Source organism: Rhipicephalus microplus, chromosome 3 (genome assembly GCF_043290135.1).
Source record: "Rhipicephalus microplus isolate Deutch F79 chromosome 3, USDA_Rmic, whole genome shotgun sequence".
NCBI classification, from domain to species: Eukaryota; Metazoa; Arthropoda; class Arachnida; order Ixodida; family Ixodidae; genus Rhipicephalus; species Rhipicephalus microplus.
Window position 1 is genome coordinate 121,392,594 of NC_134702.1, and position 270,876 is coordinate 121,663,469.

At 45.7% G+C, this 270,876-nt stretch overlaps 3 protein-coding genes and 3 long non-coding RNA genes across 8 annotated transcripts; 2 read left to right on the plus strand and 4 right to left on the minus strand.

The window, feature by feature from the left end:
- Positions 1-68,000: 68,000 nt before the first annotated feature.
- Positions 68,001-80,644, minus strand: LOC142803323 (uncharacterized). The gene is made up of 3 exons (XR_012894056.1): positions 80,476-80,644; positions 74,651-74,794; positions 68,001-68,128 (listed from the first exon to the last, which is right to left on the minus strand). It is a non-coding gene; the product is annotated as an uncharacterized LOC142803323 (long non-coding RNA).
- A 23,217-nt stretch (positions 80,645-103,861) lies between these two features.
- On the minus strand, positions 103,862-175,785 carry LOC142802934 (neprilysin-1-like). Its single transcript, XM_075888017.1, has 7 exons — positions 175,675-175,785; positions 131,956-132,187; positions 120,392-120,589; positions 118,210-118,439; positions 114,457-114,585; positions 114,135-114,220; positions 103,862-104,268 (listed from the first exon to the last, which is right to left on the minus strand). Exons 1-6 carry the CDS (start codon positions 175,783-175,785, stop codon positions 114,167-114,169), a joined length of 954 nt encoding a protein of 317 aa, XP_075744132.1. The 3' UTR covers positions 103,862-104,268; positions 114,135-114,166.
- Positions 175,786-184,607: 8,822 nt separating this feature from the next.
- LOC142803903 (uncharacterized) lies at positions 184,608-188,665 on the plus strand. The gene is made up of 2 exons (XR_012894358.1): positions 184,608-184,969; positions 188,524-188,665. It is a non-coding gene; the product is annotated as an uncharacterized LOC142803903 (long non-coding RNA).
- A 3,928-nt stretch (positions 188,666-192,593) lies between these two features.
- Positions 192,594-195,845, minus strand: LOC142803904 (uncharacterized). The gene is made up of 3 exons (XR_012894359.1): positions 195,594-195,845; positions 194,206-194,291; positions 192,594-193,837 (listed from the first exon to the last, which is right to left on the minus strand). It is a non-coding gene; the product is annotated as an uncharacterized LOC142803904 (long non-coding RNA).
- Positions 195,846-196,444: 599 nt separating this feature from the next.
- Positions 196,445-207,903, minus strand: LOC142802935 (uncharacterized). The gene is made up of 5 exons (XM_075888019.1): positions 207,798-207,903; positions 205,033-205,212; positions 201,772-201,931; positions 198,917-199,083; positions 196,445-196,456 (listed from the first exon to the last, which is right to left on the minus strand). The coding sequence occupies exons 1-5, from the start codon at positions 207,840-207,842 to the stop codon at positions 196,445-196,447; spliced, it is 564 nt and encodes a 187-aa protein (XP_075744134.1). The 5' UTR covers positions 207,843-207,903.
- A 23,403-nt stretch (positions 207,904-231,306) lies between these two features.
- On the plus strand, positions 231,307-237,841 carry LOC142803905 (uncharacterized). 3 transcript variants are annotated; one of them, XM_075890193.1, is made up of 8 exons: positions 231,307-231,663; positions 232,575-232,704; positions 232,834-233,009; positions 233,467-233,526; positions 233,598-233,657; positions 233,725-233,829; positions 233,885-233,998; positions 234,295-237,841. In XM_075890193.1, exons 2-8 carry the CDS (start codon positions 232,589-232,591, stop codon positions 236,454-236,456), a joined length of 2,793 nt encoding a protein of 930 aa, XP_075746308.1. In that variant the 5' UTR covers positions 231,307-231,663; positions 232,575-232,588; the 3' UTR covers positions 236,457-237,841. The 3 variants fall into 3 exon arrangements, with proteins under 3 accessions (XP_075746308.1, XP_075746307.1, XP_075746309.1); XM_075890192.1 differs by lacking the exon at positions 231,307-231,663 and having other exon boundaries at positions 231,886-232,704; XM_075890194.1 differs by lacking the exon at positions 231,307-231,663 and having other exon boundaries at positions 231,886-232,704; positions 233,725-233,998; positions 234,295-234,329.
- Positions 237,842-270,876: the final 33,035 nt, after the last annotated feature.

A 270,876-nucleotide genomic window follows, 5' to 3' on the forward strand; every position in this document is an offset into this window, starting at 1 on the left:
GATTGATTTGTGGGGTTTAACGTCCCAAAACCACCATATGATTATGAGAGACGCCGTTGTGGAGAGCTCCGGAAATTTTGACCACCTGGGGTTCTTTTACGTGCACCCAAATCTGAGTACATGGGCCTACAACATTTCCGCCTCCATCGGAAATGCAGACGCCACAGCTGGGATTAACTGTGCGAGATAATATTATATATTATTAGAATGGCGGGTTTTACATCACATGAATTTTTACTGGGTTATTGAGAAGCGCTGCGGCAGAACTTCCCTTTGATTTCCACGAGGATATGTTAACTGCAGCGTAACCCATTGCAAGAAGTGTATTTTTTTCATTCATCTCTGATGAGACCTTTGGGCAATGACTGAGAGTCTTATACGTAACATCGTGCACATCAGCTCAAATCCATGCTGCCGCCAATGTTGTACCTCGTTGAGAACTGCATTGCACATGCCACGATGTAAATTGAGTAAGTTTACATCCATGCCATGCAAATATTTCTCAAAGTGCAAGTAATCGTGTACATTCAAAGCGTTCGCTTTCAAAAAAAGATCAGATCTTTTTTTATGGCTGCCATCTACGTGGGTGAAGCCCACTGCGGGCTAGTCGCATCTCTCAGTACTCTAAACAAAGTTTCTCTATCCATCCAACTACGATGAGCTAATTCCCACACTATGAGCAGTGACCCTTCCGCGACCCCCTTCTTTCAAAAGCTGAGATTTTAGAACATAGCAATGTAGAAATTGCTGTCGAAAAAATGCAGACATGCAGCTCTGCTATGCATAAGGGTGCCGCCGGAGGAACTTTCTTGCCAACCAGCACCTGCACCGAGAGAGGGTGTAGGGGGCGGGGTGCCCGCAGTGACGTCACACCGTTTACAAACAGGGAGAGGTCTATTGCTCAGCATTTTTGAACAAGCCAACACCTGGCTACAAAGATTAGATATGTGGCTTAATGCAAATAAACTACAATTAAACGTAAGTAAAACAAAATACTTGCTCTTCAATTCAAAAAGAATGATTACGGCTTGTCAGCCTCAGCTAAAGTTTCAAAAAGTAAATATTAAGCAGTCAAGTACGGCGAAATTCCTGGGAGTTAAATTCCACGAGAATATGTTGTGGTCACCATATATAGATTTTCTCAAAAGTAGCGTTGCCCGCGCCGTAGGTGCATTAAACAGGCTGCGATTTTTACTACCAACAAGCGTGAAGCACCACATCTACAACGCACTTATACATTCCCGTTTAACGCGCTGTCTTCTAGTTCGGTCGAATACAAAACAGTATAATTTAGGATCACTTCTAATGCTTGAAAACCGTGCACTATGAGCAATAGAAAATTATGGCGTATGATAAGCACCCAATTATATTATTCCAAAAATAAAATAATAAATGTGGCCAAACTCTACACATACAAACTATTTCTTTAAATTATGCGGCAATTGAAATCTGACAAACATTCCTTCTAGAGTAAGTACATTGTGAAACTGACATGCTATAAATTCAGAATTAGTTCTGTATGTATACCACATAGCAGAACAAATTACGGAGAACAAAAACTTGCTGTTGGAATTCCTAACCTCCTCAATGACTATACACTTACCATAGATCTCCTCCAATCCGCAATTAGGAAGCAAGCGTATCAAAAAACAATTAAAAAATATTTTCACATGACTAATGGAAATGAAAGAATCCTATGGTTCTGTATGAAGGGTATGTATTTTGTTGATTTTTCGTTTTCTCTCCCAACATGCGGGTGGCGAGCCCTGAGAGTTGTCCCTAGACTTTGTGTGTGTGTGCGTGCGTGCGCGTGTGCGTGCGTGCGTGCGCGCGTGTGTGTGTGTGTGTGTGTGTGTGTGTGTGTGTGTGTGTGCAGTGCCTCGCAACCGACGAGACGCTATGTGGGTGTCTACTGTGTCTCGCGCCTGCTTACGCATCTTGGGCAGAGCAGCTCATGCTTCGGATGGACAAGCACGAGCTGGGAAGACTGACGGAGTAGTTCAGAAAGGGACACAAAGACGGAACGCTTTTAGCAGACTCTTCTTTGCGACTCTTGTTTGTGACATAGCTACTTTTCTGGGCACAAGTTCGCCCTCAATAAATCATTGTGTGTGTTCCCCCTCTTGTATTAGGTGACAATATCCCAGTTACTCTTTTACGTGACCTTGTAGTGCGACGGTGGTCGCATTTTTAAGGGTGCAAAATAGTAGAGTCACTGTATAGTGTGATATCGGATCAGAGTAAAGAACACCGAATGGTCAAAAATCCCGGAACCCTCTACAACAGTGTTTTTCATGCTGATATCTTGGTTTAGGTACTTAAAACCTCAGATATTATTATTATAGGTGTTGGATCGGACTCGAAAGGTTAAGGCTGTCATTCGACGTTCCCGCATGCACAATATCTTCACCATCGCAAGCGATCGCCACAGGAGATACGTTCATATCAATCACTATGACAAGAAAGGCAGGATTGTGTGAGCTCCCATAGTTGCGTTACATCGTGTGTTTCCTCAGGCACCAATTAGCATAAAATATAGTGACTGCCGATATGAAAGGCGTTCTGACTCCAATTATAAATATTTTAGAGATGTGTCTTTAAAAAAAAACACGGTAGCCAAGAACCCTGAAGGGAGTGCTGTGCTGCTTGGGAATGCATTGAATAGATTTTTAATTCGGCTGCCATAAAACAAGAATATCGATTTTGGTAGACAGTGGGTGACTTCGCAGTGACCTGCAAACTGAGGTCTGCCTTGCGTCCCAAGTAGACTGCCTCTCACTACATACTAGCAACCACTGCCAGTGAGCTGCCAGTCAGGCATCGTTCACGTAAACACCGATGAAATGAACTGTAATCCAGACACTGACAGCGATTTCTACCATTTAGGTAGCATGCAGGACGCAAGTTTTGCAAGCCCACAGAACTGTGTGGATTTATTAAAGTGCTAATCACGTTGGTACTGGCTTGAAGATGCTAGGCGACGAACTATAAAATCAAAATAAATTATGTTGTAAGTTTTGTCTACCTCTTGTGTATGCATATATGTGGAGAGTGTCCAACGTGCACATCGTGGAATATATTCACATTTTGTGTTACCTCAAATTTGTTTCAGCTCTCCCTTGATGCAACGTGTTTGGCGATGGCTTAAACTTCTACCCTGCTGCTACCGTGCTATCAACTAACTAACGCCAAAGAGCGCTCATGTGCGTGCCTCTGTTGGAGGCACGGAGGTACACATGAACGCACCCTAGTTACCGCTCTTCTATACTCGGCGACAACTTTCTCTGGCAGCACAGCCACAGCTACATGGGCAGAGCTTCTGCACATGGGTTACTACGCCAATAGTTCGCTTTCGTGCGATTATTGTTTCGGCTTCGCAAGCGCATCTAACATGTACTTTTCCCCGCCACCATGCAATATATCTTGCATTTTTTTGGAAAAGACCATGCAATATATCTTGCATTTTTTTGAAAGGAAATAAATCAAATGTTCATTTTTTAGGATAAAAAGACAAAGCGTTTTTTAAGCGTTCAGACTTACTTCAAAAAAAAAAAAACGTACGAACGAGCAGGTACTGGGCGATTGAAACAACGCAACGCCAAAAAACCACCTCCTAAATTTCAGTGCATACTTGGTCGGCATCATTGTTTTACTTCTTTTAGAGACGTGAGAACCTTCTAGAGACGCTCACAATAATTTTAGGGGACGTTAGAGCAACGATGGGAACTATAAATATAGGCACGATTTTGTCATGACCGGGCGCCTGACCTTCGTAAACGCAATTGAGTGAAACGCAATCTTTACTCGGACAAGAACGCTGCTTTTGCCCGGCAGCATGGTAATGCACATGAGCGAGTCTGTTACTAAGACAAAACGTGAGGAATCACTCCGTTCGCGGACGCCGAAGCGGTGTTATGGTGCGCGATCTTCAGCATTATCGTATTAACAATATTCGGCGGCCGAAACACCGATCAGGTATGCAACGTAATTTAGGAAAAGGGTCATTTGTTTTATGTACAGTTTCTATATGCAATTTTAGGGGCGAAGCTCCTTATGGCATGGCTTGTGCGTCTCTCGTAGTACGTAACCACCAGTGGCACATACCCGAAATAGGTATAACATTTGATCTCCAAGGTGGTGCCGGTGAAAGATTTCTTCTGTGCGTTCTTTAACAATAAAAAATAGTGCTCAATGTACATGCCAATGGCTGCTAATGGGGAATGAGAGACAGGAGCATACGGCTTTTAGTCAACGCGCACGCTGCGATCCCCATTAGCAGCCATTGGCATGTACAATAAGCACTATCTGACAGGAAAAGGTTGCTACGTTATACTCGCTGGGCGTAACCTCCTTGGTTTTAGAAAGGTTTAGCGAGCATCGGGCCGCAGTGCCATGAATACAGTGAACTAGTATATACCATGAACTCAAGGTGGTTGAAGGTGGGAAGTAGACCCGAAGCGCAAGCCGTAAGAAAGTGTGCGTGCGCCACCTCTCGTTTAATCCTTGGAATGTCCACTGAATGGCGGTGCTTCTATATGGGGAATATATGATAAAAAGATGCGAAATGATGGGACTTGGAGTGTTGAATAGATGGACGAACGGACACACAAACAGATGCATGGATGGACGCATGAACGGACGCAGGGGCGGATGCATGAACGAACGCAGGGACGGGCGCACGAACAGACGCATGGACGGTCACACAGACGGACGCATGGACGGACGAATGCTTCGCCCCACTCTTCATCATTCACTCCGTGGATATGCTGCCATTTTTTCCTTTCAATCAGCAGATGGTGCTGAAGACTGGCAGGTCGCCGGTGCCACGCATCGATGTGAACTTGCTGCAACCGAGCGACGCCATAGTTGTTTACCGGGGCAGGGAAAATGTGAGATAGCACAAGAAAACCAGAAACAGCAAGGTACGAGAAACCTACATGGGTGATGCCTTAGACTTTCCTAAAATTAACTAGAGGCGACTCTGTCGCTGCTATCGTTCAGCGAACATGGAAAGGATGGGTACTACACACATTTGCCTAGTCGTCGTGCTTGCGGGTGGCGGGTCGTACTTGCGGCTTCGTTTATTGCTTTGTTTCGGTTATTCATTGAAAAAAAAGATTCAACCATTTCGAACTTCGTGACACAATCCGTAAAGGTAACTCTAAAAGAATAATGTGGTGAAGCAACCGCTGGATACTTGCTGATTTTCGTTTTGTGAGAAATTAGCTCCAAGCCACACAAACATACACGGAGCCAAACGCAGACCATACGTACGTAGATTAGACAAACGTGTGTACTACCCATGATTCCCATGCTCGCTGAAGCGCCATGCGTTGTAACTCCCATAGACACTAGCGCCAGAGTTCCGTCTAGTGTATATTAGAAAACTATATGAGTTATGCTTCATAATAAAAATGCAAGCAATCTTGACCATAATATTTGCATACTTTTTATATTTCCCATTACGCTACGCGGCGTACAAAAGTTAGCGTTCGTGGACCACATGCAAAAGCTCAGTAAGAAAGGGCGTGCGTGGGCTTCGTAGCTTTGGATGTACTGCCCCAGAAAGTTGTCACCGAGTATATTTCGCGGTAGACGTGAAAAGAGTGTCAATGAGCGCACTCCTCTTCACTAACAGTGACCGTTGGCCTCAGTCATCAGTAAGGGTGCGAGACGCGCATCACACGGTGAGAAATACGTGATGGAATTCGAAAGCCGGCCTCCACTTGAAGCCGAACTCGCTGTTACGTAACACCAGCTGCCCGTGGCGAATATCTGTCACTCTCGGCCAGCCTTACAAGCGCTGCTCCAACCAGATCAAGCAGACATCACCGTAACGGTACCGCATGCCAAACTGCATGCGGTACCATCGGAAATACCGGAGTGCAGCTGGCAACGAGGTGGTCGACGCCGCCGCTGAAGCAGCACACGACTGGCACACCTCCGTCCCCAAGGCGGTGACTTGATAGGATTGCTCCCGGCCAATGGACGTCCATACCACTCTTGAAAACGGATGCGGCAAGGCGACTACAATCACTTGCTCGTCGTATAACTCTCCTACAATGGAATACACCGGGTTTCTCCAACGTTCACCTGTATTCGATCGACCAAAACTTGCAACTTCGTTTGCCATCCGGGCTCCCACCAAGCGCTGATGTTTTGCTGTGCCACGTGAGGTTGACCGTAGCATTTATGAACGCATATTCTTGTCTCCTTGAAATGGCGAGCAGTTCGGCATGCAACATTTGTGCTTGCGGAGACGCTCGAGCACATTCTGTGCCACTGCCTAGCATACCAGTCTGAACAACGTGTTAAGAAGCCAAGCTCCATCAGCTGGATTCACGACCGCTTACAGAAAAGAAGACCTTGTCCAACGGTTTAACATACGCTCGAAGCCGCCAGAGCCCTCTTGTACTCTTAAGGTCCACCGGACTTCACGAGCACTCGTGAAGGAACAGCTTTGACAGCTTGAGACCGAGCTGTATAATCTCTACTTTACTATTTATCAATGTCTTTCTTACTCCTTTTCACTCTCTTTCCTTCCAATTATTCCCTTTTTTCCCACCCCAAGTGTAAGGTAGCCGGCCGAGCTAAGCTTGATTAACCTCCTAGCTTTTGCTCTATATTTCTCTCTCTCTCCCGAGAACGTACCAGTTTGTCGAAATTTCCTTGACCCTCCACAACTGTGCTTCTTATAATCATATGATGGTTTTGGGAAACAGCAATAGTTATTATTATTCCCTTCAAGCACTGCGGCTGCTCATACGAACGTCCCACCCTTAGACGCGGGTGGCAAGCGGCAAGCAGGAAGGCTCTGCCTCCCTTCCCAACGGAGACCAGCCCGCACAGATGCGAGTGGCAGTCGCTGGTTCGCCTGCGTACAGCAGCGCTTGGCCTGTGGCATGCATGTATTCCATTGGTCGCTGTTCATTGCCTGTGTGCCGAAAATGTGGTAGTGCCAGAACGCTGGGGCGTATTATCTGCTTTTCCCTGTCCAGCCCGCAGAACGTTTCGTGTTAGTAAGCCGTTATCACCTGCTTGCTATGGTTGCGGTATGGGCAGAAAACATCTTTTTTTTCCTGCGCGCTCAAAGATAGAAGGCTTGCTAGTCTTCCTCAAGTGCTGTCTTCTGCGAACCATGCCACCTTTTACGCTTCGTGAATCTGACTCCACTCACAAGGCTCTCTGGTTGATTGATGAATGATTGATATGTAGGGTTTACCGTTCCAAAACCAACATATTATTATGAGAGATGCCGTAGTGGAGAGCTTCGGAAATTTCAAACACCTGGGGTTCTTTACCCTGCACCCAAATCTGAGGACACGGACCTACAGCATGTCGGCCACCATCGGAAATGCAGTCACCGCAGCCGGGATCGGATTTCGCGACCTACGGGTCAGCAGCCGAGTACCTTGGCCACTAGACCACCATGGCGGAGCTCACAAGACTCTCTCTTGCCATGAGTGTCACTATTGGTGACATCAGCGGGGGGTTGGTCTAGAGAATGGCACTTCTTAGTTCACGTAGTGGATGTCGATCCAGGGAAGAACGTGCTAAGGCTCCTGTGGCTCACGCAGCATCGCTAGAGTGGTTCCTTGAGTGCGTGAAATACTGCGCTACTGATGGTCAAATGAAATTGTCCCGTGGAACAATGCACAGAAGCCTTGTCCTGGTTAGGGCCAGGATATCATTTGGAAGCAGCTGCAGAAGGTTATGGTACACAGCAGCAAAGCTTTTGTGGCGGATGCAACTGCGACAGCAATGAGGGCAGCTGATGTGGTAGGACCTTCAAGGAGCGGCAGTAATCTTCGACGTATAAGGCATACTATTCAGAGAGCCGACCACGGAGACAAGAATAATTGGAATGGGCTGTCGTCAGGTTTGCGAGTTCAATTTTTCTCATTGTGGACGTGACGATGACGTCAATATGGCAAGTTGCCACGCAAGATGCCCACTTCAAGTAATAAATTTTATATGTAATCGATAAAGTTTTACTAAAAAAAGAAGCATTCCTAGCAGATTGTTTTTATTGGCGCGCGTTTGGTTTGTGTGCTTTGCATTTTATGTTTGTTTAGGTCAATAAAGCGGTTTTGTTTCGACGGAGCTGTTACACCTCTACTTCTAGCTAAACGGAGATAGCGTCGACACTCGCGACAGCTTAAGGAGACGAGGTGCGCCCTATAGCCACCATGAATTTTAGGCTAAATTTATGTACACTTCGCTCTATAGGAATAAAAGCTACAGCAAATATTTTATTGTCATTGTGATCATAAGTCATTCTTCCTCTTTGTGATAGAGGTTTAGAGCTCAAATTATAATGCTCATTTTCGTTTTTTTTTACTTTAGCTACCTATATATCACTTGGTTATCGCTATTAAATATGTTGAGGAAGAGTTTTTTGTTACACAACAATACTTATGCTTGAGTAAGTTCTTTAGTATGTTCTGTGAATAATGGCCGAAGTGTACGTTTTGACGTAATAGCACTTTATATATGGAAATGTGGAGTATTTCAAAAGCACAACGAGATAACAACAGATTGACAGACCCATTCAGCAGGAAGCAACAAAATACTCATCCATCAACAATACTTTTATCTTCTTTTTGAGTTAAAGTCTTTTCTGTCCTTGGTCGCCTGTTGTGCGGCATTGTGAGCAAGGTACTTTCAATGCCGGTCTCGAGTGGGTAGGCCCTGGGCGTGCAGTGCACGGCGAATAATTAAGGAAGTTCAACACATTCACATGGACTATACTGCCATCAATAAAAATGAGCACAGTGTCAAGCTTGCACATTTTTTCTTCAGTGTTCGACGAAAAACTTCTCCTGTGTGTGCTCCCACGCGTCAGTAGAACGTCTCGTTAGAGAATCGGGTTTCCCATGGAGGCATTTAGCAAGTAATTCTGGATGAGCTAATTGCTGGAAATTTGACTCTACAGCCTCAATGGCAGATTCTGCATGGGGTTTTTTATGATTGTGTTGTTTACTATTAAACTAGGCTTTGTTGAAATTTCACCAAGTACCGGTGTCTCTCGGGGAAATATGGTGCGTAGGATTGGCCTCCTTGCTCTATTGCTTTAATGGTCAAACAATAACAGCTTCCATGCTTGCCAGCAAAACGCCACTAATACGCTTGCGCTCAGATACTAAACTTCCTGTCACAACATTTCTTGTCCCGACTGTTTGTCTGGCCCGTTTTTTAACACAAATGCGTTTTATGCTCGTCTCCACCAAGGATTTAGTGACGTACTTTAGTCACGGTAATTACGGAGGAACAACACGCACAACGCGAAGAAAAAAGTTCCATCCCCGGGCGTCCGACTTCTGGTCTCTGGGTCTGCGACAACACATGCCGGGTACGCTATCTACTGCGCCATCGTCACATATTTCTGAGGCTTTAAGAATAAGTCCTTCACGTTTACCGCTGTGATCTTGCAGGGTTCTTGATAAAGTGCAGTAATTCATGACTTGACATTTGCTATTAGATCGTTCAACGCGTTGTTTGTAAGGTTACGTCGCATTTGGCGCATTTTCAATCAATAACGCCCCATCTTCTCAATGCCTTAAAGCACCACTCACCAGGTTTGGTAATCTTGAGCTGAGAACGCAATGCGCAGATGAGGCGCTCAGGATCATGTCTGCTACAATTCGTAAAGATGAATGCTGCTCCCCCTTCCTTTGGTGGGCGCGCGCCCAGAGAATGAGGGCGTTACGTGGGCGTACGAATGGCCCTACGTACACGGCAATGCAGTGACGTAGGTCCTCTACGAAGACGATTATGCTCTGACGTTTCCAACAGTGACACGTGACATGGCGAAAATTTTTTAACGTGACCTGTGTAGTTTATGTAGTGGTTGCTTGAAGAGAATAATAAATCTCTAGATAAATGACGAGACGCAATAAGTGATTGTGATCAGCTTTTTTTTTCATTTTCTCACCGTGCATTGCAACGAGATTCGGGGCTAATGTGACAGCATTTCGCATTCGTTCGTGTCTCCGCGGTTCCGCGGTCTGCGCATCAAGCAGCCAACAGCCGTAGAATGCTACTATGCGTTCGCGCACCCAGTGTGTTCATGTATTTTACTACGTTTAAGCTATCGTTACCAAACCACTCCTACGTAACGGGCAGTATACCTCAAAACAACGCGGTCAACATCAACAACAACAACAACAAAACGCTGCTCGTGTGCACGGGGGTTGGGCTTGTTCGGGCACGTTATGCGCACGTGACCACTTGGTCGAATGCCGGAGAGGGTAGAAAAGAAATATGGCTTGAGAGGCTACGCGGAGGAGCGGCAAAGGTTCCGAGCTCACCTTCTTTCATTCTCGTTTGACACTGCTTCAAGAAAGCAGTTTTCTCAGCTCGTAATGAGCCTATTCAAAACATTTTTGTGGCAAAATGTTCCTCATCGGACATCTAACAACTTTCATGGTTTAACTAAAATTTTGTATGGGGCCTGGTGATTGGCCCTTCAGGAGACCCACACAAGCCGAAATTACCCCAACCATCGGCACCGCGCGTAGCATCCCTCTTTACAAACAATAGCACTACTACGCTCACCGTATTCGCCTGGCTTTAAATATGCGCACCCAACTCACGATGCTCACCCAGCGAATAAACGTGGTCGGTAAAAGCCACGACATGACGCGGGTTGCTTGTCTCTCAATTGAGTCAGTGGAGTTTATTAATTCCACCAAACCGCAAGTAGGCAACCTTAGCCCAAGTTGCGTGCCACATCCTCTGGTTCCACGCTAACCGTCAACTACCTACCATATATGCATTTGTGACCATAATAGTTTGCTTAATCATTGAATATGAACGTTGGTCATTGGTATGAAGCTGTATGACAAAGCGCCAACTCTGATGCGTGCACGTTAAGTGCTGCTATAGCTGTTAAACCCTAATAGATATTGCGCAAGCTCTCTTATATCGATGCAAGTAAACATAAAGCTACTTTTGTAAGAGCACGTTTTACTTTCGTGTTTCTATCACTTAGAGATGAACTATGTATTATTTTCTGGATATGCCAAAGGCACTTCACCTTGCCAACTGTAGCCTCCCCATATCCCTTTAGGGCTTTAACTGCAATAAATTTTTTGCTACCCAAGAATAGTGCCATGACAGGCCATCACACAACTTTTTTGAAATAGTTCATTTTTAGAGAAAATAAATTGAACTGTGCAGACAAACCACCTATTGTGGTTGAGAAAAGGCCGTAAATTTCAATTCACACAAAAGAAAAAGCTTTTTTTCACTTCGTTTCCTTACTATGTCGCCCTAAGCCACCAGTTCTTCCGCTGGGTGGGAATAGTACAATGAACAAGTATAGGTTAGTGAGCGTTCTATGCACGACGCAAACGATGTCTTCTTTGGCTCTAAGGGATACAACACGAATTTTACTAGAGGGTACCGCTGCAAGTCCCCTAAATCAAACGTTAGAGACGCTTTGAGACATTTTCATTGCCATGTTTGAACAATGGCTTTAATGATTTCACCGTAAAGCTTGGAAGGTTCCTTGAGCATACACCAAAGCAACTAGAAAGTGAAGATCATCCTGACTGGCTATTTTATAGGACCCTATACATTACGTGGCCACTTCTCTGATTTCATGATGTCGAATGGGCAGGTCGATCAGTGCCTGATGCAGTGACATCATATTTTCTGTACTTCACGAACTAAGTCCTAAAGTAGAGGTCAAAACATTTTGCCTCAACTATGTTGCATGCATATTGGCTGAAGTCTATGTAGCACTGGAGGATGTCGAAAAATAGAATGATTAAGCTTGATCGATCTCAACAATTCTCTAATACGCATACTTCTTTTGATTTTTTTTTCAATTTTCCCGACAGGATAGTACTTAAGCACAGAAATGACACCTGACATAGAGTTTAACATCTTATTCTGATGGATGTCCTGTCGATGAATCTCATGTCTCCTAAATATGCCTGTGATACACAACATATGATTTTGGTCTACGTTGAAATGAAAAGACGAGCGTGGTAATTATTCCGCGCTTGCTCTCGAAACGGTTTTCTGAAAAGAAAAATGTATTCTGTAACAAGAGCGATATAACTGCAATGTTTGCACCTACTTCCAATGACGTATGGAGACGTGTGTTGGCCCAGATCTTCAATGCGAATCAACTGCTTCTGGGTAACATTGACGGTGGCTTCCTGTATCTCCCCCACTACAGAAAAAAGAAAAGGAGGATTAGTGATGTCATTGAGAGCATAAGCAAATTTTGCGTGCCAAAACCAAGAGATGATTTTGAGGCACGCCTTATTGAATAGCTCAGCATAGTTAAGACACCTGGAGTAGTTTATTGTGCATATTGGTGGAATGACAAGAGCTTTAAGAATATCACCATCTTCCAAATGCCACTGCCTGGCTGAAAAGCATGGCTTTCCCGTTATGAGCTGCGTATTGTAAGCAATGCAAAACAGAAGTGGAGCAAACAAAAAATTGACTTCAGTGCTACCAGTTTTCACATCGCATTTCGCTCTTTTTTGTGGAATGAAGAGGAATTTACATCTACGCGTGTAACATCTATACACCTTCTGCATTACTTAAATCACAGTATCCGCCGCCTATGCTTGCCTAGAAGCATAATTTTCTGACAGAATTTTCGAGTTAGGGAATGGCAAAATATCTATAATTCAATGGTGTATGCCACCAGTAGTGGAGCTCAGCTATTCGAAGTACTATCGAAACTACCAACAACTAAGTGACTATCCAGCTATTGCAGGCAAGTATGAACAATAGATAGTGATATTGAGAGCAAACTCGATAGCACTACGGATGGCAAAAAAGAACCCCGTGAATTCGTGATGATGAAATAACTTCATTGAACATCCGGCGCTTTGAAAAGCCGGGCCTGGAACAGCCTAGATGGTCGCTTGAAGCTGTTTCTCCCGCGCTGCCTGCAGTGTCCGCTGGACGGCCAAAAGTTGGTTCATTTAAGCATAATGTTTGTTCCTGGAGTTCATGAAATATGGTGGAGAAGAAAGGCAAGAATATAGAGCGAGATTGTTGATATTCTGGTGTTTCTGCGCCTTACTACTGGATTGAGAGATAATTAGCAGAACGTGTTCTATTGCAGTGGAAGGCTTTTATATGCTGTGAAAGTGCATGGCTTCATATCGATGTTCAATATTGTGGTTTTGGAAGGAAAAGTTGAATAATTATGGTTTGGTTGTTATTTGTTCAGATTCACTGAACACGGTTGAATATAATTTTTTTAGTATATGCTTTCGTTTTCACTGACGAAACATTTTATGTAGCGCGATATTGGTCATTAATCAAGCGTATCAGGTATTGCTTAAAGTAGGCTAATGCAGTTGTTCTCACTTTATTGACCACCAACAACTGCATTATAATGGATATATGATCGTAGAAGTAACGATAGTGTTTTACTGACAATTCTTCTTATTTACCTATGAATTGTTTACCTATATTAGTACAATTGATGCTATTTCACTAGATCGATTGATCCGAAGAAACAATTGATGTGATCAATAATCAATTTACCAATAATTTTGTCACAAGTATCACGCGTCATTTGATGATCGCGCAATCTCACATAACTAACATCAGATGCCATATATAGAAAGGCGAGGATCAATTACAGAAGTGAAAATATTTCGTTGCACTCGCTATTTAGCTGCGATGTCTCGATGCACATGACAGACCATACGATGTGTATTTAATGCATGTGCAGCGTGTGCTTGCATACCATCAACAACCATTGCCTTAATTGATACCCGTGTGCATAAATTTCGGTGTAGGTTAAATAAGTCTATGTGGTCTAATTTTCGTAGCCTCCCACTATTGCGCGTCTGCGATACCGTGGAACACCATCATTCATTATTACAACTGGTGGCCTAACCACCAGCTAGGAATGGGTAAAGATGTCGTGTGTCGGCAAAGCGTTTTTAGCAGAGGCTGTAGCTGGCTAAATACTGCTTAATAATGACTAGTGGGCGCTAATTCAAGATAGGCACTTGAAAAGAGCTACTAATGCTACCTCACAGCTAGGTGTAATGGGCCAGCACCTGGCATGCTATGCGCTAGGTCACTTCACCCAATAGTGACGTAGTTCCTTCGAACGCTTACGTATGCTGGTTGTTCTCGCTTATCAGCTGATGTCGGCTGCCGAATTCCCGATATCTAAATAAAATGCTTGGACGTGTTGGTCCGACATGGCGCGCAAAAAAATGGTACATGAAGTACACAGCAAAAAATGGTACATGAAGTGTTGTATCTGCTATGTCATACCAACACGCTAAGTCATCGACTTTACCTGCGAATATTTCTAGCGCAATCAGCCCTTTCATTGTTTCTCAGTTCAACCATGCGTCATTATCACCTTGTACGTCAATAATGTTTGCAATGTACGCAAATTCTTCTCTCACATCGTGCACAAATAAATGCCTACACAACTGTGTTTTTTTTTATTTGCCCTCTTTTTTATGTCGCAGCTTCTGCGCAACATAAAAGTGAGTAGGGTAGCCATTAGTGAGTAGGGTAGCCTGTTGTCACACCTGTCCCGTTATTAGGGAGGCGATCGCCGGGCTAGTTCCAAGAGCCGAAGTATCGGCCCCCCGAACCGCACCACGAAAGCGTGGACAATTTAGAAGTGGTCCTTATTGGTGCGCCAGCGGACGCCGGCTGTGGCCCAAAGAACAAGTCAGAGTCGAGAGTTGATAAACAAAACAAATATTATATTCTCAAAAATGGCAGATCGAAAACAATACACAAGAATGCACGCTCCACAATAGTTACATACAATACGTCACCAATCAGACAACGTACTACACAGTACAATCAGCCACACTCAAAACAACGGAGACAGACAACAATACGCACTACAATGCAGTCGCATGCATTGAACAACCAAGACACTTAAGGACTAAAGAGATAGAAAACCTATTCAGTCCAAAGTCCTTGGAACAAAAGTCTGAATGATACTCTTCCGAGAATCACTCACTCAAAGTCCAGCGTTGTTGTCGTTCCGTAGTTCTCGAAGTTTCTCTTCCAGGAAACCTCGCGTCCTCAAATGGCCACTCTCCAAGCTTCAAACTTCTTCGCCGGAAATCCGTCGGCTTCACACACGCAGCTGTTGCCCGCGTCTTCGCTCGATAGCGGTAAACACACGCTCTTGCCTGTAGCTCGAGCCTTCACCCACAGGTGGAATTCCTCTCTATCTCCTGCTTGGTCACTACGAACGAAACCTTCGCCGACTACACGGCGGAATCCCTACGCGCTCTGGCGTTAACTTCCGTCACCTCCTGTTCTGTCACTACGGGCAGAACTTTCGCCGACTACACGGCGGAATCCCTACGCGCTCTGGCGTTAACTTCCGTCTCCTCCCGATTTCTCGTCTCGGCCGCTCGATTAAATACCTTGCGCGCGACATTCCAGACGCTTCTCGTCATTTCGTCGGCGCGATACGCAGCGAAAGCTGGGGAGAGGTGCGAGACGGTTCGACTGCCCTCTCCGGAGGATGATTCACTCGGTCTGACCCCGCCTCCTTCGTTCTAGAAATATCGCGGTCTTGCTGGGCCGCCGATGTGGGGTGAGGAGGATCGTCTGCGAAGCCGTGCTTCTGCGGGGAGAGCGCGCGCCCGGGAGCCCTGGATGTTTGCTTTCTTTTTTTTTCTTTTTACCTCGCGGCGTTTCTGCCGCCCGTTGTCGCAAGGATTTGGCGGCGCGCTCTTTTTTTAGCGCTCGTTCTGTGACACCTGTAGTAGTCGGATATTGTGTGTCATGACTTTGTCATTGTTCAGCACGTCGTTCGCTGTTCAGCAGTTGTTACATTGATCAACACTGTTGCGTTATTCAGCACATGTTAACGTTCATTGTCATATTAGGATTGGCCAGAGCTTGTACATAGCCAGACCTGGTTGATGTTCGCTATAATGGCGTCATTATTGACTGTAATATCAGTGAAATGGTGAATCCACTTGCAGTGACAATGTTCTACTCTTTATAACTATTGTAGCTCTTCCACACATGTATGCGCAAGCGAACGCTAATTATTGCGCTTGAATGTTTGTGATGGCACTACGTGTGGCTTTAACTTACACCGCACGCTTCAGAGTTTTGGTGATTATCCGGAAAGCTGATGTAAGGTTCGTAGCTACGTCATATGCATAAAGGCATGTGCTTGCGTCGTAGCAGTTGGCTGCAAAACAAACAGCAAATCACAACCTCGTCTTCGCTGCTTTATTTGCCTAATACTTTCTGCCATAGCGCATGGAAGCTGCGAAAATATTTTTCTCGAGATATTCTCCGTCCTCGTAGGATTATCTTACATTGCAATATTGAAGCAAACGTCAGGAACTGCACAAAAAAGGAAACCACTAAAATAATTCAACTAAAAACATTGAAGAATCAACCCGTTTGAAATGTGAAGTCTTCTTCGCAGTCGCAAGCTTGCTTGTTTCAAACCTGTGCTCTGCCAAAAATAAACAACGAAATCAGCCCACTTACGTTGTACCTCGTAGTCGTAAATTTGCTGAGCGTATTGATGGGATTCTTGAACCTGTAATCCATACATTTGGAGAAGAATGGCGTAGTCTTCTAGTTTCGTCTGTTTACCTACAGAGTGGCTGTGGAGCACCCAGTATTCTTGTTCGCTGCTGTATTTCATCTATGATTAAACAGAAGAAGAAGAATATTTGTCATGCATACATCATTCCCTGTGACGATGAAGAAGGGCACACCACTGTTAAATTTCGCGGTAACATCTAACAAGAAGTGGCCTTGATGATAAAACAAATTTTTAGGTGCGAGGAAAACAAGAACTATCTTTTTCACAAGTTTGTGGTCAAATAACCAACTCAGGCTCAAAACTTACACGCAGTTTTCAACAGCGTCTATATTTGGGTCTAGACAACCATGCCACAGGCGTGGCATTGAAAAAATCTTACACTGCACCCGACGCATTGTAGAAATATAAAACGGAATGAATAGTGCGAACCTGCTGGTAGGAGCAGATATAGTGTGAGCTCTGTATTTCTACTTCATATGCTTCTTAAAGGCCTTCTTGTTGTTGTCGACTTGTTGTGGTGGTGCGCAGTCCTCGGAGGTGCCATGCTCTTCACTTTGTGTCTCATTCTCCATCACGTCGAGGTTGGTGCAATAGCTGCTCCAGCATTGAAGACCAGTATGCACGCCCGGCAATTTAGGTTGGACCTGCTTTGGTTTTTGTGTTTTACATTAACCAAGCAGCCAAAGCTATTTCTTGTCAGAGTTTAAAAATATGCCGACACTTTATGTGACACCATGACCAAAGGCACGGTTCAAAGATTGCAGGAAGTGCCAGTATTATTGCTTTTATGCTTTATTCGGTAATTACCTAATATCAACAACCAGACTTTGAAGAGGGAAAGCGGGACAAAAGTTAGCACTTATACGCTGTGTATCTGTGAGAGAAACACAGTGTTGGCAGCTTCGGCTATCATATTCTATAAAATCGTCTCACTTAAAATCACCAGGAGGTTATTTCACGCAGCATTTGCTGTGGATTGATCATGCCCGCAGTAAATAATTAAACCATAAAGAGCGGTTCGTATTCTTTGGAGATATAAATTTATTTTACCTCTAAAGGGAAAGCTTTCTATAAACCACGCTTTATTCCCTCACATTTTAACTAGTGGACTTTATTGATGGTGACAACTAAACTTGATTTACGAAATATTTCATCTCTTCACACAAAAATCCTCCATCTAATATGAAACTATTCTAGAAGACATACAACAGGTCACTTCTTTGGCGAGCATGAAATCATCAATATTTACTACCTATACAATTACAGTCTTGGACACCACTAATACATAAAAAAACATTTATCTACTATCACAGTTATCACCTCCATGAAACTTTATCAATCAAAATACCCACACTCCGGTGCGTAGCCAGAAACTTATTTTAAGGGGGGGGTGGCACCACCTTGATTTTAGGAGGGGCGCCCCATCAAAAAGTCAATTTCTTTACTCTTTGTTTCAAGACGAAAAAAAATTCAGAGAATTGGGAAGGGGGGCGTGCCCTGGCTACGCCCCTGCCCACACGGTCATCCGCCACCTTGGATGCTTCCTATTACAAAAACTATGGATACAAATTTTACTTATCTGCTACCGTTACAAAAAAATAAACAGGTTATATTTATCACGTGTTAACAAAGTAGGTATCACCCTATCTCAACTTTGCCAATACCTTATTAACTCTATTGACAATTAAGGCCATATTCTTAATGTTCGTAGCTAACAATTAGGAAAAACATAAGAGATGAAAATGCAATCACCGCTGTATGTAAATAACATGTTTAGTATATCTGTGGTACTTATTGCGACTTTTGGTTTACATTTCTATAGTTGTTTATTACAGTGTGAGGGGGGGGGGGTCGTTGTTTTTGTTTTTCTCAGCACTACCCAGTGAAACTGAATGCTCTAGAATTTCTAATTTTGTTAGTGTTATGTACTTTTGTCAGCTGTCGTGTTCTGTTCTGCCTTATTCCACCCCTACCTTTTTGTCATCCCTGCGTTATGTGTATGGGGGGTGTAGGACCGTGGTTAGAATTGGCTGCACGGCAGTCAGTTTACTTTTAATTACTTTGAATTGTAAGCTTGGAGAGGCATGTCAGCCGTTGGCAGGCTGCATTCTTTTAATAGCACTCGGTCAAAGCGTGTCCGACCAGATTTGCCGTGAATGCACAGACAGCCCGGCGCCAGCATGGTACCCTGTGTAGTATGGTACCCTGTGTAGCACGGCGCCAGCATGGTACCCTGTGCAGCATGGTACCCGTCGCAGCGCGGTGACTCCTTATATCGGTGGAGCTGCGGCTCCACCGCATGCTGTGGTCACGCGCGTCGTTTTGAGGCAGCGCCTGTCGCAGAAACAAGGAGGTAGGCGACAACCTTTCGTTCCGGTCCGGCTTAGCTCTGCTAGATCTCGGAAGCGGGTCGGATGGCGACACGTGAAAGCATGCTGTGTAGCAGCAGTCGGGTGCCCAGTCGACGAATTGGTGCGTACTGTGACTATGGCATGTCTGCGACTGCTCCCGCGTTGTTTCTTGCAAATGAGCTCGTTAATGGAACCACGGGTGGTCAGTGAGTGGTTCCTCTTACAGCGCACAGGAAACAGGTGAATTATTGCCCCGTCGTCAAGAAGTTGACGGGTTACAGGGAAGCTGTTTCATGGCTGCCAAAGTGTAGTATACGTGTAGCTCTAACTCTAGATAATTGTGAACCGCGCAGCTTTCCCATGCCTCTATGACTTTTTCTGGCTTTGTGGCATTTCCATTTTGGTTGTGTTGTGTGGAGAGAGGGCATGAGCGCCCACGTGCAAAAATGTGGCGTCCTTGTGACGCGGTTTCTGATCGACGAAGTGTACTGTCCCATCAGTGGACAAGCAGGCGGCGATTCGCCGAGAGTTGTGTAAGGGCGCAGCAACGACGGAATAAGAAGTGGCCACGGAGCTCTGCCAAGCGTTCTGAACCGGCCTTCAGGTGTTAGGCACCAACAATCGGCTCTACTGAGTCATGTGGAGTCACCCTACAGAACCCGGTTCATTTCCAAAGTGTTTTCCTCTTTTTTTTGTAATGTTGATAATCATATTTGTGTAACTTTTGTACAGTCTATAAATGCAAAGTTTTCTCATGCTAAAACTTCTCCAGCGTTACTGCTTCATATTCAGGCGACCAGCAAGTCAATCGCCGCTATTCGCATAGCAGCGGTATACGTTTCTTCCCCCACTTTGCTATACCACTTTGAGTGGTGCTTCTTGGGTGCCAATTGGTGAGAGTTAGTTTCTGCAACATCGAAAAGAACCTAAATTTTCCGAGAGCTGAGTACTTAGTCAAGCGGATAGTTGCTTTTATTCTCACCTTTTTCATGAAGTGTGTACTGGTGGAAATAAAAACCATCATTATTATTACAATGTTATATATTTGTCTTTGTTTTATTATAGTTGTCTACGTCCTATAAATATTGTTATTAACGTCATTGAGTATGAGCGTTTTCTCGCGCACTAAGATACCCGAAAAAATGTAATTAAAACATATCAGTAACACACTCGAATGATTGCCCTGATGGCAACGTTCCAACACGCTTAGGTACAAGAAATATGCTCCCCTAATCACGCTTCATGACAGCGATAACTAGATGCAGTGGTATAAAATGTTAGATGAATGGTCACAAAGACGACGTTACGTCCTCCCACAGCTACCAAGATCTGTGGAGCCCTTCCGGAGGTACGCGGCCACACAATCGACCAAATGCCACCGAAGACGGTAGGTAGGGGTGCACTGCAATGACCCCGCGCATAGCCAGACATAGCATTCTTTTTTTTGTGATAGCTACTATATGGACACTCTCGGCAGGATTGTGCTCTCGGTATCCACCGCATCACCTTCATTCACCGTATATATATATAGTTATATATATATATATATATATATATATATAGTTATATATATATATATATATATATATATATATATATATATATATATATATATATTTATTTATTTATTTATTTATTTATTTTGTTACCCTCAATCGCCGAAGCTTTACAGAGGGGAGTGGGTTACAACATGAAAAATATACGTGCTATTTTATACATGAACAAAACTAAAAAAAACCTCTACTCAATGAGGCGCAAAAAAAGTGAAACGTAAAATAAGGAAATCACAATGAGCAAATAGTGAATGTAGTAAAATTATACAGTACTAGCAAAAAAGTGTAAAAGTAAGGGAAATGACACCACACACAAAAAATCAAGAATCCACTGGAAAACGCTGGCATCTTGACACGTGGAGACAGAACTTCGTAAGGAGGGGAATAGATCGGATGACTAAGGAGAGCTATCGCGAAATAGGTGAGCTGATAAAGAATGACGAAAGAGGGAGTGATCAGCGATGGAAACGATGTCACCTGGTAGCCGATTCCAATCGTTTGATGTGACCGGTATGAAGGAGCAAGAAAATGTGTTTGTGTAGCAGAAAGTACCTTTAACCTTGTGTTCATGGTCGATCCGAGAGGAGTGATATGTGGGAGGCGTAATGAGCTCATTACGCAGTGATGGATGATGGTAGGTCTTATGGAAAAGGCAAAGGCGGAAGTACTTGCGACGCAGTGATAGAGGTGGCAGTGACAAGTGGTGCTTCATTGCTGTTACGCTTGATGTACGGTGATAATCCGATAGAATAAAACGTGCAGCGTTATTTTGAATTAGCTCAAGGTGCCTAATCAAGTTTTCGTGGTGAGGGTTCCAGATTGCAGCAGCGTACTCCAATTTCGAGCGCACGAGGGTTTTATAAAGAAGCATCTTCAAGGAAAGTGGGGCGTTGCTGAAATTTCGACGTATGTATCCCAATGTACGGTTAGCATTGTTCGTGATGACGTTAATATGGGCATTCCATGTTAGATTGAAAGAAATGGTGACGCCTAAGTACCGGTATGACGACACTTGGTCAAGATAAACATCACCCAGTTTGTATGTTGAGGAGTTATTAGGCTGGCGGGAGACTGTCATTAGCTTGCATTTTTTGGGATTTAATTTCATAAGCCATTTATCGCACCAATTCCTAATGTTATTTAAGTCTGTCTGCAAGATGTTCCTATCATCATCGGTACGTATTTCCCTGTAAAGCACACAGTCATCGGCATATAAATGAACGGATGAAGAAACGCAGTCAGGGAGATCATTAATATATATTAAAAACAGCAGAGGTCCCAGAACTGAGCCTTGCGGGACACCCGATGTTACACTTATTTCCGGCGAGTCATGACCGTTAACAGTGACGTACTGAAGACGGTTTGTTAGAAAGTAGTTGAGCCATGCCAGTACATTCGAGTCAAGGTTGAGAGAGGAGAGCTTATGCATTAGTAAAGCGTGATTGACTTAAGCGTATATTAAGGGCTTGTTTTTCCGTGCTTTGACTTAACGATATGAGATCTAACACACTATTATGACAAGAAAAGTATATTGGAAAGTGATAGACTCGCGTTCGATGCTCTCGAACGCGTTATTGGATGGTCACAAGTTCAGTTTCTGCCCACGGCAAGTTATCGTTTCACCCACTTTTCTTTCTTCACATATAAATTACTGTTCAGTCTCATACCCTTCCTTATACTTTGCCTGGCATTATTGTCTATATATATTGTCCTTATATATATATTTGCAAGAAAGAAAAATTCAGAAAAAAACTCTGGCGTGCGGGAACGAACGTTCACCATCTTGCTTGTGAGTGGGAGGCATTAGCCACTGAGGCTCAAAGGACCACCTCCTTCAACGTAGTAACGGCAAGCTATTTATATCTACCACTTACCGCTGGTGAAGACCATCGTGGGGGAAATATCGTGTTTTCAACATCACCAGCAAGGTGGCTCTATGTGCGCGTGCCGCCAGACCATCACGACAGGGTCGAGCGCGCTCTCATGTCCCACGCGTACTTTGCCCCGTGGAGAAGGGGGAGGGCGCGTGTTCACACGCCTATGTCGCGGTGGGGAAAATATCGGAACCCTTGGTCTTTCACCAGTACGATTCTGCTGTAGTACCAGGCACACAAAGGCCACTACACTCGCTAAGCAGTCAGCGAAATTACAACTGAAACGCTTATTCCCGTTCATCAGTACCTGTGAGTACGTTTTGTGTGTCATTTGTGTATGAGAATTGCAGGGCACGTTCTGATATGCTCGGCATTCTTCACGTGATCTTCCAGTTTGTTGCTATCGCGTCTCTTGCTTCGTCTTCGCGGCAAAACTGTGACTTTTTTGTGTCTTTCCAGGCATTTGCAATACGGCGAAAACACTGTTACTTAACAGATAACGTCTGCATCATTCCCATTGCATTTTATAGAATATCCCTACTAAAAAGTTCTCTGCAATCATACCGAAATGAAATGAGTTCCATACGTTTGAGGTGAGCAGTATACGGATTTATAGATGTGTATGGTTGCATATAGCAATCAAAAAGGGTATGGTCAGAGACTAATGGCACATATAAAATTCTGAATGAATGTATTTATGAAGTTTTAAGGCACATAGGAAGTGCGTATCAATTATATTATCATACTTTTATAGCAGTACAGTATAAACGAAGAGTGTGATAAAGATCATCAAAACCACGTAGCATACGAACATACCGAGTGCAATTCAGATCTGCTATACTCAACAGCCAATCTGGCATTAAAAAGTACTTGAAATCACGATGCAAGAAGGGCTCTGAAAGCTAGACGGAAGGACTACGCCCGGGAGTAAGGGTTACACCAGCAGCGCCCCGACGTGTGAAGTGAATGTGTGGTGAAGCATTCTTAAGAGAGCAGTTTAATTCTGAATACTGCTATACTTAAACCTTGTGAGAAACTTTTTCCAGATGAAAATGTTTCTTAGAGTGCAAGAAAACGTTACTGAATGAGTAATAAAATATTTATCACCAATTTGAGAAAGTCGCAGAAAATATTTATAAAAATTGTGGTATATATAGGAAAACCTGCATTTCTAACGAGGAAAAAAAACAATACCTAAGTGTAGCGCTGCCCTCCAGTGGTAACAAAAAAGAACACATTTCAGACAATTATGTTATTTTGAAAGCTAATGAACTCTTTACTACTCGAATATTTTAAAGTATGCAGTGCCTTTACAAACTTCACAATTTTCTACCAAGAAAGCTACCATTCAGCAGGGCGACTTGTCCGGCAAGTTGATTTATTACTAACGAGCTTATGGTGCGAAAAAAATACACGAGAGAAGGCATTAACTAAGTTTAGTCGTAAAAGTGCACATATATATATATATATATATATATATATATATATATATATATATATATATATATATACAGATTACCAAAGTCACAAGTCATATTAGCAAAAAAAATGTATATGTGTGTGTGTGTGCGTGTGAGCGCGTGTGTGTGTGTGCGTGTGCGCGCGCGCGCGTGTGTGTGTGTTTGTGTGTGTGTGCGCGCTTTTACGAACGAATAAACTTAGTTGATAGTTTGCGTTTGCCTTTCCCTCGTGTTTTTTTTCCACGCCATAGCTCGTTAAGCTACCATTTTCAGCCCATGCGAAGGCGACTTGCGAGATGTATACATAAGCCTGTACAATAAAGCTACTGCAGTAATCATCTGCTTCCAAGTTCAACTGCGACAGACGTCACTTGTGCAGATAAGCCATCTGTTACATTAAAAAGTGTTACATTGTTCATGGCTAACTGTATCAAAGCGATAGCTGCCCAGTTAAGGCTAATCTCATGAGCCAAAATCAAGGCCAAAATAGAAAAAGTGAAGAGTCATCGCAACGAAAAGCTTTGTCTGCATTGCAAGTAAATCGCTGGGTTGTGTTTAGTAAACGGGTAAAATGCCACACTTTGCAGACACATTCAAGTGATGTTTGCCAGCTTCTCATTCAACCACTGCGGGATATGGTGGGTAGTAATGAAGGCGCACAGTGAAACTTTCTTTGCAGTCCGCGCCACGTCTCCTAACGATGTAAAAACCTAAAATCTACCTTTTCCATGTCTTGGTAGATCTCGTAATAACATCTTGCACTACGAAACGCCAAACAGGAAAGAAGACTGTTCCACACTCGCCGTCATGGCAACAGGGTGCGCTGACTATAGCTGCCTCGTTTAAATGCACATATAAACCCAGTAAAGTAGACGGGGGCGTAACGGCCACAGTAGTTTAGTGGTAGTGCATCGAACGCATTATTTAAAGGCCGCAGGCGCGAATCCTGCGTGTGCCAAGTCATCTTTGCGCCAACTTCTCTTTCCTCACACTTACATTGACTTCTCACAACGTCGTCAATATTTTCCCTATCATAATGTCTGCTAGTCCTTATTGATATTGTACATAACAAATAAAAGATACACAACACAGAAAATGAGTGTTGGCAGGTAAAAAGCTTCAACACAAAAAGAAAAAAAAATGAAATCAGTGATCAGAATCCGGCTGGTGTCTATTGAAATTGTCCGTCACTTTGCTGTTATAAATTATTCGAAATAATGCAGACTTCCCACTTTCAATGAAATTATCTCGAGACATGCATTTCTAGAACTTATGCACCTTTTCTCAGCAACACTATCTGGAATCATAGACTTCGGCCAGTATTTCAATAACGTAGTAGGAAATATTCTGGAACAGAATTATTGTCGTGTGAGGAAGTGCTCATCTGACACGTGACCGCTAATTGCTATTATCGAAAGTAGATTACGTACCTAAAGCAAAATATTTTCACATAGTGAACATTTAACTTTTCGGGGATGAATCGGCTTCAGTAAGAAGAAAAATTGTTCCCGATCACACTGATAGTAAAATATTTACGATAGCTTTTATGGTTACTGAGAAATAGGTACGAAAAGGTCGCCAAAAATGCACTGTGGGTATTTACCCATTCTACTATGACTACCCCTATTTACGGCTGTGATAAGAAATCTTTTACCGGGGCTGATGTTTTTCAACGCGCAGACTTCATGTTTTCTGCTGATTATTCACAGGACCACATATGACTGACAGAGTTGCTAAAGCGGGAAGGAGGTTTACTTTCAATAAAATTTAGATAGTCAAAAGAATTGAAACTAAGTGTGTTTACTACATGTGTAGGACCGATATTAGAGCATGCCTGCTCATTGTGGTATGTTTCTAAAGATAATCTGAAGACTTTGACGAAAGCCATTCAAATGAGTGTGGCCAAGTAAATCTTGGGCAGGTGCCGTGGAACGGACAGTATCAGAGTGATAAAACTATAGAATTGAATTGGGAGAGATTGTCTCAGCTTGAAGGAAAGTTATAGGTGAAATGGTGTTGTTAAGTATACCAACAAGGTTGGCATGAAAATGAAACTTACATGAATGCACCTCTTTAGGTTTCCAAATGAAGCGACCATAAACACTAAATTACGAATACCAGTATATGATGTCGAAACTCAGATGTTCACTTTTTTTTTAATTGTACTTGATTGAAAGAGACCCTTCGACAAAAAATAATGTTTCTAAAATAAAAAAATGAATATTTACGCTAAAGCCCTCTCTGCTGTAACTTCCGAGGCCAATGTAGGTTTATTGGGGACGCTTTTTTTTGCCCGGACACGTCGAGATTGATATTGGCGAAAAGATGTTGGAAATCATGTCTGCTCATAACTTAACCCAAATAGTGCATAAATATACATAAAAGACATCTCCGTCTTGGTCAGTGTTGGACCTAATGTCCCTTTCAAACAAATTGTGCAATTATATTATCTGTGTTGATGAGAAAATTTCTGATCATAGATTGGTCTCTGTTACTACTATACTGAGTGTTTCACGAGCTAGAACCTATAAAACCGTGCAAGTAAAAGATTATACGAACGCGGATGACACTTCAATTCTTGACATGCTGTGGTATTCATTTGGTCATTTTGAGCACGCATCCGGGCGCCACACAGTTGAAGAATCGTGGCAACTTTTTAAAGATATTATTAAATATTGCATCGAAAAATTCGTTCCTAGTAGAGTGAAACAGACCAAAAAGCGCAATCCGTGGATAACACGAGATATTATTCACAAAAAGCAAAAGTTAAAAAGGCTGCGGAGGAAAAGAAACCATGGCTCCGAGGATATAGAACGTGTACGAAAAGAATTGAAGAAATACTTGTTGGAATCTAAGCGCGCTTTTTTTGATCAAAAGTTGAGTACTTTTATTAAACATTCACCTCGCAAGTTCAGGCTTTAAATGTCCGATCGGCGCGCTAAAATTGACCAGCTGAAACGGGGAAATGAAATCGTGACGATGAATGTCGATATTGCAGATCGTCTTAACATATTTTTTCAGTCAGTTTTTACAAGGCGCAAATGTGACACTGAAACAGAGGATGTAATATGACACTTATCTGAGCCGATGGGTGAGATTACTATCCGTCGAGAAGGACTATTGAACAGTCTATTGTCACTTGATTCCAAATAAGCTAGCGGGCCTGATGAAATACCTACCCCTTTTTTTTGTAGCGTTATGCGGAGCGGATATCTTACTACTTATAAGTTATTTTTCAAAAGTCTATTTGTACGAGGTCATCGGACTGGCGCACAGCTGAAGTTGTCCCTTTGTTTAAGAGTGGTGATCGGTTGTCCGCCAATGATTACCGTCCCGTATCGCTCACATCTATCTGCTGCAAAATATTTGCACACGGAATTGTCAAGCATATCATCACAAGCCTAGAAAATAAAAATTACTTTTATCCTTATCAACATGGCTTTAGGAGTAATGTCTCGACTACAACACAGCTTATCGAAACTACTCATGACTTTGCGACAGCTTTAGATATGAATGAACTAATTGATGTCATCTGCATAGATTTCGCTAAGGCCTTCGATAAGATACCTCACGACAGATTACAGTATAAGCTTCACTGCGCTGGACTAAGTCAACTTTTACTTAATTGGATTAAAGCCTATCTAAATGACAGGAAGCAATTCGTGAAAATGGATAACTCTATGTCTAGCCCACTAGAAGTGTTTTCTGGAGTTCCACAAGGCTCGGTTCTTGAACCCTCATTGTTTCTGATATATGTCAATGATATCGTAGATATAGCAAAACCCTATGTTAAGCTCACACTGTCTGCTGATGATTGTTTTATTTACGCGCGAGTGACTGGTAGGAAGGACCAATTGAACATTGCCGAATGTCTAAAGGAATTACACTTATGGTGTGAAGCTTCGGGAATAGAAATCAAGTATTCGAAATCTACCGTCACCCACATTTCTAGAAAAAAAAACAATAATTTCATTCGAATACTGTGTCGGGATTCACACCTTGCTGACAGTTAATGCGTTTAAGTACCTATGTCTCACAATAACATTTAACCTAAAGTGGCACACACATATTGATATTGTTTGCTCTAGGACCTCACAAAAGCTGTACATATTAAGAAAAAAACTGCAGGGTGCCAGTATGGACGTAAAAGTTCTTGCTTTTCAAACTTTCATACGGTCGATACTGGAATATGCCAGTATTGTCTGGAGCCCCCCCAAAAAGTGCTTGTAAATAAACTTGAACGCATACAACGGCTTGCAGCTCGCTTTATATGCTCGAGATATAAGCACTACAATTCAGTCGCAGAAATGCTACAACTATGTGGTCTGGAGACGCTCCATAAGCGCGGACGCAAAAATAGAATAAAGTTTCTTTGTCAATTATTAGAAGGTGAGTTTAAAATGAACAGAAATTACTACATAGAACAACTTGGGAAACAAAGCGAGAGGGCTAACGACACACGAGTACTGCAACCTTATTTTGCACGAACGAAGACGTACCATCGTACTTTCTTCCCTGATGTCATTGAAAATTGGAATGGGTTACCGAGTAACATAGTCAATGCGGGTGATGTTAATGAATTTGTGCATTTACTTGATTTACATTTATGTGATTTATTGTAAATATTGCTACAACTGTTATTCGTTGCATTGCGAATCAGGGTGTGTGTTTTTGGTTTTTCGTTTGGAATGCAGAGCTTTCACGGATTTGTATATATGTATACCTGGTTTATCATTAGGAGATGTATAGTTATATCCCCAATTTGTTTGTACAGGGTGTCGTAGCTTTCCTGTAATGACCCTCAATAGAGGGTTGAAAGCATTTCTAAATAATAAAATAAATAATAAAAAATATTGTGAAGTCAAATTGATTCTTCTATAGAGTTCAGATTAATATTGTTCACTTTGCATAGGCTCATTTATTTCGACTGCACCATTTACATGTTTAAAAAGAAGTTATTTGAAAATATCACCACTTGAAATGCATAACACTTCTACCTCTGCACAACTATTCCATCGGCTATACCATTCTGGCCTCTTTTCGCTGCTCTCAAATTTCCCTTAGAGCTAAATAGGAGTGTGGACAGTGGCGTGAGCTACTAACCATCGTGCAGATATACCTGGTCATATAAAAATACCTGTGTGGCTGACAAGTAGAATTTGCAAGGGGTGGCACAAGGGGAACATGACAAGACGCTGTTGGAGTGGTCGGGACTAGAACGGCTTTGACACGTATTCTACACGCATAAAGTGCATATTGTTTGCTGTATTTGAGATAAGAACCATTGTGCAAATAACTTTTCATCTTGCAGAAGTTGGGATCGGGTATCATTATTCGAAGGTACAAAATCCGCATTGCATTGAACCTGTATGTCTGAAACTTGGGCTTATACAGAAACCATATATATGTAAACCATGTCATGCCGTCTCGACATGAGCAGCAATAGCATAAGAAACCTTAGCTCTATGAACTATAGAGAAAGAAGTGCGCAATAAGCCCATTGACTGGAATCCTGATGAGTATCCTGTGTAGCAGTTTCACGCCATTGATCAGCTAAACGTTAGCTTATTTCGACACGTTTGTAAACAGTACGAAATGTACCTAAATTCAAAACATTTGGATTTTGAAAGAGTTTATCAGATTTCCCCGAAAAGTCCAGATTAGCAATTTTGTATTCACAGGAACCGTGCGCTGAACGCCGCATGTGTTTTATCTTCATTAAGTGCTTGATAGCATGCATTGCCTTTCATCATCATCATCATCATGATCATCATCAGCCTGACTATGCCTATTACAGGGCAAAGGCCTCTCCCAGGATCCGTCAATCAACCCGGTAATGTGCTTTCTGCCGCCATGTTATAGGTGAAAACGCTTTAATCTGATCGGCCAACCTAACTTCTTGTTTTAGCTTAGTGCATTTGCCTTCTCAGAAATAGAGTCAGTAACCCTGAATTTCCAGTGATTATCCTGCATACGTGCTACGTGCACGGCCTATGCCCACTTTTTCTTCTTCAATTACACTGTGTTATGCTTAACCGCGGCTTGTTTTCTGGCCACTCTGCTCTCTTCTTGTCTCTTTAGGTTACACCTATCAATTTACTTTGCAACGCTAGCTGGGTCGTCTTCAATTCAAGCTGATTTTCTTTTTTTTAAGAATCCGCGTTTCTGATCCGTAGGAAAGTACTGGCAAGATGCAGCTGTTATATACGTTCCTCTTGAAGGTGAGTAGCAAATTACCATTCATGATTTCAGGATGCTTGCCTGATGTGATACACCCCATCCTTAATCTTCTAGCTATTTCTCTCTCATAGGTTCCACGGTTGCTTCCTCGCCCAAGTAAACATATTCCTTTACAACTGAGTGTCTCCACCTATCGCAAAATGCTGCTTTCTGCCGAGGCTGTTGAACATTACTTTCGTTTTGTACATAATGATATTTAGACCTACTCTTATGCTTTCCGTGTCCAGTTCAATAATCGTAAACTGTAATTCAAATCACTAGTTTCTCATCAAAGCAATGTAATCAGCAAATCGCAGGTTACTAAATTACTCTCCATTAGCTCTCATTCCCGACTCTTTCAATTTTCGGACCCTGAAAACTTCCTGTAAACACTCTGTGAGTAGCATTGTGGAGATTGTTTCTCCTTGCATCACACCCTTTTTATTTATTTTTTTTATTTATCATATACTGCGAACCATTTAAGGTCCAAGCAGGAAAGGTACAGCAAGTTCGAAGGTAAAATAAAGGTACAACAAAGTTACAACAAAATTGATACTGGTATACACGAAATGTAAGAAAAACATAGAAATCACCATCAAATTATACTCGTTTCCAGAGGGCTGAGTACACCCACTGCAACACAATCCATAAGCAAAGCACCACACTCTTAGGCACACAACAAGTTGTTAAATCAAACAAGTATTGTGAAAGCCAGGAAACACAAGGCGCATTTTATGGTGAGAAGGAAAGAAGAGTAGAGTTTCGGGGCAACAAGTTTCACTCAGAGATTGATTTCGGGAAAAAAGAGTGTTTGTATAAATTAGTTCTTGCGAAAATTGGCTTGATGCTACAGCTGTGTTTGTGACGGGAAGGCCTGGAAGAATCCCTTACCATGTAGTTGTCTGGCTTTATTTCGAGTTTAGAAAAATATATTAGACGGAGTAAGTTAAGTCGAGCAGCTCGTCGTCTGTCCTCAAGAGGTTCAAGATTTGCCAACTGCAACATCGCAGAGGGGCAATCGCGGCGTCTATACCTACTGTAAATAAAACGGGCTGCTAGGCGCTGAATTTTTTCTATCTTTTGTATATTGCTTTTTGTGTGAGGGTCCCATACTACGGAGGCGTACTCCAAGGTAGGCCTTACCATTGTTTTGTAAGCTTTAAGCTTTAAGGAACTGGGGGCATTAGCTAATCGATGCTTTAGAAACCCTAGTTTTTTACGTGCGGAAGAGCATGTATTTACTATATGGGTTGTCCAGTTGAGGCTTGAGGTTATTGTAACACCCAAATATTTATATTCTTCGACTTGTGTAATCTGCGACTCTTTTATAACATATTTAAAGTGAAACTTGTTGATTTTGTTGGTGATACACAAGTGAGCAGTTTTTTCTAGATTAATTACCATGTTCCACTCGGAACACCAAGTTTCCAAGTTACCGATGTTTCTGTTTAAAACTTGTTGATCTGCCATTGAGTTTATGACTTTGAAAAGAATGCAGTCGTCTGCGAACAGTTTAACTGATACGCTGGTATCTATTGCTTAACCCAAACCATTAATATAAATGGTAAATAAAACAGAACCGAGTACGGACCCCTGCGGTACTCCGGAAAAAAACGTCTAAAAAACGCGAGCGCGAACCCTCAATCTCTACGTATTGTTTACGGTTTAGTAGGTAAGATGTTACCCAATTTGTTATATCTGAAGGAACGCCAATTGACTTCAGTTTATTTATTAATTTTTTATGGGGAACTTTGTCGAACGCCTTCGAGAGGTCAAAAAAGATCACGTCAACCTGGCTACCAGCATCTAGGGCCTTCGCAAATTCATTAATTGTAGTTAATAACTGCGTAGTAGTAGAAAGACCTCGTCGGAAACCGTGTTGGTGCTCAGTGAGAATATTTTGAGATTGAAGAAAGTTATTGAGGTATTTTGCGATAGTATGTTCCAGCAGTTTATAACAATGACAGGTGAGAGAGATGGGCCGATAGTTACAAAAATTGAGACGGTTACCCTTCTTATACACAGGAGTCACACGTGCAATACGCCAATCATCAGGTATCGCACCAGACGAAACGGATTTCTGCAAAATGACTACAAGGATCCTGGCTAACAGTGTAGCATAGCGTCTGAGAAATTCGGAAGGGATATCGTCAGGGCCTGTCGATTTTTTCGGATCCAATCGCAAAAGCAATTCTGTGACACCTTCCAAAGAAATCTGAATGACACCACAATCACCATTTTCACAAACAGCCCCGTTTAAAGGATCTGACGTTGAAAACACACTTTGGAAATACTCGTTAAACACCTCCGCCACTTCTCTTGGATCAGTAAGTACCCGATCACCCTTGGCGATTTGATCAAGCCTCGTGCCACCCTTATTTGATAAAAAGTGCCAAAATTTAGAGGGACTTTCGGATACAAAACGATTGAGTGTCACATTAAAGTAGTGATCCCTAGAAGCAGCTAATTTGGACTTTAATGTAGCCTGTAAATCAAAAATGTCTGCTTGAGCAGCATTTGAACATTTCCGCAAGCGTTTTAATTTGCGTTTCATATGAATTATTTCTCTATTTATCCACGGATTCGTCCTGCCAACTTTTTTCACTTTATCTGGAATAAAATGCTGGATACAGAAATGACAGTGCGCTTTAAACTTTGTCCATAATGTATTGATGTCATCACTATCATCAAACAAAACAATGGCTTCCTCCAGATAATTAGTTATATTTACATCATCTGCAGATGTGTACTGCTTTATAGTAATAGGTTTGTATTGGGGTGGGTTGGATTGACGTGGGAGCAATGACGTAAAGTATACCAATTTATGATCTGAAATTCCCTCACAAATATCGGTGGTAATGTCAGTTATAGTTGAGGAGCACAAGACGAGATCTAGAATCGAAGACGTACAGCTTGTCACCCGAGTGGGAAATAAAACGGTTTGGGTCAGATTAAACGCCAAGAGCATGTCCAGAAAAATTTCGGAATTCGGTATGTCTGTTGGGCCGCACTTTAGCGTTTCCCAATCAATACAAGGCAGATTGAAATCCCCAACAACTAAAAGAATTTGGTTGCGATACTGATTTAGCTTGTCGTAAAGTTTCAACAAGAAATCTGGCTCAGCATTGGGTGGTCTGTACAGACCTACGACGATGATTTGGTTTCCTAAAAATTCACATCTGCAAAGCACACTTTCGTGGTCGACATCAATCTCGGGCAATTGATATGACGGTACACCACTTTTGACAAGAACTGCAGTGCCACCGCCCCTTGTTTTGCGATCCTTACGATAGCACGTATATGAAGGCAGAAACACGCAACTATCTCGATCGTCAGGGTGCAACCAGGTTTCTGAAATTACGGCTATGTGAGGGTCATAGGATAGCAGAACATGTTCAAACTGTTCTTGTTTGTTCCACAGGCTCTGTGCATTGAGGTTTATCAAACGAAGCCGTTTGTGCGCTAAGGTTTGCTCGTCACCGTGATGTCAATCTTCTGAGCGCGCAGCGCTGCGCAACAGTTTCCTACGGTTTTGATGCTCGTCCCATACGTAGACGTCACCATTGATGTAAAGCTTATCATAAACTAAGTACGCCTTGTCAACCTGACTTCTGTTATCCTTTACTGTTTTCCAGAGCTTTTTTCGTAGCTGAAGTGTTGCTTGCGAGTAGTCGTGAGATATTGATACACCCGAATCTTTTAGTATGCTACACTTCTTGAAAAGCAAAAGTTTTTCGTTGTAATTGTACAACCGCACAATGACCGGCCTTGGGCGTTGTTCATTCACCCGTCCAATTCTATGAACGCGCTCCACGGAAGTAACTGTGACCTTTAAAGTGTCTTGGAAAACTTTAGAAACAAATTTGTCTTCCAAAATTTCTCTGTTTTCGTCTGGTCCTTCCGGTATGCCGAATACGACCAAATTATTCCTTCTTGAACGATCTTCGTAATCGACAAGCTTTTTGTCTTGTCCTGTCAGGGCTTTTTCTACGTGCTCTACATTTACATTTTGTCGCTTTCTTTATGAATAACAATGGTAGGCGTGAATCCACAGTACATTTCTTCCAATATGTTTAAGTAGGGTTTTTCGATGCCCTGATTTCGAAGTGCCTGCGATACTGTTGATTCGAATGAGTCAAACGCCTTCTCATATTTTGTGAATGTTAAGCGTAGAGCTCGGTAGCAATCCCCACATTTCTCTACTACGTGAGTGATAATACAAATGCGGTTTATTGTGGAGTAGCCCAAACGAAATTCTTCTTGGTCTTTTCGTTGATTGAACTCTATTGTCAACGTAATCCTATTCGCCACTAATTTCCGTAATGGTTTTTAAGAAGAAGGAAAGTAAGCTGATCGGCCTGTAATATTTCAAGTTCTTGAAATTGTGATGACGTTTATTCGAGCCGAGAAGTCGCAGCGAGGTCGCAACGGAAAGTGGGCGTACGGCAAGTCTGGCAGAGGCGGCACAAACTCTCGCGCAAGCAGAGCACGGGCTTTTTGTTGTCTTCCGAAGGCGCATACGCGTTGGTGCGTATGCTCCACTACAATACCCCCGGGATGAAGGGTAGCCATCCTGGCGACTCAGGGAGTAGGCACAATGATGGGGTCGTAGTAGGGCTTGAGACGGTCGACGTGTACGGTCTCGCGTCCTCGACGGCGCAAATCTGGTGATTGTGTTAACGGCTCGATGATGTAATTCACCGGGGAGGTCGCATCAATGATACGGTTCGGACCATGGTACCGGGCCAGAAGTTTGGAAGATAGGCCAGGAACGTGCGGGGGCACCCAAAGCCACACAAGGAAGCCAGCACGAAATGTAGGAGCTATGCGGTGAGCGTTGTCGTGTCGAGTCTTTTGTAGACCTTGAGCCTCACTTGTCAGAGACCGAGCCAACTGACGGCAGTCTTCAGCGTATCTGGCGACTTCCGAAAGCGGGGAGCACTCAGATGCATCAGGGCGGTACGGTAGTATAGTGTCGAGGGGGTGGGAAGGTTCGCGGCCGTACAATAGAAAGAACGGAGAAAAACCGGTAGTCGCTAGCGTCGCGGTGTTATAAGCGAAGGTAACAAAGGGCAATACAGCGTCCCAGTTAGTGTGGTCGGAGGAGGTGTACATCCTCAGCATGTCGCCAAGTGTGCGGTTGAACCGCTCAGTAAGACCATTTGTCTGTGGATGGTATGCGGTAGATTTCCGGTGGATAATGTTGCATTCAGCGAGGATAGCTTGGATGACCTCCGACAGGAACACTCGACCCCTATCACTGAGTAATTCCCGCGGAGCACCATGGCGTAGAATGAAGCTGCGGAGAATGAAGAGTGCAACTTCGTGGGCGGTCGCTGCCGGTAGAGCTGCAGTCTCAGCGTAGCGTGTCAGATGATCGACTCCGACAATAATCCACCGGTTTCCAGAGCTACTATATGGGAGTGGGCCATAGAGGTCTATACCCACGCGGTCGAATGGGCGAGCCGGGCACGGCAGCGGCTGTAACATGCCGGTAAGGTGCCGCGGAGGTGTTTTGTTCTGTTGGCAAGTGGTGCAAGACTGAATGTATTTCTGCACAAAACGATACATTCCTCGCCAGTAATAGCGTTGGCGCAGCCGTTCGTAGGTTTTCAGGACACCTGCGTGAGCACTTTGGGGATCTGCATGGAAATTCATGCAGATGTCAGAGCGCATATGAGTTGGGACAGCAAGGAGCCACTTCCGACCACCAGGCGTGTAGTTGCGGCGGTACAGAATGTTGTCACGTAAGGAAAAGTGGGCTGCTTGCCGGCGTACCGCTCTCGTGGAAGGGACAGAAGATGGATCGGTAAGGTAGTCGACTAACAAGGCAAGGTATGGGTCTTTACGCTGCTCCGAAAGCATGTCAGTGCTGTCGAGTGGTGACAAGGTGGTAAAAGGGGGTGACAGAGAAGCCACATCTGGTGTTAATGGCGATCGGGAAAGTGCATCGGCGTCCGCATGCTTGCGACCGGAACGATATACGACACGGATGTCGTATTCCTGCAATCGAAGTGCCCAACGGCCCAGACGTCCGGACGGGTCTTTCAAGGTGGACAGCTAACATAGAGCGTGGTGGTCTGTGACCACATCGAAAGGACGGCCGTAAAGGTACGGGCGAAACTTCGTAAGCGCCCAGATTATGGCCAAACACTCCTTCTCTGTCACGGAGTAATTCAATTCAGCCTTCTTAAGAGCGCGACTTGCATAAGCGACTACGTATTCGGTTTGGGTACCTTTCCGTTGTGCCAAAACTGCGCCAAGACCAACGCCGCTTGCATCAGTGTGAACTTCTGTGGCAGCAGTGGGGTCGTAGTGGCGAAGAATAGGTGGCGAGGTCAGCAGGCGGCGCAGCTGGTGAAATGCGTCGTCACATGCAGGTGACAATGCAGATATACCTTTGCTGTTGGAAAGCAGACTAGTCAGAGGTGCAATGATGGACGCGAAGTTGCGCACGAAGCGACGAAAGTAAAAGCAAAGACCAACGAAACTTCTTAGGGCTTTCAGTGATGTGGGCATGGGGAAGTCAGCGACAGCTCGAAGCTTATCGGGGTCCGGAAGAACACCGTCTTTTGTGATGACATGTCCCAAGATGGTTAGTTTGCGGGCTGCGAAGTGGCACTTCTTGGTGTTAAGTAGTAGGCCTGCAGAAGCTAGACACGCCAGAACCTCGTGGAGACGACGAAGATGTGTCGGGAAATCAGCTGAAAAGACTACGATGTCATCTAGGTAACACAAGCAAGTTTTCCACTTGTGGGCCCGCAATATGGTATCTATCATGCGTTCAAACGTCGCAGGCGCGTTGCAGAGCCCAAATGGCATGACTTTGAACTCATACAGGCCATCTGGCGTTACAAAGGCTGTTTTAGGGCGATCACATTCAGCCATTGGCACCTGCCAATACCCAGAACGCAGATCCAAGGATGTGAAGTACTCGGCGCCTTGTAAACAGTCAAGAGCATCGTCTATTCGTGGTAGCGGGTAGACGTCTTTCTTTGTAATCTTGTTTAAGCGGCGATAGTCCACGCAAAATCGAACGGTGCCATCTTTTTTCTTTACCAGAACCACGGGTGACGACCAAGCGCTTTGAGAAGGCTGTATGACTCCACGTTTAAGCATGTCATCTACTTGCTCCGTAATGACGCGGCGCTCTTCGGCAGAAACGCGGTAAGGACGCTGTCGCAGAGGCGAATGTGAGCCGGTGTCAATAGTATGAGTGACAGTCGTGGTGCGGCCCAAAGCAGGTTTCTGAAAGTCGAAAGAAGAGCGAAACTTGTTAAGGAGAGCAACAAGTTGGCTGCGATGCGAGGGGGGAAGGTCTGCGTCAATAGCATCGTCGAAGGCTGGTGAGCTTGATGGCTCAGACGCCTGAGTGATTGCGGCAATCTGACATGGCGTTTCGTCGGGAAGAATAATATCATTGATATGGTCGACAGGTTGCACATATCCTAACGTTTCACCACGAAGCAAGCCAATGGGGTAGTTGCAGTGGTTGGTAACCAGCATTACGGTTAAACCAGATGCAATCGTAAGAACGGCAAATGGGAGCACGATGCCCTTGCGTTCAGTAAAAACAGGGGATGGCGAAAATACCACCGTGGCGTCAGGTTGCGCCACACATGAAAGGCTAATAGGGACTGAAGCTTCCGGAGGCAAGGTGATGTCGTCGTCAGCGATGAGTTTGCAGAGCAGTGGTGAATGGTCGGGCGATGGAAACTCACAATTTGGCACTAGGGACACTTCCGCACGGCAACAATCGATGATAGCTTCATGACCTGATAAGAAATCCCAACCCAGGATGAGGTCATGAGAGCAAGATGGTAGTACGAAAAATTGGACGATGTACAAAACGTCTTGGATGACGACGCGCGCCGTACACACAGACGAGGGCTGAATGCGTTGCGCGCTAGCCGTGGACAGCACGATGCCACAGAGAGATGTGGTCACTTTCTTCAGTTTGCGACAAAATTTTGCGTTCATCACAGAAACGGCGGCCCCAGTATCAATTAACGCTTGTGTGGCGACTCCCTCAACATTGACATCAACAACATTTCGCGGCGAAAATGGAGGCCTTGATAATTGCGCAGAAGTTGCAGTTCTTGCCTCTGGAACTGCACTGATTAGTTTCCCTCCTCAGGAGGTGGTCTACGACGCATAGGAGATGGTGATCGGCGACGAGGAGATGGGAAACGAGAAGTTGATGGGCGACGATCCGAGTCAGAGTGCCTCTGTTCGTATGCAGACGAGGTGGCCTGCTGCGACGCATAGGTAGGAGTTCCAAAGGAGGCGTACGCAGGTGTGGGACGGCGGCGGCAGTAGCGTGCAATGTGGCCAGCGATGCCACACGCGAAGCAGATAGGACGGTTGTCATGGGTGCGCCACTCATTAGATTGACGGAAAAAGCGAGGTGAGGGCCTGTAAACCAGTGGCGCTGCCGGAGGAGTTGGAGCCGATAAAGCGACTGGATGCGGTGGGGGCCGCGCGACCACAGCTGCGTAGCTGAGAGGTGAAGGCGGCGCAGTTGGTGCGTAGCCAGCAGTTGAGAGATCAGATGGCACCGAAGTGCACGGGTAAGAGGCCGGAACTGTAGGGAGTGCATTGCAAATTTCAGTGCGTATGGCCTGCTGCATATTCGAAGGGAGGCTTGTCGTGGGCGCGTCACTATGCGGCAGCAGGGAAAGCTGTCGGGCGACTTCCTCCCTGATGAAGTCTTTAATCTGGTTCGACAGAGTTCCTTGGTGAACGTTGCCATTGGCGAGTGCGACGGCCGAGATGGAATCTGGTGATGGAACACTCTGTCGGGCGATGGAACGCTGACGACGCAATTCATCGAAGCTCTGGCACAGGCTTACGAGGACCGCCACCGTGGTCGGGCTCTTCGCCAGCAACATCTGGAATGCGCCATCCTCGATGCCTTTGAGAATATGTCGAATTTTCTCTTCTTCAGGCATGGATGAGTTAACACGCCTGCAGAGGTCGAGCACATCCTCAATATAGCTAGTAAAGGTCTCACCAGGTTGCTGGGCTCGGTGGCGCAGACGCTGGTCAGCGCGGAGCTTGCGGACCTCTGGTCGGCCGAACGCTTCGGTCACGAGGGTCTTGAAGGTGGACCAGCTGGCGATGGCGGTTTCGCGGTTGGTGAACCATAGCTTGGCGACGTCAGCCAAGTAAAAGATGACATAGGCAAGCTTGGAGTCGTTGTCCCATTTGTTGCTGGCACTCACGCGTTCGTACAAGGAGAGCCAGTCTTCGACGTCTTGCTCACCACTGCCGCTGAAGATTGGTGGGTCCCGCTGACGGGTAGCACCGGGGCAGGTCGACGGGGCAGCCGATGGTGCTGGCTGGGCTGGGACGGGCTGGTTGGCGACTGCGTCAGTCATGTTTCGCGGTAGTCTTTCAGGCAACTTGCGAGAGCGGAGCTCCAGGTCTTCTTGGGGATCTCAGCACCCTCCACCAAATGTGATGACGTTTATTCGAGCCGAGAAGTCGCAGCGAGGTCGCAACGGAAAGTGGGCGTACGGCAAGTCTGGCAGAGGCGGCACAAACTCTCGCGCAAGCAGAGCACGGGCTTTTTGTTGTCTTCCGAAGGCGCATACGCGTTGGTGCGTATGCTCCACTACAAAATCTCCTTTCTTATGGATTAAGAAAATATTGGCATTCTTTCAAGATTCTCGTACCCTTCTCGTGTAGAGACCCTCCGTATTTAAGATGGCTAGTTTTTTAACACAATTTATCCACTGTCTTTCAGCAAGTTCGTTCCTACCTTACCCTCAACAAGATGAGAGGCAACACTGGTGGTCTCGCCTGGAGTGTTATGCACTTATCTATAACCGTTCATATAATAATAATAATAATAATAATAATAATAATAATAATAATAATAATAATAATAATAATAATAATAATAATAATAATAATAATAATAATAATAATAATAATAATAATAATAATAATTTTATTAATATAAAGTTATATTATTATTATTATTATTATTATTATTATTATTATTATTATTTGATAAAATAATATTAGTATGCGGGGTTTTAAGCATCATTACGAGAATGAGACACGCCGTAGTCGAGTTCTCCGGAAAGGTTGACCATCTGGTGCTCTTCAACGTCAAGTGACATTGCAGATTATATGAGCCTCTGCCATTTTGCCCCCGTCGGAATGCGACCGCCTTGGCCGGGATCAAATCCATGACATTTGGTCGAGCATCCACGTACCGAAGCTTCTGCTCTAACAAAATCGATAATATTTATTATTAAAAGACACATTTATGGGCCACTATGCGCCAAGACCATACAATATCCAAATTCTATTTTTTTACGTGTTTCTCCCTGAAAGGTGCACACAGCACTAGAAATGCTGAGTGCTTCCTACATCACTGTTAAGTTGTGCAATCAGCGACGGAGTCCTTTTTTTACTTAATATCTGGAAGATGGAAAAGTGTACGTAAACCATTATTATTACTGCAACATTATTGAAAGCACTCCACATAAAATAATCCAGAACAAAATGTAAGCATTGGTAAGCACGTGCCGCGCTCTTTACCACTTGTACGGCAGCCCCAATGAAGCCCACATAAACTACTTTTTGACCCACTTTTACCCACCGCAATCAAGCACTCATACTAAACCGTTATCACTACTGTTGCGAGGTGAAGAAAATAAACACACTCTGTGAACACGAGATTGTTGATAATAGAACTTAAGACCGTCATGAACCTTCATCACTCTACTACACTCTGACACGTTTTGGAGAAACTCTTATGTGACACCTTTCTCTAAACTCACAGACATCAAGAATTCATTGCCGCACCTCAATCACTCTCCTCCCGTGGTCAAATTGTGCATCGGCGAAACTAATTGAAACAATGACATCCATTCCAAACTCAAGAGAGCCGCGCACCATCATCTCAACCGGATCGACACTTCGAAATCTTGTCTTGTTCTTAAAGTCCAGGTTTATCGCATTCATCCATTTCACCAGCTCCTAGGTCTGCAATAGATATGCGTAAATACAGTGTAAAATATAGGATGTTATGGCAATTACCAGTATAAAACTATATGACAATGTATTAGAGGGTTTAATACAAATGAATGAGTACTAGAAAAAAGTTAACGCAGCAGCGCACTTGTGGTACCAAGCCTGAAGTTAGGTAGCCTTCCTGCGTAGTCTTCATGTTTTCTTTTCTACTTTATTTTTCTTTTGTAGAGTCTTTTTTAGCTTCTCCAGTATCTCTGTCTCTTTGCGCACTCTCTGGATCCTTCTTGGCAATAAAATTTCAGTTGAAGTCAATTCTTGCCCAGTGTTTTTACTGTCTATAGAGGGTTTTTTTTTTCACGTGGTAAACATCACGGAGCGTTCGCCCAATGAAGGTACAGTATAATACTCGGGGTTCAATCAGGAATCGATACCATAAATTACGCACGACTAACAAGTACTCTACAAACGTACCACGCCTGGTTTCGGAATTGCTTTCGTAAAAGACCAACTGCAGCAATAGTGTTGGTTAAACTTGTATTGTAGTTACAGTGTTTTTAGAAACATTACGTCTGTACCCTAATAACACTGTCATCACATGATATCGATAATGTAGTCAAGCGCTGTCCACAGAAGTTAGCGTGCGCTGTTCAGGAATACCATACTCGGAATCACAAGCACTACCTATCATAGCCTAAAGGAATGCGTTGCTGGACTAGGCGGCTTATAATCTTGAAGCTTGGTACCAAACTTGACGAGAACAGGAAAGCACACAGAAACACAAGACGGGGCGCTAAAAATCTTCATGAGGAAAAAAAGCACCTGCGACGCTACGTCACATGCACTGTGGGCGTTTTGTACCAAATCCCGCTCACTTGCTGAAAAGTTTGTTTTGGACAGACCAGTCGTTGTGTCAAGAATCGAGTACTAGAACACGAGCAATCTGTTGAAAATAAATGGACGTTTCATGCGACTTTAAATTGAAAGAACTCTGCATGTGAGCCAGTGCTGTCTAGCATTTGAATTCTAGGCAGAAGTGGGAATGCACTGGCGAGAAAACTAATGGACGCTCATGACATCAAAGAGAAAGAAGGCAATTGTTTTGTTGACACTTCAATTAGTTTGCGCACTAAGAAAAAACTGTTCTTGGAAACTTTGTTATGATAACGAGTATATGTTGCTCTGCCGATTCTGATTGGCGTTATAGATTGTGATACGTATTGCTCCCCTCTGCGCAACTTGGCTGCGTATATATTTAGGGAAACTTCTGAATAAAGCTTGGTTGCGAGTAACGCTCTGCCCTTTATTGTTACTTCTTTTTCCTCCTCGTCGAATTTGCGCTGCCAAGCGGTAAACTACCTATCAGCTTACCGGTTCTGATGTTGGTAAAACCCATGTTGGCTTTTGGCACCATTATGCAACTGCAACGAATTGGGTTTATAAAACGCGCAAGACAGTTCAAACGATGTCAGTGCGTACAGCTTTTGTACAGTCGAGGACAAAAGCTTGCGGACCATGCAAGCGCGCGACAAACCGCTTGCCCGTGCCGTTTAGCGGTGCACCATCTACTGTCAAGTTCAAGGCCACGCTGGTAACAGGAAGTTTTGTTTGTTATTCATTGAAATCTGATTTTTTTACGGCCACACAAAACATCTTAAGTTCATTGGTTTTGCGCAAAGCGCTTATCTGCAGCATCAGCCTAACACTTTTACATTTATAGCAGAGTAAAGGCTATGAAGGCGTGCTCCTAATACAGCGGCGTTTGCTGTACATCACTTTTTGAGGATGGTTGGCGAGCCTCTGCCAAGTATTTCCCCTTGTGTGGTCCAGTAAAGTTATCGTTGGGGATTATAAAGATGGATTATGAGAAGTTGACGGCCATGGCCAAAGGCTAAAAGCTTGGGCATGAAAAAGAAGGAGATGATAGAGTGTTTTAGGAACACTCAGCAACAACAGCAAAGAGAGCGTGAGCGAGGGCGCGAAAGGCATGAACAAACACTCGCAAAGTAGAAAATAAAAAAACTTATTTCTAGAGTTAAGCTGGGTTGACACAAGTGATTGAGGAATCGCGAAATGATGCAAGTGTGGTTAGTGCATCCTCTTCGGCGTCGGCGAGCTCGCATACTCCCAGGCAAAAACAGATTTCACTTCGCAAGTTCATGGCACCTTTTGATGAGCGAAGGGACGACCTCGATTCTTACCTGCATCGCTTTGAGTGGGTCGGGATAGGACCAGGCTGCGAGGAGAATGAGTGGACCTTCAGTCTTTGTCTCGTACGTGAGGCATTGAGCTTGTTCGGACGCATGCCAGCAGAAGAATCATTGAACTATGAACTGGTAAATAAAACTTTATTACAAAGATTGCGGCTAACAGTCGAAGCTTTTCGTGAGAAATTCTGAACTTGCAAGCCCGAGAATTCTGAGACAGAAAAACAGTTTGTTAGCCGATTATCCGACTACTTTGACAGATAAATGAAGCTATCGGACTCGGAAAATCCTAGGAAGGCAGCCGCGACAAGGTAGTGCGAGAGCAATTCCTCAACTGTTGCAGTAGAAAGTTGGTAATACCATTGAAGGACAGAAAAGTGGGCACGGTAGAGGAAATGGCAAGGCAGGCCGACAAATTCATGGAGGCTCAAGGGTTAAGGAATCTTGAGAAAGGGACGAGCGACAACACTGAGGATAGAAAGCAAATAAATGTGGCGCCAAGGAATAAGTCAAGCGCACCGCAGTGATGTTGCTTGTCTAATAGATTGCTGAAGAATCGGCAGTAGACGAAAACAGCTATGGTTTGCGAATTACGCAAAAAAAGAAGGACAAGACTTGTGAATGTAGGTAGCGATCAGACGAAGAGAGCACATATGCAATAAGGACAGAAGGAAAGCCAGAGATGGTTAGCATAGTGTCGAGTCCAGAAACAGGCATACGTTGTGAAATGCCAGTAGTGGAAGGATAAGTGAATGGCAAACGAGTGTCGGTGTTGAGAGATTTCGGAGCCGATACTGCAATAGTCAATAAAAGCCTAGTTAACTACAGATACTTTGTAGGAAAACATGAAACTGTGGTGTTCTTACATGGATCTAATAGGAGGCTGCCAGAGGCTAAGATAATGTTAGTAAATAGGGGCAGGAGTAAGAAGGGTTGATGACCCAGTGCGAAAAGATTCTAGTGCCACGAAAGTACACAAGGATACAAAAGAAAAAAAAAGCAAAGGCAAAGAAGAGCCCAGGTAACTTGGAGGATAAGGAGATAATAAGGGAAGTGAAAGGCAGACAAAAGAAAATATGCCAATATTTGACCGTTGAGGTGTATTCACAGAGGAGCTTGCAAAAGAACATAGAAGGAATACAACCCGAAAATACGCAATAAACAGGATTGCAGGCAAGCCGAGGAGACAAGGATTCAGATATGAAGTATACTATGAATCAATTAGTGTGTTTGTATTCAGGAAGTTTTGGAAAAATAAGTATCTGATTACACAAGTGAAGGTGTCAACACGTTATAGCCAGAATATTTAGAACACTGCTATGGCAAAGGGTTTAGAGATTCAAAGAGCCTAAGCAGAGATCAGACTAAAGAGGCAATCTGACCTGGAGTGCACAAAGACGTAAATCCCTTGGTAAAAGGATATTGTGGAAAACTTTGCCTGTGATGATTGATATGTGGGGTTTAACGTCCCAAAGCCATCATACGATTATCGAAGACGCTGTAGTGGAGGGCTCCGGAAATTTAGACCATCTGGAGTCCTTTAACGTGCACCCAATTCTGAGCACATGGGCCTACAACATTTCCGTCTCTATCGTAAACGCAGCCGCTGCAGCCGGGATTCGATCCCGCGACCTGCCGGTCAGCAGCCAAGTACCTTAACCACTAGACCACCACGGCGGCGCACCTTGTCAGTGAAGTGTGCGCATAACGTTGCGAAACAGTGTATAAAATTATGAACTAACGTTTGTTAGACATTGCAGCACGGGAACAGCTAGCGTGTATCTGTATAGTGTTGATGCAAAGTATTGGTTAATTGTATGATGTTGTGGTTGTGCGACAAGCGTGCAACAATGAAAAGTGACATACCAGCCTGTGCACGAGTTTGAGCAAGTGAGGTCCACAGCAAGAGAATAGAACAATATATCCCGGAGGAGGAAAAGAGCAGTTTTTTGATACAGAAAAAATACCCTTTAAAAGGGAGCCCAATGTGAGGAGTAAAACAGGGGCGCGACATTCGTGCTGAACGTGGAGGCGCTGCGACGGTGCACGAGAAGAAGAGAGTCACCCTAGTGCAAGCACACCAGCCACGAAGACAAAAAAGATTGATTGGAGAAAGGCTCGTGGCACGCGACCCGAATCTAGAAGGAAATTTTCAGAGAATGCGTTGGGACTGTGTAGTGGCCAAGCAGCAAGGTCGTGCGAAGTGAGCATCACTACCGCAACGGGAACAGCATGACCACCCGGCACTGAGGACGCGGTGTGAAATGCCCGAAAGTGGGAGTTGACCTCGGAGGTTCCGAGTGGGGCTGCCCGGACTCTCCGCACCCTTGCCCCAGCAGATCCTGGTCGACTTGCAGCTCACCCACTTCACGGCAGGACAGCCACTGTCCACACCTGTCAGCAGACGGGATTTGCCATCAGGAGAGTACATGACGAGACTAAGTGTAGCCTAGCAAGGGCGAGGAAGACAACAGAGTCCGGGACGCCGGTGAAGACGACAAGTGGCTCGTGCGGTGGGACTGACCGACGGCTGCAACGAAATGTGGCAACTTGGGCTAGTTGATATGGCATGACGATAGGTATAGCGCGAGAACAAAACGACGACACTGAGACAAGAAGGAAACGAAGGACACGGGCGCTTTTTTTTTACTTCCAACTGAGTTTATTGCGTAGAGCACGAAAATATATAGAGGAGACAGTAACTGAGTGACAAGAACCATATGGCCCAAAAAGCAAAACATGAGTAAGACAAAGACAAACACAAAAACAAAAGCACAGAAAAGGCAAAGAAAAGTCTATAAGGAAACAAAACACAAAGGTAAAGATAATATAGTTGCGCTTACCAAAACCTTCGAGGAACCTTAGTTCCTTTTCACGAAGGGCTTGCTAATGCAAGACACCTGTTCGGGTGCAATCTGCGCGGCCTCGAGAATGACTCGGGTGCGCTCATCTTTGTGCTTGTACAGCATCGCTGTGTCCTTGAAAAGGGGCACACAGTTGCACTCAGTGCAGTGCTGAGCAAGAACACCTTCTTTCCCGTTTCTAGCATTGTTGGCGGATTCTCTCAGTCGATCGTTCAGACACCTTCCGGTCGTTCCGACCTAGCAAACACCGCATCGAAAGGGGGTCCTATAGACAACTTCCTAGGAGCATGCCTTATACCTGTTTCTATGTTGAACTGTGCATTACATTGATGACTGCGTTTTCAGGGGGTTTGTAGATTTGGTGAGGCTGAGTAATTTGAACGGTACCGAGAACAGGACATGAACTCCAACTCGTTTTCCGATTTTCTTGAGCATTTGTGATATCTGGTGTTTGTATGAAATCACGGCTATCCTTTCACGCTCTGTATCCGTGTTGCTCGGATTCTGTCGCTGCCTCTGCTCTGCCTTATTAGTCCGCAGGATAGTCTCAGCAACGGAAGCGATAAACTCCTCGGCGAAACCCGCAGCCTTAAGCCGGGAAACTTGAGCTTTGAAGCTCGCAGAGATATTGTGGGCGCACGACCTATTTAAGGCATTCTCCAGACAGGTTCGTGCTATGCCTCGCTTAACTAACTTGCTGTGAGCCAAAGAAAAAGAAAGTAAAGGTTTCTACGCACGTGGTTCATAACACCGACAGATGGGCTGTGAGCTAAAAACAGTCTCAAATCCAAAAAGCGTAACTTGTCATTCTCAGGTATTTCATGTGTCAACACAAGAGGCTTTAAACAATCTTCAAACACACTTATTGATTGAGTTTGAAGATTGTGACTCAACCTATCGGTTGAGTCGCAACCGAGTGGAACATAGAAGGGTTACAATTTAGAGGAACTAAGAAATCGTCCACGAATCTGAATACTTTGACGACATGCGAGCCTTCTAACTTTTTCTGTAGTTTTTGCCCATTTTTTCCAATAGAAGATCACTGAATAGAGGTGCTATGCATAAGCCGATTGAAACACCCTTTTTCTGCAGATAAATGCAATCATTCTATTGAACGAAAGTAGAGGTAAGGTACAGCAAAACTAGGTCAAGAAAATCTCGCGCACTGATGCCAGTTTTTATTTGGCAGTTCAATTCTCCGAAAATATCTACATTTTCTCTTATACATTCTAATACGTCATTGTGAGGCATGGGGTAGTGTAGGTCCTTTATGCCAATTGAAACACCGAAAAGATTAGATTAATTTGACTGATTGAAAAATCCTGTCAGGGCCTGCGAGTTTTTGATAAAAAATGGGTCAACAATTTTTAGACACTTTAGATGGGTCTGAATAAACAAGCCGAGTTGCTTTTTTCACGTACCACGTTTTGTCACAATGACACGAAAGGCCAGGTCAACCTTATGTGTTTCGGCAGAAAAAAAAACATCATGAGCACATTTTTGTCACTTTTGCTAATATGCTGTGCTAACTGTTTCAACTCTAGTTTACGACACATTTCCTTGGATTGCGTTTTCACTCTATCTAGACGAAGGTCGGTACAACATTTGAAAACAGAGCCGATAGCTGTGACCGCTTTTTCTAGGTACAAGCAATTAGGAAGAACGGCGAAACCACCCTCCTTATCTGACGGCACGAAACAAAGTTCATTGTCTCTCAGAAACTTGGTCGTCTTCCGCACCGGAAGGCTGTTGCTAGTAGGCTTACCCCGTAGGGGCACTTCGACGCCTTCTGAAATTCATCTGTCCGAATCCTCTGGTGAAGCGCGGCCAGCAACAGAGCGCACCATCTAAAGAAGTTTGGGTGCGGACCTCTCTCGGTCGACGGCGCTCGTGTCTTTCGTGTGCTTCTTGTCTCTGTGTCATCGTTTTGTTCTCGCGCTATAACTATCGTCATGCAGCGAAAAGCTTGAGGAGACAGTCAACAACGTAGGTGACTAACCTCGACACGGCATTGGAGAGAAGCCGACGTGAGCCGTAAGGTCGTTCGAATGTGGTGACGCCATGTTGAGTTAGAAGCAGTGGCAAGGACTAAGAATGGATTTAGACTGGTTTGCAGACTTGTTCTGTTTAGGGGTTTTTTTGGTGTCTGTGAGTGGTGGTTTCGTTTTCGCATTTGATTTTCAGCCTTTTATCTTTTGGGTTATCAATTGATTGTTGTGTGAGGCCACGCCCATCTCCCGACTCTCGCAATTCCATTCGATGCAAGCACTCCCGTGATAAGTTCGTGACAAATTCTGCTGATGTAACGAGTTCGAGACAGGAGTTTGTAGTGGTGACTTCCGAAAAGGTCCCCACATTAGGAAGAAAAAAAGTGGATGATATTCGTCCACGTTCGGAAAATTTCCCCGCCTCTGATTAAGGGATGGATGCACCTTGGGTGCAGCAGGGCCCTCCATCGCGGCTTTGAAAAGGGAACTGTCGAGAATAGGCTTCTAGACACTCTCTGACATGGTCTGCGAACTTTTCGGTTCACTCTACATATATTTCTTGTTGTCATTTTGTAACATTTCGCTCAATTATATTAAACCACAGACACCTTTCATCGGAATGCTTCGCATTGACAATCATTTTCGTGAAACGTGGGATTGGCGTTACTTGTGTGCTCTTTGTGCATATGCAAACTTGTTCTAAGAGTTTAGCTCCTAGTCGTTCTTAAAGTGACACTTCATGATCTTGCTATCACATCATTTACTTCGTCCTTGCGTTTAGATTGCTTTTGTTTTTTCATATTTAGAAAAAGTCTCTCAGATGCAACCACACAAGTTTTGACCCGTACGCCTAACTGACGGCGTGTCACTACGTGTGCACCTTGCATGGCTTACTTTCGTTTAAAAATCGGAAACATGGGCTGCTTCGTATGAGCAATGCCAAGCGCTAGTAAAAGTTGGCGCATCAGTTACATTACATAACCAATTTTGCCGAAAGGTATTGACTGAAGCGCGCAATACCTTTCGAAATCGGTAGTATCTTTGACATGCTTAAATGCGGACTTCTATAATAAAGCTGTTCCAAAACAAATCAGCTGAGATTTCCTATTACCTCTAATTCGTATGACGAGGCGAAAGACACACAGGCTTTGTACATCGCAGCAGCTTTCTGAAACGCAGTTTGTTTATGCAGTGGTGGTTCTGTAAACTTCAGCTTTAGATATGATTCCATTTTTGTAGTTTCTTCAATCTGTAAAGTAAACAAAACGTGACTTGACATGTGCAAAACACTCACGGATTGAAACGCGACATGATTCATTTATATTAACATGTACGTACAATTGCTCAAAATAAACACACCATATCGCCACGACTATGGATCTTTGGGATAATGTTTGCTGGTCTCTACGTGTTTAAGTTGATATTACGCCGAGGCACCCGAAGAGTAAATGAGCGAAATAAAATTGCGTTTGTTACCTGGCCCAGATTTTACCTATTTCAAACTGCGTGTACTGTACACACGTTACTTCTCTTTGCTTATAAGCCACACACACAGTGCATCGCGAGTGAGCTTCGGTTATACACCCTGCACTAATTCACAACAATTTATCTGAACGAGAGCACATGGTTCTTGCCTTGGTGATAATGGCACGGGTAATGTATAAACAAATTGTGATCAGGAATTTTTTCTATAAATTGACTTAGTTTTGACAAATTCCTAAGAAAATGTGCCTAACGAGCCATGGTTCACAAAAGCAAAAATGACATACTCTCATAGAAAAGGCACCGATATAACAGCCCATGTCACCGGTAGAGTGAAATCACAGGGTTCTTGAGAGCGTGGATGTACTTGTATACTTTGACCCAAGTACAACATTTGCACTCCTATATCTGTAGAGCTCGTACTCAGATGCCTGTGTTAACACCCGTCATCCTTAGTAAAAAGGCTCATACAATAGAAAGCTACGACTTTTCTTAAGAGCTCAGCTAACCTTGAACTTATCTTGTGTTAGCGTGGCACATGTTGAAATAAAAAATGAAAGGGGAAAGGCGACAGAGACGTCTAGAAAGGCAGGCGCTACCTTTCTAGACGTCTCTGTCGTTTTTCCCTTTTCATTCTTCATTTCCATATGTGCCGCGCTAACAAAAACTAAGTTTATGGATAACTTACTCACCCGAGAAACAACACTTTTCAGTCAACCTATTCATTCCTGCGTGACAGCGACAGTACTCAAGCGGAAAGCGAAGTTGCCACTTCCACAAGCGCGTACTTTCTGTACAGATGACCGTAGTCTCTCTTCAAATGGCTGTATTACTTGAAATTGCATCAGTTGAAATGCAGCCGATCTAGACCAGTAGTGTCGTTTGGTTCATTTGGGGCATATATCAGCAAAGTCATTTGGATGTCGTTGATAACACTCACATTGTGGTGAGCGTTATCAACATACCGGGTGTCGTACTCGAAAGTGTGCCAGCGTTACTCACAAGTAATGCCAGCTCACACCGAAACAAGAGAGGGTTAGCGGGGTCACGTTTTATTATGTATGTCTGACGTACACTTCTTCCCTTGTGCCGACTCTGCTTGTGTGCCTTTCAGCTTGCTCTTCGAGACAGAAAAAAAGATTTCTTCTACTCCAAGGATGATTCGCCTGATGGCGCATGCACACGACAGACGGTATACTGGCCTACGATAGCATACATCACTGTAGGATTAGACCAAAGCTGTAGTAATCTGACAGTGCACTCACGGAATACTCGACCACAGTTTTTTATACCTTCTAACAGGTATGTCTCACAACATATAATAAAAATAAAGCCAGCTAAAGACCACGCTCAGTTGTCTTAATATTGATGCGGCCCGTAATCTATTTTCGTGAAATAATGCTGTGTGTGGAAGGGTTGGATGAGCGTCAACCTACTGTACATTGAGCTGATTAAAGCCGGAATTTTTGCTTTTGCTAGTGGGGCTCCGTATACAAAAAAGGGTCTAGTAAGGCGCTGATCTATATCGGCATTTTGTTTTCCTCTGCAGAACTACTACAGTCGATGTTTGCCCTGTGTTTCATATATATTCATTATCATCCGGCAGTAGCCCAAGGTATCTCTATGATCCGAAAGCAAATATTGTGACCACTCGGCTCTCAAACACGCTAGCACAACACAGTATAGCCTTGTTTGGGTTAGTAAGTGTAGATTTAGAGTGGCCCTTTGCCATTGCATGGTTAGTATCCTAGCTCTGCCGCGCACATGCCTACTCATTATTCTGTATTATATACTAGTCCACGGTGCGCAGAAAGGAGAGGCACGTTAGCCTTCTACATCCGGACCGTATTCCGACGCTGGGGTCACACAGATACTCGCGTTATGTTCCGTGCATGAACGGAAAAGACTCTCTGTACAGAGCGTCAAGTAAACACGTGTTTTTTGTTCCCGAACACTGGCTCAATCATTTCACGTTCTCTCACCTTGTGCCAGAAGCAAGAACTCACATTACGATGAAGCTACCAAGCGCTTGGCCCAAGAGTGGTGCAGTATATTCGCGCGTAGTCGTGCTACGCTATGGCCGTCGCGAAAGGAACGCGCCCTCTCTTGAGCGGCAAAGAACAGTGGTCGCTGAGTATGAGTGTACAGTGAATTGTCGCAAAGGAACATCAAAGACGACATTCTTTTATGCAGGCGTCTACCACAGATACGCTTACTCATTCTGTCGTGTATACGACGTTGTGAAATTCAAAATAAAAGACGGCAAAGAAAAGCAAAAGGAGATGAAAATGTCCCATCATCAGGAGTTCTACTTGCGGTGCCTTGATTCGCAGTGCCAAACGACTGAGACGAAAATGGCACGTTCTTCAAAATACTAGCGGTGAGCTGTTTATATACAACATTCTAGTCGACGGTACACGAAATTCGGGGGTTACAGCGTGTTCTCATCACTAGCTAAATGACTCGACGCGCTATATGAGCTGGCTTATAGATGGTCGCCCCACGCATTGCGATGTACTCGTGCTCAAACTCTGATGGGGGCGGTTTGTACGCCTGTTGCTCTCGCTGCGATTTCGCGTTGGAGACACACAGAGCTCGAAGGTCATCATTGTTATGGCTGCTTTTGCGAAAGGAGCCACAGAAGATACAAGTTTGTAGTGAAAACTGTAACTCTCGCAAATGAAAAAGTTGCCAGCTTTCGCTCGTTTTGTGTTCACTTGTGCGTTAGTTTCATGCGTCTTCCTTTGTACTTGAGCAGTGGCAGATCTAACTGTAGAGCGGTTGCAGTTATTAGCACTTATCTTGGGCTCACTTTTATCATGCATCCCTCCTGCTTGAACCGCGCTTGTTTCTTTGAGTAACATTACAATTTATTGCTGTAGCGTTCATTCTTTTTCCCTTGATTCAGAACAGAGACCAATATGCACTTACTAATTCCTGTGAAGGCACATTGCAATTTAGAGAGATACCGACCGCTATGACGGAGGGATCATCAAAGTTTTTAGGGGGATGAAGCTACTTAAGGATGATGTTTGTCCAGTTTCCGCTATGACGGCTACAATATGAGGGGGCTCGGGTAAAGTATGGTATAGTCGAAAGATAAGTCAGATCTAAAAGAAATGCTTAACAATCGTTCTACCTCAATGAATTTTGGCAGATTTATACAAAAAGCTTTCAAACACAAACAATTTATAAACCTAGCTGTCTTCGACACAGACATGGACATTGGGATCTTGCTTTGACATCGACTCTTTATGTAGTTGCATTTGATTATTTGGCACTCAGTTTACAATGTATGGGGTCAAGCTAGGGTAACATAAGGAAGACACAAACAGGCTCAACTATATTTTGTTATCTGTCGTAGTCATGACAGAATATAAAACAACCCCAAGCGTGAACCGTTTATACTAGTCGGCGACTCACCTTAGGGGTAAAGTGTGGGATAGGCCTAATTGGTAATTCAATATTAAACTTCTGAGCACGAAAATTTCAGACAACGAACACAAGAGACGAGGACGAGCGCAGACTTTCAACTGATTTCTCACTTCTAAGGCACACATATATATGTTACAAAAAGAACACAAAATCACTTGCTTAAGCAAAAAAAAACAAAAAAACACCACACAAAACGAAACGGCCAAAAGAAACTGCAAAAAACTGCGGGTGTGACGTGACGTATTTAAATGTGCCAATTATTTTTCAGATAAACCTATAGATGGTTTGCCAATGCGGCTGCCTCGAGGGAATGGTGCAGCTTCGATTATAAGCCTTGTGCATTTGTTAAGGTGGAACGCTAGAACCCTTGCCTTTCAGAACAATCTTAGGGGAGCTTGCATCGTTCACTCGTAATTATTTACCTCCTGGAGATGCGTGGATTTTTTGGGAGGTGAAGCTCCCTATGCCGTGGGTTGTGCGTCCACGATGTATGTAGACGTCATAGCGGTAGTAGATAGCAATCTCCACCGGCGCACTAGAAGAGCGGCACGCGCGCACGTTAATCATAAATAAAACGACAATTGTTCCTGATTAAACGACTTATAGAGACGAGTATTGGTCACTTAATCTTTAATATTGTTACGGAAAAGAAGAGACGACGTATCGAAGATGCTGTGCAGTATATGTATTTTGAACCAGCGGTACTGGCGTGACCAGTTCAAAAGCGAGCGAGCGGAGACCACCCCTCGTCTTCGTCGTCAGGCACACATGCGCGTCGCCCCCTGGAATCTCAGTATGCATGCATGTAGCATAATCCCCGGTGACATAGGTGCCGTCTCGGCGCATATAAATGTCAACGTCACTAGGAGAGTGGTAGGGCTTCAAGCACGCAAATTCTACAATATTGGGAGCCTGTTGGGCACATGAAGGCGACGGGGCGAAGGACCCATTTCATATGTCACAGGAGTAACGATACGAAGGACTCGGTATGGGCCTGTGTAGGGAGTAAGCAGTTTTTCTGACAAGCCCACTCGACGGGTCGGAGACCAGAGCAGGACCAAAGAACCGGGCGGAAAGTGTACGTCGTGCTGTCGTTGGTCATACAAACGCCGTTGCTTCTCTTTGGAGATCAGAAAGCGATTACGAGCGATAGCGTCCATGGCATATCCACTGGTCGGTACTGCAGTGGACGATATGACGGTGTCTTGAGGCAATGTTTGTTCTTGGCCAAACAGCAGAAAAAATGGAGAGTAACCGGCAGCGTTACGGCGCGAAGAATTATAGGCAAATGTCACGTACAGCAACACAAGATCCCAGTCGGTGTGGTCGGTAGAAACACATTTAGCGAGCATGTCTGTAACAGTTCAATTTAGACGCTCCGTGAGTCCGTTGGTTTGCGGATGGTATGACATGGTCAGCTTGTGTCTCATTTGACAAGACTGCAAGATGTCGGCTATGACCTTCGACAAAAAGTTGTGGCCTTGGTCTGTAAGCAGCTGCCGTGGGGCTCCGTGTTGCAAAATCACGTCCTTGAGGACGAAGTCGGCGACGTCTGTTGCGCAGCTTGTTGGAAGAGCTCGTGTGATGGCATAACGCGTGGCGTAGTCGGTGGCCACAGCTATGCACTTGTTACTCGAAGAAGACAAGGGGAAAGGGCCAAGTAGGTCCAAGCCAACGCGGAAGAACGGTTCTGACACAATGTCAAGTGGTTGAAGGCGTTCGGCGGGAAGTGTCGATGGCGTTTTGCGGTGCTGACATTTTTCACAAGCTGCAACGTAACTTCTGACTGAGCGTGCAAGCCCTGGCCAGAAGAAGCGTCGGCGTATTCGGCCGTAAGTGCGTGACACACCAAGGTGACCGGCAGTCGGAAGGTCATGAAGTTCATTTAGAACGTCCGGGCGAAGGTGTTTCGGAATGACAAGCAGCAGGGCCAGTCCATCCGGCTTAAAACTTTGGCGGTATAATACACCATCGTGTATCACGAATGAGCGACGTGACTGATTGGAAGACGGGGATTCGAGGCGCTGAATGATAGCACGCAAGGACACATCATGGCGCTGCTCGTCATTGATGAATGTCATTTGCGAAAGTGAAAAGACGCTAGGTTCGGTGTCGGTGTCAGGCATAGTGCTTGACTCAGCAACCGGGTAGCGGGACAAGCACTCTGCGTCTTGATGTAGGCGTCCGGACTTGTACGTCACCGTGTAGGTATACTCTTGCAGTCGCAGAGCCCAGCGTCCGATCAGGTCAGTAGGATCCTTCAGTGACGTAAGCGAACATAACGCATGATGGTCAGTTATTACAGAGAAAATTGTGCCATATAAATATGGGCGGAACTTTGAGACTGCCCAAACAAGAGCAAGACACTCACGCTCTGTAATGAAATAGTTGCGCTCAAAAGCTGTGAGGAGGTGGCTAGCGTAGGCGACAACTCGGTCGTGTCCCCGTTGGCGTTGGGCTAGGACGGCTCCAGTCCCGTGACCACTAGCATGGGTTCGCACTTCTGTCAGAGCGGATGGGTCAAAGTGAGCCATTATAGGTGTAGTCGTCAAAGCGTGATTAAATGAGAAAAACAGCAGCTTGGTTGAAACCCCACGTAAACATGACGTCTTTTTTCAGAAGTTCAGTGACGGGTCGAGCGATGGTTGCGAACCCTTTCACAAACCTTCTAAAGTAGGAACACAGTCCTACAAAACTCCGGACGTCTTTGACTGACTAGGGTACAGGAAAACTGGTGACTGCACGAATTTTCTCCGGGTCCGGCTGTACACCAGATGCGTCGACAAGGTGGCCCAACACCGTAATTAGCCGGCGTCCGAAGTGGCACTTCGACGAAATTAATTGAAAGCCTGCAGTGCAGAATATGTCGAGAATAGCTGACAAACACTGAAGGTGAGTCTCTAATGTTTGGGAATATACAACGGCATTGTCAGGATAACATAGACATGTTGACCATTTGAACCCTTGTAGCAGAGAGTCCATTATGCGCTCGAACGTGGCTGCGGCGTTGCATAGCCCAAACGGCATAACCTTGAACTGATATAGGCCGTCTGTAGTTACAAACACAGTCTTCTTTTGGTCTTTTTCGTCGACAGCAATCTGCCAGTAGTCGGAACGTAGGTCTATTGAAGAAAATTATCGGGCGCCGTGGAGACAATCGAGAGCGACATCGATGCGGGGTAAAAGGTAAAAGTCCTTTTTCGTGATTCTATTCAGATGGCGGTGATCCACGCAGAAGTGCCACGTGCTATCTTTCTTTTTAACGAGCACAACGGGGGACGGCCAAGGGCTCGAAGAGGCTTCAATGTTTCCTTTGTCTAGCATCTTGGCGACCTTTTGTTGAATTACTTTACGCTCGGTCGCACACACCCGGTATGGTCGCCGATGAATGGGATGAGCATCACCTGTGTTAATGCGGTGCTTGACTAGTGAAGTCTGGCCGAGTGGACGGCTGTCTATGTCGAATATGTCGCGGTATGAAGCCAGAAGGCGGCAGAGTGCGGCTGACGTCTCAGGTTCGAGGTCCGGGGTGATAATGGAGCGTGAGGTTGCATCGAGGCACGTGGTATCCTGTGAGTGACGTGGGTGATCGGGACATACGTCTGCCGCAAAACAGGTGACGTGGTCTTCAAATAAGAGTCTTAGCGGGGCGACCAATATTCCTTGAGGCAGCACTTGTCTCATGAAACCAAAATTGATTACAGGTAAATATGTTCGGTTAGAGGCCATGGTTACCATAGAGTGTGGGACAGTAATGTCGCGTGCCAGGAGAACTTCAGGATTCGGCGTCACGATATAATCACCGTCAAGCGCGGGAGAGGGTGTTGCCAATTCAACGAATGTGAGAGCTTTAGGTGGTATCCGGAATAAGGTAGTGGTGCACAAGCTGTTCGGGAGTTCAGGGTGAGAATCCAGGAGAAGAGGAAGTTCTAGGCAGAGAGTACCGGCGGCACAATTGATGGCGGCAGAATGCGTAGATAGGAAGTCGATGTCGAAGATTAGATCATGAGGGCAATTTTCAAGCACCGTAAATGAAACGGGGACATGGCGGCCGGCAATACTAACACGAGCGGTACACATTCCAGTGATGGCCTCAGTTCCACCATCAGCGACATGGACGGCTTTAGTTGCTGCAGGCGTGAGGACTTTTTTGAGCAGGCGACACAGATGAGCACTCATTATAGACACTTGAGCTCCGGTATCGACTAACGCCGTCAAAGAAATACCGTCCACATACACCTCAATCAAGTCCGTATCAGTGGGGAGCGTCAACGGAGGATTTGGATTACTCGCAATTGATGCAGCACTACTTCCCGGAGCTGCATGATCTTGTTTTCCGTCCGAGAGGATCCATAGTTGACCGACGACGGATAGCGGCTTGGTTGGGGCGATGGAGAACGGTGGCGTTGAGGTGACGGTGAACGAGCGGTAGAGCAGCCTTAGGAAGAAGGGCACACATCACCGGGTGAATACCGACGGGAGTACTCGTATGGTCAAGTAGAGGAAAATGGGCTCCAGTTTTAGGGCGTCCATGTGCTGCGGCAGTAGTGGGAGATATGGCCAATTCGGTGGCAGCGGAAGCAGATCGGTCTGTTGCCTGCAGTTCTACATTCCGTTGGATTGCGGGATCGTGGAGTAAAGTGTAAGTCATAGCGTGGTGCATCTCATGTCATTGGTCTGGAGGTGGGTCGTGAGGCAGAGCAGGCCACAGGAATACCGAGCTTTGCAATTTCCTGCCTCACGACGCCTTGGATAACGGAGATCACCGGAGGTGTTTGTGTGGCGCCGTGGTCGAGCGGATGTGGAGGAAATCGTGCCGGAGTTTGCGCCTCAAGCTCCCGTCGATCTATACGTGTCACACTGTCCTGCATGGGTGTTGCGGAACCGACATTGGCGCAGGTTGACGTAAGAGCCGTGCTTGGTAGCCACGTAAACTAAGGCAGAACACGGCGGCTTTTGGCCATTTCGAAGCGGTGACATTCCTTAGTAATCATATCTACTGTCGTGATGTTGGTATGCACGAGCAAGTTGAAGGCGTCGTCTGCGATGCCCTTGAGAATGTGGCCTACCTTGTCACTGCGTGTCCTTTGCTCGTCCACTTTCCGGCACAACGCGAGCACGTCCTGTAAGTACGAAACATACGACTCAGTTGACGACTGTGCACGAGTGGCAAGTTCTTTTCGCGCTTCCATTTGGCGACCGGACGGGTCCCCAAATAGGTCGCGTAGTCACTCCTTGAAGATATCCCAGCTGGTGAGCTCGGTCTCATGGGCGTCGAACCAAACACGTTGGGTGCCGTTCAAGTAAAATATTATGTTGGCGATCATCATTGTAGGGTCCTATCGGTGTGTCTGACTAACACGCTCGTACATACGGAGCCAGTAGTCAACGTCAAGCCCAGGTTGTGCAGAGAATGTACCGGGATCCCGGGGGTGGGGCATCGTCGTGTATGTGGTGGCTGGAGCTACAGATGGAGACGCTGATGTGTTGTTGTTGTTAATAATCATGGCCGGAGAGAGAATGGTGCGGCTACTGCGAAGCTTCGTGGTGGAGACGGTTAACGTTCCACCTCCACCAAATATGTTACAGAAAAGAAGAGACGCCGTATCTACGAGGCTGTGGAATAGATGTATTTTAAACCAGCGGTAATGGCGTGACCACTTCACCAGCGAGCGAGCGGAGACCACCCTTCGTCTTCATTGTCAGGCACACGCGTGCGTCGCCCCCTTGAATATCAGTATGCATGCATGTAGCAATATTATTTGGCCGAAATTTAATGCTTACTGGAAAAAAAAAACTAGTATCAGAGGGACACACTTTAAGCACGAACTGGCCAGAGAAGGTTGCCACGTGAAACTTGCTGGGCATAACCTCCCTGGTCAATGACATTCATCTTCCTGATAACTGAACCTAGTTCAGGAGGCACCACAAGATGCCCACGGGACGTCTTTATGCTCTCCTATAGTAGAGTACCTAATACTCTGAATCGATAACCACTTTTTTCTAAACACATGTAAATAAGCAAAATTTACATATTCTTGTTTTATTTGTATCTTTTGTTCACCTTGAAATATTTTTTGTGGCTGTGTTTGTGTGAACCAGTGAATGTACATGTTCTTTGAACGTCATCGCATATTCATGTTCATGCAAATGACGTCTCTTTTGTTATCATCGTTATTCTATATCTGAAAGAAAATGTTCTATTAAATGTTGGTGACGTTTGTGACAATAATTTTTTCTAAACACGTTTAGTGAGGGCTGGGCCACCGTACCATGAATATTGTGAACTAGTACATATTGATAAACTAGAGGTGGTAAAAGGTGGGAAGTAGACACGAAACGCAAGCCGTGAGGAAGCGCTCGAGTGCCACCTCTCATTTAGTCTTTAGAATATGCGCGTCCGCTGGATGGCGGTATACTCCTATATGCTGAATATATGGTAAAAAGATGCAAGATGGCGGGACTTGGAGTGTTCACTAGATGAACAAACGGAAAGATGCATGGACAGATCCACGGATAGATAAATGGACGGACGCACGGAGGCACACACGAACGGATGCATGAAGTAACGCACGGACGACGGTCGCACAGGCAGACGCATTGACGGATAGAAGCGCCAACGAACAGACGGACAAGCGCTTCGCCCTGCTCATCATCATGCACTCCGTGGATATCATGTGGTTTTTTTTTTCTTTTAGGAGTGTCATCTAGAACAGCCCATGTAGACGTGCTAGCAGCAGCCCATGTATTGCCACCTGTAGCAGTATATGTAGCGTGATTGCTTCTCCCACCGCCTTCAGAAGTGGGAATGGTACTCTTTCCGTCGTGTTGCCGAAAGCAATAAAGGCTTGTGGATTTTCGATTGCAGTACTGTGTGCCTGCCGTGCTCCACTTGTAATTCACTGCCCGAACGCACGTGTGCAGCAGCGCTGTAGCCCATGCGTACGGGTGACAAGTGCGGCCTTCTGGGTCAATGAATCTGAAACCATGCTAGTGGTCATATTCTGGAGAGGGACGGGCACAGTTACATCACAAAAAAAGGCAGAAAGTTTAGGCGAAGAGAACTGATATAAAGGCGAGGAAGGTGAGGAAAGGGAATACAGCAGGAGAAGAGGCAAAAGGGACAGAAGTACATTTTAAGCAAAGGCTAACAGACAAAAAAGGGTGAGAGAACAACCACTTAAACAGAGAGATCCAGAAAGGTAGAGACAGAAAGAGAGAAAGAAATACACAGTCGTATAGAATATAGCGTAGCCATGTCCAATATACTATAAGAAAACAAAAGGCAAGAAGTTAGGGGGTAAAAAGCCAGCCAAGCCTGTGCCAGCTAGGTGCTTACCAGCTCTGTTGCTACGCAGCCCTCCACGAATTATTGTAAGCTGCGGTAATTTTTGTTTTGCTTCAATAAATACCGAACATTCACGTTGAATTGCTGCAGATTGTGCGTTCCTTTCTTGCTTCATTTCTTTAGCCGTTTCAGTTCTGTATTTTTTTATTTTGTCATAGTTCTTGTTTTCTTCTTCTGTATTTCTGATACTTTGCATCCCAGAAGTTCATAAATGTAAATTGAGCCAGTGGTGCAAGTGTATATTTAGGGCGCAAAGTTAGGACATCCGTGTCGCAATTATAGAAAAATGGCTTCTGTATGCCCTCTACTTTTAACAGTACACAAAAACTGAACGAACGTCTAGTTTTGCAGTGTGGAGGTTCTGGAAGCAGCTCCAAGACTCGTGCTAAACTTCAGGAATTAAGGGGTCCTTCTTCGAACAGCAGTACGTCGCCTCACCGGCAAGCACTGACGACGTCTCTTATCTCTTTAAAAAAACCGTTGCGTTGCCCTTGTCTGCCAGAAGGATGACAAGGTTTTCATTTGAGTGAATGTCATTGATAGCTTGCTTTCCCTTTCTTCATATTAGGGAAACATTTTGGTGTGAGCGACACCGTGAAAGAGCGCTATAGGACTGGGTCGTGCCTCAACTCAGATGATAGCATTTACTACAGCGAAAACCCATCTTTTTGCATAATTTTGTGGCCCAAACTTGAAACTTAAGTCTGAATTAGGAACCCTGAGCTCGGGTGAGTTTGGCTGGTACGACGATAGGTTATGCACAGCGGTTATGAAAACACTGTGAAGGGGCCTAAATGCTTGCGACAGTTTTCGCGCGTCTCTTTCACGCGATGGGATTGAAGTACGGTCTTGAAGTCAATAAGGAATTCAATGCTGGATAAGTGCTCCGGAACCTGGTCCTCTAAGTGACTGAGCGGGAAGAAAGCCTCTTTCGCCAAGTTCATTGCGGTCTGCCTGGATTCAAAGACCCAGGCTTGCAGTACTTTTTCGCCCTAAAGAATATTTTCGGCAGCTGGTTTACTGGTTTTCATGGCCGGTGTCTTTTTTGTTATATCATATGAGACCCCGAGCAGAGGTGCTTTCATCAAAGCGTCGACTTCCTCTATCCAGTCGTTTACAGTTGTGGAACGATAGCCAAATCAACATAGGTATTAGAAACATTAGAGGCGGTAACCTTACATCTATAGCGCTTGGGCTTGAGACAATTGTCTGCGATACGTGTAGACCAGACCACCTACGCAGCCACCTATGCAGACTTCCACCGTGGTTGGCAAGGTAGCACAAGGCGCTGGATTCATGATCCTTTGCCTCAACGCTCCTCGCCTTTATTTGAGTAACGGGGCTCTTTTTTCTTAGTCAATTTATTAGATAAGTTAAACTGGCACCCATAAATATTATGCCATCTCCTTTTAATGGGAACTGTGTGTAGATGTGAAGCAGCGGGCGCTAAAGCTTACACTGACGGCCACGTTTACGCTGCCACTCATCGTGGCATTTCGCATGACAGAAACCTGGGGATGCGCAAAGTACGCAGTGATTGGCCATTTTTTGTGCTGCAACATGTCAATAGCTTAGAGACAGAAGATTTTGATTGGACACCAAAATCAGCAGTTTACCTTTAGTTTACGGACGCTGCGAGTGTTTGTTGTTCAATAACTCACAAGACAAATCTCCCACCACTACTAACTTGGAATTGAGCACCCAGTGGCTATATATCTGGCACTGTAAGTGAATGGCTGTGCAGCGCGAGCAGTCGGTTTTCGCAAACAAGAAACTCAGTCAGCGTTACGAAGCGAGAAAAGGGGGGGGGGGTGTAGGAGAAGAGTGATAGGAGGAGGGGACATGCATGCGCAATGGCATATAGTGTAAACGACGCAAAGAGGAATACCTAGATGAGAGAGGGAATCGAGCGTAGGTCAGCAGACGCTCCTTGCGTCGTCGTTGCAGCAAGCATGTCGTTACTGCTTCTAAAAACACTTCAAAAGATCGTGGTTTAGTGTACAATTGACGTTAACGCAACGTTACACCTGAATCATATAAGTTTATGAAATCTACTAGCACTCCACCTAGCGTTGACGTTTCACCGACAGCAGGTCGGAGTAGTCTTTTCGAAAACTTTTAGACACGTTACAAGGCTCTATTTTAGGATACGTTACTGATGTTATACCTTTCATTCTTCGGGTAACTGCTGCTGGTGTTAGTTTTTCTTGACGCTTTCGCATTTCAACCAGAAATGTCAGGTTTCGCTGTATGCGCCACACGTCTCTGCAGTAATTGGTTTGACAATGTACGTGGCATGACCTTGACGTTATTCATGTCGGGTCTTGCCAGACAATTTGATCAAATCATCTTACCCTCCCATACAAATTTCAATAAGTTATAACAAAGAAAGGAATACAACGAAAACAACAACAATCATCATCATGAAAAGAGGTACCACGAAATCGGCGTAGAACACCACCAGCTCGTTCTCACTTTGTCACTTCCGTTCTATCGCCCGTTTGTTAAGCTCTATCAATAAAACTCGCTATACTTGGAGGAGGTGCGGATACACCCGTCGTCTGAGACCTAGAACTCCGATATCGCATATTGACTTCGGAAACGCAAGTTCACGCTGCCCAACAGACGCCACCTCTCGCGTCCACTGCTTGCCCCGGCCCGGTTCGCCAGCGAGACCCCCCGATATTTGCCGGCACGGAAGACCAGAACAACGAGGACTGGCTGTCGTCACACAAAAAAGTCAGTAAACTGAATAGATGCGATGACGCTGCTAAGTTGGGCACTGTGAAGATTTACCTCGTCAACGTAATGAAGCTGTACTATAGGAACCAAGAATCTGAGTTCGAAGACCGGTCTGCCTTCTAGCAGGCAATAACAGTTGTCTTCGGACGCTCTGCTGCACGGAAATTAACCACTGTACACCGCGTGGATAATTTGGCACAGGAGCATCGTGAAAATTCTACAACCGTTATGAAGGAAATTTTCGACTTCTGCAGGAGAATCGATGCCTCAATGAGTGGAAGCGCAAAGATACAACATATTATAAAGGGCACCGGCGAGGATGTTTTCCGAATGGTCTTCAGGAAGTCTTCTACCACTGTGTCTGACATCAAAGCCCAATGCCAGAGTTGTCAAGAGCAGCCGAGGCAACGAGCTCTCACGCGGTGTTCATCTCTGACAAAATCCACTAGTCACTTCACTTCACGTTCTGCCTGACCAGTCGTACTTTCTCGCGCTAATAAAAGACTTTGTGCGGAAAAACGCTGTTCGTCCACTTTATCTGCTCCCGTTTGCTCAACGCCAGGAGCTCCCACAGCAGCAGACACTGCGGTAACCAAGCCCGTTTGCTTCGGTGCTCCGAAAAATTATTCAATAGCAGATATTCCAGGCCTCATAATCATATGGTGGTTTTGGGACGTTAAACCCCACAAATCAATCAAATATTCGAGGCCAAGCTCGTGCTCTTTAAGCAGTGCCCTGATGCCGCGCGTCTAACGCTGAGGCAGTGAAGCGGCAGCACGTACACAAGCCCTTGCCGTGTCACGAAGTGCCAGATCTCCGCCTATTGAGCCCTTTGCCACATCGACTGTGCTGACTGCCCTATGGGCTGCTCCCACCAGTGCGAATTCCTAGCGAACGGTTGATGACCGGCTGCAGTTTCTTTTTGTGTGTGGCAGCTCTGGACATACCGTCCCATACGGCGGTTGTCGTGTGACAGGATATACAGACGCCAGTTTAAAGAAGAGCTACGTGGACCGTCCCCTATCTCGTAATCAAAGCTCTGATTGTTAATAAATGACGTCTTCAAGTGATTGATTTAGCCTTCAAGTGCAGTAGACTGTGAATGATTCATTATGCTTTCTTTGTGAACGAGTGGCCTTAAAGACAGACGATTGCGTCGTATTGTTGTTATTTTACTTTTTCTCTTTCGCTAAATTTGGTCTCTTCTCTCTCTGTTTGTAACGTCTTTTTCTATCATATTTTATTCCGCTCGTCACCTTACCCAACACAGGATTGCCAGCCGGTCTGAGAACTGGCCTACGTTCCTGTCCTTCCGCTTATTTCTTTCCCCCTCCTCTTCACGTGACTATCCACAACCTACGCCTGAGCGCTCACTTCCACCCCGTCGTAGCACCGTTTTACCAATTCGTCGTCGGCCAGCTCCTGAAAACGAGAAAAACTAGCCACCGCAGTTTCTGAGGCAAGAACTGCTGTGTCGAAATGCTCAAGCCCTCGAACATTGCCGTCGAATACTGTAGAGGTTTTTGTTAAAGGCATTCCAGTGTACGTTCTTGTAGATACTGCTGCTACAGTTTCTGGTATGAACGCCAAACTTTGCCGCAAGCTCTGATAAGTGACCACGCATCCTCTTATATTGTCCTTATGTACAGAAAGTTGAAAATTTCTTGATCAGCCTATAGCCGCCTGTAGTGCTACTCGACTGTTCATCACAACGAACCACTACAATGCTGCGTTTGTCCTCCATTCATCCTCCTCACACGATACCATACTTTACTGGGATTTCTTGTAGCTTAATCCCGTCATTATCGATTGTGCCAGATCTGAACTTCAAAACTTGCCATTTAACGACCAGGCCTCCAACCACGCCCAGCAGCCGCGCACAAACCAGCAGTCAAGGAAGATACTGAAATCCCACCGGCAGAAGCTTTGTTTGTTCCCGTGTTCTGCTATGACATTTATGATGAAGCTTCATTTTTTTAACCATAAGCCTCATCCTTGGTCAGAAACGATTTCTGTTTTCTTCAACCCTCTCCATTTCTCATAGAAACAGCTCTCTCTGCCACACCAATCTAACTGTTGAAAGAAGAATCTAGTCAGGTGCGTTCACTCCATTGACGGAGGACAGATTTTTCCCATGGAACAAGTTATCCCGAAGAGACCGCGGCGTCTTGAGTGCCCTTGACCCATCTGATGCACCACCCTCTGAGCTATTCAATTCGGTGATTGCAGAGGGACCATAACACTCTGGGCTCTCTGATCTTCAGCTGCTGTACCGATTCCGCATATTGTGGGTAAACCCCAACCCTAGTATTTGTTGGGGTGTACGGTACCCAAGTTCCAATGTGATTATGACAGTCGCCGCAGTGGAGCATTCCGGAAACTTCGACCATCTGGTGTTTTTTCAACGTGCAGGTAAACCTACGCACATGTGCCTGAAGCATTTTCGCCTTCATCGAAAACGCTGCCTCTGGTCTTCGACGATGCCACCAGCGGTTGAGCAGCAGAGTGCCTTAGCCTATAAACGAGCATGGAGGGTGTTACAATTTTTCGTATACGCCAAGATAAGGAGGAAATTTAGAGGGTACCCGGATATCGGTAGCTAGTTAGATAGATACACAGATAGATAGATACAGATAGATAGATAGATAGAAGAAAATAAACAAACAGGAAAAAAGAAAGAAAGGAACATTTGAAGTGCCCCGGATCGCTTAGATGTATTGTCACAAAGAAGCGCTCAAGCAAGCTAGCGCCTTGGAATTTTAGCTACGGCGACAATACCAGGCGCCCTTCGAACGCGCCAGGAGGCAGCCTAAAATAAGAAAACAAGCATTAAAAACCCTTCGGGTGCACCGTGTTTACCCTTCGAAAAGCGTCATGGCTACGCTGACCAACTTTCTCGCACATATCGCCGAGCGAACACCAGAAGCTTCGAGAAGGGAAGCGTGAGTCACTCCCTGGTTGCATCACTGGTCGAGGAGAGTTTTCAAAAAAGTCTCGCCTCTTCCCCAGCTTTGACTTTGCAGTGCACTGACAAAGTTTAGAGAGCCCAGGGCGAAAGTATAAAAGCGAGTAGCGAGTGGTGATTATCAGGAGATGAAGAGAATTTTTCCGCCATCGGGCGAAGGCTTGCGTCGTCAGCGACGAAGGAGACGAATACAGTTTTGCATCAGCGTGTGTAGAGCAGGAGATGTAGCATTTGCCACCGTCTGGCGAAGTGCTGGTTCTACAGTCACCAAGCATAAACAAGAGGCTTTCTACCTGCGGGTGAGGCTTGTAGTACAAGCAGGTGAAGAGTGGGTGTTTACCGCCAGTGGGCGAAGACGCGTCTTGCAGTTGCAGCACGCCAGTAGCTGACGTAATATCGGCGAAGAAGTTTCCTTATTGGAGTACGGACCCGAAATAGAAACATCGGGAGCAACAGAACGACAATCAGCACCGGAGTTTGAGTGAGCAATTCCTTGAAGGGGATCCTTCAAACTTTGGTCCAAGAACATTAACTGAATAAGTTTTAGGAAATTCTTTATTCTTTAGGTGTCTTGGCTTGTGCACGAGATTTTATTGGAACACGTGTTGTTGTTTGTGCTCGTTGATTGGAGGTTATCTTGTTGTGTTGTGTACCCGTCGTATAGACTACCTTGTGAATGGAGACACGTTGTATTGAATTCTAGCCGAGTATGCATAATTGTGTGTCGTTTGCCCCTGCCGTATTTGAGAATATACTCTAATTTTTTATCAACTCTCGTGTCTGAGTCGTTCTTTGGACCACAGACGGCGTTCGCCGGCGCTCCCAATAGGCACCGTGCAGTCGAGTTTTTCAGTGTGACTGCAGTGCCAGAACGCAATGCCTAGCGGAGAAGAAACGCAACAGTAGGTTGGGGTCAGTCAAAATGGGACGCGATGCCCTCGTGTCACTGCCCGCGTGAGCGGGAGAATTGCAGCAGGTATACACGGGTACGCGGCGCGCGTCTGTTTTCGGCGTGCCCTTAACGCCCAACATAAGCGAACCTAGGTTTGGGCTACTGCTAGCTGTGCAGTTCCCTCTGGTCAGTGAATGATACCTACAGGACCAAATATAAATTGTCCGTGCTTTCGTAGGACAGTTTGAGGAGCTGATAGGTCGGCCCTTGAATTTAGACCGGCGATTGCCTCTCTAATTAACAGAACCCGTGACATTCTGCTTTATTGAAAAAAGAGCTTCAAATTATCTCGCTGCTTTGTTTTCTTTTTGTCTTGATTAGCGAAGATTTTTTCTGCGTATTCCGCTCGTGTGCCTTCGCCTCTCCGCATTAGGTGGAAAAGTCTTCAGGGAACTGAACTAGTCAACAGGGCAGCCAATGTGACCCGTAGTTTGTTGCAGATGACGTCTGCTATAACACATTGTTTTACGTCCTAAATAAGTGAACATTGGCATGGTACACAAAGGCATCGCAAAGCCAGATTAAGAGTCTCGCATTGAAGTGAAATAAATGACGGTATTTGACCGACGTGCTGCACTCATTTTACATACTGCAGTAAATACACTTGATAATTTTACTGATAACAGTACATGAGGCGTATTTATTATTCTGTCAGGTTCACTACTTGCCACGATGAAAGGATTCTGATAACAAACTTTGGTAAACAAGCCATTGCAAAAGATGTGGTTAGGTCCACATCTCCGGCGAATTATCTTCTGTCCGGCTTCCTTCATTTCAACTTTTCTCGAACGTTTAGTGTGCCAACCAATAATGTGAGCTATGCATGCAGTGTTAGTCCAGAATGGGCTAAACGGCTATTTTTACTCACCTGTTGCACAATGCTCGTTGCTCTGTATTTCCTGCAGACATACTTGTAGAAGTCATTGCACGGGTCAACACCGAAGTCAAGTTGTGAGCGAAGTGTAATGGCCACATAACGGCAAAGAACGCCGACACATTCATCTTGCACAATGTGAGACGACGGAACAAGATGCCTCGGTTCAAGCGTCGTTGTCATTGAGGTATTTATAGGTAGCGTTGAAGACTTTTTCGTTGTCCGTGTTGCCCTTGGCACTTGAGCTTTCGGTACATGTAGGGGAGATAGTGTGTCCACCTGGTTGTAGGGAGTAAAAAGTAGTTCATAGAGGAGCAGTCACTATATTTAGCTATTATGCAGTACACTCCCAACACACAAAGTTCGTCAGCACGAGAGCTTCCGCATGAGAACATGTACACCTGTCTTTCTATCATCCCCAAGAAAGCCAAACGATATAAAACGAACTTTATGTTGTTGAAGGCGCATGTGAGAATGTGGTGCAGTGACATTTGCAGTTACCATTATAGACAATTTAAGCTGGCCATGTATTCGTTTCTCATATTTTGGAAAAGCTTATGCCCTTATTTCAATATACCGTTGGTTTCGGCACATATTGGCTTACATGAACATACTTACATTAAGATCATTGTCAATATATGCAAATTTGTATCAAGTCATTACGCTCTGACCTGGTAGTCTAGTGGCTAAGGCGCTCGGCTGCAGACTCGCAGGTCGCGGGAATGATTCCCGGCTGCAACAGCTGCATTTCCGATTGAGGCGGTAGTGCTGTAGACCCGTGTGTTCAGATTTCGGTGCATGTTATAGAAACCCAGGTGGTCGAAATTTCCGGAGCCTTCCACTACGGCGTCTCTCATAATCATATGGTGGTTTTGGGGATTTAAACTTCACATATCTATCAGTCGTATCAAGGCATTACAAAACTCTTTAGAGAAGACACGAAGAAAAATATATTTTTGCCCCATAACAAGCATTTTTGGATGGTTGGTGGAGGGTGCAGTATGATTTGTAACAAGTTGAGATTATGATTATCTTATATATATATAAATATATATATATATATATATATATATATATATATATATATATATATATATATATATATATATATATATATATATATATATATATATATATGTCTATAATATTGTGTTCAAACACGGAAAAACGAGCCCGTAGGTATACACTTCTTTTACTTATATATATATATATATATATATATATATATATATATATATATTTATATGTATATATATATATATATATATATATATATATATATATATATATATATATATATATATATATAGTAAATGAATGGCTGAATTGTGAGGATATGCCTAGAGAGGAAATTAATATAAAGAAATCGTCTGTCTCCGTTCCATGAAACCTAATAGGCTGATATGTAGGACAGAAATTGGCGCAGTTTTCGAGGAGTTTGTGAAGTTCCTCACAGTTATTCTTATTACGTCAGTTTTCACAATCATGAGTACCTTTCAGGATCTTAACGGTCTGACAACGGGCCCAAAGGCACGATTAGATCGTAGTAGACATGAAAAAAGATTGAAATATAGTGACATATTTAGGCATTATTTTCTCGCTGTAACTTGTATTTATATTTTTATATGCTTAACATTATCAAAGACTATTCTGTTACGTAGGGATACGTATCTTTAAAGCTGCACACAGGAATATTGAGTTTCTCGCTTTAGTATTGAACGTGGTCGTGTAGTCTGTCATGCGTGCTAGTCACGAAAATTAGAGTATGCATATTATTATGGAACCCCGCCCAATTCTCCGCTGCTTACGGCGTAACATTAGTAGCATAGTGAAAAACGGCACTGCCGTGAGGCCACCGATGAACTAAATCCAGCCGTGGGGCAGGCACGTGGAGAGTAGGCATGCACAGTAAACCAATGCGGTCTAACACAAACCACTCATGCGCTCACAATTTACAGCATGTGAGCATACAACTTTATAATCACTGTAGATGAAAAAAAAATCAGATCAGAAACGTTTGCCGGTGTTTTACACTTTACTATTCCGCAACCAGACTGAGTGATAGGTAAGATATACTTTGGGCAAAAAAATATGCACCAAAAAATGGTTGTGGGTCCCTTTAGAAGCCCCTGATTTTGATTAATTGGAAATAGAGTGGACGTCGAAGAGCTTACGTTACATTTTGCTAATATATCTGAGTGTGAATAAGAATACTCGAAAAGTGATATGATCAATAAAAACAGTTTATTTACAAAAAGATGCAACTAGGTGAACAGACACCACTGAAACATATATCTATGTTGCCAGTACATTGCGCAGAATTTATTCTGAGCACTACAAAACGGGGTAGGCGAGAAATGGTTTACATTTATATTTCACTAAAATCACTGAGTATGAATAGAAAGAACACCTGGAATATGATTCGATCAATGAACACAGCTAAATAAACAGGAGGATACCCCTGTTGGTGGAGCAAAACGTTTTTCTATAAATCTTGCCAACGAGAAGTGAAGCTACCATGGCAATGGAAATTTGAGTGGTAAATAACGGAAAAGTAGGTAAGCCTAACAAGTAATAAATAAAGATGCTTGGTGTAGTTATCTTCAAGGACGACGAGTTTTTGTGAATTATCCACATCTGCTGTAGCGAAGGGTGAAGTGTTACAATTTATCCAAAAACGCTAACAAATGAATGCGATATCAACAAAACCTAACAGTATACGAGCTCAGAATAGGAGCTAACTCTCTTATTATGTACCTGATCTGGCGTGAATGTACATGACCCGAGAATAAACGAAGCAAGCGTTGCGAGCGAACAAGGCAGAAAGGGACGAGCCACGTTTTTTTTTTTTTTTTTTTTTGCAGGAGAGCTGTCATAGCCGCTGTTTCTATCGTTCAGGATGTAGACAAAAAAAATAACATCATCGTGGTGGTGCGTTAAAGTTCATGTTGCCCTTCGCTCACCACTCTTGTGTACCACGCATATGCTGTCCCGTGGCGCGTGGTGTGGCACATGGCAAGTGAGAGAACAAGTAGAAAGGAAAGCATAAAAAATAATTGAGGGAAAAAAGAAACATATACAGACAGAATCGGAAGACATAAGAAATAAAACGTTAAAAAAACTCACTATGAAATAGCCAAAAAAGATATAGAAAGACAGAAAAAGAAAAAAGACAGAGCAATGGACTGGCTCAACCCTAACGAGTTCAATCAAGAGATCTGCGAATGTCACCTTTCCCATTTCTCTAATCCACCTGGCGAAGTACTGTCCACTTCATTCTTCCCGGCACGAGAGACAAAGTGGGTGGAGAACAGCTGTTGCTCGAGGAAAGTAATAAAATGAACGCATCATATCGGCACCCAACTGCCATTGTTGTAATTGCATTGCTTTCATTTAGAGCACGCGCAAACTAATTACAGTGTCGAAAACGGATGTCATTGGTCCTTATTTGCAACACCTCGAAACCTTTTTACAGCATTGGGATGCTTGACCTACACCCTCGTTGTTCAATTTCTCTGTCCAATAGTTCGGCTTTCTTTTTCTTTTGTGCAGTGGCACAAACACGTCGCGTATTGTTTTCAAACATACACTCGCTGTGCTGTAGTTACCGACATCTCATTTCTGGGGCCCAATAATTCCAAAAGCCCAGAAAATGTGTAATACGAGTATGAGATGCGTGCTTGAAAAAAAAAGAACTGTTCATGAAGGCGTGCAATACAATCCTCTGTTACAACACATGAACTTCTCTTGCTCAAAGCGCTTGTCGAAACTTTGGCTCAAGACACATCCTACAAAGACTACGTTTCTTGACTTTTACCACACAAACGTCACTAGTCTTTCAGGCCTTCTCGAACTGAACTATGATCAATTGTTTGCAAACGATTCATACAGCAAGCGCAGATAACTAATGGTTGCATTTCAGGAACACGATACATAGGTTCGTAAAAAATATGTCCTTTGATAAACTAGAAGAGTGAGCGGCCCTACTCTCTGGATGACCCGTGAGATTACTTCACTAAAACGTCGTGTTTTAGGGCAACCTACAGGATCTTTGTGGTAAATTACATGAAAAGATTAGAACATCAAACTATCGATTTTTAATGTAAGGATGTATAATTTTCTTATTAGCGATCCAGAAATTGTTTGGAAGCACCTTTAGATAGAAAAGAACCTGTTAGTAAACTTACTGAATGAATCTGAAGTTGCGAATTTATGCATATTAGCACAGGCCTTTAATGACCAAATTTCCAGTATTTTTCTACGCAGAAGCGACACAATTGCAAAACTTATTCGCAGAGGTCTAGGTATACTTCACCTCTTTTTATGTGAACTGAGCATTTTTTCACGACTTCTTAAACCTGACACAACACATCTGGGCCGGATGGTATTTCAAAGAGCTTCTTTTCACAGATACTCTGAAGGGTGCGCCAAATATCTTCATACTTTGGTGCAAGTCTTGATAAATTTAACACAGAAATTGACACAGAGAATGCCAGTTTACAAATCTGATGACAAGCATACCGTGACAAGATGCACGCTGATTTTTCCGTTATGCACTGCCAGCAAGCTACAGAATACCTCAATTTTGGGCCTGTGAGGTTGTTTTTAGAAAAATAAAACTTTGTCACGAACAGAAAACATGGTTTTAGATGAGGCCTGTCCACGGGGACGCAACTGATTCATATTACCGACTAATTCATCGCAGCGCATGACAAACATGGCCAAAAAGATGTTTTTTCTCGCTTTCCAAAAAGCTTTTGATCGTTTGCCTCATTTTAATACCACAATAAAGTGGAGCGTACTTTCAAATGACAACCAACTTATAAAATGGTTCGACTTCTTTTTGTCGAACCACCATCCATACGTCCTAATTGCGCAATGGAAGTCTGAAACAGCGTCAGTGCTTTCCGGTGTCCCTCAAGGCTCAGTCCTTTGGCCCCTTTCTTTTCTTAATTATCTGAATGACTTGGCTTCTGACTCTTACATACTCACCCATTGCCTTGCAGAGGACTGCATCGACTATACAATACTGAGGAAATTCAGAATTAAGCCACATTAAGCAACCATTTTATGGCTATAACTAATTGGTGCCATATGTGGGAGATGTCTCTAAGCTCCGAGAAATGTGCTCAGATATCAATAACAAGTAATAATCCCAACTTGCCTATGCGTGAAATGCGAACAGTAATCCAGTGAACCTTGTTGATTAGTTCAAATGCTTGAGTTTAACTATTAATTCTACGTCAAAATGGAAAACACACATCAAAATTATTCTCAGCGCAGCTTGAAAACGCCTCTGGATGCTCAGGTATTAAACACTGTAACAGTAAAAATTAGTTGCCCACGCGCCCCTAATACGTTCGTTATTCAAGTATGCAGATGTGGTCGGAGATTCATACACTGAAACAGAGATTAGTCCCATATATCTTGTACTGAGTAAAGTGGAACGTTTTATTTCCAATTATTAAGGCAGAAAAGGGTTCGTATCAGCAATTCACAATTTACGTGGGATCGGGTGCGTCCCCTCTCGAGTAATGGCGGAAGTTGCATTGTGTTAGTATGAGGTTCAACATTGCTAAAAACCACAAGAAACTAGCCTTCCACACATAGACTTTAACAGGTCACGTCAAATCTAGAAAAAGCAAAGTCTATTGTGGAACCTCAATGAAAAACGAATTGCTACAGAGGTTCCTAGTTTCCTAAGACAACTGTTGAGATGCACGGGCTAAAGAATTAGGTGACAAGCATGTAAACGTCTGAATATTTTTGTTTGCTATTTTCCCTACCTGTGGCCGCTGGGTATACCTAATTTCTAGAAAGTGCTTTAGCTGTTCTCCATTCTTCATCGTATTGTTTTCAACGAATGTGTGGTATGTTATTTGCAGTCAGTTAGCGTAATGCTCATAAATTTTCCTTGTTGATGTTCATATAATTTTTTGTGTTGTACTTGTAACATGACATTACCTTGTCAAAAAGGTGATGTTCCCTTCATCGTAACCACCTGTGCTTTGGCGATCGAAGAGTTAAGACTGTACTGATAAACAAATAAATAAAGTAATAATGTTATTTCATAAATTTTACTTATGAAACAATGAATGATGTTCAAAACATATCTGTGTTGCCGTTCTCATGAGAACGTCGTTCCATTAGGCACGTGATACAGCTGTAACGACCAAGGACGTGTAGCTTTGCCAACAACCGTATCGTGACAGAGGGCATGTGTCTCCACGTTTCCACGCCACAATTGCGATGACTACGTCGATGCAGTTGCTCTCGCACAGAGCACGATACCGAATAAAGACACCAGTGAGGTGCTATTTCAGTTGCTCTACGGACGGATGCCAGCTTTACCGCAGGCACACACTCTTGGTCAGGCACACCTCTGGAAAAGCGCCCTTTATACTTTATTCTACGGAAGACCTCACCGTTGACTTGGCTTGGTTGGTACTCAGGCCTACTGAGCGGAAAACAGTGTGCTGAAATAGAACATTTTGCCGGTCCAGAGGTATTGGCTTTACGGTGGTAATGAATTCAGTTGTTTGTTCAGTGGTGTGTAGGTGTACTTATTTTTGTTTTCTGTCCCGTCTCAGTGCGTCTTTAGAGCTTCTACGTTCCTTTTATGCGAACTGTAGATACAGGAGAACGAGTTGAATAGTTGCAAAAAACGACGCAGTATAAAAAAGAAGACATGGACTTGAAAGGTGTAATGATGGCTGCCGATCCTAGTTTCCTAAGTGAATGTCTTAGGGAACACACTCTCCGTCAGAGTATAACGTGCAACTTAAGTTCTAGGGTACTCACCGTGATGTCACCTTTAACTGGTGGTTGCTCAGTGATAAGGTATGCTAGTAGAAATGTGCAGCTCAGTAGTCCGACCAGCAGAACAATCAGCGTGATTAGGAATATGGTGGCCTGGCGGCGCATGTTGGCCTCCACAGTGTCAACCTACGAAAGTCGGTAATGGTTGAGTACACAATCCTGTGACTTCAGGGAAACGCATTAGCATGAGAAGCTGCGGAATTCAAAGCTTCAAGAAGTGTTTTAGTGACATTTATACGTTCTAAGCATCATCGACAAAAAACTGTTACACCATAGAACCATAGAAAAATTCAGTGAAGCTTGTCTGTGTGAAACACAACGCTCTATCTTTAGATGCTTTTTAGCTGCTGAATCTAAGCACACTTTACATGCGACTAATCAGCCGTAACAGATCCGCACCGGGTTCCTATGGACTACCAAAAATTCACAAGCCTGACGCCCCCTTTCTATCAATTGTGGACCTCACTTCCTCTGCATGCCGAGCCATTTCGAATTTTCTACGCCGAATATTCGCCCCCCTAATCGGAAGACACAAACTCATGTCCATGCCTCCAAGCCACTTCGTGCAGCTGGCGTCATAGGTTAGCATCGATGATAAAGAGAGCCTGGTCTCGTTCGACGTCGTTTAATGGCTCAAAGTTGTGCCAGTGTCCTTAGCTGTTTCCTCTACCTGTGATGGCTTGAGTGTTACGAAAGCCTGAGTGAAAGGACTCCATTGACTGTTGACGAGCTGTACTGTCTACTGGAATTATGCCTGTCAAGTACGTACTTCTCCTTAAAAGAAGCAATTTAAAGTCAGAACAAGAGAACCTCGATAGGAGCTTCTGTCTTCGTCACGATGGCAAATTTGACCATAAGCACATAGAAAATAAAGCACTCTGCTGCTTCTTGCAGTAACCGCAATCTCTTTCTTCGTTATATGGACAATCGCTTTTCCATCATGATAACGTCTTAACTTGAAAACTTCAGGCAGCATATCAATTCCGCACACCCAGTCATACAATTCACGGCCGAATGTGAAAGCGACCACAGCCTGTCTTTCTCGACGGGGTGGAGGAAGTGGTTCTTAGACTTGGGAAAAAAACAAAAGTAAGCCCCGCAAGTGTCTGCAGATAAGTGCGACATTTCAGCAGTGGTCACAGGGGAAGCGAAATGGGAGAGGGGGCTATAAGACTTGAGCGAAGAGAGGAAAGAGGAACGAGAGAGCGAGCGAACAGAACAAAAAGGAAGGGGGGGACGCACAGATTGCCCACCAAAATAACGGGGCGCGAATTGTCCGAATTCGCTCACGCAGTCCACTTCCATGAACAAAGTCACTGTTCGGAAAGAAGAGGTGCTCAGTTGTTGTCCGAGGCTGGCTGAGAGCTCCATACGTTGCGAGCATCACCTGTCTGCTCGCGTCACCAGCCGGGCAATGAAGCAAAAGGTAGCCCAGAGTCTCCAGGTCGCTGCAGTTCATGCAGTATGGACTGCCACGCTCAGAGTGCCGATGTTTTCGCTCGGTGGTGTAGAAGTCTCTGCTGCAAATACGGAGAAGAAAACCACAGTCTCGTTTTGGTAATCTCTTGAGGGGGAGCCACTGCGGCGGCTTTTCAGCTGCTACGCGAGCGTCGGAATTATGCTCGCGCACGTAGCGGGCGATGAGGAAATGGTCGGCATCCGCGGACCACACGAAGTTGGTAACGCCGGTGTCGGGGTCGTGCACATCCCTCACGGCACAGTCGACCGCCTCGTTGCAGGGTATTCCGATATGTGAAGGCACCCAGTGCAGCGAAAGGTCGCAGCTCGTTTGCTTCATGGCGTGTAGCTTCTAGGAAACTCTCTGCGCAAGGAGCTCGCGCGAGATCGCAGCCAAGGCCGCCCGGGAGTCGCTGATGATGGCTGCAGCGCTCATGAGTGCCTGATAACTCAGTTAATTGGCTGCCAAATTTATAGCGGCGAGTTCCGCCACATGGGAGAAGGTGGGGAGGGGAGACGGCACTTGAGAACCATGCTGACTGATGGCACAACGCAGGTGGCGGCCACGGAGTCGTCGCGAAGCACTGACCGTCGACGTAAACAAGCAGCCAGCTGTTCAGCTGTTCGTGAAGGAGGGCGGAGAATTCCTGCTGCATCGCTGCCAATGGGGTGCTCGCCTTCGCTTTGATGCCGCCAATGGCCTTGGTGATCACTGGAGGGATGTCGCGGTAGGGGAGGATAGCCGGCCAGCTGGGGTACTGCATGTCTGACACAACCGTTAAGAGCTCACTCGCCCACTTCCCCCTGCATAAGTGAGGTAAAGCTATGTTAACTGCCCCTGCCTTGTTGTTTTCAGCTGCAGTAAATGATTTAGTGTCCGGTGGGTGACCCGCTGGGAGATGGGAGTTTTCCCCGCTTCGGCGAGCGTGGGGCCCACCGGGGAGGTGTGTGGAAGTCCGTAGTACTCTCGCATGGCGTCCTGATGGTCTGCGTCTAAGGCAACTAGCTGCAAGCACTTAACGAAGCCACTGCTGCCGTGTACATCACGCTTGCCGATGTGACTTCGTTGTAGACTCACAGGGCAAGGGCATGGGTGCAGCCGTGACATCGCGCGAGGAGACTGCGTGCGCGAGTACCTTGCGGTTGGCCCTGCGCAGATCGTTGACGGCGGTCGACAGCTGAGCCGATGGTCGATGTTGATCCCCAAGTAGCGCACCTTCGTGATCCACTCGATGAAAGGCCCCGGAGTGAGAGCCGAGGCATAGAGCAGCGTGTCGACGCTCGCGGATGGGCGAGCAGTGCCTCCGTTTTGAAGACGGTGAGCGCCAGTCCAATCCCGTTCAGGAATGCGTCAACTACGTCGATGGCCACCTCGAGGGAATCGAAAAGGGCTGCCCAATGGTAACCGGGGCCGCAGCCAAACATTGCAAAATCATTGGTTAAATCACCACATGCAATTCACACGACGTGTTGCGCGGGATGTAATCTGGCAGCTTGGCAAGAGCCTCATTGAACAGAAAATCACTCAATATGCTGCCATGGGGTACACCTGTTGTGTCGGAGTGGGAACCGCTTATTGTGGAGTCAACACGAACGCGAAGAGTGCGGTCGCCCAAGAAGCTCTCTAGGTAGTCAAACATCCGTCCACACACACCGAGGTCATGAAGTGCGTCCAAAATCGATACGCGGAGCAAACAGTCAAACGCACTTCTCACGTCGAGCAGCACGAGGATGCCGCAATCGCCGCGGTACTTCGCCTGATCGAGGGTGGCGATCACGTCAGCCAGTGAGTCAGACGTGCAGCGCCTTGGGCGAAATCTACTCTGTTGGGGGGGGGGATGTGTTGGTTGCGGTGGCAATTCAGTGATGGCGTCCCCATGCCATGGCTTCAATGACTTTTCCTGCGGCCGAGGTAAGTGATACTAGCCGTTCGGATGAAAGCTCCGTGGCCGGTGTCCATGGTTACAAGATGGGCACCAAGAGCGCCTCTTTTTAGCTGGGAGGCACCTGACTTGTGTGCCACACTTCGTTGTAGATCTCCAGCAACTGGGCCTGCATGGAGGGGTCAATATTGCGCAGCACCTGGTAGGTGAGGCCATCCACTCCCGGAGCAGGCCGCTTCATGTGGTTGTTGAGTACTGCGGTCAGTTCACTGAGAGTAAATTCCTTCGTGCACAATAAGCGTATTTACAGCAGAATACCCTCGGTGGGGAAGTACCGCTCGGGAGCGAATAGCTCAGGCCTCTTGAGTGCCGGCAAAAGTAGTAGTCTCTGTGGTGGCTGTGGGCAAGCAGGAAGGGCACACTTGTCTGCCAGCAACTCAACCAACTTCTCCGTGGCGATCTTCATTGCAACACCAACAAAGAAAACCGGGTAGCGAGGCTCTCTGGTGCGATGAATGGCAGCAAAGATGCGCCAGGCTTGGACGGGGTTCTGAGGGTCATCTTGTGTTAGGCAGAGGTCCGGATGGCAAAAAAGCGCAACAGCTTCGAGTTCCACGCTCAAAGGAAGCCAACGTAAACCAGCCGCTACCTTCAAGATGATTCATCTCATCCTGCCTGCAAGAAAGCCTCGGTTCAATCAGCATCAATTGGCAGCCCTCCGAAATGCGTACCGGTCTCATACGTCCAACAAACCAGCAAGATGTTGGCGAAGGTCTTCTAAAAAAAGAAATTGGCATCGCGCACCTGCCTTCATGTAGGCTAGGCCGTCTCCTCCCCCGCTCGAAAGACCAGCCATGGGTGGACAGGGCCCCTGTTGTCGTTTATAAAATCCCGTGTGCCGAGTGCCCGTCATCGTATATTGGCGAGACAAAAAAATTGGGTGACACTTAAGCTTCGCCTTTAGAAGTTAAACGCGATACCAAAATCCGGCCCTTAGTGCACCCTTCAACCACTCAGTGCATACTTATTCATAGGTTTTGTTACGTACACACGCACGCACACATACACGCACACAGTAGATTGGCCCAGCGTGCGCTATTATTGCCAAGTAAACTCGTTTTCGTCGTGACACCTGACGAACAAAATGCTTTTGTGGTGCTCCAAAACACTTTTTCAAGTAACCATAGAATGAATTTACTAGAAGAGCTTATTGCTTCACCAATTCAATGCCGCAAAAGTTTTAAGAATCCGTCCAGTGCGAGTGGAGTTACAAAGGTTTGTCGCATGCTGCTATTGCATCATCTCCTCTCTCGTCCCGACAAAAGCGTCGGAATCTAAGCAAAGAAACTACCCCGCTTCGTGACCTCGTGCACTTTTTTCTTCAAATGCGCGGCTTTCTCAGTTTGATCGTGCGTGCACGCGTCGACAAGTAGTGGCCTCCCGCAGCTATCTCGCTAACTTGATTTTTCGGTCACAGATGCGCAGACGATTTTCCGCTCACAATGAACTGGGCCTACGCCGGCGGCGGGTTTTCTGCGACACGAGCTCCTTAACGCTATCGCATCAAAAACCTTCCGGAACGACTCAAACTACACGCCAACGACGCCCAGAAGCTCTACAAAGAGCGCAGCGCCGTCGCCGAGCATTCTGAGGCGTTTGATGACCTGATGAATTTCGACGTAACGGCCATCCTTGAAAGCCAAACTAGCTGGAGGAGAAGGTTACTACTGGAGTCATGGACAGCTGGAGGCATAAACAGCGAACGGCCCGACGAAACATCACTTGTTCTCTCGGAACCCTTCCCCCGGTGAATGCACACAGACTATGCTCAACGCCGACAAAATTTCAAGGCCGAAAGGCTGCCGCAGTGACGTCAGAGGTTGGGGGCCCAGTTGCCCAACTGAGCATGCTCAGTAAGACTTTTTTTCCACATCTCTTATTCGGCCCAATCAAGCCGCAGCAGCTGCGAGAGCGGGAGCGTTGGTTCTCCTAAAACGTGAAAGAAACACAGGCTTTCCGCCGCGTTCGCGGCGTAACTGGGCCCCCACCTTCTGACGTCACTGCGGCAGCCTTTCGGCCTTGAAATTTAGTCGGCGTTGCTATGCTACGGGGCAAAACTAGAGGGGGTTGGGGGTCGTTCACCACCAAGCGAGTGCCTCGAAGAAGCCGCTGCAACGTAGCTCAAGTCTCCCGTAAGTAAAGAACCAAGTCAGTTCCGAAACGTCGGGTGCACGCATTTTCGCGCACAGTTTGGTTAGAGATAAAATCGTTTCCCATAATGACGTTCTGTTTTCCTGTCACTAGATATTTAGTCGTACAATTGCTCCTCCAGGCACTCTACCTACAATAACCAAATGACGAAATTACCAAATCATACTGACACTCTTCGATCATCCTTCGCTTGCTGCGAATGCCTTTTAGACAACATAGCCACTGCAATAATAAAAAAAAGGCAATGCACATCACCATGTTTGAACGGAGCGTGTCTGGACGTTCCAGGAACAGAGGTGGTGATCACTTGCGCTGAAAAGCTAGGTGGTACTCGATTCGTAGATGAAGCAGCGTGTCCAGCTTCCGACACAGGACTGTCAGTGAAGCGTGCGCACGATGGCACGTGCACCATACGTTGACGATAGTGATTCTTTCTGTGCTACTAGTGCTTACCCTCTACAGAAGGTAGATCATGAGTTTGGTGGTAAAGTGCCACACCAGTCACCATAAAGGAAAGTAATTATTTATTATCATCATTAACATTGAATAAACCTTAAAGGGCCACTCACAAAGTTTGACAATTTTCAGCTGACAAGCGCAATGCGTAGACGAGGCGTTCATGATCACGTCTGCCAAATTTCGCAACGCTATGCGCTGCGGAAATGGGTCATATTTCAAGATGAAAGCTACTCCCCCTTTCCTCTGCCGGTGCACGCGTAGAGAATGAGGGCATGACGTAGGCGTAGGAATGGCCCTACGTACACGGCAATGCAATGACGTCGGTCCTCTACATAGACAAGTTTGCTCTGACGTTGTCGACAGTACACCACGTGACATGGCAAAAATTATTTACTACAACATGCGTAGTTTATGTTTTTGTTGCTTTAAAAGAATAATAAAACATGAAATAAATAATAAGATGCAATAAAAAATGTGCGCGCTTTTCTTTTATTTTTTTCCAGTGAAATGCTACGAGATGCGGGGCTAATGTGCCAGCGTTTCGCATGCGTTCGTGTCCCCGTGGTCAGCGCATTGAGCAGACGACCGCTGTGGAACGCTTCTACGCATTCGCGCACTCATTGTGCTCATCTACTCTACCGTGTTTAAGCTTGCGTTTCCACAGCACCGCGAAAAAAGAGGCAGAAGATCAAAAAAAAAAACGCTGGTCAACTAAGCAACGCTTTTTCTTATCACATGTCGCCGATTCAAAAATCAAAGAAAAACCTGCTTCGAAATTTTATTCACAAAATTAGGAATATCACTTAATACTCCCAATATTTTGTCTTTTGGGGCCACTTCATTGGAACACAGCGACAGGAACATCTGCGGGGCTCTCTGCGAATTCATATATAACACAAGAAGATTACCTTGCTGAGTCAGCGATCAGCTCTCGAATTTTACTAGCCACACTACCACTTATTATTTAGCTGATACACTGCAAGGATTCAACTTTCAGGAGAATTTCATATAACAATTCCACCTCAGATATTCAACAAATTCTATCATTTCTCCTCCCCCCCTTTTTTTTCTTTTTTTTCTGACATTGCGCCAAATTAATTTCACAGTCAAAACACAGTAATCATTTTCAACTAATCTAGAAATTCTATAGGTATTGACTTGCATTAACCACCGGCTTCTTGGCCAATCCCCCTTAGTGGGTGAGAGCCACGAAAGAAAGGAACAAGCAAGCAAGCAAACGCTGCCCACGTTCTCGGGGGTTGGACTTGTTTGGGCACGTCAAGTGCACGTCACCTCATGGTCGGATGCTGGAGAGGGTAGGGAAGAGATTTATTTTGCGAAGGCTTTGCGGAGGAGCGGCAAGGGATTCGAGTTCACCTCCTCTCATCCTTGTTTCGCACCGCTTCAAAAAACATGTTTTCTCCGCTCGTAATGAACCGATTAGAAAAATCTCTTTATTTTTTCTTTTATTGTTTCAGCTTGATCTTTGGGTTGACCTGCGTTGCTTCCTTTTCCACAAGGCATCAGGCAGAACTGCAGGGCATGGAAACGACAACCAATTTATTACCTTGCCCAATTTGATAAATGAAGGTAGAAAGGTTGTTGCTGTTTGGTGCTCTAACTTTTACAAAAAAATTAACAGTGTGCAAATATTTATTTTCAAATATTTTTTGAATAGTATTTGTTATTTGATTATTTTTACTGTAAGTTTTACTATTATAACTTGCCGCGGTGGTCTAGTGGCTAAGGTACTCGGCTGCTGACCCGCAGGTCGCGGGTTCAAATCCCGGCTGCGGCGGCTGCATTTCCGATGGAGGCGGAAATGTCGAGGCCCGTGTGCTCAGATTTGGGTGCACGTTAAAGAACCCCAGGTGGTCAAAATTTCCGGAGCCCTCCACTACGGCGTCTCTCATAATCATATGGTGGTTTTGGGACGTTAAACCCCACATATCAATATCAATTACTATTATAACTTCCCGAAGACCATAGTGAATGCCCAATTGACTGCGCACCTTCCGACTTTTGAATGCTCTGTCTCAATACATTTGTATTTTGCGGCAAAGCTGCAATTCAAGCTATAGTAGCAATTGCATTGACTCGAGAAAATGCTGGTTCCAACAAGGAGATGCAGAGTGCTGTTATCAGTAACCCCTTCATTTTCTTTATTATGCTTCACCACTTCATGGGATACGCAACGGGCAAAATCATATTGGCTCACGAAAGCCCTGGTTCAAGCCTGCATTGCAGGGGTGAAGCTTTATTAATCCTGACCAAAAGGTAAAAAAATTACAAACATTTTCACTTTCGAAAATTTCAGGTGTTTTTATACACAGACATATGCAGGGCAGATCTGCGACTCCAACTTCGAAAGTAGCACACTCTTGTCCACCAAATCAGAAGGGCCTCCACAGCATTTGATGGGGGGGGGGGGGGAGGGTGGAGAGGAACCTTTCACGTGTAAACTGTTGTCGACACCACATTGGTTGCACCGATTATGATAAATAAATACAATTTGGTCTGATCCGGTCTGCAATGACTCTTCTTTTATAAAACAAGGGAGCACCTCCCTCTTGATCTCCACCAACCTAGCCAAAAACCAATGCCCTATTCCCATCCCATAAAAATGTGCTTAGGAATGCTTTGCAACATTTCTTCTCTAGCTTCACTTCGAAGTATTCAAAAAATATTCAAAAAATGCTCCAAAATATTTCATTCACAGTCATACTTCAAGATTTAAATTTGTTTTGCACACAAAATATTGCTATTCACAGAGCTCTAAAAAACAGAGAACACAGATTTACTTCTGCTTATTAAGAAATGACTATCGCTGAGCTATGGCAGTTGATTATAAGCTCACTAAGGAAGCACTGGCAGTAAATATGCATTTGCAAAGAATCGTGTGCTGCTCGTACAACCTAACCAACTGAGGAAGTGTTTCTTGAAGGCAGGACAGTCACAAGCCGTGACTAAGAGAAGGCTCAAACATCATGAAACAGCAACGGCTGGAATGTCAGTACAATCGTGAATCAAAGTTGAGGTTTTCCTTCCGCAGACCACTACAGAAAACGGAGAACATTAAACGGGTAAATTTCACATAAGCTTCCACAATACTCTTTATTGTGTCTCTTTATTTTGTCTTTTTTTCTTGTGTGTTATATATGTTGTACCCACCCCCTCTGTAATGCCCTACGGGCCCTGAGGGTATTCTAATAAATAAATAAATAAATAAATAAATAAATAAATAAATAAATAAATAAATAAATAAATAAATAACAAATTATTTCTGTATGCAATAATGACAAAAGTAAAATAGCAATGCCTTTCGGCATTTCCCCCATCAGGCGTGTACCGCATCAGCTTTACTCCGCCGCAAGGGACCTGCTTCGACTGATGCTAACGCTGCCAAGCGTTGGACACAGTTTATTTATACAACAAGTAATAGATGAAGCGCGGGTCGACTCCTCCGGTAAATTTTCAGTTCACTTCTGCCTAACTGGCAGGTCGAAAACACACTTGACAGGTCCATTTTAGCCAAAATTTGCTCATGGATATTTTTACGCTAGCCCATAAAATTTGTTGCCAACGCTTATCTCAGCAATGAACCACTGTGTGTGACAACTCACGCACCTTTCTAGTTTGAAATCACAGCTGCTGCTAAAAATGAAGTATTAGAAAAACTGAGAAAACGCACAATCATAGCACTTGTAAATATTCTACAATAAATAAATTTGAAATGTGGTCAGGAAGCACTTGATTTTCTATACGAATATATCACTTCGTTCAAGCAGCAACTGCGATTTTGAAAACGATTGGTGTTTTAGCTGTGACAAAATGGTTAATTGAAAAGAGAAGCATATGGCAATGAATGTTATGAGACTATGTGGAACATAGCTATGAGCGAAACATGGCAAAAATAGACTTGCCAAGTGAGTGAATTGAAACCACCGGTCAGGCAGATATGAAAGAAAAATTCACTATTCAAAACAACCCCCGCTTCATCTATACTATAAGGTGCAGCAAAAATGCAGAGTCCAACACTTCACACCATTGGTATCAGTCAAAGCAAGTTAAGAAGCTGTGTCAAAGCATTCAAGTTAAGTGTGCTGATGACTGGAAATTCTGTGGCTGGAAATATATCTTGCAGATGTGCTCAAAAACAGGGCACCATAGTCGCCAAACTGGAAACAGGCTATAAAACGCATGTATGAAAAAACATACACACCACTGAAATTAGCAAGCTTCTTCGCATCCCTCTCTATGCTTCATCTTCTTGTGGAGACAATTGCTGCTGTGCAGGATTCTGGCCACCCTCTGCCGTAAACAAATTCCAACGGTTTCCGTGAAGCTCCTCTGCGTGCCGTACCAGCCTCTGTATACTTCAATGTGATGGTAGACCACTTGACCAAATGGAAGTCTATGGAACGCCCATTAGCCATTTTAAGGCGTCCCTTGAGGGCATCACACCAATATGTTGGTGAACCAGTGCACACACAAACTAAAAACAATTTCATAATGAAACAGCGAACCAGAACTCGTTACTTCATCCCGTTGACTGAAACGATGTGCTGAGTTTCATAAGCTCTAAACTACACTTTGAACTAAAACATGTGCAGCAGAACCGCACTGATTTATCCTTGAGAGGACAGTAAGCAACGAACCTAAGAGCTATGAAACAGGCCAAACAAAAAAAAATGGCCCCGTACCTGCATGGTAATCTGCAATGTCGTCGAAAGACGATAGTCTTGCGTGTGGAGACAGTCAACAAAGCATTTATTTGATGTTCTGCGCAAGAAAATCGGTGAATGGTATTCTGGAGGTACTGCGTTAGAGTGCCTCGAGCATGCAGCGGAGGGGAACGAACACAAGTCCCGTCACACGTGAGACATGAGCACCATCTGGAAGTTCTCTTCGAAAACAAAGTGCAGGGCTCTGAGATAGGTGTGCGCGCCCGTCTAAGAGGTGATAACGTGTAGAACGCAAGGCGTCGTGTAGGTGCCCTCACCATCTCCTTTTAGCAATGCGTTGGAAGCAATGTCCTGTTTGTGCAAGCCTCGCAGGGTCAGCGCAGCCAGATAAGCGCCACAGTCCTTGAAATTATCTATGTCTGCCTTATCTCGTAAACGACGCACATGCAGAATATATACGTGTTGTTATGGTGCCCCAGACATGCGCAATAATTGCTTTTAAGTACGAATACACTTTATAAGCGACCCAAAACCATCCACCGCCGTCGGCGGCGTCCGCAGTCTTCTCTCTATCTCTAAAAGAAAGAGGACTTGGCGGGCCGCAGCGTGACGTTCTACCGAATAAGCCACGAACGCGACGCTGATATCGGTGTCAGTAACGCGCCTTATACCCCCTCCCCCTTCGCTCGCTCCTCCGCTCTCCTCGCTCGCTGCAGCTGCGCGCGCACCCCTCTCTCTCGCGCGCCCGCCTTCTCTCTCAGTCTCCCGTCGAGAGCGGGTCGTGAGGGGGAGTAAAGTTAAAATCCGTTGGCATTCGCCAGTGAGTTAACGTAAACTCCCTCGTGTGATCAAATTGCGATTCCCAGGAACCATTACACCATAAAGGCACCATAGTGTGATTAATAAATATAATAGTGCGAATTAGTAAATACCCCTTATAGCATCACCCCGTGTATTCGCACTTAACTATGTTCACCCTCGGGGAAATGCTCGGGAGTTTTTTTTTTAATCGACCATTGCACAATTATGAACGCTGAATCTTGTGCAACATTGATGGGCGCTGTGGATGGGGTTGGCCGTTTCAAGTACCGGATGATATAAAGAGTGGAGAAACAGGCCAATGTACAGACAGAGAGAAAGACCAAAATGTTTGCGTCGAAGGTCTCCAAGAAAGACTATCATCTTGAAATATACACTGCTGAACCTTACAAAATTTAGTTTCAATATATACACTCAAAAACAAAATGTGGAACATTTCCTGGACAATTCGATTACTTGAGGTAAGCAGCAAGAACCTCTTGAGCACCTGTGGTGTTGCATTGTCACAGGTCCCGTTAATTAGGGAGGCGATCACCGGGGTTATTCCAAGGGCCGAAGTATCGGCCCCCTGAACTGCACCATGAAAGTGTGGACATTTTAGAAGTGGTCCTATTTGGCACGCCAGCGGACGCTGGCTGTGGTCCAAAGAACGAGTAGGAGCCGAGAGTGTATAAACATAACAAAATTATATTCTAAAATATGGCAGTTCAAACGATACACAAATTTGCACGCTCAACAGTAGTCGAATACGATATGTCACCACTCAAACAACGTACTACACAGTACAACCAGCTACACTCGAAACAGCGGACACATACAACCATATGAGCTACATTGCAATCACATGCAGCGAACAACCAAGACACTTAAAGATGAAAGAGTTCGAAAATATGTTCAGTGCAAAGTCCCTGGAACATAGTCTGATTGATACTCTTCCAAGAATAACTCACTCAAAGTCCAGCACTGTTGTCAATCTGCTGCCCCCGAAGTTTCTCCTCCAGAAAACCTCGCGTCTTCAATCGGCCGTTCTCCAAGCACCAAACTTCTTCGCCGATAACACGTAGGCTCGATCCGCTGCCACTGAAGTTTCTCTTCCAGGAAACCTTGCGTCTTCAATTGGCCGCTCTCCAAGCACCAAACTTCTTCGCCGGTAACACGTCGGCTTCCCACGCATTGCGATTGCAGGGCGCATCGTCGCTCTCAGGAGGTAGGCTCACACTATTATTCTGCTGGCAGCACCAGCCTTCATCCTTCAGGTGGAAGTCCTCTTCATTACCTGCTTTGTCACTGAGGACAGAAGCCTTCGCCTACACGACGGAAGGACCCTACGCACACTTGCGTAAAACTTTCATCCCCTGCCTACGCACACGGGCGCAAGCTTTCCTCTTCTCCTGATCTCCCTTATCCTCTGCTCGCTTGAATACCTTTCGCGCTAGATTCCAGAAAATTCCAATCGTTTCGTCGGCGCGATGCACAGCCAAGGTTGGGGAAAGCGCGAGACGTTTCGAGGACCATCTGTGGCACGTGACGCGACTCTACATCACCACGCCTCTTTCCTTCCATATCTTTCCAGGGCTTGCTCGGCGGCCGATGCGAGGAGGTTGGTCGGCAAAACTACGCTTCTGAGGGAGAGAGACGGTGCGGCCGGGGAGTCTTTGTATGGTTGTTTTCTTCTTTAGCGTTGACCTTGAGCCGTCTCTCTGGCGCTTGGTTGCGAGAATTCGACGGCGCGCTATTTTTCGAGCGCTCGTTTGTGACACACATTACCTAATGGGTACAGTGCTTCAATGGCCAAGACTTGGCAAAAAAGGCCCCACTTATTGCACTAACTGGCCACAGGTGAACAAGCGTCAATGAGTGATAACACAGCCCTGTAAGCAAGCAGGACGAGTTTCGAACTTTATGGATATTTTCAGCCATATTCGTGATGCTAGAAAACACGCTGGTTGATTTGGCCTGGAATTCTGCTTTTAAAAATAGCTTTGACCTAATTCAAATATTGCTGGGTGTGTGTAGCGAGAGGTCCAGGTATTCTTATTGGATAAATTTAGCTAGCATCCGCAGCTGCTTTGCGAACACAGCCTGCCTTAGGAAATGACTGGCAGGCTGCATCCACAGATATGTTGCGTATGCCCACTAAACCTGTCTTGTTTTCAGATTGTCTCTCTGCATGGCAGCGCTTTTCGAGGCATGTGGCTCATTCTTCCTCGGTGTCCTTAGCTCGCTGCCCCTTTTTGGTTTTGTTGTGATCTCGATGGCTCCTTTAAGCCCATGGCTCCGACTAACATTTTGTATCTGCCAATGATTCGGACCGAGCCGCTTCTTCTATACTTACGATGCAATGCCAGCCTTTCTTATGTTAAGTTTGAACAACACAATTGAGTTAAACACGCACATACATTGTTGACTTTTAATTGTAAATCCAGTTGCAATGTGGTTTGCTCCTCATCTGTAGCACGCCAGATGACGCGGTGAGTGGTGCAGCCATCAAATGCAGCAAACCGGCGATAATGTAGCCAATGTAGCTCCCGCTGCAAAACTCTGAAATTATTGTGCACAGTCAAATGGGAGTACTTTACGGTCTCACTAAGCAAGGCATTAAATATAGCCTCAAAGTGGCATGGTAGTGACGGAGAGAGTCATGTTATCTTTTTTTTTCTTGACTGGCCTGCGCTGACCATATTGTTTGGGAAGATTAGGCAATGGTGCTAGCATCAAAAGATGAGGCGTGCATGATCAGTGACACATAAAGCACATAAACAGGGGTGATGTCAACACACAGGGGAGCTTCCACATTTTAGCTGGAAACATTTGACTAGCAGACATTAACTGCTAACGAACAAACCCTCGAAGAAATATTTATATTCACATGGAGCAAATTAATGTATGAATGGTACTAAAAGGACCTAAGAGCTGGTAAGCTTCGGGATTCACAGGTTGCATGCTTGTTTCGAGCTTTTCCTGAAGCATGAGCACTGTGGTGCAGCGCATTGAAGAACATATGTTGGATATTTAGCGATAATTTAATCGCGTACACTAATGCTCTTCCAACTAGACGTAAGAACTATATTAAGGCCATTTTATTATGTACTAATATGTTCAAATTCAGTTTTCTGGAGCAATATTGTTTATTAGAATGATGTAAATGGTTTATTTCTTTCCTTTGGTACCCAGTTATGCTCAAAGTGTAACAATATTTGTTCTGTTGAAGAACTTGTGACGTTATCGTTATTCTTTTCTATTTTATTTATGAACCCAACTTCTATAATAGCTCTGCACTGGGTTGCAGTACTTGAAAATTGTTCAATGATAATAATCAGTCACTCACACCTGTCGCGTTCACTCCATTTGGGAAAAATTCGTCACCATTAACTGCGGTATTCGACAAGTCACCTGAATACTATTTTATGTTCACTTCGATCAAAACAATCAGCGCAAACCATTATTCCATGAATTTTCACACTGCGCAACGCATACCGTTCACTGACATGTCTCTCTCGTGTCGACGGCTGCTCAGCGTGAGCACATGCTGTTGCATACGCAGTCTTAGAACAGCGCACGCAAAGCTTTGCGTTAGTGCTGGGCGTGCGTTTTGAGCCAACCTCTCGCGGTCTCCCTTTACATGACGCTCGCAAAGCTACACCTGCAAGCTTTGCGCGCAGTATTCTATACGCAGGTTACATGTACCTAGCGGTCAACAAGCCCTCTGGGACATGACCTGATTGGTTAAACACGGCATGGTTGAGCACATCGCAACTAGGAGGGGGAGTCCATTTCGGACAAGGCTAGCGAGAAAAGGCATTAAACATGCGCACACAATACGCAGACCATGTAATGAGGAATTATGAATTTTACTTCTCCTGTCGTATGCAGAAGTATAGTGTCGTAGCGGCAGCCTTTGGTCTTCGGGGCTCCCTTTAAGAACTGTTGGCTTCCGGAATGGTGAAGTCGTCAACGTCCTTGCGGTTAAATCATCGCCGCACTAAGGTGGCCACTACAACCAAACGGTCTTCGATTGCCTTACTAAAGTTTTGTTTCTCTTTTTCTATGCAGGCAAGTTTAAATGAGCTACCTGAGGACATTGTTGGGCTCAAAGATGAACCAAGTTTATGGGATGATTTTTTTCTAGCATTCATTGAAGTTCACTGTGATTCGGAAAGTAGTCAAAAAGCTCCTGAAGATGAGCAAGTCATCATTGGTGATGCTGATCTTGGATCCTATAATATGAAATTCAGCAGTAATGTCTTCTGACGTTTGTGTAAGCAGATTGGAAGCTTTGTGCTTGTTGTTGATTGTCATTTAACTACTATACTGCAACGCACACATGTGCCTTGCTGAAGCTTCATATCGCAATATCTTGAAAAAAAAAGTTTTCGTCTATTGAAAGGGGTACAAACACCAAATTTAAAAGCTCATTCAACTCTGCCATACATTTATTCTTTATACGGAGATGACTATGAGCTAGTGTGAAACATGAGAAAGGCAGATAATGTTAACTTAGCTTGGTGAAACTTGTGATGCTGTCCTGACAGTGTGGTTCTGGTGGCCCCGTGCACCAGTATGGGAAGTGTTGATGATGTCTGGGACAAAACAAACAAAATGGCTGCTTGTACGTCAACAACAAAGCCACCATGAAAATGTGTCAATATTTTCAGCTTGGGCAAGGATGTGATAAAAAGCTTGTATCATGTGGTGGTGTGAAGGTACAGTAGGAATTAATGCTAATGTGTACTTAATTTTTCAAGGTGCACTGCGACTTTCTAGTACACTGTCTAGGGTTCTTGAAGGATTGGCCTTGCATTTCATGCTGAAAAAACTGATATTTTATGCATCCTCACCTTTGAATGCAGATTTCACAAACTTTAAGGCATCTCATTTGTGCTACTTTTATATTTTCTCAAGCATTTGAAGCCTCGTGTAAGTGGATGAAATTTATAAATATATTCTATTTCTATTATGCAACACCTGTCAACATTACATTCAGTAGGACCTTGTGTCATAGAAGGCGAACCTTTACGTACAGAAAGAATCTAATACATTTTTACAATAATTTTGTCGTTCTTCACATTGAATATGCTGCACTCATGAACACCATATAAAATGCTGTTATTGGACCTAGGATGCTAAGTCATATTGTCCCTCACGCATATATACAGATATGTGTTTGCCATGCACGAGGCATACGCACGAACTTGGTACTACTGACTGCTTTAAATCTAGTTTTGTATATAATGTTGTCAAAAGACTACGAAACAATACAATGCAGAATTTAGGTTCTTCCATATTCAATTACATAATTTGTACAGTGTTCTGTTGATTTTTTGAAATATTTTATTTTTATTAGTTTCCGGTGGCAAGTACGATACGACAGATTATATAGTATCTGGTACATATCAAGTGCCGTAAAAAGTTTTGTGTTAGTAAAACTAACTTTGTATTTTGAAATAAAGTATACACACTACTGCATGGCTTCGGTTTCTGTGCCTTTTTCTGGTCATCAGTTCCACAATGTGTACAGATTTCGTGTTCACAGTAAATTGTAGGACTGCCTTGTGTTCTTTTATGATCAGGAAATCACCTGGCTAGGCTAGCTGTGTTGTGCCATATCAAGATGTGGTTTGTGCAAACGAATATTACATACAGAGAGGTATATACATAAGTCAGCAAGCTTACTCATGAGCCAACTAACTATTATTCAGATCAAGCAGAAAGCCTGAGTCGGAGTAAGTTTGGGGGAATAACATTTTGGGAAACTTCAATCCAAGAGTCCTGTTCAGAAAAATTTGGAAGGTGAGTTCGAGTCAGCCATAAGCACAAAATTTAATTCTAAGTGAGCATGCATGAGCTTCACTTTTCTGTCGACTTATGGTCCTGCCTACAGAACTTCATTACTATTAGTCCTATGTCGGCTTATGTTCATGCTTGTGCCTATCCACATGCTTCAGTGCATGACAGTTTATAATCCATTTAATTACTTGTTGATGAGAGGCATAAGCTACTGTAGTGGGTCTATGGCCTTAGCCCACAATCTCTTTCACAGGACGCTATTTTGATAAAAATACGTCATGTGAGTTGCCTTTCAACAAATTCGTGCTTACTGAATTGCCACTGGTGACTCATATTGGAAGATACGAGGTCAGAATGAACTAACAAAGAAAGGAGAAATAAGCTCGAAGAAAACGGACTAAAGTTATGGTAATTATTAACGCTGAAGGATTACTACGAACTTCAACAGTTTTTGTATTGTTGCTTCTAAAAAAACTGAGGTGCCAGAAATATATAGTTGTTTGGAGTGCACTTAATATTTTGGGATGCATTTTTAGCCTTCATGGCTTTCGCCTATAATACGGCTGCTCAACGCACTACCGGCTTTTCTCCAATTTTTCTCGCCCTTGGTCACTCGCGGAGTTTCGCTCTGGACGTCTCTGTCCTTTCGGCCCCTGCACCCTCGACGGCTCCTTTCTCTGGAGATTTTTTATCTCGTCTCGCGCACAGCCGTCACCTGGCCCGCGTTAACACCAGCCTCTCTCAAGTCACTCAAACCTCTTGCTACGACTCGTCTCGCCATGTTGTGACTTTTTCTCCTGGTGACGAAGTTCTTCTATGGATTCCACTGCGCGTCCCCGGCTTGTGCGACAAATTCATCAGTCGCTTTAATGGGCCGTTCACGGCGGTCGAACAGACATCTCCTGTCAATTACTGCGTTTCTTCTCTTAGCACTGATCCTGATCATCTTTGGGAAGGAACAGAGTCTCTCAATTTAAAGCCTTATATGCGACGCATTTCATGTTACTCTCATGTGACCAGGTGGCCGCTTTCACCGCATGGCGGAGTTAGTGTGAGCGCAACAAGTGAATGACTCTTCATTGTATTTAGATATCATCATCACCTGTACATCTTCATCATCTGTAAGTATCACCATTATTCTGATTTAGCTCAATCCTGGCTGAATAAACCGGTTCCTCAGAGTATTTTCTGTTACCACTTCCTAAAAAATGTTGGGTTTGATATCGAGTTGGTGTTATTATAGTGATACATGGACAGTGTGGCTTATGTCTAAGTGACAAGAGGATAGTAACAAGCACTGCGTAGATCGCTGTATATTGTACGTGTTTAATGTAAACAGTGAAGGGTGAATGAACATGCAGGTGCTCCAAGGGCAATTTTGATTGCACACAGACACAGAGTTTGCAAATAAAGTGAGCTGTTCTATCTCGATGTGACAAGCTCTATTACGGTGGTAGTCTTACGGATGTGGGCAATTTGATAAACCTTGGGAAACAATGAAGGTATGCAACAGTCCTTGATATTGCAGTGCAAGAAGCATGGCATTATGCTTTCCATAATACGGCGGTGCTTAATTAAGCTGCATGGGCCAAGATGACTTTGGTATTTGTTTGTCAAGGGCCTAGCGTATTCTCCAGGGCAACAAAAAGTTCGAAATGAAACCAAGTTTTGCTGTACGTGTTTCCTGGTTTCATCGGTATTTGTGAGAATCAATAGTAAATGCCAAGGAAACTACAGAATTCACACCGTGCATAAATTAGGAAAGCTAACTAAAAGGTAACGTACTCGTGAGCCAACTCACTGAAAATTATTGAGCCACGAGTCTGAGAGCGACTTGCTGATTAATATTTTGGTGATTTTTAGAGTAAATGAGTCTGGCTGAGGAAAAAATTAAGAAGTGTGAGTTCAAGTGCACTCGGTTTAAGAGAATTCTCAGTCCAGTCCCCAAGCACAAAGTATATTTCTTCAGTTCACAGAACACATCCGACCAGAACACACCACACTGGTGTGGTCTTTTCACCAGAACACACTCCATCAGAACATGTCCCAACAGAACACACCAGGTTGTGTCGGCATTCCCACAAAGACACACCACACTGTGTCAACTTCCTCGCCAGAACACATGCCACTGGTACACACCACAGTCAGTCAGTGTTCTCACAAGAGCACAGCACACCAGGCTGGTGTATACACGACAACAAACCAGTGTTTTCGGGTGTATCCGCCAGATCACACTGGAACACACCAGGCACATTCTGGTGAGACTTTCAACTGGAAAAGCTATTACAACATAGGGCCTCCACATAAAGCAATCACAAATACTTCAAACAAGGCAATAAAAACAATTTTATCAGTTATAAAAGTGCATGATACTGCAAGCAATTATAAAAATGCACGGCTAATGTTACTAAGAAAAAAGCGTGCCTATATATTGCCTCACTTCTTTAGTTCGTCTCGAAGGCAATGACTTCAGGAAGGCAATTATAGGCTTTGTTGGCGACTGACAGAAAAACTTTGTTGAATGAAAGGGTCGAATAATGAAGGCGTTGAACGCTGTTAGAGTTGAACCATCGGCGAGAAGTTTGAGAGGGTGGAAGTAACTGTGTTCCATGCAAGTGGGAGAAGTTTTGGTACAATTTGTGGAATAGGATAAGTCGGGAGATTGTAGGTCTTGCTACAAAAGGGGGATGTTTTAAGATGATTTGTTGAGCGTTACGCAGCGTGTGAATTCGCAGCGTATGAATTCGAGGAATTAAATCGGGCAGCACTACATGGGGAATATTCATTTGTACGACGTTTTTATTCTCCCGCTGAAATGTCATGACCCTACTGCTAACACAATTCAGTGTGCTTATCTTGGTGGGCCACGTGATGTACCAAGCTGAAAAGCTCTTCTCACCATTGCGTTAATGCTGGCAAGCACTAAGCAGATGATTGGTGGTGCTTATTATGGTGAGCCACGTGGTGTACCAAGCTGGAAAGCTATGCCCATCATTGTGATAATGATGAAAAGCAGTGAGCTTATAATGGGTGGGCTTATAATGACGCGCAATGTATATATAGTGCACTGAGCTGCGATCTTTACACCACGTGTTCTCCCGCCATGATTACCAGCAAAGGTTAGGCCTGCTGACCGTGGCCGCACAATTGTGTTATCCACGCTTCTGGGCTTCAAAATACACAATTTCGACAAGTAAGAATGACAATACAACACACCCATGGCATAAGTTAACCTAAATGAAGTATTTTTTGGTTACGGTGTCCGCGAAAGAAGCAACAAACATCAATGTGTCGTGATTTCAGCACTTCCAGAGAACGTAGGTCCCCCCTCACCGACAGCCGCCAGACGCACTCACTGGCACGTCTCTGGCTCTTATGCGAGAAGACAGATTTGGGAATTCGTATGATTTCTGAACAAATATCATAGCATAATGCTTCCGGCGCACTGCACTCGCTTTGGCCAAGCCGTTATGAAGTTGTTCCAAAGTAACAAAACGCCCACCAAGGTGAAATACACAAAAGTTAAAAAGACGTTTCGGCTCCCCCACGGGAGCATTGTTCACAGTGCGGGAGCCTTGTTAACACTGTGAACAAAATTCCCGTGTGGGGAGCCGAAACGTCTTTTTAACTTTTGTGTTTTTCACCTTGGTCGGCGTTTTTGTTACTTTGCACTATGTTTGTCACCGACCAGATGGGATTCCGTCGAACTCTTGACTATACGTAGTTGTTGCTAACGATAGAGCTACAGCGGTGCGCTGGTACGACTGCACTGTACGTTGCGCGAAAAGCATCCCAATGCTCAATCAACTAGGTGGGTGTATCTATGGAATGAGCCTAGCGGCGCCATAACAGCTGAGCAGATGTGGCCCTCTTTAGAACTAGCGAGAAGCGGAAGCGGATTTTAAACTTGGCAGATCCCGCCAGTAAGCTGTACCTGCTTCCTAGTCCACTTCCTCTTTTTTTTCTTGTGGTTGTGAACAGTAAAAAAAAACATAGCGCTGGTGCCATTACCGCAGTGGCAATCGTTACAGACGGCAGTTACTTGTCTTTAATAAATGTGCAAATTTTAGTAGCAGGTGCTGACCTCTTCTACGTCAAGTATGCGACAAACAAAACTAATGTTGAACCGCCAGTAAGTATGCGAACAAGCCATTTACCACGCTTGCTTAGTTATGTTGGTGTGGCGCAATGGTTAGTGCCTTCGAATCAGAATCCGCAAGTTGCTTGTGCAAATCTCCGTGGTAGCCTGCATTTTTACGGGTGCATTTTACATCGTTTTTTGTAGAATTATGTTTTTATTTTTTGTGGCAGCTCTTCACGGTGATTCTGATGCTATTTCATGCTCAGATGTCGCTGGTACTGCAGCGTCTACCATATCCCACTATACACCATGGCGGACGTTTTCCAGCATTCACCCACTACATTATTCCACTATAATGGTGGGTGGTGCTGGAAAACGTCCGCCTGGAAACTATGCGCACCTATCGTTTTTTTCCCAATACGGTCATGACTTCTCACATGGCTAAACGTTTTTGAATGCGAAGCATTCCTTAGCGAACTTCGGCGACTTTGAGCGTATCTATCTATCTATGTAGCCGCCTACGACTTTTAGATCTCCTGTCCATTTTCATAATGGTATCAATACCAAACTTGCCAATGCATAACATAATTGTATTAAGAACATATTTGACTAGTCATAACATAAAAATCATGATATGTATCTCAAGATTGTCATGATTTACATTTGATGGTCCTGCAACTCTTGCGGTGGTTTCGTTCACATGACATGCTGCAAAACTGGTATGGTATCACATGATTGCTTGGCGAACACAAGCGACAGACCCTAACATGAAAATCATTACATGCCTGTCATGTAACACCATAACAATATGCAATGCTCATGAGGCGCTCGTGGCCATTTCACTAGCTTCACATATACCTAATTTGGTATTACGGTACGTGAATGGATGATGAAGGTATGTGACCGGTGCAAACATGATAATCATGAGATGCGTGTCATGTAATAACATGACTACATGCAATGCTCACGATGCACTCGCTACCGTTTCGCTAGCTTCGCATGTACCAAACTCGCTATTAAGTGACGCCAATGGATGACGAAGGTTGGTGCAAACATGAAAATCATAAGATATGTGTCATGTGAGACATGGTTACGTGCCACAGTCAGGACGCCAATACATTTCGACGTGACGCGATGCACGTGCTCGCCGGCGTTCATTTCATCGCGTCACGCCGGCGTTGCCACGCCAAGTACCGGTCCTGCAATATACTCGCACGTGCGTGCAGCTCCACGTTGCTTTGATGCATGTACGTTTGAGTGCGTCCGGCGTCCCTCCGTCCCGAAAAGAGGGAGATGCACTGTTGTCAGAGTAACGCATCGGCGCGAAATGCAGCATGTCGCATTTCGCGCCGGTGGCCGTCAGGCCGCACCGACGGACGCTGGTCGCACCTGGCATCAGACTATAGGAGCTCGCGTTTTGCTAACGTAGCGTCGCTGTGCCCAGCGTGCGCGCGTCAGCGCTACATTGGAGTATATTGAACCCTTCAAGATGCGCTTGCGGCGGTTTTGCTTGCTCCACGTCACGTAACACCAAATTTGGTGTTACATGACGTCAATACGTGACAAAGCATATGATTGGTTCAAACATGATAATCATGACACTGAAGTCATGTATGGCATAATTTACCTCCACCTCGTAACGTTCGGCTGATTTTAAAGTGACGTAACATTTCTCATCTCTGCTTCCATATCATCAATTCCCACTGTATGTGGGTTTTGGCAATTTTTTTCATAGGATGTGACTTCAACCACCTGGCTAGTTTTTACTTCTTGTTACGTGATTCAAGGCACATGGAAATATGTTACATAATTTTTTTTTCGGGACTGACTATCGCGTTGTTGTAAGCTAGAAGATATCTCGTCACTTGCTATACTAATTTCGCACGGAAATTTGTCACGGTAATTGTTCTTATCTGGTTTATGGTGGTGACATGCCACGTGAATAGCTGTTAGGTGATTTTGCGCAAATTTGTACACGTGGTTTGTTGTTGATTGATTGATATGTGGGGTATAACGTCCCAAAACCACTATATGATTATGAGAGACGCCGTAGCGGAGGGCTCCGGAAATTTAGACCACCTGGGGTTCTTTAACGTGCACCCAAATCTGAGCACACGGGCCTACAACATTTCCGCCTCCATCGTATATGCAGCCGCCGCAGCCGGGATTCGAACCCGCGCATGCGGGTCAGCAGCCGAGTACCTTAGCCACTAGACCACCGCGGCGGGGCGTGGTTCGTTGTTACGGTATTTTACATAATTTCGGCGAGAAGATAATTATTTACGCAATATTATACTGATATTACATCAGTGTAACACTGATATACATGCATAATTCTTAGTCAGTGTTATTTAAGTTTTGTCATGTGAAAAGGTACGTAATCTATGGCTTTTAGCTGAGTAAGTAATCAAATAATGCTACGCGATTTTAGTCATGTGAATAGTTGTTACGCTATATTGCGCGAGTTTATTCACGTACAAGTTGCTTCGTGATGTGACATAAAACAATTTAGTTCTGAAATTTATGCAATTTTATATTGCTTTCCGTCGGATGACTCGGTTACGTGGTTTCAGATACGGCTTGCTGCCTAGGTAGATTGTTCATTGCTTCAGAAAAAAACAGGTATTGACTAAAGAGCACAAGGAGAATGCAAAAAGAAGTACTTTGGTTAGAGCTGGCTCGTTGCTTGTACTCTTTTTTAAGGGCAGCCCAATGGCACGAAGAAAAAAAGACAGAGAGACAAGGACTGGTGACTAACAAGTTATCTTTCATGTCCGTCACGTGTGCACATATATACACCACAAAATAAAACGAGAGAAAGACACGAGAATCTGACGAGCATCGTATGCAGGACATATTGGCCCACGTGGTGCGGAAAGGAAGCACAAGGTAAAAAGGTGCCACTATCGCTTACCTGAGTGTGAGTAAGATAATTTATGTTGTCCATACCCGGCGCTATGATACAATGACGGAGACCGCTCTTGACATTTAAGCTAAGATTTTAGTTACAAGCAATGCTGTCCTTGGATATAAAGGGTCGACGTTCTTGCCGTTCAACAGAAAACAGTGGTGGTTATTTTCACGAGACCTTAGACAGACCAGTTGAGTCTGCTCGAGAGGACTGCAGCACTTAGAGCAGAAGGGCAGGCAAACATAGCTGCAATTTTCTGAGCGTGCCTAATAAGCACAATTCAGCGTTCTAATAAACAGCTCGACAAACAAATGAGTATCCAGGGTGCCGGCTTTCGAGAAAAATTATTTTTGTTGCTGTGACCAGCTACCTGAGCTCAGTTCGAGACCTCCACTATACACTGTTTTGCTTGCCTGCCGCCGAATAGAGGACTATGATTTTCATCCCTCTCCATTGCTTCTTCTCGTATTTCTCACTTTCCTTTCGTGCCTTCTTGCTTTTCATGGCTATGCTCTACATGTTTTTGTCTGCCTAATACTAGGACGTTATCGGAGCTTTCGACTACGGCGTCTCTGATAATCATATCGTGGTTTTGGGACGTTAAACCTCAACTACAGATCATTCAATCAATGCCCAAGCCTATAAAATCTACCGTGCTCTGTCATTCTTTTTTCTTCCTTTTTATGGCTATGTTATACAGCTTTTTTGCATGTGAGTCGCTAGGGGGGGACACACAAAAAAAAACTCCAAGCCCTCACAGAACATGCAGCAAAGTCACAGCGCAAGCAAGAAGAGCGTTCTTTCAGAATATTTTCTGAGCACTCTTTGGTTAACTGCTACAAGCACACTTGCCCGGTACTCACTACGCCATAAAAAATCATAACATTTGTGTAGTAGGCTGACATTCATTATCATATCGTTCTTTTAACTGAGTAAGGGCACGCACACAGACACAGACACTAGAACAGGAAATTCCGCAGATCAAGAGCACCTACTCGCAACTAAAGTTTATTTGAAAGGAAGCTTGGTAAACATATATTCTTTCTGTCACAAGACCCGGCAGGTGAAACAGCAAAAAACAAAAACGAGGGTATAAAACACATGCCTCAGATCACATTCTCAGAGCTCAGAGGTATGAGAGAGAGAGAGAGGAAACTTTATTAGAACTTGGCCGGCAGCTTGGTCTTGGTGGCCTCAGATGGCGGCGCTGAGTCCCTGAACTCGGGCGGCATCTTCGGCCTGCCGGACAGCCCAGCTCAGAGGTATGAAAATTTGTTTTCTGTTAACGTAGATGAGGTTGCACTCGTAACACCAGTCGTCACAACAGCACCAGTCGCATACCTTCGTCATTCATTCACGTCCCTTAATACCAAATTCGGTATAGCTGAAGTTAGCGAAACGGCCCCAAGCGCAGAATGAACGTAGCATGTTGTCATGTTCCTACATGACACGAATATTATGATAATCATGTTTGAAGCAGTCTTATATCTTCGTAATCCGTTGACGTCACGTAATATAAAATTTGGTACATGTGAAGCTCGCGAAACGGCCGCGAGCGCGTCGTGAGCGTAGCGTGTAGTCCCGTTGTTACATGACACGTATCTCATGAATATCATGTTCACAAAAGTCACATACCTTCGTCATTCATTGGCGTCCTGTGATACCAAACTTGATATATGTGAAGGTAGCCAACCGACGCCGAGCGTATCATGAGCGTAGCTTGTAGTCATGTGTTTGCATGACACGCATCTCATGATTATCAGGTTTGCACCAGTCGTATACCTTCGTCATCCATAGACGTCCTGTTATACCACGTTTGGTATATGCAAAGCTAGCGAAATGGCCGCGAGCGCATCATGAGTGCGGCATCTAGTCATGTTGTTACATGACGAATGTTACGATTTTCATGTTAAGGTCTGTCGCTCCTCTTCCCCATGCAATCATATCATACCATACAAGTTTTGCAACGTGTCATGTGAGCGAAACCAGCGCAAAAACAGCAAGACCATGAAATGTAAACATGACATTCATAACATACATAATGATTTCTATGTTATGACTATGTTATGACTAGTCACTTATGCTCTCATTTCAGTCATGTTAAGCCATACCAATTATGGTGTCGATACCATCATCGAAACGGTCAGGAGAGCTTAAAGTCGTAGACAGCTGAATAGATAGATAGATAGATAGATAGATAGATAGATAGATAGATAGATAGATAGATAGATAGATAGATAGATAGATAGATAGATAGATAGATAGATAGATAGATAGATAGATAGATACGCGCATGTCGCCGAAGATTGCTAAGAAATGTTTCACATTTGAAAAATCTAGATCGCGACACTGGTTTTGCGAGTGTCACACAAAGCTATAGCAGACGACGATGACATTAGACGAGCATACGACAGCCCGGGCCATTAAAGTGTTCCTCACTTCAAAAAAATGGAGATTAGGTTGCCCTAAAAATTGGGGACTCTTTGCGCTGGTGTTGACAAGCTTGATCAAGCCCCGGTCCTGGAAGGCCATTCTAAGACTATCAGCCAAGTCTAGCCTAGAGATGGTTGCATAAACATAGATATGACAACGTTAGCGCAGAAAGGTGCAGTTGAGCTCTGCAATTACAAGTTCAACCTCCCTCCCTAGTTCATTGTCTCTTCCCTTCTCTTCATTCCCATCTCTTTTTCCGAAAATTTATTTTACATGTTCTATTATGTTTACGATATTTGAATCTCTTGAAAGGAATTTTTCCCTTCAAGAAGTATATCCTCCTTTCTGCGGCATTTTATACCGTTCTATCTATTGTTTGAACACTCGCCCATAACATCGCCATAGTATGGCTACCATGGGTGTTTGTTTTCTTAACGTGCCTCGAAAGCGAGGTAGTTACGACACTCGCCTTCCGACTGCGATACCATGATGCCAACGTTGATTCGAGATGCAATTTTATCTCGTTTAGCTTACCACTTCTCTTTTTATTCACCTCTTCCCCCTCTCGTATTCATCAAATACGATTCTCTAGCGACACTCACCTGTCTCTTCCTTTTTGGCTTCCAGCCTCCTCCATCACTATTTTACAAATATTCGCATTTACAACCAAGGCTATATTATGAACTTCCTCACAGCTTTCTATCACTCTCCTTCTCTTTGCCTTTCAGTTCTTACGGTCCTCGCCTTCCCTCACATATGCTGGACAAAGTAGTGGGTATTCCCGTGGATCATACGCGTCCCAATTATCGTCGTGCATACCCGTCTAAGTTTGTGGGAACTAGCCTAAAAAGCGTAAGCTAGCTTGTATTGCAATTTTACTTGCTGTGTATATGCGCGATTTCGCTCACCTTTCGAATGACGGGCGCGAACACAGATTGGCTGATACTCATTGACTTGGTAGGTGGTGTGTGGAAGGAAGGAATAATAGCCACAGCTGGTGGTATCTAACAGTCAGGGTCTCGTCATTGCTCCATTTTGAAAAACGAGACCAAAGCCACGGAACCTTGCCCTTGTTTAAGGGACTGGTACTTTTAAAGACGATAGTCTTTCTTGAGGACCTTCGACGCAAAAATTTTGATCTGTCTGTCTGTCTATGTATGTATATTTGTCTGTTTGTCCACGCTTAGAGGTACCAGGTTCTCTGAACGGCACCAGCCGATACACCATCCGCAGCGCCCACCAATGTGGCTCAAGATTCAGCGTTCATACTTGTGCGATTGTCAATTCGAAAGCAACTATTGCGCATATCTGGGGCACCATAACAACACGTATATTTTCTGTATGTGCGTCATTTACTAGAAAAGGCATACGTAAGTAAATCGAAGGAATGTAGCGTTTATCACGCTGCGCTGACAGTGTAACGCTTGCGCGAAAAGGCGAGTGTTTCCAACGCTTTGTTAAGACGACATTGTGGTGGCACCTACCCGTCACATTGTGTCCTTTACCTTATCACCTATGAGACGGGCGCACAAGCCCGTCTCAGAGCTCAGCGCTTCGTTTTCCAGGAAAGCTGCCAGATGGCGCTCATGTCTCACGTGTGACGTGACTTGATGCGCTCGTTCGCCTCCGCTGTACGCTCGATGCACTCTAACGCAGCGCCTCCAGACGATCATTCGCCAATTTTCTCGCACAGAACACCAATTAAATGTTTTGTTCATTCACTCCACATGCTAGACTATCGTCTTTCGACGACATTTGCAGATTAACATGAAGATACGGGGCCACTTTTTTTACAAGATCTTCGTCAGTGATGAAGACAGGCATTGCAAATTTTTTTATTCTTGTTTCATATCCTAATAGTTTTCGCGATAGCGTTACCGACGCCAGCGGCAGCACAATACTATGTACCCAACTCTCGTTATCAGATAACAGTTTTCGATGCGAAACTTGAATAAACCTGCTTAGATTGAGTTATAAACAATGCTATCAAAGCACTTTATTGACTGTAATAAATGTCTCGATGGAGCAATAATCAATCGAAAAGAAGGCAAAATTTTTTTGTAAACAAAAAGCTCTCAGTGTAGAGTCGATTGCAATAAAACAACGAAACTGTGCACGCAGAAACTAAGGTTGTTTTCATCAAAGTTGTTCGTTATTTTGGTCTCAGAAATACAAGTCTGTGCAAACTCAAGGCAACCCGCATGGAATCTATGGTTTCGGCCAAGGTTTATTTTAATCTGAAAAGTTGCTTCCTTTATGGTATATATCTCCCTAACAGTTGGCAGGGCAGAATTTCTTACCGGAGTACAGCAGGAAGCTGTTCCCTGCCTTTGTTACGTCTGATGAAAAATTAAATAGAAAGGTATGGTTTTTTACAACCCAATAAAAAACGTTCACTCCGCCCACAGCCATGCCGCCGGTCTACCCAAGATTTTGACGAATCCTCCAGCCATTATGACTTCCTCATTTTCATGAGATCATTGAATATTCCACTTTATTTTACCACACAGAGCCACGTCTTCGACACTCGTGCACTACCAAAAAATACACTTTTCGTCCGGATTCATCGGCGTCCCTGCATCACAACCGAATGCCCGGGAAAATTCAGCCATGTTCTTTAGTGGTACTATACACCGTGAGCGGTATGGCGCTTGGTTTTTTCCTGAACTGGCGTACTTGGCGCACCATCCTGCGCATAAGTTAATAAAGAACAGTTGGTCTGATGACGCGATAAAGCCAGCAAGTTTAACACTCTTATCTTCTTCCGGCAAAGCGTCGTAGGCCGCATAAGCAAACTTGGTTCCTTCGAAGTCAGCAAGGGTCTCAGAGCCCAGCACATCGTTCAAAACTTCATGTTGGCCACCTAAAGACAGCTGCGAAAACAGTGGTTTTGTGGGTTAGGTCATTTAGTGAAGCACCACTCCGAATACAATCAAGACATTACACTTGGCGTGATCAACGTTATTTCTAGAAATAACTGCTCCGTAATATTGTTTTCTTGCTTAAAGCGAAGTTGACAAATCTGTCAGGTATCTGAATGCTTTGCCACAGCCGTATTTTCAAGTTTTTGCTGTGACACGGATGTTGAAGTATCATTTTCTATGCCTTTTTTTGATGCTTCTCTTAACAAAATTTATCGCAGATTAGCGGGCATGAGGTGTGTCTAGGTTCAAGATTACGGTGACCTTTATGTATCATCATGTAGAATAAAATAGGGCACGTAAGAGAAGTGAGAAGGATATCCTCCGCTGAACGCAAACACTCATTGTTAGCCGGCTAACCTTTCGCTTTTTTATCATAATTTCACACTTCCACCAACCATAAAGTCTAACATCCATCTACGGATAGAGTTTAAAGTGGTTTGCGCTTTCCTTACGGCATCCATAACGCCGTAAGGAAACTGGTGCAGGCGCACCTCAATTAGGCAGACACTTAAAGTCTGTGGCATCTTTTCTGCTCTTGAATAGACCATCCATCAAAAGCCTAATCAGGGACCACGACATAAACTTGTTCCTTCTTTTCGTACTCTAAGTCAAGTGACTCTGATTCCACGCAACATGAAAACCCAATGGCTTGCCGGTCGTCGACATGCCCGAGTTCCGGCCACGACAAGCGGCTTCTTGATGACACCGGAAGCGTGCAAGTTATCAACGAGGAAGTGACGTGCTAACCAGAGAAGTACAGCATAGGTTTACACATCTGTCATGAACATGTCACCTGGTGGTAGAGTTGAGAGAAGAGAAAGAAGAAACGAGCGAAAAGAACACTATAAATTAAAGAATAAAGGAAGAGGAAGACCATACATTGAAGAAGCGTAGAACAAAGAAGACGAAGAAGACGCTAAGAAAAATGTACGAGAGGCGACCTGGCCGGGAAGAAAAGAGGAGGAGAGAGGGGGCTGGGAACGGCAAAAGGCAGACGTGTGGTGACAGCGGCATAGCGTTCGACGAAAGTCAGGCAGCAGAGCTCATAGCCAGGTGCCCATGCCTTCTCAGCAAGGCCCTGTGAGCTGTGGGGTGAGACCAGGAAAGGAGCTCGGCTGAGTGCCGGCATCTTTATGAGGACGCGAAAGATGTCCTGTGACTTGGCTTCGTGGAGTGTACATCACAAGGAGGAGCTGTGCAGCCGCTGCGGAGACCCGACGCTGCAGTTGTGTCATAGCGCAGGGACCCGACGGTGTAGCCAGAGGCACTGCACCTGTGGTACAACGGACTTTTTAGACGTTATGTGCCTTGACAAATCATCTTCGGAGCCACCCCCACATCAGGCCTCGAACCTGTACTGAAAATATCTTTTTAGGTTGTGTATGTATTGGGCGAAAAAGCTTATTTTATCAGATATTTTTGCTACTTGGGGTTTTCTCATAATTGTTTGTTTTGTAATGAAGATTTTTCATAGTCTTCTCATTCTATTGGCATCCTTGGCATCTAGATAACATGACAACGTCACAGATGACACAAAGGCCCTTTTGGGCGTCTGACACACTTGGCACTTCGCAGGACGGACAGTGATTTGGCAGACGAGGTGGCTCACGCTCTGGCTATTGCCAAGTTTAGCACATTGTCACATGACGCTCCTGTAACAATACTAAATGGCTCAAAGTTGCTGTGCCGTCACTCAAACGTGCGGCTACACAAATACAAGATATCCTTTTTTTCTGTTACGCCTTCAACATTAGGTAGAGTGCCTATCATCTCCACACCTATATTTGCCTCTCTCTGTGGGTAAGGTCACGTTATTTTGGTTGCTCAATGTCAGACTCAAGGGCACTATGGGAATAAATATCCTGCTCACATGGCGTACTGAGAAAAAGAAAATACCTATCTATGGGGGGCCTAATAACTATCTGCGTTGAGCAGAGCCCTCAAAGTAGGAACCATTTGGCTCGTGCCAAATCACATGCCCGCTTGGCAAGCGGACGCTGCTCCTTTGGTTCTGAGAGGTCAGATCACTATCCCAGGAGCAATGAGAGGTTGAAGAAATTGAACGGTAGCGTGGCTGTGTAAATTCCCAGGAGCAGCGATATACCGTGATCTTCGCTTCATGATAAGGAAGTGTCAGGAATATTGCGTAGGGTGAAAAAGATGAAGCACATAAAGGCAGATGAACGAATCAGTCTGAATCAGCCGTCAGGAATCATGATCTAGGTTGAGAGCGTAGTTGTCAAAGGGATTCTGACGACCACGACAAGTGATTTCATAATTTGAGTGATCGATATGCGGGACTTAATGTCCCTAGACCTCCATTTGATCATGAGAGACGTCATAGTGGAGTGCTACGGAAACTTCGATCAACTGGGGTTCTTTATCGTGCACCCAAATCTGAGCACGCAGGCCTATAGTATTTTCAGCTCCATCGAAAATGCAGCCGCTGCAGCCGGTTTTCATTCCTGCGACTTGAAGGGCAGCAGCCGACTTCTTTAGCCACTTGACTACTGCGGTGGGGCAACACATAATGTAATGTTGGTAATGTTGAAGCGTGTCGGTGTATTTTAGTCGTTCTGCTGATGGATCGTCTGAATTGGGCAGCTGTTTTGATGGCGCCCGGTTTTTAAGCTCTCGAGCTGCTGCATTATAACTAAGCTGCTACGCTACGCTACTGAGTTGCTACGCATCACGCAGTTATACTTATTGTTCTTATCCTTCACTATACAGTGGAGATGGTGCCATTTGGTGGAAACTGCAAACTATCCAATCCCTTTGCCTCGACATGCTAAATCTTTTTTCATCTAACACTTAACCCCTCCTCCTCAATCTTTTTTTGGCCTGTACCTTTAGTGCACCACTCCATGAATGGATGCCGTGACCAACAGATCAGCGCACGATCAGCGCACGAAAAAGCACGAAAACACGAGAAAGCGCACGACAACAGCGCTTCACTAACCGGTTGGTGTTGTCATCACTTGTGGCGGTGTGCGAATGCTAGGTGAGTGTTGCTTCCTGACACGCAAAGCGTTCGCTGTGTTACCGAGAACTACAAGCTATCTGTGGATGGCTTCAGCCATCGCCCAGCCATGCAAGGAGGATGTGCCGTTTGCTGCGGTCCAAGTGGCGGCAAAGCCGTCACTTTTGTGAGCGCCTTCGTGTTTGTTCGATGTGGTGTTATCGGTGACTTACGGGGACAATGGCATTTATTTTTAGAGCGAACTAGGACAACAAACAGCGCGTTTGTCGTGCACTTGTGTTTGTGTGCGCTGTTCGTAGAAAATATGTCCCAAACAGCTTAATCGGATGCTTCACCACAGTAAGTTGACCTTATTCGCAACCTCAAGCTTTCTCTTAGAAGTTCACACTGCTCAGATTACACCGGAGGCGACAGCAGCAACAGATCCAGTGGACTCGCAGTGTCGCACGAGTCATTAAAGCCCTGTACGGAATATTTCACCAAAGGGAGTTTTTCCGTACGTTGACATGTATAAATTCATTATCTCTTTATTGGTAATAGATAACAATGTTTCATTTCATAGACTGGTAAAAACCTTCCCCTTTTGCAGCTCTCACACCAGAACGTCTCTAAGAGTCACGCGACAATGTTCCGGTCCGCACCATGGCCAATCACCCGAGCTTACGAGCATTGATTGTTCAGCCAATTTTAGAGTTTCCTCGCAAGTGTCGTTGGAGTTACATGTGTGACCATCCAAATAAAGGGGTAAATAGGGAAAGAAAGCTCCGGTGCTGCCAAGCGCAATGAAATTTCAACGCACTGGTAAGGTACCATGCGCATTTATAACCATGGTTTGTGATGCTAGTGGGGCCTTGTCCTTGGTGAGCTGTTTTCTATACAGCAACATCATGTTTCGACAAGGTGCCTTCATTTGATGCCGGTCCATTATTTTAGACCGTTTTTGTGACTTGTTACCTGGCAGTGAGACTGTTTAAGGCTGCTGCTTCACAAGGCGTAGTGCTTCCCGAGTGCTTGTGGCTGTGGGCACGGATTGGTTTTCAGATATCGCGCGTTTTCTTAATAAAAAAAATCAGCACGCAACTAGTACGCTGCCTAAATTGGCGCACTTAGACATGATGTGAGTTTGCTCATATATACTTCGTAAGCGCTGTCAGTTAGCAATAAATGTATCATTACATTATTAAAACTCATGATTGAATATATTAGCAGCGGATATTCCAGTGTACTGGAAGACGCTGCCATATCCTCGACAAACTTTTTGCTATGAAAGTTTATAGCTTCAGTACTTATTATACAAGTATCGAGTCACCAACTGCGCTATTTCAGCAGTTTACCAAGTGGATGCCTATTATTGGTAGCTTTGATGCAATCAAAGCCAAATACACGTGACTTCACTCGAGCGCGCATGCCAATTGCATCATGTGCACCGTGTCATTACTGGGCTTACTTATTTTTCTTCGTCCCTCGCTGCAGAAGACCAACGATCAAAGCAGCGCCCCTTCTTCTTCCTTTTTTTCTGAGTTCCATTGTAGATTTTATCTTGCAATACGTGTTCTTTACTGCATGTGAACCACGCCACCTTTGGAAGGCTCAGCTGTCCAAGAGATGATGCTGGAAAGCGAGGATCTTTGAGGACGCCAACACCATCGACGTTAAAAGCCAAGCGATCCCAGACGACTTCGGGTGTTATCTTGGCGAGATGACACCCGCAGTCATCTTGTGGTCCCAACTAGATGACGCCACAATATGTGGTCCCAACTAGATGTTTTTGTTATTGAGGCGGACGACCATTTAGAATAAAGCAAGACATCACGCCAGCTCCGGTAAGTTTGCTTTTTGATCAAATAGGTTCAATTTATAGTCAAATAGAGCAAGTGGATGAGGCGAATTGAGAAGAGACGTCAAACCACCCGTTGGACAGTGAGATGCTAGACGCTGGAAGTTAACGTTACAAGGTCGTTATACTGACAGCGAAGTTACGTGCCAAGCTAAATGAATCCTTGGCACCTCCAGCGCCACGCCCTATGAACGTCCATCCTTTGCCATCGGGCAAAAAGAAGCTTCCTCAACAACAGCTCCTCACAATTGACGGCAACCGGGGAATACGACTGCCACTTTGGACGCAGTGTACATCAGCACTCCCCAACAACAACAGGTTAAGCACAGATGCCAAGTTGAAATGCTTGAGCTGTTTGGTTACCAGATCGGCCACGTTAGTAATACTGATATTACAAGCATTCAAAGAATCCTATAAAGATAGGTACAAAATTTTTTAAAAATGCTAAATTGATGGACAGATAACTGTGTAGAACAATTTGCAAGGTTTTGTTGGGTATAAAGCTGGTGTCGTAGTCAGGAGACGTTTGTCAGCAGGGGCAACTTTACAAGGAAGAGAATCATAATCCAAGCCTGAAGGCGCTTGGCACGAACTAGACAACTTATTGCTCCATTCTTCGGGAAGTCTTCCTAAGGATTCTACCGAGGGACATGGTACTGGGATTTCACGAGATGCGCAATGCATCATCATCTGCTGTAGCTTCTTTTTATTCATAAGGCAAATAAACCCGTGACACTATTCCACAAGATGACGTTCTCTCAATTATTCTGAACAAAGGTGCGGAGAGCTTTTGCTGAAAAAAAAAACGTACACAAATCTCGTCGCACTTCAGCGAAAGAAGGACCACAATTCAGTCATCCACGTGACCTTTTCACGACAGCTGTTCTACAAAAATCCCAACAGTGCCTGTTCTGCTGGTCTGAAAAGCATTCTGCGAAACTCTGATGAAAACGATATCAACCTGTCGATCAACATGGAGGCGTTCATCAAAAAAACATAATGCCAGAAGCTGGGCCACATGTCGAAGGATTGCAGAAGCTGATTAAAATAGGGCGAGTGCACTGGGAGGCAAGCAAGATTAGTTTGCGCGTACGACGACATCGAAAACAAAAAGAAGGTGATATTTTCATAGGTCACTGTAGTCTCCAAGCAAGCAAGGCTGGTCCAATTGCTGCAGGCACTGACGACTAGCTTATCGGGCGCGAAATTATTCAGTCGCTACCAAGCCATTTTCGATGGCGAAAGTTAGCGGAACTTCAGTACAGCCAAAGCTCATGAAGGACATGGCTGTGAACTATATAAGAAAAAATGTTGATGGCCAATCTGTTTGTGAGAAGAAAACACAAAATTATGAAGAAGGTATGCTTATCTATTTCCCCAGTGGACCGGAAATTTGCGATATCAATAAAGGTGGTGATGGTGTCGTCATCTGCACGATATGCACTGAATGAATTCCAGCACCAAAGAAAATGTTTTAGGAGCAATGAACAACATGCACTTGGATATGTAAGCTCTATGTCTACAAAAATTAAAAGACAATCAGATCGCGATCTTTATATGATCAAGCTATTATTAGGACCTAGTAACCCGTACCTGGAAGCCTAAGTACGAAAAGCTGAAAGCTATCGAGACGACACTGGGATGGACTGTACAAGGCCTCTTGTCTGTTGCAGCTTATGTTATGCAATGGGCAGGTACTGCAGTCCTACGAGTGCCCGAGCAAGATACCTCACAGCTTTAGACTCCTTTCTGGGGTCTCAAAAGTATAGGTATCAAAGCCAAATATAAAGGAAGGAGCGATGGTCATCGACTCGGTGCGAGCACAATTTTCAGAACATAATCAAGAAAGACGATCGATATGTCTTGGTGCTACCCTGGAAGGAAAAGGTTGGTCCTGGTGAAAGCTACGTTGTTGCACCAAAACTTCTACACAGTTTGAAAAAGCTTTACAAAGCCAGTGAGCTCTTAAAATGGTACGCTGCAATCATTCGAATGTACCTCGAGAAAGGATGTGCTGGAATATTACCTACAAAACAACAGCAACCACTTGGCCCATGGTAATACAAGTACACCGAGCTGCGATACGTTAGGACCAATGTACAGCCGTCAGACCTTTAACTCGAGCGCTCCGACGCGTGGCCTCAGCTCGCTTGGACAGAGGTCAGCGCCGTCAACCGCTGAATATTATATGCTTGCTGTAAATAGGCATAGATGAAGGGCGTGTCGGCTTCACTTGTCAATTTCTGCTTCTAGTCTGCCTGAAAGGTGGGTCAAATGCACTCACTGGGTTTTCACCACGTTTTGCTCGTGGCTACGCTAACTCACTCACTCATGGAAGTTTTTATCGTATGCTTATCTCGACAATTATTCATTGCGTGTGACAGCTTGCGCACCTCAGGTGGAATACAGTTTTAATGTGTGGCAGTTTGGGCAAGTTGGTGTGAAATTACGATAGTTATAGCGCGAGAACAAAACGACGACAAAGAGACAAGCGCTCGCGTCCTTCTCGTCTCTTTGTCGTCGTTTTGTTCTCGCGCTATAAGTACAAGTTTACAGATTTAAAGAGCTGCCTGCTGAAGAAGTTCGGCACGTGGAGTGCTACTTGCTTCTCGTGGAACAGGGAGCTCACTTTGGCAAGGAAGGTTAATGCATCCCAAACGAGAATCTAATTCTATGCCAAAGTCTAGTTATAAAATTAAGATTGCTTCTCTACAACAACGGGCTGCTTCGGGTAAAAGAAAAACCTCAGATAACAGAGAAATGAGAAAAAAGTCAGAACCATGATATTCGTAGTAAATCCTAGCTTTTTGGTCATGGATTCTATAGTCTTACATCTAGTGTTGTTACTTTTCATGTTGCTGCAATGATTGCCGGTTGTTTTACAGCATACAAATGATTGGTTGGCACTTTTTTTTCCTGTTTCATATGTATATCCTCTGTGTAATGGTTTCCTTGTGCGTTCAACATTATTGCTAAATAAAAAAAGCAGTGCCCTCAAAAGAGTTCTGCAAAACTATTCAGGCAAGCTCAGAAAGCCCTGCCGATAGGTAGTAGAAGCTCCCAAGAACACGCGGGCCAAATATTATATTGTAGCAATCAGCCTGTAATTCACAATAAATTCTCGAAGCCAACTAAGAATTACTTTCTTTTTTGTCTGCGACTTGCGGAATACGCTCAAAAATCAATCGTACAAGGCCATCTATCATCCAGTAGCTAATTTGAGCATAGCATGCTTGGTTGTTGCGGAGATCGCTGCTTGAGGCCATGACTTCTCTAAGCGTGCTAGCGCGTTCACTCTGAAAAATCCGCGCATTAATAAAGTGCTTAAGGGGACCAGGCGCACCTGGCGTATTTTTTTTACTTTTTTTTCCTACTTTATTTTCCTACTGAGCTTCCAGCGCTTTCGTTGGGAAGAGAAGAGAGAGTAAAACTTTATTCAGGGGAACAAGCGCAAGGGAATTTTAGAGCTTCTATGGTTGGGGCCCTATGTCCAGGGCTCCACTGGCCTTAGCCGCCTGCCGGACTGACGTTGTGATAGCAGCCTGCGACAACTTTTTGTTACTGCGCTCGTGCTAAACGGATTCTTAAGATTTCGCGGTATTGATTTCGTGAGGCAATAGGCTATTTCTGTGAATTCATTCTATGGTTACTTCAAAGAGCATTTCAGGCCACCATAACTGGGCTCATTGTAAATATGATTCACCTAACCGGGCCCTCTGCAAACGAATAACCACGCAAGTTAGGTCCTACAAACTCGGCCGCAATAAGAACAGTGGTTCGGTTGCATTATCCATTGCGAGAGTCAACTGTCATGCACGGATAATAATAGTGGTGTAGGATTGAGCACGAGCATTGCATAAGAAATGGTGACGCATATTGTTGGCGTTCTTTTTTTGCGTCACCAAATCACCTACAAACATCCGTCATCCCAAGAAAGAAACACTTTTTTCATTCTTGGATAGTATATTTTGTTCAATTTGTTTGTTTTCTCTTCTCAATGTATTATTTTTCTTTTCTCCCAATTTTCAGTTTAACCTATTTTTCCGCCTCTATTCAATCATTTGCTTTTTTATAGGTTTAAGCCCTCGATACTTGTTCTACGCACCATGGTACTTTAATTCGCTTTTATTGTTCTTTGCCTCATAATAAATGCAAGTATGTGCTGTTTCCAAAGTGCGCGACACTGTTTATGGCAACGGACCGCAATCAAAGCAGCTCTTGCTTGCTTCTTTGACGGCTTTGATGGCACTGCTTTCGTTTGCAGGTCGGATCATAGTTACATGTATAATAATTCAGAACTGTCAAGCCATGCTTATCATTTGGAAAAAAATTGGCGTGACTCGCAATCTTGAACTAAAAGGCTCATTCTTCTCGTCACCTTTTAATGTTTCATCTCTCGTCGACCATAACTTCGAAGTCCTAGCATCTTTCTGCTAGACGAGCTTCTGTGTACCTACGGCAATACCTGGAGGAAACCACTTCCCTTTATACGTCACCAGTAACCCTAATCATGCATCGCAACAAAGTTCCGTTTTTATTTTTATTTACCACTTTTCTTTGTAACGCTTACAGAATTAGGTATTTAAAGAAGGAATGACGAACATATACTATGTGTTTCCGAAAAGAGCGAACTTAATTGATTGATATGTGGGGTTTAACGTCCCAAAACCACTATATGATTATGAGAGACGCCGTAGTGGAGGGCTCCGGAAATTTAGACCACCTGGGGTTCTTTAACGTGCACCCAAATCTGAGCACACGGGCCTACAACATTTCCGCCTCCATCGGAAATGCAGCCGCCGCAGCCGGGATTCGAACCCGCGCCCTGCGGGTCAGCAGCCGAGTACCTTAGCCACTAGACCACCGCGGCGGGGTAAAAAAAAGAGCGAACTTAGACGCCAATCCAATGTGCATACATATGCCTCCTCAAACTATTATCGTTATAAAAGAACTATTCCTTCAGTTACATTCATTATGATGAATAATTATTTAAAATACTCAGTGAAAACGTTGTGATGTGGTATTTCAGCTTAGTGGGAGAAGTATTGCCATCTGGTGTCCTGAGATTTCAAGCCGTGGCCAGCCTAAAAGGGCGAAGAAGACAAAGACAAGCAGTGGTAGTTCTCCGATCACGATGCACATTCACGTTTTACTGTCTCACTGTTATTGTCTCTCTGGCTCCTAGTGTGTGACAATATGTGTTCATTTTCTTCACCTATCTAAGTTTCTCTGCTTTAAGGTTGTTCTGCGCCATAGTGGGGACACCATACGTGCGCGCTTGTATGTGCAGAAAACAACAAAAAAATGTACCAATACTTACAAGCGATCTATGCGATCTTCGCAAGCAGAGCGTCCTCTTAGCGTATTCCTTTTTTACGTCTTTCGCGCTCCAGAACTGGCCTCCCAAGTGTGCGTCGTCGAATCCGCGCATGAGTATGTGGCCTATTGTCTGCAAAGAAAACGTGCCAGAGGTAATTAAATACCACAGTTTAGCGCGATCTCCAGGTGATTTATAGCTACAGACATTCATAAACCACGAATTGAAATGTCCGTGTAGTTATAGACCCTCTGAACTACAGTAGTATTCAGATATTTGCTAGATTTTAAAGCGAGACCTTTGCGCAAAGAGCAAAAATTGACAATTTGAAATTCATGACTACAGAGACTGGTTTCGAGAACGTTAACACGTATTTCTGAGCGTCTAGAATCAAAACAAGTTGACTTGTCACCTAGCGATTCCTAGCTACTACAGAAGCTGCAGCATTGCACGGAAGAGAAAAAAAAACTGGTATGACAGCTGAGATCCCCACTTTCATGTAAACACTCGGCTGCTGAATTGCCTAAACCCTGTTATCGCCTCGTATGACTCAGCTGATAGTACGTGCGCTGAGGTTTCCGTCGTGTTTGCTACATTGGGGGCCCCTTCTATGAGAAGGCTCACCTGTGCTGACGTGGTAACAATAGGACAAATGCACGTTCGTAGACAAACGAACGCTCTTATACCATACTGCTCTCCCCTAACCCCCCTGGTTTTTCTGGTTGATCAGGTCCACTCTCACAGTGCTTCCTCTTCTCGTGTTGATAACGTGCTCTCATTCGGGCCCCCACTGGATTCTTTAGCTAGACAAATGCAGAATGTGTTAGGACATTCTTGTTTACAAGAATAATGTATAAACTAGTGCCGTGATGCTGTCAGTAAAGTTCAACGTGACATTATTACGCTATGGCTAGAAAATATTTTTCAGCTATAACAGAGAAAGGGGAGTAGTATTTCAAGGTACTTGAAATGAGATTCTTGCGGATCTTTGCTTGCGATAGACATTTCAGTTGATTTAATTATAAAAAATGGTTGTCGTCGGTAGCTGATTATAATCAACGTAGTCAACGGTGTTTGCCTTCCCCCAACCATTCCTCCAAACACAATATATATGCGTTTTTATGGGAATGAGAACATAACAGGGCTAATATTAAACACTTTATGACAAGTACTATGATCTCACGTAAATTAAAACGATAATGAAATTGCTTTCTATAGTTCAAGGCATCAATCAGCGACAAGAAAGTGAAATTCCACCCTCGATAACTCATGGCGCGGCTTCATGTTTTTTTCATATTTATCGTGCACAAAGACGTTCAAGCTGCTACCTTTCTTCGCTTAAGTTCATTGTTAAATTATTAGCTTTATTCGCCCAAGAACACGTTCCGTTAACTTGAATAGATGCACCACGAGTTTCTCAGGTGAAGGAGCGAAGGTGGTCGTGGGCATGCCGCGAACGTTTATTTTGAGTGTTTGCGTGCAGTGTGCATACCTATGGCCACCAGTGATTCATATGTGGGGTTTAACGTCCCAAAATCACAATATGATTAAGAGAGATGCTGAAGTGAAGGGCTCCTGAAATATCGACCACCTAAATTTCGTTAACGTGCACCTAAATTTGAGCACACGGCCCTACAGCATTTTTGTCTGCATCGAAAATGCAGCCGCCGCACCTGAGATTCGATCCCGCATCTCGCGGGTCAGAAGTCAAGTACCTTCGCTACTAGAACAACGCAACGGGGAACTACTGTCACCAGTAAAAGGCACGTTTGCATGCGGTCGCGTTGGATTGCGCGTGGCGGCTCGTGCTCCAAAAAGTGATTCCCCCGTTAGACATGGCGGGCCTTTACTTGAAGCGGCATAGAAGGGGCAACGTATGCCTTTTAACGGCGAGTATACTACGGCCTTGGCAGGCACAAAATGTACTACTCTAGCTGATTGTCTGCTGAAGCTCTGCGGAGGTTGTCTTCAAGCCATTTTCATTGCTAGCCTGCGTCCACAAAGCTGTTGGGGATGCCCAACCTAGACTGCGTATCATCTGGTTGAAAACAACATGTGCCTTGCTGTACGATCTCCCATATTATGAGTGATGCAGAGACTTATAAAGGCTTCTCATTTGCTGATCCAAGATTGTGCAGGCACTGCTGAAGATACACGTTGCACATTTGAGATGCGCTTTCGATTTCGATTAAGAATATATGTTCAATTAGCATTGAACGTCTGCCTGTGAAAACATCAAAAACTCCTTGTGCAGAACAATTAGACGTAGTAAACAATGTTCTTTTGATGATTTTTGGTCGGTAGCTTCAGGTTCGTGTATATTATGAAGATTGAAGCACGTCCGCGGCATTTGTTAAATTGGAGTAATATGACCGAAAGGGGGAGCAGCTCATTGCATGGACGTTGCGCCTTATTGAGGCCAGCGCCGTGCTTTTTTCTTGTTTCTTTTTGCTGTTTTCCGGCTTCTGTCTTCACCTGAGATAACTTTCAGCGTATGACAGAGTTGGGTGTGTACGTGCACTGCCGCAAGTGTGAGAGAGAAAAATATGGAGAACCGAGCATTTTCATTATACAGAGTAGTGCAGTGCCGCTAGTGGTCTGCACTCATATCAGGGCATGCTCTGGAGAGGAGCGAGCGCCATACCACAGAGCCATACACTGGGTGCACCAAGTAGTATCGGGGCTGCGACTTCTAAAAAGGAACAAGCGCCGCGCATAACGCACTTCGCATGCTAAAATTTGAGGGGAGAAGGAAGGCGTGGTGGACCACTGGCCTCGCCTAAATTCTGGCATATGACCATGTCCGACCTCTCCTGAGAGGGCATTCGCGCATCCACGGTAATATACGGTCACTCGCACTCACACTCGTTTAGCTGAATTCTAAAGTGGCCCAACAGTGCTTTCAGAGCATGGTCACAAAATGATGTCTATCAATATTACAGGCTTCCGAGATTACACGAACCAGGTATAGCTCAGCATGTAGGCTGTACAGCACAATAAATTATCATTATGAGTTAAAAATGTTTTCTCCTCTCTCGACAAAAGATGAAAGAAGTTCAAAAATCACCCGTAAAAACCCATCTATCAGCCATTGGCTAATTTGAACATGACGCGTTCAGTAGTTTGAGTATTCGCCAAGGGAAGCCGCGACTTGTACACGCTTGTGCCAGCGATCACACTGAAAAAAGCGCATAGTTGAAGAAAAAAGTAATCAGTGCTGAAGGTCACGAAGCGCACGGGATCTATTTTCTTTACCCATGCGCTTCTTCCCTGGTTAGCTTCCAGTGTTCTCCTCGGGACGAGAGAAGAGGTGATTTGATCGCAGTGTGCGACAAATCTTTATGTATCTCAGCTCGTACTGGACGGATTCTTAAAATTTTTGTGACGGTGGATTCGTAAGGCAATAATCACCTTTAGTGATTTCATTTCTTGGTCTCCTAAAAATGGCTGCTGGGACCCTCTAAAAATTTTAGCGTTTCAAATAGACGTGGTCAATAACCGCTGATATCACGTCCCTGACTGCTAGAAGACGCGCTTGTGTGTCGAAATGTAACGGTACATAGCGGGGTTTATTCTGAGAGCTACGTTTGAAAAGATCTTTAAAAAAAGAGCGTTTCGTTCTTGCCAGGCTGTTTTTTGTGAATACAAACACCAGCACTGAATTTGTCCCAGGAATGTAATATTCCTGGTGAGTGGGATATGGTGCCAACACTTCAGCATGATTGATGCTCAGTAGAAAAACAAACGAGTGCTTACCATTCCCATGCCCGCATAGTTGAGTGCGGGTGGTCCATATTCGTAAATAAATGGACGATGCACTTGACCAGATGTTATTACTGCGGTATTCGACCCCATTAGAAAGGTACGAACCCTCTCTTCATCGTAAAACATTGTTTTCTGGTCTTTCCAACGATAGTGAGTGTTAAGCCGACGACCTTCTATCCATGAAGAGAAGAGCCGGTTGACAGGTACGTCATGAAGAGGTTCTGCGCATGCAAGTCACAATACATCATTATGTGAAACTCTTTTAGTGCATGGAAGACTCACGCGAAAACACTTATCCGACGTTTGTTATAAAAAGAACACGTTAGCGAAAAAACTCGTTTAACGAAGTTCTGAAGGGTATGGAGAACTTGGTTACCTCGTATTGACTAATGTATTGGTGTCTGAGAAAGAGATGCATGATGAATGAAGAAATCACTGAGGGAACATATATAGAGGGCAAATTGAAGTAGTTTTGTTTTACTTATTTAAAGTAACACTATTTTCAAACTTTATCAGCTTGGATCATGTCCCGGAACATAACAAACGACCATTCAACGCAGTATACAAGAAATAAAACACATCAGCTTGCTACTAGAAGTGATGACACCAAAATGACAATCGAAGAAATAAGGCTAAGGCATTGAGTGCCTGGTGGAGGGCGTCATGCTGTCTTTATGGAATTGTGGGCTTTTGTTTCTTATTCATAGTGCAAAACTATACTTGAGCTAAATTTGTTGGTTCATATTTTCATTGGTTTGTATTGGTGTAATTGGTTTATATTTTCGGAACGTACTGTTTGCACAGGTGCACTCGCTCCGTGCGACGTTTAGCCCCATGATTGCTCAATGTTTTCGAAAGTGTCCCGACTAAAGTGCGTATTTTTTTATGCTGATTTAGATTGCGATTCTGGAAAAAAACAAGTAGTGGACGTGAAGAAATATTTGTACCACACACTCATAAAAATCAACAATAAAAAGTTTGCTTCTGGACGACACAACGCAAGTCAGCTGTCTGCTGCTAATCAAAATATAGACCTAACAGTTTCAAATGCACTATGTTGATTAGTGCAGGCTAAGCGTCTTTGGGCTAATCCAACTCGGGAGGATTCGGGACTGCGTGACAGACTTCAAAACATGGATTAACACAAAGTGCAGCTTCACTTGTAATCACTCGCGGTGCTCACTTCCGATCTGTAATATCATCCCCGGAGGAGCTACTCAGTTCACCGTCATCGGTGTATTCATTTCCGCACACAATATAAACATCTGTATCCGAATCATGTTCACTGGAAGAAGATGATGAAAGTGAAAGGCTTTCTTTTTTGAGGTGGCGCCAAGAAATGTCATTTTTACATACACTAACCGGACTCCTGCTGCAGCAAAGAACCCGATCGTCAAGTAAATGCTGTCTCGTAGTGAACGAAATGAAATGAAACCCTAGATGAGTGCTCCTATAAAGCAGTTTGTGACAGCTTAGAGTGATTGCTAATCAAATTCAGCTCGACTGAAAAGCCTAGTTGAATAGCAACTACACTCCTGTATTACCATTTCAATAGCATAAAATATTTGTTGAGCATACTTTTCGTTCACAGTATTTCGCTAGCTTAGCATTTGGTAATGATTCTTCTTCAAGCTGTTATGAAGAAAAACATGCGTAGACATTGCAATGAAACTGTAGAGCCAAAATTACCCCGCCACTGAAGACGCTAAACCTTCGGAAAATAAGAGCTTATTTTTTCCTGTGTATAGAAATTTGAAATACGTTTTACGCCCATAAGGTAGCCGACAAAAGTGAGGCATTTCAATGAAACAGCAGGTTTTCAATCATCGACCCATAAGTTTTAAGGAAGTGTGTGGTACTGGCCCATTCTACTACATGAGAGAACATCATACGTTTGCTACGGTGATTTGTATGAAGAGAAATACCTCATTCACATTTACTTGATTCCGCAACTGCATTCAATGTCATGGAATATAAAGGGCAGAATTACGCTGAACAGCTTGCCTCCTAAGTATCTAATGCCACGTACATTTCACCTTTCTGAACTGCGTTTAAGTGTTCATCCTTCAATTTGCAGCTTCTGTGTTTTATGACATATCTCAGACGAGTATTAATTTTTATTCTTGAAGTTTTACGTCTCGGGTGTTGGTTACTAAACATATAGAATACTGACTGTAAAATCTCTCGACGAACTCAGGTTCTAGTCGATCTCCTGGGCTTCCTACAAGGACCTCCATTTCCTCTAGCTTCTCCAATAAACGTGTGCGAGCACTCGAAGTGAGCCAGCTTGAAGAGTGCACCGCCTCGAAGAAGGCATCCTTGATTCGGAACACCAATTGCCTCACCTCGTTTAGCCTCTCAGTTGGAGCAGCTGTTTTCAGGGAAAATATGTAAAACACATGTTACCAAGACATGCAGGTATATTCGCCGTACAAATTTCTCTTACATGCAGCTTAATAAAAATAAGACAAATAATTATCAAGAAAACGTTGAAAATGTACAGAGAGAATATTCACTTTATAGCAAATACAAGGTGATTTCTGTAGAACTGGCCTGGTATAATGGGCTATATTAAGATTACAATATTTCTAGTTTTATTTTTGAGTGAGTGAAGTGACAAGAAAGCAGGAGGACTTACTGACCCGTTCAGTACTTTTATGTGGAATGCAAACAAAAATAATAATTATATCAAGAAAAGAGCATTTATTGTTATACAATGAGAGGTGGCTTGCGCCAATCAAACGTTCTAATAGCTCTTATGCGAAACATCAAGCATCGAAGCAAAACTCGACACCTCATGCTCTAATTGTGCTTAACATTTGTGGTTTTCTTACGCATACCGTTTTGTACTTCGTACGAGGCCTATGGTCCAACGCGGTAGACTGAATTTTTCAGAAAATACCGTAAGAAGTAAAATGAGAACGATATATTGGGTGATGTTGGAGGCCTCTCGTACGCATTTTCGCTACACGGCTCGGTTTGCATTACTTCTTTAAAATTGTTTTCTCAGTAACATTCAAAAATTAGTTACGGCAATAAATTTTCGTGTTTTCCTGGTTTTCTTGTCGCAAACTTGTCAATGATGGGATAAGGAAGAACAAAAAAGCACCATAATAAATGAGCTCAGATCTTAAAGATTCACACCTTTTATCGCAGCAGTGGCTATATGGTTGAGTGTTCGCCTCGAATGCGACAGTAACAATCTTTAATTTCTAATGGCCACTGCTTTTGGCTAACGGGTAGAGGTGTGCTTCATTTTGAAACTCGTTTGTTTCTTGGAAACTATCTCGGAAGTGGCCCTGTAATTTTCTGTAAAAGACACTTGCACACATTAAGCCCCCGATAGCTCCGAGGAAATAGTCGAGGTACTGGTGCCGCTGTGAAAGGCACCAAATTGCTGTCACCGCGTACCTACCAGCGAAATAGGTAGAGGCGCACGTCTAGCCGAGTGCTAAAGTAGTATATAGTCGCTCAGAATGGCATCTTCTTTGTGGGCAATTTGCGGATGGAACCACTAAAGAAAAGAATGAGGGTGATCATTTTTTTCTTGATATTTCATTTCATTTCATTTTATTACCTTAAAGACCCCACTAGGGGGTGTTACATAAGAGGTGGATGTAGAGAAAGTATAAAAAAAGTGCTAACCATGTATGTTAATTGCGAGACAGTCAAAGTGTTACATTTTGTAAAAATAAACTTGGGCAAGTCATGGCGGCAGTGCTGTGGGAAAGGTCGTTCCATTCAGATGATGCCCGTGGAAAGAAGGAGGAAGAAAATGTCTTGGTGTGGCTGCGTGGACGGGTGACTTGTAGGGCATGACCGGTGCGATGAGATATGCGGTCTGGAGTGGTGATAAAGTCTGGTCGGTCACGTGAGCTGTAATAGAACTTATGGAACAGAGCTAGGGTGGCGAAGCGACGACGAAGTGCAAAAGTTAATAGAGATGATTCTTCTTTCAATGATGACACACTGGCATGATATGAATATTGTCAAGGGGCCGTGACGTGGCCGAAAACAGGAGACTTCGTGTTGGGATTTAACTGTTTATTTGGGCGAACCTGTGCCCGGTAAACGGAAAGTCCAATTACAGCAGCAGTCTCGCACAGATAGCAGTCTTGGACTGATAGCGGCGAACGGAGAACGGTATCTATACACAAGAACAGCGTCGGCCTTCGATCAACAACTGACAAGCGGCGAAGCCCGTCGGCATTTATACTCTTGCCGTCGAATGTTCTAGCGTTATTGCTGGCGGTGGCGTAGGTTCCAGAACAATCTGTACCGTTCGCACAGTGGGCGTGATCTTATCGAAATGATCTACTACAGTCCGGAACCTTCTCGGAAACTGCAGGCGCGGTTTGCGCTAAGAATCGTGTGGGGTTTGGGACGATAACAAAAACGTGGGAAATGAAACGTGGCATTGCCCCCCTCTGAAAGAAGGCATCGTCCCGATGCTTTAACTAAAGATGAAGGTACAATAATGATGCAAGAAAGTACACTGAATAAATTACGATACAGCAATACTACAAAAAAAAACTGGTTCAGTTTGTTAACGCGCATGAAACAGCTTGAGGCGCGCGACATGGACGACTTCAGGTCGCGATCGGTGTCATTGAGAGTTCGTGATGCCGTCGGAGACAACCTCGTAATCAAGTGGGCCGAGACGTCGAACCACCCTGTACGGTCCGAAGTACCGTCGCAGAAGCTTTTCGCTTAGTCCACGTCGGCGTATCGGCGTCCACACCCAAACCCGTTCACCGGGCTGGTAATCCACGAAGCGTCGTCGAAGGTTGTAACGGTGGCTGTCGATCGTCTGTTGATTCTTGATACAGAGACGCGCAAGTTGTTGGGCTTCTTCGGCGCGTTGAAGGTACTCGCTCACATCGAGGTTTTGTTCGTCGGTGACGTTGGGTAACATGGCATCGAGCGTCGTTGCCGGGCTCCTTCCGTAGACTAATTTGTATGAAGACATTTGCGTCGTCTCCTGCACCGCCGTGTTGTATGCGAAGGTCACATACGGAAGAATGGCGTCCCACGTCTTGTGTTCGACATCGACGTACATTGGCAGCATGTCGGCGGTCGTCTTGTTAAGCCGCTCGGTGAGGCCGTTGGTCTGTGGGTGGTACGCTGTCGTCCGGCGGTGGTTTGTTTGGCTGTGTGCCAAGATCGCTTGAGTTAAGTCGGCAGTGATTGCCGTTCCTGTGTCGGTGATGAGGCCCTCCGGGGCGCCGTGACGTAGGACGATATTTTCGACGAAGAACTTAGCTACCTCGGATGCACTGCCTTTTGGCAGGGCTTTTGTCTCGGCGTAGCGGGTGAGGTAGTCGGTAGCTACCACGATCCACTTGTTTCTGAAAGCCGACGTCGGGAACGGCCCCAGTAGGTCCATACCAATCTGCTTGAAAGGTCGGCAAGGTGGATCAATTGGCTGCAGAAGTCCCGCTGGCCTTGTCGGCGGTGTCTTGCGTCGCTGACAGTCCCGGCATGTCCTCACATAACGAGTGACCTCGGTGGTAAGACGTGGCCAGTAGTACCATTCTTGTAACCTCGCGAGCGTGCGAGAAACACCGAGGTGCCCTGCCATCGGATCGTCGTGCAGGGCCTGCAGGAGTTCTGGTCGCAGAGCTGAAGGCACCACAAGGAGGTACTTAGCTCGAAGCGGTGAAAAGTTTTTCTTTTGTAGAAGACCGTTTCGTACAAAGAACGACGCAAGTGCGCGCTTGAATACCTTCGGGACTTCGGTGGTCCTGCCTTCGAGGTATTCTACTAGGGCCTTAAGTTCCGGGTCGGCCCGCTGTCGTTCAGCGAAGTCGTGGGTAGTTATCGTTGCCAAGAAGTAGTCGTCATCCGGGTCGTCGGGTAGCGGTTGGTCGACAGGCGCACGAGAGAGACAGTCGGCGTCGGAGTGTTTTTGCCGGACTTGTAAATGACAGTAATGTCATATTCTTGAAGTCTCAGACTCCATCGTGCGAGGCGACCTGAAGGGTCCTTCAAGGTGGCTAGCCAACACAAGGCGTGGTGGTCGCTCACAACTTTGAAGGGTCTGCCGTAGAGGTAGGGGCAAAATTTCGACGTAGCCCAGATGACGGCGAGGCACTCGTTTTCTGTTGTGGAATAATTTGCTTCTGCTTTGGATAGCGATCGGCTGGCGTAACTAATAACCCTTTCAAGTCCGTCAGCCGTCTGCACAAGAACAGCGCCAAGACCTACGCTGCTTGCGCCAGTATGTATTTCTGTCTCGGCGAATTCGCCGAAATGGGCAAGTAACGGAGGCGTCTGGAGGCGATGTTTAGGCTCCTGGAAAGCGTGTTCCTGTGGTGTTTCCCACTTGAACTCCACGTCGGCCTTGGTAAGGTTAGTGAGAGGATCGGCTATTCGGGTGAAGTTTTTCACGAACCGCCTATAATAGCCGCACCGGCCCAGAAATCGGCGCACGGCTTTCTTGTCAGTGGGCGGCGGGAAGTCGGCGATGGCGGCTGTTTTCCGGGAATCGGGACGAACTCCAGACTTGCTGATAACGTGCCCCAGAAACAAGAGCTCCTCATACGCAAATCTGCACTTTTCTGGCTTCAGTGTGAGTCCGGAAGTCTTGATGGATTGAAGTACAGCTTTAAGGCGCCGAAGATGCTCGTCGAAACTCGAGGAAAACACGACGACGTCGTTCAAGTACACAAGGCAAGTCTGCCACTTCAATCCTGCCAGTGCTGTATTCATAACGCGTTGAAAAGTCGCAGGCGCTGAGCAAAGGCCGAAGGGCATCACGTTAAACTCGAAGAGGCCGTCCGGTGTTATAAACGCCGTCTTCTCTCGGTCTCTTTCGTCTACTTCGATTTGCCAATAGCCAGTCTTGAGGTCCATTGACGAAAAGTACTTGGCGTTATGGAGCCGATCAAGTGCGTCGTCTATTCGTGGGAGAGGATACACGTCCTTTCTTGTGATTTTGTTCAGGCGGCGATAATCGACGCAGAAACGTAGGGTCCCATCCTTTTTCTTCACTAACACCACGGCGGATGCCCATGGACTCTTGGACGGCTGGATAATATCATCCCACAGCATTTCGTCAACTTGTCTCTTCATGGCCTCACGTTCTCGCGTCCAAACCCTGTACGGACTCTGACGGAGTGGTCTGGCATTTTCTTCGGTTATGATGCGATTGTTCCTGATTGGGGTCTGCCGAATTTTTGATGACGACGAAAAGCATTCTTTGTATTGCAGGAGCAGGGCCTTGAACTGTTCTTGCTTATCGTTCGGAAGTCTGGGATTGACATCGAAAGCTATGGGAGGGGCTTGGTTCCTCTGAGCACGTTCCGCAGAATCGGCGAGGGCGAAAGCACTGGTGGCTTGGACAATTTCTTCGATGTATGCGACTGTTGTTCGTTTGTTCACATGTTTGTACTCATTGCTGAAATTCGTGAGCATAACCGTTGCTTTACCCCCCGCAGCTCTGCAATTCCTCTTGCGACGCAAATAATTCGGGTGACCAACAGATGCTGACTGCCTTCAACGACGCCTTTCAAGTCAAGTGATTTAAGAGCGCCGACTGAAATAATGACACTTGAGCGAGGTGGAATGGTGACTTGTTCTTCCAGCACATTCAAGGCATGGTGTCCTGACGGCGTGCGCGGTGGTAGTGCTTCTTCTGTGGATAACGTTATCGACTTTGTTTTTAGGTTGATGACAGCACCATGGAGGCATAAGAAGTCCATGCCAAGGATGACATCTCTCGAGCTACGCTGTAGGACTAAGAAGTCTGTAGGATAAATACGGCCGTTAATGGTGACTCTCGCTGTGCAGATTCTTGCAGGCGTTACGAGATGACCTCCGACTGTGCAGATTTCAGGGCCTTTCCAAGCTGTCCTAACTTTCTTTAACTTCGCGGTGAACGACCCACTGATGACAGAATAGTCGGCTCCAGTATCGACGAGAGCAGTCACACTGTGGCCGTCGATAAGAACGTCGAGGTCGCTAGTTCGCCGTCTTGCATTACAGTTAGGGCGTGGCGTTGGGCCACGGCTGTGTCGGCTTGTTCCGCTGCTTCCATGTTGGGTCGTGAGGCCACCTTCGGTAAGTGAGCTTTCGTCATCAGGGCTTTGCCTGGTTGGCATTGTGTTCGGAAAGCTCCGTCGCGGCGTCGTCGTCGGAGGAGGATCTTCGGTAGTTCATCGCACAGCAACCGCACCTCCACCGGTTGCTGCCCTTAGTTTCCCGGATACGGGCTAGAAGACCGGCCCCGTGTTGGGCCAGAGTACTGCCGGTGGTGCGGTGACGTGCGGCGGCTGGGCGACGGCAAACGCGAAGGGCTTCGTGGTGTCCACCGAGTGCCTGTCAGGTAGTCGGCGATGTCACGTGGTCGTTCTCCTGGCTGTGGACACGGTGCATTGACGGCGAAGCCACGCAGTCTTATCTGTCGGTACTGGCAACGGCGGTATGTGTGTCCGGCCTCGCCGCAGTGGTAGCAGAGCGGGCGATGGTCAGGGGTACGCCAGACGTCAGTCTTCCTCGGTTCACTGTGCTGGGTCGCTGGAGAACGGTATGACGTCGGTGGGGGTGGTGGCGGTGGTGGCGTCTGTCGACGGAAGTGCGATGGGGCGGCGTTTTGGCGTGGACAGGGAGGAGCGTTGTGGCGCAGTGCAGCGGCGTAGCTCATAGCTTCCGGCTCGGGCAGCAGTGCGTGGGGAGTTTGAAGCGACTGCCGAACTTCTTCTCGCACAATGTCGGTGATTGAATCCACTTGAGGCTGCGCCGAAGGCAACAGCTTGCGCAGCTCTTCCCACACGATCGCTCGGATCGTTTCACGCAGGTCTCCGCAGCTACTTTCTTGAGCAGCAGCGCACTCTGCGGTCAGGCGACGATTATACTGTCTGGTGCGCATGTCCATGGTCTTTTCGATAGTGGTTGCTTCGGCTACAAATTCTTGGACGGTTTACGGTGGGTTTCTCATCAGTCCCGCGAAGAGCTCCTGTTTGCCCCCTTGCTTGAGGAAACGAACTTTTTTCTCCTCAGGCATGTCTGGGTCAGCGTGACGGAATAGTCGGGTCATTTCTTCTGTGAAAATGGCGACATTTTCATTTGGTAGCTGAACCCGGGTCTCTATTAAAGCAGCGGCCCTCTCTTTGCGAGCGACGCTCGCGAACGTTTGCAGGAATGCGCCGCAGAAAACATCCCACGTTCGGAGCGTGGACTCCCGATTTTCGAGCCAGGTCCTTGCGGTGTCTTCCAAATAGAAGAACACACGACGCAGCTTTTCGTCATGGTCCCAGTGGTTGAGGGCGGCCACACGGTCATATGTTTCTAGCCAGGACTCCGGGTCTTCGAACGATGACCCATGGAAAATTGGTGGTTCCCTGGGTTGATGCATGACCATCGTGGGCTGGGACGCTGCGGTTGTCATTGTCGCTGCAGTCGCGGTCATGGCCTTGGTCTTCCGCGCCTTGTCTTGTAGAAGCCCGTACTCCGGTGGTAGCCCTTGCTGTCGGCGGCTCTTTCGCTGCTCCTGGTTGGCGTCGGTGTCTTCTCCGCGACGTGGGCTGGGTTCACGGCTTGACGGGGGCGTTCGGTACATGAACGAAGCAGCACCTCCACCAGATGTCACGGGGTCGTGACGTGGCCGAAGACAGGAGACTTCGTGTTGGGATTTAACTGTTTATTTGTGCGAACCTGTGCCCGGTAAACGGAAAGTCCAATTACAGCAGCAGTCTCGCACAGATAGCAGTCTTGGACTGATAGCGGCGAACCGAGCGTCGGCCTTCGATCAACAACTGACAAGCGGCGAAGCGCGTCGGCATTTATACCCTTGCCGTCGAATGTTCTAGCGTTATAGCTGGCGGTGGCGTAGGTTCCAGAACAATCTGTACCGTTCGCACAGTGGGCGTGATCTTATCGAAATGATCTACTACAGTCCGGAACCTTCTCGAAAACTGCAGGCGCGGTTTGCGCTGAGAATCGTGTGGTGTTTTGGAACGATAACAAAAACGTGGGAAACGAAACGTGGCAATATGGTGATTGAATAAATCGTACCGCGCGGTTCTGCAGTGGCTCAAAAAAATTTGTTAAGTAAGCTTGAGGCGGGCTCCGAATGGCAGCCGCATACTCAAGCTTTGGCCTGATAATAGGTTTGTAGGCTAGAAGTTTCAGGTGTTTGGGAGCGTAACGTAAATGGCGTTTCAGAAATCCAAGTGTGTTGTTAGCACCTGCTATTATGTTAGCGACATGCGCACTCCACGTTAGATCATATGACAATGTTACAGCTGGATACTTATAAGATTCGACTCTGTCCAAGTCAACATTACCGAGTGTGTAAGGAAAAGTTAAAGGGTTTTGACGACGTGAGAAAGATAATGATTTGCATTTAGTTGGGTTAAGTGTCATGAGCCAATGGTCACACCATGCTTGAATAGAGTTAAGATCATGTTGAAGTGTTTGCTGCTCACATGGATTAGTATTAGTACGATAAATGACGCAATCATCGGCGAACATGCGAATGTGACATGAAACGTGCAAAGGTAAGTCGTTAATGTATATTAGGAACAGTAGAGGACCTAACACCGAACCTTGGGGAACTCCGGACGTAACTGGAAGAGGGTTAGAAACACACTCATTAACAAAAACTGATTGGGAGCGATTCCTCAGAAACGCTGCAATCCAATTAAGAACGTTAGGGTTAATGTTTAAGCTAGAAAGTTTAAAAAGAAGGAGCTCATGAGACACTTTATCGAACGCTTTAGCGAAATCTCAAAGGATGGAATCAGTTTGCTGGTTACAGTCTAAGTTTAAGTGTAAATCATGAAGGAAGTTAGCTGGCTGAGTTTCACAGGATAGACCTTTGCGAAAACCGTGCTGTGAAGGATTAAAAAAATCATTTAGGTCTAGAAAGGTCATGATTTGTGAATAAATGACATGTTCGATGATTTTGCATGGTATACTTGTTAACGAGATTGGACGATAATTTAATGGTGACTGCTTACTGCCAGATGTATGGATGGGAACGACCTTTCCCACTTTCCAGTCATCGGGCAAGTGACCTGTTGAAAGAGATTGAGATAACAAAAGACAAGAAGCAGCCGAAATGTTCTTAGTATTAAGTAAAAACTTCGAATTAATTTCGTCAAAACCAGCTGATGATGTTAACTTGAGACATTCTATGCAAGATATTATGCCATCAATGGAAAATACAATGTCAGGCATTGGTAGTTCACTGGTGATACACCGATATCTTAGTACGATCGGAGGCATGGCATGGTCATTAGTAAATACACTTGCGAAGGCGGTGTTAAATACGTCCGCACATTCTGCGTTACTTATAACATCATTGTTTTCATTAGCTAGTGTTATCGTGTGTTTTTCTTCTGGGTTAATTACCCGCCAAAATTGCTTAGGATTTTGTGTTAGCATACAAGAAAGGTCATTGTGAAAAAACTTGTACTTTGCGTTTTGTATTGCCGTGAGGTATTCGGTTTCTGCTGAGTAGTACTTATCCCACAGAAGTGGGTTGTTGCTCTGTTTAGCAGCTCGGAAATATCTTTTTTTCTATTTTCTAGTCGCTTCAGTGATTTTTCGAACCATGGTTTGTTTTTCTTAGCACGGAAACTACATACCGGAATATACTTCTCAATTAGCTCTAGCACTTTGCTCTTGGAAAGCAACCAGTTTTCTTGCACTGGATGATTACTAAATTGCGTCTCAAATACCGGAAGAAAGCTGGTTAGCTCGCTGTTGATAGCTTCATAATTGGCCTTATCATAAAGTCGAATTGTTTTTTTGTAAGTTTCACATACTAGCGGGGCAAAGTTAAAGGTTGCATGAACAACCTTGTGGTCGCTTATTTCCCTTAAGTGTGTTATGGATGTCATAGTGTCGGGGTTGTTTGTTAGTATCAAATCTAGGGTGTTTGACGAGCTCTGTTCAACACGCGTTGGTTCAGTTATCAACTGCAAGAGGTTGAAGTTCAGACACACATCAACAAAGTTAGTTGCTTCTGGGCTAAAAGTTGTGTAGTTATGCCAGTCAATGCGAAGATAATTGAAATCTTCGAAGAGAACGATGTCGGCGTTTGGATGCACTAAAACGCCGATGTCGGCGTTTGGAACGCCTAAAAGTATGGTTCGCGGTACTGCGTGGCAGATGATCCATAATATTTCAATGTCCGAATCGATGTGTAATACTGAAGATGATAGCTGCTGATTCACTGCCACAAGGACCCCACCCCCATGTCCATCTGTGCGATTTTTGCGATAAATCATGAAGTTAGGCAGGTCGGCTAGAACTTCATCGTCACTGATGTTGCTATGTGGCCACGTTTCAGTTAATATGAGCACATTGCTGGTAGATGATAAGACAACATTTGATACAAGCTGACGTTTCGGCAAGAAGCTGCGAATATTAGCAAATATTACAGACAATGTAAGGTTAGCCCGAGGAACTTTGCTATTATGTTTTTTTTCTTTTACAACCCGTTGATTGCTATTTGAATTCTCTGACAGGTTGCGAGACTTCGCCATAAATATATTTCTTTGAGCCAATATAAAGTGTTTTGTAAGACAGTTGAAAGCGATCAGATTTAGTTTTGGCAAAAGCAACCAAAGGCTTACGAGCGTTTCTGACCGAGCGGGAGAAGTCCTGTGCGATACTGTAATTAGTCCCTTTTAATTTTCGAGCATTAGAAAGAACAGCTTCTTTCATTTTGGAGAAGCTAAACTTAACGATGATGGGGCGACCGCGCTCGATAGGGTTACGTCCTAGGCGATGAACTCTTTCTATTTCTTTTGGATTTATTGTAAGGCCAAGGTGGTCACGACAGTGCTGTATGACCAATTCTTCGGTTTGGGTGTAACTTTCTGAATTACTATGCTCGGGCAGGCAATAAAATACCAAGTTGTTTCCCCGGGATCGATTTTCGGCATCGTCAAGACGTGTCTCGAGTTCGAATACTTGGCGAGCTGCCTGGGCAGTGTTGGACTTTATGTTGTCTATTTCTGTGCGAAGCAAAATAAGGTTCTGCAATGTTTTTCAACATCATTTATCCGATGACTCAACTGGGCGATAGTTTGATTCGTGGTTAGAATTTGGTCTTTCAGGTCACTTACTTCTGAAATTAGTTTGGACTGACCAGCTGATATTTTATGCAATTCGTCGAGTATAGCGGTTGTGTTAGGACCCGGATTTGCCTCGACGTCGCCCGATAACATGAGCAAGGAACGAATAACGTCAGCACACTCAACAACAATTAAAAAGCAGCACCGTAGGCTCGGCAGCTGTAACAAAAAACAGTTGCTTGATTTCTTTGAGAACAGAGCGTAGGTTTACAAAACTGCATGGCAAAGGTAAGCGGGTTACTGCTCTGTGCTGTAGCACAGCTGTCGAGCCCACGAAGCACCGCGGTAGATCGCAGCTCTTTTGTAGGTGACAAACAGGTTAATGTTCCAGGCGATGCGGTCTCCCACGGTGAAGTGAGGACCGAGTGTTCCAGGGTTAGCGCCATCTGGTCGGTTGAGGTGCTGGCTTCCGGTTGGGTAAGGGGCGTTGTTCGGTAGAAGGCTTGAGTTTCTCAGCCATTTCCTTGGAACCGGCATGTCGACGCTGTCTCGGTGGTGGCGAACGATAAGGCAGGCAACAGCACGCGCGAGATAGCAAGCGTGAATACCTGCATGGCAAAGGTAAGCGGGTTACTGCTCTGTGCTGTAGCACAGCTGTCGAGCCCACGAAGCGCCGCGGTAGATCGCAGCTCATTTTTAGGTGACAAACAGGTTGATGTTCCAGGCGATGCGGTCTCCCACGGTGTAGTGAGGACCAAGTGTTCCAGGGTTAGCGCCATCTGGTAGGTTGAGGTGCTGGCTTCCGGTTGGGTAAGGGGCACTGTTCGGTAGAAGGCTTGAGTGTCCCAGCCATTTCCTTGGAACGGGCATGTCGACGCTGTCTCGGTGGTGGCGAGCGATAAGGCAGGCAACAGCACGCGCGAGAGAGGAAGCGTGAATACCTGCATGGCAAAGGTAAGCGGGTTACTGCTCTGTGCTGTAGCACAGCTGTCGAGCCCACCCTATTCTATGTATGCAAATGCAATGAGGTATAACAGAAAAAAAGGCCTAATGTTTCTTGAGGTGACTGCTGTTTATCTCTATTCTGAGTGCCCGTAGACTGTCTGGCTGCCGCACGAAATGTGGGAGCGTCCTTTCGAGAATGGTCATCAGCAGACGCTTGCTTGTTTGGGCTCTGCGAGCCTCAGATTTACGCGTTACCAAGATACGAATACTTCGCATGTTTCGTGCATCATGAAATAAGCCAGACCGTCCGTGACACAATAAACCCGATTCGTTCTTGTGAGACCAAACGTTTTCGTCAAAATAATTGGCAACTTGCGCTTTAGATTATAGTCCGCAGAGTACACGTATTAGCCTCACGAGATTATCTGTAACCACGTATACCAAACGTTTTCGTCAAAATAATTGGCAACTCGCGCTTAAGTGTAAAGTCCGCAGAGTACACATATCATCCTCGCGAGACCTTCTGTAACCACGTATGTTATATGAATGTTATCGTCTGACCTTTTCAGTTGGAATTCACGCTTTTTTAACCGGGTACGGCATTTTTCAGTTCTTTTGTAATGCATGAATCCTATCCCATTGAACGCACGCGGAAAGCCACGCGGGCTTGCGATTTGCCCTCGAAACAATGGCCAACGCTCTGCGGTTTGCTTTGCGCGTTGGTTAATACATGGCAGAACACTACAAGCAACTCTCGGGAGCCTCCATGTGCGCGCGTTTCCATGCTTAAGGGTGGTGTCAGCCTTTGACCCACCACTTTCCGCCACCTGCTAAAACACAACGTTGCCAATACCGGTTTCCATGGCAACAAGCACCATGTTGGTTCTTGAGGCCAAGCGTTTCTGCACCGCAACTCTCCACCAGTGTGGGTGTGCAATCTGCAATATGAGCTGCGTCTACCACATCGCTTTGGATCTAGCATCTGCTGTGTCACTATCCTCGTGCTAAGTGCTACTACAAGAGCCTTGAAGTTAGAATGCCCGGATGCTGCGTGCCGCAGTGTACAACCATCTGGAGAAAGGGTTTGAGATTGTTCCCGTTCTCGACTTGTCTGAGCCGATGGAAACGCTGGATCGTGCAAGTTCAGCGAGAGTGCTGGAAGCCGACTGCTTCCTCCCGTATTTATGAGGTGAGTAACCATTGTATTGCGACTCGGGAGTTGATTGAGTTAATCACAGCATTTTTCATGAAATTATTTGCCTTGTCGTGTGAAAACGCCGTGCCCGTATAACCACCGACAGACGCTTGCGTTTGCGTGTTTGTTTGGTCACAGATGTGTGAGCAGTGCAGATGTAGAAGCCGAAGAACGTGTTTCCCGTATACTCGTGTACAACTACAATGCAGCAGCTAAAGTTTGCGCCTCTTACAATTGAGTATTTGTCTTTCGCATAAAGGGCACAATTGCGAGAATAACAGCTACACTGGCCCAACTATGCCACTAAAGTCTTTGTTTTAAAAATAGAGAATACGACTAATTTACTCTTTGCGTCCATCCGTCGTATGTCTGCTCAATGCCTCGTAAAAAAATCATGCCTGGAACGTGAGCCCCGAGTGCACTGCCGTACCCTCTGGTTTTAACCTCCTCCTTCGGTACAAAGGCAAGCGTCTCAGAAGGCTGCCCCTTGCGAACACAGCAATGCTCTCACAGTTGCCTCCGAGCAGCCGTGATTTCACGTGACAGAGTGGTACGGTTATGCAATGCCTCCTAGAAAAACTATGCCTGGAACGTAACTCTCTTTTCAATTGGGAGCCTCCTGCCAGCGTGCTATCTCGGATGCCATGCCTCCCGCCTTGTGTTGCGACCGGCCGCCGCGTCAGACCGCTCGCCTCCGTGCTGCTCAGTCACGTGACCTAACCGTAACGCTCTGTCACGTGACATCAAGGCTGCTCGGTGGCAACTGTGAGAGTATTGCTGTGTTCGCAGGGGGCAGCCGTCGGAGGCACTCACCTCTGTACCGGAGGAGGGGGGTAAAATCAGAGGGTATGGCAGCGCGTACACGGCTCACGTTCAAGGCATAATAGAGAGTTTTAGTGCTGGGTACCCAAGCGGCTTGCGTACCCAGGACGTTGGGGCAGTGGTATTGCGCATGCGCGAATCCCCAAACAGATGCGTCGCAACATCTCTGGGGCGATGGGGCCATGCGTCCGCGCCGCCATAAACAACGCTGGCACCACTGGCCTCCTAGCGGAGATAAGTTGCTCTGGCGCACATGCTGGCGCATCATGTTACCTTCACGGCGAGCAAAGCCGAGGCGGACCAGAGCCACACCTTCGACTTATAAGTTTTAAGCGCAAATATTATAGTGGCTAGCCACTATACATATAGCATAGCATAAAGGCACGATATCTCGGACAGCATGGATCGGCCGCCTTGTAAGGCCCACCTTCGCAGGAACTCATGGTATCCGCACTGCAGATACTCTAGCCGTCGAGTTAAAATAAGCCAAAGTGCGAGCACCAATAGCGATTACAGTTTCAGCCAGATTAGCAAAACTAGAATGGCCAGGAACATAGAAACTAAAATATACCAGCCTCCCCCGACCAGCTGAATAGCTGGCGCCATCTAGCGCGGCCATGGTAAATCAGACAATCACAACATTGTTATTGCAGAAACATTGTGCATTGTACGTCTGGCACAAAAACCGCGCAGTGGCGTTATCACAAAATAGTAACCTTTTTTATTCATTTTCACCTCAAAAACATTACGCGTAAGCCAACATGTTCATGACTGTGGTTGCATGAAGTGTCACAAGATGTCGACACTATCGTTACAGCAACCTTATATTTTCACTTTTTTCGATAAAAAAAGTCTAGTGTTTTTGCCGCATTGGTGATTCATTCCTAAGTCAGATAAATGCAGTTTAAATGCAGTTAGCATCAACATTTGTGTTTGCGAAAACGTAAAGGCATACGTGTTTACGTATAATGAGCTCAAAACTTTACAAGACGCATGTTCCGGTTGGACGGTAAACGCAAACTGGTATTCGGTAACACGTTAACGTAAAGAAGTATAAGTACAAGCTAAAAGGTTCACAGAGCTACACGTTACATTGTTGCTCTGTCGTCGCGCTTGTCGTACTACGACAGGCCGTCTGGATTGCTTGACATCGACGGTGCCGGCTTCAGTGGCAAGTGTGGCGCATACGAAAAAGTTTTTTTTGGTTCGTGTTGATAACTGTCATATGATTTAAAAATGATTTATTGAAATTAGTTTACTTGATGTCACTATACAAGTTTAATTTAACATTTTAAATCGTAAACATAATTGAATAAAACTTACACGACAATTAGTACTCTATGGCGCTGCGAGTGCGTGTGACCTTCGTGCGGCTTGCGTTTGCGTGCGCGCCTCTATAAGGCATTCCAGTTGGGTATGGGTTGGGTGCGCAACGCCGCGTGCCCTGAAGCCCGCAACGCCCCAAGAGCTTCTGTACGCAGCACTAAAACTCCCTAATTTTTTAGGAGGCGTTGGATTATGTCACGTTGCTGAGCGGTACAGAGGCCAACGGTCTCACGCGGCAAGACAGCAACACAAGACAGGAGGCATGGCCTCAGAGATAGCGTGCCGGCAGCAGGTTCCCAATTAAAAAGAGAGCGACGTTCCAGGCATAGATTTTCTAGGAGGCATTGGTCTGCTTGTGTGTCGGTGTGTTTTTCTGTCTGCTAAACGCGTCTGTTTCCACGCACGAAAGATTCCTGTTTGCTTATGACTCAAATATGCCGCGTGGGAGATTGCGGTGCGGCGTCGCATTTTTTAATTGTGTATAAATGGCCCCAAGGATGACTGTATGTAGTGATCAGTTTATGTAGTGCTGTATAGGAATTACGTTTCTGTATTTCGTGCCTTGTATGAATTTTTGCGTTATTCCATTCTTCAAGACACATTTCGAGGACACAAGCTTCGAGCAAAAGAGGCAGGACGGTTTTGAAGAAATTAAGGCCAGGTGCCATTGGGATGCTATTTGCAATAAAATGTGACCTGGAATAACTTGGCTTGTTCATTATTGTTCCCCTTTGCTTTACTTCTTGCCTAATATATTGGCTTGTAGGCGAGGGGAAAGGTTGGTGTAATATGATTGAGTGCCCTACTATTTTCGGGCAATCCTTACAGCTTGTAAGGTTTTTAAGCAGTCCATTGTGCAGATTCATTCGCAGGAACTGAAGTTGCTACAGGAAATCAAATTACGGACAAAAGCAACATTTAGGCTATGCAAAAGAGCTAGTGGAGTTATGCGCTTTACAGAGAACATCGCGAGCTACCTGGTTGTTTTATTTGCCTTCTTCTTCGTTATGGGTACCATCATACCAACAGCACGGTTTTGAGCCTTGCACTAGAAGGCCTTGGAGGTGTCTGCAGCGCTAAGGTGAATTTGCTTCAGGAATGCCACGCAGATAACAGTTTACAGTGACATCGAGGTTCTCCCCTTTCAACTATAGGCTCTCTAAATATCCTCCCTCCGCCGATGCGGTGGTTCTACCATATATATCTATTGTTACGGTTAAAGTCGAAGGGAGTTTATTATCAGGGCGAGGTTGATGGTTAGTTAATAATGGCGTCGGTATATGCACCAGTTCACGTTTTCCTCCTCCTCTCCTCGCTCGGCTTATACCTGTTGCATTTCCCGGCTCCCAAACAAAGCCAGTTGGGCGAGTACGAATCATTCTGAATGTTGAGGGTGAAACCAAATAAGGCGGGCGACATGTACCTCTTGGGTCTGGTTTGACCGACGGCCAGCTGATGTCAGCTGTGCTACCACGTTTGTCAAATCGCTCAAGCGATCAACAATAATGAATGGGCCACTGTACTGAGGTAAAAACTTTTCGCATAGGCCCGGTTTACGTTGTGGCGCCCACAACCTCAAAGTCTCCTTTGCAGTATGCTACAGACTGATGGCGGCTGTCATAGGTTTCCTTTGATCGGTGTTGCGAAGCCACAGGACGGAGACGAGCAATGCGTCAAGCTTCTTCGGCTAGGCAGAGTGTCTTGGGGACAGAGTAGTCGCTATGGAAGTCAAATGGTAGAATAGTATCGATGCAGCCTAACGGTGAACGCGCGTAAAGAAGGTAAAAATGACTGTCATTGGTTGTCTCATGTATGGCCGTGTTATACGCATAGGCAACGAAGGGGAGAACGTCATCCCAGTCCTTGTGGTCAGATGACACGTACATGGCCAACATGTTAGACAGGGTTTTGTTCGTACGTTCTACCAGCCCAATCGTCTAAGGGTGATACGGGGATGAATCGCGGATCTGCGAATTGCACAGACGAACAACTTCTTCGACGGCGTCCGCAACTAACTGATGACCACGATCACTAATGATCACTGTGGAAGGGCCATGCCGAAGAATGATGAATCTAAGCAAAAACATGGCCACGCACGCCACTGTCGAGGATGGTATTGCTGCAGTTACTGCATAACAAGTCAGATGATCGACGCATACTATCATCCATCGATTGTTGTTAGACAGGCATGGAAATGGGCTCAATAGGGCAATATCAACTTGGTCAAATGGTTGATGAGGAGGTGGCAGTGAATGGAGAAGATCTGGCGGAGGAGTCGTAAGCCGCTTGTAGCGTTGGCATTGTTCGCAACTTGCGACATAGTGCTTGACTGTGTCCCGCATTCTTAGCCAGTGAAAGCGCTCTCGTGTCCTATTCAAAGTTCTGATGAACCCCGAATGACCAGCTGTCGCATCGTCGCGCATGGTCTTCAGTATGTCATATTGTAGGCTCTGTGGTACGACTAGCAGGAAGCGGGCACCTTTAGCCGAATAATTTGTTTTGTATAGAAGGCCGTCACGGACACAAAAGCGGCCGTTGGCTTGAGGAAGCGATGCCGCGGCCAGTAATGACTCCAAGCTAATAGCAACCTTTTGTTCTTTCTTGAAAATACTAAAATCTGAGAATGTGGAAGAAATCGAGGCAAAACAGCCGTCAAAACTGTCTTCTTGACACTCAGTCGTCTTCAGGGGAAGGCGGGAGAGAGAGTCGGCATCTGCGTGGTGGCGTCCAGACATGAACGAGATGACAAGGTTGAAGTCGAAGAGCCCAACGTGCCATTCGAAGAGCCCTCCTGAAGTCGGAGAGCCCAACGTGCCAGTCGACCCGTCGGGTCATGAAGATTCACAGGCCAGTATAATTCGTAATGGTCGGTAACGATTGTGAACGGACGTCCATAATTTTAAGGTTGAAATTTGTGTACCACAAAATTAGCTGCCAAGCGTTCTTGTTCTGTTATGGTATAGTTGCGTTCAGCGTTGTTGAAAGAGCGACTGACATAAGCCACTACCTGCTCAGCTCCTTGATGACGCTGCACAAGTACAGCACCGATGACGATGCCACTAGCATCAGCATGCATTTCCGTAGGCAAGGACGCATCGAAGTGACGCAGTATGGGCCCCGACGTTAGTAGAAATTTTAGCTGGTGAAACGCATCGTCGAAAGCTGAAAACCTGTTGAAAGGGACGTCCTTTTGAAGAAGACATGTTATGGAATGCACCACGTCAGCGAACCTCAGAACGAAACGATGAAAATATGATCGCCCAAGAAGCCCCTCAATTCCCTCACCGATTTTGGTGGTTCGAAAAAGCTGACGACTTCGATTTTTGTGGGTCTGGCCTTACTCCATTTTTGTTAACGAGATGTCCAAGTACTAATGTCTCTGTTTCACCAACACGACATTTCTTGTAGTTCAGGATCAAACCGGCTTTTTGTATGCAATCCAAAACAAGTTTGAGACTTCTGTTATGCTCGTTCAGTGTGCTGCCAAAAATCACCACATCACTTAGGTAGCACAAACAAATTTCCCATTTCAGTCCTTGAAGTATCGTGTCCATAAATCGTTCGAATGTTGCCGGTGCATCACAAGGACCGAACGGCATAACATTAAATTTATAACGGCCGTCAGGTGTCACAAAGGCCGTTTTCTCTTAGTCGTTTGGGTGCATGGGTATTTGCCAATACCCTGATCGCAAATTCAACGACAAAAAGTAGGCAGCGGAATGCCGGCAATCAATGACGCCATCAATTTTAGGAAGCAGATACACATATTTTTTGGTGACCGTACTTAGTTTTCTATAGTCAACGCAAAAACACCATGATTCATCCTTCCTTCTTACTAAGATCACAGGCGCTGCCCGCGGACTATATGACTCTTGGACAACACCTTTCCGCAACATATCGGTGACCTGTTCAGCTACCACTGCCCTCTCTGTCGACGACACGCGATAAAGGTTTTGACAAACGGGATGTGCAGATCCGGCGTCAATTCTGTGATGAGCAGGAGAACGCGGTAGTGAGGTATCCGTGTCACCTAGTATGAAATCAAGCACCGAAAGATGTGTGGTAAGGGCACTTGCAAAAGCGTGGCGCTCATGCGAGGGTAGCGACTACCTGATCAGTCTTAAGATCACTATTTCAGAACTGCTTCTCTGGGGTTCAGTTGTTTCAGACTGTTGCTCTTCGCTTAAAACGGTGATAGCGCCTACGTGATTCCGTCGAACTCGGCTAGCTTCATATCATGTGGAAGAACAGCAGGCACCGAAAAACGATTGAAACCCCATATGCTTGAGGCGCCGTTCACAACTGCAACGAGAGAATGAGGCGCAAGTACATTTCTCTTCACGCAACCCGTCGCAAGTGGTTGAAGTTGCGCGTCAAACGATGAAAGGTCGGCAACAAAAATTAACAGGAACACGTGATAAAGACAACGGTGCTAAAAGATAATCATTCGACACGACGAAACAGTTTTTCTCCGGCAAAGATGTCTCAGCAAGCGTAGACAAAAGCGCGTTATGTACCATAATTTCGCCTGTGCCACAATTAACGGAAGCACCACAATTCTGAAGAAAGTCGATCCCAAGAATCACTTCATGAGTGCACCGCGGTAATACCAAAAGTTCTGTGACAAGATACTCAGCACCAAACCAAACACTTGCAACACAAATACCTAGACGAACGAGGCACTCTCCGCTGACACCACGAAACGCCACACCACTATTCCACGGGAACATAACCTTCCGACGAAGCTATTTCTTGAATGTGGCACTGATGACGTAAGCCGTAGCACCAGTATCCACTAACGCAGTTGCAGGCACACTATCATTTAACACACACACTTTGTTTTGGGACATCATAATAGGAAGAGGAGCAGTTTGCAGAGACGGAGACCGGCCGGCGACTTTACCTCCATCGGCCGTGCCAGCTAGTTTCCCGATTGAGGCAGTGGTGTAGAACGTCGCCGTGGGGATGGTGCATGGCGCGAGCGACTGGTTGGTGGCGTCAGGCTGCGGTTTGGTGCTGGCGAGTCACTCCTCCTGTCAAAATGGCGGAAAGAATTCCTGGATGGCGAGACTATAGCGTTTGTCGCGCGATGTTTTACCGGCCAATGCTCATTGTTGACGCCTTCAAAGTTAGCCCAAGTCGGTGTTGGGACATACCTCGTCTGGTGGCGACGGTGACAAAAACGAGAGATGTGTCCTGTCGCACAGCAGCTGCAGCAAGCAGGTGAAGAGCGACCGACGTTGTAGTCTTCAGGATAAGCCGACCTCGGACGCTCTGAGTAGTAGATACGATCTTCCAAGCGCCCATTCGTCGTCGCACACCAATAAGCGCGTTGGTCATGCGTCACTTCGTCAGAAAACGTATGGTGGTGGTGTTATAGAGGATTGGTTCGGCTGTCTGCAACGTTTGGCATGGCCGACAGCAAAGAAACCACGGGTGCAGCTTCGTGAGGTTGATTGAAAACGGAACCAAACTGTTCGACCTTCTCGACGTTCATTGATTTGCTGTGTCCCCCGAGTTACTCAGAGTTACTCACGGACGATTTGGCTCACAGTGGTAGCAAGGTCTCAATGGATACTGCAGCTGTCCTCAACGCTTGCAACTGTCGCAACATTCGCCAACCAGCTGAACTTTGGCGTGATATGGTGTAGCTTCAAGGTCTCAAACGTGCGGCTATGATGGATCACGTCAGCTACCGAAGCGAGGCTGTCCTTGCCAATCAAGTAGGTATAAACGTCTTCGGCAATACCTTTCAGAAAATGCCCAACTTTGTTCTCTTCGGACACACGAGAATTCACCGTCTTACACAACTTCCGGATCGTCTCAATGTACTTGGTACAAGTCTCACCTGGCACTTGAGCTCGCTGAAGTAATGTCTGCTCGGCTCGCTTTCTTTTCGCAGTGGAATCCCCAAAGCACTCTGTGAGTTGGATAGCGAAGTGATCCCAGGTTGTTAGCGACTCTTCATGGTTCTCGAACCACACAAGAGCAGTGTCTGACAGGGAGAGAGCAACATACTTTAGCTGAGCCGTAGCATCTCAGTCGTTGCACTTGCTCACACAATCGTAGTATGTAAGCCATTCTTCCACGTCCTCGCCTGGTTTCACTGAGAAAGGGCGTGGCTGCAACTGACGCATCCAGGCACCGGGAGTCAGCGCCGGAGGAGTTGATTACTGTAGGGCACTGTTGTTCGACATCGCGAGTTTCGGTAGTGTTGGAGGCAGTCGCGCGAGGCGTCGGCTACGGCGAGGACCTAGCGGCAGTGGCTCCGTCGTCTTGGGCGAGTACCCAGCACCTCCACCACAAAACTGTTAAGGTTAAAGTCGAAGAGTGTTTATTAGCCAGGCGTGGTTGATGGTTCGGTAATAATTACGTTGGAATCTGCACTCATTCACGTCTTCCTCATTCTCTCCTCTCTCGGGTCATACCTGTTGAATTATATATATATATATATATATATATATATTGTAACGAACAAATACAGTGCCGGAAGCTAAAACAGCTATTTATTAATGGCGAACTTGTGCCCGTCAACTAAACACACAAAGGTCGTGAGCTCACTGGTCAAAACCTCGTCAACTTCTCTCGCGTCTCGCCTCGAGCTGCTCCTTGAAAAACCACCAGCGTTCCTTGTCCAGCGCGTGATGTGGAGACACCTGCAGCCAGCGTTGCATGGCGCGTTGGCGCGTTTAGCTTGGCGCGTTTGGCTTGTCAGTTGGTGTGGCAGCTCCTCGAAAAACCACCAGCGTTCCTTGTCCAGCGCGTGATGTGGAGACACCTGCAGCCAGCGTTGCATGGCGCGTTGGCGCGTTTAGCTTGGCGCGTTTGGCTTGTCAGTTGGTGTGGCAGAATTCATAAGAGCAGGAAGCGGGGCAAGACTTCGGTAGGTGCCTAACAACATGCGGCATTAGTCCCCCTCCCGAAACGCATCGTCCCGATGCGTACGCTGACGTCGAACAGTTTTGTAAAGGAGTATTTATCTGATGTTTGAGCACATATATCAGTTGTCTCGTTCAGTGCCTTTCGTAGTACGGTTTCATTCGTACTACATGTACGACTTCTGGGCGATTCCTGCGTCGGGTTGAGCACACTTGCCCTTCAGGAATTACTTCGTAGTTTAGCGTGCCTAACTGGCGAAGTACTTTGTAAGGGCCGAAATAGCGCCGCATCAGTTTTTCCGATAGGCCAGGTGCGCGTATAGGTGTCCACACCCACACTTTGTCTCCGGGGTTGTACTGTACGTCTTTCCGCTTCAGATTATAGCGACTTGCATCGGAGCCTTGTTGCAAAATGATACGATGTCTGGCCAATTGCCGTGCCTCTTCTGCCCTTTCTATGTAGTCACTGATGTGTGGGTCACTCTCATTCGAATCGTTGATAGGTAACATCGCGTCTAAGGTCGTTGTGACCGTCCGACCATAAACAAGTTGAAATGGCGTGAAGTGTGTCGTTTCTTGTACTGCGGTATTATACGCAAATGTTGCATAAGGCAAAATACTGTCCCATGTCTTGTGCTCAACATCCACATACATCGAGATCATGTCGGCGAGAGTTCTATTGAGCCTTTCGGTTAATCCGTTTGTTTGCGGATGGTATGCTGTAGTCCTTCTATGATCGGTGTGGGTGAGCTTCATAACAGACTGCATCAAACGGGCAGTAAATGCTGTTCCTTTGTCTGTAATGACAACCTGTGGTGCGCCATGTCGAAGTACAATCTGAGTGACGAAAAACTGGGCTACTTCGTTCGCCGTTCCTTTCGCGAGAGGTGATGTCTCAGCATATCGAGTCATGTAGTCTGTTGCTACCACAATCCAGCGCTTTCCCGATGAAGAGAGAGGAAATGGACCAAGCAAATCCATTCCCACTTGCTGAAATGGCCCTTTTGGTGGCTCTATTGGTTGCAACAGACCCGCTGGTTTCGATGGTGGTATTTTACGTCTATGGCAATCGCGGCATGACTTAACATAATGGTGCACCGAATCCCTTAATTTCGGCCAATAATACTTGCGGCGAATTCTGGCCAAAGTGCGACTACTACCCATATGGCCAGCCGATGGGTCGTCATGACACGCTTCTAAGATTTCTGCTCGCAGTGATGATGGTACAAGAAGCAGAAACGTCTCACCGGTGTTTACGAAGTTGCGCTTGTATAGGACGTCGTTCCGGAGGACATAGGATGTCAAACCACGGACGAAAACTCGTGGTACCTCAATTTCGTGACCCTCCAAGTATTGGATAAGCGGGCGTAGTTCCGGGTCCTCTCGCTGAAGACGAGCCATGTCCGACACATTCAGAACTCCAAGAAATGGTATGTCTTGTTCTTGGTCAGATGATGGAGACTCAACAGGTGCGCGAGACAGGCAATCCGCGTCATTGTGCTTGAGACCGGACTTGTAGACCACAGTGATGTCGTGTTCCTGCAGACGCAGGCTCCATCTAGCAAGTCTTCCTGAAGGGTCCTTGATGTTTGCCAGCCAACACAATGAATGATGATCACTGATTGCTCGAAACGGTCTGCCGTAGAGGTATGGGCGAAACTTGCTGATGGCCCATATAACTGCGAGACACTCTTTCTCTGTCGCTGAGTAATTAGACTCAGCATTCGATAGAGTGCGGCTCGCGTAAGCAATGACCTTTTCTTCTCCATTCTGCCACTGAACGAGGATGGCACCGAGGCCAACGTTACTCGCGTCGGTATGTATGTCTGTATCGGCCTCTTCGTCAAAATGTGCAAGTATTGGAGGAGACTGCAAACGGCGTCGCAACTCTGAGAAAGCCGCTTCTTGTTCCTCCCGCCAAGAGAATGGTACACTTTCTTTCGTTAGCCGTGTCAAAGGCTCAGCGATTTTAGCAAAGTTTTCAACAAAGCGTCTGTAGTAGGCACATAGTCCCAGGAATCGTCTGACGGCCTTTTTGTCTTGCGGTTTCGGAAATTTTTCAACTGCTGCAATCTTTTCCGGGTCTGGGCGGATGCCTTCCGCACTAACTATGTGCCCGAGGAACCGAAGCTGACGAAATCCAAAGTGACACTTTTGCGGTTTGATGGTCAGTGCTGCCACGCGAATGGCATCCAGTACCATTCTCAGTCGGTGGATGTGCTGCTCGAAGGTTGAAGAAAAAACCACTACATCGTCGAGGTAGACGAGACATGATTGCCACTTGAGTCCGGAGAGCACAGTGTCCATCATCCTCTGGAAGGTAGCGGGAGCAGAGCACAAACCGAAAGGGAGCACTTTGAACTCGTATAGTCCGTCTGGGGTCACAAACGCCGTCTTCTCGCGATCTCGTTCGTCCACCTCGATCTGCCAATATCCACTTTTTAAGTCCAATGATGAAAAGAAATGAGCATTGCGTAGCTTATCCAAGGCATCATCGATCCGTGGAAAGGGGTAAACATCGCGCTTTGTGACTTGGTTCAGCTTTCTGTAGTCAACGCAAAACCGCAGAGTGTTGTCCTTCTTTTTGACTAGCACTACCGGTGATGCCCACGGACTGTTGGATGGCTGGATTACATCATCGTTGAGCATTTCCTGCACTTGGTTCTTGATGGCTTCCCTTTCTTTTGGCGCTACTCGGTATGGGCGCTGATGCACAGGTCTCACGTGTTCTTCGACCACGATACGGTGCTTTGCGGCGGGAGTACGTCCGACTTTCGACGAGGTGGAGAATCACTCGGCGAACTCTGTGATGAGGTCAGCAATCTGTTGCTTCTGAGATGACGAGAGCTCTCTGTCAATGTCTACTGACTGGAGTACGTTATCTACTGTCTCTGAAGCTTTGTCAAGAGTGCAAACATCTGAGACTTGCACGTACTCATGCAGCGATGCTACGGATGTTCCCTTCGCAACATGCTGCAGCTCATTTCGAAAGTTAGTTAATAGGACATACGCACATCCATCACGAAGGCTCACCAGGCCTCTTGCCACGCATAGTCCTTTTTCTAGTAGCAGTCCGATGTTTCCGTCAGCTAATCCGTCACAGTCACGAAGAACTTCACTCCTCACAAGAACGGTCACACTGGAACGTGGCGGCACGGTTACATCTTCGTCCACAATGCGGAGAGGTAGAACGATTGGTTTCTCCGCATGACAGAAGGCGATGGCATTCTCCGTAGAAAAGGAAACCTGGGACTCTTGCAAGTCAATGACTGCATTGTTTGTTTGCAAAAAGTCCATGCCTATAATCAGTTCCCGGGAGCACTCAGGAAGCACAATAAAGCTGCCGACATACACAAATCCTCTTATTCCTATCCTTGCGGTGCATAACCCCACTGGGCTAACTAAGTGCCCTCCAGCGGTACGTATCTGAGGTCCGGTCCACTCAGTCATCACCTTCTTAAGCTTCTTTGCGAAAGCATTACTGACAACGGAATAGTCTGCACCAGTGTCTATTAGCGCAACGGCCTCGACGTCGTCGATCGTGACTAATATCTCGGAGGTAACGTCGCTACTACTGCACTTGACCGTCGTTGCGTAACTGCCACCGTCCTGTCGGGCTAACAATGGAGGGTCTTCAGTTGTCAGTATATCAGCGGCCTCACCTCCAGAGGTCGCTGGCTCTAGTTTTCCCGCCGCGGGCTAGGTGAACGTGATCTTCGGAGATTTGATGACGGACGAGGACTCGGCGACCGATAGCGCATCGGTGCTGTCGAACGCGACTCCCGTTGTTGCGTGTCTTGAGGGGAATAGCGTGAAGACAAGTATTCTTCGATTTCGTAGGGTCGTTCACCGTTCCGTGGGCATGGTGCATTGACTGGAAAACCACGCAGTCCCGCTCGACGATACTGCACGCCCGGTAAAGGTGACCTGCTTCTCCGCAGTGGTAGCAAAGGGGCCGCCGGTCTACAGTGCGCCATACATCGCTCTTACGTGGTCTTGCTTCCGGCGTTGGTAGCGGCGTACTCGGAGAAAACGTCGGAGGCATCACAGCAGTCGCAGCCGTCCGATTCATGCGTCCGAGGTCCTGTCGTACAGCTTGCGCGTACGACAACTGAGGCGGAGGCTCCGGTTGTGCGCGCTGTAGAACCTGAGGTTGTGGTTGTAGAAACGCTTGCCGCACTTCTTCGCGCACAACGTCGGCAAGTGAGGACATCGCTGGATGAGCTTGAGTCATTTGTATTTTCTGAAGTTCTTCCCTTACGACAGCCCTCACCATTTCACGCAAGAGATCAATGTTACTCGTGAGGGTTGTCGACGCCGCGCTAACAGATGAGACGCTTACGTCCCGGTTGTATTGGCGCGCGCGCTGCTGCAGGGTCTTTTCTATCATGGTTGCCTCTGATCTGAACTCAGCAAGAGAGCGTGGTGGATTACCCACCAGGCCTGCAAAAAGCTCCTCCTTCACTCCACGCATCAGGTGCCGCAACTTCTTTTCCTCAGCCATGTTCGGGTCGGCCCGGCGGAACAGCCGAGACATGTCTTCAATGTACATGGCGACGCTCTCGTTGTTCCGTTGGTTTCGCGTCTGAAGAGCGGCCTCTGCCTTTTCTTTGCGGTCCGTGTTTGGGTACGTAGCAAGAAACTCTCTTCGAAAGTCGTCCCACGATAATAAGGACGCTTCGTGGTTTTCGAACCACGTACGTGCAGAATCTTGCAGTGCCACGTAGACGTAGCGAAGTTTCCTGTCTTCGTTCCAACCGTTCAGTCTGGCAACGCGTTCGAAACCGTCGAGCCAGTCCTCGGAATCCTCGAAAATATCACCATGAAATACCTCTGGTATGTGGGGTGGGTCCATGACGATATGCGATGGAAGTGAACTCGCTTGGGTGGCCATTGCAGGGGCTCCGGAACTTACGTCCTCCGCTGGTCTCGAAGAATCGAAGAGGGCACCAAACTCGGGCTGCTCACCTCGTAGCCGACGACTCGTTCGTTGGTGTACGGGAGTCAACAGCGCTGGCTCCAACCTTCGGGGTTCTGGGCTATGTTCCCTATCCTGAGATGGGCTTGGAATCATTACCCCGCACCTCCACCAGTTTGTAACGGACAAATACAGTGCCGGAAGCTAAAACAGCTATTTATTAATGGCGAACTTGTGCCCGTCAACTAAACACACAAAGGTCGTGAGCTCACTGGTCAAAACCTCGTCAACTTCTCTCGCGTCTCGCCTCGAGCTGCTCCTTAAAAAACCACCAGCGTTCCTTGTCCAGCGCGTGATGTGGAGACACCTGCAGCCAGCGTTGCATGGCGCGTTGGCGCGTTTAGCTTGGCGCGTTTAGCTTGGCGCGTTTGGCTTGTCAGTTGGTGTGGCAGCTCCTCGAAAAACCACCAGCGTTCCTTGTCCAGCGCGTGATGTGGAGACACCTGCAGCCAGCGTTGCATGGCGCGTTGGCGCGTTTAGCTTGGCGCGTTTGGCTTGTCAGTTGGTGTGGCAGAATTCATAAGAGCAGGAAGCGGGGCAAGACTTCGGTAGGTGCCTAACAACATGCGGCAATATATATATATATATATATATATATATATATATATATATATATATATATATATATATCAGGAAGTCTTGGTTTGGGAGACTTTTATTAGGCCCGAGGAACCGGCAGCCGTCAGCTATTATGAACGAACCAAGATGCAAGATGAGGATGCTATGCGACAACGATGGGGATACATAAGCAACACATGACATTTTGATAATGTACAGATGAAGAGTAGGGGTATACTAAATGCCCGCACTGATTCCCCCCTCCACGTGAAAGCGGTCAGCCTCGCCGCGGCAAGTCAAAGGGACAAAGAGCGTCGCATGAACGGCTTCATAGGGGAGACATGGACGACCTCAGTAGTTCGATAATGACGATCTGCACGGGCTACAATGGCGTAACGCGGTAATTCACTGGGGAAGTCTCTTGAAGAACTCTGTATGGCCTGATAAACCATGGCTGAATTTTGTCGCACAAATCGGGTGTCTGCATAGGCGTCAATAAGAGCATTTCATCTCCAAGTTTATAGGATACAACACGATGATATTCATTATAAGCTAGCTTTCTCTCTTGCTGTCGGGCTTTAGTATCTACACGAGCACGTTGACGACACTGTGCGAGTCATAAAATATCTTCCTCTGAGAAGGATGAAGATGAATTCGCGTGGCAGGTAAAGAAAGAGACGTCCAGGAAAGAAGTAGGAAAGCATCCATAAAATAGGTAAAACGGTGAGTAGCCGGCTGTCCGCTGAATGGCCGTATTGTAGGCGAAAGTGACGAAGGGTAGAACTACGTTCCAGTTCTTGTGGTCTGGTTGAATATAGGCAGCGATCATGTCACCAAAAGTGCGGTGGAATCGCTCAGCGAGGCCGTTAGTCTGGGGATGATAACTTGAGGTAGTCTTGTGAGTTGTGCTGGAGGCGTGAAGTTCGTTCACTAGCTGGGAAAGGAAGGCCCTTCCACGGTCACTGAGCAATACACGTGGAGCACCAAGACGCAGTATATTGGCTCGGAGGATGAAATCGGTGATTACAGAAGCTGAACCAGTAGTGACGGATGCCGTCTCGGTGTAGCGCGTCAAATGGTGAATGGCTGTTACTATGCACTGGTTTCCAGGAGGACTGACTAAAACGGGGCCATAAAGATCGACACCTACAACTTCGAATGGTGTGGCTGGGCACAGGAGAGGCTGTAGTGTAGCGGCTAGAACAGATATCGGTAGTTTTATACATTGGCAGGTAGTGCAGGACCCGACGTACCGAGCTACGCGAGTGGTAATGCCTGGCCTCTAAAACCGACTTCGAAGGCGATCGTAGGTTTCATGGTAACCAAGGTGACCAGCAGTCGGATGGTCATGAAGCGCTCTTAGAACTTCGCACCGAATTAATTGGCGTAGAACGGGAACCAAGCGCTGACCGTCAGGATGGTAAACATTGTGGTACAGCACCGAGTTGTCCAGTTTAAATTGCAAGAGTTGGCGACAGGGCCTCGCATTAGGTGGACGGGATCCGCTAGTGAGAGATACTATAATACGATGACAGTATGGGTCAGCCAGCTGTCGAGAAGAAAAATCGGGGGGTCGTCCGAAGGCAGCTGGAACATAGATGCGAGAGAGGGAACCAGCGTATACGTGGGCTCCGAGGGTGTGTTGTGCAAAGTGGTTGCGGAAACGCCGAGTGGAGCTGCTGGTAGTGGGCAGCGAGAAAGAGCGTCGGCATCACTGTGCTTTCTGCCACACTTGTATACGATGTCGAGATAATACTCTCGGAGGCGTAGAATTCAGCGGACGAGGCGTCCAGACAAGTTATTGAGTGTGGAAAGCCAATATAAAGCGTGGTGGTTGGCCACAATGATGAAATGGTGGCAATGCAGATAGGGATCAAATTTCTGCAGTGACCAAACGACGGCGAAGCACTCCTGCTTGGTGATCATGTAGTTTCTCTCAGCTGCGGAGAGGACACGGCTGGCGTATACAAAGACTCGCTCTCGCGAAGAGTTGCCGCGTTTCAGGAACACGGCTCATAAACCGTGGCCGCTAGTGTCTCTGCAGGAAGGTCGGTGCATCATCGGGAAAATGAGAAAGCACAGGGTCGGACGGGCGGGCATTCTTTAACATTTTGAAAGCCGATTCACATTCCTGAGACCACCGAAAGGGCATATCAGAAACAAGTAGCTAGTGGAGTAGGGTGGCTACGGAAGCAAAGTTGTGTATGTTTTAAAAGTTTTGTTTTCCCAAATCTTTCGGTTTATCAGGGCGAGGGAAGCAAGGCACCGCAGAAGTTTTATCAGAATCTGGGCGAATTGCTTCCTTGCCCATGACATTACCAAGGACCTTGATAGATCTGCTGGTGAAATGGCACTTCTTGGTGTTAATTTAAAGACTAGTGTCCGCAAGGCAAGTCAGGACCTTGTCCAAGCGTTGCAGATGTTGAGGAAACGTCGATAAAAAGACAACAATGTCATCAAGGTAACTTAGGCTAGTCTTTCATTTTCTGCCACGACGCATGGTGCCAATCATGTGCTCAAACGTTGCGGGCGCATTGCATATACCAAACGGCATAACATTGAATTCGTATAGGCCGTTCGAGGTTGCAGACGCAGTTTTTTTCTTTTCTTCTTCGTGCATGGGGATTCGCCAGTTGCCGGAACGCAAGTCGAGGCTCTAAAAGAGTTAAGTACCTTGTAAGGAATCGAGAGCGTCGTCTATGCGTGGCATGGGGTATACGTCCTTCCTAGTGACCCTATTGAGTGCTCGGTAATTGACGTCAAATTGTACTGAACCTTCTTTTTTACGCACCAAAACGACGGGAGACGACCAAGGACTGGTTGAGAGTCGGATTATCTCCCGGTGCAGCGTATCGTCTAGGTTTTTCTCAATGATTTTTCGTTCGGCTAGAGAGACGCGGTACGGAAGGCGGTGCACAAGGGATGTTCCGTCAGTCTGAATACGATGCGCTGTAGCGTTTTCTGGCCCAGGGCAGATGAATAAACGTCAAAAGAGTTTGCATGCTTTTACAACAAATCAAGCAGCTGCTGCTTCTGTGAGTCCGTGAAGTCTTTTTCGATAGCTGCTGTAAAGGCCGAGGATACAACATGATCAGCAGGATGACCTTTAGAGGAGGCAGGGGTAAGAGGCCTGACGCACAAAGACTCCAAATCGGGAACGCAGGTGACAGGAGTGCCCCGCGGCAGTAAAATTTTATTTTGTGTGGTGTTCGTAGCAGCGAAGACAGCTGATCCATTGTTGAAGCGAGCGACACCTGATGCGAGAGCTATGCCTTTATTTAGGCAACAGGGCGACGGAGTGGCCGAAATGTCACCAGAGTCGATGTCGTTGGCCAAAACTGAGACTAATTAATGTTAGTGCGGTGAAAGCTCGATGTCTACAGCAGCGATGAGTCGAAGTGGCCTGTAGGTTTTGTCGCTGAGCAAGTGGTCTGTGTCAGTAAGATGGACGACACCTTGTGCACAACAAATAGCCGCGAAAGCAGAGGAAAGAAAGTCCTAGCCAAAAATGAGTTGGTGGGAGCACGGGGATAGCACAACAAATTTTATATGGTGAAGATTGTCGTCTATTAGCACACGGGCAGTACAGAGAGCAGAAGGGCGAATCGTTGTTCTTTGAACAACCAGTGTTGTTCCATCATATGCGTCATGACGTTTCGAAGACGGGAACACAAATAAGCACGAATAATAGGAAACGCAGCCCTAGTGTCCACCAATGCATCAACGTCCACTCTCTCAACTGCGACTAAAATGATATTGTAAAGGTGCGCTGGAGGTTTTGGAGTCCCGTGTTGGAACGCAGTTTGCCATCCAAAAACTGCGTCGCTTAGTTTTCCGGATGACGTTCAGATGCGAGGGAAGCAGGCTAAAGCGAAAAAGAGAAGCTACAATAGGGCGACGATGAACGGCGTTGTGTTTATAGATGACTACTGCGCAGTTAACCCGATGCTGGCAGAGATGGAGACCGACACGGCAGTGACGAATACTGGCGGCCCTGTTACGAGGCTCCTGCGGTACAGTCCCGTTATGTCGTACCCTCAACGCTCATCTTGCTGGCGCTTGCGGCAAAAGCGTGAAATGTGACCATGATAGTCGCAATAATAGCGTGTGGGGCGAGTAGATCGAAGAGGGGGATAGTAGCTTGCGTTAACTGCACCATGAGAAAGAGCAGTGAGAGGGACAGATGATGGCTCAGGCGGTGGTGATGGAAAGTGTTTGGGAGGTGCGGCAGCAACCGACGCGTACGTTCGTGACGGTGACGTCAAGCTGATGGTGCTGATTGCGCGGCGGTGGCATGCGAGAACGATGGGAGGGTATGAGCGACAGTGGGCTGCAGGTGGGCCATGTGGGTCATGGCCATGAGCTCCTCCCTGATAACATGCCGCAATGACGTTGAAGAAGACTGAATGGGACACACTGAAGGTAGTGTGAATTCCATTGATTTGAATTCGCGTATAATCGCCCTTATCGTGTCTCGAAGGTTTGGATCCGCCGTAATACGGGCCGCGTCACTGTCCGGTTGTAGGCGCATAGACTCAAGTTTTTTGAGGTGCTGACAGGTTCTCGCAACGTCAGCAACTGTAGCAAGATTCTGGATTGCAAGGGCATGAAATTCGACGGGTACAATCCCCTTAAGAAGCTGGTGTACCTTGTCTCACTCTGTCAGTGGTGTGCCGACCTGGCGGCAAAGTGAAAGAACATCCTCGATGTAGGATCTATATGACTACCCGATGTGTTGTTTCCAAGCCGCGAAAGCTTTCTTTGTGAGAGCCTAACGAACAGCTGGTGTGCCAAAAACACGGCGAAGCCGATTTTTGAAGGCTGACCAGTCGGGAATGTCTATGAAGTGGTTGAAGAACCACGTCTTCCCGACACCCGTGAGGTAGAAGGAGACGTTAGCGAGTGTGTAGGTGTTCTCCCACTGGTTAGCAGCGCCGACACGTTCGAAATCATCCAGCCATTCCTCCACATCTTTCTCGCGCATACTAGCGAAAACATGGGGCTCACGCTTGAGGCTGCTATTTACGTGAGAACGTGCGACACGGTGTGGCTGAGTGGGCATGACTGAAGCACTGACCTGATCTTGGAGCGACATACTTCCGCACACCTGACCCAAGCGATAACCTGAACGTAGCTCCAGGGGGTACAGTGGTCGATAAGACGACGGAGGGTCTAACAGCACCCTCCAACACGTATGAAGTTTTGGTTTGAAAGACCTTTATTAGGCCTCAGAAACCGGCAACCGACCAGCTACAATGAACGAACCAAGATCATGATGCTACGCGACAACGATGAGGATGCATGAGCAACACAAACACGTGATAATGGAGATAATGTGCAGATGAAGAGAATGGGTATGCTAAACGCTCACTATATATATATATATATATATATATATATATATATATATATATATATATATATTGTTAAGGCGTTTATTAGCCGGCAACGAGCGAGAATATACAATGGCGACAGTCACAGCCAAGCACGGGCTCTCAGCGCAAGTGGCGTCCTTGTTGGGTAGCCCCACTAGAAGATACTCAAGAGTTCGACCCATTTCAGAGTTCGGAGGCTTCGCTACAATTACCCCGGGGTCGAAGAGGGAGCCGCCTGGCGACCTAACAGCTTGTTACTATGAGCGGGTCATAATAAGCCTTCAGGCGCTCCACGTTGACGATGTCTTGCCCACGGCGGCGCATGTCCGAAGATTGTTCAACGCGTTCGATCAGATAGTTGACGGGTGAGGTGCGCTCGATAACACGGTAGGGGCCTTCGTATTTGGGACATAGTTTGGAAGAGAGGCCAGCTGCAGAGGTCGGGATCGAGAGCCATACAAGCGCACCAGGAAGGAACATGGGCTCAGAAGTGGTGGAGCCATCACGAATACTCTTCTGCCGCTCTTGCTCTTGCGTCGTAAAAGTCTTGGCAAGCTCGCGACACTCTTCAGCAAGCCTGGCTGTTTTGGAAATAGGTGTACACTCAGATGGATCCGGCGTGTACGGGAGTATCGTGTCCATGGTGTGCGACGGGTGCCTTCCGTACAGCAAGTAGAAAGGTGAAAAACCAGTCGTGCTCTGAGGGGCGGTGTTGTAGGCATAGGTGACGAAGGGCAGTATATTATTCCAATTAGTGTGGTTGGCAGCGACATACAAAGAAAGAATGTCACCGAGGGTGCGGTTAAAGCGTTCGGTGAGGCCATTCGTCTGTGGGTGGTAAGCAGTAGTTTTGCGGTGGACAGAATGGCACTCCGTCAGAATGGCTTCGACGACTTCCGACAAGAAGACACGGCCTCGATCGCTGAAAAGCTCTTGGGGTGGTCCGTGGCGCAGTATAAATTGATGCAGCAGGAAGGACGCAACATCGCGCGCAGTAGCCGCAGGGAGAGCGGCAGTTTCGGCGTAAGTCAGAGGGGCGGTTGCTGGAACGACTTGGGGTGGCCTGGCGACCACTTGCGCGTAACTCAGGGGCGCAGGAGCCGGAGGCTGTGGAGGGTGGTACGCAGGCATTACCTCCGCTATTTCCTGTTCAATTGCTCGACGGATGGGAGGGAGAAAGGTAGTAGGCGATTTTTGAACAGTCGGTTGGTGGGCAAAGGGCAGGAGCGAGAACTGACGCGCAAATTCCTCACGGATGAAGGACTTTAGGTCTGCCATCAACGCCACTTGGTCACAACTGGCCTCCAAACTAGCAAGCGTTGCAGCTCGTGGTGGAGAGCGTCGGGTCATCGAACGCTGCCGGCGGAGCTCCTCGTAGCTCTGGCACAGTGTGATGACCTCAGCCACTGTGCCGGGGTATTTGGCGAGCAGCATCGTGAAGGCATCATCGTCAATGCCTTTCATGATGTTTCGGATCTTGTCAGACTCGGACATGGTGGGATTAGATTTGTTGCATGGGTCCAGGACGTCTTCAATATAGCTGGTGAATGACTCACCAGCCTCGTGAGCACGTTCACGTAAGCGCTGCTCGGCTTGCAGCTTGCGAACAGCAGGGCGACCGAAGACGTTGATGATTGCGGTCTTAAAATCGGACCAGGTGGCAAACTCGGACGCGTGGTTGTTGTACCACAAACTGGCAACACCGGTGAGGTAGAATACCATGTTGGTCAGCTTGCCATCTTCGTCCCATTTGTTGGGAACGCTCACGCGCTCGTAAAGGGCGAGCCAGTCCTCCACTTCAGTGCCATCAGCGCCAGTGAAGATGGGTGGATCGCGGATCCTGGGGACACCGGGACAAGGGGGTGGCATGGGAGGAGGCGTTTGCTGCGATGCGTCGTGGGACATGGTAGATTTCAGGGTACGTGATCGTAGCTCCAAAGGCATAGACAGGGATCGCAGCACTCTCCACCAAATTGTTAAGGCGTTTATTAGCCGGCAACGAGCGAGAATATACAATGGCGACAGTCACAGCCAAGCACGGGCTCTCAGCACGAGCGGCGTCCTTGTTGGGTAGCCGCACTAGAAGGTACTCAAGAGTTCAACCCATTTCATAGTTCGGAGGCTTTGCTACAATATATATATATATATATATATATATTGCAGTGAAGAGGAATGTCCACTACTGCAGTGACATCGGCATGTTGGCGCGAGGCACAAGCTAGGACTGCCTAGTTGCTGCTGCGACGACGTCTGTATACCCGGCCAGCTCTTGCTGCTTCTGTGCCGACGCTGCTACCGCTTTTCGCCTTGCATTGAATTATATTTTGGTGGAGGCTCCTGTGGTTTTCTCCGACCCTGGAATTGCATAGACGAAAGCTGCCGTCCGTCATGCCTGACGACGCTCTCTCCCCCCCCTCCCCGGGCGTCGCCACCCAGAGCCTCTCCCGGCGCCCAGTTCCTGCGATAACCCGACATCTTCAGCGGCAGGGACGAGAATGCCGTCGAGGATTGGCTGAAATTCAACGAACGAGCCGGCACTTCCAACAACTGGAATGAGGTCATGGAACTCGGTTCCGTGACGTTTTATTTAACGCATGTCACCACGCTGTAGTACAGAAACCACAAGGCGGACATTTCTACTTCGACGACCTTCAAGACCTGCATCGCAGCTGTTTTTGGACGCCCTGTGGTGCACCAACTTCGCGCACAATAACGCCTATGAAGTCGGTCCCAACAAACTGGTGAGGCATTCACCAGCGACATTGAGGACATCATCGACCTCTGCCGGTGTGTTGATCCGATGATGGTGGAGACTGACAAGGTACGACACATTATAAAAGGCATTTCCGACAACGCCTTTCAAGTGCTCCTCTCGAAAAATCCTGCCACTGTCTCGGAGCTCATCGAGCTGTGTCAAAGTTTCGATGAGCTACGACGATAGAGTTTTCTCACGCGACGCCCTTACGTGCCGGGTGACATCTTTTAAAGCCTAATAACCACCTCTGACCTTCAGTCGCTGCTATCGCAGATCAAGGAGTTTGTTCTCGCTGAGGTCGCTCGTCAGCCGTCGCTGCTATGAACAGCCAGCCATCCACCATCACATCTGCCAGCAAGCGTTCGTGAGGTCATCCAGGGGCAAGTTTGCATGGCTCTGCCATCTGCCCACGACACTTAGCCGTTGCCACCCCTGTGGCCTGTGCCGATGTGAATGCACCACTAAGCTATGCTGAGGTTGCCGCAAGGCCACCTGTTCAAACTTTTAAACTACTACTATCAGCTGTGCCCACTCATTGGTTCGCTCAGCCGAGGTTCCTCCAGTGTAGTGAACAACGTCGTACACCCGACAATCGGCCAATATGGTTTGCATGTGGCCTGCCTGGCCAAATAGCGTGATACTGCCGTCGGCGTGTCCCTGCCTATCACCAGAACTACCACCAGAGCTTCGATCCTGCCCCTTATGTGCCACCGCGCTTTTTGTTCGCAGGCTCTCAGCACCCCGAACAGATGTCATCGTACGCCGACCACCACCCTCCTGTTAGGCGTCGCTCGCCATCACCTCGATGCCACTCGCATTCGCCGACGCGTCGTCGTCCTTCATCGCCGGAGCAGGAAATCTAAATGCCGCAGTTCCAGAGGCAGGAACTGCATCACCCGCGAAACGAACGACAACGCCTCTCTCTTCACCGACGAATGTTCTGGCCGTATATGTGGACGGCGCTGCTGCACTCGCCCTTGTCGACACTGGTGCCGCAGTTTCAGTAATCAGTGCCAGACTCTGCCGTTGGCTCAAAAACGTTATGACGCCACTAGCAAGTATATCGCTTCGTAAAGCAAGTGCTGAGAACGTGACGGCGGCTGCTGCCTGTACTCCTCCCATTGCGATTGACATTCTCTTTTATGTCGTCGAATTGCTAGCGTTGGATTTCTGCTCCCATGCCCTCATTTTGGGTAGGTAATTGCTCTTCGCTAATAAGGCTGCCATTGACTGCTCTCGCACTAAGGTGGCATTTGAAGTGTTTAGCGACGCTCCTTTGTATGACGCTCTTGAAACCAGGAACAACCTATTTGTTGCTGAAGACGTTACCATACCACCACACTCTTTTGACTTGGCCCTGGTGTCTTGCAACGCGCTCGCCTAGTCGAGTGCCCGTTTCACGCCATCTGCCATTTCCGTTCGTCACAAGTGTTTGCCGCTACCCCATGCCCTTTTGGAACTTCATGACGGCGTCAGTACACTCATCATCTCAAATCTGCTGTCATGTCCTGTAACACTACTTCGGGGCGAGTGCTTCAGTAGTGTTAACAGTCTCGACCCTTCTGCGATTATGTACATGTCGACTGTTTCTTTCGCTGAACACGAAGTCGCTGAATTGACCTGTGCCTCTTCGCCGCAGACTACTAGACCTGACATACTGAGCAGCTCCATCACCGACACGTTAACCGTTTCGCAACGTGCTCAGCTTCTATGACTCCTAAAAAAGTTTCTTTCTTCCTTTGACTGCCAGCTTAGTCCCCTCGGCTGCACGTCAGCTGTGTCACCGTATCAACACGGGCACCAATGCACCACTGCGTCAAAGACCCTATCGCGTGTCCACGACAGAGCACCAGGTTATCGCTGACCATGTACCTGACATGCTCAAGTATGGTGTCATCCAGCCTTTGAATAGCTGCTGGGACTCTCCAGTCGTTCTTGTTAGGAAGAAGGACGGGTAGAATCGCTTCTGTGTTGGCTACCGTCCTCTTAACAAAATAACCCAAAAGGACGTTTACTCTTTACCGAGAATCGAGGATGCCCTTGACTGCCTCTAAGGTGCGGAGTTTTTCTATGGACGTTGTCGTGGTTAGGTTCGTCACGTAGCAAGGCGTGTGACGCGAGGAAGATGGAGACAGTGCGGAAAACAAAATTCAGTTATATTGCACGAGGGAAAAATCCACTGCACATACAGTACTAGACGTCGTACACGCACGTGGTTCACAAACAAAAAAAACAGTAAACAGTCTCACAGTTTGTGCCGGAACACGTGGCCTTGAAGTGGGGCCCTTCGCGTGCTCGGATGCAGTCGTCGCTAGGCTCAAAACAAACGCCTTAAGCTATCCGTTGATAAACTTTGCATGGACACTAACACCTACGTTTTCGATCACTCTAGCAACGTAGCTGTGCTGTATACGAAATAGCTAGAGGCTAACACGAGCACGCGTAAGTGGAGTCAGTTGAAGGCGCCATCTTTACCTGTGTCTTTTACTAACATTCGAAGCCTACTTCCCAAGAGGGATGAGTTGTGTTCCTACTTAGAAGATAGTGATGCTGACATATTAATACTCACGGAGACTTGGCTCTATCCCGACGTGACCAACGAGGAACTGTTCCCAGATAAAGACAACTCTAACATATATCGACGTGACCGTGCCATTAGAAGCAGAGGAGGCGTCTTAATAGCAGTACAAAAAGACAGTGTCATCAGTTTTCCTTGACACTAACGCCTCTACAGAGATAAATTTGACTGCATGCGTTACAACCTATGCAAAAGTACTTATAGGAACATGTTATCGTCCAGCGGATGCCCATTCCTCTTTCCCCAAAGATCTGAGTGACAACATATAACGAGCTACGCAACTCTATCCAGCTGACATTATATACCTTATTGGCGGTTTCAACTACCCGCTCATTGATTGGTCAACCATGATTACCACATGTCATGCCTCATTAAATTTTCTCGTAGTAACAGTCGACTACAACTTATCGCACGTTTTTCACTAATGTACCCGTGGTACTAACATACTTGACCTTGCTGTCACTAATGCACCAGAAGCCACTGGAGCAATTCTTCATATAAGAGGATTTAGCAACCACAATCTCCTTAACTTTCCAGTCAACCTACCTTTAAATTTTACAGGCTCAGTGAGAAAAAGAATCCGGGATTATAACCATGCTAACTTTCATCAATTGAGGATGGAGCTAGATTATCTTTATCGGGAAGAATTTTGCCGTCGTTTGTCTCACGAACAGGGAACGAAAACTGCATTACTTTCAAAGAAAAAATATTAGAGTTAGTTGACCAGCTTGTGCCGCTGATCTCTGCATCCAACGATAAAACTAACCGTTGGTTTGCTAAACATCTTCGAACATTATGAAATAAAAAGAAACGTTTCTATAACACCGCAAAACGCATTGGTTCTGTGTCCTGCTGGGATAAATACAAGGTCTGCTTACAAGAATATTGTAAAGCCTTAGACACTGCTAAGAAGAAATATTATTCGCAGGACTTGCCGTCACTTCTCCAAAATAGCCCGAAAAATTTCTGGCAAATAATTCTACCCTACAAGAAGTCTCCTAATCACATTAAAATACACGATAATTAACTAACGCCGCTCTCTGACGAAGCTTCCGCTATTGCTTTCAATGAGTACTTCGCCTCTGTTTTTACACAGGAAGATTGTTCTAATGTGCCATTTCTTCCAGATTACCCTTCCGCTTTAATGACCCCAATCATTGTTACTGCCGAAGGTATAGCACAACTTATCACAAATTTTAAGGTTTCTACTTCATCAGGCATTGATAACATTACCTCTAAAATACTGAAGAACACCACAAATATTTCCAGCTGCTTCCTCTGTCTCCTAATTTATCAGTCGCTATCATCAAGGGAGCTGTTCAGAGATTGGAAGATTGGTAAGGTTATTCCCGTATTTAAGTCCGGTTACAGGCACTCAACCCGATTTATCGACACATTTCACTTACATGCATATCCTGCAAACTACTTGAACATATCGTGGCTTCTCGTTTCTACGATCACCTTGAATAAACAACTTCTTCTTTTCTAATCAGCATGGCTCTAGAAAAGGGTACTCAGTTGACGCCCAGTTCTTCGAATTCACGTCTGATCTTCATTTTATTATGAACGCTAACGAACAAACCGATTGCCTCTTCGTTGATTTTGCCAAAGCATTCGATACTGTATCTCAATGTTGTTTAATCTCTAAATTGGCTGCACTCCGTATTGGTTCTATAATTCTGTCTGGGCTACGAAACTTCCTCTCTTTGCGTGAGCAACTTAGGGTGATCAATAACATTTCATCTAACCTTTGCGACGTCACATCCGGTGTTCCCCAAGGCAGTGTTATAGGTCCGTTACTTTTGCTAATATACAATAATGATACAACCGATAACCTTTCATACACAGCTTGGTTGTTCGCTGATTATTGCGCCAATATACCGCAACTATAATTGTTTTAATGATCAATCCGCTCTCAAAAATTACCTTGACCTAACCTTCCGGTGGTGCGAAACTTGGCAGATGTCCCTTTACGCCTCTAAGTGCAAGTTAATCTCGTTCACCCGAAAGCATGCCAATTCAGCATTTCACTATAAGAAGAATAACACCGTCGTTTCAGCTATACCACCTTACAAATATTTAGGCGTTCACCTTACATTAGATCTATCCTGGAGTACGCATGTAGCAGCTGTGTCATCGAAAGCCTCTCGATCTCTCGGATATCTCCGCAGAAACTTGCGCAACGCTCCTTCTAACGTACGCGTATTATCATTTATTACTTATGTTTGCCCACAGCTAGAGTATGCATCATCTACATGGTCACCATATCAAGATTACCTGGTACGTATGTTGGAAGCCATCCACAATAGGGCAGCAAGATTCTAGCCTTGAAACAACGACTAGCATTCAAGCATTACCTTAATAAAACGAGACCTTGCATTTCAGTCACGGAAATACGCCGCAACATTGCTCTTTTATGTCTGCTTCATAGGTGCATTTAGAGTAACGAAATTCACTATTTGCCACTTTAATCTCCGGTGCGCACTTCCCAGCGCATTCACAATGCACGTAGTTTCATGGGCATTCATGGTCACACGCAGGCATTTAACCTATCATCACTACCTAGAGCCATTGCATATTGGAAGAATCTTCCGAATCATGATGTATTCATTTCTAACCGTGAAACTTTTCGCGATAACCTAATTTCGTTGCGCTCGAATATTGTAAAACGCTGTTGCACCTCAATTTTTGTAATCTTTTTTATACATATTTTTTGCCTGCTTTTCTCCTTTATTGATATTTTGTTTGTATACTGATGCCCCCCTTACTCAATGCCCTTCAGTGGGCCTGTATGGTATTTTGAGTAAATAATGAATAAATATATTCTGCATGTTCGTCTTTTACTAGAAAAGACATACATAAGTAATTTTAAGGACCGTAGCGCTTATCACACTGCGCCGACCATGCAACGCTTGAACGGATCGAGGAGTGTTTCCAACGCTTTGCTAAGACGAGAAGAGACGGTGGTGGCACCTACCCGCCGCCTTACGTTCTACACCTTATCACCTCTGAGACGGGCGCGCACGCCCCTCTCAGGGCCACGTGCTTCGAGACCAAGTGCTTCGAGAGTACCTCGAGCTGCACGCTTGAGGCACTCTAACGCAGCGCTTTGGCAATACCATTGACCGATTTTCTTGCGCATAACATCAATTAAATCTTTTGTTCAGTCTCCCCAGACGCAATACTATCGTCTTTCGATGACATTTGCCGATTACATGCAGATACTGAGCCATTTTTTAATCTAGCGGCTGCCTCTGCGTCGGCTTCTTTCGCGGCATTTCGTTCAGTCAGACGAGCGTCACGTGCCTCTTTTTCGAGTGTGCGTTCTTGGTCCATCCAATTTTTTTGTGCTGAGCCACTTAACCCCAATTCCTTTCCGATCGCAGTCAGCTTTTCTGCCACGGTCATCGACCGTCACGAACAAAAATGCGATGTGATGCTCTTCTTAGATGTAACAAGAGTAGTCCTGTCTCGTGGACGCCAGATATGTCGTGGTTAGGTTCGTCACTTAGCAAGCCATTTGACTTGAGGAAAAAGGAGACAGTGCGGAAAAGAAAATACAGCTATATTGAACAAAGAAAAAAAAAACCACTGCAAATACAGTAATACACGTCGTACACGCACGCAGTTCCCACATGAAAGAAAAGAGTAAACAGTCTCAGAGTGTGTGCCGTAGCCCGGTGCCTTGAAGTGGGGCCCTTTGCGTGCACGGATGCAGTCATCGCTTGGGTACACAAGTCAGCATGCCGTGGAAGAGGGCATCGCCAGCTCTAGGCGTAGCCGCACACTGACAGCGACGTCGGCTCGCTGGACGTGGTCAGCAGCTCCGGTATTTCGAGGGCTTTTGCAGTACCGGAGATGTCCGCAGGACCACTTACCCAGAACTCGTGCCTGGCCGCGCCGACACGCCGTGCCCCGAAGATGTCAATGGCTCGAGGACAGGAACCCAGCCTTTTGAACCTCGCGCGTAGTTGCGACTTTGCCCTAGGCTCCCTTGCGTAGTCTCGTCGGCGTCCGAACAGCTTCGTTCTGCGCGAGCGCCTTCTCTTCTTTTTTTCAATAAACGCGCTGCCATTTTTGTCATCTTCCCGGTGATGTGGCGCTGTCGCCTGCTATGCTCGCATTTTCCAATCACAACGTACATCACAACATAAGAAGTGACTACTGGCAAATCTCTATGGCGCCTAAAGATCAGCCTAAAACGGCTTTTGTCACACCTGATGGCCTTTACGATTTCCGCGTCATGCCTTTCGGTCTTCGTTACGCGCCCGCAACATTTGAGCGGATGATGGATAATATTTTGCGTGGCCTGAAGTGGAAAACCTGATTTTCCCACGCATCTCCATAGGCTAGATGAAGTGCTACAGTGCCTAACTGACGCCGGTCTTCAGCTCAACCTGAAAAAAAAATGCCTCTTCGGCGCCAGTCTGCTCACGATCCTTGGCCATGTTGTCTCTAAAGATGATATTTTTCCTGACAATGCCAAGCTTCAGGCAGTTGCATATATCCCTGAACCTGCACTTCTGAAAGATCAGCGCAGCTTGCTCGGCCACTCCTTGTATTTCAGCCACTTTATTCAGAATTTTGCGATGATCACCACCCCTTGACTGAACTTCTACGGAATGACTCGAAAAGTTACGCTTGGTCTCCAGCCTGTGACGATGCCTTCAAAAAGTTGTGCCACCTGTTAAGCTCACCGGCAATCTTGCGTCACTTCAACCCGATTGCTCCGATTGAGGCACACACCGGTGTCAGCGGTGTTGTACTCGGCGCCGTGCTCGCGCCGCGCAAATGGCGATTCCAGGAGTAGGTAGTCGCATACGCAAGCCGTACCCTCACCAAAGCGGAGAATAATTATTGTGTGACAAAGGAGTGTGTGGCAATTATTTGGGCTCTAGGTAAATTTAGACCGTACATATATGGTCACCCTTTTGACGTAGTCACTGATCAGCATGTACTTTGTTGGTTATCTACGTTTAAGGACCCCTCCGGCCGTTTAGCTCGGTGGGCTTTGCGGTTGCAAGAGTTTGACATACGTGGTGTCTGCAGGTCTGGCCGACGTCACACTGATGCCAACGCCCTATCGCGTTTAAATGTATCATCGGAAAGCTCTGCCTGTCTTTGTGCCGCAGACGAAACGGTTGCGTTTCCAGCAAAATGCGACATTGCGTCTGAGCAACGTAAAGATGACTGGATCAGCGCTTGTCTGCGATTAATTGCAAACCCGTCAACTTCTCTATCTTCTAGAACATTGCGCCGTCAAGCGGTTCACTTTCAGATCCACAATGACGTACTTCATCGCAGGAATTACAAGTCTGACGGCCGAAAGGGGTTACTGGTCATACCTCGCCATCTTCGTGCTGCATTATGTTCAGCTTTCAACGCTGATTCTCAGTGCGCACATGCGGGCATCTTGAAAAGATACGCTCAGCTTTCTTCCCAGTTTTGTCGATGAGGTATGTAAAACTTTTTGCGCAAGTACATTCAGACATGCCTGCAGTGCCAATGACGGAAAGCTTTACCTCATCACACCACTAGTCCGGTCCAACCAATTCCTAGCCTAGCCAGGCCTTTCGACCGCATTGAAATTGATCTGTATGGGCCTTTTCCATTCACGGCTTCTAGAAACCGTTGAATCGTTGTCGCGGTGACTACTTCACGCGATACGCAGACACAGCCGCTTTGCCTGCTGTCATATCACGTGACGTATCATCTTTTCTCTTGCAGAACTTCATTTTCCGTCACGGCGCACCACGTGACCTTTTCAGCTACAGAGGACGTGTATTTCTCTCCGAAGCCGTCAACGCACTCCTTGGCAAATGCCATATCATTCACCGGACTACCACCACCTACCATTTCCAAACGAATGGCTTGATGGAAAGATTCAACCATACCCTTGGCGACATGATATCTAAGAATGTTGCCTCAGACCACTATAATCGGGACCTCAATCTGCCTTTTGTGACATGCGCATACAATACTGCTTCACAGGTGACTACAGGCTTTTCGCCATTTTTCTTCTCATATAGCCTAGACACTTCTACCACAACAAATACCATTCTGCCCTACCACACCGATTCCTCCGAGTCTACGGCAAACTATGAAGCTGCTCGCCGCACCGAGGAATGACGTAAGCTTGCCCAGTCGTTCACAACCATCGACCGATGGATACAAAAACCACGGCGTGACGATAACCACCCGTACCCTAACTTTCTTCCGGGCACACTTGTGTGGCTTTGGGTTCTGGCTGTTCCTACAGGCCTTTCTTCGAAATAAGTTTCAAAATACCAGGGACCCTACTACGTTGTCTCGCAGACTTCACCTGTTAACTACATCTTCAAACCCGTTACGGGTCGATAGATCAGCGCTTTCAGGGTCGTGAAACCGTTCACGTACAGCTGTTTAAACAGTATTACGTTCCGCTCGTACTTTGTTCTTCGTGAGTCGCCAGGATGGCGCTTTTTCCGACGGGGAACGATATGTAGTGAAGAGGAATGCCCACTGCTGCTTTGACATCGACACGTTGGCGCGAGCTAGGACGGCCTAGTTGCTGCTGCGACGTCGCCCATATATATATATATATATATATATATATATATATATGTATATATATATATATATGACGCTATGATGACGTGGCCTGGCTTATACACCATGTTTATTCCATAGCACTTCTTCCTCCTCTGATTCTACAAACCATCCATTCCATCATACGTCACATGATTCCCCCTCCCCCGGAAGAAGTCGCGTCAGAAAATCAACAAAACAAGAAAAATGCAGAGCGTTAAAGCGAAAATTGTCAAAATTCACTGTAGTTCCAGTTGAGAAGGGAGTTCCTTAACTTGAACGAAAAATCCACAGCAGAGGGAAGCAGTCCGGTCATGTCTAAGAGAACTCTGGTGGACGAGGCTGGCTGTTGCGTCCTGGATGGCATAACCACACCCTGCAGATCTGCCCTGGTGATGACATGGGTAGAGTTCTTGTGAGTAATGGGCTAGGTTGGGAGTTCCTGTAGCATTTTAAGTTTGAATGTCGAAGGCGTTGAATTGTGTTTCGTGGTGGGAACAGACGGTGTGCTTTCAGTTCGCGTGTGTGATGGTCGCAGCTGATGGAATTGTGTCTTGGTCTCTGCGTTGTACAGATGTTGCCTTCTTGTCTCTTTCGTCGTTTTCTGCGGTTTCGGAGCTGTAATTACAGGCGCTGTCTTGATCTCTTGTGCCAAATGCATTTGTGGCGCCGATACTTTATGCATATATGCCTCACGTATTCAGTTTGCTTTAAGAGGCTTGTTTTGCGTCGTCGTCTTGTTGGTGTATCGATTGGAGCGTCTGAAATCCTTGGACTCGCTTTTTGCTGGCGTTGCTGCTGTTGCATCAGAACGTGCTGAGGCGGGAGCGCTTCTGAAACATCATGATCGTTTTCCTGATAACTTGATGTGTCCAGTCGGCAGTTGTTGCAATGCTTTTCAGGCAGCGAAGTTGCTAGGACCGATTTGCCTGGAGGAACATCAGAGGCGCCTTCGACAGCATTCATTAAGTAGGCTTCTGGCACCTGGCAACCTGTCAGTGTCGCTTCCGAGCCTCCTGTGTTTGGGCTTTCATATGGCTGCGCTCTCAATGGCGACGCCGCAACAGACGTGGTTTGGTCGAATTTCAGTTGGGAATGGATGCCTTTCTGTGCAACGAATGATGCGAGTTCTTCTGGCGCATGAAACTTAACTGTAGGTCCCGGGCTTAACTGAGTATGCTGCGAGCTCCCCTGCTCTATTCCGACCATAGTGAACGTGTGAGACGTGAGGTGGGCGCTGTGGGCGACCGAAGATTCACGTGATGGAAAAGCAGGAGGTGGGTTCATGCGTGAAGACAGCTTTTGACTGTGACGACTGAGCGCGGCTGTCTGTGGATGGAGGGGTTATAAGAGAATATTCGTTGTAGTCGTCATTGTACCCTTTAAACCAAGCAATCATTTCTTTTTTGATCTTTTCCCATGACTCGTCGTTTTGAAATATGTGGATGAGGTATAATTTGAAAGCCACACCGCAGATGTAATCAGTAAAGTTGATGATCATCTCCCGTTCCGATCATGATGCAGTGGTAGCGTGGAGCTCGAACAGGTTGAACCAGTCCTGTACAGGTCCATCATCCACTGCTCCGGTGTACTTGGGATGGGAAGGTCAGTCGATGGTTCTTTCATGGTACTGGTCGCTGTGTGCAGCCAGGAGATGATTCCGTAGTTGATGTATTGTCAGGGTGTCTTGTGGAGAACTGCGTCGATGATGAGACACTGATGAAGTGGCTGGGACGTCTTCATTCTGTCATCTCGTGTGACGATATGATGAATGGGTGACGTGGCCTGGCTCATGCATCATGTTTATTCCATTGCACTTCTTCCTCCTCTGCTTCTACAAACGATCCATTCCATCATACGTCATATATATAAACATTACACCTACCAAATACCTTCCTCTTTACTTTCCTTGACATTATTGTCTGTTATATCTCATTAAAATTGCGCAAAACAGGAAAAAAACGAGCCCTTAAGTATAAACTTCTTTCCAATATATATATATATATATATATATATATATATATATATATATATATATATATATATATATATATATACCTCCTCCTCGTTTGCTCGACGCCACGAGCTCCCACATCAGCAGACACTGCCCCGCCGCGGTGGTCCAGTGGCTAAGGTACTCGGCTGCTGACCCGCAGGGCGCGGGTTCGCATCGCGGCTGCGGCGGCTGCATTTCCGATGGAGGCATAATGCTGTAGGCCCGTGTGCTCAGATTTGGGTGCACCCATGTTGAAGAACCCAAGGTGGTCCGAATTTCCGGAGCCCTTCACTACGGCGTCTCTCATAATCATATGGTGGTATTGGGACGTTAAACCCCACAAATCAATCATTCAATCAACCCTCTTCGCGTTGAAGCCCACGCTGCCTTCAATGTAAATGAGTCAACGCTGAGAACCAACATGGCAGTCCGTCAAGGATGGCGGCCATTTTCGCCTGTTGTAAGCAACCATAATCAAAGTTGTCACAACCCTAAAACACGTAGGCTCCCCAAGCGATTGCAAAGTAATTCGCTTGTGAACTGGCATCACAACGAAATGTTCTCCGTGTCCAGATAAACGTGGTGTTGGCGTGGTTTAAGTCGTTCGGCGCAGGCAATTTCACATATTGCTTTCAGCAGTTATATTGAAAGAAACCATTGTGATGCCGAGGAATTTGGCTTGAGTGTAGAAGGTTGTCAAGACAACAAGAGTGACAGTGATGATGACCGATCAGCAGCTAACTCACAAGGAGCGAGTTGCACTTGACGTCTCCTCATGCGGTAGTGCCTTTAACTCTCTTAAGTCACATTGATTGTACTGAAGCTAAATTACTCTTCAGCGAGGTGACAATAAAAGCATTGTTCTCCTTGTAGATTGCATGTAACCCAGTTAAGTGGATGCAATGGAGTGCCGCATACCGCCAACACGCTCGAGATCAACAAGCGTAACGATATGGTTAGGACTATAATCAACGCCTCTCTGCTAACTTCTTCTGCTCTTCAATGCTACTTTCCGAACAACGCTGTTGTTCGACCAATTTTGCAATTTCGCCATCACGCAAATATATACACCTGTGTATTTTTTTTGATACTGCTCTTTCAACCGCGTGATGCAACCTGCAACATTAGAGTGCATGGAATTGCTCACGGTTAGAGTCTGAGCATGGCTGTGACACAAGAGCTTCTTTATGGGGGGTAAATGAGGGCGTTTGTTCAAGAAGCAATTCCATGTTGCTGACAACACAACTAGGCGTACAATGTTTGCGAACAAACGCCACGTTTGAGGCCCACTAAAGGCAACTATTAGGTCAACATTTGTTGCTGAAATAGCGGCCCAGAAACCTCGTTGTGTTAATTTTGTGCAAATGAAGTGCTCATTTTTAATTAAAACCACGTTTTAGTGTCCCGCGTCAAGTTTGTGCAATTCGTATCACCTCTTCAAGAAGCGAACCGATCAGGTCACTGTTGCCGTGCACAAAGATGCCCGGCTTTACTGTGTGGTCACCGACACTAGTAGACAGAACGAAAGCATCGGGAGCCACAGCAGCAACAAGAGTCATGCATCAATTCTTGCTATTGGCTCAAAGATGGCAGACGTGTCTTGGTTAAACCGCGCCCCGTTAGATGGCACGAGCTGTGCAGTGTAGCAACGGAAAATTTCGGACCAATCGCGCCATTTTTCATAGCGACACCCGGTGGTTCTTTTATCCATATATCCAAAAGAAGCGAACAAGCAGAATTCCATTGCGTCTCTTAATGCACAGGTTCTTATTAGTGCAGCTATATTGATTACTAGTGAATAACTATAGGCGGTTCGTTTGACGTCATCGGTATTATGAGAATGCCCTACTGCCGCGCATGTATTGTTGGCATTTACCTTAATTTCTCGGTAAGTATATAAGGCACTGCTATTGGTAATATTGTCGTTTTACATGTCGTCAAACATTCAGTTATCACCCTGACGCTGTTGGTTATTTGTTTTTAGTGGCCCTTTGAACATTTAGTCCTGTGCTGCCACCATGGTGTGCTACTCGCTATCAGCCTAATACTGCGGCAAATCTCTCAGACAGGCTTGGTGCCAATTACCTCAGTGTGCCATTAAGTTGATACGTAAATTCTAGTTAACGCAGTTTTTTCTATTGCATGCACAGGACAACGCACGGCATCGTTGATGCACGGTCGATTAGCTGACACCACCATCTTTCACACTGCGGTAAAAAAGTGTTGCCAACACTTAGCAATTCCTATCGTTTTCGAAAGTAATTTGGTCTGGTATGCATTCATTCACCAATGAAGAGATCATCCGGTGAAAGAGGCACGAGGCAACGTCCTTGCGTCTTATTTTTTCCTATGCGAGTTCACGGGATGACAAGCCCCCCTCATTCAACTTCGTTTGCACGGAGCACCACCTATAGCACGTGGGATTTTCGAGTAGTACGATATCCTTCACAGTGCTTCTGTTGTAGCTAACAAACAATGCTCGAAAGCTGCTCAGCTTGGGCTCCCCGAAAGACGCGTCAGGTCACCTGCCGGCAGATACTGATATCAGTGTACTTTTTTTCAAGTTATGCAGAGTGCATGTATTTGACCATGTCGAAATTGAGTTTCGATACCATGCATTCGTACGCGGTCAACACCCTCAACACGTAAAAACTGGGCAAGTTTCTCGTTGCGAGAGATCTTATATGGACACTCTCGGTAGATTTCAGCCTTTGCCGTCACCGTCACGTCCCGAATGTATATGTATATTGTGACGCTGACTTTGTACTTCATCTTCATCCGTATTACAAAACCATTGTAGTGATAATCGTCGTATTTCACGCGAGCTGGTTATCTTTGGCTCGGGCACCTGGATTAAAAATATAACATGGTTACTGCCGTATATATATATATATATATATATATATATATATATATATATATATATATATATATACATACATCCAGTCGAGCTATCCCTCCCGCCACTTGGTAGGGTTTATATGTGAATTAAGCGTAGGAGTGCCAGTCAGCGCCACCAGTAGCCATGGCGGCAAGTGTGGCACACTCTTTTGGGCCTGTTTGGCATCACGTAGAACATGAACTCGTTACGAGTGGGCAGCTGACCAATAGTCCCTCGTATACAACCTAAAGGCACTAAGTCTGCCAGTACGAGACCCTCGTTAATGAATAAAAAAAGAAGTATATATATATATATATATATATATATATATATATATATATATTAAGCAAACAATGCTTAAGCAGCCGACAGGTTATTCAAACTTGCGACCCATCTTTCTGCAGCACGCTGCGTTCACTAAATGTGACTTGGGCTTAGACGCGTCATAAGTTTATAAATAGAGAAACATCTGGTTTGAAAGAACAGCCTGGTCTTGAAAAGATAATTTGCTTGCAGTGTTCCAGCAGACATAAACGGGGTATAAAAACGAGTGACACAGAGGTGACTAAAAATGCATTGCTCACCCAAGTGACGCCAATGAAAGCGTTATATCGATAACAGCTCCAAGACAGCAGCGTTCCCAGAGAGGTTTTGCTTTTCTTTCGGTATCAGTACGCTGCCGGCTATTGGCCCTGCGCTTCCTCTTGCGCCTCGTAAAAGGAGAGGAATCCCCGGCCCGAACACTGCAATATTATTTTCTAGGCACTTGCCTTCCGTATGTTATGCCTAATGTGCACCTTAATCGGGGCCCGCAATCAGTAGTACTTCCTTCGTTTTATGCAACAGCTGTTGCGTTTTTTCGTCATGTCCAGTCGACTTGCCCTGAGGTAGATCTGTTAGGCTATCCTATTGTTCTTTGTTGGTCCCGTTAGTTCCCCTGGCACGCTGCTTCCACTCTAGTCGTGTGTCTTGGGAGCATGCTGACGGCATCGTTTCTGCCTGGCCACCTCCGGGACTTCATGTGGTGGCTGGGGTTGGGCGTTCCTCCTACCCTTGACCGCCTCGAAAGGTGGAGAATGGTCCAGTCATCAACATGTCCGAACTGCTCCCTACGGGAAACAAATCAGCATGTTTTAAGACAATGCGTCGTTGCTCGTGTTTTCTGGGGGGTTGTGCATGCAGGATTTTGTGGCATCGGAGTAAACCGCTTTGTTTCTTCTTGACGTTGTTCTCTAGGCCACTTTGCCTGCCTTCTGATTGTTGCTGGTGCCTACTGTCTTTGGCGTAACCGCTGTGAGGCTGTTGCAGCAGGTCGCCGCCACCGTGATCTCTTCCCGATTTTCGAACGACTGTACAAAGAAATACCATCTGTTTTGTCGGAGGAACTCTTCTTTCTGGGTGAGGAGGCACTCATTCGACACTGGTCCTGCCATTTTGTGTTCGTCTGTGAGAAACGTGTAAGGATTGTTCTCAGGCCAGCCTGGTATTGGTAGGGTAATCTTTGTTTAGTACTCAAACAAATGCCTTGTAAATACTGTGTAAATAAATGACATATAGATTTTTACATTTTATTTGTGTGTTCTTCGTTTACCATGAAATTTGTATATGTAGACATATTTTTCGTATCAATTCTTGTGTATTTGTGTATGTTGTGTTCCGTTTACACATGTAAACATATCTTTTTGTAACAACTTTTGGTGTGTCTGTGGATGTCGTGTTCTGTCGCAATGTTCCGTTGGATTGCAATTGGTGTTTACTCTCCGTGAGAATAAATTTCTCTAAACAATGGTTGAAAAATTCCGTGCACAATTTAAAACAGCGCTTTTTTGACAAAATCAGAGCACATCGCTAGTCAGCGTGATTCGTGTATGGCGTTATGATATTCATGCACAACAAAAGCACTGAAGAAAACTACTCGAAAATAAATACAGTTGTTGAAGAGAAAATGTAGGATGATAGTAGTTCGCTAACCTACGTAGTGACAGAGAACTTCGTCAAAATGATAGGTTTTAGCTATGTGCTAATTTTACTAATATTAAAACCGCAACTACTCATATCGTTCATCCATGAATGTTATGTAGCGTAATCACCCTCACAGTAAACATTCAATATGGTTGACAACAAGCTTTGCGATGCTCAAATGTTGTTTACATTGCAGGAACAAGGTCCACGGTTGTGTAATTGACGGAAATGTTCATGAAGTATTCCTATTATATCAAAATGGCAAAAATATGTCAGAAAGCTGAGGCTTACTTCAGCGTTGTGAAGGAAGGGACACCACCATCTAGAGAAACAAACGAATGTGCCTCCTTTTTTGCCGTCTCTTTCTTGGCACTGATTTGTTACGTGTGTATATCTGATGGGGAAAAGAAACTTGACGGATTTCGACTGTAGAAGATGCACACCTCACCAGACTTAACAAGCATGCAGCCGACAAAGCGCAGCAAAAAATGACGTAGAGTAAACGTGCGAATCTGCGTAACAAGATCCTACTCATACTAGGAAAACCCTTGTTGTTTTTCTTAAGGAATAGCGCAATGAACGCTTTGGTTTACGGAGTGGCAAAAACGAATCCTATTCACTGCATGAGTAAGGACCAGTGTGTGATCTTACGCGGGGATCATGCAATGTCTCATCGTTTTTTCATTAACACGGTAGAATAATTGGACAGATGAAGAAGGACATCACTACCAGAACTGCCATTTTGTGCTTTGCTGATCCTCTCCGTTGGGGTCTTGACATCCGCTTTGCAGTGACACAGTCAATGGACATCCCGAGTCCCACGAGTTCTACAAGCCTCAAGTCCTCGAGATGTTGCGCGACGGCAACTACTTTAGATAATCAAGCAGGCACCATCTCGCTGCTTTAATATGTTTGTTGCATATCTCCTAAACACACCAATGGAATCATGACGCCGATTTTCCGTAGGGCGCGATGTGCATGTACTTACCCACTTTGAAGTAGTCGCTGAGTATCGCCATATTCATGACCTTTTTGACGTGCGCGAAGCAAGCTTCGTCGGCCTTCCTTTCTCCGAGAAACTGAAGCGGATCAGTGAACTTGACCAGCTGCCTATAGATGCTCCAAATGACCAAGTATCGCAAACCGGCTTTGCCAACGTATTCGTTTTAAAAGAGCTCCTTGATAATGCTGGTACTGCGTTGGAAGTTCCAAATTGGGTGCGAACCCGTGTAGATGCCCTCGGTGTACTTGGAAAAATAATTGGCCCATTGCTCTGGAAAGAGAAGAATAAAAATGGTGAAAGAACATATTGTCACACAGTTACTATATCGACGAAGCCATTTCTATGTATCTGCTATAAGCTGCGCATACTAAATTGTCTTTATGCTGACTATGATGGGTTGAAACAACAATATATTCGACAACCCATCACTGACGATGACTAATATTTGTTGCGTTGCACAAAGAAATACATGACACAAGAACTGCAAGATGAATATGAACCTATGTATCACCAAGAAATTGAGCTTAGATCTCATAAGAGGGATAACACATAAAAAAAAAGTGACGATCGTATGCAACACCAAACGCATATAGTTTTAAGAACTACTTTGTCCGTGGTGAAAATCAGCATTATTGTTCTCAAGTGAAAGTTCTTCAGTTAAGATTTCACAGTGCCGGAAGTGTCTCGAAACGTCGAATCATCGAAAGTACATAAACAACCCACACATAAATTTAGATATCTACTCTTGTATTTTTTAAAGAATACGCAAATCATATCGTTTTGCATGGGAGCACCGTAAAAGAAGCAGTTTTTCTTATCCCGGAGCTTCGCTGAACATAAAGAAACTGTACAAGACTTCCACACTTATTTACCGTGAAACATGCTGTGTACCGCACACTTATTTTGTACTGCGACTACCAGAGCAACCATTCGAACGTTTAAACATTTATTAATAATACCATAAAACAAGAATATCGATTTGGTTGAGAGATAGTAACGTCGCAACGACCTGCCAACCGAGGTCTGTCTTACGTCCCAGGAAGATTTTCACTCACTAAATACAGCGATTTCTACAATTTAGGTAGCATGCAGGGCGCAAGTAGGCAAACCCACAGAACTGTGTTTATTCTTTCTGATAGTCATCATCGCGTTGAGACTGGCTTGTAGAGGCTTAGCAATAGAATATATATAAATATATATATATATATATATATATATATATAAATATATATATATATATATATATATATATATATATATATATATATATATATATATATATATATATATATATATATATATATATATATTGTGAGCGCTGGGTACGTACTTCATCTTCATCTGTATGACAAAACCATTGTACTGATCATCATCTTATGTCACGTGGGCTGGGTCTCTTTGGCTCGTGCACCTGGATTAAAGAGATAACCTGGTTACCGCCGTACCGGACGTGGTCTCATAAGTGGTGGAGCGTGCTTTGGTTTCCACGTCCTCCTGCTGTACCCGTCAGCCCTGGAGCTCCGGTCTGGTCGACGGTTGTGCCCTCAAACAACAGCGATGGCATCACCCAACGCGTCCGCTGCTGCAACCTCCCCTTCTCAGCCACTTAGGCTTAACTACACCATGAGTACCTCCCACCGAGACCCTCCGGTATTTTCAGCCTTCGCGGCGAAGACGTCGAAGAATGGCTGGACAGTTATGACCGAACCAGCGTGTGTAATTATTGGGACGAGGCGCACAAACTGCGCTACGTTCCTTTTTACCTTGATGGCGTCGCTAAAACCTGGTATTACAACCACGAGAGCGATTTCTCCAATTGGTTGGCCTTCGCGGGGCATCTCCGTCAGGTATTTGGCACGTCTGCAGGATGCTCTGTGGTAGCGAAACAGAAGCTCGCAACCCGCATCCAGGGGAACGACGACTCATATACGTCCTACATTGAAGATGTTCTGGCTCTCTGTCGCCGATCACAAAATGACATGACAGAGGCAGAGCGCATCCGACACCTACTGAAAAGTATCAACTCTGTGGCCTTCAATGCTCTCGTTATCCAGAACCCAACTACCGTCCGGGACGTCACCACCATATTCCAACGCCTGGACACGCTTTATACCATGTGCCTTCCACACGCCTCTTGCGACGCTCGCTTTACCACACAGCATGAATTGGGAGCCCTTATCCACACAATTGTCAGAGAGGAACTCCACGGCCTTATTTCAGGCAGCCCAACTACTGCGTCTGTCCACCCACCTCCTCCCAGCCTGCGTGAGATAATCAAGGACGAACTGGCATCAATGACAAGTGCTACACATGCCCCGTCCCCTGTGCGCTTTCCAGTGCCTTCGTACGCAGAAGTTGCATCACAGACTCGGCACCAGTTCCAACCGTGCCTACGGACATCGGATGCGACCATTTGGCTGCGATGTCAACGCAAGTGCCAAGGTCACCCCACAATTCTACATGGCGTCCTCTGCGCCCCATCTGCTTCTACTGTGGCGTAAGGGTTCATATATCCCGTTTCTGCCGCCGCCGTCAGCAGGATGAACGTCGTGGTTATCCAGCTTACAAAAGAGACTTTGTCCCGAGATTCGATGAATACGATCCCATACCGTATCCGTCCGCATCCCGTCTGTCGCCCTCCCCTCAACGGTCTCAAGCTGGACTTCATCCTTCTCGTTCATCTCGTCACCGTTCTCCATCACCGTTTCGGCATACGTCATCACCCCTGCGTCCCGCGCCGATCTCTCTGGACTCGGAAAACTAGAAGGTGCAGTTTCCGGTAAAAAACAGCTTGTTTTCGAATCGTTACAACTCCTCCGTCTCGCCCAGCTAATTTACTGCCTGTTTGTTTGGAAGGTGTTTTCGTTCATGCCCTTATAGATACTGGAGCCCCCATTTCGGTAATTGATCGTGAATTGTGTTTTCGCCTGCGTAAAGTGCAAATTCCTTATTCCGGTTCTATGTTATGCGGCGATAATGACAGTCCGATTTGCCCGACCGGATTGTGTACTGCTCGTGTTCTCATCGATGGAATCCGTCATCACGTACAGTTGGCTGTGCTGTCTTCGTGCGCTCATCAGATAATGTTAGGCTGGGACTTCTTGTCAGCTGCGCCTGCTGTAATTTTATGTGGTCGGCCCCTCATTCGTATTACGAACACTGAGCTTTCTTCCGCTGCCGACCTTTCGTCGCCCAACCTTGTCACAGCTGCGGATTTTCTCCTGCCTCCCGGACAAGAACGTGTCCTTACGATCAAGTCACGATACGATCTAGATGGCGACGCTGTGGTTGTTCCTTGCCAGCGCTGTATTTTTCGAGGGATTACCATCGCATCTTGTTTAGTGCGGTTCTCACATGGTGATGCAAGCATCCCCGCCTGCAACGTGACGCCATAACCACTACTTCTGCCAGAGGGGACCACTGTTGCCAGCATTGCTGAAGAAGCCCCGGTTTGTGTCGTCAATAGTTCATCTGCTTCGTCATTCTCAAAGTGTATGCCAGCTGAAGATCCATCTCCCGCTCTCAAGGCCACTTTGTGTGAACATCTCAACCCAACGCAAACTGATGCCTTACTAGCGTTAATAATGAAGCACAAAACTAGCTTTGACGTTTGTTCCGAAGGTCTGGGTCAAACAACAGTGGCCGCTCATCGTATCGACACCGACGGATCCCGTGTCATTCGCCGCCCCCCATACCGTGTGTCGGCTTCTGAACGCAAGCTTATAGAAGAACAAGTCAACGACATGCTCGCGCGCAACGTCATCAGGCCTTCGACAAGCGCATGGGTTTCTCCTGTCATACAAGTAAAAAATAAGCATGGCTTGGTACGGTTTCGCATTGATTATAGATCACTCAACAAAATTACTCGTAAGGACGGCTACCCATTGCCTCGCATTGACGACGCTCTTGATACTTTACAAGGTGCCGAGTACTTTTCAAGTCTCGACTTGCGCTCTGGTTATTGGCAGATTCCGATGCACGAGTCTGACAAAGAAAAGACTGCGTTTGCTACGCCAAATGGGCTCTTTGAATTCAGTGTGATGTCTTTCAGCCTATGCAATGCCCCAGATACATTTGAAAGAAAGATAGACACGGCACTGCGGGGATTAAAATGGAAGACGTGCCTTTGCTACCTGGACAACATTGTCAACTTTTCGTCCAGCTTCTCACAGCACCTAGAACGGCTAGACTAAGTCCTCACGGATTTAGCTAAGGCCGGTTTTCAGCTCAACACTAAGAAGTGTTGGTTTGCCAGTCACAGCATCAAGGTGTTAAGTGACGTCGTCCGTAAACATGGCTTTGAACCCGATACCGACAAGGTTGCCACGGTACTGCACTTTCCTACACCAACCACACCCAAAGACCTCCACAGCTTTCTTGGCTTGGCGTCGTATTTCCGCCGCTTTGTGTGTGATTTCACTACTATTGCGGCTCCTCTGAACAAACTTCTCATTACGAGCGCACCCTTTGTCTGGTCGGATAACTGCGAAGCCGCTTTTCACACCTTTAAGCGATGCCTCACATCACGACCAGTGCTTCGCCATTTCGACCCTGCAGTACCTACTCTGCTACACACTGACGCAAGTGGACTTGGCATCGGTACTCTCCTTTTTCAGCGGAACCACGCTTTCGAAGAACAAGTTGTGGCCTACGCGAGCCGTACTCTTCCACCTGCTGAGCAAAATTACAGCATTACTGAGCAAGAATGTCTCGCCATTGTGTGGTCCGTACAAAAGTGTCGCCCTTATTTATACGGCTGGCATTTCACAATAGTGACTGACCATCATGCTCCGTGTTGGTTATCGTCTCTCAAAAATTTGTCGTGATGTCTTGGCCGTTTCGTACTACGGTTGCAAGAGTATGACTACAGCGTCACATATAGGTCGGGTCAACAGCGCCAAGATGCCGACGCTTCATCACGTTGCCCGCTCTCGCAAAACGCTGAAGTGTCACCTTCTATCTGTTTGTCACCGCCCACCAAAGTGACCAAGCAGACAGCTGCTAGTTCGAAAGAGTTAATTGCCTCGGCAGACCTTTCGTCCACAGATCTCGCCTCGCTCCAACATGCCGATACCTGCTGCCGCACAATCATCGTTCGCCTCACTGGCTTATCGCGTGCTCCAAACAGCCGCCTAAGACGACAACGTGCCCGTTTCAAGCTTCAAAGTGGAAAATTATGTCGGCAAATTTACCATCCTCTCGGTAACCAATGGGTTCCCATCATTCCTCACTGACTACATCTGGAAGTCTTACAGGCGTTTCATGACGACGTGACAGCTGGCCACTTAGGGTTCCACAAGACTTACGACCGCCTCAAGACTCGCTGCTTTTGGCCTGGCCTCTCCACTTCTGTCACCAAGTACGTCACTTCCTGTGCGTCATGTCAGCACCGCGAACGTACCACGTGTCTTCCCGCGGGACCATTGCAACCGCTGCCATGCCCATCCACTTCCTTTGAATTTGTGGGCATAGACTTATACGGACCTATTCCGCTTACGCCAGCCAGTCACCGTTGGATTGTTACTGCCTTGGACAACCTTACTCGCTGCGCGGAGACGGCAGCTCTTCTATCTGGTGCTACCTCTGAAGTCGCCAATTTTTTTCTTTGCGCCGTTATTTTACGACGTGGCGCAGCGCGTTGCTTCTTAGTGACCGTGGCAAACATTTCTTTCACACGTCCTTGCTGAAGTCCTCCAGGCCTCTAACACCATCCACAAGACCACATCAGCGTATCACCCAGATATTAATGGTCTGGCTGAGCGTTTTCACCGAACTTTGTCCGACATGATCTCCATGTACGTTTAACCTGATCACAAAAACTGGGACACTATACTTCCTTTCGTCACGTTCGCGTATAATACTGCCATACAGCGTACGACAAATTACAGCCCTTTTTTCATCGTTTATGGCCGTGTACCGACTTTTGTTCTGGACACCACCTTTTTGTTCACCTCTTTCGTTTCATCTTCATCTCTCCCGGAAGAGTTCGCCGCTTGCGTCGCCCGTGCCGTGAAATCGCCCGCGCCAACACCGCTACCATTCAGGACAAGCGAAAAATCGACATTAATGCATAGCGTCGAGTTGTTCTGTTTTGCCCAGGCGACAAACTCCTTTTGAGGACACCTGTTCGGGCACATAGACTCTGCGAAAAATTCCTTCGCCAATATCGTAATCCATACACCAATCTGGAACGAACATCCGAAGTCAACTATCACGTTGCTCCTGTCAACGCGGCTCGTGATCGTCGTCACCGCCACACCAAGATCGTCCACGTCTCTCGACTCAAACCATATATTCGGTGTTCCAACCCCTTCTAATTTGCTGGCATCTTTCGCGAAGGGGGAAAAAAGTGTGAGTGCTGCCTACGTACTTCATCTTCATCTGTATGACAAAACCATTGTAGTGATTATCATCGTGTGTCACGCGGGCTGGGTCTCTATGGCTCGTGCACCTGGATTAACGAGATAACCTGGTTACTGCCGTACAGGACGTGGTCTCATAAGATATAAATATATATATATATATATATATATATATATATATATATATATATATATATATATTCTGCGCTGCTACTACTGCGCTGCCATCTCATAAGTGCCCAAGAGCACTCATGGGCGCGCTTCTGTCGCAGGCACGCAGGCACACATAAAGGCACCCGAAAACCACCCTTCTGGTTCACAGTAAACGTGAGGCGGGCATCAGACCGTGAGGGAGACTCGATCGGGTGTGAAGAGATTCTAAAAACAGGAAAAGGCTGGCGTTCGCTTGGCAACAGACCTCGCTGCTACGTCACTCAGCTGCCCGGAGCGATTCTCTTTCACTCTTGGCCAGCCCTGCTAGAATTACTCCAACGAGACCAAGCAGGCCTCACCATGCCATTGCTGTATGCCTAAGTGACCGCCATCACAACTAGCAGTTTGCGCCTGTCTCTCCAGTGGCTTTCCTTGCACGTTGCGATAGCTGGCGACGAGCAAGCCAACGCCGCCGCTAAGGTAGCACACGACTGCGACACCACCATCGCCAAGGCAGTAGCTTAGTAGGATTGTTCTTGAAAAGTTACCAGGTGGTCGAAGTTTCCGTAGAGTTCTGCTACGGCGCTTCTTATAATCATATGGTGGTTTTGGATGTTGAACCGCAATAATTGTTATTACTCCCGACAACGACTGCAGCTGCTCATTGAAACGCCGCACCAAGCCACGCGGGTGGCAATCAGCAAGCAGCAAGCCTTCGCCTTTCTTCCGAACTGAGACCAGACCGGACAGATTTGAGCGGTGGTTGCTGCTTTGCCTGCATACTGGCTGCGCCTGGCCTGTGGCACGCATGTATTCCAAGGGTTGCTTTTCATCGCCTTCGTGCCGAAAATGTGGCAACGACGAAATGCTGGGGCATATTAGCGGCTCTTGCCCTTACCTGGCCACAGAACGATGCGTGTTCGTTTGTCATTCTCACCTGCTCGCTATGGATTTGCAAGTGGCAGAGGGCATTTTTTTCCTGCGCACTTGAAAAAACAAGGCTTGTGAGTCTTCTTCGAGTTCTGTTCTGCAGACCACGTGGCTTTATACGCTTCGTGATACCAATTCGCTCACAAGACTCACAAGCTTCCAGACCCGCTAGAGCTTGAGGAGACAAGGTGAGCCCTATACCTACCACAAAATTTAGCCACAGTTTATGTACGTTTTTCTCTATAACAATAAAAACTACAGTCTACATTTTGTTATCTTTCTGATAAGTCATTCTTCTTCTTACTGTTACAGATTCCGGACTGAGATTGTAATGCTCATTATTTGCATTCTATTTTAGTATACTTAACTAACTATCAATTGGTTATAGCTAATAAATTTGTTGAGAAACAGTGTCTTCATCACATAACATAACTTCTGCTTCAGTGTATTTCTTAGCATTCTTTCTGAATACTGACCGAAATGTATGTTTTGACGTATTAGCATTTTGATGAGTAGAGTTTGCAGTATTTCAAAAGTACAACGAGATAACAGCAAATTGACGGACCCGTTCAGCAGCCACCAGCTGAACGGTCATGCATAAACAATACCATTTTACTTTTTCTGTGTAAACGTATTGTTTGGTGAATGTCTTTGGTCGCCTGCTGCGCGGAATTGTGAGCAAAGTACTTTCGATGCTGGTCACGAGTGCATAAGCTCTGGACGGTGCATTGCACTGGCAAAGATTCAAGCGAGCTGAGCAAATTCGCACGGGCTATATTGCCAACATTAAAAATGAGCACAGCATCAAGAGTGCACGTATATTTGTGTCCAAAGAAAGTGTTTTTATAGCCTGGTCCCACATGGCAGTGCAACGACTCGTTAAAATACTGGGTTTCCCATGGAGGCATTTAGAAAGTTATTCGGAATGAGCCAGTTGCGAGCTAGTTGTGGACTATTTGGCTTAACAGCTCAATGACAGATGCTGGATGGTGTTCTCTACAAACGTTCAGTTTACCATTTACTTGGTCCTACTGAAATTTCACTAAGTCCGGGAGTCCACCGGGGAAAAGCAGTGTAATAGATTGGCATTGGTTGATGGCAAGCAAAAATATATGGCACGGGCAGCTTTTCAAACGTCCTCTAGGCTGGCTCTATTGCTCTTAATGGTCAAATAAATACATCTTTTATGCTGGCTAATAAAATACCACTAAAACGTTTGCAGTCCGATATAAATTTGCTGTTTTAAAGCTACATCTCCCTGCTGTCTTTCTGACCCATTATTTAACGCAAAAGTGTTTTATTCTGGTGTCCACCAAAATTTGATTGACGTGTGTTTTGACGGGGAATGAAGTAACAGAATTGACGGGGAAAAATACGCAGCAGACGATGAAAAAAGTTTCGTAACGGGGCGTCCCACCTATGACCTCTGGGTCTAGGCAACAAATTCTGGGTGCGCTATCCACGACGCCCTCGTCACATAGTCCACAAGCCTTAAAGATGCGTCTTTTATGTCTACCGCTGCCATTTAGAAGCCTCCTAATTGAGGTAGAGTAAAGCATAACCTGAATAAAGGAAGTCCAATTTTGTCAATGCTTTGACACACCCATACCTAGTAACGTTACCCCAAGCATCGGCGCCGCTCGTAGCATTCATATTTACCAACGATAGCGCTGTGACACCAGCCGTTTTAGCTGGCAGTAAATGCGTGTTACCTACACGCGCTCTACACCCAACGAATAAACGCGATGGGTAACAGGCACGACATGACGTGCGTTGCTTGTCCCTCTATTCTGGCAGTGGTCTTTAAATTAACGAAAAACTGCCCCTAGGCCACATTAGCCCAAGTGCGGCGTCGCATTCACTGTATCCGCGCTAACCGTTAACTAGCTACGGAATATGCATTTACGATCATAATGGTTTGTTTAACCATTGAATATGGGCGTCGGTCATTGGGATAGAGCTATAGGACTATGCGTCAACTCTGATGCATACACGTTAAGCGGTGCTATAGCTGTTAAACCTTAATAGACACAGCGCAAGCTCTCTTATATTGATGCAAGTAAGCATAAAGCTACTTTTTTAAAGAACGTCTTGCTTACGTGGTTTACGGATTCTAATGACGCAGATATCAACCATATCTCTTTTTCTGGATGTGCCAAATTCACTCAACCATACGAACGGTAGCCCATCTATAAACCTGTAGTGCTTTAACTGCAATTATTTTCTTGCTTTCTAAGAACTGGGTCATGGCAGGTCACCACACAGATTTTTTTAAAGGGCCACTCACCAGATTTGACAATTTTGAGCCGACAAGCGCAATGCATAGACGAGGCGTTCATGATCACGTCGAAAGGTGTAAAAAGGGTGTACGCATTCAAATCACCCGTATGAACACTCTTTTTACGCCCCATTTTTAAAATTTGAGGTGTTCGTAATTAAACCACCCTCAAAACACCTATTTACACCCTTGTATTTGGGGTGTAATGAACAAGGCTACAAATAATTGATTAATATGTGGGCTTTAACGACCCAAAACCACCATACGATTATGAGAGACACTGTAGTGGAAAGCGCGGTAAATTTCGGCCACCTGGGGTTTTTTAACGTGCACCCAAATCTGAGCACACGTGCCTACGAGGCTACAAATGCACGACGTTTTCGGGTCGTTTTGCTTATACTGTTAGTATACGTTAACCATCTTGATACAAGCAAGGCTCCCACTACTAGCTGCTTGCGAGTCTAGTAATAAATCGAAGCAGAAAGTAATGTGAGCGAAACGCAGTTTTCATCGATATAGCACGTAAACTACTATATGATGGAAGATACAATAGGAGCGACGCTTGTTCAATAGAGTAAGGGCCAATTCTCCTGTACCTGTTTCTTTCATCTGTGTCGTTTGCGTGATTAGTCAACACTCACAAAGTGCACTGATTTGCCTGAACAAGGTAATGTTGCGCAAATTGGTGAAGCCATGCATGGAACACTCCCCCTTCCCCGTCCCCCATAAGATCGAAGCTTTTAAAGCTGGAGATAAAACGTCCACCACCTGCAAGAAAAAAAAAACAACAGCACAGTAGTTTAGCCATAACCATCACGTCAGCAGGCCATCAGGTCCCTTAAAAACGAACAATGACGTCATGTATTTTTAGCAGGCACGTTTTATTTAATTACTGTAGCAAATGTTCCTCTTCATGTGTCCTTAAAAGTGCCTCATGGAAATTAGGAAGAGGACACCGACCACAAAGAAAAATGCAGAATAAGGACATTTCGGTGACCTTGACGCAGCCTTGCTGACAATGACGGGAGCCTTGTGGACTAAATTGCGAACAAAGCTCTCCTCAGGGGAGCCGAAACGCATTCTCTAGTTTTCTCTCTCTCTTCGTTTTTCTTGTGGATCCTCTTCTTTTACCTCATGTAACTTCCCCAGCAGACGTGCTTCGGTCAAAGCCTTGACTTTGTAGGTAGTGAGAAAACAACATTGATGAAATATTTTCTGCCATGGTCTTGTTCCAAGGACTGCAAGCTAAGTACAAATGTATTGCCGCAACGTGAAGACAGAATTACTAATGAACGGGTTGAGAAAGTAGCAGCAAGTCAGTAGTTTATTTACAGCGTGCCAGAGCGTTCCTCTTCTTTCTTGTTATTGCTTGCTGCATAAAAGCGTGCAGATGCGCTTATGCGCTGTCGTCTTTGTCTTTCTAGCAGTACGCACGTGGCAATATGTTCTCATCGAATAGTATGACGGCTGATGCATGCAATGTTGCAATGTCTTTACCGAAATGAAAGTGCTGATAAAGTATCGCCTGCGTGACCTTGAATGTGCAGTCCCTAAAGACCCATAGACCTAAGCAAAAAGCATCAGCTTAGCTTTTTTACCAAAATTCACTACATTAGGTCGATGAAGGTGCGCTAAACATTGCTCCTGAATATTACAAATGCGCGTTCTGACTAGTAGCTCGTGCAGGCCGCACTACACCGTCACAAAGTTCACTGCGATTCAGATGCACTGTAAAAGAACGAGTATAACGCAACAAATCGCTGCCGCAAAAAAAAAGCAGCGCCCGCGCTATCAGCAGAGGGCCGGAGCTAGCGTTAAACCGCATCTAGCCGGTCTGAGAGCGCCACAAGGCGCCATCAAGTCTTGTCGCCTAGACAACCTTGGCTGCCCGCCTTCCTTCGTGGCTGCCCGGTATTGCTGCGCGCCGGGCGCACAGCGCGGGAAAGGGACCGACATTGTCATACATGTCACTGCGTGCGCTGGCGAAAAACCCTCCCGTGTGTGTGCGTGTGGTGCGCATGGCTTCTCGATCAGTAGAGTTTATTAGTCGGTGTTTATTTTTAAATGTGCCTGCGCTCTGTGCTCCACCAGTGTGTTCGGTCAGTGCTGATTATTGTGAAGGTGCACCATCCTGAAGACTGGACCTGTGGATTCATATTGTGGAGCACTCGAAGTGAAATAGTGAGTACCGCTCTCACGTTGTTCCGTTCAGCGCTTTGTTAACTGCGTGAGCATAAGAATAACGCTTTCAAACAATTTTGTTTTCAAGTAGTTGATGACAAATCAGCATTTGTTTACTTAGCGAGAATATTTGTCCGAACTGTTTCACGGGGATGATGGCGAAGTGTGATTGTGGGCAAGTTTTTTTTTTGTTTAGATTGTTTGGAGTACAAAGCAGAGTGAGCGTGTGCCGCTGAGGTTCAGCGAAGAAATTGAACAGATTTTTGCGGTGCCCTTTGTTGGTAGCCGTTTTTAACGAGGCCCGCTCGTGCTGATCATCAACTTTAGTTTACTGAATAATACATGTGTGGGGAAGGCGCCTGTTAGTTCTAAGCATCAACCGTATGTAAGACGCATATGCTTGGGCATGTCGGTAGTACATTTACTTTCTTTTTTTTCTTATTGCACAAAAATACTGAGAATAGAAAACAAGGGCGTGGTGTCCATGTCGTTTTTTTCGGTTCTTTTTCGTTTTGTGCGGTATCACTACCGTGATAACTAAGGTTGATGCATCGGGTGACAACACAGCATATAGCTTCGCGTTAGGAGCGCCACGCGAAGTTTCCCTACTTGCTAATACATTCAATTTCGTTAAATTTGTCAGCACCGGTATCTTCGTTCACCCGCAACGTAGCGTGACTCTGCCGACAGCCATGACTATGTAGCGGATCGAGCACTGAAGCTGGACTTTTGTTTGAGCAGACCTTTCGTCTGTGTGTGTGGTCGAATTGCCTACTCGAACAGCGCAAACGCTTGTTTGAACATAACTGCTAACGTTCTAGCACATCTTATTCAGACTGTTTGCATCATGTGTAACTTGCAAAATATTCTTGTTATTCAAAGTTCTATTGCCATCGCCTCGCTTTGGCGTTTAACTTCGCTAAGTACTTCAGATGTTAAAGGTATTTTCGCTATGTGAAGTGTATTATTAGTTTTTTTGTTGCAAAAAACACTTCAATGATATACATACTGCATGGTATCTAAGCATGTGTTGCAGCCAAAATGTAAGACTGGGCAGCATATCTATCTGGGAACACAACACGCACAGCCACTGAACAGCCTGCGCTGCACCGGGAAGGAGTTACGCTTTCTCACCCTGACTGCATGATTGAAACAAATGGCCCTAATCTAGCAGTATGCAATGGTAATTGAGTGAAGGTAACATGGTCACTTCATTCGACATTTCCCAGCCAATTTTGCGGCTATAGTGAATCTGTTTGAAAAAAAAAATCATGCTGATTTAATGCACTGAAAACAGTGAACTGCTTGAATATTTTGGCGAGAAAAAAGTTTTTGGTTACGTGGTTGCCTTTCAAACTTTTCAGACTGCTGTTTGAATGTTGTTTGTGAAAAAAAAATTTACAAGTGCCGCACCTTTTTTTATACCAATTTTGGTACATGTTAAGTAAAGGGGTTTATGTAAGCTGTTCGAAACTCAGCAATATTAATACAAATTCTCGGCCACATACGTCTGCAAGAATTTAGCCAAAGTATGTTATCTTTGCATTTTCTTATTGCTATACTGCACTTTGTATGAATATCTGAGCTGTGACTACTTACTTCACAGAAAAGGTATTTTGATGAAAAATTATTGTTAGACATCTTAAGCTGTTAAGCTCTACGAGAAAAGATCACTCATTTCACAGAATTGTCATTTTTGTCCGTATTGAGACGCAATTTGCACCATGTGGTGGTCCAATTAAAAATCACCTTTTATCTAAATTGAAAGCAAATAAACAGTTCTTTGTATGTGACAAGTTTCATCATTACAATTTCTATTCCAAGGAATAAAATATTTTTTTGAATTTTCCCATCAACGGCAATGGGGAACTTCGAGGCGTCGGCTGCTGTATGACCAAATAGCGAATGGGGAACTTGGAACTTCAAAAATCATTTAGAGGCAAAGCTCTTGATGCCGTGGGTCGTTCCCTCCTCTGTAGTAGTACTAGTATTATGTAGCCACTTGAGGAGTTGCACAATAGATAGCGTTAGTGGTTTTCACAGCATATACACGGACAAAACAATGATTCGTGGGGCGAATCGTTCGTCCGTTCGTTTGTGCATCCATCCATCCGGGACTCCGTGTGTCGGTCTGTCTCTCCGTCTTTCTGTCCGTCCTTACTGGCTTCAGACTGTCTGTTCATCCGTTTGTGCGTCCGGACGGACGAACGCTGCGCCCCACTCACCATCATTCACTCCGTGGATATGCTGTGATTTTTTTTTCAAAACATAAATTGCTATGACGAAATTTGGCCCATGGAAAGAACTGTTTATTTGCTTCGATTTAGGTACAAAGTCTATTTTATTTCAACCAACACATGGTGCAAGTTGCGTCTCAATAGAGAAAAAATAATTATTTTGTGAAATTTGCAATTTTTTCTCGTAAAGTTTCACAGCTTGAGAGGTCTAAAATATTTTTTCCTCCAAATATACCCTATGTTGATTAAGTATTCACTCCTCAGATATTCATTCAAAGTGCAGCATTGATATAGAAAAATGCAGATACAACACATTTCGGCTAAATTATTTGAGAAGTATGTGGTCGAAAAATGGTAATAATATTACTGAGCTTCAAACACTTTACGCAAGCCCTTCCCTTAATTTGCAGACCAAATTTGGCACGGAAGAAGAGATACTTATGAAAAAATTTTTTTCACAAACATCCAGACGAGATTCCGGGAAGTTCAGGAGTCAGCCACGTGTCCAATAAATTATTTGTTTGCGAAATATTCTAGCAGTTACCTTTTTTAATGCAGTAAAATCAGCGCGATTTTTTTTCGAATACATTTGCTTTGGTCACCAAAATAACTGGGACGTCTGATGTGAAATGACCCAGTAGCCAATTCTTCTATTATATAATCGCGTCAATGTGACCCAGTCAGAGAACACTAGTATTATTCGCATTATAATACGTGATTGTACAGTACTTAATTTTACAAGTTACCTGCTCTTAATACCTTCTCAGTGCGCGTACCGTCATGTATGCTCAGCTGCATTGTGCTTTTGTGCAATACAGATAAAATATGTATATGTTGTTGCGCGTCGTACTGTATTCCTTTTAATTAACTAATCCAATGAGTACCATGGTAGATCTGCAGAAATACACATGCAGCTGTGTTGATGCATACTTAAGCATAGAACTTAACATTAATTTAGATTGGTCATTGCATGCAGCTAATAGAACGTTATCAACTTGGAGCAGCATCTTTTTATTTGCCTGCGCGAGGAAGCTGAAAGGGTAAAGTAATGTCCATATCTACGGCATGAAAGGTATAATGATTCCGCCACAGCGTGCTTTTTATTGCGTTTATTGCTCAGCATACCTTTTCTACCATTTCTCACGGCAGTGGAGCCCGATGCTTCTGAATATGCTTGCTATGTACTCAATTTACACTTACACATAAGAAAGTAGTTAGTTATGCATGGTGCGCACTGTATGTTGCACTCTTTGTGAAATTTCAGTCATTGTTCCTTGTGTATTTATTTTGTGTTTCGGGTTTGAATTTCCTGTACAGAAACAACAGCTTTGCACCACTTCTCTCGAAGACACCAGTCATCACAGCAGCTGAAGATGATTGTGCAAGCAGCAGTGACGAGTGGTTTTGCAGTTAGAAGTATACCAACACTGACATTATATTAATACAACCCCAAATACACTACCTTGTTGAATGTTCTCTTTTTTAATGTCGAAATTTATACTGCGAGATGTAATAGGTTGTAAATGTGACTCCAGAAACTTGCTTACTCTTGCTACGTGTTTTTTTCAATTGTATAGGTGTCAATCAAACGCCATACGTCTCAGTCGTTTGCCCGACTAGCGCAAATGTTTTTGAAAGTTGTGGAAATTTATTGTATTGAAAACAATGAATATTTAGTATAGAGAGAAAGAAACTTGGTCCCGTGACATATTTCAAAATTTTGCAGAATGCCATCGGAGTCCTGTTTGTGTGTAAGTGCCTTCCGCGTCCTTGTCGTTTACGGCCCAGTCTACGTTCACATATATACACTGGTCTCATGAATCTCATTGAAGACCATGGCACCTTATTTTATTTGCTGCATGCATGCAGATATAAGTGCAGTGGGTGAGACCGGTATCTTCCTTCTTCCCTGTCAGCAGCAGAGAAGGTTCTTATATGCTTCTCCCTGAGAACAATTGAGGCTTGGGCCAGTTGGTGATGCATATTTGATGGAATGAAGTGCTGAGAACGGCTCTCCTCAACACACAAGTCTAAGCGTCACCTCCTGTGTCTCTGCTTCGGTTGCCCGTTAATTGCGCTTCATTTGATCAAGTATGCTCATCCATATAACTGCCATCACTTCAAGGGGATTTTCAGTGTACACCCCACTCACATGGGTGTAGCTTCATCCAACACACATAGTTAGGGGCGTTCATAAACAACTATTGAAATAGGGTGTAACGTTTCTTTACACCCCACCGTTTCAGGGTGTTTCTAAACACCTTATTGTTTAGGTTGGTCTTAGACACGCTAAAAGGGTGTTGCCCATGGGACAAAACAAATACACCCTTCTGGGTGTAAAAACTTTTAGAGTGTACGTGCCGCGGAAATTGGTCAAACTTGAAGACTAAATCTGCTCCCCCTCCCCTCTGCCGGCGCACGCGTCGAAAATGAGGGCATGACGTAGGCGTAGGAACGGCCCTACGTAAACGGCAATGCACTGACGTTGATCCTCTACGTAGACAAGTTTGTTCTGACGTTGTCAACACTATACCACGTGACATGGCGAAAGTTATTTACCACAACATGCGTAGTTTATGTATTTGTTGCTTTAAGAGACGAATAAAACTTGAAATAAATAATGAGACGCAGTAAAAAATTGTGCGCGTTTTTCTTTCATTTTCACCCTTGAAATGCTACCAGATGCGGGGCTAATGTGCCAGCGTTTCGCATGCGTTCGTGTCCCTGCAGTCAGCGCATTAAGCAGACAACTGCCGTGGAACGCTCCAACGCGTTCCCGCACTCGCTGTGCTCATGTACTCTACACAGTAAAAATTTTTACACCCAGAAGGGTGTAAATGAGCTTGTCCCGTGGACGACACCCTAAGGGTATTAATTCAGCACCTTCCAAAAGGGTGCTTTTCTATGCACCCTTAGAATAGGGTGTACATGTAAAAAAACTGTAAGGTGTTACAAAAACACCCTTAAGGAAGGGTGCCTTTGATGTCCATCACTTTTTAGCACCCTCTGAGGAGGGTGCGAGTAGGGTGCACAAGGGTGTTGAGTGCCCATAACAGGGGTGCCAGTATTCTTTTAGACTGCACTAACAGATATCAGCATGCACTGATTACACACTACTTGAAGAGAGTGGTCCTGATTATCAATGGTGCGCCACCTGTCGAGCTCCATTCATTGTGTGTGGGCAAAAATATAAACACGTACAATCGTGTATGAACTTGTGCTGAATCTATATATACTCCACAGTATATGCATAATGCGCGTTACAGAAAACGAAGCCTTGCTGCCCTTGCATATTGCATTCATTTAATAGGCAAATAAAACTTATAAACTTTTCTTCTGCCACACAACTTTTTCACCAGATGTGTAACATGTTCACGTATACGTACACTACACATGCATCACCTCAAATGTGTATTATATTTTTTCAGTTTCCCTTTATTGACAATTCTTTGCTACATACAATTACTCTGGTTTCAGTTTAGTATATTGTTTCAAGTACATAGAGACTACAAATGAAATACAGGCTAATATATCCCTATAATTCTTTGAAGTATCTACAATCCCAGTGGTTTCCAGTTTATTACTACTTCATGTACACAATTGGTTAATAGGAATGAAATACAGGCAAATATATACTAATAATTCTTTCAAATATATACAATCACCATGATTTCACTATATACGCCTTCATGTACACAATCGTTCCCAAGAAGTGATGCACACAAAAATATATACGGATAGTGTTTTCAAATGTATACAACCACAGTGGTTTAAGCTTTGTATTCCTGGATGTATAACAATTGGTTATGAGAAATGATGTACATGCAAATATATGCGGGTTTTTGCACATATACCTTTAGCGAATACTTAAAAAACCAATACATTGATCAGAAACAGAATAAGCTAAAAACGAACACAAAACTGAGTCAGGACACACAAAAAACAAAAGAGGTAATGCATAATTATGGCTAATGACACAGCTGGGTCACTTTATGCTAAATGTCCCAGCCATTTTGGCAACCATCTCAAATGTATTCGAATACAAGTGCTGCATTGAAAATAGTGAACTTCTAGAATATTAAAGAGAGGAAAAATATTTGGTCACGTGGCTGCCTTCTGAACTTCCTGGAATGCCATCTAGGTTTTGCATGTGAAAAATTTTATTTTAAAACCACCGCTCCTTCTTTCTATACGAAACTTTGTCTACGTGTTACGTAACAAGAGCTTAATTTGGGCGAGTTGGTTCATCGTGGTTGTGTGCTAGTCACAGCGCGACAACTTCAGGAAGAGACAGAAAGCACAGAAAAGAGCACCGACTGTAAACTGAATTTATTGAATGTGTACGAACGCTTTTATACGGAGTACAACAACCGTGTTCATGCGCGACGACACGTGTGAGCACTACAAAATAATCTTAACTGTGAAAAAAATGCTCCCTCTCGGAAAGGATAAGTGAGCGTGTAGTGATGCCCTGATCATTGGTTTACCTGATAAAAAATACTTCTACAAATGTTAAATTGGCATTAAGTAAACCTATTCTCGTGACGAATGGTGCAAGATTGACTATTCCGTTGCTGTTTAGTAAACACGCTTTTGAAAGCTTGCAAGGGGTGGAAAACAACACGTTAATATCATACCTGCTGGCTATTTTTTTGATTGTGAGACACGTGATGTGGTATAACATGCAAAGGTTTTGGTCATTGTTTTTTGCTGGTCCTGTCTTCTTTAACTTTACTTTCTGCAGGAGGGTTTCGCAAATGGATGTGATGATTCTGTTAGGATATCCAGCATCTTTTAGTCTTTTAATCTGGTTTTTAAGCCTGACCTCACCCTTGTGCTAACATGACTTCTCAAGGGTGGCCTGAATACTTGTGGTATCAATTCCTCTTTCTACTAATTTTAAATGCCTACTATGAAAAGGCAGAACATTCTTAGCACTCCTGGGCTGATAGCACCAGCCAATACCCCAACAGCATCATCACACTCGTTTGTGAAACCCTCCTGCAGAAAGTAAAGTTAAAAGAAACAGGACCAAAAGAAAAAGAGAATGACCAATGACCTTTGTATATTACGCGGTACTACGTACATAAGGTGTCTCACAATTTTACGAAATGAGCCAGCAGATATGACATTGTTGTTTTGCACCCCTTGCAAACTTTCAAAAGTGCATGTACTTACAGCAACAGGAATAGTAAATCTTGCACCATTCGTCACTAGAATAGGTTTACTGAATGCCAATCTAATGTGTATGAGATACCGCTAACATGTGGAAAAGTAAACATAGGACAAACTGGGAAATGCTTCAATGATCAAGCAAGACAGCATGCTTTAAATATTAAGAAGGGTTATAGTAGTCTCATGGCCGGACACCGTAAAGATTGTGAGGGTTGTCCTAGGTTTCATAAAACACGGTTTTTGAAAAAAAAGCAAGCAGAAAAAATGAGAGATTTTAGAACTCTTTATCAGGAAGGCCAAGGATCAATGCATCACTACACCTTCACTTATCTTTTCCGAAAAAGAGTATTCGTTTCTCGGTTAAAATTATTTTGTGATGGTCACACATGTGTTGTTGCAGATGAGCCCTGTTCTTGTGCTCAGTATAAAAACGCTCGTAGCCACTTCAATGAAATTCAGTTGACAGCGCTCTTTCCTGTCCTTTTTGCGATAAGATTTTTATTATAGAAAGAATTTCATTTTCATACAATTTAGGTATAATGATGAGTTTTCATTGTATCACAACATGGAGCAAATTGCATCTCAATATGGACGAAAATCACGATTTTGTGAAATTCGTGATATTTTCTCGTATATTTCAGCAGCTTGAGAGGTCTAAAGATATTTTTTCCTCAAAATATACCTTCTGTGGAGTAAGTATTCACTGCTCAGATATTCATACAAAGTGCAATATTGCAATAAAAAATGCAAACATAACACATTTTGGCTTTATTCTTGGAAGCGAATGTGGCGAAAAAATTGCACTAATATTGTTGAGCTTCAAATACCTTACAGAAGCACATTTACTTAACAGGTAGCCCGAATTCACTTTACAAAAATTAAGTGGTAGTTTTAAAACGAAATTTTCCACAAACAGCACACAGACGGCATTATGCCAGGAAGTTATAAGGCAGCCACATGAACAAAACTTTTTTTCGAACTCAAATAATCTAGCAGTTCACTGTTTTCAATGCAGTAAGTCAGCACATTTTTTTTTCAAATACATTTCAGATGGTCGCCAAAGTGGCTGGGACGTTTGGCATGGAATCGTCCAACTATATTTAAGCAAAATAACTTACACACATAACAATATTTGTTCATCTATCTTGACCACACTAGAAAAAGTTGTTCAGGCATTGTGACACTAAAATTTTCAGCGTCGTACTGCCTGAACAACTTCTTTGATAAACTCCAAACTCACGCCGAGAAAAAGCCGCTCAATCACGGTGGTTGTTTAAGGCCTTGCGGCCGTAGACAATGTTGAAAATAAAAAAAATCAACTCATCAGTGCTGTCACTCCTTCGTCATTACTGACACGGAATATTTTTCCGTCATCCACGTGGAGGTTCAGGAACTAGGCTTGCTCTAGGCTGGGGCCGGGGTAGACTACGCAGGACGTCAGGGACACCCTCTCATCCTGTAATAAGAGCAAATATAACTTCTCATAAAAGGATGTTCGTGCTGTTCCCGCAGCACCGTATATGAAGAATGTGTAGTGTGTGTATCCTTTGAACTGGCGTGTAATTGAAATTACACTGAACTCGAAACATACAACCCATACATTCCAATAATCTCGTATGATAAAAATAAGATAGTTTTCCAGCATACAGCAAATTCCCGAATTGAGGTGAACTGTAAGACTGCAGCTCAAAAATGGCACTTACGAAAGCCTGAACTCACCTAAGAATCAAATTTCTTATAGGGTAATGAGCCAGTGTGAAAAACAATTCATAAAGTACAACATTCAGAACATGTAGCATTAATCAAAACGCACAAGAAACTTACCTCTTCATGTACAAACAGTGAAGGCATCTCTGCTTTCTCTTTTACATGAGAACAAATGATCTTGGGCGTGGCACTAGCAAAGAGGTCTGCAAAAAAAGGAAAAGATTTACTGACTTTAATCACGCCTCTAACAATCTGAGGAATTTCGACAATTCAGCAATCAGTGCAATTCTCGCTGCCTCTATAAGGACATCAAAATGATCAATTTTCTCGTTCTTCTACCCTCACAAGAAGCTCCGTCAATGGCATCTAATCCAAATTTGACGCTGTGCTTCCTATTTGCATGCTTTCTAGACGTAGGGCTGCGAACATGTATTTTGTGCACCTAATCTAGCACAGAAATTCGTCATCTATAATTCAATCATCTTAATTCATTGTAATTTGATAAAAGATGTGATAGCTCGTCCAGTTTTTAAAGAGTTGCGGGCCTGCAGTGGGCACTGCCTAGCACGTATGAAAGTATTTCTTTTAAAAAAAAAATGTCAAAGCTTGCTTTCAGAAAAAGCATCTGGCATATTTCGACAACCAAGCCCATCCTCTTATGGCAATCAGGGGCACGCTATTAGCGATTATTGACTACGGGATTTACAAACGTAACCCGTGCCTAAATACTCAGTTAAACACAATCAAGCAAGTAAGAGCGCTCGAACGACACCAATGCGCGCGGACACCGACTACGTTGCAGCAGCCATGGCCTACGCTAGAGCTACCGCACATAGCTCCCACAGTCACGTATACTCTCTCGATTCTGTTATAACGCCAAACGTTATCGCAGATGAAAGCAAAACACGAAAGCAGCAAACAGAAACGAGGGAAAACAACGCACGGCGATAGCCACAACAACGCGCCTTTGGAAGTCTACTAGACCTTTCCCTGTTGCTGGTGACACGTGTCCTAAATATTTTAAAAGACTGACGCGCACGTGCTGGGAGCATCGCGGCATATCAGCACCTCACTCTATACCGTCCTTAAGCAAAAAAAAGCGAATTTGTACAGTGCGCCTCTGTACATATTTTTTTCTTTTTCTTTCTTTTTTTACGCTTACACCTACAGAAGCACGCTGCACATTTAAGTATTAATAGAAATGTTATCACGATGTAGCCTAAAGCGCATCTTGAAACAATATCAATCACTTTGAGCAGTGTAGAGACGATGTGCGATCAGCAACGAATCGCGCCCTTGTTAAGTGATCACATCACTCACTGTATGAGTGATGCAGGCACTTACACAACATCGCGCATAGCAGTGTTAAGTCACACGTTTAATCGGGCATCTGCAACAGGCCCGCGAACGCATGCTGTAAATGGCTGGCAGCCTACTTCGGCAGAGCTGCTGCGGGCGCCCAGCTAGCGCTGTATGATTACTACCTACGAAAACAGTACACTCACCGTAAACAGGCCCACGTTGTCCGTGTCCGCCGCTCCATGAATATTCCTTAATCCGAGCGTCATTTCAAACACGGTGTCATGCGTGACCACCATTGAAGATGCGCCTGTTCGCTAGAACTCACACAGCGACCAAGACCCCAGACCAACGCAACGCATTTGAAAGACGGATCAGACAGAGAGAGCAACGTTGAGAGAGAGAAGGAGGAGGCACTGGCGGCGGCGCCGCAGCTGTCGACGCAAGTGTTCGGTGACGCAACTATTCGCTTATCTACACCGCCGTTGTGGGGGCAACGCTGGCCGGGGTGAGCAGGGGGGGGGAAACGGGAAACCCGCCAAGACGGCGCCGAAAGGCAAACGCTATGGCGCATACGGCGGACGGCGGTTCGACGCGGAAGGAAATCGAATTGCGCTTCACGAATGACTCCTTGTAAATGGCAACTCTCCTTCCAGCCAGCCGCACAGCGATGCAGGTTATTTACCAGCTTCGGGTTCTTTGAGTATTTTGACGAAATGCGATTGCAGTGGGCGAAAAATAGTGAAGCAAAACTTGTGTAAAACAAAGTGCACCATGGTATGACCAGAAACAATAATCATTTCGTGCTCGGTGGCATTAGCGGTAGAGCATCGCTACACCTTTTTCCAGAAAAAATTCTTTTCGCATTATCTGTGTCTGGCAATTCCGCGTATGGTGCCGCAAACACTGAATGCGTAGTCGAAGCTGAAATAAATTAATCCACAGTCGTGGATGTTTAGAAGGCTTGTCACACACCCCGAAACGTGCCGAGGTTGTTATAACAAACTTTTTGCTGACCTTATGATCAACACATAATTTCATATGGTTGCCCGATGAGCTAGCTAAGCATCTGTAGCAAAGGCAGGGCACGTTCTTGTTAAACGTTGTTAATATGAACGATGGTTGTGCATAAGTGCAGTGACATCTTTCCGTGTGAATTGGTCATAACCGACGTTTTCGAGCGTAGAAGCGCCTCAGCGGACCTAATCAGCTACCACAGCAAGTTCGTAAGCAACGATGAAGTACGAAAATGTGCAGCTGTTTTCCATGTACTCAATAGTCTGTGTACAATGCGTTGACCACCGCCATTCCTTAAGCCACCTCCCATATAGACTCCCAGTCTGAACAGGTGTGGGACCTTAAACACTAAGAAGCAGTGCCCCCCCCCCGCACACACACACACACGAAATTCGAGGGCGCACGGGCTGATACACACATACTTATTCACAGGCGCACACACATACACGTGTACACACATACGGCCACACACACACGCGACCGTAAACGCACGCATGAATGGGCGTAAACATGTGCACAGGCACGGTTAACACAAGCACGGACTCGCACATACACGCGCACGCACACATGCACGGTTGTACACACAATCGCGCTTACACGCGAACACATGCGCAGGCTCACGCACACACACCCATACTGGGGCGAACATTATGTTCCTGTATATAATCCATAGCAAACATGTAGCTTATAACCAACGCTAAGATGAGCTTTCGTAACGTGAATTGCAGTTATTTGCCATTATAGATGAAACGCGATTTGCTTCTGCTGGCATTCTGGTGTATTCGGAGAGCACCTTCACACATTATAAGTCTAGGCCGTCATTTAACGCAAGGTCCACATATTCGTGCAGTAGCTACGCTGCTCGGCCACCAATCCGAAGGTCGCGGGTTCGATGCCGGCCGTGGCAGTCGAATTAAGACGGAGGCGGAAAGGTAGAAGCCTGTGCACTGTGCGATATCAGCGCCCATTAAAGAACACCAAATGGTCATAATCTCTAGAGCTTTCCACTACGACGACCCTCATAATCATATCGAGGTTTTTGAGACGTAAAATCCCAAATATTATAATTATGTGTTCTTCTTATGCTGCATATTCCATCTGATGAATCGTCACCTACACCCTTCTCAGGCACAAAAGCACCCTTACAGCCTATTTTAGGGTGCTATCGAGGCAAGCACCCAAACAAAGGGGTGCTTTTTTTTTTCAATCGACAATTTATGGATGTTAAAAAGTGTTGCAAAGGGTGCTTTCTCGTAAGAGCACCTTTTTACACCCTTTTGGGTGCAAAAAGTTTTACTGTGTACCGCGTCTAAGCCAGCGTTTCCAAACCATCCCGCAGAAACAGGCAGAACGCCACAAAATAACGCTGGTCAACAAAGCAACGCTGCTCGCGTGCTCGGGGGCTGGGCTTGTTCAGCACGTCATCTGCACGTCACCTCATGGTCGGATGCCGGAGAGGGTGGGGAAGAGATTTGGCTTGCGAAGGCTACGCGGAGGAGTGGCAAGGGTTTCGAGCTCGCCTACTCTCACCCTCGTTTCGCGCTGTTCGAAAAAGCTGTTTTCTGCGCTCGTAATGAACCGATTCAAAAAATTTTTGTGGCAAAATGTTCCTCATCTCACACCAAACAACTTCCACTGTCTAACTAAAATTCGGTATGGGGCCTGGTGAGTGGCCCTTTAATTGAGTAATTCTTAGAGAAAAAAATAATTGGACTGTGAAACAAAAGGCCTTGAATTTCAATTCACACAAAAGATAAAGCTATTTTTATTGTTTGCTTACTCTAGCGTCTTCAGACGCCAGTTATTCTGCTGGCTGTGCGTAGTACTGTGAAGGAGTGTAGGCTTAGCGGGCGTCAAATGCGCGACGCGCATGATGTCTCCATGGATGCTGACGAACGTAACACGGATGTTACGGGAGAAAACCACTACAAGACACCTGAATAAAACGTTAGAGTTGCTTTGAGACACTTATCAATGCCATGTTTGGACAATACCTATAATGTTTTCACCGTAAAATTCAAAGGTTCTTTGAGCATTTGCCAGTGACCATTAGAAAGTGAAGATCATACTGACTGGCTAATTTATAGGTTCCTATATTTTACGTGACCACCTCTCTGATTTGATGATGTAAAGAAAACGCACGAATAGGGAAGCGGAGGGGTGCCTGGTGCAGTGACATGATATTTTATGTACTTCATGATCCTGCTCTATACGTAGAAATCAGAGCATTCTGCCTTAGCTTAGTTGTATGCGTATAAGCTCAAATTTATGCGGCACTGGACGATGTTTAAAGAAATAATTAGGCTTAAGCCATCCCAACAGTTCTCCTTTACGCATACTTCTATTTTTTTGCTGAATCCTCGACAAAGTTGTATTCAAGTACTGAAATGACGCCTGAAATATAGTCATGTTGATAAATGTCATCTCTTCTGAAAGATGCTGTGATACACAAAATACGATATCAGTTTAGGTTCAAGACAAAATACGATCGTCGTAAAAATTCCATGCTTACTCTCAAAACGGTTTTGCGACAAAAAGTGTGTTCCGCAATAAGAGCGAAGTAACTCCAGTGATTCCTCCTACTTTCAGTGACGTATGGAGTGGTGTGGTGGCCCAAATCTTCAATGCGAATGAACTGCTTGTGGGTCACATTGACGGTGACTGCCTCCATCTGTCGTACTACAAAACAAGAAAAAGGGGGATTAGTGATCAATTTGAGAGCATAAGAAGTTTTGCGTGTGAAAACTATGACACCTTTTTCAGGCATGCTCTAGTAAAGGGCTCAGAAAATTTTGTGATTGATTTATCGTGCAGATGAGTAAAATAAAACGGGTTTCTAGAATATCGCCATAATAGAAATGCCCCACCCATAGCCAGGTTTAAACGCACGGCTTTCCTGCAATCAGCAGCGCAATATAAGCAATGCAAAACAGTAGTTGAGCAAACCAAAAATTGATCTAAATGCTACCAGTTCTCACGTCGCATTTCGCACTCTCCAGAATGAAGTGAAATTTATTTCTACGCGTGTAATATGTATACACCTTATGCATTACATGATTCACATGAATCATTGGAGGTATCCGCTGCGTATGCTTCCCTAGAATAAATCTTGGCTAAATGTTCGAGTTGGAATACGGCAAAGCATCTACAATTACATGCTTTATATGAGCAGTAGGTATGCAGAGCTAATAGGTACAATCGATGCTACCAATAACTAAGTAGATATAGAAATATTGTTGGCAACAATGAGCAGTAGATAGTGGTATCGAGAGTAAATTCGATAGCACTACAGATGGCATAAATTAATCTAATGAATTCATTGAAGCATATCATTTTTTCCAGGAGTACATGGCACATGATGGAGAAAGAAGATAAGAAAGGAGGGCGAGAATATTGATACTCTTGTGTTTCTACGCAACATTACTGGGTAAAGAGATAATTAGGATAATGTTCTACTGTGGCAGGATGTTTTTACACGAGGCGACTGCAAGAATTCAAGTTTATCTTGTATTATAAGATTTAAAAAAAAATAATGAATAGTTCTGCTTGTTGAATGTAAGGAATCACTGGTCGTTTTTGAATACAAGTCGTTTATTGACATATGCCTTCATTTTTTACTGGCAAAATATTTGTGTGGTGCGAAATTGTTCATGAATCAAGCGAGTTGGCTTTTGCCTAAAGTAAGCCATTGCAGATGTTCGGACAGTATTGACTGCCAACAACTGCAATATTATGCACATTCGATGGAAGAATTAAGAATACGACGATCTTTCTGACTGCCTATGTATAGATTACTTATATTATTTTGATCGAAGGTTTTTTCCCTCGATCAACAGCGCTAAAAAAATCATCGATGTTATTGATCTTCAACTAACTATTAAGTTTGCAACATTCGTGTCAAGTCACGATTCGCGTCATGTCATGATCCTGCCTTCTCACACAACAAACATCAGATGCCGTATATATTGTTTCTGAAAAAACAAAGAGACGCCGTATCCACGAGGCCGTGAATGAGATGGATTTGAAACCATCAGTAATGGCGTGACCGGTTGAGCAGCGATCGAGTGGAGACAACCTTTCGTCTTTCTCGTCAGGCACACCCGCGCGTCGCCGCCTGGAATATTATATGCATGCATGTAGCAATATCATGGCATGAATTTTCACAAAAGAGAAAATTTTTTGTTGTGCTTATTACTTAGCGGCGATGTCTTGATGCACATGACCGATAACAAGATATCTGCGCAGCGTTTCTTGCATTGTTTTTCTCCTATCTTTCCGTTCGGCCGTCCGCTGTATGCGCGCCGAAATGTTACCAAGGACGTCGTACAACAGAATCGCCCAACTTTCCATCTTGTTAATTTTTTTTTGCTTGGGAATATTTCTGGTAAAACAGGCCTTATAGTTGCTTCAATATTCAAACATATGCCATCATCACCTCATACGTCGATTATGCTTGCAATGAACGCAGATTCTCCTTTCACGTCCGGCGCAAACAAATCTTTACACCACTGTTTTTTTCCTCTTTTTTATGTTGCATCTGCCGCACTGTTTTCATTTACCGCTATAGCATACCATTGCCTATTAGTGATTAGTATAGCCTATAGTAGTCTCAGATTGTTTGTCATGTAAAGGTTACATTGTTATTGTTCAGCACGTTGTTCATTTTTGAGCACTTCTTACGTTGATCAGCACTGTTGCGTTATTCAGCACTTGCTAGCGTTAATTGTCTTATTGGGGCTGGCCATAGCTTGTGCATAGCCAGATCTGGTTGACGTTCCCTATAATGGCGTCGTTATTGACTGTAATCTCAGTGAAATGGTGAATCCACTTGCAGTGACAGTGTTCTATTTTTTATAACTATTGTAGCTCTGTCGCACAGGTATGCACAAACGAATGCTAATTATTGCACTTCAATGTTTGTGTTGGCGCTACGTGTAGCTTTAACTGACACCGCACGCTTCAGAGTGTCGGTGACTTGTCCGGAAAGCTGATGTAAGGTTCGTAGCTGCGCCATATGCATAAAGACATGCGCTAGCATTGTAGCAGTTGGCTGCAAAACAAACAATAAACCTCAACCTGTTCTTCGCTGCTTTATTTGCATAACACGTTCCGCCATAGCTCATGGGAGCTGTCAATATATATTCCTTTATATATTTTTCCTCCAACAAGGAATATGTATACTGCAAATAAATCTCTAATTATTAAAGAACAGTTTAGTATTACCATCACAAAGCCAGTGCATTATTTTCAACTGAAAACATTAAATAATCAACTTATTGGCAATGCGAAGCTTCCCTCGCAGTCACATGCTTAGTTGTTTCAGAACTGTGCACTGCCAAAGAAAAACAACAAAATTGGCCAACTCACGTTGTTCCTCGTACCCCAGTACTTTGCCAGCGTATACATAGCAATCTTGAAGTCGTAACCCAGACAAAAGGAACAGATAGGCATAGTCGTTTAGGTTTGTCTGTTTAATGATATAGCGCCTTCGCAGAAGCCAACTTTCTTGTTCGCTGCTGTAGCTCAACTACGAATAAAGAGAAAAAAAAAGAATGTTTGCTATGCGCCTATCTTAGGCTGTGACGATGCAGAAGACAGCACCAGTGCTAACCTTCTTGGCACCATCTATTAGGGAACCAACCTAATGATAAAAATATTTTTATTGAACGCTTCTGACGATTAAGGCCTTATGTGCAAAGTTCGTAGCAAACAATCAGAAAAAAATTGTAAACAAAAACACGAGCGGTGAGAATGCAATCACCGCTGCTTGAAGATCACAAGTTTGCTGTATGAGTCGTTTACATATTGCGACTTTTTATTCACATTTCTACATTAGTTTATTACACTGTGTGTGTATTTTTGTTGTTTTTGTTTTTCTCAGCCCAACCGTCCGCAGTGAGTTTAAAAGCTTTAATACCACTAACTTTGTTATAGCGGTGTGGTTTTTGTTAGCTGTGGTGTTCTTTTTCCGCCACTGCCGCTGCCGAAAGTATGTAGCGGGTTGAGTACTTAGTAAAGCGGATTGCCACTTTTATTCTCATGCCCTAGATAAACTGTGTATTGGCGGAATTAAAACCACTGTTATTCTTAATATTATAATATATATTTATTACAATGCTATTGTTATATATATTTATTATATTAGTATTGATAATATTACAATCTTTGAGTATAGGCGTTTTCCCACGCCTTAAAAATACCCGGGGAATGTATGGAGATTATACAGAGTAGCATGTCTGTTTGAACACCCTTATTGCAACGGTCGAACACGCTTTGTGTGCAAGAGTAATGCCTCCCCATCATGATTCGCCACAAGGATAATTAGAACGCAGTGCCAAAAATAATAAATATTTATTACAAGAATGGTCGCAAACACCTGGTTACGTCATCTCATAGCCACCATGCTCTGTCGAGCCTTGCCACATCTACGTGGCCGCACATACTGCCAAAGGCGGTAGGCATACGGAGCCCTGCAATAACTTTGTGCATAGCCCCGTGGCCAGATATACCCAGCTTTTATTACAGTAGTCATTGATAATTTCGGCTGAATTTAGCCGTCGATGTAGGAGTCACTGTCATTCATCGTATATACGTATCTATATACAAGAGAACGCGAGAAAAAGTTACAAAGAATACGGCATCCGGAATCAAACGTCTAGCCTTCAACTTGCGAGTGCGAGGCGTAGGCCACTGAGCCATGAAGGAGCACAATTTTGAACGTGGGAATGGCAAGCTAATGATATCTACCGCCTACCGCTAGCGATTTTCATATTGGAGGAACTAACACGTTTCCAGCATTACCAGCGAGATGGTGCACTGAGCGCACGTCGCCAGACCATCAGGAAACGGCGGCGCGCACTCTCAACTCCCACGCGTACTTTGCCCTGTGAATAGGGGGGGGGGGGGGATTGAACGCTCAGGCGAGTGCGAGACTCTGCACTCGCAGCTGAGTCTCGGTTTGTGAAAAAGGCGCGCTTTTCAGTTTTCAGGCAGAGTGAAGTTACAAATGATGCGCTTATTCGCGTTTATACGTGCCTGTGAGTACGTTTTGTGCGTAATTCGTGCGTGAAAAACGCAGGAGAAGATTGCGATCTGCTTGGCATTCTTCGCGCGACCTTCCAATTGGTGCTATTGCGTTCATTGCTTGGCCTACGCGGCAAAACTGTGACTTTTTTTTCTGTCTGTCACAGGCTTTGCGGTCTGACAAAAAAAAAACTATTACTTACCTCATAACTTCCGCAGTATTCCCATTGGATTTCATGGATTATTCCTACTATATATCGCTCTGCTATGACACCGATTGTACATGAATTACACAAATTGGACATGAGAAATAAATGAATTTTCATGGACGTGTACAAGTGCATATATGGTTATTCCATGCCGATTGTCTTAGCTATTTTGGCGACCATCTCAAATGTACTTGAAAAGCATTGTGCTTATTCACTGTATTGAAAGCAGTGAAACGGTAGAATATTTCAGATAGAAAAAAATTTTTGGTGACGTGGCTGCCTTCCGGATTTTTCATTAGTTGTTGTTTGCGGAAAAAGCTAATATTAAGTACCCTTCTTTCTTTATGTACTTATTTTGATTTGATATACATGTTAAGTAAAGGCTCTTGTGGAAAGTGTTCAAAGCTCAGTTATATCTGTGCAATATTTCTGGCACAAACGTCTTCAAGAATGTAAGACTAAAAAGAGGTTTTGATTGTATTTGATTGTATTTTTTTTATTTCAATACTGCAATTTGTATGAATATCTGAATAGAGATTACTTACTTTACAGAAGGTATATTTCGAAGAGAAAGTGTTTTTCTAGCTTTAAAGCTCCAAATTCACGGGAAAAATTCACGAACTTCACAAAATGTGGTCCAAGTAAAATTCACCTTTACGCTTAAAACAAAAATAAATACAGTTTTTTTATTAGCAAGTTTTATTTTTTTTTCCTTTGAGAAATAAAAGAGCTGTTGCACTTTTGCATTGACGGAAATGGGAATTTCAAGCTCGCAGCTATCGTATGACCAAATGGGAAGAGAGGCGCAGATTATCCGCGGACAATATTTATTTTTAAGCGACACATATATGAGCCCTTATACGCCAAGACGATGCTTTATCATTGTTTTATTTTTTACCTGTTGTTCCCCGAAAGGTGCACAGAGCACTAGAGCTGCTGAGTGCTTGTACATTACTGTTAAACTGTCCAATCAGCGAGACGGTTCCTTTTTTTACACAATATCTTGTAAATAGATGGAGAAGTGTGTGTAAACCATTATTATTACGGCAGTATTAGTGAAAGCATTCCACGCATATAAACCTCGAACTAAATGTAAGCATTTGATAAGCAGCTGCCACGCTGTACGCCACTTGTACTAGCAGCAGCGCTGAAGCGCACACGAACTCCTTTATGACGCAATTTCACACACTGCGTTAAAGCACTCTTACTAAACTGTTATCACTACTGTTGGCACGGAAAGAAAAGGAACACACTCTATGAACACGCATTTCTTCATATTGGAACCGAACAATTGTCATGGACGTCCATCATGCTACTACACCCTTGGACTTTATGAAGTAACTTTTATGTGACCTCTTTCTCTCAACTCATAGACAGCGAGAATCCATTGACGCACCTCAACCACTCTCTTCCCGTGGTCGAATCGTGTGTCGGGGAGTCTAATGTCGATGATGACATTCACTCCGAAGCCAAGAGAGCCACGCACCATCATCTCAACCGGATCAACACTTCGAAGTTTTGCCTCGTTCTGAAAGTCGAGGTTCATTGCCTTCATCCATTTCACCAGCTGCAGCGTCTGTAATAAAATTGCTACATGTCGTAAAATGTAAAACGCTATCGCAATTCCAAATATGGCACAATATTATAATGCGACACAAGGAGAAATGCAATTGAATGAGTTGAAGAAAAAAGTTAGCGGAGCTTCGCACTTGTAGTACGAAGCCTCAAGAAAGTGTCGGGTTCCTGACTAGTCTTCTTTGTTTCTTTTCAAGTTTATTTTTCCTCTCCTGATGTCTTTTTTCGTAACTTCTCTACTATCTCTGTCTCCTTTCGCACTCCATGGAACCTTCTTATACCAATACGATTTCATTCGGAAGCCAATTCTCGTCCAGTGTCTTTACCCTCCATGGTGATGTTTTTTTTTTTCACTGTCAACCTCATGCGCCGTTTACCCGATGAGGGCAGAAAACCATTGCGGTAGGAAGCTAAACTGAGAATTCCGTACGGCATTCTACAACCATGACACGCCTGGTATGTGAATAGCTTTGCTAAAGACCAAATGCAGCAATAGTGTTGGTTAAACGTGAATTATGGTTACAGTGCGAGCTATGTGTTTTAGTAAACACTACGTTTATACTCAGACGACACAGGCGTCACAAGATATGTCATGAAGTTAGGTACTGTCCACTGAAGCTAGTGTGCGCTGTTCAGGCCTTCCATGCTCGCAATCACAAGCAACCTATCATAGCCTAAAAGAATGCGTTGCTGGACTAGTCGGCTCATAACCTTAAAGCTTGGCAGCGCAAAACTGTCGAGGACAGGAAGGAACGCAAAACAAAGAAGAGAGCAATAAAATTTTCTATGCGCAAAAAGAGCGTGCAACCCTACGTAACATGCGCCGTGGGCGTTCTGTACAAAAACCCGCTCATTTGCGGAAAAGCTTATACCGGGCAGACCACTTGTTGAGTCAAAAATTGAGCACCGGAACGCGAGTAATATGTTGAAAATATTTTAACGTTTCATGTGCCTAGGAAATATAAGAACTATGCCAGTGAACCAGTGCTGTCTAGCAGTCAAACTGTAGGCAATAAGTGTAATGCGCTGGCTAGACATATAAGTGAGCCTTATCAAATGAAATAAAAAAAAGAAGGCGATTGTTTTAATGACACCTATGTTGTGCTGCGCAGTAAGGAAAAGCTGTTCTTGAGAAACTTTGTTGTGATCCCGAATTTCTGTTGCTCTGCCGATTCCGATTAGCGTTGTAGATTTCGATGTGCGTTGCGCCTTCTTGCACTACTTGGCTGCGTATATATTTAGGGAAACTTCCTAATAATGCTTAGTGGCGAATAGCGCTCTGCCCTTTATTTCTTTGTTCTTTTCTCTCATCGTCGATTTTGCACTGCTAAGCTTTATTCATACAAATCCGCTAACCGGTTCTGATGCAGGTAACACCTATGTTGCTTTTGGCACCGTAATGCAACGGCATCAAATTGAGTATATAAAACATATGCCACTGTTCAACTGATGTCTATGGTACACATTTTGCACAGTCAAACACAATAGTTTACAGAGCGTGCGAGCGCCTGCCAAACCGCTTGTCTGCGCCACCTAGCAGTGTGTAATCTACTGTTGAATACAGCGCCACTCTGATAAAAAGAATTTTCGTTATTCATAGAACTCTCAGTTTTTGTATAGTCACACAGAACATCATTAGTTCGTTCGTTTCGCGCAAAGCGCTTATCCGCAGTAACAATTGCACAGGTATACCAGAGTAAAAGCTACGGAGGAGTGCTTCTAATACAGTGGCGTCGACTTTATATCTCTTGTTGAAGATGGTGGCTGATAACTTCTGCTGATGAAATGCTTTGTAGACAGGAGTTTGCAGCGGTGACTGCCGAAAAGCTCTACGCATTAGAAAAAAAACAACTTGGTCCGCGTTGGGAAAATTTCACGGGCTCTGATTAAGGGATGGATGCACCTTGGGCGCAGCGGGGCTCTCAATCGCTGCTTCCAAAAGAGAACTGTCGAGAGTAGGCTTTTAGCCACTCTCTGGCGTGGTCTGCAAATTTTTGTCGTTGGCTCGTCATATATTCCTTATTGTCATTTAGTAACATTTCGCTCAATTATATTACAACATACACACATTCCATCGTCATGCTTCGAATTAAAATTCCTGCTCATGGTTCGTGGGATTGCCGCTTTTTTGTGTGTTCATTGTGTAAGCACAAACTCGCTCTAAGTGTCTAGCTGCTTGCTGTTCTTCAAATGGCATTTCATTTTGTTGCTCTCGCATCATTTACGTCGTCCTTGTGGCGAGATTGCTCTTTATCTTCATGTTTAGAAAAAGTTTGTCACATGCAACCGCACAAGTTTTGGCCTGTACACCTAACTGACGGCATGTCATTATGTGTGCACCTTACATGATTTCCTTTAGTTTGAAAATCAGAAACAGGGTCTGTTTTGTATAAGCGATGCCAGTGACGCCAAGCGTTGTAAATGTATGTGCATCATTTACTTTACACGACCGATTTGGTCGAAAGGTATTCACCGAAGCGGGCAATATCATTAAAAATCAGAAATATACACCATGTTGCACATTCTAGAATGCGGGCTTCTCTAATTGAGCGATTCCAATACAAATAAACTGAGATGTTTTATTACCTCTGTTTGGTGTGACGAGGCGAAGGCCACGCTGGATTTGTACATTGCAGCAGCTTTCTGAAATGCAGTTTATGTAATGATGGTTCTGTAAACTTGAGCTTTAAATATGTCTCCATCCTTATAGTTTCTTGAATCTGTAAAGCAAAAAAAAACATCACTTGGCATGTGCAACACACTAACGGATCCAAACGCAACCTGTTTTTTTAGAATAAAACATACGTGCAATAGCTAAAACTAAACACGCTGTGTCGATTGCCACAACAACACAGTATAAAGATAAAGTTCGCTGTTATCGACACGTTCGATTGGCTATTACATCGAGACCATCCAAAAAGTAGATGGGCGAAACGAAAACGCGTTTGGTACCGAGCCCAGAATTCACATATCTATATCTGTGTGTACTGTACACACATAATTTCTATTTATTTATAAGGCACATGCACTGCTTCGAGCGCAATCTTTGGTTAGTTTTGCGCGAAGACGTTAGAGAGTTTTAGCAGAGCGGGCCAGCGGCCAGCGGAACGGAGCGGACCAGCGGAAACGCCACTGCGCATGCGCCAGTACGCTGAGGCGGCGAGCGGCTTTACGGCGCTGCGCGCTCGCCCGCTCGTTTCGTCATCCCAGCGCAGCGCGCAGCGGCGGCCGGGCGAGCGAGCGTAGTTATTCAAAATGGCTGCCTCCAACGGTCACGGTGTCGCGTCGCCGGCCGTGGTCGCGTCGAACGCTTCTGAAACAGGAATGCAACCAGCTAAAAAGCCCCGGAGGTGCTTCAGTGCTCACGACTACCCCTGTCTTCTTCGGGAGGTGGCCGCGGCGAAGCCGTTTGGCGATGACATCAAGTGGGTGCATGTTCTCGCTGCGGTGCATCGGGCGGTGGGCCGGGAGCTCACCCTAAGAGGAATAAAAGATCGTGTAGACATTTTGCTGGGATACTGGAAGCTGCAGCACTCCAAGAACCTTAAAAAGTGAGTATATTTGTTCATTCTGCACGTAATGCTTTCAGGCCAACCCCCAGCGACAGTCTTATGTTCCGCTTTCTCGTCTCCTTTTTCATGGCGCTGTTTTATCGCTGTTAGCTGGCGCGCATGTTTATCTGACGATCGTCCCTTTGCCTATTCAGGTCGGGCACAGAGGAGCAGTACTCTGAAAAGGAGGAGATCCTGCAGGACTTGTGGGATTTTTGCGAAAGTGTGAAGTACGAGCCCAGGATTGCTCCCAGAGGTGCCGCCTGCGCGGCGCGAAGGCGGAGGTTTGGGAGCGGAGCCCCCGGTAAACACGGACGAGCTGCCGGGGGTGACGCTCTCAGACGACGGCACAGGCGACGGCGCGCTCGGTTAGTTGATGACGCCTACTGTTGTGCTGTCTTCTCTTTTCTCTTATTAATTGAAAGCAGGTTCTGCTGCCTAGCTGTTGCAGAGCGTATACCTGCCATCTGCCGCCAGCCCTGGTGCTGAACCGGGGCAAGAGAACGAGCAGCAAGAACAGCGCGCCTCACCAGAACCAACACAGCAGCAGCGGCCTCCCTCAACTGAGCTACAGCGGCGCCAACCTGCAAGTGTGCAGCACGCCCTCCCAGGCACGAGTAAAGGTAAGTGTGGAGAAAGGTTTATGCACTACTTCTACACAGCAGAACGATATGCAGGAGAGCATCATAAGAAGACGCCAGTGAATGCATCTTAAAAGGGTTAACAGTGCATGTAGACGAGGACACTCAAGCAAGAAAAGGCAACAGAAAGCGGTGAACTGCAACTGATATTTTATTCAGACTCTAAAACATCCGCTGTGAAGACCAAGAGAACCTTCTCGTGTATGCTTATCGTTTGCACTGGAAACCACTGCGCACTCTGCATAGCGGAGCAAAAGCACACTTTTTACTGTACGAAGCTAAGTAGTCGCAAACATCAGTCTTATGTTCTCGAAGAAAAGAAGCAGACTATCTGGAGCAACGAGGGTGGAAAGCATGTTTCAAGATGCTACACTAACTAGCCCACCAAACCACCCCTGAGAAAGTAAATGCAGTAATCAGTCACAATTTAAGTATTTCTGTCCTTTAGTGTAGACAAGTCGGCCTTCAGTGTGCTCACTGTTATACAAACTGTGGTGCTGTTTTGTGACTGTTTCTAATTTTTTCTGAATCACATGCATTCAGTTCCCTTACATGTGCACTGAAAAAATCTCCACAGCAAGAAGGGCAATGAACAAGGCAAATGTTAAGTAGGCACACATTTCGCCAAAACCACCAGCTCCCTGTAGAAGTGCAGCTTGCTGAGCCAGTTGTTACATGTCAAGGGAACGGAACCCAGCGAAAAGGACGCAAAACACGAGGAGAGACGAGAGCCAGCGTTGTGTTGTCTCGTCTTTCCTCGTGTTTTGCGTCCTTTTCGCTGGTTTCCGTTCCGTCACCACCTCCCTAATGCATCTTTCAGACATAAAACTTCAAGAGATTTCACAGCAGGCTTTGACAGAATTCACAGCAAGCATCTAAAACTTAGGCAATTAAACACTCAACTGCAGCACAGTTACGGGTTTTACAACGGCTATGTGTTACTGCTGATTATGGAGATCGTGTTCCTTGCGTGTTGTTACACAATTACGCAACAACGTCCGCTACAGTGCATAAACTCGCATTAACTGAATGCCGAATTTTTTTTGCCTTCACAGGAATAAGAGGCTTGCAAAGTCTCGGGCTGCAGCTGCTAGCCCAAAGAGAAAAAAACGAACTAGATTTGCGCTCTAGGGAGCTAGAAATCGAAAAAATGAAAGTTCGCCACGAGGAGCGTCGTCTGGCACTGGACGAGCGGAGATTGGCCCTGGACGAAGGGAAGCACCGCTTCGAAGTTGAACGCTGGAGAGGCGAACGGGAGAGCCTACTCGACGAGATAAAAAAAATGCTTGATGAACAAACCACCAAATTGGCGCAGCACCACAACACATAAGACAACACCACCACAACGCGTAAGTAGAGAAACATCTCCAGTGGGATCACATTTCCTACACGTAAACTCAAATACAACTTTATTTAAAATACAATGGTTCAGACTCGAGGACGCCTAAGGTTGTAGATTATTTATTGGGAGGTAACGGCAAGACATCACTGCGCACCAGCATTTTTCCTGCGACGAGGGGTCTAAAACGGGTAGTTCCAGCGAAAACACGTTCGGCTGGTTAACAATTTTGGAAACAGCTTTTCAAATGTATGGAAGTGTATGTCTTGCCGGAACAATACGGGTAATTTCATTGAAAATGAGATACTGTCGTGTTGCACCTAGAAGTCCTCAGGTAATAGAATCTTAAGTCTTTGATAAATTGTCGGCTTCATTGCATCTGTCATGTTTTTTTTTAAGTGTGAAAGGATCCAGCGTCAAGTGTAAACCTGACAACACCATACGGTATGCAATTCTTCAATAAAGTCTTTGTTTTTGAAGCTGCTTGTCATGGAACATTACCGTGGGGCAAAGCGAACCTCGAGAACTGGTGGTTCAAGGCCCAAGTGTAGGGATACGTCGACACTGTACACACATTTCGCACTGTACAGAGGGGACTTACATGCATGGGAAATTAGATGACACTGCCAGTAATGTTGTAGCATTTAACACAGTATAGCGGAAACGATTGTAACAATACGAAATCAATTTCTCCATACGAAGAAACACAGGAATGTCAGTTTTTTGCACTTTTCGCTCGGCAGATTTCATTCACTAGAGTGTCATAACAAGTAGCGTACGTTTAGTACAGCAAATGACAGCCACAAGATCATTCTAAAGCATGGCTCGCCAACGAACTTTGTTTCGATAACTGTGGTTGGTTGTACAACACTATTTGTGGGCAAGGTAAACTTCAAGCTGTGGTGGTTCAAGGCTGAAGTACTGCGATACCTGGGCACCATACAAGCAAGTGTGACAGTTTGCGAGGAGTGCGCTCGCTTTGTATATGCGTGGAAGGTTCTGAAGGTAGAGTTTCTGGTTTTCTTTTTGAAGTCCACGAAGGCAAACATTCCGACAATTTTTCCAAAACCCCACTCCACAGCCTGCCTCACACTACTCATGGCTTTGTTGAGAGCTAATTGTTCAGGAGTCGGGAGAGCTCCGCCATAGGGCTTGAGCAGAAGGGGCCGCAACGGGTAGGCAGGGTCCCCGTAGATGCAGTAGTCGTGACCTTGAACGAGGTTTTGTAGCTTCGTATACGCGGCGCTGTTTCCAAAGTTACCTGAAAGAATAAATTACGATTAGCTGGAGCTGCGCCCGTTCCTAGCAGGGAAAGAGGAGGCGAGTGACGTTCAGCAGCGGTTTGATCCACCAGCTGTGCTTGTCATTTACTCGCCTGAATCGTCTTTGCTGCCGGGGTATGATCCGTCCAACTGGCAGATTATGCCATTTGGGCACATTATAGCTTGGTACTTCAGGGCGTGGACTCTCTTGTGGCCGCTGGAGTACACTTTCTGGTTCCTTGTTGGTCGGCATATTGGCCGCGCCGTGCCATCGATGAAGGCCCAGCAATTTGTCAGCGGGGCACCTTTCGCGTGAACGGCCTGAAAAAATAACGAACGAATATGTCAGAAAGTTGTAATTGCAAATGTACAACTCTAATTATTCTCGCTTGCCTGTGAGAACTCTTCCAGGGTGTCCAGGTTCAGCCACGTGTGGTTATTAACGTCGTCCAGAAGGTGAATGAAGTTGTCCTCGATGTGCCTGAGCACTTCGTTCGTCAATGACGATATGGTCGAGCTGTGTCGGGCGAAAAGGTGTTCCAGATCGCGCAGCCGGTTTGGGTAGGCTAGTCTTCTTAGCGTGATGCAAAGGGCCTCGTCGCCGGGAACTGACACCCTCTGCGGAGTTGTTACCTTGTCAGGTATGCACAAGGCTCTCTGTAGCCTGGGTACATCGTCCTTTTCAAACCGAAAGTACGTTCTGAACACGCCACTGTCGATCGCATCAATGTCCAAAAGACCTCGCATGGAGAGGGGGTCACGCCGTGTCTCGCCCAGAACTTCTAAGCACAAGACGTCGACTATTTCGGACCATTTCAACCGAGTCAGGAGCAGGGGGTCCTGCAGTATGCTCTGGGGCATTGTTCAAAGCAGCTATCAGCGGCAATTTGCAGCGGCAAGCCACACACTGTCTGTTAAAAAGCGCGGCAACAAACAGCTGGCTTGGAGCTTCGACTTCAGTTGGCATTGGTGACGTACTTTCCTCAGTTTAACGACTTCGCTAAAAGATACAAATCACCGTTAAAGTAAAATAATATGTACTGAAACATAAAATTCGTGTTTGTATTGTGGTTTTACCATCTAAAAATAAACCTTTACTTTTTTTTCCTATCAGGGTAGTTCAAATTTGAATGAACAGATGGCGCAGTACAACGCTTCGCTGAGGGCAGCAGCCGATCACTCAGCTAAAACTCTTTTTTTTTCGCGCGTCGTTCCGCTGGCGCTGCGCTCGTCCGCTCCGGTTCGCTGGCCGCTGGCCCGGTCTGCTAAAACTCTATTTTATTGCCTACGTATGCCACGAATTCAGAACGATTTATCTTGAAAGCTCATCATGCTTCTGGTCTTCGTAATAATGGCGCGGGAAACAAATGAGACAATTGTGAACAGATAATTCTTATATAAATTAACGAACCTTTGGTCAATTTCTAAGAAAATGCGCCTAACGAGCCATGGTTCACGCAACCACGTAAGACAGATACAGTCACAGAACTAGCGCCAATATAAAAGCACGTGTAACTGGTAATGCGAAATCACAGGGTTATTGAGAGCGATGATCCACTCACCCAGGTAGTTTAACCCAGGTACTTCATTTTCACTCTTATATTGGTGGAGATTGTACTCAAATGCCCGTATTTACATCTCTCATGCTTAGCGATAATACACATGCAGTTTAGGAGCTTAACCAACTCATCTATTCACGCGCGATAAACACAGTACACAAGCGTAGCGTGAAGTTGCCACTTCCACAAGCGCCTTCTCTTCATACAGATGACCGCAGACAGCCTTCAAAGTGCTGAACTACTAAAAAAAGTATTGGTTGACTTCCGGCTGGCGCATACCAGTAGTGCCGTGTGGGTAATTTGGAGCGCATACCAGCAGTGTCATTTGGATGTCATCGATAACGCTCACATTGCGCTGAGTGTTATCACTATAACGGGTGTCGCACTCTAAAGTATATCAGCATTACTCAGTAGTAATTCCAGCTCACACCAAAACAACAGAGGGCGAGCGGGGTCACGTTTAAATATGTATGCTTGACGTACCATTCTTTTCCTATGTCCACTCTGCCTGTGTACCTTTCAGCTTGCTCTTCAGCATGATTAAAAAAGATCACTAATACTTGTTCCTTGTCTACTCCAAGCATTATTCGCCTGCTGGCCCATTCACACGACAAACGAGGTACTGGCCTTATAATTAAAACAAAATTTTATTAGTTCTACAGCGCACTCACATAACTCTCGACCGCAGCTACCTTCTAGCAGATATATTTTAGAACATTGAAGAAAATTTAGGCCAGCACAAAACAATGCTCACTCATTCTAAAACTGATCCGGCGCGTAATATACTTTTGCGAAAATCATGCATAGGGTGGAAAGTCTAGATGGGCGTCAAATCTGCTGCACAATGAGCTGCTTAATGTTGACCTTTCAACTTTTGCCAGTGGGGCTCCCTATACAAAAAGAGGGCCCAATCATGCGCCGGTCTATATTGGCATTTTCTTTTTCTCAGCAGAACTTCTACGGTCAATGTTTGCCGTGTGTATTATATATTGTCACAGGTAATGGGTATGAGCCATCAACTGTAGGTGGAATCTCTTGGAAGTGAAGAAAGAAGAGGGCTTTTGCGTCCTGGTCTGAGGGCAAGCAAGACGTCATTTCGTCGCTGTCTGTTGATACGTTCGAGGCACTGGTAGAGGTGCTGGGTAAATGCGCCTCGGCTGCAGATTTTCAGCCGACACACCGAGCTATTTGGAGACAGCTACAGCTCCCACGGCAAGAAGCAGTCGCCGCCTGCGAGGACTATTTCCCGAGTACGGTCCCCTCTCTCAAGACGAATTGGCAACTTCAACTAACAACCAGGCGAGTCAAACGAACGACGCCTATTCTTTTCTCCCGCATGTTTTTCATGCGCCGCAAACACCACGCTCATTTCATGGAGACATTTATGAAGATGTTGACGACTGGCTTGACCACTTCAATCGAGTTGCCAACATCAACGAATGGGATGAAGTTCGCAAGCTGCGGAGAGTTTACTTTGTGTTAGAAGACTCTGCCAAAACGCAAAACGTGGTACGAGAATCACGAGGGTTCCTTTGCGACGTGGCACGAGTTCAGACGACAGTTTTGTGATGCGTACCACAGCACTGAAAGGAAAGAGAGAGCGGAGCAAGCTATCTCGTCTCGGAACCAACGACCCAACGAGAGAGTTTCGATGTTTGTCGAGGACATGCTTCGACTCTTCAAGCGTGCTGACCCTGCAATGTCCGAGGAAAAGAAGGTGCGGCATTTAATGCGTGTGGTAAAAGAGCAGCTCTTCGCCGGACTCGTGCGCAATCCACCGACTACTGTGGCAGAGTTCATAAATGAGGCAACCACAATGGAGCGTACTATCCAGTATAGGTCGTCACAGTATGAACGCCATGACGTGACCCCTGCTGCATGCTTTATCGGGGCTGACAGCGAGAGGCATGCCCTCGCTGAGTTCATAAGAAGCGTCGTGCGGGAAGAGCCGCGCCAACTACAAGCAGCGAGACCCCAACCACCCGTAAGTGCTCTCGCAGACTTAATCCGAAATGAGATCCGACAGGTGGTCACCCCACTCGCGCCAACAAGGCCTGAGGCCCCTGTGCTGACTTATGCGGCGGCTCTGCGATCTCCTGCACCACATGGCCCTGTCCCACCATGGGGAGAATGGATCAGGCTAGCCATTGATTCCAGGGCACCTCTTCGACTCGGCCACCCGCCTCAAGGTTTCCGAGTGCACCAAATTATCGCCCGTCTGGATCATGGCAGAACGACACAAAGGCCAGCGTGTGGCGTACGTCCGATAACCGTCCACTCTGCTACCACGGTGGCGAAGCGGGTCACGTCTACCGTAACTGCCAGTACCGCCAACTTGGTCTTCGTGGCTTTCACCCTGGTGCTCGATGCCCGCGTTACGGTGAGCGTCCCCGCGACATCTAAGCGTACCTTACGGGCCAGCAAGCTCCTCGCCTTGGTCAACGCCCCCAATGACATTCACCATCACCTCGCCACCCCATGTCACCTAGAATTCCCTCGTCATCTTATGCTCCTTTTAGAGGCTGGTCACCGAGACCCCACTGGGGAAACTAGAAACCGCGGCTCCTGGGGGTGAAGCCGCGTCCACACGAACTGTCAAAGAGCCTCCTTCGACGCAAAGACCCGACGAAGACCGTTCTGACTTTCCAGTCGTTTACGAAAGTCATAAGACTGTTTCCGCCGACATCACCGTACACGTCGATCATCACGTCGTCACTGCCCTCGTCGACACCGGCGCCGATTATTCGGTTATGAGCAGCGCCCTAGCATCCCAACTGAGGAAGGTAACTACCCCTTGGCAAGGACCGCCCTTGCGCACGGCAGGGGGCCACCTCGTCACGCCAACTGGAATGTGCATAGCCCGTGTTCGAGTCCGTGCTTTGACGTTCACAGGGTTCTTCCTCGTATTACCTGTGTGCTCCCGTCCACTCATTCTGGGGCTGGACTTTTTTCGCGAACACGGCGCAATTATTGACCTACGAGACTTGCAGGTGTCGTTCGAGGACCCGTTTCATCCTGAACCAGAAAACGCCCGCTCATCGAAGGCTGCCCTACGTGTATCCTCCAAATCTGTTACTCTGCCTCCCCGCAGCAGCCTTTTTATCAACGTTGAATGTGACCAAGACGTCCCCGATGCTGTAATTGCAGAAGGAAATTTGTCCCTACTTTTTGCACAACAAGTCTGTGTTGCCCGAGGTATTGTTCAGCCCAGTAGAAAACAGGCTTCCCTATTAGTCATGAATTTCAGCGAGGAGTATCGCCATCTTACCAAACACACTGCGATCGCATACCTTGAGGATATTGCCGATGTCCCTAGTCCCTCAACATTATCTGCTCTTTTGTCGTGCGACGATTCCGCCATGACATTTGCAAGCACTCTCGACGTTAAGCAGGGTCTACCGTCTGCACAACGGGAATGTCTTTGGAAGCTACTCGGCTCATTTCGGGACTGCTTCGCTACGACTTCGAAAGTTAACCAAACACCGCTTGCCAAGCATCGTATCATCACCGAGCCTACCGAGAGACCCATTTGACAGCATGCCTACAGAGTCTCGCAAAAAGAACAAGACGTTACACGCCAACAGGTCCAGCAGATGCTCAAGGACGATGTCATACAGCCATCGACCAGTCCCTGGGCGTCCCCTGTTGTGTTAGTAAAAAAAAAGATGGTACTTTGCGATTTTGCATCGACTACCGAAAGTTGAATGAGATCACGAAGAAAGACATGTATCCTTTACCACGAATAGACGACTCGCTGGACCGCATTCGCAATGCTCGTTACTTTTCTTCCATGGATCTTCTACGCAGCGGCTATTGGAAAATATCTGTTGATGAGCGCGACCGCGAAAAGACCGCCTTCATTACTCCTGACGGACTCTACGAGTTCAAGGTCCTTCCTTTCGGCTTATGCTCGGCACCAGCTACTTTTCAAAGAATGATGGACACGGTTCTTTCTGGGCTAAAATGGCAATCGTGTCTTGTCTACCTTGACGATGTGGTCGTCTTCTCGGACACGTTTGAGCAGCACGTCCAGCGCTTACAGGCAATTCTTCATTTCAGGCGATTAGAACAACTTGACTTTCTCTCAAACCTGAGAAATGCCACTTTGCATTCGAGGAACTGAAATTTCTTGGTCACGTCGTCAGCCACGCCGGTATACACCCAGACCCTGAGAAAACGAAATCTGTTGCCGCATTTTCTGTCCCAACGAACAAGCGCGACCTCCGCCGATTTCTGGGACTCTGCGCATATTACAGACGCTTCGTCAAAGGCTTTTCTAAAATCGCTGAACCGCTAATTGAACTTACGAAAGACGGCGTACCGTTTGTTTGGGGTCATGATCAGCATCACGCCTTTGACCCGCTACGAAACCATCTCCAAGCCTCACCTGTACTCGGTCACTTTGACGATAACGCTGCCACAGAGCTACACACGGATGCCAGCAACGTCGGACTTGGAGCTGTACTGGTTCAATGGCGAAATGGCGTAGAGCGCGTGATTGCCTATGCAAGTCGAACACTATCATCTGCAGAGAAAAACTACTCTGCAACAGAAAAAGAATGCTTAGCCGTTGTTTGGGCAATAACAAAGTTTCGCCCTTATTTATACGGTCGAGCATTCAGGGTAGCTAGCGACCACCATTCTTTATGCTGGCTCGCCAACCTCAAAGACCCTTCCGGTCGTCTAGCACGCTGGAGCCTTCGGCTGCAAGAATTTGACGTTACAGTCATTCACAAGTCAGGAAGCAAACACACTGATGCTGACTGTCTCTCACGGGCACCAATTGGAAGTACGAACGCGGACGTTGAAGAAGATGATACATTCCTTTCCTCTGTGTCAGCAACCGACTTGGCTCAACAACAACGCGACGACATGGAGCTAAGCCCGCTGATTGACTACCTCGAAGGCCAAAAACGCAGCCTTCCTCGAAACTTCGCACGTTCACTGGCCTCGTTCTGCATCAGGGATGGAGTCCTCTATAAGAAAAATTTCGACCATATCCAGGCTACTTACTCACTGGTTGCGCCGACCTCGCTTCGGGACGATATTTTACATGCTTGTCTCGAGGAACCATCATCCGGACACCTCGGCTACACGCGCACATTGGAAAGAATTCGCCGCTCATACTACTGGCCCCGCCTCGTGAAGACAGTCAAGCAGTACGTCCGCACATGCCGCGACTGCCAACGCCGTAAGACTCCACCTGTCTGACCAGCAGGACTACTACAGCCTATCGCCACGCCGAAGACACCATTCCATCAAATTGGCATTGACTTGCTGCGCTCATTTCCCACCTATCCGTCTGGAAACCGGTGGATTGTGGTTGCCACCGATTATTTAACGCGTTACAGCGAAACAAAGGCCCTGCCCAAAGCCACCACAGCCGAAATTGCACAGTTTTTTGTCACCAGTATCGTACTTCGTCACGGAGCGCCAGCTGTGATAATTACTAATCATGGTACAGCTTTCACCGCAGAGATGCTTCAAGAAGTGCTGAGACAAAGTGGTACAGAACATCGGAAAACCACGGGTTATCACACCCAAACAAATGGACTCACTGAACGGTTGAACAAGACCATTGCAGATATGCTGTCAATGTATGTGGCCGTTGATCACAAGAACTGGGATGATATACTCCCTTACGTAACTTTTGCTTACAATACAGCAGTCCAAGAGAGTACAGGTTTCACCCCATTTCGCTTAGTTCATGGTCGAGAGGTCACTACAATGCTCGACGCAATGCTCCTTCCCAACAACTTGAGCATGTTCAACACGGACGCTGCATTGTTCGCTCAACGCGCCGAGGAGGCCCGTCAACTCACCCGATGCCATATTCAGGCTCGCCAAACTGCCGACGCACACCGCTACAACCTTACACACCGAGAGGTTACCTTCCAACCAGGCGATGAAGTTTGGGTGTGGACTCCCATCCGACAGCGTGATCACTCTGAGAAGTTGCTGCGGCGCTACGTCGGCCCTTACAAAGTTCTGCGCCGACTCAGTGACGTTACGTATGAAGTTCTCCCTGAGGGCACCTCAAGACGTTCCCGTCGGTTTCCACAAAGGGATGTGGTGCACGTCTCAAGACTCAAGCCATATTTCTCGCGTCATCTATCGAACGTGGATTAACTTGCCATGCAATGACTATTTTTTGTCCCTTTGTTTTTTTTTCATTGTCTTGTGTACTTACTCCTTTCTTTATTGAGTACTTCTATGACGCCAGCCCATTTTTTTCTCCCTTACGACGGAGCTGTTGGGTTCCATGGTAGCATCTTTTCTTTCTCATTTTTTTTTCTCAACGCTCATTACCAGCATCGAGCCGATGCTTTTTGAGGAGAGGGAGTAATGTCACAGGTAATGAATATGAGCCATCAAGTGTAGGTGGAATCCCTTGGAAGTGAAGAAAGAAGAGGGCTTTTGCGTCCTGGTCTGAGGGCAAGGAAGACGTCGTTTCGTCGCTGTCTGTTATTACGTTTGCGGCAATATATTTATCACATCCCGGCATTGGCCCAATGTATCTTCATGATCCGAAAGTGAGTATCATGACCACACGGCTATTCAACAAGCCAGCACAACAGAGCATAGCCTTGTGTCGTATAGTAAGTATAAATTCAGGGTGGCCTGTCGCCATTGCGCGGGTATTTTCCTAGTTCTACCATGCATACGCCTACTCATCACTTAATAATATACTCTGGTCCTCGGTGTTCAAAGAGGAAAGTCTTGTTAGCCATCCTCACTCGGACCACATATAAACACAGACGCCACGCAAATTTTCGCTATATGTTCAGTGCATGAAGCAAAGAGACTCTCTCTACAGAGTGTCAGGTAAACACGTGTTTTTTGTTCCCGAACATTGGCTGCTTCGTTTCACATTTCCTCGGACTGAGTTTGCTGAAGCTGCCTTATGCAAGCAGCAAGCACTTACTTTACGTTATATCTTCCTATGCTATCGCTTGGCGGAAGAGCGGTTCAGTATATTGCCGCGAACCATGCATTGGGTTTGTTTATTTGTGTTTTGCTTTTTCGGCCTGACTGCGTCGTCCTTTGCTGCGTGACATCTGGTGGAGGTGCGGGTTACGTGAACCCTAAGCCATTGCCAACACGACAAGCTCGCCCAACTCGTGTCAGCTGCCGACAGCAAGGCCTTCAGCCAGAGTTTGGACTGCTCCCGGATAAAAAGAGGAAAGAAGACGTAAAAACCACGATGATCAACGCAGGCACCATGACCAGCGCTACCAACCCTCCCGTCGTTCTGCAACAACCTCGTGAGCCCCCATCATTCCGAGGATCTCCTGGTGAAGACCCGGAAGAGTGGCTGGAGAAGCTGGAGTGCATCCGCACCTTTAACAGGTGGGATGACGAAGAAACGTTTCGTCATGTCTTCTTCTATTTGGAGGATGCAGCTAGAACGTGGTTTGAGAACCATGAAGGCTCCCTAACCGACTGGATTGTCTTTAAGAGCGAATTCCTGAAAACATTCGCTACGGTTGTGCGGAAAGAACGAGCCGCCCTTTTGTTGGAGACGCGAATGCAACACCCTAACGAAGGTGTTGTACTGTTCGCTGAGGAGATGAAGATGCCGTTCCGGAGAGCTGACCCCGAAATGGCAGAAGAGAAGAAGGTGCGCTTTCTGATGCGGGGAGTTAAACAAGAGCTCTTCGCTGGACTCATCCGCAACCCCCCTAAGACTGTCGCTGAGTTCATCACCGAGGCTTCGATGATCGAGAGGACCTTGGATATGCGTTCGCGGCAATACGATAGACCACTCAACACCCTTTCGGTGAACCCGGTAAACGCCCTTGGATTGGCGACAAAATACTTGCGGGAGACCATCCGCGCCGTCGTTCGCGAGGAACTGGGGAAATTGTTTCCAGCAACGCCGCAGCCCCAAGTCGCCTCCCTCACTGACGTCGTCCGCGAGGAGGTTCAGCAAGCACTGGGGAATTCTACGCCGTCGGAAGCATCTTACAAACCACAAGCGATGACCTAGTCTGCTGCTGCTCTTCGACCCCGACCCGTCCCAACTCGTTATCAAGAGGCCCCGCCGTACCGCCACCCAATGTCGCCCGCCCGACCCCCTGTAACCCGAAACCAGGCGCCCAGGAAGACCGAGGTGTGGCGAACGCCAGATCATCGTCCGCTGTGCTACCACTGCAGAGAGGCCGACCACGTTTACCGCCGCTGCCCGTACAAGAGGCTGGGTTTGCGTGGGTTCTCCATCGATGCACCCCACCCGCGAGCCGGCCAGCGCCCATTTGAGATCGAAGAATACTTGTCAAACACCAGCCGTGGACCATCCCGTTTCAACCGTTCGCCGTCGCCCTACCCGTACCAATCCCCCAACCGTCGCAGCAATGCTGACTTCGCCCGTGGAAGGTCCCCCAGCCCACGAGGGGGAAACTAAAAGCAGCAACTTCTGGAGGTGAAGTTGCACAACGGCGAGAAAATGAAAACCCTCCAACGACGCAAGACCGTGATTCACGACATGCCCTTATTCCGACTACCCGACGACACCCTGACGAGACCCCCGAAAACGACGAAAGCTACGCTGCGTGACGCGTACCCGAAATGACGAAGCCTGCCGCTGAGAAGACGACGATGACGACGCTTAGTGCCCGACCATCAACACGCGCAAGCCGCGACGCGACGCCCCGACGCACCCGAAATTGGAGGAAAGCGGCATCCGACGTCCAGTTGTCCATCGACGGCCTTGACGTAGTCGCCCTCATTGACACGGGAGCCGACCACTCGGTCATGAGCTGGTCATTCGCGTCCAAGCTAAAGAAAGTTACGACCAGATGGGACGGTCCCCACATACGCACAGCAGGAGGCCACCTCGTGACCCCAAGTGGAATGTGCACATCGCGCGTCACCATAGATGGCACTACGTACCCTGCGGAGTTCGTCATTTTGCCTAACTGCTCCCGCGACGTAATTTTCGGAATGGACTTTTTGACGGACAATGGCGCAATAATCGATCTACAGACCAGGTGGATAACGTTTTCTTCCGATCACTCCACGACGTCGCAGCCGAACCTCGGACACCGTGCTGCTGTAAGGATCGCCGACGATCACGTCACCCTGCCACCCCGCGTAAGCTTGATGATCGCCGTTTATTGTGAAGGTGCTGCTCCTGACGTCGACTATATCGTGGAGACTGACCAAAGGTTGCTTCTAGACCGCGGTGTGTCTGTCGCAAGAGGCATTGCGCGGTTTAAGCAATGCAGATCCCACGTTTTGGTCACCAATTTCACCGAGGAGTACCAACATCTAACAAGGGCGCTGCGATTGCGTTCCTCGAAGAAACGCAAAAAGCGAGTCAAGTGATCGCGGTTGCCACCTTTGAACGCGCACGCGCAAATGCTTCCAGGCTGCCACATCCTTTCGACGTGAACCCGGCGCTGTCGCAAGAAAATCGGGACAGATTACTGGAGTTGCTCCGTCGCTACAGCGAGTGTTTTTCCTCGAACTCGAAGTTACGGTAGCCACCTTTGGCGAAGCACCGGATAATAACCGAAGATGGAGCCCGACCTATCAGACAGTCACCGTACCGCGTTTCTTCACATGAGCGCGAAGCCATCCGGACTCAAGTAGATGACATGCTCAGCGACGACATAATACAGCCATCGAAAAGTCCGTGGGCTGCGCCGGTTGCACTCGTGAAAAAAAAAGATGGCACTTTAGGATTCTGCGTTGACTACCGGAGACTAAACAAAACCACCAAAAAGGACGTGTTCCCCCTGCAACGAATCGACGACGCCCTCGACCACCTCTGCCACGCCAAGTACTTTGCTGTGTTGGGGATGGCTGGTCCCGACGAAGCAGAAGAAGAAGAAGACGGCCGACGGAGACGTACGCGCCCGGCAGGGACCCGACCAGCCCGAACACGCACGTTGGCGCGCAGCGCCGAAAGAAAGCAGAACTACCGCACTCTACGGTCACCGAACACACACTGACTTTATTTTACAGTCACCTTGGATGGATGGATGGATGCTATGAGCGTCCCCTTTATAACGGGGTGGTGACAAGTATGCCACCAGGCTCGACAAAAAAAAACACTTTTTTTTATGTTGGCCTAATGCCTCTACTTCGATAAATTCTATCTTAATAGAAAAAAAGGTAAATTTTCAGCTTAAGTTCTCTGCCATTTACGGCACACTGTCCATATTTTATTTTTCCAATATTTATTTTTGTCCTTTCTCTCTAATTTTCTGCCACCAATACTCTAACCGTCTCTTACTTATTTCAATCGCGGGTGTGTTCAGCTTTCCATTGTTGTCCCTAAAACCCAAGGCTTCCTGTAGGCTCGTGCCCAAACGTACACCTGGGTGGATATCTCCACATTCAATCAGAACATGCTCCGCCGTTTCCTTATCTTTCCCGCAGCATGTGCATTGTTCTTCTTCTTTACTGAATCTTGCTTTATAACTACGCGTTCTAAGGCAACCCGATCTCGCTTCAAACAGTAAAGCGCTTCCCCTTGAATTATCGTAAAATGCCTCCCTCCTTATTTCATTTTTGCCCTTTCGGTAGTTACTCAAAGCCGGTTTTTTCTCCATAGCTGCCATCCAGTAAATCCTCTCCGCCTCCCTGACTTTTCCCTTAACGCTCTTTGTTGACATACGGCTTACAATACCAGCCGTATACTTACTAGTGAGTCTTCTAGTTCTTTTTCTCCACTGTGTGTCCACGCTCTTCCTATACAAATAACGGAACACCTTCTCTGCCAATCTACTCTCCTTCATATTTCTTAGCCTTTCTTCGAACCTTATTTTGCTCTGCGCTTCCCTCGCCTCAAAACCTGCCCACCCCATATCGCCCTTTACAGCCTCGTTTGTCGTCTTCCCGTGAGCACCCAACGCGAGGCGTCCCACAGTCCTTTGATTTACATCCATTCCCGCTTGCACCTCTGCCCTCATGCACACCACTGAGTTCCCAAAAGTAAGCCCTGGAACCATTACACCCTTCCACAGACCTCGAAGCACCTCATACCTATTGTATCCCCACAACGCTCTGTGCTTCATTATTGCCGCATTCCTCTTTCCTTTTGCTGCCGAGGCTTTTTCCTGTACCTCCATGTATCTATCACTCTCATTTACCCATACTCCAAGGTACTTGTATTCACTTACCCTCGGTATTTCTTGGCCTCCTATGGACACCGTCTGATCACAGGGATCATTGAATACCATCAATCCACACTTCGTTACACTGAATCCTAGTCCAAGAGCTTCACCTTCCCTTCCGCATATATTCGCCAGCTGCTGTATATCATCTCGACTGTCCGCAAATAAGACGATATCGTCCGCATAAAATAAACCTGGAAGCTTCTGCTCAATCATCATGCCGCCCTGTTTGTGTGACAGATTAAAACCAATGTTGCTACCTTCTAGCGCTTTTTCCATACTCACCATGTACAGCATGAATAACAGCGGAACAAAGGACATCCCTGTCTCAGACCCCTGCTAACCTCAACGTTCTCTTTGCTACGCATTCCTTCCCACTCTATGCAAACTGTATTTTCTCGGTATATCTCCCTCAAAAGCTGTATACAGTCGTCGCCCATGCCCATTCCTTTCAATATATCCCACAAAATTTCCTGATTAACGTTGTCGTATGCCCCCGTGATGTCTAGAAAAGCCACGTACAAGGGCCTATTCTCTATTTTGGATATTTCTATACACTGAGTGAGAACAAACAGGTTATCGTCTAACCGCCTGTCGACTCGAAATCCGTTCTGAAGTTCTCCCAAAATATCGTTATGTTCGGCCCATGTTTCTATTTTCATTTTTACTGCTTGCATCGCCATCCTGTATAGTACCGATGTAATTGTTAGTGGTCTATACGAGCGAATCTTGTCCTTTTCTCCCTTGCCTTTATAGATTAAGTTCATTCTACTTTGTCGCCAACTGTCCGGTATTTGTCCGTCCTTTAAGCTTTTTTCTACTGCTTTTAACAATGCTTCTTTAGTGTTATGTCCTAGTTCGTTAATGAGGCTAACGGGAATCCCATCTAAACCCGCGGCAGTGCGCTTTGGAATTTTTCCTTCGGCCTTTTTCCAGTTGAAATTATCAAGTACTAGCTCTTCCTCTGTTGCTTTCTCCGCCACACTTTTACTCACCGGGGAGACCCCCTGGACGCTCTTTTGAAACGAATCGGCTGTTACCTTTTGGATGTAACCTAGCGCTTTGTACCCTTCCAATTGATTTCCTCCTTCATCTAGAATATGTTGTTGCGTTGTGACAGACTTCCTACCTAGCGCCTTTATGTGGCTCCAAAAAATCCTAGGCGCGGCCTCCTTTTTTTCGTGTATCTCTGTCATCCAGCGTTCACTTTCACCTTTAATTTTTGTCTCTACCAATTTCTGTACAAGGGATTTTTTCTCTAAATATATTTCCCATATTTTTTTGACTTCGTCCTGCGGCCGCTTCTCCTTTTTTGCCTTTCTATGCTCTCGTGAGGCTTCGCGTCGCTTCTCGATCGCCTCCCGGATTTCCTTGTTCCACCAACTTTTTGGCTTCCTGGAATGATGCCAGAGCGGCGCCCCCTGGCATCCTCACTTGTCAATCCGAAACCAAAACGCAGAATACAACAACCATCCCCTCCTCGAAAAAAGTTCACCTATACACTGTTTATATTTAAACATGCTCAATACCAACATATTTTACAAGGTATGTACATTAATTAGAACACATGAAATTCAGAGCACGGCACACTGAACTCACACACTACGAGTCCTGAAAATGCACTGAAAATATGTACATTTGAAGTCCTGAAAATTCACTAAAAATTCTATACAACTCAGTACAATATAGATTTGTAGTTTTACGTCACGCAGTCTTCGAACCGACGCGGCTTCTGCCGCTTCCGCTTAGGGCGGGCCCTTTTGGGTGAAGAATCAGGTGCAAGAGCAGAAGAAGATTGTGAAGGCTCTAAACGAGCGTTGAAATTCGCGCTCTCATCAGAGCTCGCAGCATGAGCTTCGGAAGAATTTTGTGGACCGGAGTACGGTTCAATGGTCTCAGCCGAATTCGAAGGTTCGAAGTGAACCGTATGACTTGATGTACTTGAACCAGCGACACCGACTGGTAACTACTCCCCTCTTGAAGAAATGCCTGTACATGGAGGCCACAGGTAATAATCTGATGGATAGTTGAAAGGCGCGGACGGAACGTGATGGGGAAGACTTTTAGGTGTTGAAGGCGAATCCGTATAAAAAATAACAAGGCGCGAAGCATTCCAGATGTTACCATCACTTAAGCGAAACGAAGTGGGGCTAACCTGGCCCAAGACTTTGTAAGGACCCCGATACTTGGGGCGCTTGCCTGGCACACGAACCTTGACTAGATCGCCAGTGTGAACTTTGGACTGCTTTGCACCTCGACGGGTGTCGACATACTTTTTCATTGCTTGTTGACGAGAAAAAACCCTGGTACAAATTTGATCAGGAGAAGACACTGCTATGTTACGAGGCAAAGAGACTATGTCGAGAGCAACTCGCGGTTGCCTACCGTGGAGAAGTTGAGCAGGAGACACTCCAGTGGTGCCTTGTGGTGTGAACCTGTACGAAGCTAAACATTCAGTCAAGACTTGCTTGAGGGGACGGTGCTCTAATTGGGCGATCTGGATATGTTCCTTCAGAACGTGATTAAAGCACTCGATTTGGCCATTTGATTGGGGATAGAAAACTGATGACCTCAAGTGCTGAATTCCTCGTTGTGAAAGAAAAGCCTCGAAATGTTGGGATTGAAGCTGTGGACCATTGTCCGTAACTATGGCATCAGAAAAACCTTCCCCGCTGAAGATTGAAGACAGAAATTCAATGATGACCTCAGAAGTAACCGTATGTGTGAAACAAATTTCTGGCCATTTGGAATAGTAGTCGATGAGAGAAACAACGAACGGGGCATTTTGCGGAACATTATGCAAAGGACCGATGATGTCCATGCCGAGTTTCTGCCAAGGCCGATCAGGCCACTGGACTGGCTGCAACGGAGAAAATGCAGGTTTGGCAGACTTGTCAGCTGCCTGACATATATGGCAGTTATAAACTGCATGCTCGACCTGCTTATCTAAGGCTGGCCACCAGTACCTGTCTTTGAGATTCTGTTTGGTGCGGACAATGCCTGGATGGGTCTCATGGGCAACTGTATTAGCTTGTTACGGAAAGAAGCAGGGGGAATCACGCGTTCATCGCGGAAAAGCAAGCCTCGACACAAGACAGTTCCTGTCGGACTGCGAAGTAAGGCAAAAATTCAGAAGTAAGAGCACCTTTGGAAGGCCATCCTTCACGTAAATATTTGAGAACTTGAGACAAAGTGGAATCTGCAGCTGTAGCTGCCTGAAGCTCAGCTTTAGTAATGCAGGAAGTAACTAATGAAACAACTTCCTCATCCCGCTCTTCAGTAACCGGTATCTGAAGAGGAAGGCGCGACAGTGCATCAGCAACCACGTTATTAGAACCCTTACAATACTGAACACTGAAATTATATTACATGAGTTTGGCACACCAACGGGAAATGCGAATGGGGCGGCGGCCTTCGGATCCTGCAGAAAGAAGAGCAACAAGTGCTTGGTGATCTGTACGTAATGTGAAGTGCCGGCCCCACACGTAAACATGCCATTTCTCACAGGCAAAAAGACAAGCGAGAGCTTCACGCTCTCCTACTGAATATCTGCGTTCAGCAGGGGTCAATGTACGAGATGCAAACGCAATAGTGATCAGCTGATCATCTCTGAGTTGTTGAAACACTGCTCCCAGTCCAACATCGGACGCATCCGTCGTGATGACGATGGGAAGCTTCTCATTGAAAATACTAATGGCTGGCTTTGAGGCCAGTATTGACTTTACTCGAATGAAGCTCTGCTCAGCTTCAGCTGACCAGTTAAAGGCTGTGCTTGATGAAGTACAGTACGCAGTGGTTCAACAACATCGGCATAGTGAGGAACAAACTTGGCATAATAACCAACAAGACCTAAAAAAGATTGCAAGGTTTTAATATCAGTAGGCCGTGGGGCATTGACAATGGCCTGAACTTTAGATTCAACAGGTGTCAAGCCGCGGGACCTGACATTATGTCCTAGAAATTGTAACTTATTCACAGAAAAAATGCACTTGTTATTAAGTTTCACACCACATTCACTGATGCGGTTGAGAACAGTATGCAAGTTAGCATCGTGGTCTTCGCGAGTACGTCCCCACACCAAAATGTCATCCAAGTAACAAAGGGCGCCATTACAACCCTTAAGAATAATTGACATCGTTTTCTGATACACTGCAGGGGCAGATGCAAGCCCGAAACACACGCGGCGAAACTGAAACAAGCCTTCGTGCGATACAAATGTGGTCAAGTCTCTACTGCACTCAGGCCCCGCCGCGGTGGTCTAGTGGCTAAGGTACTGGGCTGCTGACCCGCAGGTCGCGGGTTCAAATCCCGGCTGCGGCGGCTGCATTTCCGATGGAGGCGGAAATGTTGTAGGCCCGTGTACTCAGATTTGGGTGCACGTTAAAGAACCCCAGGTGGTCAAAATTTCCGGAGCCCTCCACTACGGCGTCTCTCATAATCATATGGTGGTTTTGGGACGTTAAACCCCACATATCAATCAATCAATCTACTGCACTCAGAAAGTTCAACTTGGTGATAAGCGGACGCGAGGTCCAGCTTAAAGAAACATACCGCTCCGGAGAGCTGATGAAGCAGTTCTTCAATGTGAGGAAGTGGAAAACAGTCTACGACGATTGCCTTGTTCGGTTCTCGTAAGTCGACGCATAGTCGCAGGGATCCATCTTTTTTCTTGACGACGACCAGTGGAGAAACCCAGTCGGAAGCAGAGACAGGCTCGATGATTCCGCTGGCTTGAAGGCGAGACAGTTCCGAAGAGACTTGCTCACGGAGAAGAAAAGAAATGCGGCACAGCTTGGCACGCACAGGGCACACACCTAGTCGACGCATCACTTTATGCACAAAACCACGCACACAAACCAGTTCACGGGTGAACAGGTGGTGGCATTCAGAAGGCGCGTTGGCCGGAAGATCATCTTGGACGTCGACTTGGGCACACGTCATAGACGCACCGACGATGTTCATGGACAGAGCCCTAATTGCATCACGTCCCAAAAGTGAACTGCCATTGGCTGTTACATAAAGAATAATGAAAGCAGTGCGACTGCAATAGGAGACCTGAGCTGTAAATTGACCTAAATTATCAATCGTTCCCTTGGAATATGTTTGTAGAACGACGTGTGAAGGCAAAAGCCGAATGTTGGAAAAATGACTGTAAAAGTCAGAGGCACTGATTAAAGAGACTGAGGCACCAGTGTCCATGAGAAATGACAAGGGCACATGGCCCACTGAAACTACGATGCTGGGCTCGGACGTAGTGTGGAGGCCATCCACATTTAAAACAGTGACCGTATTGGTATGTGCAGTGCTCGAAGGAGCGGACGAAGAAACTGGTTCCGGAAGATTTGCTGGACGGGAATTGCATACGGACTGAAAATGTCCGGTATTTCCGCACGCAAGACAAGTGCGGTTTTTCGCGGGACACTGCGCAAAATTGGCTAAATGCCGAGCCGATCCACAACGAAAGCAATGCGCGGTTGCGCTTCTAGAAGAAAATTGCGAACGCGAATTAGGAGCTCGGTGCTGTTTCTGAAAACCAGAATTTGGCGGAATGGGGTCGCCATATTGTCGGCTTCCTCGCCCCCGTGACGCAGAGGGGCCGCCATGTTGGCCGCCGCGCCAAGACGAAGATGAAGGGCCACCCTGTTGACGCGTCCCGTGAAACGAAGAGCTGCCACCTTGGCCCCCCGCAGCAGAAAGTTGCTGCACTGAATGCGGAGCGAATCGCTCCAACTGGGAGCGAAAAAGCTCGTCCTCTCGCGCAATCGAGAGGGCTTCGGATAATGAAATCGAGGAGCCCTTTTGAAGCATGCGGCAGCGGACGTTTTGCGAGGCTACCCCGATGAAAAGCTGATGGCGGATCATATCTTCCCCGAGCGCGTCGAAGCCGCACGACGCGGCGAGCGTTCGAAGAGAAGTAATGAAGTCGGCGACTGGCTCACCAGGCAATTGTCGCCTTTCTTGGAATTTCACGCGTGCGAGATAGTCGCACGAAACATCTTTAAAATGCTCATCGAAAAGAGCAACAGCATTCTTGAAGGCATCGCCCGACGCTGGCGTCGGTGACGCGTTGGTGGCTTCCAAAGTATAGAAGAGCTTTAACCCAGCAGGGCCCAACGCGTTGAGCAGCAGGGCCTTGCGACGCTCGGGCTTGCTGGCGTCTTCCCCGACCGCGTCTGCGTAGGCCTGAAACACCAATTTCCAGTCCGCCCACGGAAGTGGCGGATTTCTGGGCGAATGAAGAAATAGGGGAGGTGGAATAGGAGACGCCATTTCAAGCAAGAAGAATGGAGAGGTGCAGACGAGACGAAATTGACCCCAATACACTGTTTGAAGAAGACGACAGAGGCGGCGTAGCTGAATGAAGAAGGAATGAAGCGACGCAACACGCAGTAGCCACCTTGCTGGGTACAAAGAGCGTCTAGGGTTAGCACGAACACGCAGAACGAAATGGGTTTTTACAAGTCCTCGTCACCATTGCTGTGGCGGGGGCTGGCTGGTCCCGACGAAGCAGAAGAAGAAGAAGACGGCCGACGGAGACGTACGCGGCCGGCGGGAACACCGACCAGACCGAACACGCGGGCTGGCGCCAAGCGCCGAAAGAAAGCACAACCACCATAGAGAAAGAAGAAGACAAGAGCGGACACTCCGCGAAACCTGGCCTCAGGAAGTGCGTCACGACTACGTAACGAACTAGTGCTCCCACCACACGTCAGAGGGCGCAAGCGCAAAAAAAAACACAGTTATAATCAATGCAACAGAATTGTTTTCACAAATTAATAATTACACGCCCAAATTTGGTATGTTCTTTATACATAAAAACGATTTATTCAACACACCTTACGCGATTATTTTTCTTCAGCCGTACTGTCATAAACACCATCTACCCAGCGACAAGCCCATGCATGACTGACAGCGAGAAGCTTTCGTCGCTTTCGTCAACGTCGGCTGCGTCGGCGTTTTCAAGCGTGAGATAACAGGTGAGGCACGTTTTCAAGCGAAGCTTGTTGAATGACATGTTGTTGGTCTTGTTGGGTCATTTTTTCAGAAAACGGTTACGCCTGCGCGAAAAAGACACCATGCAACAAACATAGAAAGATGCACACACACACGTTGCGCTTCGTGTGTGCGAGTTTGTTTCTTACGTGGCGTGTCATTCACGCAGTTGTAACCTTTTTCTGAAGCTTGTAAGGACTGGGCGGTTCGCTAAAAAGAAAGTTTGTGGCTCTATGCGGCGGTTAGACGGGAACATTGTGCAACGTATGCAGTATAGAAAAGGCGGCACGGCGTCAAGCCGAGGCGACGCGTGCTGCGTCTGCCACGGACGCGAGCGTCTGTGCGCTGAGCATAGCTGGGCAGCTAGGTCGTAGGCTCGGTGCAAAATATTGAGAAGCGTTTGTTGGGCCTCGCATGCTTCACGACGCATTTCCCGAAGGCTCGGAACACGAATAATTCTTGGTGTGCCGGAGGCAAATCTGGACTAGCCAAGTGGCCATCATCTTCGTTTCTTCGCTAGCCTTGTGCCACTAGTGCAAGCTGCCCACAAATTTTTTTGACGTTTCCAATATAATTTTACCGCACAAATTTCAACTACGATTTTTCTTCCCAATGTACTGCTGATACTGCGTACGCACGAAGGTGTTCTAATGTTCCCAGGCCGCGATACCATTGCATTACAAGGGATAGCGGCCTGGAAACTTCTGAAGATCTTTGTTCGTGGTCTTGACGTATATCTTTGTAAGTCAGAGTTTTATGGGTCAGAGATGTATCACTGGTTTTGTATTGTGCATCGATTAGCTAATCATTCAAAGGGGTTTGCTGGTACACTTATGACGTGCACATATCTTTTTTGTAATTTGACAGCGAAGCATCCACTTACTAACATTTTCAGACCGCGCTGACGCCATGCCGTCCGGCGGTCCAAGCTACGGCAGCTACTGCTGTGTATCGTGGTGCTTCAACAATGGCAGAACCCACAAGAAGCCTGGGACGAGTTTCTTCCGCGTACCACGGGACGGCAGGTGTGTTAAAGCTTTTGTATGGTTTGCATGTCTGTAGGCTTACTGTTCGTACTTGCTAAGTGAGGGTAACAATAAAAAATCACTATTCAAGCACTTCCCCTTTCAGCTGATAGTTCATTGCCAATGCAGGATGAAAGCATGGATGCAGTATGCTGGACGCGATGATCTCCTGAGTAAGCCGGCCAGCCTATTGTACGCAACGTACAGGGTTTGTAGCGACCATTTTACTGCTCAAAGTTTCATGGACCCTGGGCACACAAGGCTTACAAGAATGGCTGTTCCCAGTGTGCAACCAGCTGCACCATGTAAGTGATTGACTGAAACTCAAATATGTGCAATAGCAGCCACTTGTATTGAATCAGTGGCGACAGTTAACCGTGAAGATCTCTGTAGCCGATAGAGAAACCTCACTACAGAAGTAACACTTGGAAAGTCTTAAGTTCTGTGAATTGTGGGCTATTACCTTCCTAACAGCAGCTTTACATTTCTGTCATTTTTTGATGCTCTGGACCTGCGCAACTTGTTTTGAAAGACTTTAAAGGGCTATTTCACGTTATCTTCAAGCCTGAGTGCACATGTACGTATACCTTTCATCAGTGAAAGCTGCCACTGTTGATAATTCCAAAAATCACAAATTACTTGTTTCCTAGTTGGTGCCGTCTCTTTTCTTCCACGTTCGACCAATTTATGCGTTTGAAAGAGCTGTTTAAGCTTCCCCATGCTACAAGCTTTGTAACTTGTACCAACTGCACATATATGCAGGTTCTCTGAGCGTCGCTTCAAGTAGTGACTGTGACATGGCTGCAGAAGCTGCACTGCAAGGTGCGGATGAGCTTCAGTTTGTGTTATTATAAGCCTCTTACTGACACATTGTCGTAATTTCATCTCTTCAGGACCTGCGGTAGAGGCTTCAGAAAGCGGCTCCCACACATTGAGGTGCCCCGATGAACAGGGTGCGTTCAGTGTCGCGATTTCTTTTTTTTTTTTTACCCAAATTGACTGTTGACCAAACCTCTGCAGGTGGCAGCTCCCTTGTAGCTGGTGAAAGAATTTCTGATGATTTCGTCTTGCCGGAGAAAACCTTAACCAGTCGTTCAGCTGTCACAAAAGGAACTTGTGTGGCCGGTAAGTTGTATGTTCACTTCAACACCAGAGTGGATTGATATAGAGACTTCCGCAGGCCGCTCGCAAGATTGTTCCGACAGCATTGTCCGAGGCACTGAACAAGCTTCACAAGACCCTCCAGAAGACGTCTCCGCCAACAGCTCCACGCCTGAGTGCCTTAGAGAAAATGGTGACTATGCTTTTATTGCAGCAGTTTTTAATGTGCTATTTTATGTTTAGGACATTCTGAGGAAACTATCCTCAAAAGGACACTACGTGTGCACTTACAAAATGTAAGGGTGGGCTCTCAGTGATTTTCATTTTTTTTGTGCATTGTCAACATTGTGAATGGTTTGTTTTTAGGTAGTGGAATCGAAAACTTTGTACCACAGAAAGTTGTGCACCTTGGGTCTGAAAGAGCGAGGAAAGTGCTCGTATGGGATTAGTTGTTCTTCGCTTTTACATCAATTTTTTTGTTTATTGCAGTGCGTTCCTGTGTGCCAGCGACAATGTCTCCATCAATGAAGTACAAGCAAACCATTAAACATCTGCAAGCCAAAGTAGCAGCACAGCGGAAAACTATCAAAAGACTGCAGAGACAGCCTCACCAAGCACCGTCATCGACTACGAAGGCCCTTGAAGTTATCCGACCGCACGTCACCGAGGAGGTTTTTAAACTTCTTTCTGCACATGTTCGCTTGAGGCCCAAATGCAAGGGCAAGCGGTTTCCCGTGTGGTTCAAGAAATTCGCTCTTCACTTAAACTTCCGAGGTCCGCGAGCATACCGATTTCTGGCTCCGTATTTTTCTTTGCCCTCCCGGCGTTCATTAAGGAGGTGGCTAGCTAATGTAAAGATGACTCCAGGCATAATTCCAGGAATCCTTTCTTCCATTGCAACAAATACTCAAGCTTGGAATGAACGGGACCGAGTGTGCGCTTTAGTTTTCGACGAAATAGCACTCAAAAAGAATTTGTACTATGATGCTTCAAGAGACGTTGTCCAGGGTTTTACAGATGATGGCACTCATCGCACTTCAACCATCGCTGATCGAGCACTGGTTTTTCTTCTTGTTGGTGTTTCGAGAAAGTGGGTTCAACCGGTTGCTTTTACTATAGGGCACACATCAACACCATCATCTGTTATGCATAACTTGCTGGTGTCACTCATTTTGGAGCTTAGGAGCATTAATATTGCAGTGAAAGCAGTCATTTGTGACCAGGGCAGTTCAAATGTAAGTCTCGCTAACCAACTAAAAGTGACTGTAGCAAAGCCTTTTTTTGAAGTTAATGGTGAGCGGGTATATTACATTTTTGATGTTCCGCATTTAATTAAAACAACGCGCAATAATGTCCAAGCACACAAGTTATACATTGGGGATGACATCGTTAACTGGTCGCACATTGTAAGCCTTTACCAATCCTCACATGAGTTGCGGTTGCGATTGGCTCCAAAGTTGACTGAACGGCACGTTCATCAGAAACCTTTTTCTAATATGAAGGTCAGCAGAGCAACTCAGGTCTTCAGTGCATCAGTTTCGATTGCTATCACGGCAATGGTGTATGCGAAGGTGCTGCCTGCCTCGGCCATCACTACAGCTCAATTTTGTGATCGTATGGACAGGATTTTCGATGCCTTGAACAGCTCGAGTAAAAAAAGAACTTCGCAAAAGCTGCGGCATGCAATCATGAAAAATGATTCAGAGCTGATTGACTTCCTCCGAGGCCAGCTTCCCTGGATTGCATCATGGCAGTTTGTTGGCAGACGTCAACCACAAACCATCGTAGGTTGGCAAATAACAATTCAGGCAATTTGTCAACTATGGGACGACCTCTCCAAAAATTACAATTTTGAATACCTGTTAACACGCAGGCTTCAACAGGATCCTCTGGAGAACATATTTGGCCACATTAGGCAAAAACAGGGTTGCAACACCAACCCCAATGTAGCACAATTTATTTGTGGCCTGAAGCACATCTGCATAAGAAAACTCTTCAAGCTGTCAGAATACGGAAATGTCGAGGATGATGAATGTGACCTCCTCCAGGAACAGCTGTCGCCATTCTCCCTCACCAGTGCGTCTCTTGTGGATAATGAGGAGTGTGCACAGCCACAGCCTGACGACTTTCCCGCTCTAGACGATCTCTCTGAACTTGCGACAAACATTCACTCCCATATTATCGATGACTCCGCTGCATATTATGTAGCTGGTTTTCTCATCAAACACTTCCTTCGGAATGCATGTGACGGTTGCAGTTGCCCACAGTTACTGAAAGACGACAGTGAGACGCTTAAGGGTACCCACCAGTATTTCACAATGCTCAAAGCATACCACGTCCCCAGCAAACTTTTTGGGAATCTCACTGTGCCATCAGAAGCAGCTTTTGCATACGTACAACAACTTGAATCTCGCTTTCTTGCCATAATTGAGGCCACTGCACATCACCTGAAAGTGTGCGATGTTTTGTATCACCATCTGTCAAGTGTTGGCGATTTTCATTTCTGCTCTGCTGGGTGTCGCGCTAAGTTTCTGAAAATGTTTTGCCGGGTTCGTTTATGTTGGCATGTGCGTTTTGTGAACCGAAACTTAGACAGGGTTAGGTTCCAGTCTTCAATCTCGGGCATGCAGCTTGACAAGTTCAAAGGTTAGCAATTAGCGGCGGGTTTACACTAAAGTATTGGAGTTGAGCCGAATCCTGCAATAGCTTTGTTATGTTATTACTTCGTTACAGCAGACTTCATTATGGTCTTATGTGCTTATATTCAGTTCAACTGGACTAACCACTCCTTCGTTGCATTCATTGTTTTGGTTACCCGCTATGAGGAGTACAAACACTGTGTATTCGCTCGAAGTGATTTGCATAACCTTAAAAAGAATGTTGGGCATCCTGTCTGTATTTTTTGTAGCAAATACGGGCGAACTGTACACTTTACTGTGGGTCGCTTGGTCACTGTGTATGCTTTATCTCTCCAGCTCAAGTAATATATCGATAACAAAACCGCTTGTTGAAATGTCTTCGAGCGGGTAAGGAACACAGTATGAAGTGGGCACGGTTCATGTTATCACGCTTTTCGTATTTTAGCTTCTCATCAACCTCCTCATCTTGCCCATCAAAATTTTCAAAAGAATACCCAAACTTGTAGTGTTTGATGGGGCTGCGGACGCTGCCATTTTATTTTTATATAGCTTGTGAGTGATAACGTACGATGTAGAGCCTTTGTGAAAAATAATGAGCCAAAGTGGTTTCCTTCTGCTATTTATTAGCCCTGTAATACCGCTCTCGTAGCACCAATTAAAGTCCACAATTCTGGATAAAGTGATGACTACAATCTATTTTAGCTCGCAAGCGTCACAGCAACACCCAAACGCAAATCACTTGGGATCTTAAGTTTTTGATGAAGGCGACGCATAACAAAAGCCACAAGACCTGCCAGTGTTGTAGCATAAAGTTTGTCTTTCACGTAGTGAGCAAGCTGCAAAGCCCTACCTTTCTGAGGACAAGCAGGCATCAAGTCTGCTTTTTTTCATTTTGGACTAGCTGTTCTTAAGCACAGCCAGCACACTGCACCTTTGCCTTTCTGTTATATTGTGTCGTGTGGTTTCTGTGCGCTCTTTTTTTCTATGCATTATTTCAGTTAAGCCCAGGCGTGATTCGCGACTTCATTGCTGTGTATATGTCACTTCTTCCTTCTTCATCAGCATTGTGCGCTATGTTTTTGCCATAGATCCTTAGTTACCCACTGGCCCGGTGTGTCATACTTCACCAGTTTCTCGGCTTCTGCCAACTCTAGCGATGTGTGCGTTGTCTGTGTTCTCTATGTATTTGTTACAATATTTGTTACAATTTATTTGTAAGGCGAGATGCATTTGTTGTCTACCTTTGTCATATTGTGCTTTTTATATTCTCATACTCTACCTTGCCTTTGAATAAAACATTGCGGATGCTCTGTTTCTTTGACTGATATATACATTGATCACTTGTTCCAAAAGAAAAACACAAGCGCGATGAATAAAACGATAGTGAATTATCATTACCTGCATCTCTTTTTTTTATAACTTAATCAAAATAAAAATTACGTCACGACCGATTCGCACGAACCACTGAACAAAACAAAACAGGGAATCGCTAAATCAAAACGACCTACAAAAACTATCCATTTGGGCGATGAATAGTGGTCTGAAATTATGAACTTACGACATAGCCAAACGTCGGTTATGCAAAGTAATTCAAAAGTTGCGCCAGTGAAACCGAAACCGGAAGCGCAAGCCACTTGCTCTCATCAACCACTAGGTGTGCTAGAGTCGATTGGGCCGCTGGGGTCTACGGGAGTGTCCACTCTTCACCTTTTTTATTTCTCTATGCAACCACAGCAGAAAGTTACAGCGCCGAAAGAAAGCACAACAACCGCACTCTACGGTTACCCAACACACACTGACTTTATTTTACAGTCGCCTTGGAATGATGCAAGAGCGGCGCCCTCTGGCATCCTCACATGTCAGTCCGAAACCGAAACGCAGAATACAACATACTTCTCATCCATGGATCTGAAGACCGGCTACTGGCAAATTGAAGTGGACGAGAGAGACCGAGAGAAGACTGCATTTATAACCCCGGACGGTCTATACGAGTTCAAGGTGATGCCGTTTGGGCTGTGCACGGCACCCGCAACGTTTCAGAGTCATGGACACTGTGCTAGCAGGCCTGAAGTGGCACACTTGCCTCGTATACCTCGACGACGTTGTCGTATTTGCCCAGACTTTCGACGAACACCTCACAAGGTTGGAATCTGTACTCGAGGCCATTCGTACGTCGGGGTTAACGCTGAAGCCTGAGAAGTGCCGTTTCGCGTACGAGGAACTCAAGTTCTTGGGTCACGTCGTGAACGCCGCGGGAGTCCTTCTTGACCCGGCAAAAATATCAGCCATTGCGAACTTCCCAAGGCCGAAAGATAAAAAGGGTGTGCGAAGGTTTCTCGGACTGTGCGCATACTACCGGCGCTTCGTCGCAAACTTCGCACGCATTGCAGAGCCACTCACGCGCCTGACGAAAGAAAGCACCCCTTTCAGCTGAGAAAACGACCAAAAAAGGCATTCTGCGAGCTGCAACAACGCCTGCAAAACCCGCCCGTGCTCGCTCATTTCGTCGAAAACGCCGAAACGGAAATGCACACGGACGCTTGTGATATCGGTTTGGGTGCCATCCTCGTCCAAAAGCAAAGCGGTTACGAAAAGGTAATCGCCTATGCAAGCCGCACTCTGTCGAAGGAGGAGAGAAACTACTCTGCCTCCGAGAAAGAGTGCCTGGCTATCATATGGGCCATTTCAAAATTTCGCCCATACGTCTATGAAATACCGTTTAAGGTTGTGACAGACCATCATGCGCTGTGTTGGCTCACCAATTTGAAGGACCCGTCTGGCCGTCTTGGGCGGTGGAGCTTGCGCCTGCAAGAGTTCGACATTACGATATTCTACAAATCCGGCAGGAAACACTCCGACGCCGACTGCCTGTCCCACGCCCCCGTCGACCCACCACCACAGGACTCCGATGAAGACAGCGCGTTCTTCGGAGTCGTGACAAAGAGCCACCTAGCCGCCCATCAGCATGCTGACTCTGACCTCCACGCCATGATCGACTACCTCGAAGGACGCAACGTCGCCGTGCCTGGGGCGTTCAAGCGCAACTTACCAGCGTTCAGCCTCAAAAACTCCATCCTAGTGAAGAAGAATTTCAACCCCGGAACGAGAACGAATTATCTACTTGTCGTCCCCGCAGACCTTCGTGACGAAATTTTGGAAGCGTGCCACGACGACCCGTCTTCCGGACATCTCGGAACAGCTCGCACGATTACAAAAATTAAGGCGAAATACTTCTGGCCCCGCCTTACATCCGATGTCACCCACTACGTCCGGAGCTGCCGTGACTGCCAGCGATGAAAAACACCACCGACGAGACCCGCCGGACTTCTGCAGCTGATCGCCGTCCCAACGAGGCCCTTCTAACAGATCGGAATGGACCTTCTGGGCCCATGCCCTACACCCCGATCCGCGAACAAATGGATTGTCGTAGCGACAGACTACATGACGCGCTACGCAGAGACCACCGCTCTTCCGAGGAGAACTGCACAAGAAGTTGCAAAGTTCTTTATTAACCAAGTTGTGCTGCGACATGGAGCCCCTGAGGTCCTAATCACAGACCGCGGCACGACCTTCACTGTGGAGCTCATGCAAGGAATCTTACGCTACAGCAACACGGATCACCGAAGAACGACGGCGTAGCACCCCCAAACGAACGGACTAACGGAACTGCTGAATAAGACAATCGCGGATATGCTGTCTATGTACGTCTACGTTGAACATAAGACGTGGGACGAAGTCCTCCCGTACGTCACGTTTGCGTACAACACGGCTATCCAAGAAACCACGCAGATGACACCGTTCGAGCTCGTCTACGGAAGACGGCTGACTACGATGCTCGACGCCATGCTTCCGCACGTAGAAGACGACGACCTTAACGCCGACGTCCAAGGATACCTCCAACGTGCGGAGGAGGCCCGCCAGCTTGCTCGAGTTCGTAAAACGGACCAGCAACTGGTGGATGCCGGACGCTACAATCTCCGACGCCGAGACGCCGAGTACCATCCTGGAGATTGTGTGTGGGTTTGGACACCCATTCGACGACGTGGACTCATGAGAAACCTCTACGATGCTATTTTGGACCCTACCGGATTCTACGACGTGTTGGCGAACTAACGTACGAAGTGATCCCCGATGGTGACTCCCGTACATCACGACGACGCACGCGGCCCGAAGTCTTCCATGTGGTTCGCTTAAAAACTTTCTACGGACGATGACGAACTTTTATTTTAATTTGTTTGGACTGTCCCTTATGTTAGCATCGGGTCGATGCACTCTTAGAGGGGGGGGGGGGGTAATGCCGCGAACCATGCATTTGGTTTGTTTATTTGTGTTTTGCTTTTTCGGCCTGACTGCGTCGTCCTTTGCTGCGTGACAATATTCATGCGTAGTTCTACTACGCCATGTCCAACGTGAAAGGAGCCTGTCTTCCTTCGAGCAGTAAATAACAGCTGTTGCTGATCATGAGCATATGGAGCATTGTCGTGGAGGGACATTTCACACGAAATTGTTCTATGCTGGCGTCCACCACAGCTCTACTGAGTTATATTTGTCGCGTATACGACGTTGTAAAGTATACAATAACAGATGGCAAAGGAAAAAAAACGAGAATAAAAAGTGCCATCACCGGGAGTACTACTTATGACACGCAAAGTTGCCGCGCCAAGCGAGTTGGGCACGAATAGCACATTGTTTAGAATACTAACGGCCACCTGTTTATGTACGTCGTTTATAGTTCTGGGTGCTCCGAGCTCGGCAGTTTCAGCGTGCTCTCAGCCCTAATGAGGGCTGCGAACACGCTGAAACTGCGTGTTCTCACGCTGATTGCCCATCGACTCGATGCAGTCGATGGGCGATCTTTAAAGATCATCGCCCTGTGCGTTGGGATGCACGCGTGCTCATATTGTAATGGTGGTGGCTTTAACAGCTGGTGCTCTCGCCGCAAGTTAGCTTTGTAGATACACAAAGCACGAAGGCCACTTCTCTCACTGTATCGGCCGCTTTTGCGAAGTGAGCCCAAAAAGATGTAACTGCGTAGCCACAACTGTAACAGTAGCCAATATGCTCTCGTCTTGTGAGTACTTTTGAGATCGTTTCGTGCTTCCTCCTCTTTGTTTTAGCAGTGTGCTTAAAGTATGAAGCTGCAACAGTTGTTAGCGCTCATCTTGTGTATGTGACAAGTGCGCCTACTGCTGCAGCAGTGCTTGTTTCTTCGCGTGGCAATAAAATTTGTTTTTATAGTCTTCATTCATTTGCCCTTGAGGCAGATGAAAACCACTAAGTGCTCAGCTACTGCTGTGAAGGCACGTTTCACTTTTGTGTGATACCGATACCTAATACAGAGGGACCATTCATGTGTCTAGGGGTGGGGGGGGGGTGAAGCTCCGTAAGGATGAGACTTGTGTGGTTTCCGTTGGGACGGCTACAGTAGCAGGGAGCTCGGGTAAAGTACGGTATAGTAGAAAGTTACGTGAAACCTAAATTCAAGATTTAGTGAGTGACTAAATCAATAAATTCTGCCAAAATCATATAAGATACTTGCGAACAGAAACTACCTATTGAACTCGGTGTCTTCAACAGAGACACTGGGAACCTCAAGACACAGCTTATGCCAACTCATTTGCAAATAATGGCGCCATGCTAAGGTATAATATGTGAGACACAAAAGAGCTTATCTATATTCTAATATTACTCCTATTTAATACAGCAATATAAAACACGTACAAGCACAAACCCTTTAAACTAGTTGGCGACTTACCATAGGACATCGCATCACCCACTTCTCATAATTTACTTCCTAGAGATGTGCAAATTTTTTGGTTAGTTGACGGTCGTCTTGAACAGTGCGTGGGAACTCGCTATAAGCAGCCGTTTGATATCTATTTCAAGCCGTGGTGTAGCTAATCCCAATTGCTTTGCCCGCCGCCTTTAGAAGTGGCAGTAGTATATTTTTGTGGTGTTGCCACTTCCACTAAAAGTTCGCCTTAATTCAATAGCAGAACTCTGTATCTGGCGCGTTCCACTGTGTAGTCATTGCTCGAAAGTAGGTGTGCAGCAGCGCTTTATTCCAAGCAAGCCGGCAACAATAAGTTTAATCCTATGTTAGTGGCTGTTCTCTGGTAGATAGGTGGAAGCATAAATTTACAGCAAAAAGGCTGAAAGATTAGGTTAGGAGAACTGATAATATGGTGACGAGGAGAAAATTCAGCAGGAGAAGAGGCAGAACAGATAGAAGTATAATATAAGATAAAAGCTAACATAAAAAAGGTGAGAGTGACCACCCAAAAAAAGAAAAAAGGAGCCAGAAAGACAGAAAAAGAAAGAGAGAAAGAAGCACGCAGTCGTACAGGGTATGGCATAGCAATGTGCAGTATACAATAAGGAAGCAGAAAGCAACAATTGAGAGGGTAAAAAGCCAGCCAAGCCTGTGCCAGCTAGGTGCCCACCAGCTCTGTTGTCACGCAGCCTAGCACGGCCTAGCATAAGCTGCTTTAAGTTTTGTTCAATTTCAATATGTGTGGATCATTTTCCTTGCATCGCAGTACATTGTGCCTTCATTTCTTGCATCCTTCATTTAGCTCTTCCAGCCGTGAATTTTTATTTTTCCGGAATTTCATTCTTCTTGAATCTCCTAAAGATTTGTGCTCAGAAGATCAAAAACAAAACTTGAAGCAGTGGTGCAAGTGTATAATCGTGGCGTCAAATTAGCTCATCAGTCTCGTAATATAAGAAAAAGATTGCTTTTGTATTCCCGCTACTTTTATGGCCACATATAATATGAGTCAAAGTTCAATTCGGATACGTGGAAGTCCTGGAAGCAGCTTCAAAACTCGCGCTTTCCTTTGGAGATGGTGAGCCCTTCTGCGGACGGCAGTACGTCACCTCACCCTCAAGTATTGACGTCTTGTCACGGTAGTAACCTCTCTTTAAAAGAACCGTCATGTTGCCCTTCACTGGATGGATAACAATGTTCTATTTTAGCGAATGTGATCTATGCTTGCTTTTCTTTTTTGAGTAGAGCGAAACATTTTGTTTGAGCGTTACTGTGAAAGAACGCTATAGCGCTGGCTTATGCGTCAACCCAGTTGACAGCATTTACTGCAGCAAGAACCAAACTTCTTGCATCTTTTTGTGGCCCAGTTTTTAAACATAAGCCCCGGTTAAAAACAGTGAGCTTGTGCGAGCTTGGCTTGAATGACGACAGCTTATGCACGATGGACACAAAAAAGCTATCGCCCATTTGTTGGACTCTATCAATAAATCTTGTTTTATTTAGTGAAGGTACGGGTACCCCCATTGTCTGAGCCCTGGTACTACGTTATCGCCCATTGTCTTCGACCATGCAGGTTCACGCTGCTTAAAAGACACCACCTCTTATGGCCTCTATTTGTCCTGGCCTGATTTGCCAGTGAGACCTCCCAATATTTGCAGTCACGGAGGACCAGGGCAGTTATAAATGGCATTCGTCACACGAAAAACTCGGTAAACCCAATAGATGCGATGACGCTGCTAAGTAGGGCACCGTGAATATTTATTTCACCAACGTAGCGAAGCTACAGTATACAAACGATGAATCTGAGTTCGAGGACTGGTACGCTTTCAATCAGGTAGTAATTGTTGTTTACGGACGCCCTGCTGCACTGAAGGTACGTGCCGTACAACGCCTGTATACTCGGGCACAGGAACCAGGGGAAACATTTACCGCCTATATCAAGGACATTTTCGATTTCTGCAGAAGCATCGATGCCTTAACGAGGGGAAGCGCTAAGATACAAAATTTATTATGAAGGGCGGCAGCGATGATGCTTCCGGATGCTTCTACGAAGTCTCCCACCACTGTGTCCGAATAGAAAACCCGGTGCAAGAGCTACGTTGATCAGCAGAGGCAATGAGCTCCCACGCGGTGTTCATCTCTGACAAATCAACTAGTCACTGCACTTCACGTCTTGCCTTACCAGCCGTACGTTCTCGCGCTAATAAAATATTTCGTGCGGAAAAAACTTGTTCGTCCACTTTATCTGCTCTCGTTTGCTCGACGCCAGGAGCTCCCGCATCAGCAGACACTGCCCCGCCGCGGTGGTCCAGTGGCTAAGGTACTCGGCTGCTGACCCGCAGGGCGCGGGTTCGCATCGCGGCTGCGGCGGCTGCATTTCCGATGGAGGCATAATGTTGTAGGCTCGTGTGCTCAGATTTGGGTGCACGTTAAAGAACCCCAGGTGGTCGAAATTTCCGGAGCCCTCCACTACGGCGTCTCTCATAATCATATAGTGGTTTTGGGACGTTAAACCCCACATATCAATCAATCATCAATCAGCAGACACTGCGGTAAACAAGCCCATTTACTACAGTGCTCCGAGGCATTATTCAAGAGCAGATTTCTGAGGTTGAGCAGGTTCCCTTTTAACTGCACCCTGTCACCAAGTGTCTTATTTACGCTGAGGCAGTGAAGCGGTGGCAACAACACAAGCCCTTGCCGTGTCATGAAGTGCCACATAATTCGCCGAATGAGCCATCTGCCATTTGGACTGCTTCTATCGATGCTGCCGCCCCGACTGTATTGACCGCCCTATGGGCTGCTCCTATCAGTGAAAATTCCTAGCGAACGCGTGATGACCAGTGGACATACTTTGTCTGTGGAAGCCGTGGCCATATCACCCCATACGGCGGTTGTCGTGTGCCAGGATGAATAGACACCAGTTTGCAGAATAGCTACGTGGACTGTCCCCTATCTCGTAATCAAAGCTCTGAATGTCAATAAATCACGCCTTCACGTGCTTGATTGATCCTTCACGTGCAGTAGGCTCTGAAAGATTTAGCATGTTTTCTTTGTGAACGAGTGGCCTTAAAGACAGACAATTGTGTCGTATTCTTTCTATTTTGCTTTTCCTCTTTTGTTATCTTTGGTCTTTTCTCTCTCCGTAACGTCTTTTTGTATCATATCTTATTCCACTCGTCACCTTACCTCTCACAGGGTTGCCAACTGTTCTAAGAACTGGCTTACTTTTCTGTCCTTCCACTCATTTCTTTCCTTTGCCCTTCATGTGACTATTCGCTACCTATGCTTGGGCACTCTCCTACACCCCGTCGTCACTTCGTGTCACCCATACGTCATCGGCCAGCTACTGCTAACGAGAGAAACAGGCCGCCGAAGTTCCCGAGCCAAGAACTGCACTGTCAAAATGCTCAAGTCCTCGAACATTGCCGCGGATGATTGTAGAAGTTTTTCTGAAAGACATCCGTGCGTACGCTTTTGTAGATACTGGTGCTGCAGTTTCAGGTACGGATGCCAAGCTTTGCCGCAAGCTCCAAAAAGTGACCACGCCTTCTGACGTGATGTCATTAGGTACAGTAAGTGGAGAATCTCTTCAGCTTATAGCCGCCTGTACTGCTGGTCGACGAATCGTTGTGACGGACCACTACATTGCAGAGTTTGTCATCCTTTCATCCTCCTCGCTCGATACCCTACTTGGCTGGGATTTTTTTATCGAGTAATTCCACCATTATCGATTGGGCCAGACCTTAACTTGGAACACTTGCCGTTCTACGACTAGCCCTCTAACAACGCCCAGCAGCTGAGCACAAACTTTCAGTCAAGGAAGATACTAAAATCTCGCTGACAGTATCTGTGTTTCTTCCCTTGTTCTGCGGTGACATTTTGGATGAAGCTCCATTCTTTGAACCATCAAGACTCTCCCTAGGTCAGAAATCATTTCTGTTTTATTAATCTCTCTCCATTTCTTGAGGGAACAGCACTCTCTGCCCCACCAGTCTTTTTTCATATCTGATCAAACTGTTGAAAGGGGAATCTCTTCAGTGGTTCACGCTACTGACAAGGGACATATTTTGCTATGTAGCAACAGTTGTCTCGTAGTGACCCCGACGTCACCAATGCCCTCAACCTTCCTGATGTACCACCTTCTGAGTTATTCAACTCGTTGATCACAGAGGAATTGTCGTCATCTGAATACTCTGATCTTCAGCTGTTGTACCGATTCCGTGAATCGTGGTCGAACCCCAATAATAATAACTGTGGGCGTTTACCGTCTTAAAGCTACTATATGATTATGGGAGACGCCGTAGTTGAGCGCTCCGGAAACTTTGACTGCCTGGGGTTCTTTAACGTGCGGCTAAATCTAATCACATGAGCCTGAAGAATTTTCGCATTATTGAAAATGTTGCCTCCGGGCTTCAAAGACGTCCCCAGAGTGTCAGCAGCAGAGTGCCTTAGCCACCAAACGACCCTTGCGGGTCAAACAATTATGGATACCCTAAGACAAGGAGGTGATTTCAAGAGCACCCAGATATAGATAGATAGATAGATCGATTAATATAAAGAAAAAAAAGAAAGAGAAAGAAGGAAGAAAAAAGAAGAAAAACGCTCAAACGGTCCTGGATCGCTGAAATATGCTCTCCATTAAAAAAAGGGCTCCGAACCATATCGCCGCCTAGTTTTCTTTCTGTCGTGCCTGGCAAAGATTCCTTCTGTGTACTCCGCTCGTGTGCCTTCGCCGCTCCGCATTAAGTGCGAAAACGTCTTCAGGGAGTGAGCTAGTCAACAAGGTGGCCAATGTCAAACGTAGTCTGCAGCAGATAACGTCTGCTGTAACACAATGTCTAACGTCCTAATTAACTAAACATTTGCACGGTACACAAAGGCGACGCAAAGCCACAATTAGAGTCTCGCATTGAAGTGAAATAAATGATGGTATTCGACCGACGTCCTGTAATCATTTTACATACTGCAATAAATAAAGTTGATAGGTATACTGATAAAAATACATGAGGCGTACTTTAGAATTCTTTCACGTTCACTACTCGTCACGATGAAACGATAGTCAAAACAAACTGTGGTGAACAAGACACTGCAAAAGATACGGTTAGGTCCACATCTTTTAACTGGCTTCCTTCGTTTTAAATTTCCTCGCACTTTTAGTGCACCAACCGATAATGTGAGCTATGCATGCAGTGTCAGTCCACAAGTAACTAAACGGCTATTCTTACTCACCTGTAGTACGATGCTCATTCCTCTGTATTTCCGGCACACGTACTTGTAGAAGTCATTGCACGGGTCAACACCATAGTCAAGTTGCGAGCGCAGTGTAATGGCCACATAACGGCAAAGAACGCCGACACATTCATCTTCCACAATGTGAGACGACGGAACAAGATGTCTCGATTCAGGCGTCGTTGTCACTGAGGTATTTATAGGTAGCGTTGAAGACTCTTTCGTTGTCCGTGTTACCCTTGGCACCTGAGCTTTCGGTACAAGTAGGGGGGATAATGTGTCCACCTGGTTGTAGGGCGTAAAACAAAGTAGTTCAGGGAGAATCAGTCGCTATATTAAGCAATTATGCAATACAGTTCTCACACACAAAGAAGTTCGTCAGCACAAAAGCTTCCGCATGAGAACATGTGCACCTGTCTTTCTATCATCCTCAAGAAAGCCAAACGATGTGAAACGAACTTTATGTTGTTGAAGGTGCATGTGACACTGTGGTTGAATGGCATTTGCAGTTACCAATAATGAAAATTTAAACTTTGGCCATGTTTACGCGTCCCCTGTTTTGCACAAGATTGTGCCCTTATTTCTAAATAAGGTTGGTTTCGTCAAATATTGGCTCACACGACCATACTTACATTAGGCTCGTTGTCAATATATTCAAACTCGTGTCAAGTTATTACAGATTTCTTAGGGTAACATACAAAGAAAAAAATGACTCCATATCCACGAAGTGAATGATGATGAGTGGGCGAAGCTCCGGAGGTAAACCTGGTAAACTATGAATCCTCCGTACGTTTTACCCACTCGATTTTATTACAACGCTGCCCCTAGCGTACGTGGCCGCCCTAAATCGAACTATTGCCTTCGACCAATGACGCGCGCCATATGTTACACCATTCCTATTTTACAGCATCTCGCATCTTTCATCATCAACTACAAGTACTGCCGCCTGGTTTACAACATCTTGCATCCTTTCGTCAGCCTTATCCATCCGGCGACTCCGAGCACGCGCCAACCGCGAACGGATTTTATTACAACGCTCCCCCTAGCGTACGTCGCCGCACTAAATCGAACGATTGCCTTCAACCAATGACACGCGCCATATGTGACATCATTCCTATTTTATAAGATCTCGCGTCTTTCATCAACTACAACTACCGCTTTCTAGTTTATAACATCTTGCATCTTTTCATCATCAGCTACAAGTACCACCATCTAGTAAACACTACAAGAACTAAACGAGAGGTGGCTACATACAGGAGACGGTACCGCCATCTAGTGAACATTGCAAGAACTAAACTAGAGGTGGCTACATACAGGGGACGGTACCGCCATCTAGTGAACACTGCAAGAACTAAACTAGAGGTGGCTACATACAGGCTACAGGGGACGCACAGCCCACGCCCTAAGGAGCTTCGCCCCTAAAATATAATTTTGCTTCACAACAAGCATTTTTTCGCTGTTTGACGAAGGATGCAATATGATTTGTAGCAAGTTGTAATTAACATGAACCTTACTGCAAAAAATCTGCCGATGTGTAAAAGCTCACATATACAAATAGCAGTCGGTGACTGTATACGGCATAACCTATAAATGCATATATATATATATATATAGATTTATATATATATATATATATATATATATATATATATATATATATATATATATATATATATATATATATATATATATATATATAGTCATATAGTCTCCATTCTATGGAACCCAATAGGCTGAACCGTAAGAAAGAAACTGGCACAGTTGCCAAACAGTCTGTGAAGTCCCTCATGGCAGTTTTTACTACGTCGGTTATCACAATCATGAGTACTTTTCAGGGTCTTAAAGATTTCACAACGGGCCTGAACGCGCTGTTACATAGTGGTAGAAATAAAAAGACTGAAATATAATGACATATTTGAGCATACTTCCTCGCTGTGACTGGTATTTAAAATTTTGTATGCTTAAAGACCGTTCTGTTATTAGGCTTGAGTGGCCTTGACGCTGCATAAGCGAATATTGAGTTTATTGCTTCAGTAGTGAACGTGGTCGTGTAGACTGTCATGCATGCTAGTCGCGAAAGTCAGAGTACGCACACTAATATGCAACCCCGCTCAATTCTCTGCTGTATACGACGTAACATGAGTAGCATAGTTAAAAGCTGCGCCGCCAGTGGACATCGAGTCGCGGGGCATTCAAGTGGAGAGTAAGCATGCACAGTAAATCAATGCGGTCCAGCACAAACTAACCACGCGCTCACTGTTTGCAGCATGTGAGCATACGACTTCTTATTCGGTGCAGGTAGAAAGAATCATACCACAAATCTTTCCCGGCGTCTTACACTTTTGTATTCTGGAACCAGACTGAGTGAAAGTAATATTTACTTTCGGCTAGAAAGTATGCACCATAAAATGGTTGTCAGTCCCCCAAATTGAGAAAGGTGCACAAGAAAAGGTTCACAATACAATTCGCTAATATTACCAAGTATGATTCGGAAGAATACCGGAAAAATCATTCGATATACATAAATAGTGTAAATAATAAAAGAGTGCACCTAGTTGAACAGGCACCACTGAGTCATAGCGATATGTTGCCAGTAGCTTGCACAGAATTTCAAGTACTGAAAAACAGGGTGGGCCAAAAAGGGTCTACACTTATATTTTAGTAAAACTACGGAGTTTCAACAAAAATACTCGACAAATTATAAGATCAATAGAAACAGCTCGACAGCCAAAAGGATATACCTGTTAAGGGATTTAAACGTTTTTCAATAAATCTTGCCAACGATAAGTAATGTTACTATGGCCATGAGAATTAGAGTTGCAAATACGACTAACGAGTAATAAATATAAATTCTTGCTTCGGTCATCTCCCAAGACGACCAGTTTTCAGCGAACTATCCCTATCTGCTGTAAAAAATAGTGAAGAGTTACAATTTATCCAAAAACGCTAACAGATAAATGCGATATCAAGAATATTGAGCAGTATAAGAGGTCAGAATAGGAGCTCATTCATTTAGTATCTGCTGTGGCGTGAATATAGATAACGCTAGAGTAAAGGAAGGAAGCGGTGCGAGAAAACCACGCAGCAAGAAACGAACCACCTTCTTTCACAGGAGAGCTGTCATACCCACTGTTTTTCTCGTTCGGAATGTAGACAAAAAAAGCATCAGCATTGTGGCAGTGTGTTATATTCCATGTTCTTCTTCGCTCACCACACAAGTGTGCCACGCATGCGCTGCCCCTTTGCGCCAATTATTTTGGCGTGGGATTCAATAGCACTGGCAGGTGAGAGAACGAGTCGAGAGAGAAGCATAAAAAGGAATAAAAGAAAAAAAGAGACATATACAGAAAAAAGGAGAAGACATAGGAAAGAAATCGTTGGGAAAACTAAGAAATAAATCGCCAAAAATAGATAGAAAGACAAAAATATGTAAAAAGGCATTGGAATGAACGACCTCAACGCCAAGCAGTCCAATCAAGCACTCTGTGAATGTCGCTTTTTCTATTCCTCTAATCCATCGAGCGAAGTACTGTCAGTTCCTTTCTTCCCGGCACGAGAGACAAAGTGGGTGGAGGACGGCTGTTGCTCGAGGGAAGTAATAAAATGAATGGATCATATGAACACCTGACTGCCATAGTTGTAATGGCATCGCTTTCATTTCGAGCACGCGTAAACAAATTACAGTGTCTAAAACGGACGCCATTAGCCCCTATTCGCACCACCTCGAAACATTTTAGAGCATTGAGGAGCGTGTTCTACGCTATCTTTGTTCAAGGACCATGTGCAGTCGTTCAGTTTCTTTTCTTGCGTGGTGCCACTTACACGTCACGCATCTTTTTTCAACCATACACTCGCTGTAATGTAGTTACGAATATTTCATCTCTTGGGTCCAAATTATTTATATTCCAGTAACTCTAAAAGCCCAGAGACGATGCATTGTGATCGTGCTTGACCGCAAGTTGTTACAAAAGGCGTGCCACTGACTCCAGTGTCACGAGACGTGAACTTCTTTTGCTCACAGCACTTCTCGAAACTTTGGCTCAAGACACATCCTACAAGGACTACTTTCTTTACTTCACCATGAGCACGACGCTAATATTTTAGATGTCGAACTGAATTATAATAATTAAATGAAAGGTTTGAATACATTACAGCAAGCGCAGATTATTTATGGCTGTATTTCAGGATTACGACACATAAAGGTGTAAAATAATATGTCGTTCTCAAAACTAGGAGAGTGAGCATCCCTAAATCCTGGATTATCCGTGAAATGTTTCACCAAAAACATCTCTTTAAACATTTGTCAAGAAGCAGTCGACAGAAAAAAAGTCACAGCTTTGCCGCAAAGGCGAAGCATTGAATGCATTAGCAACAAATTGCATGGTCACGCGCTGAATGGCAAGCAGATCGAAACGTGTCCCGGGCTTCTCAAGCACAAGGGACGCACGAAACGTATTCACAAGTATATAATAACTTGAAAAACCATCTCAGTAGTTGCTTTGCTGTGTCTGAAAAGCGCTCTCTTTTCGCAAATGGAGGCTGTGCAGCGATTGCAGTGACTTTCCCGTGCCCGGTAACTACAAAAGAATTGTTCCGACTAAACTCATAGGCTAGCCAAGACGTACAATTCTCCCCACTGCAAGATAAGGACGCGCGATTGAGCGTACACCCCCTTATTCCCAACACAGGCCAAATTACGCGTGAGAGATGAAAGCCACTACACGCTCACTGCGCCATCTTGCTGATAATGCTGAAAACGTGATAGTTCCCTCCCCCCCCCCGAGATGCCCGCCAACGGCGGTGAGTAGTAGATATGAATAGCTTGCCGTTTGAACGTTGAGGGAGGTACCTCTTGGTGGCTTAGTGGTTAACGCTTTGTATTCGCGAAGCGGATGTCCCACGATTGATTCCACGAGCCTGAGTCTTTTAAAGAGGATATTCATTCTTGGGAACCTTCGACGCTAAAATTTTGGTCTGTCTGTCTGTACACTTGACTGTTTGCCCACAGTAACGACCCCTCTAACGGCACCAAACGATACCTCAAACGGCCAACCCTATCCGCAGCGCCCACCAATATTTCTCATGTTTCAGCGTTCATACTTGTGTGATTGTAAATTAAAAAGAAAAGCTGCGCATATCTGAGGCACCATAACAACTGCTCGACGTTTTCTATGTGTACCTTTTTACTAGAGAAGGCACACACAAATTATTTTAAGGATCGTAGCGTTTATCACGTTGCGCTGACAGTGCAACGCGATGCTCAAAAAGGCAAGTTTTGCAACGCTTTGCTAAGACGACACGATGGCGGCACCTGCCCATCGCTTCGCGTTCTACAGCTTATCACCTCCGAGATATGTGCGCATCTTTATCTTGGGGGCGCACGCCTTTTTTAATTTTCGAAGATAACTGCCAGATGACGCTCGTGTCTAACGTGCCTAGATGCAGTCGTTTGCCTTCGCTGCACATATCGAGACTTTCTAATGCAACACTTCCAGAATACAATTCACCAATTTTTTCGCGCAAACTTCAAATACACTCTAAAAAAAAGGGAGCGAGAATGGAGAAACGGGCTCCGTTTCTCCTTCGGCGCAGTGACTTCCTCCCTTTCTGGCGCTTTACCCGTCGCGCCCTCTCGCGGCAAGGACCAAAGCAGCAACGTTCCTCCTTCAGCGTTCAAGTTTCTCCTCAATTACGGGGGTCTTGCTCACGCGCATGTGCACGCCATGCCTATAGCCGGCCGCGGCCAGTCGCGAGCGATTGCTTTTACCTAAAATTGTTGTAAGCAATGCAGGAGTGACGTTTTCTTTTGTTTTATTAGTGTAAAGTAAAAGCCTCTCTTTTTTTATCGTCAGACACTCGCACGATGCTCCGAACACTTCCATGTGTGTCTCGTGTTGTTTCATACTACCAATTTGTCACGAATACAAGGAGCTGTGCTTCCAAAGCAGTCTTGCTTTATTGATTACCTTAGAGTGTAAAAAGCCCCGCCGCGGTGGTCTAGTGGCTAAGGTACTCGGCTGCTGACCCGCATTGCGTGGGTTCGAATCCCGGCTACGGCGGCTGCATTTCCGATGGAGGCGGAAATGTTGTAGGCTCGTGTGCTCAGATTTAGGTGCACGTTAAAGAACCCCAGGTGGTCGAAATTTCCGCAGCCCTCCACTACGGCGTCTCTCATAATCATGAAGTGGTTTTGGGACGTTAAACCCCACATATCAATCAAATCATTAGAGTGTAAAAAAAAATAATGAATTTTTTCGGTGTCGATCTACTTGGTAAGCCCACGCATTTTTAGTTTCGCACGGCACCAACAGCACTCAAGAATTCAACGAGGTGCGTAAAAAAGCATCACACTTATTTTTTCAACATTGTAGGAAACCTGATACCACTCTACAGTCCATGCGTGAAAGTACGATCATATACAATTGATAGAGTTATACGTGCCACTACCGCCATACGGATGTTCTTTGCAGTTTACCCCCATTTGAATACGGCCGCCGTGGCCGGAAGTCGAACCTGCGTCCACCAGCATAGTCACACGACACCCAATAAGGCTATGCTACCACAGCAGGTGAAAGCACAAAGGGAAACAGGCTGCGAAGTTTCACCGAGCGTTTATTCGCCAGACTAGATTACAACCATCAGAAACTTTTTAAACATCATCATAACTAAACTTTTGTGAAAAGTGAACCAATGACTTCTGTAGGTTAAAGCAAATTCTCAATCGCATTGGTTTTGAATTGCCCATGCCAGCACTGAGAAGTAGGAAGGAATTATGCACGCGAGCAGTATGCCTTTCTCGTCCATGATTCTCCTTTGTCGCGAGAAACGCAACACAAAATGCACTTCTAGTAACAGCTGTGCACAGCAAGTAAGTACTAACGCTCACTCACCTTTGTGAAAAGAGTATTCCGAATCCAGAGTAATAACCACCACAGCCACAGCGCTAACAACAAAATTGTGGCACGCACTATGATTGCAAGTTGACACGCGAGGCGAATCGCGAGAGGCATCTGAAGCAGAAAAGTATGCAGGCACAACGTTCTATAAAGTTATAGTAAACTTGCGCACTGCAGCGATAGTTCCTCCACTCAAGTATGAGAGCTGTCGCGACGCCAACAGCCACTGTCATAGCTCACGAAAAAATACCGTCGGATGCGAGGTCATCGCTTATTTCTCTCGCAAGACCCGCGTTGTAACGTACGTATACACTGCTAGGACGGTTGTTACCGCATCAAAAACATTGTCGTTGAAGGGCTAGTGGTGTACTATATCCATGGCTAACTGTCACACTTGTGGTACGCACGTAAAAAGAGTATAAGCCAACGTTAAGACGAAACAACTAAACGAGGTCGACGTGACCACAGAACACCTACCACGACGGAGACGAAGTTTGGTCTGCATGCTGCGCCCTCTCCAAGTAACAAGAAGAAAAAAAAACGTGACCTCCGAAATGGCTAACGCGCGGCAAGTGTTTGCACTCTCAGAGGCTTCAAGAAAAAAAAGTAACTGTGGCAGTGGTCGACAGATGGCGCAGCGTTCGAAATGCCGTGGGCTTTGGGGTATTTGCCTTCGTGAAAACCTGATAAGCTCTAGTAATTATTCCGTTCATTATTGTGCAACCATTGATTAACTAAGGTTTGCCTAACCATCAGATACATTATATTTACGTGTGCGCATGTTGTGGTATTGATACAAAACGTAAAAAAAGTGTAAGAAAACGTACTTGTAACCTGTGCCACTCAGGTCAGTCGAAATTCGTCGCTATATAAGCTGATGCGCTTTCATAGTAGGGTGTGAGTAAACACGTCGAGGTGTGGGCCGTTGGCGTGAATGGTTGATTGTGCTCTTGTTGCGTACTTGTTAGCGTATACGCTAGTGTACTTGTTGCGTACTGTGTGACCAAGTGTGCATGTGTAGCTATATGGATTGTATCAGCACATACCCCGCACCTCCACCAATGATGTTACGGGGAATAAAGTATACACTGATGAACAAATGTGTACTGGCGAATATACTGGCGAGCTAATGCGTACGACGCTGCTGCAGTCCGAGCACGTTCCCGTTCAGCACTTCGTCGTCGTCATCCTCAGGCATCTACTTAGCCCGTGACAATATTAGGCTTTCAGTGTCCGTAAGTAGTTCTGAATGGGTTGATGCGTAAGCAATCCGCAAGGGAGCCGTGATAGTGGGTAATAACAACAAACGTCGCGGCAGTCAAGTTTTTTTTAATTTTGTTCAATCCCTCCAGATGGCGCCACCTACCACCTATTTCATTGCTATGACGCTCTAACACCTCCAGCCATTTATATATCGTTGAACATCTATCTATCAAAGCTGCACTACGGATTCGGAATGGTTTCGCTGCGATCGAGTGTACGGTTAGGAGGCACATCTCGTGACCTGCGGACCCGTAAGCGCATGGATAACGTCGCTACACTATGTTAATCTGCGAGAAATAAATACAGCAAGCCTAGCATTCACTCTTCAGGTGAGGGCTCTGCAGAATCCGTGTATTTCGGAGTGAACGTGGCTTCGCTGACCGAACGAAACGTATTTGCTCCGTCGTTCTCTTTCGCGATGTGTTCATCGCCACAGGTTCGTCTGCTTGTTTTTATAATCATTTCGTTCAATATCAAGCTCAGCGGGACCGTTTTTTGTATCTTTCAGTACCGTGTACTCCTTACCAGTTGAGAATCGTTGCATTTGCTAAGCCTACTCGCTTCGCCAGGGGGCAGCCATGTTGATTTTCATAAGGAGGAACGTGTTTCTCCGTGGATGAGGGAGCAACGTTTCTCTATTTAAAGACGAACATTGGGGACATCGCCGTTCCTCCCTAAATGGAGAATACGTCACTCCATGTTTTTAAAGAGTGTACGCGTTTTCTCCACTCTCTCAACACGCAAGACGTCTTTCGACGACATTTGCAGTGAAACATGCACATATGGGGCCTATTTTTCTCCGAGACTTTTCTTCCTTGCGTTTTCTTATATATAGACAGGCATACATATACAATATATGACATCGTCGTCCACGTAGACGCCGACACCCACACCCACGCCGACGCCAGCGGCGAAATCCAGCCGACAGTGCCGACATTAATTCTGCCGACAGTAATCCAGCCGACAGTAATCCAGCCGACAGTAATTACTGTCGCAATTAAAACAGAACTTGCTGTATTATTGTGGCGAATTATGCGAAAAGCTCAGAACATCAAAGCATCTCTTTCTAAAGTCACAATGTATAAGTTTCTCCTTTTCCATCCACAAAGTTTTTGGGAGCATCTCACCGATAAGAAAGACGCTGTGCGTAACGTCTCTGTTGTTCCGGATTCAAGTGTAATAGCGCAGGTTTTTAGTGTCCCAAATTTCAGTGAATTTTCACACAGATCAGACACAGTTGCGAAATTCAGTTGCAAAGGTATAGGTATAACCTCACTTCTTTTCAAGGAAACAGGACATTTTTTTTCAGCATTTTTAAATCTCAACAAAAAGAAATCAAATGGGCTCTAAGATATCCCGAACAACTTTCTTCAAAGATGCGCTGAATGGCGCGCGAAACATCTTGGTATATTGGTGCAAGTCTTCATAAATGTGACACGAAATTCGACAGAGAATGCCAGTCCACAAATCTGGTGATATGCATACCGTGACAAAGTATACGTTAATTTTTCAGTTATGCACTGCCATCAAGCTAATAGAACACTTCGTTCTTGGGCCTGTAAGACCATTTTTGTAAAGATAAAATTTCTCCAAGAACAGCAAACATGAATTTCGATGGGGCATGCTTGTCCTCGACGAGGCAATTATGTTTTCAACGCGATTGCTTCGTTGAATGCGTCGACGCATTCGTTGAACAACGAATGCGTCGCGAAGCTAAACAAACATGGCCAAATAGATGTTTTTCTTGGTTGCCGAAAACCATTCATTCATGTGTCACATTTCAATATAATGATGAAACTCACCATCCTTTTAATTAACAACCAACTTGTAATGTGGCTCGACTCTTACCTATTGAACTGCTATCAATATGTCCACATAGTGAAATCTAATTCTATTACGGTACCAGTGCTTACCAATGTATCTCAAGGTTCGCTCCTTTGGCTCCTACTTTTTCTTAGTTATTTGAATAACTTGCCTTCTGACTATTATGTACGCACCCGTTGGTTTATAGATGAGTGCATTCTCTAAAACAATACTGAGGCAATTCGGGATCAAGCCGCATTAAACAACCGTTTGATAGCTATAGCTTATCAGTGTCTTATGTGGGTAGTGACCTTGAATTTCGCATAATGTGCTAAGATATAATAACAGGTAAAAATCCAAACTTGCTTATGCTTGAAATGTGAAGATTCTGCTACCTGACCTTGTTGATTGGTTTAACTACTCGGGTTTAACTATTGAATACCCGTCAAACTAAAACACAAATAAAATTATACCGCCCCAGCTTGAAATTGGCTCTTGTTTCTCAGACATAAATTGAAACACTGTGACAGTAACAATTAGTAGCCTACACGTCGCTCACACGTCCATTATTCGAGTACGGAGATGTATCCCATACGCTAAAGGTGAGATTATTTCCATATAGCCTGTACCAAGAAAAGCACAGCTTTTTAATTCCAATAAATAAGGCAGGAAAGTGTCCATATCAGTAATTTACATGCAATTTTGTATTTTCACTCTCGAAAAACTGCGGAAGCTGCACCGTGTTAATATGATGTTTAGCATTGCTAAGAACTACGATGAACTAGACTTCCACACACGCATAGAATTTAGCAGGTCACAACGAACCCTGAAGAAGCAGAGTCCATTTTGGTACCTTAATGCAAAACAAAAAAATACAGAGGTTTCTTTTTTCCTATGAAAACTGTTCAGTGGGAAAGGCTAAAAATGAAATGACAAACATGTAAACGCCTGACTTTTTTGGTGGCAATAGTTCCCTATTTGAGGTCACTGGGTATGCTTTATTTCTGGAACGTGAGTCACCCGTTGTTCATTCTTCATTGCAACGTTTCTTATCAGTATATGCTTTCCTAATTGCAATCCGAAAATATGTGTTACTGCTCATGAATTTTTCTTGTTTAGGTTTACATATTTTCTTGTATTTTGTGCTTCTAACATGATATTACCTTGTAAGAAATGTAACATTCGCTGCACTGTAATTACTCCTGCCTTGGCAACCAAATTTAGGGTTATGTCCTGTACTAAATAATAAATCAATGAATAAATAAATGTTCTTTCATAATTGTGTTCATATATTAGACTGCATGACGTTGAAAGCAGACCAGTGTTGTGGTCCTTAGAAGAACCTCGTTTCATTAGGCACACATTGGTGCTACCCCCCTGGACGTATAGCTTCCTCATCAACCGTATCATGACCGTATCCTTTCCGTATTGTTTCCACGTCTCCGCGCAACAACAATTGGGATGACTACATCACTGCAGTTGTTTTCACACTGAGCCCGTCCCAAAAGAATATCACTAGCGAGACGCTGCTCAGCCGTTCTACTGGTGGACGCCATCGTTACCTCAGGCACACGTTACTGGTTTGGCACACCTCAGAAACGCACCCATTAATTTATTATTTAGTGAAGACCCTGCCATAGAATCGGCCCAGTTGGTACGCAGGCCTACAGAGCGCGAAATGGTGCGCTGAAATATAACAAATGGCTGGTGCAGAGTTATTGTCTGTACGGTGATAATTCAGTTGTTAAGGGGTGTGTAAGTGTGCTTCATTTCTTTTTCTGTCCCGTCTCACTGAACCTGTAGAGCTTCAGCCTTCTTTTTGTGCGAACTGCAGATATGGGAGAACGAATGTAATAGTTGCAATAAACGGCACAGAATACTAAAAAAGACCAAAATCTAAAACGTGTAATGTTGGCCGCCCATTTAACTTCCTAAGTGAATGCTAACAGGAACATACTTTCCGTCAAAGTATAACCTGCAACTTATGTTTCAAGGTCCTCACCGTGATGACATTTTCAACTGGTCGCTGCTCGGTGAGAAGGTATGTCAGTAGAAATATGCAGCTCAGCACTCCGACCAGCAGAACGATCAGACTGGTTAGAAATATGGTGGTCTGGTGGCGCATGTCGGCCTCCCCGGCGTCAGTCTGCGGAAGTCGGTAACGGTTGAGGAGACGATCCTGTGACTTCTGGGAAACGCATTAACATAAATAATGAGGAATTCAAAGCGTTGAAAAGCGCCTAAATGAGATTTATACGTTTCATTCATCATCAAAAAAATTTTACACCAGCAAAGAATCGAGAAACTCAATGAAGCTTGATTGTGCGAAACATAGCACTTGGTAATTAACCACTGATTCATTTCAGCTGTATGTTCGGAAAATCAAACACCTTTGATCTATCTATCTATCTATCTATCTATCTATCTATCTATCTATCTATATATCTATCTATCTATATATCTAGCTAGCTAGCTAGCTAGCTGGAATGTGCTCTAGCTAGCTAGCTATCTGGAATGTGCTCTAGATGACGCAATAAAAAAATTGGCCGATGCTGATGTAAGTCTTATGGAGCGATCTATCTTGAAATGACGCAAAGTATATGTATAAATGTTTGCACGCACAGACGTATATTGGAGGGTTGTAGATGTGTATATAACCCTTTGTTTGCACTTGCTGAACAATTCCGACAGGAATTAGAGTATTAGCAACACCTGAAGCTACAAAATGTTAAGAAGTAATCGCGAGTATCGTAGAATTGGGCACTGCTACACAAATCAACTTCAGTGAATGGCACCTATACAATTGACATAAACCCGACATGATGGCTGTATCTGAGGAGTACATAAGTGATGTTTAAAAATTGAATTGCCAACATGGCAACCAAAGTTGACGTTTCACAAGTTAGGGTCTATTTAAAAAGTAATTCTGAGACGTGGCGTGGCTCTGTGGTTGAACACTTGACTGACACGGGAAATATTCGGATTCAATTTCTGCTCAAGCCCTGACATATTGTCAAGCTGTTATGAATTATTGCGCTGACTCATAGTGGTAAATTTTAGCAGAGAACGCCGGCACAGTGTTAAAGGCACCATTTTTGCCTATTTAGACGAACTCGCTCAAATAAAAGTTTGCCATTATGCGGAGAAGGCAGGAAGGTCTATTGTCACCACACGGACACCTGTCAAAGTTCATCCGATGTTATCTACCCTTGTACGAAACCGCCTCCTCACTCGTATCAACAAGTTCCACGGCTGCTCTTCATCCATTTAAAAAGTTGGTTAAATGCCACTGACAACACACTGCATCCTCACTAATTCTGAGACCAGACCCCTCAGGCATATTCATTATCGTGTCGCCTCAAAGAAGCATGATGCAATTCGAAAACAAGTTAGAACGATGCGCGAAGATGGCGTTATTAGGCCATCTAACAGTCCTTAGGCATCACCCTTGGTGCTCGTCAAAAAAGAAGATGAGTTTCGGAGTCCACTACCGAAAGCTCAATCAAATCAGAAACAAGGACGTCTATCCTCTGACGCGTATTGATGATTCATAGGATAACTACGAAACGTACGCTACTTTCCGTCCATGGGCTTGAAAAGTGGCTACTGACGAAGTGATTGAAGTGGATGAGAGAGATCATAAGAACACCAGCTTCGTCACGTCTTATGAACCTTATAAATTCCAGGTACTTACTCCCGGTATGTGTTCGGCGACAGCAACGTGTGATAATGGCGGTACTGCCAGGACTCAATTGGCAAGGCTACTCTATGTACCTCTAAGGCATGATTGTCTCTTCTGAGGCTTTAGAGGAGCACTTACGAAGGTTCGAAGCAGTTTTTGAAGCAATACGCTTGGCCCACCTTACATTGGAACCTCAAAAGTACCACGTTAGCTTTAACAAACTTCAATTTCTCGGTTATGTCGGAAGCAGCAAAAGCATCCGACCTGACCCGGATAAAATTGATGCCGTGGTGAATTGCCTGATGCCATCAGACGAAAATCATGGTGGTGTTTTTTGGAGCTCTGTGCTATTACCGGTGGTTTATTGCAAATTTATCGTGAATCGCACAGCAATTGACATAGCTAACTAGGAAAGATATCCCCTTCACATAGGGTGCAGACCAGCAGCAGCCATTTGACAAGTTTGATCAGTGCGTGGAAACACCTCATATCCTCGCCCATTTCGACGAGACGCGCCAACAATGCTACATACAACCGCAAGTAATGTGGGTCTTGAAGCAGTGCTCGTACAATCACAGGATGACCACGAAAAACTAAAAGATGATCGCCTACACCAGAAAGACGCTGTCCCAAGCAGAACTACACTACGAAGGGGACGGATTATCTTGCCATGGTATAGACAGCCCAGAAGATTAGTCCTTATTAGTACGGCCACCTATTGACCATCATCAGCGATCACCACTCTCGGTTGATTTGTCAACTTGTGGTCGTCCTGCATGCTGGAGTCATTGGCTCTAAGCATTTGACTTTACAGTTGCCTAGAAGTCATGAAAACGACACACAAATTCCGAGTAACTTTCTCGCTTTCCTGTTGAGATGGCACCCCAGGACAACGACGACGACGACACAGCCTTTATGGGAATTGTGGATGCTGGCGCCTTTTCTCAACAGCAGCCGGGTGACGCTGAACTGCTACCACTCATAGTTGCCTAGTAGGAGGAACGAGTAGCGTGGCGAAGTTTCTTGCGAGAGGGCTGGCGTCGTACTGCTTGCACAATGACGTCCTTTGTAATAACTTTTTGGTCTCCGGCACCAGCTGCTTGTTCGTCGTTTCTTCTTCACTTCAACGCGAGGTACTGCAAGCCTGCCACGATGAATCTACCGCTCGTCACTGCCCTATCGCGAAACCCAGTGGCACTGTCAGAGCGCCATACCTGATTACTGGACCATTGTGATGCTACACACTGGGACGCTGGCACCCTGCAGTGCGCGAGGCGCGCTTGCGCGCTGCACACTGGAACACCCCTTATTGGCTGAAATGCCGCGTAAATTGTTTTTGGAAATTTGGGTCATGTGCTCATCGTAATTAAGGCTGAAACAGAAGCGCAGCGGAAAGAATTGGTCAAATAGCGAAAATTGTGACTAACTTTTAAAAGACGGGGATGACCAACCGAAAAGAAACCCGCTAAGGCAAGAATGGCTACTCTGGTAGCTTTGAGTACCGAAATTTGGCAACAGCCTATCCTGACGCATGGCATACGGACAGTGGTGTGACCGATCGCTTGACGGCGTACAAGAAAAAGATCAAATACTTGAAGTCATGCAAGTCAACAGCGGATAAACAAAGGATCTGGAAAGATGCGGCGAGGAAATGGCTAAATTTATTTGTCAGGCGGTGTGGTGAGACATACGTCACGCTTGAAGGTGTCTTTTATGCGCGCGATTATAATGAAAATCTACAGCCAGTTGGAAGAATTGAGAAGTGGAACTTGCATTTCACGTGCGGTAAGGGCAAAGCCGAGATCATAGACCCTGGTGAGCTACTCCTTACTGCAACTCGAGAAGGACAATCCTATTCCGTCAAAGAAGCAACAAGGTCGACAGTGATAACACATACCGAAATCATAGCCTTTTGGGCATCGCTGATTAGGAGCCATTCACTATGACTCTGTTCATCGCCTCTGTGGAGTCAGTGAAAATTCAAATTTTGTGAAGGACAAGTGTGACACATGTCGGGTAAAGATAAGATGGAGCAGTTTGGGGTTGAGAGAGGCAACATGAGTAAGGTTTCACTGCAAATTGTGCATTAAATTGTGCTTACAAAAATTATTTCAACCTACAGAGGATCCTGCAATTACTGCGATCTTGCAACCCATGCTTGTGCCCCATACTTCCGTTGCCCCGAGGATGTGTGGCGGCGTAGTGAAGTGGACTTAAAAGCCGGTGCCAGGCACGTTGCGAACGCTCAAGATAATTTTGTTTCTCGCCTCAATCTAAGGACACTCTGAATTAACTTCCATAAAAAATTTTCTGCTTTACTATTCCATATGCGCTCAAGCCTGCATTTTCACTGAACAGCGTCACCAGACTACATGTGGCAGAACATAAAGCACTTCACACTTTTTTTTAACGTTTGCCCCTTCAACTTCGAAACTGCTCTTCCATCGACTTCAATACTTTTAAGACGTTTACTGCCAACTATACAGCAATGTTATATAGTTATATTGTAAACTATTCGTAAAATGTTTTAAATTTAATCAAAGTGGACCCAGCATCGCATCATTTCCTCACCACAACGCATCGTGAGATATACTAGTGGTCGTCGACGGGTGACAATAAAATACTGCTATTTTTTAAAAGCAAATCGCCGATATTTAGCGCGTTCTTTGAAGTATGGTATATTTTAGAGTATTTTTTGACACCTAGGTTTCACCCACAACGGCTAAATTCAAAACACTGTAATGGCCGAAAAAATCTTTACAAAAATTATTTGCTGACAATAATTAGTAAACAGATATGAAAAACCTATTTTTTCTCTACACAATTGGAGGACATCCAGCTCAATGTCTGGGACGTTTGGCATGGAATGACCTGAGACGAATATTTATCCGTCTCACTAATTACGCTCTGCTTTTTGAACAACGGCTTGCTGTTCACTTGTCACTACATAACTACTGGTATGATTGCTTTTCCAGACACGCTACCTATCGTAACCAAAGAAAAAAGTACCAAAATCACGTTTACGTCATCTATTTGACCTTCATTGCTGCGATTGTCTTTTAGACGAAATCAACCTCACGAAATAATTTGAAAAGGAACATCACATTACCATGTTTCAACAGAGCGGGTTAGGACTTTCCAGGAACAAAGGTGGTGATCGCTTGCGCTGAAAAACAATGTGGTCCTTGATACCCAGATGAAGCAGCCTGTCCAGCTTCCGACACAGGACGACATAAAAGCGTTCGCTCGGTAGCTCGTGCAGCGTGCTCCCGTGCGACGACAGTCATTCTTTCTGATACGTTGACGATAGTGATTCTTCCTGTGCTCTTGGCGCATACCCTCTATGGAGGGTACGTCGCGAATTTAGTGGTACAATAAATTTCCACCCTAGTGACCTTGAACAACGTAAATAATCTTTTGTACAAATTTTCATTGCCCCACCAAACCATCATGAACCCTTGGTTCGTCACACACTTCGGTTAACAAGGAATGAGTGCAGCGTGCGTTTCAGTTTTATGAACATATTCCGTGCAATACTTGACTCTCTTGCAAATTTTCCTTCAGTAAGTAAAACCACAATTTCGCGGCATTTTTATACTCTGGCCTCAGTGATGAGCTTCAACAATGCCTCTCCAATGTTGATAATTACAGAGGTTAGATGTTTTCATCAACTATGGTGCTCAATTTACACAAGGCGGACCCAGGTACAAATTTCATTGTGTCCTTAGTATTTTTTATTTATTTTGGGTTTGTTGCTATTATTCGGGATATTGGTAACGGACGCTAGCGGCGGTGGTAGCGGTGGTAGCGGTGGTAGACACCTGGGGCGCAGCACGTGACTGGTGTTATGATCTCACAACACCTTTGGCTGTGAAACGATGCGAGGGGCATGGAACCGTGTCGACTGTTAAAGGTACCCGTACTTGGTTGACCGTGAACGTCAGTAAGAATGCCGGCGCTGCAAGAATGTATTCTCGTTTTTCAAGAAGTTTTTCGCGCACTGACGTTAGGGACGCCAGCGGTGGCTCAGATACGTACACCACTGTGAATGTGATCTTATGATGGCTTCCACTACAACATTTCGATAAAACATCTGCAAGTGAGCTCTAAGAAAATTCTAGTAAAAGGTGGCGGTAACAAAAAGAACTTTATTTGCCGAAATTAACCAATTGAGGTAGCAAAAATCGAGCAAAACGAAGGGAAAGAAGTTGAAAGTGTTAGCGTATCATGTTGCTATTTCATCAGTTTACCGTCGGTTTGAATAAAACAAGAAAACGTGCAACTTACCGATGGACGAACGTCGTTTTCATTTCAGCTTTTCAATTTCGGCCTCGAAGCAGTTTCTGCAAAGTCGACGCAGACCTGCACGGACTTTACGGTTTTGGTAAGCATTCGATTTTATTACGAAATTCTGATGTTTGTGTACTAGATTGTTACGGCGCAACATAGACATAAACCGTGGTGGTGGTCACCGAAGATGAAAATGACGAGAAAAAGTAGAGCTGGCGGGTGGTATTCAACCTGCCGCCCGGTTCTTGGTCCATTCCACTCTGTGGGTGAGCGCCATCCATCTGGGATCATCATCATCATCATCCGCCATATCGTCTGGCTGACGATCAGTTGTTTTAATAAACCTCCATTTCGCATTCATCACACTTGGTGGACGTGCTGGGTAACCGCCTCGCAATGGAACTTCCCAGCGGCCGTCGTTTGAGGGATAACTCTGCAACTTTGACGGAAAATACGGTGTCTGCATCTGCCCCCGGTGTTCCTGTGGCTGGAGATGATGTAGCGACATCTGCTCCGGCAACTACAACCTTGATACACTAACCTCCAGGAGATCCTGACAAGTTTAGTGGTTCCAGCGATATAGATGAAGTGTATGTTGAGGATTCGCTGACATAGTAAGGATGTGTGAGTGCTCGATACTGATGGGGTCCGATTCCTATGCTGGCGGGCCTGTTGTTCCATCTTCGGAGAACCACCTAAGTGTGGTATGAAAACCATGAAACAGAACTTTGGAGCTGGGAAACGTGCAAGCGAAAAATGTTGGACTTGTTCGGGAAGCCCGTTGGACGAAAGATGGCTGCAAACAAAGTGCTCGCTTCTCGGGTGTGAACGTCAACCGAATCGTACATCCGAATCGTACATCTCGTACATCGAAGATGTGATTTCTTTGTGTCGGAAAGTGAATGCCGAGATGCCGGAGGTCGACAAAGTTGGGAATATTCTCAATGGGATTGCCGACGACGCCTTCAATCTCGTAATATGTGAATCACTCAACCGTGAATACCATTATAAAGGAGTGCAGGTGCTTTGAGCAAGCGAAGGGCCAGCGCATCAACGGCGTGTTTGCCCGGCTTCCCAGCATGGCTGCAAGGTCGTCTTGCGAAGGTCACGCGAGAACGCAATCACTGGCACCCGTTTAGCCAGACCAGGTGACTAGAATCGTAAGGCGTGAGATTGAAGCCATGGCTCCGGCTCTAACTTACACCGGTACAGCTGATACAACACCAGTTACTGTTTCATTGGTTCAGGCTATCGTTCTTCAGGAACTCGTCAGACGGCATCCATTCGTTGTGCGCTATGACAAGCCGGCAGGAAACCTCATGGCGTCCAGCCTCGTCCTAGCCCGAGCAGCACTTTACTGACGCCCGCTTTCGCGACCCTGCAGCTTTGAGGACTGCCGACAACCAGCCGATTTGTTTCCACTGCCATCGTATTGGTCATGTAGTCCGTTACTGCAATGGCCGCTGGTTCTCGCCACCTAGGACGTCGTCTGTCCCTCACCGCCGACGGGGTGACACCCGCTTTGCGCCGCCAAACCAGTGCTCTTCCCCCAACGTATGCAAAGCTTCAACAGCCGCTTCTTGTCGCCCATGGTGATCAGTCACACTCGCCTCCAGCTCATCGCCAGTTATCTCGCTCACCGCAGACTCACCGGCCGGTCTTCCCGTTTAACCCTACTCTTTCCTACCCAGAAAACTAAATAGTGCAGCGCCCGGAGGTGATGCTGCATTGTCGACTTTCTCCCAAATTCATCTTTTGGTGCTTTTCGCGAGACGAAGTTTGCTGGACGTTGACATTCATGGTGTACCAATTTCGGCGCCCATTGACAAAGGAGCACCGATTTCAGTGATGAGCGCAAACTTTCGCCTCCTCTTGCATAAAGTCTTCACCCCTGCCGCTTCTCGCACACTCCAAGTCGCCGATGGATGAACTGCTGTCGTTGACGGATTGTGCACTGGCCGTAATGGTATAGCCGGTCAGTCTACCTCCGTTTAATTCGCCTTCATTGACCAGGGTTCCCATGACCTAATCCTTGGCTTTGATTTTCTGTGTAGTCACTTCGCACTGATTGATGATGCGACAAGCGCTCTTCAGCTCGAGTTGCCACAGCTTGCCGATTTTTCGGTCGGCCTGCCTTCCCGCTTGCGCTCTCACACTCACACCCGTTTTCTACCCCAAGCTGCTACCTATATCGTTTTGTCTTGTTCACCTGATATGCCCGACGGTGATTACCTCGTGTCTCCCATTGCCGACGTACTGATGGTGTGAGACGTCGCCCTTGCTCACACCATTGTTTCCGTGGTCGATAATACAGTGGCCATTCTACTTCTCAACGCGAGCCTATTGACTCAAGTGCTTCCTCAAGACATGTCACTGGCCACCATCTCTTCGCTAGACAGTTGCATGACTGCCACTTTGGAAGCCGATGTTTCGTCACCATGTCATGATGCTAGTTCTACTCTGCCTCCTGACGCTATCGCGAAATTGATCGCTCCCGATTGAACCCCGGCGCAAGCAACAGATCTCCATCATTTACTTGCGTCCTATCGCGACTTTTTCGACTTCGACGACCGCCCTCTGGGTCAAACATCTGTCGTTAGTCACAGGATCAACACTTGTGACGCCACTCCTATACGCTGGCGTCCATATCGCGTATCTCATCAGGAACGCCAAGTAATTCAGTGCGAAGTTGACAAAATGATCACTAAGGACGTTATAGAGCCGTCGTCTAGACCTTGGGCCTCCCTCGTCGTTCTAGTGAAAAAAAAAGATGGAAGCTCGTGCTTTTGCGTTGATTATCGCCGCTTAAACAAAGTGACTCATAAAGACGTCTACTTTTTTGTCACGAATCGATGACGCTCTCGACTGCCTTCATGGTGCACAAAACGTTTCATCGATCGGCCTTCGGTTCGGTTATTGGCAGATTTCAGTCGACCGTGTGGATCGCGAAAAAGCTGTCTTTGTGACGCCCGATGGTCTCTACCAATTCAAGGTCATGCCATTTGGACTTAACAATGCCCCAGCAAATTTCAAACCCATGATAGACTCCCTCCTTCGTGGATATAAGTGGTTCATATGTTAGTGTTTGACAACCACTACGTTTGACAGCCATCTCACATGTCTGTTTTCGTTTCTAGATGTTTTTGCAGAGCCACTTTCACAATGATTTTGGCAAAGTGCTGTTTTGGATGGCGCTAAATCCCTCAACTCGGTCACCTTGTAAGTGCTGCTAGCGTTCAACCGGACACCGATAAAGTGCGAGAAGTACAAAAATTCTCTTTACCGCACTCAACCAAGGACGTCCACAGTTTTGTAGGATTATGTAATTGTTTAGGCGCTTCGTCTGCGACTTCGCCCACATTGCTCGACCTCTTACTGATCTCCTAAAAAAGGACGCTCCTTTCACTTGGGCTGCCGAGCAAGCTGACTCTCTTTCTACTCTTATCTGTCTGCTGACTGCACCACCAATACTGGCCCCTTTCAACCCTGCTTCGCATACAGAGCTTCAGACCGATGCCAGTGGCAACAGAATTGGGGCGGTTCTCGGTCAACGACTGCACGGCAAGGATCGAATGATTGCTTACGCCAGTCGTCTTTTTTCGCCCGCCGAGAAGAAATTCTCTATCACTGAGCGTGAAAGCCTAGCGCTAGGGTGTGCTGTGCCCAAATTCAGGCCCTACCTATATAACCAAACGTTTTCCGTAGTAACGGACCATCACGCTCTAGGCTGGCTCTCATCACTAAAGGACCCGTCTTGGCGTCTCGGTCGCTGGGCACTACGTCTTCAGGAATATTTGTTTGAGGTTCATTACAAGTCAGGGCGACTACACACAGACGCAGAACGTTTGTCATGCCATCCAGTTGAAGAGCACCAACTACAAGACCTTGACTTGGACCCCTGCGCGCTGTTCATCCGCGCTTTGCTTGACATCGCCCGTGAACAGCGACGGGAGCCATCGTTAGTGACTATTATCGACCGTCTAACGTCCCCGTCACCTGACTCGCCTCTCAGTCTGTTCGAGCTGCATGACTACATCCTGTACCTTCACAGCTTCAATGCTGATTGCTCGGGACTACTTTTTGTGCTACCCCGCCATCAACGCAACAGTGTTCTGGAACAACTTCACGATGTACCAATTACTGGTCACCTTGGTGTCTTTTGTATATACCATCTAGTGCGACGTCATTTTTTCGGGCCTGGCATGTACCGTACGGTGGTTCGTTACGTCTCTTCATGTGACCACTGACAATGACGAAAGCGCCCGTCAGTACTCCCTTTTGGCCACTTACTCTCCGTCGACATAACCATGAAGCCCTTCTGTGTTGGTCTTGACCTGCCTGGCTCTTTTTCTACGTCCGCTTCGGGTAATATATGGGTTGCTGTCGCCACGGATTATAGCACACGCTTCGTCATCACTCAAGCATTGCCGACGAGTTGCGCCACCAAAGTTGCTGTCTTTCTCTTGTACGACGTCATTCTAGATCATGACGTTCTCGACAGCTGCTTACCGATCGAGCGATGTACTTACTTTCACGTATCGTCAGCAACATTCTCCGTACCGTGTCGACTCAGCGCAAGCTTACCGCAGCTTATCATTCCCAGACGAATTGACTGACCGAGCGTTTTAATCGAACGCTTACTCAGATGCTGTCAATGTACGTTTCGTCCGATCACCGTGACTGAGACAGTGCGCTGCCGTTTGTCACCTTTGCTTATAATTCTTCACGACATGATACAGCGGGTTATTGGCCATTCTATTTGCTATTTGGTAGGCATCTAGTGTTACCTATTGAGACCCTTCTTTTTTCGAGCAGACTTTCTACTAGATACGCCAGTGACGTCATTGTTCGAGCACATACAGCTTGACAAGTCACCCATGACTGACTGTCTTTGTCGCAGCACAGCAAAAGGATCGTTACAATAGTCGACATCGAAGCGTACCCTACACACCGGGATCTCTAGTACTTCTTTAGTAACTTTGCCGCCAAGTCGGCTTATCCAAGAAGCTCCTCTCCCAATACAGCGGCCCCTACAAAGTACTCCGCCGACTTAGCGACGTCAATTATGAGATCGCACCTGTGGAGTCAGTTTCTTCAACCGCGTCACCCCAGACAGACATCGTACACTTTTTTACACTGAAACCATATTGTCTTGCTACCTTTTTATCGCCTTAAAAGCACCGCGACGGCGCTTCCGCCGCGGGAGGGTGATGTTACGGCGTAACATAGACATGAACCATGGTGGTGGTCACCGAAGATGAAGACGACGAGAAAACGTAGTGCTGGCGCGTGGTACTCATCCACCATATCGTCTGGCTGACGATCAGCTGTTTGAATAAACCTCGATCTCGCCTCCGTCACAATATCCCAATAACATTACCTGTTGTATTATTTGCACTTGGTGGGGCAGACTGGTTTTTTCGGAGTTTCGCAGTATAGAGGTTATCTCTGCCTCACTTATATATAATGAAGAAATTGATTGCAAGGTACGGTTGG

Bases quoted from the DNA above. Each gene is read 5' to 3' on its own strand.
- LOC142802934 (XM_075888017.1), bottom strand. From the start codon at position 175,785: ATGACGTATGCCGAAACGGTGATGGAGAACGGTGACGAGATGAACGAG. The intron at 114,586-118,209 runs GTAAGCACTCGT...TTTTCTTTGCAG, and splicing joins ACTATGCGGGCATGGGAATG to ACAATAGGCCACATACTCAT. The intron at 114,221-114,456 runs GTAAGTATTGGT...TCGCCCTTTTAG, and splicing joins GAAGATCGCATAGATCGCTT to GCTGGCCACGGCTTGAAATC.
- LOC142802935 (XM_075888019.1), bottom strand. From the start codon at position 207,842: ATGTACAAATCCAGCGTGGCCTTCGCCTCGTCACACCAAACAGAG. The intron at 205,213-207,797 runs GTAATAAAACAT...ATTTTATTACAG, and splicing joins CCTCGTCACACCAAACAGAG to ACGCTGCAGCTGGTGAAATG. The intron at 199,084-201,771 runs GTGAGTTGGCCA...CTTGTTTTGTAG, and splicing joins ACTGGGGTACGAGGAACAAC to TACGACAGATGGAGGCAGTC.
- LOC142803905 (XM_075890193.1), top strand. From the start codon at position 232,589: ATGCCGTCCGGCGGTCCAAGCTACGGCAGCTACTGCTGTGTATCGTGG. The intron at 233,010-233,466 runs GTAAGTGATTGA...ACATATATGCAG, and splicing joins TGTGCAACCAGCTGCACCAT to GTTCTCTGAGCGTCGCTTCA. The intron at 233,830-233,884 runs GTAAGTTGTATG...AGACTTCCGCAG, and splicing joins AAAAGGAACTTGTGTGGCCG to GCCGCTCGCAAGATTGTTCC.